Here is a 288358-nt window from a genome sequence, read left to right as displayed (position 1 = left end):
AGAATCTGATTGATTGGATTAATCATATATTAATTCATTTAATCTATGTATGAGAAGACAAAGGTGCACAAAAATGATCACATAGTTGATGCTTTTATTCATGGATGTATAAGGATTATAATCATGCCCATATGTTGAGTGAAAAAAAAAAATGTTGGACCTATATACTATGAACATATTATATTTATTTTACTATTGTATTAATATCCAGAAATGAGTATATCATAAATTAAAACATCATACTCCCTATAGATATAGATATATGGAGAAAAAAAATTCCTTTCCTATACGTGGTTAAATAGATGACTAAGAATTGCAACTTTGTATAATTTGCTAATGATAGTATTTACTAGATCCCTATGATGATGATTATCCGTTTAGTCGACATCGACTTTCGGACATTTTATGGATCAGTAAACGCCATGCTTCTCTTTCTCTGACCGCTTCCTTCAGGTCATTTATGGGCATGTTTGTGTCAGCCTTTATTGTGTCCAGCCAACAAGTTCTTTGGCGTCCTCTTCTTCTGGACCCGCTGACGAATCCAAGCATTAGCGCTGTTTCTAGGGAATTAGCCCGCATGACATGTCCAAAATACGAGAGTCGTTGTTTGGTGATCTTGCCTTCTAATGATATTTTTGGTTTGACCCGCTCTAGGATTGCCTTGTTAGTATTCATTGCTGTCCATGGTATGCGCAGCATTCGCCTCCAGCACCACAATTCAAAAGCGTTGATTCTCTTGCGATCTGCCTTCTTGAGTGTCCAGGTTTTGCATGCATACATAAAGATTGGAAAAACAATTGCATTGACCAACCGTGCTTTTGTTGCGCTGCTGATATCGTTGCTCTTCAATATATCTTCGTCATTCCTAGCATAGCATTGCGGCCAAGTGCAATTCGTCACTTTATTTCAGTAGATGATTCTCCACTGCGATCAATCTTAGAACCCAGAAAGAAGAAGTCTCGTACCATTTCGACTTCCTCATTATCGATTGCAATATGGACTGCATCGACACTTGCCGTAGTCATTATCTTTGTTTTCTTGATTTTGAGGTACAGTCCCATGCTCTCACTTTCTTCTTCGACTCTTCTGACCAGATATTCTAGGTCTTTTCTACTTTCAACAAGCAGAGTCGTGTCATCAGCATATCGTAGGTTGTTGATGTTCCTCCCTCCGATTTTTACTCCAATTGTAGACTCGTCCAAACTGCATCGTCTCATGATCATTTCGGCGTACAGATTGAATAAAGCTGGCGAGAGAATACAGCCTTGTCGAACGCCTTTTCCGATCTTGAACCAATCCGTGTTGCCAAAAGCTGTCCTGACTGTGGCTTCTTGACTCATGTAGAGCGATCGCATCAGTTTCTCCAGGTGCTCCGGAATGCCCATCTGCCGTAAACATTTCCATAACTTGTCGTGATCAACGCAATCGAATGCTTTGCTGTAGTCAATAAAGCAAATGTACACGTCCTTTTGATACTCTCGTGTCTTTTCCATAATCCATCGCAAGTTTGCGATTTGATCTCTGGTCCCCCGACACCTGCGAAATCCAGCCTGCGTATCTGGGAGCTCCTTCCCTACAAAGTAGGCCATGCGTCTTTGAATAATCTTCAGCAATATCGAAGATCCCTATACTGTATTTAAAAATGGATGTTGAAGGATCACAATTATCTAACACTTAAACGATGGATATATTAATCGAGGGCATCAGATGGTGTGAGACAATAGATATAATAGCATTATAAAAATAGTAGGGATACCATTCTACTGTATGGATAATTATATCATATAGAAAATTTTTTATTGGGGCATTACTATAGGGGGCACTACTACTGAGGGCACTCCTACTTTGTTCATTACTAATGGCGTCACTACTAATGGGTGCATTACTACTAGGGGCACTACCAATGGAGGCATTACCACTGGGGGCACTACTAATGGGGGCATTACTACTGGGAGCACAACTATTTGGGGTATTACTATTGGCGGCACTACTACAGGGGGCATTACTACAGGTTACATTACTACTGAGGGCACTACTAATGGGGCCATTGCATAAGGGCTACTGCATAAGGGTCACCGATACTGTGGACACTGCATAAGGGGCAATGCATAGTGGGGCACCACTACTGGGGGCATTGTGTAAGGGGCACCACAGCTTTGGACATTTTATAAGGGGCTCTACTGCTGTGGGCATTGTATTTTATTATTATTATATTATTATTATTATTATTATTATTATTATTATTATTATCCTTTATTTATATGGTGCCTCAAGGGTTCTGCAGCACTTTACAAAGTACATAAACAAATGAGCGCACGAGAAAAACAGTTATTAACAGTTTAAACAATGTAGGATAAATACATGATTTATAAACATTGCTGCATAACACTTAAATAAGCAGCAGAGTGTTAGCAACCAAATGTTAGGAGCAATTTCATCTTGCCACAGCCCCCTGCATCACATAACAGCCTCCTGCTTCTTACTTCTGCATCTCACAACAGCCTCCTGCTTCTAACTCCTGCCCCCTGCATCTCACATGAGCCTCCTGCTTATTACTACTGCCCCCTGCAATTCACCACAGCATCCTATATTTCACCATTGCTCCTTGGTTCTCACCACAGGCCCCTGCCTCTCACTCCTGCTTCTAACCACAGTCCCTTGCATCACACCACAGGCCTTTGCATCTCACCATAACCCCTTGCTTCTCACTCCTGCTTCATGCATCTCACCAGTGTCATTACAACCCCCACTGTTGCTACCCTGCAGCTGGCTGGGGGGCTTCCTGTTGAGATACCTCACCATGGTGCCCCTGTCCAAGACAGCACTGACTTCCATGGGAGGTGCCTCCTGTTCACCGAGATCATGTGGCTGAGCAGGAACATCACGCTGGAGAGGGAGCACTTCACGATGGAGGAGTGGTGGCCAGAGTCCGCCTGAAGGATCAGAATAAGGATGACATCAGAATCCGATGGTTAATAACATCAATGTTTTTGTTCCGATGATAGCTTTTTTACCATTTGATGATGGAGATCAGATGTTTGCCACCATCGAATGAAAATCATTCAATGGTGTTCCGATGGTTGTTTTTATTAAAATCCTGATAGCTCTGCCTCCTTTGGCTTCCTGGCTACTGTATCTGCAACAGGTCATCTTTATGGGTTTGTTGGAGGCTGTCTCTCACTTTCTGCCTGCCTGAGACGTGACCAGGGGCGGATTGGCCATTACCTTAGTCTGGAAGATTCCCGGTGGGCCGATTGGTCTGTGGGGCCGCTTGTCATTTGTGGCACCGCCCCCCGAATGACATCACCTGTCACTGCTTTCTTTCATGACAGGCAGCCTGCCGGCTGCCTGTCACAGCTAGTAGAGCTGCCCACGGCCCGCCTCTATCATGAGTAGAGGCTTCAAGTCCCCACCCAGCAGGAAGCAGGGGAGGGCTGTGTGTTTTTAAGCCCTGAGGGACCGCCAGCTACCTGCAGCATGCCTGGTATCCAGGAGACAGGCTGCAGCAGGCATGTTCACGTAAGTTCATCTTGCCTTACACTGCTAGTCTGCCTTGCTCTGCAGATTTATTGGCAGGAGGGAGCAGTTTTGTCATTTCCACAACTAGAGGGGGGGGCGATTACTTTTCAGCCACCAGTGCAAAGCCCTGCCGAACTGCATGTGGTTAGAGCTGGCTACCGAGCAGCCTCGTCTGCCTCCCGAGTCCCGACCGATAAGCCCCGCCTCCCGATGATAAGCCCCGCCTCTCAATTATTAGCTCCGCCTCCCTAGAAGCTCCTTCTCCAGTTCAGAGACTCAGAAGCAATGGTGGCTCAAACATCCTGCCTTGTGTGAAGAGCAGACGCTGTCCCCCACAGCACCTGGTTATCACAGAGAGGAGATGTGAATAATGCAGTGTGAACCCAAGCAGAGCCCACAGGAGAGCTGCTGCTGCAGACAGAGAATGAGAGGAGGTGAGCTGGCCTGCACAACCCACACTGTTCCCTGCCCATTATATACATTCTGTGTCCACATACTGTAGCTATCTAATACCCACACTGTTCCCTGCCCATTATATACATTCTGTGTCCACATACTGTAGACATCTAATACCCACACTGTCCCCTGCCCAATATCTACATTATATGCCCTCATAGATATCTAATACCCTCACTGTCCCCTGCCCAATATGGGATGTAGTTAATAGACCCCGACACTACCTGCCCGACACTGGACTTAAGATGGGCGTTGAAATGCTGACGCCTATCTTAATCCAAATGCCAGAAGACCGACCCTCCATCCCGATCATCGTCAGCCGGGTAAGTATAACACTTAGCCCAGGGATTGGGGGGGTTAAGTTTAGGGACCCCCAGGGGGACTTATGGTTTGGCACCCCCCGTTGAAGGTTAGAGTAGGGGAATGGGAGGTTAGGATTAGGCACCCCCCGGGAGGGTTATGTTTAGGGTGCGGGGAAGGGGGGTTAGGTTTAGGCACCCCTGGGGTGAGGTTAGGGTTAGGCACTGGGGGGAGGTTAGGGTTAGGCACCCCTAAGGGAGGGTTAGGGGAGGAGAGGGGAGGGTTAGGATACCAACCACCGGCCGTCGGGATCTCCTACTGTCGGTCTTTCACTGTCGGGATTGGAACCGGCGGCTGTTGAGCCGTCGGTATTTCAATCCCATTAAGCCCAATATATATATTCTGTGCCACTGGTCCATGCCCACTAAGTACTTTCTGAATTCAAATAGCTAATATCCTCACTGCCCATGCCCACTATATATATTCCGTGCCACTGTCCCATGCCCACTAAGTACATTCTGTGCCACTGTCCCATGCCCACTAAGTACATTCTGTGCCACTGTTGCATGCCCACTAAAGGCCTGATTCATTATGGATTGCAACTGCTAATCCGCACGCAATTGGCCGATTGTTTTGCACTACGCATGCATCGCAGTGCACGAACTTGCCGCTGCGATCAGGACTGCGATCGCAGCAAGCATGCAGAACCATATCAGACATGCTTAGGTTATCTAGTGCAATGCCATATGCAGGCTCATAGCGTGCACTGAAGTTAGCAATTTCTGAGTAAGGTCAGGTCTACCACAATTGTGCGTATGGGTCCGATGTTACTGATTGTTTTGCTATATAGTGTTATGAATGTGAGACAAGGGGAAGTTGGCATCCTTATGTGTGTATGCGATCGTAATGTGCTGCGATCACAATGCATAGCACTGCTGATATTAGCAACTGCGTACTGTGCGTGTTAGCAGAATAGCGATCAGTAGTAAATCAAGCCCTAAGTACATTCTGTGCCACTGTCCCATGCCCACTAAGTACATTCTGTACCCTCATAGCTATCTAATACCCTCACTGTCCCATGCCCACTATGTACATTCTGTGCCACTGTCCCATGCCCACTAAGTACATTCTGTACCCTCATAGCTATCGAATAACCTCATGGGGGGGATGGGCTGGAGACACACCAAGGCGATAGTTCTGGAGACACACAAATAGGATGGTAGGACCACTGGTACTATTAGAAGAAAAGACTGGAGGACAGTAATCTTCAGTAAAATAACAATTCTAATGAAATCATATTACTGATGCAAATGGTACCAAATGAGCAAATATATTTTATTAATATAAAATTGTTTAATATGGGAAACTCACATTTTGTCCTGCCCCAAACCTTTGTTACTATGTATTATCTGGTTGAACCTCTGTTGCATGTTGATGACATTGGCTTTATTGCTACGCAAACAGGTGTCTTCCGGACCATGTGATCTCAGCATGAATAGTGAATACTAACTCAAGACACTGCCTGTCCAGGAAGGATCAATTTCTTCAGAGGTTCCCTTGTTGCAGAGAAATCATATAGGTAAGAAACTACTCATTGTCATTCACATGCTCGCTGTGCTTATTCACTGGAGAGAGGGACTGTCCATCAGCTCCTGGAGCAGTGGGTATTCCCCCAGCATGATTAAAATGGGGGGGAATGGCTTGCGGGCATGGCATTTCACGTGAGGCCATACCACTTACCACGAGGCCATGCCCACTTTTTGGACACGCGCTTTAGGCGCGCACACATAGGGCCTGTTTCAGAATATTTTCCAGGGCCACTTTAAATTCCCAATCCGCCCCTGGACGTGACCTCACTGCTAAGCAACAAGGCACATTGCTAGCTCAGACTGGCTCAGTTTCAGATGCTCTCTTGCTATTTCAGCACAATGGTCATAGCCTGAACGAACAGGCAGATCCCCTAAAACAGGGACTACTGTATATTATATATATAGAATATAAATAGTAACAGATGTAATGGCGCTTTGGGTTAATAATAGGAATAATACTCCACTAATTAGTAGGAGCCTGTTGATTCAGAGAAGATTCTCAAAACATATAAGAGAAGGAAATAAAAAGTACATAATAGTGTAACCCTGTTTCACACATGAAAAATCAACAATGATTTTGTCCACATATCCGCTTAGTTTAAAATGAGGCTATTCATTTGGGATGCCCCCCACTCATTTGACTCACAACTAAAAGGCTTGTATATAGGTATCTTAATGGGTATCTTTCTCTTAATCAACCTCTTATTTGTTCGGGGTTGCCCCCTAAATGTCACACTCACAAATTTCTTCTCGAATAATGCGCATGTCTATGAAATACGATTTTTTACCACTTCAGATATGATGATAAAATATTTATTTCATCCAATATCACAGAACGATCTTTTAAAAATGTATTGAAGATGAACAACTCCCAACACAAGGTTAAAAACAAAAAAGAAGTATCACTGTTGAAATAGGTACAAAAATATAGTGGACCGTAAACTGTTAGGGATCCCAAAATCAGGTCCAAAGTACAAATGTCCTCCTTTTTCAGTCAGTGCAAAGTTCCAAACAAAGAATGTCCAGCATTCCCCACCAATGCGTTTCGACCCTCGAAAGGGGTCTTTTTCAAGGTGTAGGGGATAGCTGGTTTCCTCACCTTATATACCCTACTAATCAATACAATGAAATAATTGTCCAATCCTTGTAAACAAAAAAAACCTTGAATATGTATACATAACAATTCCTTACTAGCATACATATATCTAAACTAAATAATACATATTCGCTGTGCCCAAGTTTCCCGCTTGTTTCCGGTGCCAACTGCAGAAGTGACGTCATATCCTGGATTCCACACGGCCGCGTTGTCACAATCCTGGCTAGTTTTTACCTTTTGTGACTAACCTCTGCCAGCTGCTCCATGGATCTGTGTTTGTAATTCTCCTGGGACATCTGCTCTGGCTGAATCATGCTGGCTGTAACATCTCTGTGTGTGCAGACTGCTCTTCCCCCACACTGATTAAACACCTGGACCCTGCTCTGTCTGTGAGCATTGCTAGTCTTAATTGGAATCACAGGTGTGGTCCTGATTCTCAAGGGCTGCAGAGATGAGTACTCCCTCTGCATGTTGTGCCTTGCTCCACTCAGAATGCCACTGCCAGACCACCTGTCTATATCCACCAATCACTGCCAGACTCTAGGTATATAGATCCTCCTCTAATAGCACTCAGTGCTTGAACATCTTGTTACATTCCGTGGTGTACAACCTATGCTATAGCTGTACCTCTGAGTACCAGTATGTCCCAGGCTCCTGCTGGTTCCTAGACCAGTGCTATCCGTAAGCCTTCTGCGTTCAGCTATCCACGCTACCAGCCTCTCACCTACGACTCCCAGGCCGCTCCAAGTAGCTTACACGCTACCAGCTTCTCCACACTGCTCCCAGGCCGCACCAAGTAGCTTCCACACTACCATCTCTCACCTACGGCTCCCAGGCCACTCCAAGTAGCTTCCATGCTACCAGCTTCCATACGCGGCTCCCAGGCCGCACCAAGTAGCTTCCACGCTACCAGCGTCTACCCACGGCTATCCGGCCACTCCACGTAGCCACCCAGCTACCAGCGTCTACCCACGGCTATCCAGCCGCTCCACGTAGCCACCCAGCTACCAGCATCCACCCACGGCTATCCAGCTGCTCCACGTAGCCACCCAGCTACCAGCATCCACCCACGGCTATCCAGCCGCTCCATGTAGCCACCCAGCTACCAGCGTCTACCCACGGCTATCCAGCCGCTCCACGTAGCCACCCAGCTACCAGCGTCTACCCACGGCTATCCAACCGCTCCACGTAGCCACCCAGCTACCAGCATCCACCCACAGCTATCCAGCCGCTCCATGTAGCCACCCAGCTACCAGCGTCTACCCACGGCTATCCAGCCGCTCCACGTAGCCACCCAGCTACCAGCGTCTACCCACGGCTATCCAGCCGCTCCACGTAGCTACCCAGCTACCAGCATCTACCCACGGCTATCCGGCCACTCCACATAGCCACCCAGCTACCAGCGTCTACCCACGGCTATCCAGCCGCTCCACGGAGCTACCCAGCTACCAGCGTCTACCCACGGCTATCCAGCTGCTCCACATAGCCACCCAGCTACCAGCATCTACCCACGGCTAACCGGCTACTCCACATAGCCACCCAGCTACCAGCGTCCACCCACGGCTATCCAGCCACTCCACGTAGCTACCCAGCTACCTGCGTCTACCCACGGCTATCCAGGCCAGCCGCTCCACGTAGCCACCCAGCTACCAGCGTCTACCCACGGCTATGCGGCCACTCCACGTAGCCACCCAGCTACCAGCATCTACCCACGGCTATCCAGTCGCTCCACGTAGCCACCCAGCTACCAACGTCCACCCACAGCTTCCCAAGCCACAACAAGTCGCTTCCATGCTACCATCTGTCTGCAAGCCCATCTACTAGTAACCCAACCAGCTCAGTCAGCCTTCCTGCCGGTCCCAGTCCGGTTCCTCCAAGTCCACTCACCTCACTGCTCATTAGCTGCACCAAGTAGCTTCCGTGCTACCATCCATCTGCAAGCTCATCTACTGGTACCCCGACCAGCTCAGTCAGCCTACCTGCCGGTCCCAGTCCGGTCCCTCCAAGTTCCTTCTGGTCTCACTCCAACGTTGCTAGTTTCCAGTTCCAGTCACTCATCACCAAAGGCAGTTCTCACTGCTACCCACTTCTTATATTAAAAGAGCTATTCATGTTACCCATGGTTCCAGTCCAGCCGGCCTCCAGTGATTCCAGTTCATCACCTGATACAGATAACTCACTAGCACCAACTGTGACACGCGTGTTGTCCAGGTACTTCCGGGTAGTGTCGTCACCGGAAATAATGCTTTCTCCAGTTACCAAGCGGCGGCCATTTTCGTGTAGACAATGTCCATATCTTTTTAGCAGCTATATTATTGTGGGCACTTTGTATAGCTTTTTCTAATAAAAAATGGTACATCTATAAATAAAATGTTAATTACTTTATATTGTGCATAAAACTTCATGTTACCCATGGTTTCAGTCCAGCCGGCCTCCAGTGATTCCAGTTCATCACCTGATACAGGTAACTCACTAGCACCAACTGTGACAGTATGTTCAAGCCTGACGATGGTGGCGGATCAATTACCTAATCCTGGATCAAGTGCTTTCCGTAACTTAATCACTCATTTGGATTCACAGGAGGCGGTACAGCATCGAGTACTACAGCTTCTGCAAATTCTGACTAACCGACTAGATGATACCCAAATCTTACCTGAACCCCTAACTACTTTCCATCAACTGCTGAAACAGCTGCAGGCTCTACTCAGCAAAATCTTTCAGCTCATTCCTGAATTTCTTAGAGCTACCTCTGTCTCAACTAAAAACTCTGTCTTGGAATCTCTAAGAACCAAAGATTCTTACATGCCAAGTAAAGTGAGACATCGAAGTTACCCGCGCTCCAAGCACTCTGTGGCTAAACGCCAGCGGCGTAAAGATTTACATCTCTGTCGCTATAGTGGAGCTTCTGACCACTTTATCAAAGGCTGTCCCCTTTGCAATTCCAGCAGTATAACAATGTGTCAACGTCTCAATGCCTGTTCCGGTCCCGTCCTGGATTCTGCCTGTTCCAGTCCCAGCCCGGATTCTGCCTGTTCCGGTCCCGTCCCGGATTCTGCCTGTTCCGGTCCCGTCCCGGATTCTGCCTGTTCCGGTCCCATCCCGGATTCTGCCTGTTCCGGTCCCGTCCCGGATTCTGCCTGTTCCGGTCCCAGCCTGGATTCTGCCTGTTCCGTCCCAGCCTGGATTCTGCCTGTTCCGGTCCCAGCCCGGATTCTGCCTGTTCCGGTCCCAGCCCAGATTCTGCCTGTTCCGGTCCCAGTCCGGATTCTGCCTGCCTTGGTTGGGCTCCAGTTGGCAACCCCAGGAGGGGTCTCCAGAGTCTCAACCCCAGGAGGATCCTCAAGTCTCATAACCCAAGAAGGGGTTTTGAGTTACTCACCCCAGGAGGAAGTCTCTGTCCTCGCATCCCAAAAGGGGGTTCATGTTCCATACCCCAAAAGGAAAAGTCGAGTCAGCTTCCCCAGAAGGGGATTTTGGGTCCCATACTCCAACAGGTAGTGTCAAGTTCTGTACTCCAGGAGGGGACCTTAAGTCTCTCACCCCAGGAAGGGGCCTCCAGTCTCGCACCCCAGGAAGGGGCCTCCAGTCTCACACCCCAGGAGGGGGCCTCAAGTCTTGCACCTCAGGAGGGGGTCTTAAGTCTCGCACCCCAGGAGGGGGTCTCAAGTCTCATACCCCAGGATGGGGTTTCTAGTGCTGTTCCCCAGGAGGAGAATTCAAGTGCCTCATTCCAGAAGGGGATCTCAGGTCTCGCACCCCAGGAGGGGGTCTCAGGTCTTGCACCCCAGGAGGGGGTCTCAAGTCTCGCACCCCAGGAGTGGGTCTCAAGTCGCGCACCCCAGGAGGGGGTCTCAAGTCTCATGCCTCAGGAGGGGGTTTCAAGTTCCAATTACCAGGGAGAACTGTCTTGTACTACAAAATCTGATCATGGTCCCAGTTCAACGTCTCCTGCTAATATCGTTCCAGAGGATGACCGTTTCTGTAGTCTGTTCTCAGCCTCGAATGTTGAAGCTGCTGTCTCTGGCTCCTCAGGACTCCTTCCAGTTCCTTTAGTTGGTCCAAGTACCGAACAGCTGTCAACTTCAGTTGTTTTGACTCCTCATCAATCGGAGCATCCTCAAGTCTCTTCAAGCCCTGCACCTGAATGTGCTCCACAATCCTCGAACACACAAACTTAATCGCATACTCCAGGATGCATATATTTTGATGGGGACTTATCGCAATACTTTGCATTACTGGAGCAATATACTGCAATCATGGAAGCAGATCCAGCTTGTGGTATCACTCCTACCAACTTTACTAAGTACCTTCTCTCTTCCTTTAGAGGTAAGGCGTTGGACTGGGCCAATCCTCTCATCGAGTCTAAAGATCCTGTGCTTCTAAAAATAAAGACTTTCAGTAAAGCTGTTATTAAAGAATTTGGTCTCAAACCTGTCAAACGAAATTCTAGTGAAATTCTCAGTTCTGAAAATCGGTCCAAGAAGTCTGTCGGTCGTACTAAAGAATCATCCTCTGCTGAGTCCTCCACTTCCCTGAACATGAGATGTGCGCCCACCTCCTTGTCCTCTTCATACTGTGGTAACTCCCAAAACACCATCAAAATTGGTTATATTTCACTTAGTTCCTCCCAGGAGTCCTATCAATGTTCAAGTCCTACTAAACCTTCGATTTTACCTTTAGATACTGACTCGGAATCTGAACTCGATCCTGCATATGATAATTCTCCATTCCCTGAAAACCATCTGTCATTTGACCCTGTCCTTTCCAGTCACGTATTTCCACAGGAGTTACCAGAGATCCCATGTCTGTTGGTTGGCACAAAACGTTCTCGCAGCAGAAAGAAGAATCGACGAAGGTCTTGAAACATCTCCTTTGAAGAATTTCCACTCCTGGTATCCCAATAAATGTAAGAATTAAGAGGATGTCTAATGAGATGTTTCTAGAGTGATGGTGTCCCTATGTTTGAAGCTCCTGTAATGTCATGTTTGGAAGAAAGTTTTTCAGTTTCCTGGGTGTCTCATTTTTTCATGTTCTCCTATGTATTTATTTGGGTGTTCAGAGTCCACCCTTGAAGAGGGGGGTATTGTCACAATCCTGGCTAGTTTTTACCTTTTGTGACTAACCTCTGCCAGCTGCTCCATGGATCTGTGTTTGTAATTCTCCTGGGACATCTGCTCTGGCTGAATCATGCTGGCTGTAACATCTCTGTGTGTGCAGACTGCTCTTCCCCCACACTGATTAAACACCTGGACCCTGCTCTGTCTGTGAGCATTGCTGGTCTTAATTGGAATCACAGGTGTGGTCCTGATTCTCAAGGGCTGCAGAGATGAGTGCTCCCTCTGCATGTTGTGCCTTGCTCCACTCAGAATGCCACTGCCAGACCAACTGTCTGTATCCACCAATCGCTGCCAGACTCTAGGTATATAGATCCTCCTCTAACAGCACTCAGTGCTTGAACATCTTGTTACATTTCGTGGTGTACAACCTATGCTATAGCTGTACCTTTGAGTACCAGTATGTCCAAGGCTCCTGCTGGTTCCTAGACCAGTGCTATCCGTAAGCCTGCTGCGTTCAGCTATCCACGCTACCAGCCTCTCACCTACGGCTCCCAGGCCACTCCAAGTAGCTTCCACACTACCAGCTTCTCCACACGGCTCCCAGGCCGCACCAAGTAGCTTCCACACTACCATCTCTCACCTATGGCTCCCAGGCCACTCCAAGTAGCTTCCACGCTACCAGCTTCTCTACACAGCTCCCAGGCTGCACCAAGTAGCTTCCACGCTACCAGCATCTACCCATGGCTATCTGGCTGCTCCACGTAGCCACCCAGCTACCAGCATCTACCCATGGCTATCCAGCCACTCCATGTAGCCACCCAGCTACCAGCGTCTACCCACGGCTATCCGGCCGCTCCATGTAGCCACCCAGCAACCAGCATCCACCCACGGCTATCCAGCTGCTCTACATAGCCACCCAGCTACCAGCATCCACCCATGGCTATCCAGCCACTCCACGTAGCCACCCAGCTACCAGCGTCTACCCATGGCTATCCAGCCGCTCCACGTAGCTACCCAGCTACCAGCGTCTACCCACGGCTATCCGGCCGCTCCACGTAGCCACCCAGCTACCAGCGTCTACCCACGGCTATCCAACCGCTCCACGTAGCTACCCAGCTACCAGCGTCTACCCACGGCTATCCGGCCGCTCCACGTAGCTACCCAGCTACCAGCGTCTACCCACGGCTATTCGGCTGCTCCACGTAGCCACCCAGCTACCAGCATCTACCCACGGCTATCCAGTCGCTCCATGGAGCTACCCAGCTACCAGCGTCTACCCACGGCTATCCAGCTGCTCCACGTAGCTACCCAGCTACCAACGTCCACCCACGGCTTCCCAAGCCACAACAAGTAGCTTCCATGCTACCATCCATCCTCAAGCCCATCTACTAGTAACCCAACCAGCTCAGTCAGCCTTCCTGCCGGTCCCAGTCCGGTTCCTCCAAGTCCACTCACCTCACTGCTCATTAGCTGCACCAAGTAGCTTCCGTGCTACCATCCATCTGCAAGCTCATCTACTGGTACCCCGACCAGCTCAGTCAGCCTACCTGCCGGTCCCAGTCCGGTCCCTCCAAGTTCCTTCTGGTCTCACTCCAACGTTGCTAGTTTCCAGTTCCAGTCACTCATCACCAAAGGCAGTTCTCACTGCTACCCACTTCTTATATTAAAAGAGCTATTCATGTTACCCATGGTTCCAGTCCAGCCGGCCTCCAGTGATTCCAGTTCATCACCTGATACAGGTAACTCACTAGCACCAACTGTGACACGCGTGCTGTCCTGGTACTTCCGGGTAGTGTCGTCACCGGAAATAATGCTTTCTCCAGTTACCAAGCGGCGGCCATTTTCGTGTAGACAATGTCCATATCTTTTTAGCAGCTATATTATTGTGGGCACTTTGTATAGCTTTTTCTAATAAAAAATGGTACATCTATAAATAAAATGTTAATTACTTTATATTGTGCATAAAACTATAAAATTATAAAAACTAGAATATACTGTTTTTTTCGCACCATTGTCTGAATTTTTTCACCAGTGTATATTGTTCTGGAGCTGCTCAGTAATGTTTCAATGTAGGGAAAGTAGACTAAATAGATTGGAGTCTTTGTTTGATTCTCCATCCATTGATATAGATGTGTCAGATGAAGATTTGGAGAATGTTATGAATAAATTAGAAAAAGATCTCCTTAAAGAGAGTAAAATCTGGAGGGAGGTGGCTATGCTGGAGAAGTACCTTGCACACAAAATACTCCCAAAAGGATTAAGAATAGATAAAAAGGCTTCCTTCTCCAGCATGTCAGATTCTTTTAAAAAAGAATGGAATATTATTATTCAAGAATGTTCATTTTCTCTCATGACTTTGATTGTAGAAGAGAGAAGGAGGGATTTGAGAAACTTAGAGGAAATAATCGAACAACATAAAATCCTTATTAACCCTTTCTCAGAATTTGTTGACTATAAAGAAAAAGAAAAAATAACAGAATCAAAACTCATGAAAATGGAAAATATATTAAGAGAAAGAAAGATAAAAAAATTCCAAAGGGATAAAGAGGAAACTGAATTAATAATAGAGGGAATAAACACAACAACATTAATCGAAAAAAGAAAAGAAAAAGGAAATTCAAAACATGGTAAAAACACCTACATTCTACCAACAGAGACAAAGGCTTAATAAACCTATAAGGACGACACTTAGAGAACCGAATGGAGAATAAAAGTTATGGTAGAGAAAGGAAAAATCCCTTTAGAATACCAAACATAGAAATAGGTAGGGACGAACCCTTTTCCTTGAGGACAGAGAATAGGTTCTTACCATTGGAAAATGGGAGTCCTTAAGTATCTAGGAACCATTTTTTAGGACGAACCCAGAGTCATCAATACCAAAGATAAAGAAACATAGGGGTAAAAGAGGAGGTAATAAATGAATAGAAAAAGAAATAAGATAAAAGATAAATCAGAAAGAAACAATGAAAAGTTATCGAGTAAAGACAAACAAAGAAAAGTAAAAATTTTTAACTTGAGCTCTTATACTTTATTACCAACTGAGATCTCTCTATTGGAAAAAGGACTCAAATTTACCCCAGCTGCAAAATGTAACAGTTTTGAATTATTTGTAGATCTGTAAAAGTTCATTCGAAAATTAACCCTTAAGAATTTTTTTCTCCAGAAAGAGGAAGAAATCGATAATGGCACTATGAAAGTAGGGTCCACTACCCCGTTTAAGCCAACATTAATATTTTACCCATATAAAAGGTAGTAATATAGATGCCTTTAATACACAAATTTCAGAGGAAATAAAGGGTATAGGAAATAACAAAATTAAATTTAACTTGATGATGATAGTTTAATTATAATACCAGCAGATAAAGGGGGTGCAGTCATAATAATGAACACCCTTGATTATGAGAAAGAAGTCATGTGACAGCTAGATGATAAATTGACGTATAGAAAGATGATGTGTGATCCTACAAATGTATTCATGGCAGAATTACAAAAATGTATAGAATTATTTGAAAACAATGGAATCTTAGATAAATCGGTAGTTACATTTTTGACTCCAGAACAACCAGTAATTCCGGTCATATATATGCCGCTGAAAATACACAAAGACCCAATGAATCCACCAGGACGTCCTATAGTGTCCGGTATAGGATCTTTAATGGCTAATCTTTCTCAATATGTGGATTTCTATCTCCAACCATTAGTAGCCAAAAATATGTCCCATTTAAAGGATACAACAGATTTTTTAAGTATTATAAGTAATATACATTGGAAAGATGACTATTTGCTAGTTAGTGCGGATGTGAGTTCGTTGTATACAATTATAGAACATACTAAAGGTCTTAATGCGGTGAGAGAAAGTCTATCTAAAACAGATTTAATTAATGGATTACAGGATTTTATTTTAACCAGTATAAATTATATCTTACATCATAACTATTTTAAATTCAAAGACATTTTTTTGTTTACAAAGATGGGCACTGCAATGGACACCAGGTTTGCTAAAAGGTATGCCAATATTTTCATGGGACATTGGGAAGAAAGCTTTATATGGCATGATAATCCCTTTGGAGCAAACCTGGTGTCCAGGTCACGATATATATAGATGACATATTTTTTATTTGGAAGGGTGACTGTCAAGTTTTAAATGATTTTTGTGTCTTTTTAAATAATAATGATTTTAATATTAAATTAACATTTGATATTAGTCAAACACAGATCAATTTCTTGGATATTTCTGTATACATTAAATAATTAACTGTTCATACTAAAAATTACAGTAAAATCACAGACTCAAAATCATATATCCTATCTGAAAGTTGTCACCATGCAAACTGGCTCTATTCTATACCAGCTGGCCAGTTTAGGCATCTCAGATGCAATTGCACAGAGATAGGAACCTTCCAGGAACAATCCAAAGAAATTAAAGAAATGTTTATGGCTTGTGGTTATGACACAGAGAAAATAGATAGTGATTTTAATAAAGCAAAAATAATGGATAGGACAGAATTACTTTAAAAGGAAAAAGAAGTTAGTGAGAAAGAAGGAGGGGAGAGATACAAGTGGGCTTTGATAACTAATTTCAGTTCTCAACATAGAAAAGTAGAGAATTTGTTGAAAAAGCACTGATCACTTTTACATAAGGACCCGATTATTGGTTCACTAATCTCCAAGAAACCCACTGTGATATACAGGAGAGCTCCTAACCTTAAAAATAGCCTTGTGAATAGTGCCCATTTAAGTAAAATAGAAACCGGTAAAATATTAACAAAGGGTTTCCACAGATGTGGTTCCTGCATCGGACATAGAAACATAAAGGGCACTATGGGAAGGAAATATGAAGAAGTGTCAATCAATGGTCAAAAATATTTAATTAAGGACATTATTACATGCAATATGAAAAATATAATTTACGCTATAGTATGTGGGTGTGGAAAATACTATATAGGGAGAACTACTAGACCATTGAAAATAAGAATTGGGGAACACCTCAGGAACGTGAAAAATGGTGTGGAAACACACTCCCTATCCGCTCACTTTAAAAAAGAACATAATTGCTCGGTAGATGGAATCAAAAATGTTATTGGTATTAAACAGGTTAAGAATGGACAAAGACGTAATAATTTAGTTAGTTCGCTAGCAAAAATTGAAATTAAGCTAATTTATATGTTTAATACACTTATGCCCAATGGTTTAAAAAGCGACTTTGTGGATAAAATGGTTTCTGTGATTTTAAAATAGTTTTTATAGTTTTATGGTTTTATGCACAATATACATTTATTAACATTTTAGTTATACATGTACCATTTTTTATTAGAAAAAGCTATACAAAGTGCCAACAGTAATATGGCTGCTAAAAAGATATGGACATTGCCTACACGAAAATTGCCGCCGCTTGATATCCGGAGAAAGCCGGATGTATACATGACAGAGAGCGGAACATCATTTCCGGTGACTTCACTACCCGCAAGTACCAGGACAACACGCGGCCGCATGCAATCCATGATATGACGTCACTTCTGCAGTTGGCACCGGAAACAAGTGGGAAACTTGGGCACAGCGAACATGTATTATTTAGTTTAGATATATGTATGCTAGTAAGGAATTGTTATGTATAAATATTCCAGTTTTTTTTGTTTACAGGGATTGGACAATTGTTTAATTGTATTGATTAGTAGGGTATATAAGGTGAGGAAGCCAGCTATCCCCTACACCTTGAAAAAGACCCCTTTCGAGGGTCAAAACGCGTTGGTGGGGACTGCTGGACATTCTTTGTTTGGAACTTTGCACTTACTGAAAAAGGAGGACATTTGTACTTAGGCCCTGATTTTGGGATCCCTAACAGCTTACGGTCCAGTATATTTGTACCTATTTCAACAGTGATACTTCTTTTTTGTTTTTAACCTTGTGTTGGGAGTTGTTCATCTTCAATACATTTTTAAAAGATCGTTCTGTGATATTGGATGAAATAAATATTTTATCATCATATCCGAGTGGTGGAAAATCGTATTTCAAAGATTCTGAGACATGCACATTATTCGGGAAGAAATTTGTGAGTGTGACATTTAGGGGCAACCCCGAACAAATAAGAGGTTGATTAAGAGAAAGATACCCATTAAGATTCCTATATACAAGCCTTTTAGTTGTGAGTCAAATGAGTAAACTAAGCGGATATGTGGACAAAATCATTGTTGATTTTTCATGTGTGAAACAGGGTTACACTATTATGTACTTTTTGTTTCCTTCTCTTATATGTTTTGAGAATCTTCGATGAATCAACAGGCTCCTACTAATTAGGGGACTGTTATTCCTATTATTATCTCAAAGAGCCATTACATCTTTTACTATTTATATTATATATGTTTTAAGTTGATGAGAATCGGTGAAACTCATTTGTTTCAGTGTGTATAGGCAGCATTGATTAGCGCACCAGAATATACCGTTTTTTTGCACCATTATATATTTTATATATATATATATATATATATATACACACAAGGCCTTGCAAGAGTGTTCCCCCCTCTTTGAATTTTTCATGTTTTGTTGCCTCACAAACTGGAATTAAAATGGATGGTTTGAAGGTGTGCATCATTTCATTCACAGAACATGCCTACAACTGTGAAGTTGAGGTTTTTTATATTGTGAATCAAACAACATTTAGGACAACATAACAGAAAACTTCAGCGTGCATAACTATTCATCCCCCTAAAGTCAGTACTTTGTCGAGCCACCGTTTGCGGCAATTACAGCTGCAAGTCGCTTTGGATTAGTCTCTATGAACTTGCCACATCTTGCCCCTGGGATTTTTGCCCATTCCTCAAGGCAAAACTTCCAACTCCTTCATGTTGGATGGTTTCTGCTTGTGAACAGCAATCTTCATGTCTGACCACAGATTCTCAATTGGATTGAGATCTGCGCTTTGACTAGGCCATTCTAACACATTTAAATGTTTCCCCTTAAACCACTCGAGTGTTGCTTTAGCAGTATGCTTCGGGTCATTGTCCTGCTGGAAGGTGAACCTCCGTCCCAGTCTTAAATCACAGGGAGACTGAAACAGGTTTTGCTCTTAATATCCCTGTATTTAGCACCATCCACTTGAATCAGTATCCCAGTCCCTGCTGCTGAAAAGAATCCCCACAGCATGATGCTGCCACCATCATGTTTCACTGTGGGGATGGTGTTTTTGGGGTGATGGGATGTGTTGGGTTTGTGCCAGACATAGTGTTTTCCTTGGTGGCCAAAAAGTTACATTTTAGTCTCATCTGACCAGAGCACCTTCCTCCATACATTTGGGGAGTCGCCCTTATGAATTTTGGCAAACTCAAATCATGTCTTCTTATTTTTATCACTAAGTAATGGCTTTATCTGCAGGGGCGTATCTACCCATTGGCCAGGATTGCACTCACCAGGGGCGCTGGCCAAAGGGGGGGGCGCCGTCTGGCAGGGCCACCAGCAGCCAGTGGGTGGACTACCCCAGGGGCTTGAACTAGCTCCGCTAGTTCCAAGTGTAGGGCAAACCACAGTGAGAGCGGTCTGCCCTACACAGTAACAAACACACACAGCCGCCAGCAGCGGCTGTGTGTTTGTTATAGCAGCCAGCCAATGAGAGTCAGACAGACTCTCATTGGCTGCTGCGTCCACGGAGGGAGCTGGCTGGAGCTCACTCATGAGCTCCGCCTTCTGGCTCCCCCCGCAGCGGGTGATGGGAGAGACGTCATGGCGTCTCTCCCATCCCATAGTGCAGAGCGAGAACGGGCCTGGAGGAGTGTACAGCGGCGGACGTAGGCAGGAGTGGAGATTCAGGTAAGTTTCTTTTTTTTTTCTGTGTTTTTTTTTCTAGCACAGCACAGGGGGGGGAGTGTGGCTACTAGGGGGCACTGTATAGGGGGGGCCGCTACTGAGGGCACATTATGGGGGGGTGGCCGCTACTGGGGGCACTGCATAGAGGGGGCCACTACTGGGGGCACTGTATAGGGACTACTACTACTGGGGGTAATGTATAGGGGAGACTACTACTGGGAGCAATGCATAGGGAGGACTACTACTGGGAGCACTTCCTGAAATTATGGGGGGAGGGGGGTGCCAGTCCATTACCTTGCCAGGGGCGCTCGGCTACCTATATACACCCCTGTTTATCTGGCCACTCTTCCATAAAGCCCAGCTCTATGGAGTGTATGGCTTATTGTGGTCACTGCACAGATACACCAGTCTCTGCTGTGAAACTCTGCAGCTGCTTCAGGTAAAACCTTTGGTCTCTGTGCTGCCTCTCTGATGAATGCCCTCCTTGCCCGGTTTGTGAGTTTTGGAGGGCAGCCCTCTCTTGGCAGGTTTGTTGTGGTACCATGTAGTTTCCATTTGATGATGATGGATTTGATGGTGCTCCGGGGATCATCAAAGATTTGGATATTTTTTATAACCCAACCCAGACACAACTTTGTCCCTGATTTGTTTGGAGAGCTCCTTGGTCTTCATGGTGTGATGCCTCTTGTTTAGTGGTGTTGCAGCCTCTAGGGCCTTTCAGAAAAGGTGTGTTTATACTGTCAGATTATGTGACACTTAGATTTCACACAGGTGGACTTAATTTCACTAATTATGTGACTTCTGAAGGTAATTGGTTACACCAGAACTTTTGAGGGGCTTCATAGCAAAGGGGGTGATTACATATGTACATGCCAATTTTCTGAATTTTGTTTCTAAAGACTCATTTTTATATATATTTTTCTCATTTCACTTCACCAAATTAGGCTATTTTGTGCAGATCCATCACATAAAATTCAGATAAAAAAAAATAAAAAATTACAAGTTGTAATGTAACAAATAAGGTAAAAAGCCAAGGTGGGGGGGGGGGGTAAATACTTTTGCAAGGCACTGTATATAGATAGATAGATAGATAGATAGATAGATAGATAGATAGATAGATAGATAGATAGATAGATAGATGTGGGCACGATTAACAAAGCCTTAAAATAATAAATATTCATAATTTAAAAAGGATACTTCCAAATGTTGATAAAGTTAACTGCAGAACCACTCCCAATAAATGCAAATTGAATACATAGGGCCGTATTCAATTTGAGGCGTTAAGTCCGGATTTGCGGTATTTTACCGCGGATGCCGTCATTATCGCCTGTTTTAGTTTTCCTCCGTATTCAATTTGAAAGACTTTCCACCTAGGCGGAAAGTTAACGCTATATAATAGGCGGAAAAGTATCGCCTATGAATAGCAGGCATTAAAAAGTGCAGAATTGGGGTTTTGGGGTGCAACATTGCGGGACCCCCCGTGCAGCCTTCAGACAGTCCCCCAAAGGTAAACTGTGTCAAAATAAATTTAAAAAAACATTTTGGACACCCCAAAAATCACTTTCATTTTGGGGGTGTAAAAAAAACAGTTGGGGGACAAAGTTAAAAAATAGCGAACTTGACTCTGGGGGGGTCCCTAAGTATGCTCCAAGAGTTTTTTTCATTGCAGCTGTTTGCGGCAGGAGGTTTTTCACATTTTTTTTCAACTCACTTTAGTGAGTTTAAAATATGCTGACCCCCATTTTCAAGTACCCCAAACCTGATGGGCATAGTTATTTTCCCCCCAAAAATCTTCTAAATCCTCTTCTTCAGCACTTTATTCAAAGCTGCATTTATTCACCTGCCGCTGCTATTACAAACCCGACTTCCTTCAGGAGATAATAATGGGGGTACCCATAGTAATCCCTTATGTCTAAACATCTTTAGGGTGTCCCCTGGAAAATTTCCCGAAAAGTGCCGTTGTGTTTCTACCTGTAAAAAAACGGGTTAAAAGTTTTAAAAAAAAAATTACATAGGGTCCCCCCCCAAAAAGCCAAACCAGCCCCAGGCTTGCAGCCAGTGGTGGATTCTAAAAATACGGGTACAAAATGTGTAGGGTTCCACCGTATTTTAGACACCAACCCGAGGCAGCAGGGACTAGTTCTGGTTTTAAATATAGGGGGGAAAAAAACGTGTGAATACCGCTCCAGGGGTATGGGGAAGAGCCCCGAGCTTCAGCGTAAGCCTGGTGTGCTCGGGAGGGGGGGGACCCTTCTTTGGGGGGTCCCCGACTCCCCCGAGATCACCGGCTTGTGTTGACCAACTTGGGGTGCTAATGCTTTGGACCTGGAGCCCCGGTGATTGGGTCTCCGGGCTGTGGCATTACACCCCGGTCGGTTGGGTCTGGTGCTGGTCTTAAATATAGGGGGTACCCCACGTCTTTTTTGCCCCCTATATTTAAAACCAGCACTAGCACCTGCAGCCTGGTGTTAGTTTCTAAAATACGGTAGAAACCTACACTTTTTGTTCCCCGTATTTTTAGATACCACCAATGGCTTCCAAGCCTGGGGCTGGTTTGGCTTTTAAAGGCCCTATGTCATTTTTTTTTTTAAACTTTTAACTCCTTTTTTTACAGGTATAAACACAACGGGAATTTTAGGGAAAAAATCCAGGAAACCCCCTAAAGATGTTTAGACAGAGGATCACTATGGGTACCCCCATTTTTATCTCCTAAAGAAAGTCGGGATTTGTAATAGCCGCCAGCAGGTGCATTTTTGCTGAATTTTTAAAAAATGACTTTAGGGACTTAAAAATATGCTAGTAGCCATTTTCATGTACCCCAAATTTCGTGGGACCATTTTAAAAACGAAAAAAAATAAGCTAAATGCTCTTCTGCATCACTTCTTCAAAGTCGGAGAAAAAAAACACCTGCCGCAGCTATTTAAAAACCCGTCTTTCTTTTGCAGCCAAAAACGGGGGTATCCATAGCGATCCCCCATGTCTGGACATCTTTAGGGGGGTCCTAGGATTACTTCCTGAAAATTCCCGTGTTTTTACCGCCGATCCAAGTATCGCCGGGTCCCGTTTTCGCCTACTTTCAAATTGAATATGGGGATACGTGGGCACACGCGCGATAATTTAACGCCTGGAAAACAGGCGAAGCCGGCGTTAAGTCCAGACTGCGTTAAGTTAATGTGGCTCGGCTCAAACTGAATACGAGCCTTAGTCAGTGAATGTAACAAAAAAAATTTAAAAATCTTTCTTTAGTCTCAGTAAAAAAACTTCTGAAATAGAACAACTAAAACTTTACTCACCAGGATCAGGAACCCTGCTCTCCAGGGTTAGATTTGCTACAGATGTACAGCAGATTCACAAATCCTGGCTTATGAGGCTTCAAATAGGCTTTGCAAATGTTTTCTATTTTTGTCTTGAAAGAGTACAAAAAATGAAATTGCTATTTACTGTAGCATGTTTTAACTCCTTACTTGCCGACTTTATGGCTTCCCTCCAGCAGTGGAACTAGAGAGTGGTGGGCCCAGGTGCAAGAATATGCTTTGGGCCCCCCTATGCAGTGCCCCCAGTAGTGAACCCCCTATGCAGTGCCCCCAGTAGTGCTCCATATACAGTGCCCCAAGTAGTGGGCCCCCTGTGCAGTGCCTCCAGTAGTGCCGCTTATACAGTGCCCCCAGAAGTGGTCCCCCCTATGCAGTGCCCCCAGTAGTAGTCCCTCTTATGCATTGCCCCCAGTAGTAGTCCCCGTTATGCAGTGCCCCCAGTAGTAGTCCCCCCTATTCATTGCCCCCAGTAGTACTCCCCACTATGCAGTGCCCTCAGCAGTAGTCCCCCCTATACATTGCAGATGCAGCAGCACCTATGGGCCCCTGCACCACAGCGGGCCCCAACGCAAGCCACCGGCTTCACCACGGCTAGTTCTGCCACTGCTTCCCCCTCCAAGAGGGGTCAGCCAGTTCAGCACAGCAGGGAGTATGGCAGCGGCATAGGTTAGCGGTGCAGGTGTGTGATCGCATCATTGTGGTCCCACCCCCAGTGCCAATATAACAGGGATTGTAATGCAGGGGCAGGGCTATTACTTAATCAGACCACCCACTTTTGCGCTGTAAGTGGGTGGTTGCTGGGGGTGTGGGCAGTTGCCGGGGGGTGCAGGTGGTTGGTGGCAGGCTCCAAGAGACTTGTTTACTCTTCCGGGAGGCTTGAAGTGCCACACAAATTTTGGAAAGTTTGTTTTACTTATTGAACTCAACTAAACTTTTCCATGGTATAGAGCCCTGGAGAATGGACAAATATCACTGGTGGAAATGGTGGTCCCATGGTACTATCATTTGGGAAAGGGGCTTCACCACTAGAAGTGGAGGTCTTTAAGCAGAACCTGTATTCTGGAAACATTTGTATTTATCTATAAGCATTGTAACTTACACTAGGGGGGTAAATTTACTACTGCAAGCATTTTTGTGTCTATTTCAAAATCGATGGACAATGATGGGTAATAACATTGGATTGCAGTCTACAAAAGTAGCATTTACTATGCATCATTTTATACTGTAATTTAAAACCTGACGTCGATACTCATCAGATTTCAAACCGCAGCTGATCTCCTGGCAAACCCGCCATCAATCTGCTGTGGAGGTGAAGCATTATACAAATCACTATGGAGACTTCGTTGACAAAATCCATATCCTTCCCCGGACCTCTGAGTCTAGGCTTGTATTGGAAAGGGGGTCTCCCCATATTTTCCAATAACCAGCACCAGTTACAATGACAACCAGCCCAAAACTGGTCATTCCAGTGTTGGAATCCCTAGGGAAGTGTGTGCCCTCAAAAAATTGGGTCCCCCCCTCCCCAAGTACAACCAGCCCTGGGCCCTTCTCTGCACCCCTGGTGGCATTGGGTGCAGAAGTAATAGTAATGTAATAGTTAAAAAATATAGTTTTTTTATAGGTGGACTACAGATCCCAGCAAGCCTGCCCCGGCATGATGGCTCTTGTCGAACCACAAGTCCCAGCATGCCCAGACATTAAGGGACCACTGGCACCTGTAGTACATCTGTAAAAATATATTAAACAAGCCAATGGGAGCTAGCTGACAAAGGAATCTGCGGGCGGGGTAATCCAGCGCATCTGTCACTCACACTAACCCAGCTGATCCTACCCTGGTGAGTTTAATGATCCTTCCCCGACAGCAGCATTTGGATCAGACTTAGGGGCATATTCAATTTGGAGCGAGGTTTTCTCCGCCAAAAAATCACGCAAACCTTGTTCCCAATTTTGGAATAGCGTGTGTAGGGACGCTCCTGATAGTCATGGTATTCAATTAAAAAGAAAATGCATGCAGGGTTTTCAGCGCTGAAAACCCATTGGTGCGAGAAAAAAAAAACTACTTACCGCCGGTCTGGTGATCTCCACGGCTCCGGCTCATCTTCCCTCCATTTTTGCACTGTGAAGGGGGATGCTGGGAGCTGTGGGGGCTCCTGAGATGGGGAGGTGGCTACTGGGATATGTAGCTCTCACTGCTGCTGCCTTCGAGGAGGAACACACACAGGGGCCACAGATTCACTCACACACACTCAGGGGTGTAGCGAGGGTGGCGCTGGTGGAGCTTGTGCTCCAGATGCCTGCTCCAGCCAGGGCGCCGCGGCAGCAGTCAGCCAACAGCCGCCGGGCACTAGGTCCTGGCATGACCACCCACTGCGTCTCTCTACCCCGCAGAAGAGGAACATGGGACAGGGGGCTGGTGTGGCAGAGGGGTGGTGTGACAGGGGGCTGGTGTGATGGGGCTGGTATGGCAGAGGGGTGGTGTGACCGGGGGATGGTGTGGCAGAGGGGTGGTGTGACAGGGGGCTGGTGTGATGGGGCTGGTGTGACAGAGGGGTGGTATGACAGGGGTGGTGTGACAGGAGGCTGGTGTGACAGAGGGGTGGGGTGACAGAGGGGTGGGGTGACAGGGGGCTGGTGTGACAGAGGGGTGGGGTGACAAAGGGCTGGTGTTGCTGAGAAACCACCATATAGGTAAGGTGTATTTTTATTGCATACACACAAAACTGGATTTTATTAGTGGAATTGGAATATATATCTAGCCCTCCATGTCCCAATCCGACACTGCCCCATGTTTATTTTTATTTCCCTTTAATTAACCCCACATGCTGGACACGCCTCCGCCCTGGAACACTGGTGGGGGAGCACCGTATCACACATGTGCTCCGTGCACCATGGCTGACACGCTACACCTCTGCACACACTCACACATAGTTACACACAGTCACACACACTTACCACACATGTTGCTGCAGAACAACGGGTCCTGACAGCCTGTCGGAAGAAGACAGCGCTTTGGAAGATGAGTAATTATTACTGACTGATTAAGCTAATTGGAAACTTCCAATTTCTTGATTAGTCTTTAGGAGGAGTGCTGCCAGGGTCCCAGAGCAATTCCCGACCATTTTTTATAAAAATGTGGATTTTAAGAAAAACTTGTCGTGCTCTGGAGGTGCGCAAAAAAACCTTCCCCCGCTCAAAGAATGAAAAACCTCACTCCTTTTTAAATAGCAAAAGTCCCGTACCTGCAGGAAAAACCCTGCAGGCGCGGGATTTTTGCTATTCTCGCACCTAATTGAACACCCCCTGAATTTTGTTGTTTAAATGGCACCCCTGCTGACAGATGATAAGAGCTGCAGCTCCCTCCTTGTAACCACCACTGGTTACGTCATCATTGTCAGTGCGTATTTGTACCTTTCCTGTAGCAGGTACTAACAGGCGTATATGCACATAATTGCTCGTCTACATGAGCTGCATTTGTGTAAACATACTTTCAATGAATTTTGCCTCCTTGTAAATGTCCATTCCAACCCCCGTTCTGCCAGAATGATCGTAAGTGTCAATACGTGCCTACTGTCATACTGTAGTACTCATTTTGCATCAGCTCAAGTGTGTCTCTGATAGCTACCCCGGCCAAGTGGTTTCCTCTTGGAAACCACCAGCTCTGTGCCATAATTGAATCCTTAGCTATAGACTAGTAGAAGGGTAGACATTCTCTTTGCTGCTACTTGACCTCTTCACATAACATTTGACATTTCCTTTATGAGACACAGGGCCTCCTCACGTACGTCTGGCCCAACAGGGTACAACAGGTGCAGGGTTGGAAAACATAGTTTCAGTATCAGTGATGCACAAAGTGGGCAGTACTACCCCCAGAGGGGAGGGCTGGATTGCCCTAGGTCAGTGTTACGGGTCAAGGGGACAGTTGGGGAGAGCTGGAGGGATAAGCATACTGAGAATAGAAATATCATATGTGTTTTGTTACTATTAAAATAGACACTCGTATGCTTTTGTCAAGGAGATCAGGAGGTTGGCATCACAATTTTTAAGCAGGACTCAAAATCCCAAACTCCTGATCCGACCATTGCAGGAGTGTTTGAAGCCACTTATCGGCTAAAGCTCCTGCATATACCCCTATGCACAGGGGTGTATCTATAATGGGTGTGCACAGGGGCGTATCTATAATGGGTGTGCACCCATAGAATTACTTACCTCTCCGGAGTCCCACGGTGCGGGGGGCCGGCGCTGTAAAAATGACTGGAAAATGGTCGCCAGGGCCATTTTCCCGTCGTTTGTGCATGCGCAGTACAGGGAAGATGGCCGCCACAGCCATTTTCCTGGTGACCAGCGCATCCTCTATAGACTCTGGGCGCACTCTAGTGCCCAGAGTCTATAACTCTGCCGCTGGCCACTCAGAGCTCAGTGCGCTGCCGGCCGCCGGTCAAAGAGGAGGGGGCCCATGTCGGAGACTGCACATGGGCCCCCTCCTCTCTAGAAACGCCCCTGCCTATGCAATAGTCGGGTTGCATAGGTGTGTACTTACTAATAGGTGATCTTAATCAGCACATGTTCCTGCATTGCTGTCTATATAGTAGAATGGACAATATTGCGGAAAGTACTTAATAAATTTATGTATTGTGTTAGTATTGGGAATGTTAGAACCATCTGAAGGGTTCAACTTGACATCATGGATAGGCATTTGCGTCATGGACGCATTTTTGTCCAAACGTGCTAAGAACCTAATTTATGCTACATGTTAATTGTAGAGTGTATCACAATTATTTTGACTATGGTCCTGGGATATATCTCGCATGCATAGCCGCATTTATTAACATCGTATGAATGAAGATTTGTATTTAAAACTGCTCTTCTGATAAGTGCTGTCCTTTGCAGTGTGAGGACTTCTGCGTTTATGACTAGGGAGTCATTCAATGTTTTATTTTATTTTCTATGTTTTGAGTTAGTAGTGCTGAGCGTCTGACATAAGACGCATGCACTGCGACTCCGTCTACCGCCGCCGGGCCGCAACACCAGAAACATCTCTGGTGAATTTGGTGGGTCACGGCAGTGCTTGCTAGTAGCGATGCTGTGGCCGGACTGCAACCGGATGCACGGGAATCTTGTGCGGCAGTCCTTGCTTCTGACGCTGGAGACGCACCAGAAGCCGCTGTAGTGAGGGCCCAGAGCATCCGCGTCCTCACTAGACCATCGGGGCCTTATAGTCTGACGCTTCTGCTGCCACGAGGCCCGCGTACCCGGCTGGTTGATGCAGCTTAGGGGAGGTAGTTTCTCCCCCGGCAACTCCTCCGATGACCCAGATAAAGTTCCTTCAGAGGTTTTCGCGCATCTGGGTTGCTCCTTCTACCCGCCTCGTGTATATGAGACGCTCACAGTCCACTATCAGTGCGCTGCTGTAGCTGTTGGTCTCAGCAGCTCATTGAACTTATGGAAGAGGCATGGGGTAACACGTATAAACGGTTTTATGTTACTAAAAGATTAGCACCATTGTATCCTTTCCCAGCTTTTGAATGTACTAAGTGGGAAATCCCTCCTATTGTGGATGCTTAATGTGACACACTTAGTCAGGAATGCTACGTTGCCTATTCTGTCAGCATCTTCTCTCAAAGATCCTACAGATAGGAAAATGCAAACATATCTTTAGAAAATATTTTCATCATCTGGAGCTATTACTCATCTACGTATGGCTGGGGCTTGGGTAGCCAAAGCGGTTGAAGAATGGACGGGGGCATGGGAGGATTCTCTACCAGATGCTACCAGAAAACAGCTCTCATATATCTCCCACATACGGGAAGCAGTCTCCTATTTGGGGGAAGCTGCAATAGATGCAGGAATCTTAGCTTCTAAAGCATCAGCAGCCTCAGTGGTGGCTCATAGGGTCCTTTGGTTAAGGTCCTGGAAAGCTGATACAGGGTCAAAGAAGGCTCTGGAATCCTTACCTTTCTATGGAAGTATACTTTTTGTAGCAGAGTTAGAGAACATAATAGCTACTCTGGCAGCTTCAACATCTGCAGGTCTGCCATCTATTGCTACATTAAAGTCTAGGCAGTTTTCTCTTCAGTCCTTTCATCCTCAGGGACGAGCAAAGGAACAGTCTTCTTCCACGCCATCTAGTTTTCACAGGACAACAAGAGACAAACTAAGAGGTCTAGGCCGGCCCTCGGCCTGATGGGGTGGGCCTCCTCCTGGGGGATCCCAGGGTGGGGGTCCAACTTCTTCAGTTTGCGGAGTACTGGCATCAAACAACAGATGCCTGGATCTGAGAAGTGGTCTCTGAGGGGTATGTCCTCACTTTGCGGAGGCATCCTCACAAGAAGTTTTTTTGCAAAAATCCTCCATCAGATGTGGTCAAGGCCTTGGCCCTTCAGGAAGCCATTTGCTCCCTGCTGCAGGCAGGAGTAATAATTCCAGTGGGTGGGCCTCCTCCTGGGGGATCCCAGGGTGGGGGGCCGACTTCTTCAGTTTGCGGAGTACTGGCACTAAACAACAACAGATGCCTGGGTCTGAGAGGTGGTCTCTCGGGTATGCCCTCATTTTCCAGAAGCATCCTCCCAAGAAGTTTTTTTGCACAAATCCTCCATAAGATGCGGTCAAGGCCTTGGCCCTTTAGGAAGCCATTTACTCCCTGCTGCAGGCAGGGGCAATAATCCCAGGGTGGGGGGCCGACTTCTTCAGTTTGCAGAGTACTGTCATCAAACAACAACAGATGGCTGGGTCTGAAAAGTTGTCTTTCAGGGGTATGCCCTCAATTTCCGAAGGCAATCTCCAAAGAAGTTTTTTTGCACAAATCCTCCATCAGATGTGGTCAAGGCCTTGCCCTTCAGGAAGCCATTTACTCCCTGCTGCAGGCAGGGGTAATAATCCCGGTTCCTGTGTTGCAACAAGGAAGGGGTTATTATTCTATTTTTGGTTCAGAGGGCTCGATTCAGATCCGCTCGCTAGATGCGTTCGAACACTAGATGTGTATGCAAATTTCGGCAAGGCAAGGGATCGCATACCAAGGCATTAGCACACCCACTATGTCTTGGCGAGTGATTGCTATGTGTATGCAGATACCCACCAGCCTGTCTTAAGATGCCGACTTGCACACGACATCTCCAGGAAGTGTATGCAACCACTGGTGTATCGAGTACCATCGGAAGCGCTCGCAGCGCTTGTGGCTGACCATACCCTACCCCAAGCACTGCGAGTGCTTCAGTGTGAAATACAACCAAGTGACGTGTACCATGATGCTGCCTCTTATTTATGCACACCTCTGAAATGGCGTTAAACGCTCAGGCATGCTTGCGTTCGCACCTCCACCCCCGTTTCTAGTGGCCAGCCCCTGTCACCACCCACAAACGGCTTCTCCTGTCACTCATTCAGCGGTGCTGTCTATAGTGAGGAGTGCTTCCCAATCACCTTCACTGGTTCACGCACGCACATTGCAATGCATGCGCATGCACGGAATGCAAACAATCAGCTGGATGCGTGCGAACGCTTCCTAGCGGCCAGGTCTGATTCGGGCCCAGAAACTGAATGGGTCTCATCGCCCTATTATAAATCTGAAAACCCTCAACAATTGTATCCGTGTTCCCAGGTTCCATATGGAAACTCTTCGATCAATTATTTTGGCAATGGAGCCTGGGGATTTTATGGTTTACCTGGACATTCAAGATGCGTATCTGATTGTGCCTAATACACCATTCCACCAGCAATTTCTATGGTTTGCTGTCCTGCAACAACATTACCAGTTTCAGGCACTGCCATTTGGTCTATCTACGGCCCCTTGGGTCTTTACCAAAATAATGGCGGTTTTGACTGCCTATCTCAGGCGTCAGGGAATCAGAAAACTACCATATCTGGATGACCTTCTGATATTTGCACAGTCTCCAGTTGTTTTACAACACCATCTCCAACTGACCATTGCCTGTCTACAGAAGCATGGTTGGATCATCAGTTGGAAGAAATCCTCTCTTTCTCCAACACAGCAGATGATACATCTGGGGTAATTCTGGATTTTCAGACACAAAGGGTGTTTCTGCCAGTGGATAAGATTGTGGCCCTATCATTGCGAGTACAAAAATTGCTATGCAAGCGAAGGGTATCCATCCTATCAGCCATGCAGGTCCTGGGGTTAATGGTATCCACCTTCGACATGGTGGGGTATGCTCAGTTCCATTCCAGGCCTCTGCAAACTTTGATTTCTCTCCAGGTGAAACGGACAGTATCATCTAATAAGGTCCCAGAGCATCCTTCTCACTCCAGAGATTTGTCTCTCTCTCATCGTGGCTACAAAAGGATCCTGGACATGGGTCGCCCATTCTGGATTCCAAATTGGGTGCTTCTCACCACCGTTGCCAGTCTTCGCGGATGGGGGGCATCACACCTTTCAGGGAAGATGGACAAATCAGGAAAGTAATCTGCCCATAAACATTCTGGAGCTTTGAACAGTAAACAAAGCACTCATCGTGGCACAGGACCTGCTCCAGGGCAGGCCATCCAGATCCAGTCCGACAACGCGACCACAGTAGCCTATCACATCATCAGGGAGGCACGGAAAGTCATGCAGCCATGAGGGAAATGACAAGAGCTCTGATTTGGGCAGAACGTCATCTTCCGGCTATCTCGGCAATATTCATTTCGGGGTTCTCAAATGGGAAGCAGACTTCCTAAGTCATCAGAACATACACGCTGGAGAGAGGTCTCTCCAACTGGGAGTTTTTCAACTCTTGGTGAACAAGACATAGACCTCATGGCATCCCATCACAACCACAAGGTCCCCAGGTATGGGTCTAGGTCCACAGACCCATCAGCAGTATTCGTGGATGCACTGGCAGTAAGATGGGACTTCAAGCTGGCATATCTATTTCCTCCGATTTCCCTCCTCCCAAGGGTCCTCAGAAAAATCAAGAAGGAAGGTGGAACAGTAATACTAGTGGCTCCTGCTTGGCCCAGACATCATTGGTTCACCGACATAAGGAATCTATCCATAGACAATCCGTATCCTTTTCCTCTATGGCCTAAGGATACTGCCTTTGAACCTCTATATACCCCTGCCTATACCTTCTAATATCCTTCCTATAAACCTGTAAGGATGACGCTAATTTGCGTATGCAGTCATCCAGTAAATAAAGACTCCAGACCTAGAACATGTGGTTCCAAAGCACAAAGTATTATTCAAGTAAAAGTACAGCAGTTACACACTATGATCCTCATATAATCTTAGCGCAAAGAGATTATACAGACCCAAGTACAATTATACATACGCAGCGCTCTCTGGTCCAGATGTTAGGCATCAGCAAGAAACCCCTCGTCAATCAGCATTCAGCACAAAGACTAGGAACCCATGGTCAGAGCACACATATTTATACCCCCCAGAAATAAACAACACAATAGAGAAGTTTGTTGCTAATACCATTGGTCCTAAAGGAGAGGGCATATGTTACAAGGCATTTAACAGGTTGATTCAAATAGACACAACCCAGCCTCTAACAACTGGGGGTCTCTGGTTTCCTGCCTCATGCAACATCCTAACAGTTGTTCATATAATGTACATTTTGTTGCTTGAAGTCTCTGCGGTCCATAAGTTGAGAATGCATGATGCGATCTCCACACCGATGGTACCGGAATACTGTTGAAAGAGTACGCATCAGTACAATACCAATCACGGCTTACTTATCATGTCTAAAACCTTAGTTACCATATAATCTTATTTCACAGAATGAACAAACTTAAATCTTATACTTTAAAGCTTATTAAACCTTTTTTGTGAATATGTAATGTGTAAGTATGCGGGGTGTGACGCTAGTTAACTTGGGGCAGATACGTGCGCATGAAGCTAATAAACAGCGTTTTCATACAGGATCTTATGCATTCGCTAATATGCGATTAGTTAACAGCGCAATTGTGCGTATTAATGTGTGTATGAGAAATGGTGCACTTAAATCTCACTTATACTAAGTGAACACCTAGCAGTGTGGAATGCTGAGCATTATAGTTCCATGACTTGCTCATGCCCCAGCAGCCCCCACCCTTTTCAGGCTCCAAAATACTGGTCTTTGTTCTCCCAGGGCCTGTGTGTATGCAAATTGGCACAGCTACAAGACCCAAACCTCAGATAACACTCTTGGCTTTGAAGGTATTTTATTGTAGGAAGCCTGCTAATGTAAGGTGCTACAAACGACCTTCTTGCTGTATTCGAGCAGGGCCACCTGGAGTGAGAGCAGATGTTATGTCCATGAAGCTTGTCTACACAGGCTAGTTGTCACGTGGCCATTTGCTCTGTTTAGCTAATGCTATCCAACTTTGACATACTGTACAGCCATTTCTGAAATATATCCTTTAGGGGAATTATAATAATATACACTTTATCCAGAGCACCCAAACTAGGTAAAGTCATGAAATGGGCTTTTGATGAATCGCTGTAACTTATGGCGATGGTCACAGATGCAATCGCATGATGCTAATAGTAATATCGCCACATGTACTAAAGTGTGAGTTTAGCTAAAATGGCGCTTAGGTGGCCATTCGCAAAATGGCGTCTTGCGATCTCATTTCCAAGATGGCGTCTTGCGGCCAGTCGCAAGCTGGTGTCGCTGCGATTCAATTTTAAACTGATCTTGTCTCAGCCAATAATCCAGCTTCGACAGGCCGGATCTGTTAGCACAGGGTCCCTGCCTGCATCTGGACTTACCTTGTCTATCTTGATGGCATGGTTCTTGAGTCTTCCATCTTAATGCTGGGTACACACTGGCCGATATATTGGCCGATCAATTGATCGTCCAATATATTGTGCCCCCGTCGCCCAGTGTGTACAGACGATATGTCTGTGAATGACGTCGTTCAGACATATCGCATTGGTTGTGCTGCACAGCCGATGAACAGATATGTCTGCAGACATAGCTGTCCATCATCAAGCATATACGGGCGATCAGCCGATTGCCCATACACTGGGGCACCAAGAAAGGGGGGGAGCCGCGAGCGAGCACTAATTACCCGGGTCCAGCACCGCTCCCCATCCCTCTTAAGTTCACAGCAGTTGCTGTGTGCTGGGCTACACTGGGAGACTGTCCAAAGCTGATCAAGCAGCAGCTGGAGAGTTTCCTATGCCAAAAGTGGGGAGCAATAACTCTGATTGTGCCCCCAATTGGCTGTGTGTGCGGGGCTGAGGGGCACACAGCGCCCCCCTCCCAGCGTGCAACGCTGCAAATGTTTTTTTCTTGTTTCTTTTAAGGGGGTGACCACGAGTGCGCAATTAGGCCACGCCCCCTACCCACCCCCAGGCTGGCCCAACCCGCTGCACCATGAAGATGATGGTCGTTCAGTGTGTATGAATGACCATCATCTGCAGATATACAGTCAGGTGCATAAATATTGGGACATTGACAGAATTTTCATATTTTGGCCTCTATTCACCACCACAATGGCTTGGAAATGAAACAAACAAGATATGCTCTAACTGCAGACTTTCAGATTTAATTTGAGGGTAATTACATCCAAATCAGGTGAACGGTGTAGGAATTACAATGGTTTCTATATGTGCCTCCCACTTTTTAAGGGGCCAAAAGTAATGGGATAAACTAAACAATCCTAAATCTAACTTTCACTTTTTAATACTTTGTTGCAAATCCTTTGCAGGCAATTACAGCCTGAAGTCTGTAACGTATAGACATCACCAGACACTGGGTTTCATCCCTGGTGATGCTCTGCCAGGCCTCTACTGCAAATGTCTTCAGTTACTGATTGTTCTTGGGGCATTTTCCCTTCAGTTTTGTCTTCATCAAGTGAAATGCATGCTCAATCGGATTCAGGTCAGGGAATTGACTTGGCCATTGCATAACATTCCACTTTTTAGCCTTAAAAAACTCTTTGGTTGCTTTTGCAGTATGCTTCAGGTCATTGTCCATCTGCACTGTGAAGCGCCGTCCAATGAGTTCTGAAGCATTTGACTGACTATGAGCATATAATATTGCCCGAAACACTTCAGAATTCATTCTGCTGCTTTTGTCAGCAGTCACATCATCAATAAATACAAGGGAACCAGTTCCATTGGCAGCCATACATGCTCACGCCATGACACTACCACCACCATGCTTCACTGATGAGGTGGTATGTTTTGGATCATGAGCAGTTCCTTTCCTTCTCCATACTATTCTCTTCCCATCACTCTGGTACAAGTTGATCTTTGTCTCATCTGTCCATACGATGTTGTTCCAGAACTGTAATGGCTTTTTTAGATGTTGTTTGGCAAACTCTAATCTGGTCTCCCTGTTTTTGAGGCTCACCAATGGTTTACATCTTGTGGTGAACCCTCTATATTCACTCTTGTGAAGTCTTCTCTTGATTGTTGACTTTGACACATATACACCTACCTCCTGGAGAGTGTTCTTGATTTGGCCAACTGTTGTGAAGGGGTTTTTCTTCATCAGGGAAATAATTCTTCTGTCAGCCACCACAGTTGTTTTCCGTGGTCTTCCGGGTCTTTTGGTGTTGCTGAGCTCTCCGGTGCCTTCTTTCTTTTTAAGAATGTTCCAAACAGTTGATTTGGCCACACCTAATGTTTTTGCTATCTCTCTGATGGGTTTGTTTTGATTTTTCAGCCTAATGATGGCTTGCTTCACTGATAGTGACAGCTCTTGGATCTCATATTGAGAGTCGACAGCAACTGATTCCAAATGCAAATGATAATGAAATAAAGAGGGAATAGCCCACACCTGTCCATGATATAGCTTTTGAGTTGATAGTCCCATTACTTTTGGCCCCTTAAAAAGTGGGAGGCACTTATAGAAACCGTTGTAATTCCTACACCGTTCACCTGATTTGGATGTAATTACCCTCAAATTAAATCTGAAAGTCTGCAGTTAAAACACATCTTGTTTGTTTCATTTCAAAGCCATTGTGGTGGTGAATAGAGGCGAAAATATGAAAATTCTGTCAATGTCCCAATATTTACGCACCTGACTGTATCTGCAGATCACTCGATCTGCAGATATATATTGGTATAGTGTGTACCCACCTTAAGGGCCAAAGGTTTCTCCAGTTCTGTGATTCAGATGATGCTTAGGCAGTGCCAGATTAAGGTCCACATGGGCTGGGAGCTGATATTTATGAAAGACCTATTGAGTGTCACTGTAGGGGGGGGGGACAAGCACCGGGGTAGTGTGATGTGGGGGCATGACCAGTGTTGTGGGGATGTGGGCTGTGCAAGGGGCACTGTAGGGTGTGGCTAGCTGTGTGAAAATAGAGAATGATCAAACATTCTAGCCCCCATCCATCAGCCACCCGCCGACGTTAAAAAATAAAAAATAAACACCAGAACAAACATTCAACAACAAAAAGTACTCACAATAAACAAGGCCAGGATATGTTATGTCTTACCTGCACTTGTATCCTTGACAACTTGCTCCAGATGTCAGCTGGTAATGTAAGTTCCATTGGTGCTTGTCTAAATTTTGGCCTGTCTGGAAGAGATACTGTAGGTAATAAACACCTGTATTTAACCACTTAACTGGCTAATATTTTTTTTCCAAAAATGTTTCCAACACTGTAAAAAAAAAAAATCAAATCATGTAAATAATAGTCATTTAAACCTAATTCAGTATAATTTAATTAATAAATATGCATATTTGTTAATAAAATTATACTGAATCAAGGTTAAATAGCTGTTATTTTTGACTATTTAAAAAATACACAATTTTTGGGACATTTCTGGATTTTTTTCTTTACAGTAGAATACTAGGAGGCATAGGTCTTATTGCCACCTCCCTCCACATCTCTCACTGCCCCTCCAAAGCTTTCTCACTGCCATCTTCCTAATATCTGCCTGATTGCCCCCTCCATAGTTTTGTCATTACTACTTTCATAGCTCTCTCATTGTTAGTTTTCTCCATATCTCACTACCCTCCACAGCTCACACTGCTCTCCTTACATCTCCCTGCCCCCCATAGCTCACACTGCCCCCTCATATCGCACTGCTTCCCACCTCTGCAGCTCATTGCCCCCACACCTCACTACTCCCCCCTGCAGCTCACTGCCCCATTACACCTCACCAATTCCCACCACACCTCACTGCTCCCCCTGCAGATCACTGCCCCCCTACTGATCAGACTGCCTGCATCACATATCACTGCCCCACATAGCTCATACTGCCCCCTCACTCCTCCCTCAGCAGCTCAATTCCCCCTCACACCTCACTGCACACCCCTGCAGCTCACTGCCCCATTACACCTCACCAATCCCCACCACACCTCACTGCTCCCCCTGCAGATCACTGCACCCTACTGATCAGACTGCCTGCATCACATATCACTGCCCCACATAGCTCACACTGCCCCCTCACTCCTCCTCCCTGCAGCTCAATTCCACCTCACACCTCACTGCACCTCCCTGCAGCTCACTGCAACCCTACTGCTCACACTGCACCATCACAGTTCACTGCTCCCCCCAGCTCACTACCCACATCACATCTTATGCTCCCCCCCACAGCTCAATTCCCCATCACATCTCACTGCACCCCCCTGCAGCTCACTGCCCCATTACACCTCACCAATCCCCACCACACCTCACTGCTCCCTCTGCAGATCACTGCACCCTACTGATCAGACTGCCCGCATCACATATCTCTGCCCCAGATAGCTCACACTGCCCCCTCACTCCTCCTCCCTGCAGCTCAATTCCACCTCACACCTCACTGCTCCCCTCAGCAGCTCACTGCCCCCTCACACCTCACTGCACCCCCCTGCAGCTCACTGCCCCTTACACCTCACCAATCCCCACCACACCTCACTGCTCCCTCTGCAGATCACTGCACCCTACTGATCAGACTGCCTGCATCACATATCACTGCCCCACATAGCTCATACTGCCCCCTCACTCCTCCCTCAGCAGCTCAATTCCCCCTCACACCTCACTGCACCCCCCTGCAGTTCACTGCCCCATTACACCTCACCAATCCCCACCACACCTCACTACTCCCCCCTGCAGCTCACTGCCCCATTACACCTCACCAATCCCCACCACACCTCACTGCTCCCCCTGCAGATCACTGCACCCTACTGATCAGACTGCCTGCATCACATATCACTGCCCCACATAGCTCATACTGCCCCCTGACCCCTCCCCCTGCAGCTCAATTTCCCCTCACATCTCACTGCTCCCCTCACCAGCTCAATTCCCCCTCACACCTCATTGCACCCCCCTGCAGCTCACTGCCCCATTACACCTCACAAATCCCCACCACACCTCACTGCTCCCCCTGAAGATCACTGCACCCTAATGATCAGACTGCCCGCATCACATATCACTGCCCCACATAGCTCACACTGCCCCCTCACTCCTCCTCCCTGCAGCTCAATTCCACCTCACACCTCACTGCACCACCCTGCAGCTCACTGCCTCCCTACTGCTCACACTGCACCATCACAGTTCACTGCTCCCCCCAGCTCACTACCCACATCACATCTTATGCTCCCCCCCACAGCTCAATTCCCCATCACATCTCACTGCACCCCCCTGCAGCTCACTGCCCCATTACACCTCACCAATCCCCACCACACCTCACTGCTCCCTCTGCAGATCACTGCACCCTACTGATCAGACTGCCCGCATCACATATCACTGCCCCAGATAGCTCACACTGCCCCCTCACTCCTCCTCCCTGCAGCTCAATTCCACCTCACACCTCACTGCTCCCCTCAGCAGCTCACTGCCCCCTCACACCTCACTGCACCCCCCTGCAGCTCACTGCCCCTTACACCTCACCAATCCCCACCACACCTCACTGCTCCCTCTGCAGATCACTGCACCCTACTGATCAGACTGCCCGCATCACATATCACTGCCCCAGATAGCTCACACTGCCCCCTCACTCCTTCTCCCTGCAGCTCAATTCCACCTCACACCTCACTGCTCCCCCCCAGCAGCTCACTGCCCAATCAGACCTCACTGCTCCCCCTCACACATCATTGCTCTCCAGGGTTGGACTGGCCCACAGGGGTACAGGGGAATCCCCCGGTGAGCCCCACTGCCTGTGGGCCCACCCCCTCCTCTAGTGATTAAGTTCAAGACTGCACTTGAACTATACATATACATATGTTATATTATACTGCACAGGACTATGGTGTATTTTCTACAATGCATTCCAGTTATTAATCTGGTACATTATCATGCATGCACTAGCAGAATGCACTATATATACACAATTTTAAGGAGCCCAGTCCATGCACTGGTTAGCCAAGCCTCTGTGGAGGCTGGCCACACCCCCTTTAGAGACTGGTCACACCCCTAAATATGGGCCCCTAACACTTCGTTCTCCCGGTGGGCCCTTCATGTCCCAGTCCGACACTGTTGCTCTCCATACAGCTCACTGCCTCCCTACTGCTCACACTGCACCATCACAGTTCACTGCTCCCCCCTGCTCACTACCCACATCACATCTTATGCTCCCCCCCACAGCTCAATTCCCCATCACATCTCACTGTCCACATCACACCTCACTGCTCCCCTTACAAGCTATCATTCCCATCACAAGTCACTGCTCTCCCCACCCCACAGCTCACTGCTCCCCCAGCTGATCACTGCCCCATCACATCTTACTGCTTTCCCTGCAGCCCACTGACCCCTCTCAGATCACTGCTCCCCATGCAGCTCACTGCCATAACACCTCACTGCCAACATCACACATCATAGCTTACTGCTGCAGCTCACTGCCCCATCACAGCTCACAGCTCCCCCCGCAGCTCACTGCCCGCATAGCCCCATCACAACTCACTGCTCCCCTTGCAGACCACTTATACCTCACTTGTCCACCTGCAGCTGTCCTCCCCTTGCAGACCACTGCCCCCATGAAACCTCACTGCTCTCCCCCTCTTGCAGCTCACTGCTTCCCCTGCAGATCACTTCCCCCTTACAGCTCACTGCCCCCCCCCCCTGCAGCTCACTGCCCTACAACACCTCACTGCTTCCCTAGTGCTCTAAATGCATCCATCACTGTGCCATCCTTACATCCACATTGCTCCACTCATGCCTCCAAAAGCCTTTTATACTATCCATTTTACCCAGCACCTTAATCGGCCCCCCCACTCCCTCTCTTACCTTGCAAGAAGGTCTCTCTCTCTGACTGGCTGGGATCTGCTGCAGCCCCTCTTCTCCCTCTTATTGTAGCACTGCTCAGTCCCATGTAGCCCTGACCCCCTAACTCAGACGTCTTCTCTCTTAACTCTACTTCTCATTTATCCAGCACCTTCTAGAAGATAATACCTGGAATCTGATTGGTTGCTATGGGCAATATCACTTCTTAATAGAACTCCCATCTTAGTAAATTTACCCCTATATCCCTATTCCCTGGCGACACCTTTATTCGGCTCTCCCTATGGCACCTGACTGTACTCGACTCCGTTAGCATTGTAAATCGATATCGTTCTTAACATTTTTGTTATGTCACTATAGGGGAGATTTAATAAAGCTTGGAGAGAGATAAAATTGGAGATAAATAGCACCAACCAATCAGCTCTTAACTGTCATTTTTCAAACACAGCCTGTAAAGTGACATAGGAGCTGTTTGGTTGGTGCTATTTATCTCCAATTTTACCTCTTTCCATGCTTTATTAAATCTCCCCCTGAGTGCTGTATAGAGAATACTTATCATTTACATCAGTCCCTGCTTCGTTGAAAGCTACAGTCTAAATTTCCTAGCACACAAGTACACACACATGAATAAAATTTAATTAGCATCTCTTTAACCCACCAGTATGTTTTTGGAGTGTGGGGGGAAACCTGATTGCCATGAGAAAACTCACATAAACACAAGTAAAACATACAACTCCCCACAGACAAGGCTCTGGTTGGGAATTGAACTCATGGCCCCAGCGCTGTGAAGCAGCAATGATAACACTGTGCTGCTCCCAAAATATACTGATTTAAAAAAAAACACACATTCTGTAAGGCTCAGGGGTACAAGTGTTTTTTTGTTGTTGTTTTTAAGAAACACTTGAAAATTTTATTTTCTGGAAACAAGGAAGCATTTTTCAAACTGTATTACAAAAATATAGCACAAGAGGAAAAATGTTTAAATGAGGTAAAATAACTTATGCATCGCTATCTTTTTATGACTGACCTGAAACACAGAGATCTCAATGATAAAATACTCCGGCTCCTTGACCTTCATTACTGTTGACATATTTGACTACAGTACTTCAATTTAGTATCTATTCAGCTTTCCATTGTGTCCTTGAAATGTCTCTCAATGACTTTTAAAAGTAGAAACCACCTGTTATACCATTGGTTGAAGTTCAAAGGGGCCTCAGTTTTGGAAAAAGTAAACTAAGCATTAAGACCACACATACCATCATTAGACTATATATATCCAACAAGCATAGCTGTCACGTTCACTCTTCTTGTAATCTGCCTGGAAGATAGTGTTAGTTATATTTGGAAGTAAATATAAGGGTAATCCAGACAGTAAAGTTGCTTGTAAAGAAAAATCACAAAAAAGAAAACTAAAATAACAACAGTTATGAAAAGGTGAAAATTGCTTAGAGCAAGGTCAGGACTATAGGGTGGATGATGAAAAACCTTCCACCAAAAACTGTGACAAGTGATGGGAGGGACGCTCTTCGTCACTCTTCGTCATGGAGGTTTGTTTGTTCATTATTGAACATTTCAGATCACTTTCTCACATCACTATACACCTGCTTTAATTCATGATAAATTTCAGCAGGTCTCATTTTCTGCACATTCAAGAATGGAATAACACTGTATGTATACTACAAAGTCGAAGGGATGTTGTATCGTAGGGATCATTCTAACAACCCACAAAATTGCCAAAAACAACCGTTATAGCATGCCAGTCACAGAGCACTTAAAAAAACGGTTAGGGAGACCGCCCAACCATGACAAAGGGAAGGAGAATGATGCACAAACTGTCTTTACTTTCTGGATTACCCTTGCAATTAGTGACTTCTTATAGGTATATCATAATCAAATGCACTATATACATGAGAATGCAACTCATAACATCCACATACAATGCTGTTATGCAATCAGTATATTACACTCTTGCTTTTTTGCCTATGATAGCATGTGTGAGAGTGTTTACACTGCCAGCTATGTGCAAGCACATAATATGTGTGTAAGCCGAGTTCTCAGGGATAAAACAGGCAATTAAACCACCAGTAAAAAGCATATATCAAAACACTTTGGGGCTGATGTGGAGTTTGAAAAAGAGCATATATTGTAATCAAAGCAGAACATAAAATAGAAATTGCATTGTTTCAAAGAGACGTACTATGCATATTTTGCGATACATACACCTCCACATTAGCGGCATATGTGCCTGATTACTACAAACCGTTATCGTTATCAGTGTGTATTTGCAGCATCTATAGCAGATGAAAAGATATGCATGTTTCTGCAGGCCCAGATGACCCACAATTGCTTAAGCAAGCCTCTACTGTACTTAACTCATGTTAAACTGCTTCTTCCCTTTCCAATTTCACCTCTTCAGGTGCAAGCAAGCATAAGTGTCAGATATGAATTGGTGTACAGTCACGCATATTCGTGTGTTCCATACTTGCCCAGTCTCCAGGTAATTGCGGTAGGCTCCCGATTTTTCAGGTAGCCCCGCCACACCCCCAGAAGTGTAGGCAGATTTCCTGCATCCTGCCCACTTCCTAGTGAAGTGGGCAGGAGGGGGAGATTTTACAGGGAATTCACGAGTCCGTAGGGAGGGGGCCGGGCTAAAATGATGCGATTCACATCATTTAGCTCCGCCCCCTCCTAGCTGACCTGTGGATCGCGGGCTTTTTCCTGTGATGGAGTGGGGCCTAATGGCGTCTAAAGTCCAACTCCGTCCCTCAAAAGATTTTTGGGAAAATCTCCTATCTGGGCTTCTCCCAGGGAGCAAGAGTATTGTGCAAAATATAAGAACCCAACTTAAAATTTGATATGGATAATCTTAAAACATCAAGGAATAAATGCAAAGTTTTTGAAAATGTAAAAAAAAATTGTAACAAATATGCGCCATGCCCCAGGAAGAATCAGCTCCATGCTGCATGCATTAGGGCAGAGGTTCCCAAACGCGTTCCTCAAGGTTCCTCAACAGCTCAGGTTTTAGAGCTATCCATGGAATAACACAGGTGGTTAAATCAAATTGACTGAGGTACTAATTAAGCCACATGTGCTCAGCCATGGATATCTCTAAAACATGAACTGTTGGGGAGCCTTGAGGACCACGTTTGGGAACTCTCCCTACATCCCTTGGGTAGTGGGTGTGGCATTAATAAATATTGTATAAAGAAAATAAATAATATTGTTCTTTACTAGCACACTAAACGTTCTAGCTAGGCCTGTCATTTAAATCAATTTAAATTCAAAAACATATAGAGAAGGCAGCAAAATTCCTAGGGATCTGTGCAGTGTGTTCTACAAAACACCTCTCAGGGGCAACTCATTTTTGTGGCATTTTTAGCATCGGTTCTGCGTTGTGTTTAAAACCTTCTAGTGGTTGTTTTTATACTTTTAGTAGCAGAAATCAGGATGTTCTATTCTGAAATGCGTTTTTACGGGCGGTTTTCAGGAAAAATGCTGCAATCACGTAGGGGATATCAAACCATTCTTGCCTACTTTTGAAAATGCATTTCAGGGAAATTGTGAAAGCAGAACCTATGTACTGCTACATCTGAGAGACGTGTCATAAAATTGACTTACATCCAAATGTGAATGTGCCCCAAAGCAGTAAGATCTACATGTTGATGAAAACACACTGATACTTTTCAGAAAACACATGTAGCCATAGGGATCATAGGCCCTCATTCAGAGCCACTCGCTATTTGCGGTCGTTCGTTCTAAAACAAGGGGTGGCTATTCAAATGAACCGTTCGCTGTTTGCGGTCTGTTCACGCCTCTATGTCTGAACGAGCTAACAAAACTTGCGTTCGTTTTTTGGAAAAATACGCCCCCTGGCCGCTCGCATCCTACGTCATGTCCGCTATTTATTAGATTAATCGAGTACATCGACAAGGGTATGAACTGCTCGCTATTCTTGGGGTTGGTGTTTGCTACCACAATTTTGCGAGCAGTTCTGACTATAAAATAACCCAGTGACGTGGTCAATGACGCTGCTGTTTTAAATATGCACACCCATAAAACGCCCGTTTTGACCTTTAAGCACGCCTGCGTTCTGATTTCCACTCCCCGTTTTCAAGCACCTTCCCCTGTTACCACCCACATACGCCTCTTTCTGTCACTCAAAATAGCAGGCATTCGCTGTTTTGCGAGCACATGAATTTCGGCCGCACTGACTGGTTAGCGCATGCGTACGGATCGTTATAGCAGTTAGCAGTTGGGCTAACATCGCTCGGAACGAACGAGCGGCCGCTTACGAGCGGCTCTGAATCAGGCCCATTGTACCTTATAACCACTGCAGGGAAATGATACTAATGGTCTTATTTGGGGTGAGCGGGTTCGGTTTTACTCGGTTCTTATCGCCACTTTACCGCAATTTCGGCTCGATTTCATTCGCTACCCAAAACACGTGTTCGGCGATAGCCAATAAAAAGATCCGAGTAAAACCGAACCCGCTCACCCCTAAAATTTTGAATGTATATATCTCTGTTTTTTTTTTATATACAACAGTTTCATAATGGGGGTTAGGTGCAATCAGGGAGACTACTAGACTCTTTAGGGAATCAGGGAGATTGCTACTATGTCAGGGAGTCTGCATGACAATCAGGGAGAGTTGGCAAGTATGTTTCAAACCCAACGTTTAGTAAATTTTATATTTTCCAGTGACCTGCTAACCACCAGTTTATCCTTTAGATCAGGTCAAATACAGCTCTAGGGATGTTGTTGTTTATAAATAGTTATTTAATAGTGTAAAAGCCAAACAGGACATAAAACCAGTAAAACCTGAAAACTATGAATGACTGAACTATGAATGTTTTTGTTTACAAGAGCAAATGGGCTATTTAAACTGCAATCCACCTGCCAAACAAAGCTGCAATCAACGAGTCATTATTGCTGCTTCTTTCTGGTTCTTGTGTAAAGCAGCAGTTTGGCAACAAAAAAAAGGTCAAGGGTGAATATCAGATGCATTAAAAAATAAATTATAACATTTTGTGTATTTTTAAATCCTAAAGACTTGTGGTCACAGGAGCGGATTAGCCAACCAGGAACACGGGACAGTTCCCACTGGGCCGGCTGGCTTGTAGGTGCCCTAGTCCTCCTTCCCAAAGTGGTCTGTTGCCCTGCAGATAGAGAGAAAGACTAGGACACAGTGGTTTGCTGGAGGAGTAACCTCCGGCCTGTGACTTCTGAGCATGCACGGCACCCGACACCGCGTCTTCTCTCCTATCCGGACGTGACCCTGAGTTACACTTGAAGTGGGAGCACCTTAGTGGCCAAGTAACTGTTGGTCAATGTATTTCTTTTTTTTTCTTGTTGGGGGCCATTGTTTGCTTTTTTTCCTGTGGGGGCCAAAGTATTTTTTTTTTCCCGTGGGGACAAAAGTGTTTGTTTTTTTCCTGTTTGGGGCCATTGTGTTTGCTTTTGTAGTGTGGGGGGTCATTGTGGGTTTTTTTTCCTCTGGTCGGGGGCAAATATTTTTGCTTTTTTTTTTTCCTGTTGGGTCAATGTGTTTTATCTTTTCCTGTGGGGGGGGTGGTGTGTGTGTGTGTTTTTATTTGGGGGCCAAAGTGTTTTATTTGTTTTCTTGTTGGAGAACAATGTGTGTTTATTTGCCTGTGAGAGACAGTGTGTGTTTTTTTTCTGTGGGGGTCAAAGTGTTTCTTTTTATGTGCAATGTTTTTCTTCTGCACATGGTTCTGAGTTGCATTGCACATGTATCCCAATGGTGTTCATACAGAGTTGCAGTAGAGATTAAGGTGCATGCACGAAGAAGTGTATTAGAAATGTGTTGAGCGTTCCTGGGCGGTTAAAGGGGGTTGGCTAATCAGACGCAGATATAACGTAGTATGGGCGTGCTATTGGAGAGACACAGACATGTTACTGAAAGTGGTTGCATACAGACAACACTGAATAGATCACATTGGAGGCCATTGTCAGACGCATGATCTGCATAGGACTGGTGCAAGTTTCTGTCAACTGTATTTAATGAAGAAGTACTGAGATACAAGAATGATGCAGTAACGCATGTCAACAATGGGTTGGTGCAAGATTCAATGGTGCGACCAATGGTGGGGTCCAGTGCTGCCATCAGAAATTGTGGGGCTCAGGACAAATCAAACAGACAGCCCCCCCCCTTTTACACACACCACCACCAAATTAGAGGTGTAGCATGCAGCTCTGGCACATGGAGCAAGCACTTGCTACTGTCAAATAACAGATACAGTATGTACCTCAGATCTCCCCACGTGCCAGCAGACCTCACACACATAAAATAATTTATATATATATATATATATATATATATATATATATATACAAAAAGCACCGAAGATCCGGCACTCACTATGTGATGATGAGGCTTCCTTGCTCCGGTGCCCTCCTTACAGGGAACAGCGTCCCCACCATATACGATACACAGAGGTGGCACTCAAGAGTCTTCTAGGAAATTTAGCAAATAATTTTATTGCTGATGCATCGACGTTTCGGGACAATACGTCCCTTCCTCAGGATGCAATCTTGAGGAAGGGACCTTGCATCCTGAGGAAGGGACGTATTGTCCCGAAACGTCGATGTATCAGCAATAAAATTATTTGCTAAATTTCCTAGAAGACTCTTGAGTGCCACCTCTGTGTATCGTGTATATATATATATATATATATATATATTATGCACACAGAATAACAATAGCAAAGAGACATTTGGGGAGGAGAGCAGATGCACATGTTGGGCAGAAGAGATACACACAGTATGGGTAGGAGAGGCACATGTGGGTGGGTGACACATATGGTTAAATGGGACAGGTGCATGAGAAGGGGAAGAGCCACAGATAATAAGAGGCAGAGGCACAGATGTAGATGGGGCAGTAAATGGGCATAGATGATAAAAGGGAGGAAAGTAGAGCAGGGGCACATATGTCAAAGAGGCCAGTGTAAGTTGTAAAGAGGAAAGGGGTAACTGTGTGACATTGGGCACCGCAGCTAATGCTCCCTGTGGTGGCCAATGTGGTATAAGTAGGTAGAACTCAGAGAAGACAGAAAGGTTAGTACTATGGACAGTTCACCTGCAGTTGCTTCGTTTGTAGTAGAAGCAAAGATTGTTTCATTGCTCTGGAAGGAGTCTGTATAGGAAAGGTGGCTGCGGGGCGCGTAACTTCACACATCTCAGTCTAGCCCTGAAAGTGCTAAGGCAGGTCAGCTGCGTTCTTTTTCCCCCAGTCTGCCTGTGATGACAGCGCCGGTCACATGCCACTGGCGCTGGTCGGCTGTGTTACTGCTGTGTAATGAGTCACAATGACTCATTAACAATTTCACATCTCTCCGGCCACTGGGCTGCGTTAGCGGCTTACACTGACCTGTGTGGCAATGTAATCATTTTTTGCCGGCGGCCGGGCCCCCTCGGCTGGCCGGGCCCGGTACAGGAGTACCAGCTGTACCCCCCTGATGGCGGCCCTGGTGGGGTCTAAAGACACACAAATCATGATTGCTGTGTCTGTAGACATTTGAAAGTGGGCTTCTCAGTCCTAGCACATTCGGATGCACGGCTGCACACCAGGGAAGGGATTTGTAGCAGTATTAACATAAAGTCACAGAGCAACTGCAGCAAAAGACGCAAGGAAGGCTGTGACTGCATCCAACTGAGATCAGGCCTTATGAGGCTGTTGTATACCACCCCCCTCTACAGACCTAGGGGTCTATTTACTAAGCAGTGTTAGGAGACAAAGTGAAATGTGATCAAGTACCAACCAATCAGCTCCTAACTGCCATGTCACAGGCTATGTTTGAAAAATGACAGTTGGGAGCTGATTGGCTGGTACCTTATCTCCTTTCACTTTGTCTCCTAACACTACTTAGTAAATAGACACCCTAGTCTCACTTAGTAAAGTAGCAGATGAGAAGTACCAGGGCGCAACAAAAAAAAATTGCAGCCTTTTAACCAGTTGAGGATACAGTTAATCCCAGGTTTAGGACAATACAAGTGGTGTTCAAACTTATATAAGATATAGGTGAAAACACTCAGGGCCTGATTCAGACTTGGGAATAGAGGCCCTGATTCATAGCCGGTCGCTCTGACAGACCGCTCACTCTGAATCAGGGACGGTCTTTTTTTTTTTTCAGAATGGCCTCCTGGCCACTCGCATAGCTGTGGGTGACCATTGCAACCATCGGGCTTGCGACAAGACCCTTGTGGTAGGGTCTCGTTGCCACAAGTCCCAGAGAGATTTCGGCTCTAATAGATTCTTTTCCTGTAAAAGAATATTCCCTCCTGTGGTTTACGGTGTAGAGCCAAAGTAGTAGGCTATGTGCTATTTAAGTACCTTAATATTTACTGGCTGCTAATGTATTATGCAGAATACTTATATAGGCATTCCCCTGATGCTAGGTTAACAGGTACTGTATCTATTCAAATAGCTGCTGTAGCAGGGGTTGTTATTTGGTACAGCTACTCGCTTATATATCCTTCCTTGAGAAGCCTTTATCCAGCTTATCAGTAATGCAATTGTTAATACACTATATAATCACTTCTTCCCAAAAGAAAATGCCTTCCATGTAATACACTAAATGGATAGCCTATTAGATGAGCCTTGCATCTGTAACTCCTCAAGGCTAATAGTCCCACTTTGCTGCTGGTGTATAGTTGAGTGAGTGTGCAACACTATTCTACTCACTCAGTCTGTTAAGCGCTGCTGCTTGTCACCGAATCTCCTGCACAGCGATGGCTAGGAATGATGTTGCTGCTGCTGCTCGCTGACTCGCCAGAGCCCCGCCCCCGGCTCTGATTGGTTGCCGGCTGAGCTCTCACTACTGGCTAGTGAGATGCTCTGATGGTTTCCTCCTGCCGCTGCGTTGAGTGGCCAGCATCGGTGGGAGGTCCTCTAAGACCTCCCCCTGTCTTCCGGTGCCGGACTTCACCAGCCCACAACAGCGGCAGCAATGGCGGTCCTCAGCTCTGCCACAGGCGCCCCTCACTGGCCCCGCTAATCGCTGAGCCGAGCACCGGCTCATACAGGTCAGTGCGATGCGGTCACTGGAGCGGGGATCAGCAGTCTGCCGTCTGAGCGCTAGTGCAGCCCTTATATACTTACTAGCGCCGCGCGACCTCTCTCCCTTCCCGCTCACACCGCGAGCCTATGCCACTCGCGCTGCTTCTGGCAGCTTCTACCCCTCGCACTCCCTGTCTCTCCTCAGCCAGCACACTAAACAATCCTACACTGCCCCTGCTTTGGCTCTACCCAGCCCCTCACAATCTAGGCAATATCCACACAAACATAATAATTAAAGATCACCTTCACTGTATTTCCTTTACACATGCTTTCCTATGTATAAATAAATACCCGGCCACCATGCATCACTGTGCCATAAGTCCCCACATGTGCTAGCCTGAGTAAATAGGGCTACATTCACATGGGAACGCCTCCGTCTGGGCAGCCACCCCCCCACCAAAGGGGGCGTGCTGTCACTCAACATCAACAGCACGCCCCCTTTAGTACGAGACCCGGAGCGATGGCTTGCCCGTCGCTATCCAGGTCTTGCGCATGCGCACGACGGAGCCGGCTTCGTCGTGCGCATGCGCTCTGGGCCACCAAAGACCCGGTTGCGAGCGCTCAGCGCTTGCGACCGGGTCTGAATCAGGCCCAGAGAGAGATATCTCTCTGAACTGATCATCTTGGTGAAACCATGCTGCACTGCAGGGGGGCATATGTAAAATGTGCAGAGAGATTTAGATTTGGGAGGAGTGTTTCCAATCTGACATCATTGTAGAGTAATAATAAAGCTGTGCAGTATTTGTGGGCTAGATACTAAAGCAGCCAGTATTTACCCCACATGTAAAATTTTTATGTATTTACACCCCTTGCATTGCAATATTGTTTGTTCAGGTTCACAGTTGAGACAGATATCTCTCTCTATTCCCAAGTCTGAATCAGACCCTCAGTCTTGGTAAAGAAGACTTATCATATAAGAGAATGACAGTGAGATAGAAAGAAAATTTCAGCTAACCTTCTCCAGAACATACTATGTACATGTAATGCTAACCAGATAAGAAGACCGAAACTCCTGGCTACAGAAATCAGGCTGGAATGGAGCCCCCTGAAAGAGATATAGTGATTGCTGGCCCTGGCTGAGTGTGTATTGTTAGAGCTGCTTAGTAGTGGTGGTATTGGGTACTGTGCACTATCTCCTAGTCCCCATTCAGTAATTTAGGAGTATTTACAGTGATTCCACATGCAAACAAAGATCAATGCTAAGCGAACTGGAATATATTATTGCAGACGGGGTCCATGTTGCTCCTATGACAATCTGTCTCTGCCACTGCGGGTATGTTCAGGGTTGGTGCTACCATTAGGCAGCTTTAGGCGGCTGCCTAGGGGCGCTGGCCACTGGAGGATGCCACTGAGTCCACAAAAAAAAAAGCAAGTCTCTTTCAGTCCCGGCTGGGTCTACTGATGACCAAGGCTGATGCATGGTGTTTGTATGGCATATGTATTGGAAGCATTTATGTATAGCAGTGGCGCCACAAGGGGGGTGTGGGCCGCACCCGGGTGTCACCCACTGAGGGGTGACACCAAAGTGCAGACACCTCCTCAGTGACAGAAGCCGGGTGATGCACTGTACGTGCAGCATTTGGCTCCTGACACAGTGAGAGAGCCAGCACTGCACACAGGATGGTCCCTGGGTACCCGAGAGGCCATACCCCTACCTATGAGGCCACGCCCCTTTTTAATCTGCACTTGAGCCCTCCCTGCACCGGGTGTCACTGCAGGGAGGGACGCCACTGATGTATTGCATAATTATGAATTGGGGATACAGCTGTGTAGCAGATAATTAATGTGTGGCATATTATGAACTGGGGGCAGTGTTATGAGGCAAGTATGATTTTGGGGCTCTGCTGTGCGTCATGTTAGTTGGGGAATTTTTATATAGTATATTATGAATTTGGGGCACTGCTGTGTGGCATATTATAAATTGGTGTCACTAATATGTATGGCATAGGATTGTAGGGAGCAGCGGAGGTGGATAAAATGTTGCCTAGAGCGCCCGGACACCTTGCACCGGGCCTTGTTATGTTTAGTCGACAATCGCAATTTTGACAGTCATTGTATATACACCATAATGTCGACACATATATGATAACAGTGACAAAATGTCAACATGTTCAGAATTACGTGTGAAAGAAGAGAGGGTCTGGCGCTGCCTATGGTAACACAATGAGGGAGAGGGGAAGGAATAAAAGGATTGAAAAGTTTTCAACTATTTAAGAAACCAAAGAATGGACAAATTCTTATCTATCAAAGATTATTGACGTTTCTTTCCTTTTATCCGCCATGTTAGTTTTTATTCATCCATATATGCAAAAAAAGATATAAAAAAATACATGTGTTGTTTCTCCTGGGTATTAATAAAGGAGATATAAATACTGTGAATGGGGACGTAGTGACTCCCAATATGCCTAATATATATGATGGATTAGGATAGAGGAACACACCTAGCATGACACATAAAGAATGTGTGTTCAAACCCGTAATGGTTTCTTTAGAGTATTCCAGCCAGGGGTCAAATGAATAACATTCCTTTTCCCTTGGGTATTCAGAATCAATAGTGAATTTGAAGTTTCTAATACATATATATATATATATATATATATATATATATATATATACAGTATATATATATATACACACACACATACACCTCACTTACACACGTGGAGTATAAATTCAAGCTTGTAAAGGTTTCTTTAACCGCACATTCACAATTCTTGTATTATTCCATGTGTGTATTTCTTCAATTAGAAATGATCAAGGTGGCGTACCAATACTCACAAGATGGGAGATTTCTTCTCACATGTCAAGGTATCTTTATCTTTCTTATTTCACTCATATCACTCCATGTAGGTTTAAAATTGGGTTTTAATGCAGTGACAAGTACAGAAAAATAAATAAAAATACATAGATGAATAAAAAATTTTAATTATATAGTGCAACAATGTGCTAGGACTTGGGGATCTGCACTCGATCAGTGTGGTATGCACAAAAATGGATATATATAAACAATAGGTCCGGTGTCTATTGTGTATAAAAAACTAACCGTAATCCAACCCTAACATTTCTATTGTCAACATTTTGACTGTTTACTTTATAAATGTCAATAATTTAACTGTGTTGACATTTTGCAGATGTCGACATGTTGTATCGAGATTTTAACCCTGTAGATATAATGAAATTTGACATTATGGTGTCGACCTTTTGTCTGACAACATTGTAATTGTCAACAACATGACTACATCCCGCTGAAACTCCAAAGCACGCAATGGGTGGGTACTACGCATTTTGGAAGCGGTACATCCCTGTCACTTATCAGGTACATACCGGCGTAAATCACGCCGATATGTACCTAGAATTGTGATTGAAATCGCAACAGACAGCTCTTCTGAAAAGGGCAGTCCTTTGCGAAGAGACTTCCAGGTTTATGACCCAGGAGTCCCTCATGTCATGTGTCCTTCTGCGCATGCATTGTATGATGTGCACAGTGCAGGGGATGCTGGGAGGGATCCAACTGCATCCCTCTCATGGACTAATGCGAAGAGAAGCCCATCTATAAATGGTGTTGCCCACCAGGTCCAAGCTCTGAAAAACAATGCATTCTGGAGCTTGGTACATATGGGGAATGCGGCCAGAACAATTTTCACATTTTTGGCTGCATTTTCCCTTTAATACACCACACCCCGATATCTTTATACTGTAAAAGCTGTAATTGAGTGTTATTATTGTCTTTTCCTTTTATTGTCACTTTCATTAGCAAGCTATTGAAAATTGTACCCTTGCTATACATTTGGCTTTGCCTATGAAAATATTACACCACCACAGGCAAGTCGGAATTGAATCAGTGCCTCTTCCTAAGGAGCAGCACAAAACACTACCCCAATTTAGTGCTGAATGGACATAACCACGAGTCAGTGACTGACATGATGAACACACTGAAAGGATGGCATACTGCCGGTTTAAAAAAAAATCTTAATTTAGCAGCATCATGTTTGCAAAACTGGTCCTTTTGTAAAGGACGTACATTGGGGACAAGGGGTTATGAAAACAGTTATTACCATTAATTTGGAAGGCAACAATTATGAAGAAATTGTAAACATAAACACAAGTATTCTCTTTGATACAATGTTGTAGTATACATTTTTTATATAGCTCAATATTTAACATGCTGAAATACAAAGTATTAGCAAAAGTAAGAAAGAACAACATAATACATAGGCAAAATCATCAGAAAACAGTCGTTTCAGTGAAAAACCATCATAACTTTCACTGGGTGTGGCATGACTTGTCGACATTCAGAAAGTCAACATGTTCTGCATGTTGAAAGACATAACATCGACATGGTCATTATTTCGACACTCAATATGTAGACATGTATTTAGGTCGACAGGGATAAAATGTTGGCACGTTCAGACTGTCAACACCAAAATGTTGTCATATGGTTTTTTTGGGGGTTATTTTAGCCTAACTGTAATCCTTAACATACCCATAAAACTAACTGTAAAAATTAACAAAAAAAACATGTCGACATTTTGGTGTGTCGACTTTTTAAACACTTCAACCTAAATACATTACCACAATTTGACTGTCGACCTAACAACCATGTTGACATTCTGACTGATGGCATTCAGACCTGTCGACATTCTGAATGTTGACCTTCTGAATTTTTGTCAAGTTGACCGGATACCACTTTCACTTAGGTTGTTTGTAAATGAAACACTAGGAGGGGAATCCAATTGGCTAATTATCTACGAATTGTTTTTCAATGAAATAGCATTTTCCCCGCGTGGTAAACTAGGTGTTAATGTTCGCTAACCCACTGATTCCACATAAACTGCAGAATCAATGGGTTTTCCTTCACTTTATCACCAAGTTGGTGCCTTTTATCTCAGACTTTTCCTTACAGCTCCGGTAGTTGTGAGGAAAAGTCTACCTCTGCGGATTAAAGTAGGGTTAAACCCTGGTAACTGAATTTTCCGATGCGGATAATTAGCTGCGGTGTAAACCTTGTGGCTAATTGGACCCCCCTATGTCAGTGATACACATTCACTAGAGACATAGATGAATTTTAAATTAATTTTGTAATTCATTTGACTATTGGGCAACAAACTAAAGGAAATTGATGAAATTGTACAAAAGAATAATAAAACTAGATTAATAATTTATTAGTTGGAAGAAAGAGAACACCTGCAACCTATTTATTATCATGGCAACCTACTTGTCTACAGTATACTGTGATTCCATAGTTACCAACATATAAAAAGAGTTTCCAGGGACACTTAGCAGCAGAGTCAGTGCATTAAAGTGAGCAATGCATGATATGGCCTCAGTGTACCTTGGAGCGCATTTCCTGTCATACCTTGTTTACTGATTTTCATTCTAAAATATTGTTTGCATTGTAAACTTTTCTAGTGAGTAGACAATAACTTGTAAAACTGAGAGAATAAGAATACACAGCACTCACCATCATAAACTCATTCACCATAGTAAATAAATAATGGGGTTTTGGTTCATGGATTGATCAATGCATTCAATAAAAAATTAACCAAATAAACAGATACATAAATCCATCACACTCACCACTCCTAGATTTGAGGTGCAAACCTGCTCTCACCACTCCCAGGTTTGGGGTGCAAAATGGCATTTGACCACATTGCTGAAGTAAATAAAACAAAATCACCATCATAAACTCCCTCACCATAGTACATCAATAATGGGGTTTTGGTTCAGGGATCGATCAATGCAGCCTGCAGCCCACTTCATGGGACCCCATTTCTCTGCAGGTCCTACACTATAATTTTGCACCCCAAACCTGGGAACGGTGAATGCAGGTTTGCATCCCACATCTAGGAGTGGCGAGTGTGATGGATTTCTGTCTGTCTGTCAGGCTAATAGAAAAAATACAACCGGATGCAACAGTGTGTTGTCAACGTTTTAGAGTGACAAACTCTCTTATAAAGACTGTCTTAATAAAACAGTTGTTACTCTGAAACGTTGACAACACACTATTGCATTAGGTTGTATTTTTTCTATTAGCCTCCTAGCGCCGTCCACTGTCTTGCTGTTTATATATACACAAGGGTGTTTCAATAAATAAGGTAACATAAATTTATTCAACTTGTACACATACGTATAATCAATAGTATGACTTTGGTACAGATTATTTTTCCAGTCCTCATACTTGTCTAAGCCTTTGTTACAATGGTATACCATGGTATCTATCCGACATAGAAGAAATCCGCGTCAAGTGCCTGAAGCCAGGGCATGATGGCTTGCTGAACTTCACCGTCAGTTGCGAATTCCCTTCTACCCAGATGCTTCTTCAATGTTCCACAGAGAAGGAATCACTCTGTGCCAGGTCAGGGCTCTAGGGAGGATGGTCCAGCACCTCCCAATGGTAGCGCCATAACAACTCACGCATGCAGTTGGCTGAGTATGGCCTGGCATTATCGATCAGCAATATGACGCCTGTTTGCAGAAAACCAGGTTGTTTTCAACAAATTGCACTCCACAACCTGCTCCATGTGTCATAATAACGGACAGCAGTGAAAGTTGTGAGCCTTAATTCCCGAGCCCAGACTGACAAAGTGTTGGGACGCTGTACCCATCCAGCCTATTGTGTAGGGCAAGGCTTCTGGATGTGAATGTAAGCCTTAATTAATGAGCCCAGACTGACTGCAGAAAGTGCTGGGACGGTGTACCCATCTGGCCTATTTTGTAGGGCAAGGCTCCCGGATGTGATTGGGTTGTATTGGACAATTATTGGAATTAATTAGAAGCTAAGTACCAATAAATCATTTGAATTATCTTAAACGGTGTGTGTATTGTGTCATTCATATCACTCTGTTGCTGTACTCCTGAACTCTTGGTTTCCACCGGAAACACTAGTTCATTTGGTGAATTAGCTGGTGTATACTATTTACTCTGCATATCACTGCCAAATAGTACACACATATCAACATTGGGAACAAATTCATTTAATTTCAGTGAATCCTTAAGGCTGTGACATCACTAGAGGGGTGCAGAGCATGCCTGGTATGTCCATCCGAGGGCATGACACCAAAATACTGGCTCCTCCTCTGTGACCGGGACCCTGGCGTTGCACTGTGATGTTATTGACAAGCATCCGGCAGTGCGGGAACAATCTCTGGGGGCAGCCCAGCATCTCTGTCAGTGTTAGATACGCACCCAGAGGGCTGAAAATGGAGACATACCACATGGCCCGACCCCTTACCTTGAGGCCATGCACCCTTGAGGCACATGCACCCTTTCGGGAGCGTGCGTTTGTGGCATGCGCTGGACTCTATTTGGCGCACTCGGTGACACCAACTACAGTGACGCTACTGCTTAATGGAAATTCATTTTGTTTAGTGCTTCTTTTTTTTTTTCGGTCAGCACTCCAATTTCCAAGTAGGACTTTACATGGGGGATTGCTGTTTGCCTATTTAAAGCACTTAATGTTACAAATTAACTATCAATACATAATTAAAATATCAGGTTATTTGATAGTCACCCTGCAAATAAGTATGTTGGAGCTGTCTACCCAAAGTAACACTCTAATTTATTTAGGAGCCTATTTAATAAATCATTATTGCAGGATATGCTCCGCAAACACCCATTTTTGGGGAGGGGGAGTATCTGCAAATTTTAAGGATCACCTGGATGTAACATGGAGGGACCATAGCAGATATCCTCTCCGATGTTTGCCAAGGTCCCTTCATTTCCGACAGCAGAAGCAACCCCCAGAGGTTTCTATGGGAGCTGCTAGGCTGTCAGATTTACAAAGCTCTGGAATGCTAAGCATTCTGTAGCTTGGCCCCAGCAGCTAAGGCCATCTTTAGATGGTGTAAGCCCCTTATAGCCTATAGGCTACATTCACAGAAGTTATTGGGAGAAGATCCCTCCATGCTTGCACTTGCGCTGTTGGATGCTGACACATGCACAGTAGTGGGCCAAAGTAGAAAGTAAAGCAAACACGAATAAGGATTCTTTATTGCCGTGAATTGTGGTGATAAGGAATCCTTATTTTTTGGGAGCTGTCTGTGCATTTAATAAATATTTCCCTTAATCACTATTTAAAGTATATCACACAGAGAAAATACTATGATTGGGACCAGATGAAGTTTATACTGCTATGGGGCCCATTTATCAAAAATCGCATTTGTAATGTGATCTGGACGCGATATTTGCGCCCATGATAGCATTGCAGGATGCAATGATAGCACAGGAATGTATGGAATAGCACAGGCAGGGACAGGGGCTCCGAAAGGAGCCAGTCCCTGCGATGTGCTCAGAGTTAAGAGACTGTCTCTTCACTCCTGTGCTGAACTCCAGCGCATGCTCGGCCTACAGACCACGCATGCGCTGCGGCCATTGCCTCTTCGGGTAAATTTTACAAATTGTAGCCCATAGGTTACAGCAGCACTATGCCATAAGCTGCTGGAACCAAACTCCAGAGGGTGCCGGACTGTAGGTAGACAGTAATTAGTTAGACAATGTCTAGATCGACCCCAGTTGTTAGACAGTCAATAGATCGACAGGTACAAAAGGTCGACACACTAAAGGTCGACATGTAAGAAGGTTGACGGGTACAAATGGTCGACAGGGTCAAAAGGTTGACATGAAAATGGTCGACACGAAAATTATCTACTTTTTTTTTTTGGTCTAGGGTTAGGCACTTAAGATGAGCCAGTGTCCAACGTCATTCCCTACCATCCAAGTGGGCATGGAGGGGGAATAAATCCATGTGGCGAGCGAAGCGAGCCCGCAAGGGGCCGAATGGTATTTACGCAAAAAAACATAAAAAAATATGTCGACCTTTTCCATGTCGACCTTTTGACCCTGTCGATCTATTGACTGTCTAACAACTGGGGTAGATCTAGACATTGTCTAACTAATTTTTGTCTATCTCTTATACCACACCCACTCCAGAATGCTAAATAAATCTGACAGCATTACAACCCCCATAATACCAAATGAAGGGAACACAGCTGATATTGGAGGGATCCTATACTAGGCCCCTATATGTTACTATGATAGTAGATTGAGGAACTCCTGCAGTGTTTTCCTCTACTCCACACATTTCTGCGCAGCACAGATAACCGCTAGTCAGTGTCACTAATAGATCTTCCTAGAGCAACAGCTCTGATATTCCTAGCAAGGCTGCTTATACTGCTGCTGACTAGAAAGAGCCTCCAGGGGATGTACAGTAAGCTCCGCCCACCGGCGACTTTCCGGCATGTGCATCAGCAACTAATCACCGCCCAACTTCTCTGCCACCGTCTCCTGAAGCGCTGAGTCCCGGAGAAGGGCGTGGCTACAGAGCGATGGGCGTGGCGCGCTGTCCGGCTCTCTCGGTTGCTGAGCAGCGGTAGTGTCACAGCAGCAGCAGACACTGGGGAGAGGACGAAGGAGAAGAGGAAAAGGCGGAGTGCACGGCTGCAGCAGCCACCCACACTCCTTCCGTGCTGCACACACATCACTGCAGCCTCTTATTTATTTATTTATTTCATGGACAATTTTATTTTTTCTTGTTGCATGAAACGATTTTAATGCTATGAACATATCCATTTGCAGAAGAGCTAGCAATGCACCCTGTTCTATAGAGTGACACCTTAGATCTATACAGAGAGAGATATACTATTATACATACTGTATATATTTATTACTGGCAGTACTGAGGGAGGGGAGCTGCAATCATGACACAGCCGCAGAAGTTTTTTGAGAACCTGTCGGGAGCCGGTAAAGCGATCGGTGTTCTGACCAGCGGAGGAGATGCCCAAGGTAAGGATGCCCTGAGCCACTGTGGGTACTGATCACTCTTCTGTCTTATACCCACCCTGCAAACACTGTGACCTTATCCCGACTTTCATTGCCGTTTCTCATAGGGATATTACCTATCTACAGAATTGTACATAATTTCTGCAGGAAATGCTTTCTATGCTTGATAGTGGGGCGCAGGGGTCTTCAAACTTGGCCCTCCAGATGCTGTGGAACTACACATCCCAGCATGCACTGCACATAGTTTTAGCATGCTGTTATATCAAAAAGGTGGCAGTGCATGCTGGGATGTGTAGTAACACAGCAGCTGGAGGGCCAAGTTTGAAGACCCCTGCGTGATACTGTACTGATCCCAGTAGGTTAAGTGTCAGGCTGTGTGCACCAAGTGCATTGGTAGGATAGTCCTGCAGCTGGGCAATGGGGCCCAGGTGACTGGCCCAAAAAAAAGATGAAGCCCCCTCTAGGTCAAGTAGCCATATAGAAATGTATGGGCCTGCAGATAGCTAACAGTCCCATAGCTTAGCCATTAAGCATTGGTCCAGTATCTAGACCACATATTGACACACCGCACATGTACCAGTACATCTAATTAATTCTGCTCCACACATGATCCTAGGGAGGACTGGAAACTCCCTAGGATCATGGTACGTTTACCAAGTGGCTTTAGGCCACTGTCAGACCAGTGCTAGTGGCTTGGTATTTCCTAGCTCTACCTGCCACGTCCTGTGGAGACACTTGTAGTTACATCATCTGTAGCAATTACACAGCAGCAGTAAGAGCCAAGACATGGGCATCAGGTGCCCCCGGCGTGGAGGTCCATAGGGTGGTGAAGAGGAGACTGTTCACCTATGGCAGAAGGCGGATCCCAGCCCTGGTGGTGACTCCATGCTACTGCACTGCGGGCTTTCCCTGCAATGACTAATAGCTATAAATACGATTTCTCCTCCTCATCCTCCCCATTCCTTCTCCTACCTGTCTGTATTAGTGACTATTAGCCACCTTCTACTACGCACAGTGCGCAACAGGTGGGGGATGTCCTCTTGTAGGGAAACTACATGGCCCAGTGTGATCGGCTAGCCAGGGGCCGTTTTACCATCACAGCAGCTTCAAGGCCACAGGTTGTCACCGGAGCATGCATTGCTGCACAGTAACCAGCTGCCCATTACTGTGACCTCCGGCACCCAGTGCATTCCAGTGACACCAGTGGCAGTAATTGCCGAGCTATGTTCTCCTTGCTGCTAGGGTCACACCACAGCCTCAGCACATCTAATGGGAATTGTAACAAAGTGTCAGCGTGTATAACATTAACTATGCAGCCATCGCTACAATGTCTACCTTACCCGTCTTACTGTAAAGATACGCTTTTTCCTTTGACTCCAAACCTTTCAATGCTCCCAAATCCGTCTAATTCCATTATTACATGGGTATTATTATATATTATATTATTGCACCAGCATTAGAAATACGTGTCAATGATGCATCTCTTGGCTTTGCATTAATACCCAGTGACTGTATCATCTTCTATCCTGCATGCTAGATAGCGCCGTCCCTGCTCTCATCCTCCTCCTCCTCCCTCCAGCATGTGTGTGTGTACGTGCGGCCATGGGAGTCCTTGCAGTAGGCAGAGAGCTTCCTCTGAGTCACACATTCCGGGTATAGCAGTTCTCTCATCATCTTCATCACCTTCAATGTCCTAGCTCTCAGACTGCACACCCACTGGCACCCCACCACTTTTAGATTTACTAACAGTAACACCTCCCCCCAAACCATCGTTCCAACACCCTCTATACATATTCACTAGACAAAATTATTATATCACCAGGCAGGCCTGGTTTTACGAACATCATGTTTATGTATTTTTATTTGTAGGAAAGCTTACATTAAGATGTGTAATGTGATATAAAATGTGTATTATAGTCATGGCAGTTGATTAATAGTCAATTGACATTTGTCCTTGAGGTATTGACTCAGAGTTGATGTATGTTTCTGTATATAATTGTAGTTGTATCTATGGATGTTGGAAAATGACACAGTCATTTCAGTTTCATATGCGTCTCTACCGTTAGAAACAAAGGAAGTAAGTTGTCTGTTTATGTATCTGAAACTAAGAGGAGAAGTGTATCTGGTTACTGTTATAGATATGACAGTTTTTGTGAAATGTATTGTCAGGCAAGTAAGCCACATAGAAACCCAGCGCAACAGGTTGGATCATCATAATTACACTATTGTGTGTGTGTGTGTGTGTGTGTATATATATATATATATTATATATATATATATATATATACATACACACACAATAGTTTAATTATGATGAGTGCAGCTGCCTCTGTGGCCCGCCACTCTCCCTGCAGCCAGTCATGCACACAAGGTTGGCTGGCCCAGTCAGGGCAGCCAAGGGGGCCCCGGTGTCAGTGGTGTTGTTTTGGTGCTAGCATAGTCAGCGCCGCCGGTCGCGAGGCAATCAGAGCTCAGACTGCACCGGGGAAATTTTAATCTGGCGCCGGTCGTGAGCCAGTCGCAGCTCGCAGACTGGCAGCCAATCAGCAGTGGTGGCTCCTGATTGGCTGACGGTCTGTGTGCTGCGATTGGCTCGCCCCCAGCGCCAGATTAAAATTGCGCCTGCGCTGTCTGTCCAGGTCTGCCGGTGAGGGATAGTTAGGAGGAGAGAAAAGGAGATTGTTAGGGTTGCTGTAGTGTGGGCTTGAGATTGATTTAGAGCAGGGGGATAAGGATAGTGTGGGTATGTGGTGGGCTTCAGAATGAGAAATGGTGACAGCAGGTGGTGGGCAAGGTGGAGGTTTAGTGTGGTGTGGGTGGAGATTAGGAGAGGTAACTTGGAGAAAAGGGAGGGTGCATGGCTTAGTGGTGGTATAACAGGACCATTGTCCTGTTATACCACCAGGAATAATAATAATGGAGTTATGGGAGCTAATGTGGAGAGTACTAGATGGGATGAAGGGAGACAGAGGAGAGGAAGGAGGGGGAGGAGACTATGGAGTGAGGAAAGAGATGGGAACTGGTGGTAGAGGAGAGAGTTATGTAGCTGCTAAGTGAGGAGGGGAGCAAAAGAAAAGAGACATAGGGGGGATATTCAATTACAGGCGAAAAGTCAGAGGTTGGACTTTTCGCCCTCATCGCTGTTTTTTCAGGGATAAAGTATCGAGCACGTGCCCACTTTATCCCCGCATTCAATTATTATCCAGCGAAAACGGGACCGGCGGAAAGGTAAGTATCGAAAAATACAGGGAATTTTCGGAAAATGTTCCTGGCACCCCCCTAAAGATGTCCAGACATGGGGGATCACTATGGGTACCCCCGTTTTTGCCTGCTGAAGGTAATCAGGGTTTTGAAATAGCCGTGGCAGGTGCATAAATGTGCCTGTGAAGAAGGGGTGAAGAATAGCACAGCTTTTTTTTTGCAAAAAAAAACTAATTGCATCAAATTTGGGGTACATGAAAATGGGTGCAAGCATATTTTTAAGTCCCTAAAAAATTCTTCAAAAATGCACCTGCCGTTGCTACCCGCATACTAGAAAACACCTGCCGCCTACATGGGAACTCCCCCTGAATCAATTTCGCTACTTTAAAACTTTGTTCCCCAATATTTTTTTTTTTTCGCCAACAAAATTAAAGTACATTTTTTGGGGTGTCCTGAAGATTTTTTTTTTTTTGACACAGATTAGTTTTAGGGGACACTCCCAGGGCTGCAGGCTATTTTTTTTAAGTCTGCACCCCTAAACCCCAATTCTGCACTTTTTTTCACCATGTAGCGGCATAGCGTTTTTATGCGCAAAAAGGTGCCAAAACATATGTGTCCATAGACGCATGTTTGGATAAACCATATGGCAGGTACAATAATCAGAGTACAAAAAAGGGGAATAAAAGGAAGAATGCAGGAAGGATATAGAGGGATCCTCCCTTGGATTCATTAGAGCGTGGGTTACTGATACTGGTATGATATTCAATAGATGGTAGTTATCACATATGTTAGGGTGATATATCTTATGAGGAATCTGTATGATTTACCACCGGACTCCTGGCCGGCGGTTCAAATCCCGACAGCGGCAGCCCGACAAGGATGATAATCCCGATCGTCCCTAGGTAAGTATTCACTAACCTAATTCTACCCCCTAACCCTCCCTTAGGGGTGCCTAACTCTAGCCTTTCCCCTCAGTACCTAACCCTAATCCCCCCTCTAAATGCCTAAACCTAACCCCCCCTTCCCCGTCACCTAAACCTAAGTCCCCCTGAGGGGGGGTGCCTAACCCTAAGTCCCCCCCGGGGGTGCCTAACCCTCCCTCCCCCTAGCCTAACCGTAACCTCCCGGGGGGTTGCCTAACCCTAAGTCCCCCCCGGGAGCCCTAAACCTAACTATCCCCCCACCGCGGCTGTCCGCGCTCGGCGCCCGGCATCACTTCGATCAGGATGCCGGGCGCCGGTCACCCGGCGTCGGTAAAATGACAGGCGTCTAGATTTAGACGCCTGTCATTTAACCCTCGCCGGGATTAAGCAGTCGGGAAGCCGGCTGTCGGGATTAGGTCCGCCGGCTTCCCGACTGCATACCTGCATATTATGGTCTGGTTTTCATTGTATGGTGATCTTATGAAAAGGGACCACTAAATCTCAATTGGATAGACAAAGAAGAATGGGATATTCTCTCCATCTCTTAAAAAATATATATACAGTATATCTTTGAAAGATGGGCTGTGAGGCAGAGGTTATTTTGTATTAAAAATGCTAAAACCATAAAAAATGATAAAATATTGACATTAGTATAATATATGTTATGTTTATTTTTTCAAAAAAGGTGCAATTTCCATATCTATGTTCAGGCCTTCTGGTGTGAGTGTTCCCATTTCGTATGGTTCTTGTTTCTTCTTTACCAAGAATATTATCCATATTTCCTTCTCTCCATGGTGGTATAATCTTCTTAAATTCGATAAACTGTAAATCCCTCGGGTTGCTGTTATGCTTCTCTTTAAAGTGTAGCGGGACACTGTGATTTTATTCTTTTTTGATTTGGATGTTGCAGAGGTGCTCCTGTATTTGTATATGGAACTTTCTTTTTGTTTTGCCCACGTACTGCAATCCGCAAGGGCATGTGAGCATATATATAACTCCTGTGGTTTGGCAGCTGATTCTGTCCTTGATGTTAAATTCTCTGTTATTACTAAAAGACCGTATTTGTTTAATGAGCTGTATGCTATTCCACTTAGTTTTATTTGCAGGCTGTGCATGTTCCGCATCTGGAGAACCCTATGGTGGTTGATGTCTTTCTGGTATCTCTTTCTCTTAGGTGGCTACTGACCACTGATGTTCTAATAATACACATTTCAATCGCTCATTAATTGTTCACAAATCGTTCATTAAAATGTCGAAAACGACCAGAGATCATCGCCTGAATATGCCAGTCAATCTGCCGATAACGACAGATTGTGCATGTTCGGGGATGAGGGCGGGTGGCTGCACTGAACGACATATTGTTCAATGTAGGCACTATACAGGATCAGGAACGACTGTACGATTACAATGTTGTATTCGTACTGTCGTTCCTATATCGGCAAGTGGATATGCACCTTAAGGCCTATTTCACACTTTGCCGGTTTTGCCCGGCCGGCAAAAAACCAGGCAGAAGCCGGCCATTTTTTTTCAGCCACTCAGTGCCTTTCACATGCAGTGGCTTTGAGCCGTTTTTAATGTTTTTTTTCTCTGGGCATGCGCAGCAGCAGGAAACTGAGAAAAGCCAGCCGGCGAGTGGGAAAGGAAACATTGTTTCCTATACGCCACTGGCTTGCAGGGACGGCACAGGCACGACACGGCAGCCGTCCTTCTCAGTGGATATTCCCGGCTGTAACATGGCGACCGTGCCATGCCCAGGCCGTCTGAAAGGAGCCACCTGCTTCCATGATTAATTAAATTTAACACCCCGCAAAAAAACAGGAGTTTTTTTGTTGGCTGGCCAATACCAGCAAGTGTAAAATAGCCATAACTCTGGCTTTAATATTGATATGGTTCATAAAGTTTGACACTTAAGGGGCCTATCCATTAGGCGACCTGAAAAACTGAACAACTAGCGTTCAGTCCTTCAGGTCGCCTAGGTGCGGTGCCCGCACTGAATGGCGTTCACTGAACGTCATTCAGTGCAGGATACCGACCTCCTATCTGAGAACATGCCGAACCTGATGATCGTCGTCAGGTTGACGGGCATGTTCCACAGATAGTCGGCGTCGGCAAGGACCCAGCGTGCACGCACATCACTGGTCCTTGCCGGCTATCCATTGGATGACTTCTGAACGATGCAACCAAAACCTCCTGGTTTTGGTCGCATCGTTCACAAAGTCTTCTAATGGATAGGCCCCTTTACTCAGACTGTGAAGTTAAAATTATACTTTTGTAGATTTCACACAGGATTTTGGCAGACTGCCAATTTCCACTTGAGCCAGCTTGGAACCTGTAATTTAACAGTGTCCCTATTTTTAATGATAGTGTGGTCCAAATCGTGGTCCGTAATATTCTGTGCAACTCCCCTCTTTGTATAGACTCACCCAGCAAGTCAATTCTGTATATCCAAGGCAACAAGAAATAGGGGCGCACAATAGTGAAGTATATAAAAACTTTATAATAAAATCAATTCACACGTACATCAAATAAATGAATAATCAGCATATCACCAAGCCTAATATAGCAGCTCTCCAGATTGGAAATATAGTGGAAATATAAAACACCGTTCCCAGGTTGGACCACAAACACCTTTCTTCGGCAGGACTCTGAACACTGAGCGCTGCCACCATGAGCGGTAACTGCCAAGCCTAGGCTTCAGTTCATTCACGGCAACGTCACTGCGTCATCAAGTTCTTATGCCATCAGCGTCCAAATGGTGATTATTCATTTCTATGATGTAAGTGTGGATTGATTTTATTATAAAGTTTTTATATAATTCACTATTGTGCACCCCTACTTGTTTCTGTATTTATACATATATGTATATATTTATACATATATATATATATATATATATATATATATAAAAATGCTTATAAAGAGATGAAGGTGATTTGGTCAGTGGTTGAAGGGCAGAGGTTGGGATAAAAGGATGCATTACAATAGACATTGAGCATCAGGTGCCTTTTGCTTCTGTACAATCAGGCAAGGTCATTAGGATGACAGGATGGTATATTTAGAGAATAGATTGCATTGTGGGGATGTGGCTTGTTCTGTCATTGAAGCCTGTTGGGAAAATAAACCAGGAGGCCATTGGCTTAAAATAGACCTTTTATCATCCACATTTAAAATGAGATTTATTGTGCTGCAGCTCAGACATTTGAAATGGAAGTATAAAGCCATAAATGCTTCAGTGAAAGTGCCAAATCACCAAATAAAAGGCATTGCCGGCATAAAAAAAACAATTACAATACCAGCCGCAAATGTAAGATGATTGTATTTATATTATTCATTAAACGGCTGATATTAATTACTGTAAATTTATGGGGCATTAACCCCATGTGATCAGGATGTACGAGAGTATCCACTTATTTAATAGTATAACTAATATTTAAGGATTTCCATGTTTGTATTGATAAGAAAAATCAGTCTATATTACTACTCTAATTATAAATCTTTATCTGGTTTGATTATTATAAGTTTAACAGCATCAGTCATAAGTCAGGTGGCTATCCAGTTTCAATGGCAGCATTATATAACTCCAGCAGCCTGAGGTCCAAGCCTTTGCTAGCTAATGTATGTAATGCAGTTCGATAGACCATCCGCTTCTGGGGACTTGCTATTAGGAAATGAGGAAAAAGTAATTTGCACGTAATCTATAGAGTGATAATCTCATACCTGTTGTCACATGGTTGGACAGGGAGATGTTCCCTTTTTTTGTTAATATCCAAGGGTGTCTTATCTTTCCCAACTGTATATAGATTCACATCCATCACCCCTGGTACTGTAGTATGGCAGATTTCTGGATCCGTATCGAGTCATCCCTATGTTGGTCACTGGTGAGGAACATGGTGTTAGGTCAGAGTTGTCCCTTTGAAGGTATTAAAGTCTACCAAAACTCTGCGCACTAAGCAGAATATTATCAGTCCTAGAAAAAGATTAATAGATAGAAGCTAGAGTAATGCTGGCCATACACCTACGCGATTTGGGGCTGATTACCTGATTTTCGACGCGCCGTACGATTAAATGTGTGGAAATCTTGTTTTTTTTTTAGGTAGGATATGATGCGGTGCGCGGTCCCGCAGCCGTCAAAACATATCGTGTGATCAGATGTGCAGTCCATCTTATCCGTCGTGCTCGTATGCTGATCGTGCAGTTTATTTCAGCATGCGATGCATCGTGCGTCAGAACGTGCGAGCAGCGTCATTTGATTTCTTGCCAACGCTCACAGCAAACAGCGAGCATAGGAGAGCAGCAGATCCATCACCACCTAAGAGTAGGATAGAACACAGGAAATAGAGCTGCATATAGCACTTTGTAAAGCCAGGCAATACAAAGCAATGCACAGTAGCTAGCAATGTAGAGCGTTCGGCAGGGTAAAAACCAAGCCTCACTAATCACAGAGCAAACAAAAACTGCAGAGACCTTAAAATGGCTGCTGCTATTTATACCCCCTAAATTTAAATAGAGGACTGTGCTTAACTAGGGGATTGCTGGGATTGACTGGGGCCCCCAGTCAATCCCAGCAACCCCCTAGAGAAGCACAGCCCTCTATTTAATTTTAAACTAGGGGTGTGCACCGGACACTTTTCGTGTTTTGTGTTTTGGTTTTGGATCTGGATCTTTCTTCGTGTTTTGGATCTGGATTGGTTTTGCCAAAACCACCCTTCCGTGTTTTGGGTTCTGGGTTTTGTGTTTTGGATCTGGATTTTTTCTTAAAAAATAAAAAAAAAACGCTAAAATCACATAAATGGGCCTTTTTTTGTTCCTACGCTATTAATAACCCCAATAACATTAATTTCCACTCATTTCCACTCTATTCTGAACACCTCACACCTCACAATATTGTTTTTAGGCCAAAAGGTTGTACCGAGGAAGCTGGATGACTATGCTAAGCGACACAAGGGGGCGGCACAAACACGTGGCCCATCTAGGAGTGGCACTGCAGTGGCAGACAGGAAGCCAATCAGCGTTATGGTGCCCATTTGCATGTAGCACGAACCCGGGAGATCCGTGCTACATGCATCTGTGTGATTGGCACAGAGCAATGACAGGTCCGTGAGACCCGTCTGTGCTGCTGTGGTAAAAAAAAAAAAAAAAAACCTGTGTAAAAAAAGAAAAAAATGGCGTGCACCCCCCCAAAAAAGAGCAACCAGCCCCGGGCATTAGTAACCCAGTGCTGGGTGTGCTTAAATACAGGGGACAAACGACGTAGGGGTCCCCTGTACTTAAGCACAACCAGCACCGGGCTAGTCAGAACCAGCGCTGGTTGCCAAAATACGGGGGACAAACGACGTAGGGGTCCCCTGTATTCTGCGCAACCAGCTCTGGGCTCTGATCCGGTCCTGGTTCTGGAAGTATAGGGGACAAAAAATGAGTAGGGTTCCCCTGTATGTTCCAGAACCAGCACTGGACTTTTTCTAGCGGGGGGCTGATGCCACAGCCAGGGGAGCCCTTTCACCGGGCCCCCCAGCCGCAGCATCAACCCTGACCGCTAGTCAGCCCAGGCCGGGGATCCCTGGAGAGCTGGGGACCCCCCCAATAAAGGGGTCACCCTCTCCAGGGCACCCCAGGCCCAGGCTGATAGCCCGGGGCTATCCCCGCCACCCCTGGTGGCGGTGGGTGGCGGGTTGATTGTGTGGTGTGGTGTAAATAAAGAATATCAAACATTGTCTTTACAAGTAGAACTGCAAGTCCCAGCTAGCCTGCCCCGCATGCTGGTACTTGGAGAACCACAAGTACCAGCATGCAGGGCATTAAGGGCCCACTAGTACCTGTAGTTCACCTGTAAAAAAAATGTTTAAAAAAACACAGGACACACACACCGTGACAGTATAAGTTTATTAAACATACATACACACACACACACACACACACACATGTACACATACTCACCTATGTAACCTGTAGCATCGGTCCACTTGTCCGGTAAAGTATCCCTAGGGGACCTGTGAAAAAAAACATACTCACCATCTCCTATGCGAGGTTCTGTCCTCTTCGTTCCAAAGTAGGCATCCCCGGACTTGGCAAAAAAAAAAAACGAAAACGCGATCCACGAACTTAGTACCGTTCTATAGAACGGTACTTCCCGAATGAGAGCTTAGCGGCGGGGTATCACCATGGAAACCCCGCTGCTAAGCGTTCATTGGCTGAGAGAGGTCATCTCCCGTCTCTCAGCCAATGAACGGCTCCCTCCATTGTAGTCAATGGTGGGAACCGCAGGGTAAACTTTAATAACCTTGCGGCTCCCAGCATTGACTACAATGGAGGGAGCCGTTCATTGGCTGAGAGAGACGGGAGATGGCCTCTCTCAGCCAATGAACGCTTAGCAGCGGGGTTTCCATGGTGATACCCCGCCGCTAAGCTCTCATTCGGGAAGTACCGTTCTATAGAACGGTACTAAGTTCGTGGATCGCGTTTTCGTTTTTTTTTTTTGCCAAGTCCGGGGATGCCTACTTTGGAACGAAGAGGACAGAACCTCGCATAGGAGATGGTGAGTATGTTTTTTTTCACAGGTCCCCTATGGATACTTTACCGGACAAGTGGACCGATGCTACAGGGTTACATAGGTGAGTATGTGTACATGTGTGTGTGTGTGTGTGTATGTATGTTTAATAAACTTATACTGTCACGGTGTGTGTGTCCTGTGTTTTTTTTAAACATTTTTTTACAGGTGAACTACAGGTACTAGTGGGCCCTTAATGCCCTGCATGCTGGTACTTGTGGTTCTCCAAGTACCAGCATGCGGGGCAGGCTTGCTGGGACTTGCAGTTCTACTTGTAAAGACAATGTTTGATATTCTTTATTTACACCACACCACACAATCAACCCGCCACCCACCGCCACCAGGGGTGGCGGGGATAGCCCCGGGCTATCAGCATGGGCCTGGGGAGCCCTGGAGAGGGTGACCCCTTTATTGGGGGGGTCCCCAGCTCTCCAGGGATCCCCGGCCTGGGCTGACTAGCGGTCAGGGCTGATGCTGCGGCTGGGGGGCCCGGTGAAAGGGCTCCCCTGGCTGTGGCATCAGCCCCCCGCTAGAAAAAGTCCAGTGCTGGTTCTGGAACATACAGGGGAACCCTACTCATTTTTTTCCCCTGTATTTCCAGAACCAGGACCGGATCAGAGCCCAGAGCTGGTTGTGCAGAATACGGGGGACCCCTACGTCGTTTGTCCCCCGTATTTTGGCAACCAGCTCTGGTTCTGACTAGCCCGGTGCTGGTTGTGTTTAAGTACAGGGGACCCCTATGTCGTTTGTCCCCTGTATTTAAGCACACCCAGCACTGGGTCACTAATGCCCGGGGCTGGTTGCTCTTTTTTGGGGGGGGGGCACGCCATTTTTTTCTCTTTTTACACAGGTTTTTTTTTTTTTTTTTTACCACAGCAGCACAGACGGGTCTCACGGACCCGTTAGTGCTCTGTGTCAATGACACAGATGCAAGTAGCACGGATCTCCTGGTCCGTGCGTGCATCTGTGTCATTGAAATACACAGCAGCACAGACGGGTCTCACTGACCCATCTGTGCTCTGTGTCACTGTCAATCACACAGATGCATGTAGCACGGATCTCACGAGTCCGTGCTACATGCAAATGAGCACCATAATGCTGATTGGCTGAGAGCCGTGACAGACGGCTCTGTCAGCCAATCAGCACTTTGCCCATTAAAGGCAAAGGCATTTTTTTTAAAATGGCCGCTCGAGGCAAAACCTCGAGATCCGACAGCAGATCTCGAGGTTTTGCCTCGGGAGAGGGATCCGGGGCAGACAGGGAGATCCGAGCTTGGGCTCGGATCGCCCCGGATCCCCGAAGTTCGGGTGGGTTCGGTTCTCAGGGAACCGAACCCGCTCATCCCTATTTTAAACGCGATCTATCGCATGATCGCATGCTTTTATGTGCGGTACACGATCAATCGCATCAGGGATCCGTCGTATAGTGACGCGTGATCTTACGACGGATCGTGTGTAAAATTATTTATATGTAATTGTGATACTGCGCTATGATATGTATAAATAAGCTGCTCTATTAGAAATAATACTTGTAATGATGTGGTTATAGAGCGCTAATAATATGTAGTATGGCTGATACAATTTATGAGAATAAATGTAGCTATGCAAGAAAAAGAAACATATGTTGCGCAATACCTGTAAAAGCAAGTGATTTTATTAGTTTATGTTTATAGTCTCTTTTGCCGATTTGGGCAGTTCATAAGTCATGTGAGGGGTTCCTATATAATGCCAATAGCGTGCCTGTCTGGGATGGACGCTAATCTGTCTGTCCCTATTGCTGCCTACCTTCCAGAGATGCAGCGCACAGCGTTGGCTGGTTCCCTTCTCCGTATGTTTTTTTTTCCGCTGTTGTGCCTCAGATGAATATGAGGATCGCGGTGACCGCTAAGAGTGTGATGCTGCGGTGTCCGTATAGCTGTTCCGTGTAGCTGCTTCAACGCGTTTCAGGCTGTATGCCCTTTTTCAAGGATTATTAGCGCTCTATAACCACATTGTGTGTGAAATTAGCATGAAAACGTACGGCAGGCACTGCCAGGGAGCTCCGGGGAGTTGAAGGGAAAACGGCACTGTGAGTCGCATCGGCAGGTGTATGCCCAGCATAAGTAGTTGCAGGATGAGGTGTTCTGTTTGTCTCTATGTTCAAACTAGTCCCATTGAGCCAAACATAGGAAAAAAGGCAGCACGTATGCGAGGGAAGGAGCATCTGGTCTTAATTGAAATATGAATTAGTTGATGTAAGGGCACTTTTGTGAGTTGGTGACGTGGTAAAACAGGTACCTTTTAGTCTTATACGTGGAAGGGTCCATCTCTAATTTTGAGTCAGGAAAATATAAGGCCCACTACTAATCTTATAATCTTATTACGCAGGCATGAGGTTCAGCCTACTTATAATACAGTATATTAATTGTGTTTTTAAAAACTTTCCCTGAAACCTTGACATTCTACTTTTGAAATATACTAAAAGACAAACGAATAAAATAGTTTGCATTATATATAATTAATTCAAAATATAAGTGTGTATAGTGGTCTTAAATGCATATTTCACAAACTGAGCATTAGGGAGTTGATTCTCAGTTGGAAGCAAATGGAAATGGACGGACCCTGTGGATATCTGCAAATTGCCATAGAAAGCAATTGCAGACTGCGCATGCACCATACCATGCATACACACATGGCCCGTAGGCTGAAATGCAGACAAATTGATCCATCCGTCTACGTTTTTGGATGGCGACTATGCGATCTTGTGGGAGTGTTATGGCTATAAGCTGACTTCAGTGCTTGTTAGCAATGTGCGAATGGAGATGGGACGCATGTTTCAGACAGATCTACAGATGCTCAGTATTAGACCTCAAACTCGTCCCCCACTCCAGGGCTTTGATTACTCACCTGGGGGTCTGCTGCTGTCTACCACATCTCGGGTGGCTCCCAGAGAAAAGACAGCCCCGTTTTGAATTCAAGAAAGCCGATGTGAAAGTGCTCTATTCGGATACAGCACTTTCTCATCACCTAATGGACTAAAAAAGAGGCTGCCTCTTCCCTGGGAGCCAGCTGAGATGCAGAAAGGAGACTTGTGGACTGCCAAAGGGGTCTGTGGGTGCACAGCCTGCACACCCCGGGCACACGCCTCTGCTGCCCTAGATTACCTGCAAATCAGTCCTAGCCAAGGACCTGTCACCTCTACAAGGACTAACCAATACATTATAATTTATAGCCAATAAAATTAGGTATTGAGATTGGGCTAAATTTAATTTAACACATTAATACAATACAATACAATCTGTACAGGCACTGATGAGCTTAGTCTATTATTTAGGCTGATTACTCACTTGTGTTAGGGAAAGGGGCCTAAAGCCAGCAGGAAAAATGGGGATGCAGTTAGGATACCGGCGGGCGCTATCCCGCCCACCGATATCTCGACACTTACATCCTGACATGGGACTAAAGATAGGCATCGAAATCCCGACGCCTATCATTAGCCCCACTACCGAATCCCGACACCCGGCATACCGAACAAAGATATGCTGGGGGACTTAACATCTAGCCATGGGGAGGGGGAGGGTTAGGTTTAGGGATCCCCAGGCAGACCCAGGGTTAGGCACCCCCCAGGAGGGTTAGGGTAGGGGAAGGGGGGGTTAGGTTTAGGCACCACTAGGGGGGGTTAGGGTTAGGCACCCACTGGTAGGGTTAGGTTTAGGGTGCATGGAGGGGAGTTAGGTTTAAGCACTAACGGGGGGAGGTTAGGGATAGGCACTAAGGGGCGAAGTTAGGGTTAGGTACCCCTAAGCGACGGTTAGGGTTAGGGGGGGAGAGGTGAGGGTTAGGGTACTTACCTTCAGCTGTCGGGATTTCGACCTGCCGGGCTGCCACTGTCGTTATTTGATCCAGGGGCTAAACAGCCACTGGCATTACATACAGCTTCTGGAAAAATTGCATAACTAATGTTTGAAACACAGGAAGAGGAGATTTCTAGTTACATGAGCAGATCCAGTCACTTTACCTGAAAGAATCAATTTATGGCCAGTTTAGCACACGTACTAGACAGAATTTGTACAGATCTAGTTAGTTGGGCTTGGGTGTGAAGTCCAATGCAATGTGACCAATCAATGATCGCACATATTCTGCTTATTAATATACCAGTTTTTGTATTGACACGTCCCACCCTCCTAGCCCAGGACATCTGCTTTCCCGGTTATGTAGGACAACTTCTTCTCTATGCTGCTCTACCTCATCTTTGCAAGTCAGCTCCTACTGTGCGTGATGGAGACAGGACAGACCATAGAGGAATATTAATAAATGTGCCTTTCACCAATATATGTGAAAATAAAGTATGGTAACAACTGATTTGACCCCGCACACAAAGTAATATCAAGCCATTATGTTAAAAGTTTTTTACCAAATTGTCCCTAGAATTACCTTTATTGCAAAATGCTTGTTAGAAACAGTATATAAACTATTAAAAGTAGAATTTTTAAACATTAAAGGCAGAACTACAGGCAGTGTAGGGGATGTAGCCACTATGGGGCTCTAAAGTTGCGGGGACCATGGCGCCAGCTTATAAAGGCACCCGATCTCAAAAGACTTGGGAGGCTAAAGCCACATTGCCAGGCCTCTAATCATATTTTGCTATGGGACCCAGCGATGCACTGTTTACATGTATCTTGACATTGCTTGAGGGACTTTTTCCGTCTGAATTATGAAACATGCTACTCTGAACACGCCATTTATTGAGGAGAAAAAAAATCAACTTTGGACCAAAATTGCCTACTATCCTGGTATGGCTGGGTGAATTTGAGAGAGCCCAGAACAGCAAGGTGGGCAGAGACATACCATGAATAATGACATCAAGCCACGCCCACCTCAGTGAACACTGTGTGGGAAGCTTTGCCCTGCCCACATTTCTCAACATCTAACCATTACAGAAAGCTGGACAGTTGGATTAATTGTCCATTATTGAATAAGGAAGGAATACTCTATCACACTTTACCTTTTAACAGTACCATAGAGACAGAAAGAGCAGAGAGAGGGCAGTAAATAATATAAAATTATAAAGAACAATTCAACAATTTAGAGTCTGTTGCTAGTTATTGTAAACATATGTACAATGTACTGTAGCCTAAATGTATTTATAATAATTGTAACTTTATGTAGATATATTTTTTTTAATTGGTATTATGGCACTAACACACCTTTACTATGTCTTCCAGGTATGAATGCAGCGGTTCGTGCTGTGGTTCGCATGGGAATCTATGTAGAAGCTAAAGTTTACTTTGTCCATGAGGTACGTTTCATAGAGCTGTTTGTTTTTTATATGATTATTGTTACATATCAATAGGATAAATATTTTATGATTATTTTCCATTCAAAGTCCACTTGCTTTGTATATTGGGTATTGTGAAATTCAAACGTATTTCCTGTGGCGCTCTGAGTGTTTACATTTTCTGCGATGTGGGAACTTTGAACTTTTGAGGTCCATTCTTTGTATGAAGCCAACATTTCATGCGGAATTCAACTCAAAATAAACATTATCCACACACAGATGTAACTAACATAGTATCAGTCTGTGCAGGTGCTATGGGGCCGGTGCTGGGTCGGCAGTGTCTCCAGTTTCAGTCTGTGTGTATATCTGTGCTTTTGGGAAGTAAACGAGGAGCCCAAAACTTATTTTACAGTATTTATATTTTCTCAAGACATACTGAGCACATTGTCAGTCATACAGTTTTGTACTTTGGAGTTATCGTACTGAAAGTGATTCGGAGCTTTTGTACTGTAGGCTCTGCTTATCATTATTGGCATAAACACTACACATTTTTTCTTCTGTTTCTCATAATTAATTCTGATAACTAACAATAATGGTTTTATGACATGGAAGGTGTGCTTTACCAAGCTATGGAGTTGATGTATCAAGCAGAGAGGAATCGGTATGTAATACCGGCAGGACAGGATCCAGTCGGTCAGAATCCTGACGCCTGAATCCCAACAGGGTTAACATACCGACACTTGGTGTTCGAAACCCTATCCCTCTTCCTACCCTATCCCTAACCCTCCCTCCCTGGTGCCTGATCCTAACCTCCCCCCCAGTGCCTAAACCTAACCTCTCCCTCCCCGCACCCTAAACCTAACCTCTCCCTCCCCGCACCCTAAACCTAACCCTCCCTCCTTAGTGCCTAACCCTTCCCCTAATGCCTATACCTAACCCCTAAAGTTAACTCTAACCCTACCCCCAACCCCGTTACTTACCTTCAGCATCCCAGCGGTCTGGATGCAAGCACCGGGATTCTGACCGGCGTCGGTATTCTGGCACTGGTAATGTAAGCGTTAGCATCCAGACCGCCGGGATACCAAATGCATGTCAGCAGAGAAATGAGTGGACAAGTGAACCAGTGGAAAAGTTACCCATAGCAACCAATCGGCCTCTTCCTATCATTTTACAGAAAGTACTTGATAAATGCTACATCAAAGCTGATTGGTTGCTTTGGGCAACTTCTCCAATGGTCCATTTCTTCATTCTTTTCACTGCTTCATACATGAACCCCTATATTTTCAGTGATTATGGACGCATGTCTTTTTCTTTCCGCATTCAGTATGTGACTCTTCTGACAGCACTCCATCTCCCATGATGCTCAGTGCACTGCTTTAATACTTAGCACATGACGTTACTTGCTAGCTGGAGGTGGTATTGAGCGTCCCAATATTTGGTTTATGTGTGCAGCTCCGAGCACTGCGGTTTACACATGTCTATGGTCTGACAACCTCTGTCCCATTTCCCACCTTTCTTCTTACATAGAGCCACATTCACAAAAGAAATTCCAAAATATGAAGGAAGAACATAGCTTGTTTTACAGTCATTTCATGTAAGATGACACGAATTTGCGAGACAATCTGATGTGCTCTAAAGAAAAGTGTCAAATGATCTTTATGCTAATCAGGACCCTAAACTGTTTCATGAATTTGTCAGAATAGTTATGGTCTTTAAATCTGCATCCTCTCAGTATAAATCCATCAAATATTTAAAAATAATGGCAATCAATGTGAGGTATAACCAATGCTGCAAAATCTTTTTGGCTAAACTTGCATCCTACGATTGTGGCATTAAAACTGGTGTTAAATATACATAAATTATATGGTGAGGAAAATATTGATTCCATTTTGAAGCAGAAAACCTTATTTCTTACACTTTTGTGAAAACAGCTTTGAAAATGACCATAGTATTGGTTTTGTATTGCTCACTTGACTTGGAGTTTTCTAATAACCAACCCAGAGAGATAAAGAGTGATGTGTTTTATTGGAGCATCAAATATTTTACTTTTACATTTGTTGTAAAAAAAATAAAATTGTTTTCTAAACCTACCTCTGCATAAATGTCACATACCCGTGCATAGACACGTCTTGATTTAATCATTTTCCGCATGTGAAGTTCATTCTAAATGACACCTGTTTTGTTTGAAGGGTCAGTAGCGTCATGCTGTTGTTGGCAAAACACACTTTAGTGCAATGTTTATATTACATGTATGTATATAGCTTTAAAGGTTTGCGATTTTTAAAGGTTTACCCTTCAAATGTTTCATGTTCTTGCTGTCTATTGAAGGTATGAAGTATAATTACATAAAACAAATTAAATTATTAACCTTTTTAAAAATGTATATCTAGGATAGTTAATTGCTTATAGGTTCTAAAGGATTGTGCTAAATCTAATGAGGATCTACTGTAACTGTAATTGCCTGGCAATGTCCATTTAATAGCTATTTACACCTAATCTGCATCATTAAGCAATCATAAAGGTTGTTACCAGTTTAACCTGAGGAACACATTTTCTTTTCTGCTATAAATTATTTCTGAGTTAGATGTATCTAACATTATATAATATTGTTTCCACCAAATCGCGAGTTTAGAGGAGTTTAGAGGAGAGTTTAATGAACGTTTAGATGAGATTACTCACCCGAGATTATAGTGTTTTCTCTCTTCCAAACTCACCCAAGCAAGCAGCCTGCACATATCAGTGAGATATGTGTAAGCTGCTTCTGTGTTAAGACCTGTAAAAACCGGGTTAAATAATATAAAAAAAAAATGACATAGGATCCCCCCCCTAAAGCTTAACCAGCCCCGAACTTGCCAGCCTATCCTGGTACCTACAATTACGTGGAGCAAAATGAGTAGGTTTCCACTGTAAATAAGGTACCAGCACAAGGCTACAGGGCCAGTCCTGGTTTTAATTATAGGGTAGAAAATTTGCGTAGGAGTACCCCTATAATTAAAACCAGCACTGGACCCTTTCTAGTGGGGGACTGATGCCACAGCCAGGGGAGCCCTTTCACCGGGCCCCCCAGCCGCAGCATCAGCCCTGACCGCTAGTCAGCCCAGGCCAGGGATCCCTAGGGAGTTGGGGACCCCTCCAATAAAGGGGTCCCCCTCTCCCTGGCACCCCTGGCCTAGGCTGGAGACTCGATTCGTAAATTTGCGAGTTGCTTCTTTTTCATCTGAAGTATTTCCTATTTTGGCCGATGGTGAGTTTTTTCAAGTTTGCAAACTCACACGAGTTTTAACAGTGAAAAAAGAGAACTCACTTCCAAACTCAATCGAGTTTGTCTTTAGTAAATTTGCCAGATGAAAAAAATGGCAGAATTCACGTGAGAATGCAATCTCACCAAACTAACACAAACTCGACCATTAGTAAATTTACCCCTTAGATAGGTAAAGATATATAGAGATAGATAGATAGATAGATAGATATGATTATATAGATAGACAGACAGACAGACAGATATTCTTGTTAACATATACATTTTTATTAGCAATCTACACCTAATATAAAACAGTTAGATGGAGAATGTGGATCCGCAAAGTCCAGACAGTTGTTGGTGTTTGCACCCTTGAAAGGAAATATGAGGAGACCAGGATCTCTTTCTTATAAACCGAATAGAAACAAAGTCCTTTTTGGCACAGGTTCCACCAATTGAAGAATCAGTAAACAATTCCTTAAAATCAGTAGTGTATTGGATATCTTCCCAGATGGAGATAAGATAATAAGCAATTCAATCCCATCTGTAATATATAAGGGACCATCAATTACATCATACATAAAATCTGCATAAACTTGGAATATATTGACGTTGTAACACTCTGATTAACGGTGCAGTTTTTAATAACAACCTCAAGAATGAGATTTTTGACCATCTAAGAAATGCTGGCATACACTGCCTGAAGAAACGGGCAGTGCACCCGTGAAATGCATTACAAGTTTATAAGGATTTTATGTATGCTGTATTTGAAGGTCCCTTATACAGATGAGATTGAATGACAGATTGCAGTATCTCCGTCTGGGACTATATCCAATAAACTACTGGTTTTAAAGAATTGTTTACTGATTCTTCAATTGGTGGTGGTGACAGTTGCATCGCTGGGCACACACATCATTTAGTGCAGTGGTTCCCAAACTTTCTTGAATCACGGAGCCCTAGAGTATCAGCGTTTTCACGGCACCCCTAAGCCTGTCATCCTTAGGTTCAGTTATGTAGTGGGTGACAGGTTTACACTTCTGTTTGTCCACATATTTACATTACATTGACCATAAATAATTTGATTTGGTGCTGGACCACCAACCTGAGGAACCCCTGCAAGTGTCTCGAGCCACCCCAGGGTGCCACGGCGCACAGTTTGGGAACCACTGGTTTAGTGTGTACTCAGCTTAAAACTAGTTAACAACTGTTTAACAACTGTGAGGGTATCAAACAAAGCCATGGGTAATGGAGTAGAGGGGGTAGCACTGCATCCTTTAACAGAGCTATTTGATCAAAATGAGCCGTAAAGTGTTTACAATTTAACTACTAATTTTGTTTAATTTGTCTTATATATTTGTATCAATAATGTTAATTTTTTTATACTTTACACATTTTTGCAGGAAACCATGTTCTTCGATAAGAGTAGTGTGTCGGTGATGGAGAGCAAGTGCTAGGAGCAAGTTATCACACTTAGGAGCATATTTATCAAGTATCGGGTTTCAGACCCGTTAATTGTAATTTCTTATAACCGCTATTCACGGCAATAAGAAATGATATACCGCCCAAATGTATTAACATTCACATGCAGTAATAGGGACTCCAAAACGACCCTGTCCCTGTGATGTGTTAGGAGTGAAGTGACCACATTAACCGTATCTTCACTCCTTTTTCAGGACTCCTGCGCATGTGCAGTCTACTGACCACGCATGTATGGTGGCCATTGCTGGTAAGGGTTCCAGAGAAACCCACTCCCAGTAATGGGCTAACACCTTTTGCAGGGATGAAAATTTTGGTAAAACTGACAGGTTTGTAGCCCCCATAGAAACCTACAGGATCTGTGACAGCTGTCGATAATGGAGGGACAGCAGCAGATATGGAGATACCTGCTGCGGTTCCTCTATGGTAAATTCAGGGGATACTTAATAATTGCAGGTATCCCCCAAAAACGTGTGTTTTTGTGGAATTTCCCACAATTTTTGTTTGATAACTTGGTACAGACCATATTCCCCACTCTCCCAGAGGCTCCAGCACTCCCGAATTTGGGGGAGAGTCTCCCGGCCACTGGTAAAGTGGGCAAATACCCCACATCCCTCTGGTTGATCGTGACGTAAGCTGGACGCGGGTCTTGATGACAGGATTCGCTCCTCTCCTTGCACCTTCCAGAGACTTGCCAAAGTTGACAAGTATGTTACATACTTGTTTATTATTATGTAAAGTATTTTTGTTTTCTGAGCAGTGTAATTTGAAAAATATACATGACTCAAACTGTCACACATTACAAATTGCACTTTTCTCCTAGCTGTATAGTGACTAATAGTTTTGGTCTTTTAGGCAAAGCTCCACCATTTTCCAGTTCAAACCCTGACAATTTTGAGGTCCATTAACCCTGTAGCCTACCGACTAAAACTTCCTTCTTACCTCAAGATACCTAATTAATTTCACATTTCCCTAATAAAACCCTTTGTTCTCAATAAGTTCCTCAAAGTCCTACCTTCACCTCCTAAAGTCCTCACCTCTGAAGGGGGTAGAATTCGAAGTGAAACAAATCTGGACTCCCGCTTTCGTTATGGACATTTACAGTACCTGCTGGACTGCAAGGGTTACGGCCCAAGAAGAACATTGCTGGATTAAAGCAGACGATGTTCACACTCCTGGCCTCATTAGCAAGTACCATGCCTCTAACCCAGAGAAGCCTGGGAAGTGTCCGGAGGTCACTCGTAAAGGAGGGGGTACTGTCATGACCAGAGTTGTTGTACCTGGTGAGTCCCAGCCTCTGCCTGTGTGGGTGCTTTGTCGCAGTCCTACCGGTGGGGGTGCTGGTGCCCGGAGGTTGGCGCGAGGTGCGCATGGATTTCCTCGGGGGGTACAAGCCATTTGGTGACAGTTGACTGGCAGCGCTGCCACGCTGGGGATTGCTGGGCACCACCATCTTGGTTTTGGGCATGTGACCTGAATGGGCCAATCAGGTTGGAGCATCTTGTGTTTACTCTCAGCAACCTATCATGCACTTTACCATGGTACTTAAGGGTGTTCAGCACACCCTCTAGTTGCCAGTGCAATGTATACACAGTGCAAGCTGTGTGAGAGTTCTCTGTGCTCCTTAGCTCGGTGTGATTATTGCAGTCCCAGCAGTGCTCCGTTTCCTGCTCTGTCTCCATCACAGGCTGTTCCTGGATACCCGCATCTACCTTGCTATACCCCGTTACTCGCCCCACGGTTTGTGTACCCTTCAGCACTCCGGACTCAGAACCGACTCCAGTACTTCAGCTCTCTGTTCCTCAGTCACACCTCCATTGGACTTTTGTTTTTTCTCTCTGACACCTGCTCCCAGCCTCACTAATTGGACTTTGTTTTTTTCAGTTTCCAGACTCATTAATTGGACTTTGCTTCCCTGCCAGACATTTGTTTTCAGCCTAACTTCACTTGGACGTGTTTATTTTCTGCCAGTTTATATATTTATTTCCACTTCATGAATAATAATACTCTTATTAAACCTGCTGCATTCCAATACTGCAAACCCGTTCCTGGTTCTTGTTTCTTCTCCTGCATCCAACCCGGGTTAAAAAAAATAATAATCCAGATCTGACACTGACATGTGCCAGTACTCGCCGACGGAGAGGGATCTGGAGAATTCCTCTCTGAAAAAAAATGTGTTAAGAGTGGTTCTGACAATGGCCTTAGCTGCCAGGGACAGCTTAGCAAATTTCACAATTAAGTAGTCACTACAGAAACCTTTGAGGGCTGCTTTTGTTGCTGGAAATGAAGGAACCGCACTCTGATATCTGCTGTGGAGCCCCCTTCATATTGTAGTACATCCTATGGATCCTTACTTTTTGCAGATAACTGTGGTAAGTTTCTATCTTTGCTCCACCAGTTGGACCCAGATCTTTAGCCTAGAGGAGGAGAAGAGTTTTCTAGACAAATGTAATTACAAAGAAGTGCCTAAGTAGGAATGGATAAGATTGCGTGAGAGAACAGTAAGAGCACATATTCAGCTGATTCAGCCGAAAGTGTCAAAACAGATTAAATCAGACGACCATGCACAAATAAAATAGGGCATTTAAAATTAGAAATGTGTGCTTGGTCATTACAGTTAACACAGCAAATATACATGGGCATTTAGCAGTGGAGAAAGCTTTAATCATATTTAAATGATGCGGTTTCTACATCTTATTTAGTATTATATTTATTTAGTATTAGTAGATTGTTTACAATTGTGTAATAATGTATTTTCGATAACTTTAGTCACACTCTTATTGCTCTTCTCTGTAAATTGTCACAAATGAGACATTTGTATATTTGCAAACATTTAAATTGAAAATACTGAATATATAAATTCACTAAGAACCTGTGATATCAACCAGTGATACAATCAGCTAAAATCTCAGCTATGTCATTGGGTTCTAATAAACAGATGAAGATGTACTGTATTCTCAGTAATGTTACTACATTTCATGCTTGGTACACACCTGACCGATGGGTCAGCAGTCCGAGGGGCTGTCCGATCCAATGATTTGGTAAATGGTATGCACAAATGATGTTGTGCATACTCACAAATATGCCTGGCCACAGTAACCAGTAGTGACGTCATTGTTGGTTCCTGGGCCAGCATATGGGTTGGTTGGTGTGTCCACCGTACAGACAGACAGTTGTACCGTTTACAAGGAAAAGGGAAAGTGATGCGCTGTACAGAATTCAATAAATTTATTGCTAGACAATAATTTAAGAGCAGGGTGTACCTTCATACACACAGTGTAACAACTTTTGCACTCTAGTAAACACAATTAGGTCTAATAGCCATAAACACAAGACTGGTAATACACAGACAGTGCTCAAAGAACTTGTAATATATTATTTTACAAAAATAACTGCACATATAGTTCTCTATATAGTATCAATTAAGAGCAAGAAATGTATCCAACAATGTGAGATTGAACATTTTTTACCAATAGTCACATTACTCTTAAGGATCAAATAGTTCACAGCTATTGTGGCAGTAATAAATGTAGGAAAACTCTGTAAAATGCTCCAGCGTGCTGTCGGTGTGTGGCTGATCAGTGACCATATAGAAGGTACATTGCACCTCCTGCCCAGCTGTTACTTTTTATTTGCTTTGCCCGGATTCTCTGAACAAGGAGTTGCTGTCTGTACTGTTCATTATTGCTCTGCAACTAGGAATAATAGTGTTTGTCTGCCATAATCTCCATATGGGTGGGTTCCTCTACCTACGGACTTTTATGTTTTAAATACCAGGATCGGAACATTGATATTATTACTTTGGAGCATTTTCCAGAGTTTTCCTACATTTATTACTGCCACAATATTTGTGAACTATTTGATCCTTAAGAGTAGTGTGACTATTGGTAAAAAATTTTCAATCTCACATTGTTGGATACATTTCTTGCTCTTTTTTTATATTATTTATTCAATAGATGAAAGAAAAACATACAGCAAATCCTACGCAGAGGTTCATAAATAACAGAGAGAGAAAAAAAAAACAGAATATATGCAATATAATAATAAACAGTGAAATTAAATAAAGTGACATTTCGTCTGACAAATATACAGTCAGGTGCATAAATATTGGGACATTGACAGAATTTTCATATTTTGGCCTCTATTCGCCACAATGAAATGAAACAAACAAGATGTGCTTTAACTGCAGACTTTCAGATTTAATTTGAGGGTAATTACATCCAAATCAGGTGAACGGTGTAGGAATTACGGTTTCTATATGTGCTTCCCACTTTTTAAGGGGCCAAAAGTAATGGGACTATCAACTCAAAAGCTATTTCATGGACAGGTGTGGGCTATTCCCTCGTTATTTCATTATCAATTAAGCAGGTAAAAGGTCTGGAGTTGATTCTAGGTGTGACATCTGCATTTGGAATCAGTTGCTGTCGACTCTCAATATGGGATCCAAAGAGCTGTCACTATCAGTAAAGCAAGCCATCATTAGGCTGAAAAATCAAACCAAACCCATCAGAGAGATAGCAAAAACATTAGGTGTGGCCAAATCAACTGTTTGGAACATTCTTAAAAAGAAAGAATGCACCGGAGAGCTCAGCAACACCAAAAGACCCAGAGACCACGGAAAACAACTGTGGTGGATGACAGAAGAATTATTTCCCTGGTGAAGAAAAACCCCTTCACAACAGTTGGCCAAATCAAGAACACTCTCCAGGAGGTAGGTGTATATGTGTCAAAGTCAACAATCAAGAGAAGACTTCACAAGAGTGAATATAGAGGGTTCACCATAAGATGTAAACCATTGGTGAGCCTCAAAAACAGGAAGACCAGATTAGAGTTTGCCAAACAACATCTAAAAAAGCCATTACAGTTCTGGAACCACATCCTATGGACAGATGAGACAAAGATCAACTTGTACCAGAGTGATGGGAAGAGAAGAGTATGGAGAAGGAAAGGAACTGCTCATGATCTAAAACATACCACCTCATCAGTGAAGCACGGTGGTGGTAGTGACATGGCATGGGCATGTATGGCTGCCAATGGAACTGGTTCCCTTGTATTTATTGATGATGTGACTGCTGACAAAAGCAGCAGAATGCATTCTGAAGTGTTTCGGGCAATATTATATGCTCATATTCAGTCAAATGCTTCACAACTCATTGGACGGCGCTTCACAGTACAGATGGACAATGACCCGAAGCATACTGCAAAAGCAACCAAAGAGTTTTTTAAGGCTAAAAAGTGGAATTTTATGCATTGGCCAATTCAATCCCCTGACCTGAATCTGATTGAGCATGCATTTCACTTGATGAAGACAAAACTGAAGGGAAAATGCCCCAAGAACAAGCAGGAATTGAAGACATTTGCAGTAGAGGCCTGGCAGAGCATCACCAGGGATGAAACCCAGCGTCTGGTGATGTCTATGCGTTCCAGACTTCAGGCTGTAATTGCCTGCAAAGGATTTGCAACAAAGTATTAAAAGTGAAAGTTAGATTTAGGATTGTTTAGTTTGTCCCACTACTTTTGGCCCCTTAAAAAGTGTGAGGCACATATAGAAACCGTTGTAATTCCTACACCGTTCACCTGATTTGGATGTAATTACCCTCAAATTAAATCTGAAAGTCTGCAGTTAGAGCACATCTTGTTTGTTTCATTCCATAGCCATTGTGGTGGTGAATAGAGGCCAAAATATGAAAATTCTGTCAATGTCTCAATATTTATGCACCTGACTGTATGTTGCATACACTGTTTCATCTGAATTTTACAACAATAAAAAATAGAAAAAATAAAAGAAAAGTAAAATAATAAAAGAGAGAGAAGTGTGGTGTGGAAAACCACTTAAAAGAGGAAAGGAAATGTGGGGAAAAAAAAGAAGAGGGAGGTTGTGATTCAACTGGACTTCTATATAACTCTACCTACATCTGAAGAACCAGACATATAAATAGAGATATACAAAATAGAACTAACATATAGTATATCCATTATTAAATTTTATAGAAATGCTGGGGGCATCTGAAAGTTTAAAACCCAAGGATTCCATATTTTAAGAAAACTTTTAGAAGAATGTTTGTAAAATACTTATCATATATTCCAAAGAATATATGTGCCACACTTTAGCTATGATCCCACTTATCATGGGGACCATAGTAGTTTTCCAAGCTTCTGCGATGCTACATGTAGCTGCTAAAAGAACATGTCTAATGAGTTTGTGCTGGTGATGAGTGGCATCTGGGATACATATAGGTAATAGCGTCATTGTACACGTCACTTGGTTGTATTTCACACTGAAGCACTCGCAGTGCTTGCGGCAGGGTATGGTCAACCACAAGTGCTGTGATCGCATCCGATGGTACTCAATGTTACCGATGGTTGCATAAAGTTCCTGGAGAAGATGTGTACAAGTGGGCGCCCCCATAAACAGGCTGGTGGGCTTCTGTATACACAATGCAATTGCACACTAATACATAGTGGGCGTGCTATTACCTTGCCGTGCAATCGCAGATTTACGTACTGTCGCTGAGTGCCAACGCATCTAGCGATCGGGTCTGATCGGGCCCATAATACCATCTGTAAAGGAGTTTATAAGCATTTTCTTTTATACGTACACATATGGAGTTAGAGGCTACATTACCAGAAATATCAGCTCAATCCTCACTATCTAGGGTTTCACCTATATCCGTCTCCCAAGCCAATTCATGTGGGCCTTTTAAGTCAGTGCCAGATTGTGATAGCTCTAAACATAACATTGAAATAAGACCCTTAGTACTAGTGCTATGAAGGCTTAATAATTCACAGACGGTTAATGGTCTACTAGTGAGTCGATGTTTCATAGTGGAGTGAAGATGTCTTAGCTGTAGATATATGTAAAACTGTTTGTGTGGTATATTGAATTTGTCTTGAATGTCTGCAAATGTGGGAAATATTAGATCCTGAGTAATGTCATTCAAGACCCTAACCCCCCATCTTGCCAGTGCCGAAAAGAAGCAGGATGACAGCCTGGTCGAAAGTCACAAGGGAACTATGGGACTCGGATGTGGAGCTATATGAAATCGTCAATTAGCAAGATCCCATGTTTCTAAAGAGAGTGATATGACTGGGTGAGCTGACACAACCTTAGGTCTAGATAACAGTGGAAGCCATAGTAAAGTAGAAGGCGAGTCTACTCGTATAGAAGTTGCTTCAATCATAACCCATACTCTGTCCAATTTTGGTCGGCTCCACATGACACACTGAGCGAGCTTGGATGCAATGTAATAACGTTTGACATTTGGGAGACCTAAACCACCTCTAGATGTATGTTTGTGTAAGATGTCACGTCTAACCCTCGGTCACTTTTTGGACCAAATAAATTTACATTTCTTGCTCTTAATTGATACTATATAGAGACAATATATGCAGTTATTTTTGTGAAATAATATATTACAAGTTCTTTAAGCACTGTCTGTGTATTACTAGACTCTGTTTATGGCTATTAGACGTAATTGTGTTTACTCGAGTGTAAAAGTTGTTTACATTGTGTGTAGGTACACCCTGCTCTTAAATTATTGTCTAGTAAGAAATATTCTGAATTCTTAACAGCACTCCACTTTCTCTTTTCCTTGTTTACTGCATTTTTAGTGGGTAGCAAAACCCACTGTGAGAGCTGCCGTCTAGAATTTAGGGTGACTATAGCTACACATTAGCGCACCATATATTTCTTTGCTATATCATAGTTGTACCGTTATATCTGCAAAATATTTTAGCACTGGCTGTGCTGCACAGCCGACCAGATATGTCTGTGAACTACATTGTTCACAGACATATCATCTGTACACTCCCGTAGATGCACTATGCGATATGTCGTTCATCAACTGAATGAATAACATATTGCGTATAGTGTACTCAGCATTAGTTAATTGATTGGTTCAGTGATATCACTGCTTCCTCAGATAAATGACAGCCTCATTTTCAGTGATGTCACTGCTTCCTCAGAGAAATGACAGACTGCATGCTCACTGATGTCACTGCTTCCTCAGAGAAATGACAGATTGCATTCTGAGTGATGTTACTGCTTCCTCAGAGAAATGACAGGCTGCACTCTGAGTGATGTCACTGCTTCCTCAGAGGCTGCATTCTGAGTGATGTCACTGCTTCTTCAAAGAAATGACAGGCTGCATTCTGAGTGATGTTACTGCTTCCTCAGAGATATGACAGGCTTAATTCTGAGTGATGTCACTGCTTCTTCAAAGAAATGACAGGCTGCATTCTGAGTGATGTTACTGCTTCCTCAGAGAAATGACAGGCTGCATTCTGAGTGATGTCACTGCTTCCTCAGAGGCTGCATTCTGAGTGATGTCACTGCTTCATCAGAGGCTGCATTCTGAGTGTTGTCACTGCTTCCTCAGAGAAATGACAGGCTGCATTCTGAGTGATGTCACTGCTTCCTCAGAGAAATGACAGGCTGCATTCTGAGTGATGTCACTGCTTCCTCAGAGAAATGACAGGCTGCATTCTGAGTGATGTCAATGCTTCCTCAGAGGCTGCATTCTGAGTGATGTCACTGCTTCATCAGAGGCTGCATTCTGAGTGTTGTCACTGCTTCCTCAGAGAAATGACAGGCTGCATTCTGAGTGATGTCACTGCTTCCTCAAAGAAATGACAGGCTGCATTCTGAGTGATGTCACTGCTTCCTCAAAAAAAAGACAGGCTGCATGCATTCTGAGTGATGTCACTGCTTCTTCAAATAAATGACAGGCTGTATTCTGAGTGATGTCACTGCTTCCTCAGAGAAATGACAGGCAGCATTCTGAGTGATGTCACTTCTTCCTCAGAGAACTGACAGGCAGCATTCTGAGTGATGTCACTGCTTCCTCAGAGAAATGATAGGCTACACTCTGAGTGATGTCACTGCTTCCTCTGAGAAATTATCACATTGATTTTCCCAGAAATAACTGCCCTCTCTGCTTATATGAGTGTGATGGGAAGTTGAAAGTAGAAATGAAAGGCTGGCTGTCTATGGGCCTGATTCAGAGCCTGACGCAATTAGCGCTCGCTCGTCCAGAAAATAGGGATGGCTATTCAAATCAACCGTTCGCTCTTTGCGGTCTGTTCACGCCTCTAGGTCTGAACGAGCGAACAAAACTTGCGGTCGTTTTTTGAAAAAATACGCCCCCCTGGCCACTCGCATCCTACGTCATGTCCGCTATTTATTAGATTAATCGAGTACATCGACCAGCGTATGAACTGCTCGCTATTCTTGTGGTTGGTTTTTCCTACCACAATCATGCGAGCAGTTCTGACTATAAAATAACCCAGTGACGTGGTCAATGACGCTGCTGTATTAATTATGCACACCCATAAAACGCCCGTTTTGACCTTTAAGCACGCCTGCGTTCTTAATTCCACTCCCCGTTTTCAAGCACCTTCCCCCGTTACCACCCACATACGCCTACTCCTGTCACTCAAATTATCAGGCATTCGCTATTTTGCGAGCACATGAATTTCGACCGCACTGACTGGTTCGTGCATGTGTATAACGATCCGTACACATGCGCAGTTGGGCAAACATCGCTCGGAGCGAACGAGCGGCCGCTTACGAGCGGCTCTGAATCAGGTCCTATATTTGCAATAATAAAATGTTTTGAATTGAAATGCCTTATAATAACACAGTAAGTACATTTATTGACCAATTCATGTAGCTTCATTGTTTCTTGAGTAACACAAAAACTACTGTTATTTCTATCAATTAAACCTCCTATAACTATTTAGCACATACTGTAAGCACAGCACACAATATTGAGAGATGACTAAATCCCAGATAAAATGTATAGTTTCCACAATATGGGAGTTTGATCCTTATTATTTTTCTCCCATATTTCCTTGTTGGAAAATCACGTCAGTGCCAGCTGGCAGGTTACAAACATTCTTCATGCTGGTCTGTGAGATACCATGGAAACAATGAGCCGACTAAGATTATCCTGTTTGTAGCCTCAGAGTAACTTTCCTAACTACAGTATCCCACCACTTTATTTATTAACAGTAATGATCCTTGTGAAATGGCACCACTACTCCTAAGTAATGCTATTCATTCCGTCTTGCCAACAAGTGATTGATAAATGAACAAATACTCAATTCAAGCAGCAGCCGCTTACTCTGTGTCATGTTATTCTCTTGTCCCTTTTCTATTACAGAGTAGAGTTTAAGTATTTTAAAACACTCTTTAGTGACTACATGTTAAAACAGAACTTGCCTTGGGGCCCACATTCCAAGAAAAGTTAAATAAACTTAGCTTCTACTTCACAAACAGTTGCGTAAGTGACTAATATTAAGATTAGCATAGCACTGACTCATAACCTGTTGTAAATAGCAATAGTCCGGATTTCTGTTTCCTAGAAATACTGTAGCTTAAAAATAATTCTAAAGTTTTAATGGTTGTGTCTTTACATAGAATTTTTTTTTTAAAATGTAGTCCTTAGGACTGTGTATGAACTATGGAGACAACATTTTTTGGGGGGGAATTATTGATTGTCTTTTTGTTACGGCATCACGCAAAAACTACGGGATGAATTTGGATTGCATTTTCAATATTGTATAACTTAGTCACCTAGGAAGAAACTGAGGTATGTATTATCTCAACGCGACATCAGGGAGAGGAGCAATAAAGGTAAAAGCAGATGCTTGACACTCGGCGCGTGCACTGTGCAAGTTCCTCAAGCCAAAAATGACTACATGTATATAAATATAATTTTTGTGGGACAAATATACTTTTAGGGACTGTTTATGAACTATGGAGACCAAACATTTTTTATCAGAATTTGCACAGCCTCCTAAAGTCCAAAATTAATATATAAATATATATTTATATACAATATATACATATATTGGACACTCGAACACAAACAGTTATATATGTATGCATATAGAAATACATATATATATATATATATATATATATATATATATATATATCAAGATCTATTTCACAGAAAAATCCAACTATATATTAAGTACTAATCAGGCAGCTTATCTTGACTCATGAAGTTGCAGTATACATGTCAGTCCAGTAGATAGCACACCAATGGGCAGCTTTACGTGGTTTGCTCACGAGTTAGTAGCCCCAAGCATCTTTTTGTGTTAATCCCCGAAGGAGAAACTACATATATTGTTTACAAAGACATTTTGTGGTCAATGTCTAATATATAAAATATACATCACAATATTAGATACCACTACTGTCTTTATAAAGTTAGTTCTGCTGAGTAATAACAGGCATTCACGCGATTGAGGCTGTGGGCAAACGCTAGTATTATATAAACAATTTTTGGCCATACCCACAGTTTAGAAAGCTCTGTAAGGATTATTTACGAATAGGCAAAAATGCAGTGCTAAAGGTCTATTGTGATGATGTGTGAGGTGGACTTGTGGGCAGAGATGGCAGCATCTGCAGGATGCATATCTAATGGAAGAAATTGGGCAGTTCATGGACCTTCCTTTCTCAGCACGGATTATGGAACTGATTCATAGTTGGGTGCTGTAGTGTCTGTGTCTGCATCTTTTGCTGGCTTCGCACCTGCGACTTTATGCTAATGCCACTACAAGTTCTTCCCTGGTGTACATCCGTGCGCCTGAATGCGCAAGGACTGAGATGCCCGCTTTGAGCATGAAATACCGCTTGGTGCATCTTTAGATGCAAACATCGGCCGATCCCTCAAAACTTGCACAAGCCCCATGACAGGTGTATGGCCCCCATTGTACACGTCTGTGCGCCTGAATTCGGACACACCCACAACACTCCCATTACGCGCCTATAAGAATGGCCATCTCCATGCATCTGAATAGTCCCCTATCAATCAACGCCCATTACATTTTCAATACAATTCTGATTCAGTGCTTCTGAATAGATACCGCGACTTTGTACACACACCATTTTCTGCATGCGTTGTGCAACCTTTTCACAACTTTGATGCATGTGCAGTTGAAAACCATTGACCATTTGTGTGACTATTGGCATTGTGTTGAACTCAGATTCATATATGCATAAGTGGATAACATATTGGTATGTGATTATTTAAAAGAGCTGGCAGAAGAAGCAGCATCAGACGTTCCTTGGTTTATGTGTCTTTTCCTGCCAACAAAAGGACTTGAATTATCCAAGTGGTCAGTATAGCCAGTAACCCAACATTATGCCTATACTTTAAAGCAGTGGTGGCCAAAGTTGGTCCTCTTCTAAGAGTTCATGTTTTCCAGACCAGCTATGGATGTCTTAAAATGTGTCAGTTGTGTCAGCTAGGAGAACTGGAAAACATGTACTGTTAGGTGTTCCTTGGGACCATGTTTGTCCACCGCTGCTTTAATGAGACACACTTTGCATCTTGTCAGTTCCACTTTGTAAAAAATCTAATTTTAAATTAATTAGCACAAGACAATCTCAATATCTCCCAATTCTCATGATCAAATGAAATCACAAATGAGGCTAACAAGCTGTATTTCAGAAGAACAGTTTGGTCCTTAAGTGACGGCATGTTCAACTTTAATGTGATATTTTTTACACCATTTGCATTTCACAGAACATGCTCCAAATATAGCTGTGGAATGATATTACAGATGCGTTTTCAAACATGGGCAAGTTTGTGTGTTTAATCAAATAGATGCACGATCACAAATAAAGAAGCAGTGCATGCCTGTCTGTTTTGCAGTCAGTAGATAAGTCTTTGTGGTACTGTAACTTTACAATAACTGTTTAATCATAAACATAAATCTTGCAGCGATGTTGTACTGGCACAGTCATTCAATGTAGGTTGTAAGGTCCATCACATACAGTAAGTCTGTTATACTGGTCATACCCAGCAACAGCTGAACATTTCAAAGGCTTTTTACCTTTAGTAAATCCATCAGGTCATACAGGTTTGAAATGTGATGCAGGTTTTATGACACATCAATAACAGCCGTTATTCTTCAAGACGATGTATAATCCTCATATCTAACAACCATGTTAGTGTTTCCTTTCTGGAAACTTACCAAAGAGGTGTTAGAGCAGGATGAAAACCAGTGCAACTGGTTCTAACATATACTAATGCAAAACACTGCAGTACTGTAAGACTGCCTGGTAATTGTAGATCATAAATGGTTCTCAGTTTTCTAAACATTTCAGTATGAATGACCAAACTAAGAACAAGTGCTTATTTAGGTTAGAAAATAAATTTGCGAACTTTGTAAACAGAGATATATTTGGTGCAGATTGGTCTGTAACACTGCTAGAAAACAAATATTCAGTGTAGCTTAAACATCTATATTAATGCCATTAGCTGTCTATCTAAAAATAGTTGTAGCTATTTATGTATTTTTTCATGCACAAAAATGCAGACCTCCAGTATCCAACCTATGTTCATAACAATAGTAAGAGCACTAAAAATTTAAAAATAAATAATAATAACAATAATAATAATAATAATAATAATAATAATAATTGCAGTTATTTCATTGTTTCCAGGCTCATGCAAATAGCTCCAAATGTAATAACTAACTTTTGGCCTGTTGTTTTTCAGTGTTTCCCTAATTAAAAGACTACTTTTGCATTGCCTTATTAAGTAATGGTGTTACTCCTAGTGATAACCCTCATTGCAGTAGGCTATGTAGTTCACACAGGCGCACTAGCATTGCTTTGTATGGAGCAATGTAAGCATTAGGGGAGACAGATGATTTTCATATCAGCTGTCACCTTGCTGGAGCAATGATGAATTGCTCTTGTGCTTGCAGCGAGTAGGAATGTTAATTATCTGGGTCCGCCCGGACTTTTATAATTAACATAATGAATAGACCGGTGGGACTCTAATTCCCAGTCTTCCCCCTCAGTGCCGAGGGGTCAGTCCTGCATGTCTATGCAGGGAATGGCTGCAGTCAACAGGCGACAGCTAGGGCTTAAATTGTACCAGGTCAGGGTGCAGATGGCAGCCTGCTCCCTGGGCTCAGCCCACCCCTTTTGGACGTTATGCAGATTGTTGCTCAGTTGCCTGATGTTTTTAGTACTGCGCATGGGTTTGAGTCGCACTGCGTATGTTTCATGATGGTTTACCAATGGCGGTCTTAGTGAGAATTTGGACACAGAGTGACTGATAGTCAGTGTGTGTTTTGGGGAGGTAATGGGAACGCAGTGTTACTGGCCCTGGCAGATTACTTCCGACCGACATTCTGAGCAGCTATAGGGCTGTTCGATGTGCAACTGACGTTGAATCTTTGTTTGCAAGTGGCTGATTAGAGAAGCAGCCGGTGGGCATCTCTGTACAAGTTACAGCTGCAGTGACATTAGCATAAATTCTCACTAACGCTGCGTACAAAGACACAGCCGTGATGGGATTAGCGCCCACCTCTAAATCAGGCACTATGGGGCCTATTCATCATACATAAACTTTCTCTGGAGGTAATTAGGTTTAGAACTCGCATGGAGTTCTACCTAATTACCAGAGGAATTCATCATTCCTCCTCCCCATAACTATCTATTTCGAAAAGCTGTCATTTTTGCGATGACAGCTTTTCAGGAAATAGATAGTTATCCCTATCTGCACTACCTTACTGCAGCTGAAATCCGTGCTGCGCATGCACTGTTACATTCATAAAGCCAGCGCATGCGCAGCACTGCCTACAGCAGTGGTAATTTTGTGTGTCCCCCCCCCTGCCCCCTCCGCTCACCTCCCCCCCTCCCCTCTACGCTCACCTCCCCCCCATCCCCGACTTACCTGCTCGCGCTGCAGCCTCAGGCTCCGTCTGCTATGCTGTCATGTGGTCTCCCAGCAAAACACAGTACTGTTTAGAAAAATAAATTTTTTTTTTTTCTAAACTTTACTGTGCTCTGCTGGAGAGAACACATGACAGCATAGCAGACGGAGCCAGAGGAGAGTCCAGAGCAACGGAGGAAGAAGCCGGGGACCTGCCCAGCTGAAAGCAGGTAAGTGTTACCTACTATACGCCACCTCACAGTGGCGTATGGTAACACCATCAAATTCCAAAATACATAATTTTCAGAATTTGATGAATACCATAATTTCCATATCCCCATACGAATGAAGGGCTTCATCCACAAGTCCCACATGCCGAGCGGAATCGCTCCGTCTTAGCTCCTCCTTCACTTTCTCCAGCTGCTTCTGCAAAAGCCTGATGAGGGGATTGACCTGACTCAAGCTGGCAGTGTCTGAACTGACTTCACGTGTGGCAAGTTTGAAGGGCTGGAGAACCTTGCACAACACGGAAATCATTCTCCACTGTGCTTGAGTCAGGTGCATACCCCCTCCTTTGCCTATGTCATAGGTGGATGTATAAGCTTGAATGGCCTTCTGCTGCTCCTCCATCCTCTGAAGCATATAGAGGGTTGAGTTCCACCGCGTCACAACCTCTTGCTTCAGGTGACGGCAGGGCAGGTTCAAGAGTGTATGCTGGCGCTCCAGTCTTCGGCACGCAGTCGCTGAATGGTGAAAGTGGGCAGAAATTTTTCGGGCCACCCAAAGCATCTCCTGCATGCCCCTGTCGCTTTTCAGAAAATTCTGCACCACCAAGTTTATTGTGTGAGCAAAACATGGGATGTGCTGGAATTTGCCCAGATGTAATGCCCGCACAATATTGGTGGCGTTGTCAGATATCACAAATCCCCAGGAGAGTTTAAGTGGGGTAAGCAACTGGGCGATGATTTCCCTCAGTTTCTCTAAGAGGTTGTTGACAGTGTGCCTCTTACTGAAACCTGTGATACACAGCATAGCCTGCCTTGGAACGAGCTGGCATTTCTGAGATGCTGCTACTGGTGACGCTGCTGTTGTTGCTGCATAAGGTGATACAATTACCCAGTGGGCTGTCACAGTCATATAGTCCTTAGTCTGCCCTATTCCACTTGTCCACATGTCCGTGGTTAAGTGGACATTGGGTACAACCGAATTTTTCAGGACACTGACGACACTTTTTCTGACGTTTCTGTACAGTCTCGGTATCGCCTGCCTAGTGAAGTGGAATCTAGACGGGATTTGGAACCGGGGACACATTACCTCCATCAATTGTCTAAATCCCACTGCACTAATGGCGGATACCGGATGCATGTCTAACACCAACATAGCAGTCAAGGCCTCAGTTATACGTTTTGCTTCAGGATGACTGCTGTCGTACTTCATCCTCCTCGCTAAGGACTGTTGGAGGGTCAATTGTTTAGTAAAAGTAGTGGTGTTCCTACTTCCTCTCTGGGATGATGAACGACTCCCAGCAGCAGCAACACCAGCAGCTGAGTTGACGGTGTGGTTTGCAGGCGCTTGGATACAACAGGACAAAGTGATATAGGTGTCCCTGGACTGCTTACGGTCTTAGCCAAAGTTTCTGAACTTGACAGTAACTTTTTATGAACACGCTGCAGGTGCCGTATAAGGGAGGATGTTCCTAGGTGGTTAATGTCCCTACCCCTACTTATTTCACCTTTACATATGGTACATATGGCAAGACAGTTGTTGTCTGGATTTGGATAGAAATATTGCCAGACCAAAGAGGTGGAATGTTTGGTCTTCTGCCCAGGCATGACCGTGATGGGCTTTTACATCCCACGGACAACAACTGTCTCCCCCGGAGCCTGATTTAAACAAACCACATCACCATCAGAATCCTCCTCGCCAACTTCCTCCTCAGTGCCAGCTACACCAGTATCCTCATCCTGTTGTACTTCAACAGTGACATCTTCAATTTGCATATCAGCAAGTGGACTGGGGGTGCTCCTTTCAGCACTTGCAGGGAGCGTGCAAATGGTGGAAAGAGCCATCTCTTCCCGTCCAGTGCTGGGAAGGTCAGGCATCGCAACCGCCACCACACTTGGACTCTCCTTGGGGATTTGTGATATCTTCTTAGAACGCACAGTTCTTCGCTTTGCTTTTGCCAGCTTAACTCGTTTGATTTTTTTAGCAGGAGGAGGGCTTCCATCGTCATGTGAAGCTGAACCACTAGTCATGAACACAGGGAAAGACCTTAGCCGTTCCTTGCCACTCCGTGTCGTAAATGGCATATTGGCAAGTTTACTTTTTCTCCTCAGATGATTTAAATGTTTTTTTTAAGTTCATTTTCCTGAACTTTGTCATTTGGGATTGTATGTGCCCTCTACTATGATATTGGGAATCAGCCTTGGCGGACGACGTTGATGGCATGTTATCGTCTATGTCATGACTAGTGGCAGCAGCTTCAGCACTAGGAGGAAGTGGTTCTTGATCTTTCCCTATTTTATTTTTATCAGAGAAAGTTTGGTCCTCCATTTATGTTATATTGATATATATACGTGCGGCTAAAGCGCACACAAACACAGAAAATATTTTTTTATTTTTGCTGGAGAGTAGTGCACTTTGTGGGTCACACCACCCTTTAAGAAATGAGCCAGCCGGCTCTTTACTTATGGGACACAGGCGCACGCTCCTTTGTTGATGCACGTGCAGCTACAGTGCACACAATTCACAAAGACAGAAAAAAAAGAAGAATTTTTTATTCTTTGTGGAGCGCACTTTGAGGGTTACACCACCCTTTAACAGACAGACGCACGGTTGGCACTGCTGCTTTGAGGATGCACGTACAGTGCACACAATTCACAAACACAGAAGAAAATGTTTTATTTTTGTTGGAGTGCACTTTGGGGGTTACACAACCCTTTAACAGACAGACGCACGCTTGGCGCTGCTGCTTTGAGGATGCACGTACAGTGCAGACAATTCACAAACACAGAAGAAAATGTTTTATTTTTGTTGGCGTGCACTTTGGGGGTTACACCACCCTTTAACAGACAGACGCACGCTTGGCGCTGCTACTTTGAGGATGCAGGTGCAGCTACAGCCCACACAATTCACAAAGACAGAAAAAAAAAAGAAGAATTTTTTATTCTTTGTGGAGCGCACTTTGGAGGTTACACCACCCTTCAACAGACAGACGCACGCTTGTCGCTGCTGCTTTGAGGATGCAGGTGCAGCTACAGCCCACACAATTCACAAAGACAGAAAAAAAAGGAGAATTTTTTTATTTTTTGTGGAGCACACTTTGAGGGTTACTCCACCCTTTAACGGACAAGCCAGCCGGCCCTTTACTTATGGGACACAGGCGCACGCTTGGCGCTGCTCCTTTGTTGATGCATTTGCAGCCACAGTGCACACAATTCACAAACACAGAAAATATTTTTTTATTTGGTCTGGAGTGCACTTTGGGGGTTACAGCACCCTTTAACGGTCAAGCCAGCCGGCCCTTTACCTATGACACAGGCGCATGCTTGGCGCTACTCTGTTGATGCACGTGCGGCTACTGCGCACACAATTCACAAACTCAAAAAAATATATTTTTTAATTTTTTTTGGAGTGCACTTTGGGGGTTACAGCACCCTTTAACAGACAAGCCAGCTGGCCCTTTACTTAAGGGACACAGGCGCACGCTTGGCGCTGCTCCTTTGTTGATGCACGTGCAGCCACAGTGCACACAATGCACAAACACAGAAAATATTTTTTTATTTGGTTTGGAGTGCACTTTGGGGGTTACAGCACCCTTTAACAGTCAAGCCAGCTGGCTCTTTACTTATGACACAGGCGCACGCTTGGCGCTACTTTGTTGATGCACATGCGGCTACTGCGCACACAATTCACAAACACAGAAAAAATATTATTTTTTTTTGCACTTGGGGGGAGCACCCCTGATGGACAGAGCACCTCCTGGACAACACTACAGCACCCCTTTAGGACTGGGACGCTGCACTGGACTTTGGAGTGGACACAGCCCCTATGGACAACTGACTGCACAACACAGTACAGCCAGCCCCTATGGACTTTGAAGGAGTGGACACAGCCCCTATGGACAACAGCAGCACAACACAACACAGCCAGCCCCTATGGACTTTGGAGGAGTGGACACAGCCCCTATGGACAACAGCAGCGCAGCACAACACAGCCAGCTCCTATGGACTTTGGAGGAGTGGACACAGCCCCTATGGACAAAAGCAGCACAGCACAACACTACACTACACTACACTACACAGCCCAGCCAGCCCTAACTCCCACCCTCCCTCTTCACTGTCCACAGCCGAGTGAGAAAATGGCGCCGACGCGGGTACCTTATATAGAATCCAAAACCCGCGAGACCCGGAAGGCGGGATGATGAAGTTTTGCCTCGATTTCAGATCCGAGTCAGACGGGAAAAGTCGAGCCTGACTCAGATCGGCCTCGGATCGGGGGGGCTCGGGAGGGTTTGGATTTCAGAAATCCGAACCCGCTCACCCCTAATATATATATATATATATATATATATATATATATATATATCGTTAATTAGTGATGTTCTGTTTATGTCAGTTTTTCTGCTTAGGGTAAATCTGAGAAGTATAAAGAAAACGGGGTGCACAATAGTGAAAGTACTTAGTAGCTTTTGGGCGGGATGTGCTATACTTGTGGAGGACATCCTGTCTGACATCGCATTGTTACTGGTCGCATATGCACTAACATATGCGATCAGTACCACAAAGGACAGCTCCTCCAATAAGAGCTTTCCTTTTCGATCAGCGATGCGCCGTGGACTTCCGGGCTTATGACACATGCGCTGAGTGACACGGTAGTCGTGGGGCATGCCGATCGGATCCCTCATACTAATGCGAGGCGGTAGAAGCCCATATGCTTCTATAGGGTAACGCCAGCAAACACTGGCGTTACCCTCCGCATTGGAGCCCCGGCAGCCACCCAATGATACATATGGAAAATGCGTTAAAACCCGGAAAGCATTTTCCATTTGGTACATCCCGGCCTTTATACTTTTCACACCAGATTAAAAATCATGTACAAGATAAACATCTTGATAAAGTGCACGATTTGCACACATGTACTCTTAGACACCAGGGCTAGCCTGCTTCCACAGTGTCCGCCCTTCCAGGTATCCAGATCTCTTAATAGTACTGGCGTTGGGGAACTGCGTGTGAGTCACCCGTTTAGTATACATATATGCATGCATACACACGTACACTAACAATGTCTTCTGCTTCTTATTTAAGGGTTACCAAGGAATGGTTGATGGCGGTGGCAATATTGTTGAAGTAACATGGGAAAGTGTGTCAAGCATTTTGCAAGTGGTAGGTACTTGAAAAATGTGTTATTTATTTCTATTATATTGGTCTACTTTATATTTAACCTGATGACACATATTTGTTTGGTTACCATCTAGAGTAGGGTTTTTTTAGACTAATGAATTAGAAAATGGTGTAATTGATCTGTTGGCTTCCCATAATAGCATAATGCACCTTTAGGACCACATTTCGAAATGAACTAAGGCCCTCATTCAGAGCCGCTTGTAAGCGGCAGTACGCTCGTTCCGAGCGATATTTGCACATCTGCGCATGCGTACGGTTTTTAGTACGCATGCGCGAACCAGTCAGTGCGGCCGAAAATCGTTTGTTCGCTATATAGCGAGTGCCTGCTAATTTGAGTGACAGAATGAGGCGTATGTGGGTGGTAACAGGGGAAGGTGCTTGAAAAGGGGGAGTGGAGATCAGAACGCAGGCGTGCTTAAAGGTCAAAGCGGGCGTTTTATGGGTGTGCATAATTAATACAGCAGCGTCATTCACCACGTCACTGGGTTATTTTATAGTCAGAACTGCTCGCAATATTGTGGTTGAAAAAACCAACCACAAGAATAGCGAGCAGTTCATACGCTGTTCGATGTACTCGATTAATCTAATAAATAGCGGACATGACGTATGATGCGAGTGGCCAGGGGGCGTTTTTATCAAATAAACGAGCGTATGTTTTGCTCGCTCGTTCAGACATGGAGGCGGCAACAGACCGCAAAGAGCGAACGGTTCATTTGAATAGCCACCCCCTTTTTATGAACGAGCGAGCGCTAATTGCGAGCGGCTCTGAATGAGGGCCTAAGTCCAGTGCGTTTGTTGCACCGAGTATCCACAAAAACTTGCACCTGTAGTTTGAGTTACATGTTTCTTGCACTTGTGGTCCTTGCACCTAGATGGATCGGGGGCAAGAAGAGGACAGCAGTTCCGGTAACTTTACCACATTGTGATCTCAGTATAATTGGAACTGGGTCTCCAAGACACCTCCCCTGTTGTACTAATATATAATACATTTATAAGTACATATATTTTTGAGACATGTTTTAATTAAATAAAAGACTCCCCAAAACTTCTTATTTGCCACTTTATGGAAAAAAAACATCTTCTCACACAACATAGTCTGATGGGAATCTTCTAACCAATAAGAATAAAATAGAAAAACTGGGAGCACCTGACACTGAATGACTTTGTGCTCAATTAATCATAATGGTCAATAGTCACTAAGGGGGGGGGGGTTCAATTAGTCGCTGTAATTTACCGCAGGCTAATTGATCGTCGTGGACTTTTCAATTATTCCCTTTTAACGGGGATGTCTTCTCGGGTCTCATGAGAAATCCCCAATAACTGTGCTGTTTTTGGGTAAACTTTTCATGGATTCAATTTGTTAACGCCCGATGACCAGTGTTAAGGCCTGTTCTCATTTAATGGGCGTTAACAAAGCTAGCGGGTGAATTCGGGAGGCTAATTGAATCTCCCCGGGTTTTAAAGCTACCTGTTATTACCCGCAGTAATTTAATTAAGTCAATAGGATAGGTGCAAAATATAGGAAATATATGGTGATGCTTGTGTGCACTTTCCTCGAGCATCTGTCAGGGGTAGATTTATTGGCCAGCAGGTAATCAAAGCAGCAGATCAATGGCGGCTTTGACAAATTAAATTAAAACGACAATAGATATAAATGCTAAATCAGGCTTGATTACCATTAATTGCTATTGCTGCTCAATAGACTGTGGCTTGTGATTGCTCCTTTATTTCACACCCACTTACAATTTTATCTGGAACTAGAAGAGGAACAGGGGGAGGGGTTAGGGCTGGTAAAAATTATCCTTGGGTATCCAGTTGGGGGAAAACATACTAGTAAAATCTTGTACTAGGTGGTAGTATAACTTTACATTTATGTTAATATGTATATGGTCTCTTTTTTTAAGTTGCCGAATCCATCTGTTTCTATTACAGGGGGGGACTGTCATTGGCAGTGCTCGTTGTAAAGCTTTTCGGAACCGAGAAGGTCGCTTACAGGCAGCTTACCACCTTATTCAGCGTGGGATTACAAATCTTTGTGTCATTGGAGGAGATGGCAGCTTAACAGGAGCTAACCTTTTCCGTGAGGAATGGAGCGGACTTCTGGATGAATTAGTAAAAAATGGTAATTCAGATCCAAAGGTCTCCAAGTCACTCTATCAACAGCCTCTTGGTTTTTTATTTTAATATTCCTAAGTGCCTACTATATATGCTACATACAGTACAAGAAAGTGTTATAAGCAATCATATCAATTTAACCTTGTGAATTAAACATATTAAAAGAATGCTATGTTAGGAAAACAAGGATACTACATATTCCAGGATTAATTGGCTTCTTGGCAGCACTGTTCTATGGCAAGATTGATGACACCTTATACTCATAATAATATATACATGGGTAAATAATGTTTTCTAGGCTGAATAGCTTATCTCCATATGTGTTATGCTATATGTTTCCTTGTAGAGATATAGCAAAATTTACTAAGCGGCGGTTTGACGGCGGTTTCTACTCTATTCTAAACTTCGGCGGTTTGGTGGCGGTTTCTATTCTATTCTAAACCCCAGGGGGTTTGACGGCGGTTTCTATTCTATTCTAAACCCTGGTGGTTTGGTGGCAGTTTCTATTCTATTCTAAACCCCGGGGGGTTTGGTGGCGGTTTTGCAGCGGTTTCTAAATGACAGCCCTGTTCTATTCTATTCTAAAATTTGTTTTCATGACAGTTTTGCAGCGGTTTTGGCCTTAGTAAAGCAAAACCGCCGCCAAACCACAGTCAAAACACATTTTAGAATAGAATATGACAGGGCTGTCATTTAGAAACCACTGCAAAACCGCCACCAAAGCCCCGGAGTTTAGAATAGAATAGAAACCGCAGTCAAACCGCCGCTTAGTAAATTTTGCCCATAAAATAAAAACATCAGCATAATAACAGCAAAACTGATGTTTCGCTTAACCCTAAAGCTTGTGCTGCAATGCAGTTTTCCAGTCCCAGTTTTGCTGCATTATTCCGGCCATTCCACACAATATTTGTATATTTGCATTCATAGCCTATGAAATGTGTGGGACAACGAACTCAATACTATGTGGTGTAAAACTGTAACTCCTCCAGAAATACAGGCTAATTTTGGCAGCTAAGGGCAGATTGCGATGAATATTTAATGGAACAGTTAGGAACATTTTTCTCATCTCTACAAGAAGCCTAAAATATGGTGAATGTGTATTATTTACTTGATGAGAAATTCCAATGATATAAGCAGACTGAGCACTGGGTACAAATTAATATGTCTATGAACTACGACGTCCTATCTCTCTCCAAGCTTTGACAAATCTCCTCTTAAGTGGTAGATGCATCAAACCTTCTGAAGAGAAAAAAAATGGAGACGATGTCCATAGCCACCAATCAGCTTTTAGATATCATTTATCTTGTACAATTTATAAAAAGAAAGTCACCACCTGTCCTCTTGTGGAGGTTTGATACATCGTCCCCTAATCCCCTAATAGTCATAAGTGTATTTATTTTTCAAGAAATGATTTAATATATAATATAGAATTAATACAATAAATAATAATGTGCAGAATTTGATTGTATACAGAAGGCCAGGACTGGACTGAAGTACTCTCTGTTTATTTATACCAAATACCACTTTATACTAATCATTATATCTTTATACGATGGAGTAAGTCACATAAAACAATTAGCATTGTATGTTGCTAAGTGTGAATATATCTTCGGAATAAATGAAAATAATTTGGGGAAAATAGCAGGTTTGTGGAAGAGTAAATCCAAATATGCTCCACTGCTATATGTCTATATGTATACAGGATATAAATAACTTAACCTACATAACCCTTTACTAATAAACTTATTTCATATATACCCCATATTCTATTAATATGTACCCCTACATCTAACCAATTTTACTGGGATATAATTATTTTTAAACTTTTTTATTGTGTTATATGTATTGCTCTCTTCTTATTCTGGCATAAGAATGTAGACTTGTTAAAACGACTGAACACCAGGAATGTATATATAAATGTAATAGATAGGTGGAAATAACATAAGCAAAACATAGCCCTATATACCTTTGCTGTTCTCTTTATTCACGTACAGAGGAGCTGATAGTCACACTGCACCTCACTGTGCTCCCTGCCATGTGGTGCGAGGTGCAGTGAGATATAATACCAGGAGCTGGCAGTAGTTGAGGTGCAGACCTATAGATTTATAGTACAAAGCCCACAGACAGACTTTATTATTATTTATTCTTAGGTGGTCTAGCTCTTTGACCTTCTGACTGATAAAGATGTACGTATGTTGTAACGCCACTGGCTATGTGCAAAAATCTAATGTCATATTTTATAATCAGGTAGAATATTGTAGCTATTGTTCCACGCTGATTACAGCAGATTACAAATACTTAATGACCTCAATTTTTTTTTTTTTTCTTATAGGAAAAATTGAGGCTTCTGCTGCGCAGGTACATTCCCATCTAAATATAGTAGGAATGGTGGGTTCCATTGATAATGACTTTTGCGGAACTGACATGACAATTGGAACAGACTCGGCCTTACATAGGATCATCGAGGTTGTGGATGCAATCATGACCACAGCTCAGAGGTAAAGTATAGTACATACGTTATGCTGGGAATAGGAGAGAAATCAAAAGAACATTTTAGAATTGTCCGGTATACTTCTCTTATTTCCTAGCCTGGTGTCAATGATTGTTTAATTAAAATTTCTGCATCACTATACAAGCAAAATGTCTGGTGGGCTGTTGAACACATTTTAAATATGCATTAATTAATTAATTGTTCACTGACACTTGCCTGATGTGAGTGAGCCACCAGATCCTGTGAGACTCTGCAAGTGCATCTTTATTAGACGAAAATGTGTCTAAATCGCATCTAGGACGCATCGGCAGATTGTGCTGATTAATTTGATATGCAACACTAGCAAATCCGTGTGCACCTAAGACTGTATATGAACCACAACAGCTTTCAATGAAAAAAGTAGCACTTCGTATACAAATTCTGAGACTCAGATTTCTGCATATTTTAGTTACCGGGCCATTCATCACCAAGGGTTCCAAATGGACCACCTGATGTTCAGCAAACTCCGAAAATGGAAAGTTTTCGGAGTTTGATTGCGAGAACAAGCACCATCTTCAGACGGCGCTTGTTTTGGGATACCTACTCCTTCCTATGGGAAGGAGTTTCAGGGATGCGAAGACAGAAACCCGAACGGATCCCTCCTCCACCTCCTCACTACCTCCTCAGTGGCTGTGCGCATGCGTGCCCTTGGGTCATGCATGTGTAGCCGGGACAACGGGGAGGAGGTAGGTAACGCAGCTCCTTATGTAGCTGCAGTACTAACCGGGGGGACAGCTGATGATTTGCTCCGGTGTCAAATTTTCCCCACTGCGAGTTGGATATTTAAGTATCCCTTGCAGCGAGATCAATACTTAATCATCGGGGGCCATACGGTCTCCAATGATGAATAGGCCCCTCAGTCTCACAGGACCTGGCTCGCCGAGAGGGGCTTTTTAGCGTGACTGCAGCAAAGATGTATAAGGACACCTCTGTAGTTTGAAAATATTTTTAATCTGAAATTTTTAGGTAAACTGCTCAGAGTTCGAAAATAAGACTCCAATAGCACTTGCCTATACTACTGGTGTGATGCATCAGGTAACAGGCTATATCTATGTAGGATGTCTTTTTTTTTTACTAATAACTATACTTTCATTTATTTTTGATTGACTTTCCAAATATGTGCTTTGTTTTTACTGACTGTAAGTTTATTTACCGGTTGTTTCCAAGTAGAGGTGTCCATTAACTTTCTGTATATCCAGGATTAAGAGAATGAAGCTAAAGAGAACTCTTTATGAGATGCATAATACTTTGTTATTAATTGGTCCCTTTCTTCCTTCCAGTGTCTTTAAATCTTTGGGGCCTATTCATCATACGATAAATGGCCCACTAACCATGCATAAATGCTAGTTTACGCATATTTAGGTTACTGGGCTATTCATCATCAGGAGTCCGGTAGGACCACCTGATATTCAGCAAACTCCGAAAACTGAAAGTGTTCGAAGACTGCTTCCGAGAACAAGCGCCATCCTCAGACGACGCTTGTTCTCGGATCCCCAATCCTTCCTATGAGAAGGAGTTCTGGGAATGCGAAGATCCCTCCGCCGGCTTCTCACTACCTCCCTGGCGGATTTACGCATGCGTGACCTCAGGTCACGCATGCGTAGCCGGGATGATGCGATACTAACCGAGGGGACAGCTGCTTTTCGGAGCAGCTGTCCCCGCACCGGAGCAATGATGAATTGCTCTGGTGTTAAGATTCCCCCGCTGCGAGTTGGATACTTACGTTTCCCTCGCAGCAAGATCATCACTTAATCATCGGGGGCCATACGGCCTCCGATGATGAATAGGTCCCTATATGTCTAAAAAGGGAAGGAGATAGAGGGGGATGGTTAACAAACAATATTTGCAGAATATCTCCTAAAATCTTAATTTTCAGGGTTTACTCGCCAATATTAAGGATCCCATAAAAGCATGTACGGGGGACCACAAAGATATCAAAGATATGTGATGCAGTCCCCCATTTTTGATCGCAGAATGCCAGATGGGGCTGCTTAAATGCCAAATTTACCAAGCTGGCCTTGGTAGCTAACACCAATACAACCTGTTATATTTCCTGTAAATTTGTTTTACAAAGGGGTAAGAAATGTGAATCTCATACTAAATAAAATATGTTTACATTTCCTTCCAAACCATCGAATCATACTTGGTGAAAGTAAAATATTCCAGTTGTTAGCTAAGGTAAATCAGACGTAACCATCAGTATTTTAGGGCTGGGGAGTGTAACAGTACAACAACAAGCCAAGTAGTTGAAATATGGATTTGGAACTACGATTCCCCCCTAACATGTTGGTCTTTGAAGAATAGACATTTTAATTATTGCTTATTTACATTTCCAAATAAAAAATCTAAATGTTATGTTGACCAGATTAAAGAGTTTACAACAACCTAAGAATTACAACCATTTAAAAAATATGAATTCCTCTTATGGAGTGGTAGTCTACAGCATGCTTGAACTCCACACGCACATGCACTGTACTTTTCCCCAGTGTTTCAGTGTTGCTGCACAGAGCCCTTCATTCAGAGTGAACAATAACATTATTTTGTAAGTGCAACAATTCTAGTGGCTGCCAGAGCATGCCAGCATTTGTAGGACTAAATGTACCAGCATGTTTCGCATTCACGGCCCACTGCGGCTTGTTGTGTACCTGCATTAAATGCTGTAATATTTAAAGGAAACAATTGTTCCCCTAAATGCTGGGGATATCCTCTTCTTCTAGGTTGAAATCTGTGTGGGCAAACATAAAAAACACTACTGACGACAACAACATTATCCTGGCTGTACTGCAAAGCATGTTAGTTACTAATCAATATAGATCATCTTCGCTCTGATTGGTCAGAGTAAAGGAAGGTCATACTGTATCGACTAGTGATGGTTACAACCCACATAATATGTATAAGCAGTGTTTTTTTCTGATGCTACTCAACAGTATGCAGTACTGGCACCTTATATTATGGGGCATATTTATTAATTAATGGGATTTAGCACTGAAAATTATAATTGTTTAGCTTATTGTGACAATATATAATGAAAGATCACCTGGCAGGGACAGGGGCTCCGATCATGATCGGATTAAGGGGGGGCAACAGGGGTGGTCTCCCCGAGGCCCCCACACTGTATTGGTGTGACCCTGCTGTGAATAGGTGTCCAGTGAGCTTCCATGGCTCTGTGTTTTGAATGCAGCAGCAGTACAGTTAGTGCTGCTGCATACACCGCAGAGCGGCTCCCGAGTCTCCTCATCAGTATCATGTGACACATCATGTCCGTGACGCTGATCATTGATGTATGCAGCAGTACAGACTGTGCTCAGAACACAGAGACAGAAGGTAAGTAATCAGCGAAGATGAGGGGGTAGGGGTAGACTCCTTGTGGCTGGGTGGTGGAGGGGAGGGTCTGTGTGGCTTGGTGGGGACCCCCACAATTTAGTTGCCCCAGGGCCCCTACAAGCCTTAATCTGGCCCTGGCTCCGATACCAGAGATACCTGCTGCTGTCCCTCCAGTTACACATAGGGTTACTTTCCTGTTGTGGGAATCCCCCAAAAACAGCTGTTTTGGGGGGATTTTCTGCAAATTGACCAGTGGCTGCTCCCAGTAAAATTCGCTCCCTGCAGGAACTATCTAGCAATGGCGGTGACCTCTCATTGGAAGCGCTCCCTGCTAACTAAAGCCGGACAGGCAGTCTCAGGGGGAGGTGTTTTCTCCCCCTGGGACTGCCAGTCCGGACTGCAATTAGCATAGAGAGTGCTTCCAACGGGAAGCCTCTCCCTTGCTATAACGTCATTCCTATCTGGCTACTAGGGGCTGCAGCTGATGCAGTCCCTAGAAGCCTGCATGCTGATTTGTGCGCATGCGCGTTATCGCAAGTTGGCACATGTGTACATTGGCAGGACCTGCAGTGGGCACCAGACCCCCAAGGAGATAATGGTAGGAGCCGCAGCTGAAAATGACACTGGTAAATATGCTCTTATGAGTTACATTGCTACAATTTAATGAATTAATTCATACATTGCTTGAATTACATTGTAGCAAAACAATTGATAGAGGTTATACATCTCATTAATGCTGTGGCAATAATGGAGTAAGTGGTTTGGAAGCAACATGTTAAAACTTCAAAAGTGAAAAAGTGCTGGAATGTAAATGCCAGCTGGTATAATCAGATTGTTATAATATCTAAGAAATGAGTATAACTTCCTCATATTGTTTTCACTGTACAATTTTCAAACTTCTTAGTTAGGAAAACAACACAAGAATGAAAACCCCAATCCGCCCATGGGTATTTATTATATGTTATCCACTCCCATTCGTCATAGATCACTTGAAAACATAAATTGTAACCATTACTTCTACTGAACTTATCCCCCAAGCCTCCAACATTTCTAGTTTTCACACATAAATGTCCCCGCTGCATAACTGACATGGGGTCTATTCATGCACTTTTGCGGTGGTGAATTGTTACTTATCACTGTAGATCGTATCAATTTAACACGATCTATTGCTTAGATCAGTGATTCCCAAACTTTTTTGAATCACGGCGCCCTAGAATATCAGCATTGTTTTCACGGCACCCCTAGGCCAAAAGTTTTTTGAGCAATTCAGAAGAAAATGTAGTAAAGTGAAGTAAATTTTGCTTACCTGTCATCCTGTCATTCTCAGGTTCAGTTTTGTGGTGGTGGACAGGTTTGTGCTTCTGTTTGTCCACATATTTACAATACTTTGACCATAAATAATTTGATTTGGTGCTACTTGAGGCACCCCTGCAAGTGTCCCGAGGCACCCCTGGGTGCCACGGCACACAGTTTGGGAACCACTGGCTTAGATAAAGAGCAATTAACGAATACTTACCTATCCGGCAGTCCCTTCAGCACATGCGTCGGCCTGCGGATCACCTCACTGCAGCATGTAGGGCAGGGTGAGGGAGGACTGGGAGCTGGAGGTAGCGGGAAGTGTGTGAGGGACAGTGGGAAATGCAAGAAGGGAGTGGGGGGCAGCGGGCACTGTAGAGATGAGTGGATCGGTTTTACTGCTCATCTCTGATTAAGAGGTGGTCACCCGGCATATGCATATGCCAGGTCACACCTGACATAGCGGGGGTCATTGGCAGTTAATAGGTGGTGTCCCGACATATGCATACCTCTGAAGATTGTGGCAACAGGCAGCCAGGAGGAGGTGATTAGGCCTTGGGTTTCCCTGATTGGCTGCTGTAGCACCAGGGGGTGGGGAGAGCAGGGAGAAGCCAGGGAGACAGCTGTCTCCACACAGGAGACTCTTTAATGCCATCCTGAGATGGCAAATGTATTTATAGAAGCAAAACGGAAAGCTGAGCTTTCCATGCTTCTATGAATCGCTCTCCCCATACTACTGTGTGGGGAAGTGATCCTGATACAGAGGTTTGGTACCGCTAGAGAAATCTGAGATTTCTTCACTGTAACCCCTTCTGTGAATGAGAGGAAGTAGTGAACATCCCTGTTATCACATAAAGGGATTTTCACTGCTCCATGAATAGACCCCATAAAGGGAAGAGTTACAGTATATGTGACATTAAACTGTATGGGACTGAGTCACACACCTTTTGGCTGTAGGTGCAGGCAGCCACGGAAGCCTGATATACTGATATACTGTACTACTTTGTGCTAATGCGAGAATCCATAGGTCTATTGTACCCTGTCAGGATTACATTACTAAACAGTGTCAATGAATTAAACTAGTATTAGATGCACTCACTACAAAGTTGATATTTCAATTACCATTGTGATAGAAGCACAGGAAAAGTGCTGGATGGCATATATGTGTGTCCCAGATTATTGTCATGTTTGTTTTGAAACCCCCAGGAAATATCTGTGCTTGTTGTTGGACTTTTGGGTGTAGAAAAAGCCGGATAATGGGTCCTAGGAAGTGTATGTGAGAGTTAAGGGAGGGCTCCATGCAAAAGGCCAGTTTAGGTTTTCCAGCTTTCAGCCTGAGAGCTGGCTGATTAGTACCTGCAGCTGTGGGAGGCTCATATAAGATGTGTGAGGGTTTGGTTCAGTGTCTCACACCTGGGGAGAGCAAGCAGGCAGGCTTGTTCAGAGACACTGTGTTCTACTTCTTGTAAGTAATGTGCACATGCCTATGTTTGTGGTAAGAGTAGTAGGCTCTACCACTTTTGAGAGTGGGAAGTTATTGTATAGTTAGTGCCCAGACAGGCTAGGATTTATGTTTATGATTTAGATTTTATTTCTGCACAATAAAAACTAGCTCTGGCTAGCTTGCACGAAAGCCCTGGACTGGTGTTCTGTTTTCCTGGCTGCTGGGTGTTACGAGGTTTCCAATTACCCATGAAGAGGGACCTCCCACCCCGATCCTATTTCACCATACTGTATATTGGTAAACATTTTAAAAGTAACAAAACATGTGAAACTGCCCATTATACATCGTCACTTGTGACCTCCATTTGCACTAAGTTGTTGCAAAGAAATGCTCTGGTCCCTGAAACATTGGGGCAGATGTATCAAACAGTGAAAAGAGTGGAGAAGTGGACCAGTGTAGAAGTTGCCCATAGCAGCCAATCAGCTTTAAGGTAGCAGTTATCAAGTAAATTCTATAAAATGATAGGTAGAAGCTGATTGGTTGCTCTTTTAAAAGCTTGATACATTTCCCCCATTGTTTTTTAATAAATTTTAATCTGAACTATTGTAGAACTCCATAAACAAAATTTATGAAAGTGTACAGCAAATGCCATCACTCATGACCTCCGGCTGCAATTGTTCTCAAGGAGCATTCATTGACATCCAGCCAGCTGGAGGCCTCTTGTGGTTTCTGAAAACAATGAGCCACTACTCTCAGCAGTAGGCTACAACATGCCGTATGTGAGGTTTTGATCTTGCAGACATTTTTCATCAACTATTCATTTAACTCTTCTCCTTTGTAAACATAGCGTGTCAAGGATATTCTTCTCCTTTGCTTTCCTGAATTTTTGCTATTAGTGGTCTGTATGGGACTCCTGGTGTTGGGGCCCTGGTGTTATTATTCTTTTAGTATGTTAGACTGAAGTCTTAGTAAAAGAGTCACAAATAATTTGAGCAATCAGGCTTTCATAAACTGGCAGGATCAGAGCTGTAATCCTATTCAGATAGATTCAGTTATCGTCCGATTAAAATGGACGATATGAACGAAAACGATATCGATCATATTGTTATCATTCATATCTTGCATTTTTCGGTGCCCAACATCCTGCGATGCGTTGGCACGTATGGTCAATATTGATATCGACCATCGCCCGGGCATGCAGGCCAACCTGGTCGATATCGACCAGGTTACTACGGATCGCTATAGTTGTTGGTGAGTTGGTGGTGTGCTGGATGATCGATATCAATCATCCAGCACATCCGGGAGATTGAACAACCATATCGTTATAGTTGTTGATTGTCAAGTCTGTATGCACCATTACTTTTGTGGAGTTCATTTTCAAGATCCTCTGCTTTCATGTACCAGACTGCTGTAGATTGTTTCAAGAAATTCTTGTCTGAGAAGACAGACAAGTGCACTCAGGACCTGATTCAGAGCCGCTCGTAAGCGGCCGCTCGTTCGCTCTGAGCGATGTTCGCACAACTGCGCATGCATATGGGTCGTAATGCGCATGCACAAACCAGTCATTGCGGTCGGAAATCGTGCGCTCGCAAAACAGCGAGGGGCTGCTAATTTGATTGACAGAATGTACCGTTTGTGGGTGGTAACAGGGGAAGGTGCTTGAAAACGGGGGAGTGGAGATCCGAACGCAGGCGTGCCAAACGGTAAAAAGGGCGTTTAATGGGAGTGCATAATTAGTAAAGGAGCTACGTCGACCACATCATTTGGTTGTCTTTTAGCCTGAACTGCTCGCAGTGATAGTGGTAGGAAAAACCTACCACAAGCACTGCGAGCAGTTCAGATGCCTTTCGATGTACCCGATTAATCAAATAAATACCGGAGATGACGTGTGATGTGAACGGCAAAGGGGCGTCTTTACAAAATAGCGAGCGCATTTTTCGTTCGCTCGCTCAGACATAGAGGCGTCAACAAACCGCAATGAGTGAGCGCTCAATTTAAATAGCCGGCCCCTTTTTTGGAACGACTGTCCGCAAATAGCGTCCAGCTCTGAATCAGGCCCTTACTTTGTCACAGTTAACATATAGTGCCTACATATTACACAACGCTTTACAGAGAATATTTAATCATTCAAATCAGTCCCTGCATTAGGTAAGCTAGCAATGTCTATTCCCTACCAGACGGGGACCAATAGCAGAGTGTCTGTAGTGTGTGGAAGGACAACCTAAACCAGTGCATCCAGAGGAAACCCATACAAACAAAGTGAAAACATAAATCAAACAGTTGGAATTGATCCCATGAATGTATCACTGTGAGGCAGCAATGTTTTCACTGCTGTCCATAGGTCTGTAGTATGGCCTTACAGTAATGCTGGGCATATATTGTCAGATAAAATGTCTGTCAGAGCAACATTTTATCTGACAACCTGAAACCAGCAGATATTGTGGCCATACACTAGGAACTATGGGCCTGATTCAGAGTTGGGAATAGAGAGAGAGATAGCACTTAACTGTGTACCTGGACAAACCATGTTGCAATGCAAGGGGTGTAAATACATAATTTTTTTTGCATGTAGTGTAAATACTGGCTGCTTTTGCATGTAGCTCACAAATATTGCACAGCTTTATTATTACACTGCACTTTAGATGTCAGTTTGGACACGTCCCTCCCAAATCTAAATCTCTCTGTACATTTTAAATCTGCCCCACCTGCAGTGCAGCATGGTTTAACCAAGATGATCAGTTGAGAGAGAGATTTCTCTCTATTCCCAACTCTGAATCAGGCCCTATATCAGTGTTGGCTAACCTTGACACTCCAGCTGTTGTGGAACTATATATCCCAGCATGCCCTGCCACAATTTTAGCATGCCCTAATAGCAAAACTGTAGCAGTGCATGCTGGGTTATGTAGTTCCATAACAGCTGGAGTGTCAAGGTTAGCCAACACTGCCCTATATGCATGGCCACACAATATCAGGGTTCCTCCCCTGGGGATGAGACATTTCCCCATTCCTCCCCTGTGAAGGAATATTGAAAATATTGGGCGATTGGCTGCTGCAGTGCATACAATGATAGATGTGGCCGACCAATGATCGGATCTGTTTTTAAATGTCACCAGGTGAGTTCTCACTTTATCGTTTAGCATTACCAGGGCAACCACCCTACCGGAGGCACCAAGAGAAGTTGCGCCCTCAACTGGTGAAAGACTTTTCAGGACTTTGTATGCTAGCAGTTGACCAAGTTTTGCCAGCAGTGCTAGCCAGCTCCAGGAACCATTCTCCCCTGAAAATACTACAATGTATTAAATCAGGGTACGAACAGAGGGCCTGATTCAGACCGGCTCGCAAGCGGGTCGATGTTGCCCAAGTGTGTATGCGCACGATGTAGGCGGCTCCGTCGTGCGCATGCGCGAGACCCGAATAACGACGGCCAAGCCGTCGTTATGGGTCTCGCACCAAAGGGGGCATGCTGTCGATGGTGATTGACAGCATGCCCCCTTTGGTGGGCGTGCCGGGGGCATGGCTGCCCAGACGGAGGCATCCCCATGGGAACGCCTACCGTCTGGGGCCGGCCCCACTGACATCACTAGTGATGTCAGTGGGAGTGCTTTTGGCTCTGATAGAGCCAAAAGCACTCCAGGGCTTGCGGCAACGAGACCCTACCGCAAGGGTCTCATCGCAAGCCCGATGGTAGCGATGGTCTTGACCATCGCGACCATCATTTTGGCCGTTCGCTATAGCTGTGGGTGGTCTGTCAGAGCGTCCGGCTCTGAATCAGGGCCAGAGACTTAAGTTCATTATATTTAATATTTCACAAATGGGTGCCCTTTTTCTCCACCAAGACCAGCTAGAGTTCCCAGAGCCACTCACCAAAGGTTGCCTGCTGTAATATAGGGTCTTGTGGTAGGCTTTGTGGGACCCCTGATATACAAGTACCCAGTCTTAGCTAAACCCTTGAACACAATAAAATAAGGTAGGTCTGCGCATCTGTACTGGGTAAACAAATGTATTTTCAAAACTTCAAGTAAGTGAACCAGACCAGTTATTCCATCCGTAGATCTGTTCTTCTATTTCTTTTTCCACAAATAAAAGAAAGAAAATAGTGCAGATTAGCAAACAATGAATTATGTATTCGCTTGCTCAGCCCTTCTCATAGGATGTCTTGACAGTTTGCACATAATAAATCTCCATTCCTCCTCTTCTTAATATTTTCACAAAAATACCGTAGGATCCGGTTAGAGGGTAATGTCCTCCAAATCAATGCAGTCTCGTAGTAGGGTTATAATCGGAGAGTGTCCAGTCACTATAGTGCTTGTGGTGATCTCCGGTGTATACAGTCACATAGATAATAGACGTGTGCACTGCTGATAGGTGAAGGAGTCCTTCCACCTCGACAGAGTGCTCAGGAAGACTGCCAGCATGTCAGGACCTAACCTGATCTACAGTTGGAATAACTGGCCTGGTTCACTTATTTGACCTTTGAAATATATTTGTTCACTCGATATAGATGCGCAGATCTACCTTATTTTATGGTGTTCATGTATATTAATATACAGTATATGAAAATATTAATGGTTTTATAACGCCATTGTTGGTCTAGCAGCTCTTGTATTTTGTGCAGTGGGGTCATTACTATTCTGGTTTATCTAAACCCTGCCCTGCTGAAGCCACACCACTGTGGGAATCAGACAGGGAATTAAAAGGGGGTCTGAGCCGTCACCTAGTGTTTGACTTTGGGACAATACTGATGAGGGTTACCCTTTGCACTTACTAAGTAGATTGGCACCTGACGGTGTGACTGACTCACTGCTCGGTCAGCACTGGAGTGGACTTGGTGACTACAGACTTTTCTGGCTAGAGTTATTTAGTAAGCTATGAGGTGAACCACCTGTTTTTGTTACTTGTGTACTTGTATCCTGTGTGCTTTCATATTTATATAAAATAAAGTTGTTTGTTTCTGAAGTGACTCTGAATCCATAGAGGTACCAGATACCCTCATCAACACATAAGGCTGACCAGCTAGTGTAGAGTGTCTGAAGAGCCAAACATAAGCCCTGTAGCCCATTGTCAGTGGTTTGTTCTTCTGGTGGGTAGAATGGCCAATGCCGCTTCCTCCTAGCTGCAGTTTCCTTTGCTGTTTTCTCATGACTGAGTAGTGGTAGCAGCAATTTATAGAGAAGATTGGGGTGTCCCTGAAATTACACAAATCAACAAGGACAAATCTGTAGCCTCAGCATACTGTGTCTGCTCACATTAAGTGCCAGGCTCTGCCTTCTGTGTTTTTTTTCTTTACTAATAAATTCAATCTTATTTTTAGTTAAAAACCCTTTGGGCAAAATTTACTAAGCGGTGGTTTGACCCGGGTTTCTATTCTATTCTAAACCCCGGTGGTTTGGTGGCGGTTTTTCAGCGGTTTCTAAATGACAGCCCTGTTCTATTCTATTCTAAAATGTGTTTTGACTGTGGTTTGGCGTCAGTTTTGCATTCTGCAGATTTACTAAGGCCAAAACCGCTGCAAAACTGGCATCAAAACACATTTTATAATAGAATAGAACAGGGCTGTCATTTAGAAACCACTGCAAAACCGCCACCAAACCCCCTGGATTTAGAATAGAATTGAAACCGCCACCAAACCGCCGGGGTTTAGAATAGAATAGAAACCGCCGTCAAACCGCCGCTTAGTAAATTTTGCCCATTGTATTTATCCAAAGCACCCCTTTGAGTACATGATAGGGTACACATTGTTTGTGTCATGTTCTGCTATATGTTGACTTGTCCGCACTGCAACCCACTGTAGAAAATGACATCATAGCACAGGGCTAGTAAGTGTCAGTGTTTGGCAGGTAAAATAAATAAATAATTATGCTGTATTTCCATTTTTCTAATAGTTAGTGTAGATTCTAGATTCTTCTCACTCAGCATTTTACATCTCTATGTTGGCATAGGCTAAAATTACCTAATTAATATAGAAAAGAGGAGCTTCAGAATTACAAAATAGTTACTGGATATAACTAAAACCATTTACAACGCTCTGGTGTAATACACTGCAGAGTTCTGATGTAGTACACCACAATGCACTAATGTAGTACACCACAATTCTCTGATGTAGTACACAACAATGCTCTGATGTAGTACACAACAATGCTCTGATGTAGTACACAACAATGCTCTGATGTAATACACTGCAGAGTTCTGATGTAGTACACCACAATGCACTAATATAGTACACCACAGTGCAGTAATGTAGTACACCACAATGCACTAATGTAGTACACCACTATTCTCTGATGTAGTACACAACAATGCTCTGATGTAGTACACAACAATGTTCTGATGTAGTACGCAACAATGCTCTGATGTAATACACTGCATAGTTCTGATGTAGTACACCACAATGCACTAATGTAGTACACCACAATGCACTAATGTAGTACACCACAATTCTCTGATGTAGTACACAACAATGCTCTGATGTAGTATACAACAATGTTCTGATGTAGTACGCAACAATGCTCTGATGTAATACACTGCAGAGTTCTGATGTAGTACACCACAATGCACTAATATAGTACACCACAATTCTCTGATATAGTACACAACAATGCTCTGATGTAATACACTGCAGACTTCTGATGTAGTACACCACAATGCACTAATGTAGTACACCACAATGCACTAATGTAGTACACCACAATGCACTAATGTAGTACACCACAATGCACTAATGTAGTACACCACAATGCTCTGATGTAGTACACAACAATGCTTTGATGTAGTACACAACAATGCTCTGATATAATACACAACAATGCTCTCATGTACTGTAGTACACCACAAAGCTCTCATGTAGCACACCACAATGCTCTGATGTAGTGCACCATAATGCTATGATGTAATACACTGCTATGATGTAGCACACCACAATGCTCTGATATAATACACTGCTATGATGTAGTAAATGTTCTGATGTAGTACACCACAATACTAAGCAAGATTTAATCGTATATAATTTTACATGTAGTAGTAATATCTGAGTGAGGCTTGTCCGGTTATCTGACTGACCAGTCAATGAAAGTCACCACCTTTACTCTACATTTATTCCCTGCTTTTTGAGCATTTGTAATATTTATCATTTATTTATCTATTTCTTGGCTTTGAATTCTGGAAATACTTCAATAACATATTTCAGTCTCATTAGTGTTTTCCTTACACTGTACCAGATTATGAACTTGTGCAGTAATATTTTATGTGACATTGGGCAACAAATAATTTACTCCAAATTCACTGAGGTGCTGGTGTACATTGGATGCCCTGTCTACCTCACCTGTGATGTCTGATCTACAGTTTAAAAGGTCTAATGTTGGGTACCCACGGGATGATCTGTTCAGCGAACGATATCGCTGAACGATCTCCCTTGAAATTCCTGGTGTGCTGGATGAACGATATTGTTCATCCACATACCAAAGATATCACCAACGATGATCGACCAACGATCGCAAACCCCTATGGAAAATACACAATATCATCCAGATTGGCCTGCATGCATGCCCGATGGACGATATCGTTATCGTCCAGTGGGAGCGCACATCGTTGGTCGTTCATTACATACACACGGAACAATATGAACGATATATCGTTGAACCACATAGTTATCTTTCATATAGTAACAATATATTGTTCCGTGTGTATGCACCTTAAGCCTTGCATACACGCAATACTGTATGCGGTCTAAGTCTTGCATACACACTGTACTGTATGAGGTCTAAGCCTTACATGTACACTGTACTGTATGAAGCAGAAGTGCTTTATTACTATTTGAAACTCATCCTCTTGTCTATCATTCCAATAATTAATGTGCTTCAATGTGAACACTTCAATGACTTCCAGCTGGCAAGGACAGTGCACAATGTGACACCAATGTTCTGGAGCTTTACTGCTCTCCACTTGGCACACATTGTCATATTTGGTATTCTAACATATCCATTTTAGAGTGCATGTTTATCTAGCAGGGTTGTGAACAGCATTATTGATACCTCTCTATGTATACGGATTGTCTGCATTTTCGTGAACTTTGTATCAGGCCACAAAAGGCTGAGGGCCTGATTCCGAGCCGCTCGTAAGCGGCCGCTCGTTCGCTCCGAGCGATGCTCGCACATCTGCGCATGCGTATGGGTTGTAATGCGCATGCGCCAACCAGTCAGTGCGGTCGGAAATCGTGCGCTCGCCAAATAGCGAGTGCCTGATAATTTGAGTGACAGGATGAGGCGTTTGTGGGTGGTAACGGGGGAAGGTGCTTGAAAACGGGGAGTGGAGATCCGAACGCAGGCGTGCCAAACGGTCAAAACGGGTGTTTTAGGGGTGTGCATAACTAACAAAGCAGCGTCATCGACCACGTCACTTGGTTGTCTCCTAGCCTGAACTGTTCGCATGATTGCGGTAGCAAAATCCAACCACAAGCACTGCGAGCAGTTCAGACGCCTTTTGATGTACTCGATTAATCTAATAAATAGCGGAGATGACGTAGGATGCGAGCGGCCAGGAGGCGTCTTTACAAAATAGTGAGCGCATGTTTCATTCACTCACTCAGAAATAGAGGCGTCAAGAGACCGCAAAGAGCGAGCGCTCAGTTTAAATAGCCGGCCCCTTTTTCTGAGCGAGCGAGCGCAAATAGCGTCCGGCTCTGAATCAGGCCCTGAATCCACTATCTGTAGATGACAGGTTCACTGTGAGAACTCGAGAACTGTATCCACCCTAGCTGAGAGCAAGGAAAAGCTACTATTCCACATTTTCCTAAACAGAATGAGCAGGAAACTCTCAAATTCCTGGGAGTTATCTCAGACCCCAGACAGAGTAGGTTACCCTCTCGGATCCCTCTTCTCTTTCTTGTTAAGCAGGTATGGCCACAATGTGATTTGTGCCAGTAGATCCCGCCCTACTGCCCTATTACATGATTTGCTTCATTGCATAGCAATGGGCAGGTCCCGGTGTCACAAATCTTGTCATGTCTGCCCCCACACTTGCCTTTAGGGTGTCCAAAAAAGTAAGTAAGTATGTAGTGTTCCTCTACAAGATCCAAATTGCTTTAGGACCCTTAAATAATATTATTGATAAGAATTCCTGTATTCATTGTAGAAATGTTTCTACACTAAAGCTGGGTATACACCTATACAATCACACATTCGATGCGACGGTTCGATCGACAATGCTCCCATTCGGAAGTGCCGATCACAGTCCCGATACGCGTGTACACACGTATACAATCCAATGTGCGACCTTCGATCCCGCGCTACCGAAATATCACAAGGAAATGATTGTACCAGCATACACATTTTCCCGATTTCAGGTTGCGCTCACAGTGGGTGTACCTAAAATGAACATAGTGGGCAGGAAGGGGTGTGATTATGAGACCAAAACAAGCCTACGTGAACATGGGTAAAGGTTTTAAGGTAAAGGACGTATGCTTGTGTTCACTATCAATTGCAGGACTGCACAGCCCAGCAAGTTGTGGAACTGCACTCTATAGCAAGCCAAGCCTTGCAGTATAGATGGTGGGGTAAATATAAAAAATGGGGACTATGGGCCTGATTCAGAGCCGCTCGTAAGCGGCCGCTCGTTCGTTCCGAGCGATGTTAGCCCAACTGCGCATGCGTACGGATCGTTATACGCATGCGCTAACCAGTCAGTGCGGCCGAAATTCATGTGCTCGCAAAATAGCGAATGCCTGCTATTTTGAGTGACAGAAAGAGGCGTATGTGGGTGGTAACAGGGGAAGGTGCTTGAAAATGGGGAGTGGAAATCAGAACGCAGGCGTGCTTAAAGGTCAAAACGGGTGTTTTATGGGTGTGCATATTTAAAACAGCAGCGTCATTGACCACGTCACTGGGTTATTTTATAGTCAGAAGTGCTCGCAAAATTGTGGTAGCAAACACCAACCCCAAGAATAGCGAGCAGTTCATACCCTTGTCGATGTACTCGATTAATCTAATAAATAGCGGACATGACGTAGGATGCGAGCGGCCAGGGGGTGTATCTTTCCAAAAAACGACCGCAAGTTTTGTTAGCTCGTTCAGACATAGAGGCGTGAACAGACCGCAAACAGCGAACGGTTCATTTGAATAGCCACCCCTTGTTTTAGAACGAACGACCGCAAATAGCGAGTGGCTCTGAATGAGGGCCTATGTACATGAAGAGGAGCGTGGCACACAGAATGCTTCCTGAACTTCCTGAGCGTAATCAGGCCCGCCCAGAGAGGCAGCCCCAGGTTTGGTGTACAATTATAAGAACGGTGGAAGGTGCATACACACAGCACTTTCAGTACGACCAGGCCCTGTCGAATCAGATGAAAATTAAACTGCACAGAAGGTGCGATCCTCCATTTCGACCAGTTTTCATATGACAAAACAGGATGGAACGTGCGTACACACTCTTTCGATATCGAACGACCGGCTCGAAATCGAAAGAACGGGCCGACGATTGTATAGGTGTGTACCCAGCTTAAGGGGGAGATGTATCAAACCTTGGAGAGATAAAGTGCCAATCAATCAGCTCCTACTGTAACTGTCATTTTTCAAATACAGCCACTAAAATGACAGTTAAATGCTGATTGGTTTGTACTTTAGCTTTCTCCATTTTATCTCCCTCCAAGGTTTGATACATCTTCCCCTTAATTCTCTTATGCTGAGTAACCATTGGCCGATATATTGGCCATTCAATTGAATGGCCAATATATATTGTGTGTTTGTCGGCCAGTGTGCATAGACGATATGTCTGTAAACAACGTCGTGTATCGTGTGCAGCACAGCCGATGCCCAATATATCTGCAGATATATTGGTGTATCGTGCTGTGTGTACAGCCGGTTAGCTGACCACCCGTACACTTGCTGCAGAGGCCGCCAATGACTGACAGCTCAACTGGGTGGGCACATGTACTGTAAATGCCCACCCAGTTGTGACGTCAGTCACGACGATTGGTAAGTGTGTATGCATTTACCAATCGTCAGGATGGCGGATCATACTTGTGTGTACCCAGCTTCAGGGTACATACTGTCCGACAAATCAGCCGTTCAATTGAACAGCCGATATATCGCGTGTGTGTCAGTCAGTGCTTACAGAGTATATGTCTGTGAATGATGTCGTTCACAGACATATTGCATCATGCAGCACAGCCGATGGCAGCACACCGGCAGGGTGGCGTGATGCGGACCTGGCCAGCGGGACCCCCAACCAGATTGCAGTGATTGTTGTTCAGTGTGTATGAACATACATCATCTGCAGATATACACTATCTTTCAGGTGTGTACCCAGCATTAGGTCTGTCTCATTCTGACACTTTATAAGGAGACCTTTGAATGAAAATTGTGTGAGTGATAAGTAGCTACAAATACAGTCTACAGTCATACAATTCAAGAGGCAAATGTACTTTACAGTTAGCTATGTATGTATATATATATATATATATATATATATATATATATTTTGATAGATACTATATATACAGTATATATATATACACATATATATATATATATATATACATACATATATATGTGTATATATATATATATACACACACACACACACACACACATATATACATACATATATATATATATATATATATATATATATATATATATAAAAAATCTGAGTCTGAACTGAGATTTTATGCATTTCAAGCTATCCTGTTACCGTCTGTAGGGGCATTAGTGTCTGGTAACATGGAAATGGCTCCAGGCTGTGAGTGTACAGAGCGCAGCCACATTAGGTAATTACAAAGGACAAGTGAACAGAGAGGTCCAGGATAAGAATCTGCACATACACAGACACACTGCCATGTTCTGGCCTGAACTACTTTTTATGGCAAAGACAATGTTAGCTGTAATCTATTGCAGACATCACCTGTGAATTTTATCTGTGTATGTAGACAATGTAAACCATCAATAAATGCACTGTCAATAAACAAATATAATCATAACATTATTATATATACAGTATATATTAAAAAGGGTACAACGCTCAAACAATTAAAGAATCAAACTGCTTTGAAGTGCCAATTTTATGTGTATGTTGTGGAATAAATATTAAGCATATCTGAATCACTTCTGTTCCTCTCACGACAGCCAGAAAGCACATGCACCTTCATTCCCTACACTGAGGTCATACCTTGTACTGGTATTTTCATTACAATATTTAAAAAAATGACAAAAGATGACAAGAACCCTTTGTGTTGAAAGCTTGCACCAGAAATGAGAAGATATAGGGCCTGATCCGGAGTCGGATGCAGCACCGGCTACAGACGCTTGTCGCGATTATAAGCAAACTGTGCATATGCGGCACCACGCACCTTAGCACAGAATGCAAGGGCAGCCGGTTCCCAATGTGCGAACATACACATGTAGCCATTCTGACACTCATATTAGTACAAGGTGGTAAATCTTTGTGTCCAACTCAGACTCAGGCTCATAGTTGTTAGTTAATAAATTCCAGAACATATGTCTGCGAAAGGTGATGTAGTTATAAGACCAATGGCCGCAATGCTGCTGGTCTAAATCCCGACAAGGAAATCCCAACAAGGGACATAAGATAGACGTCTAGGCGTTAAAATACAGACGCCTATCTTAATCTCGACGCTGGAATGCCGAAGGACGCCAGCCAGAACAAGATAGGTCCGGGGCACTCTTAGCGTTAGCCGCGCACGAGGGGGGTTTAGGTTTAGGGAGCTTAGTGGGGTTAGGGTTAGGTTTTCGGGGGGAGATTAGGGTTAGGCACCCCTAGGGGGAGGGTTATGGTCAGGCACCACCCCTTAAGGGTTAAGTTTAGGGTGCGGTAAGGTAGGGTTATGGTTAAGCACCCCCGGGGGGGAGGTTAGGGTTAGGCACTAGGAGGGGAGGTTAGGGTTAGGCATTACTAACGGAGGGTTAGGTTAGGGTGGTAGAGGGGTAGGGATAGGGTACTTACCTGCCTTGTTGAGGTCTTCTTACTTCGGGCTGCTGGCGTCGGGATATGAACTGGGGGCTATTCAGCCGCTGGGACTTCATACCCATTCCCTGCGAAAGAGTTGCAGACGTCCTGCATAGCATATAATAGGTTTGGGAATAAAGATGGGTGACCTATTGCACATCGTTAAGCTCATAAACAGAGTTTTGATTCCAACTCTGCTTCAGACAAATGCATTATCCATTGTCTACTTCTGTCCAGTATGCATAAACAATTTATTATGAATTACAAATATTAAATACCATATTAAGAAAATTATGTTATAAAAAAGGTTGTCCTTATTTGCAATTGTTGCTATGCTATTGTAGAGAATGATTAATGTTTATTTATTTTGTATTGAACTATATAACATTGTATGTCATTTATGTTTCCAGCCATCAAAGGACCTTTGTCTTGGAAGTCATGGGCAGGCACTGTGGGTATGTATGGTTAATATATACACACACGTACCCTCTGTTACAGACATATTGTTCTCCTTACATTAACATGTTTCTGGGTCTCCAGGTACCTTGCCCTGGTTAGTGCCTTAGCTTGTGGGGCCGACTGGGTGTTTATTCCTGAGAGCCCCCCAGAGGAAGGATGGGAAGAGCTGATGTGCACTAAACTTTCTGAGGTAAATGTTTTAATTTGACTAATTAAGCAATTTACTGGAATAAAACAATGTAAATATTGCTTTACAACTGGATTAGAAATGATAGAGAAACCTGTGGAGGTTTCCTAACTCACTAATTATCACAAATCATAATTTCCTTATTGATTAACATCAAATACACGCAGTTATAATGCTTATTATTTTCTACAGACTATTTAGTGCATTTCTTTGTTTATAATCTGTTTCCTGTCTTTCCTGCATAATGCCAGTGGCCCTAGTATGCAAATGAGCAGGAAGAGACTGGTTCAGCTGAACAGTTGTAGTGTAAAGAGATGAACATTTAATCTGTGTTTAATAACACACACTTGTATACAATACATATTTGATGTTTGGGAAAATAACGTGGTTGTGAGAACATGCTGGAACTTGTAGTTTCACATGAGTTGGAGAGCCACACGTTGCCTACCACTGATGATTTGCCAGCTGAAGCTACATTAAGTTTTTGTTAATGTTCTTTCTCTTAGAACCGTGCAAGAAAGAAAAGATTGAATATCATTATTGTCTCAGAAGGAGCCATTGATTGTCATAACAAAGCAATCAGTTCAGAAAAGATTAAAGATGTAAGTACTATAGTGTTGTATTTGATTTTTCATTTACATTGCACCAGCTTGGGAGTAAAGCTGGGTACACCTTTGTGATCGCTCTTTTGATGTGATCGTTTGATCGACTTCACTCTCGATTGGAAGTTCTGACCACAGTGCCAATACACGCGTACCTATACAATCATGCTGCCGACTGATTCCCAATATTATAAGAAAATCAGGGGCGTATTTATAATGGGTGCAGGATGTGCAGTGCACACAGGCCCACGGGTCCAGAGGGGACCTGCACCGTACACCTTGCACTCATATTATACTTACCTCTCCAGAGTCCCACGTCAGCACCAGTGTCAGTGCTGTAAAACGTCTGGAAAATGCCCGCTACTGCCATTTTCCCGTTGTTTTGCGCATACGCAGTACAGGGAAAATGGCTGCCACATCCATTTTCCCAGTGACCTGTGCATGCGCTATAGAATCTGGGCATACTCTAGTGCCTAGAGTCTATCAGTGCGGCGTTGGCAGCGCTGCGCTCAGTGCACTGCCGGCTGCCGGACTGAGAGGAGGAGGCCCGTGACAGAGACTGCACACGGGCCCCCTCCTCTCTAGAAATGCCCCTGAAGAAAATGATTGTACCACCGTACACACTCACAGAGGTGACGCTGCTATTGGTGTAGAATTGGAGAACGGTGAAGGTGTATACACTTTACTTTTGGTCCAGTCTGGCCCGTACTAATCAGCTGAATATTAAACTGTACATAGGATTCAACCAGTTTTCTTCCAACAAAACATGATGGAAGGTGGGAAGGTGTGTACACATGACACATGAACGGGTCTGAATTGAAAGAACGCCCCAACGATTGTGTAGGTGTGTACCCAGCTTAGCTAGTATACAACTTGAACACAAGGTCTAATCTTTTTGTCGAGTGTAAAGTTGTTTGGGCAGAGCAGCCTCTATCTTCTGTTTCATTATAGCATTATTTGCAGTTGTCATTAACATGATCACCTAATTGTAAAACACTACAATATGTTGGTAAAGAAACAATAATAAGATTGCTAGTGTTTCCATTAATAATATGTGTACAAATTATCTTCACCCAAAATGTTGCATTTATTTTTGGGTGGCATTTTACATGATTTATGCCACATGCTGCATTTTACCCCATCCACATGCCGAGCTGTCTTTCCAGGGAAGTGTAGGTCCAGCAATGTGCTGTTAACTCAGAATTGTAGCAGCCACATGTTCCAGTACTTTGCTCATGTACAATCAGGGGTGTCAGGATGATTTTAGGTTGGCAGGGGCCACATAAAATCGTTCCGGTACCTGCCCCCCCTCCGCCTCTTCCCTCCCTCCCACTCTTACCTGAGCTGTGGCCGTGGATGGGCAGAGGAAGGAGGAGTTGTAATGCACAGTGTTTTAACTTAAAGACCGCACTTTACACCTGCATGCGGTGCAGGGGCCCCTGACGGTCAGCAGCCGCAGCTCATTTCAAATGTTTTGCTGCCCCCCCTTCCCCGTTACAATATAACTTTGGTCGTGGTCAGGAAACCATTGTTACATGATGTTCAATATGAATGTCACTATTGTAACATCACTGGGACTTCCTCCAGTCCCAGTTTTTATATGGTCCTATCCCCACTTGCTTCCACTTTAAGGGTAAAATTATAGAACGATACAATATAAAAATAGAAAAGTTATGCCCAGGGAAAGTTATACATCTCTAAACCATAAAAAATCCATCTGGTCATGAAAGAGTGAAAATCTAAGGTCATTAGGGAGGTAATGGGGTTGTACAGCTGTAACAAACACTCAGTATCAGCAGTGCGATGTTTGAAGAGGTTGGAACATTCTGTAGAGGTTGGTTTTGAGCTGCAGACACCCAATCATCATCTATAGCACTAGGTATTCTGAGCATACAGACCGCTGTTGTCTGATTACATCTTCTTTAAGACTAACTCTAAAATCTCTATATGGATTTTCATTTTATATATTTGTTGAGTTGATACCATCATATATCATGAACAACATGTCTTATATTCCAATTTTTGTTCCATTACAACATACTTAGAGATTTTATAATAAATTACTGTATATGTGTACCTTAAGTAAGTAGAAACTACAAAGAAAATACAAGAATGTGATTTAAGAAATATTGGAGTTATGGCAAGGGGGGAAAACCTGGGATGCCCATGACCCTAACACAGATTTAACTTTGTTACTACATATAGGCAAGGTTAGGATAGTCAGTATAAGAAATAATGCAAAATGCAAATCATACATAAAAACACAACATGTATATAAAAGTTGACAAGGCGGTGCAGGCAGAGGGTAGTGAGGGCCCTTCTGTAGCTGGTAATACATCCGGAGGGAAGGGTATCAGGTGTGAGTAGCATAGGCTAGCTTGAAATAGTGGGTGTTTAGAGAGTGTTGAAAAGAATGAAGGTTGAGGGAGACTGTATTCCAGTCCATTCTATAAGTGGGGAGCAGCACTCAGAGTCTTGGAAGCGATTGTGAGAGGTGGCTATTAGAGAGGAGCAGAGGCACAAGCCAGAGTTAGATTTTCTTTAAAGTTGAGTATCTTATGATGAGCTCAGAGATGTGCAAGTGGGAAAAGTTGTATTTTGAGAGTATTTTGAGGATGATGGTGATTAGCATAGAATTGAATTTTAGAGGTAATGGAGAGTCAGTGTAGGGATCCAGTGATGCTCTTGATGTGGAACATTCAGAGAGGATGGTCAGTTTCCCTGTATCTTTAGTGTGATCTGTGGTAGGTATAGGCCAATGAGGGAAAAGCCAGATAGGAGCAGGACATCAATACAAGATATTGTTAGCAAATGTAATTGTTACTAGGGTAGTGTTGAGAATGAGAAAGGATAATATTCAGGCAATGTTTCAAAGGAAGAGGTGATATGACAAGGTGTGAGTGGATGTGTAAGTAAAGCTGAGGATTATCCAAAGGCAGTATGCTTGGGGAAATGGGGAGAGTGTGAAGTTGTCGATGGTGAGGACCATGTGACAATGTATGTATCACTGGGATAAGTTAAAATGATTAGCTCCATTTAAACATGTCAAATGGTGTGGGGACATGCAAGTGGAGAAGGCTGCGATAAAGGAGGAGAAAGGTCAGGGGAGAAGAGGAAGATTTGTGTGTACCCTGCATAGAGGCGATAGTGGAGGCCAAATGATTGCATTAGGTCAGCGAGAGAAAAAGTATAAAGAGAAAGGCAGAGAGCTGAGAACAAAGCCCTGTGAGACCACAAAATATAGAGGGAGTGGAGAAAATGATGTGCCAGAAGTAGAAACACCAATGGAGTGTTTAGATGGGATAAGAGGGTACCCAGAAGATATCAACGTTGCAAGGGCTATATTATTGAAAGGTGTCAAGAAAAAAGGTAGTCAACTCTATTAAGAGAAATCTAGCAGGATATTTAGTGAGAAGTGACCTTTCAACTTAAAGTAGAGTTTTGGTCACTTCGGTGAGAGCATTATCGGTGGAGTGTAGGGGGCAGAAGCCTAATTGCAGAGGGGTTGAATAGAAGTCTAGGAAGAGATTTAGTGAGACATTTTCATTCGCCTTACAGTGGAGTGTTGGTCACCTTGGTGAGAGCATTATCGGTGGAGTGTAGGGGGCAGAAGCCTAATTGAAGAGGGGTTGAATAGAAGTCTAGGAAGAGATTTAGTGAGACGTTTCCCTTCGCCTTACAGTGGAGTGTTGGTCACTTTGGTGAGAACATTATCGGTGAAGTGTAGGGGGCAGAAGCCTAATTGCAGAGGGGTTGAATAGAAGTCTAGGAAGAGATTTAGTGAGACATTTCCCTTCGCCTTACAGTGGAGTGTTGGTCACTTTGGTGAGAGCATTATCGGTGGAGTGTAGGGGACAGAAGCCTAATTGCAGAGGGGTTGAATAGAAGTCTAGGAAGAGATTTAGTGAGACGTTTCCCTTCGCCTTACAGTGGAGTGTTGGTCACTTTGGTGAGAACATTATCGGTGAAGTGTAGGGGGCAGAAGCCTAATTGCAGAGGGGTTGAATAGAAGTCTAGGAAGAGATTTAGTGAGACGTTTCCCTTCGCCTTACAGTGGAGTGTTGGTCACTTTGGTGAGAGCATTATCGGTGGAGTGTAGGGGACAGAAGCCTAATTGCAGAGGGGTTGAATAGAAGTCTAGGAAGAGATTTAGTGAGACGTTTCCCTTCGCCTTACAGTGGAGTGTTGGTCACGTTGGTGAAGTGAAAATCTAGAAAATTTTTGTATGTGTACAGTCACAAGAATAGTTTGGAACCAAAGTGAGGAGAGAAATGTGGTAGTAGTTGGAGAGAGAGTTAGGGTCGAGAGATGGTTTCTTGAGTATAGGAGAGATGAGACCATGTATGAAGATAGAAGGGAAAGTGCCAGTGGAGTGGGACAAGCTAAAGAGGGTAGCTAGTGCAGGCAAGCAATGAGGCAGAGGAAGTGGCGGAGGTGGGAGAGAGGACACTGTGTGTTCTAACATTTGAATGTACATTTCTAATAACTTAAATCTGTAGAATAAACTGCTTGATTTGATAAACCTTTTACTCTAGGAAACAATACTCTATTTCTCTCGAGGAATATACCTGACACAGATTGTCATCATTAACTTAAGCACTGGTTTATAATGACACCATCTGGCTGCCATCAATGAGGAGAATTATGTGTAATCCCCATTCCTTAAGTAGAAGGAGTGCGGTAATGCAGTGTAATTGTTATGTGAATTATGTAACCAGTAAATACAGCATAACAATATCTTTAACTTAAATTACATTAATTACATTTGGAATGTGTCCATACAGACTTATTTGCAGTGTGTTAAACTGTCTGTCAATACCATAATAACACTAATGAAATGTTATGTTTTATGTTGAGTAGTGATCATGAGAACTGAGATATCTATTCTTTTTCAGCTTGTGGTTAGATGCCTGGGGTTTGATACACGAGTGACAATATTGGGCCATGTACAGAGAGGAGGAACACCTTCAGCCTTTGATAGGATTCTAGTACGTTTGTTTGTCCCTATAGTTTACATTTGAAGGTATTTTACATTTACCTCTTGTCAGCCCAGGTTACTGCATTTTGGAAAATCACATTTTTAGTTTTGTAGGAGTTATATGTTACAGGATCTGGACTTATCCAACTTTATGTACACTTTTTTGTTGAAATAAGTGCAAAGGTGTAAATGATACAAAAACACTGTCAGACACCAACTCATGTAGTATCCTGTGCTACCCTGCAATTAATGCTGTGTACACACTGGGCGATATATTGGCTGATCAATTGATCGGTCAATATATTGTGCCTCCGTCGGCCAGTGTGTATAGATGATATGTCTGTGAACGACATCGTTCACAGACATATCGCATTGGCTGTGCTGCACAGTCGATGAACAGATATGTCTGCAGACATATCTGTCCATCGGCAAGTGTCTACGGGTGATCAGCCGATCGCCCGTACACAGGGGTGACGAGAGGGTGAGGGGAGAGGGGCGGTACTAAAAAACCCAGGTCCGGCACCGCTCCCCCCCCCCTCTTAGGTCACAGTAGCCCAGCACACGCTGCTGTGTGCTGGGCTGCACTGGGAGACTGTCCGAGGCTGCTAAAGCAGCAGCCGCAGCAGTCTCCTATGCCAAAGAGGAAAGCGATCACGCTGATCGCACCCCCCATTGGCTCTGCGCTGGGCTGAGGGGCACAAGCGCCCCTCTCCCCAGCGTGCAGCGCCGCAAATGATTTTTTCTGTTTTTCCTGAAGGTGGCGTGGCCACGCCTTCCACGATTAGGCCACACCCCTACCCGCCCCCAGGCTGGCCCGACCCACTGCAGCATGCAGATGATGGTCGTTTAATGTGTATGAATGACCATCATCTGCAGATATATCGCTATAGTGTGTACCCACCTTAAGTTTTATTGTATAAGGAAGACAAATTATTTTAAAAAAATACACATGAATGTTTAGTGTGTAATGATGGAAATTATGGTACTTATGTTAAAGGCTGCAAGCTGCAGCCGCTGCGGAAACTCCTGCGAGTCTTCCCGTATTTTTAAAGCGGCAATCAATATAAAGGCAAAATCAGCTTGCCTAGCTGGCAACACTTTAAAATAGTTTGTTGAAAGTGCTGAACAAGTTTATGGCAAAATTGGACACAGAGCAGGTTGTTTAATGTTTAGCCCAAATGACCAGATCTTAACTTGTATTGCCAGTTGTAAACAGGCTCAATTAAGAAGATAAATAAATCTGTAATAATAAATATAAATATAATTCTTTTTTTCTTATTATTTGTTGGGCGGCCAGTGAACAATCTACTGTATGTTCAGTAACATATATAACATGCTAGGTATTATAATAGAGGCTGTATTATCATATACTGCATTTTATACGCTATGCAGTTTATACGAATATTAAAAATAATCATGTTGTTTTGTGACCATATATAGGGGCCTATTTATCAATGAGTTTTATCACTAATTGTGAATGATAAAACTCATTGATAAATGGGGCCCATAGACACAGGGAACTGGATGACAGAGCAGAGAAGAATGTGAATTCAGGAGAAATATGCCATTCCTTGTAATACATTAGTAAAATCAGTAATGGTCATTTACATGTACAAATATTGCAGCCTGCAATACTACTCTATGCAAGTGTACCTACTGATGCAGCTAACGCATTTCATGGTGTGCACCCACTTTATGATCTTTGGAACATGCCCTGGAAAGTCAGTTTGCACCTAGCTATTGTATATATCTGAAAATGTGCACTGTAGAAAGAGGTCAAAGTCAAACCAACTTACTGTTATTTTGTAACATGTATTTGTTCTGCAGTATTGCTAATGCTGGGCATACACGGCCAGATAAAATGCCTGTCAGACCGACAGACATTTTATCTGGCCGGCTGCCAGCCGCAGATGTCGCCGGCATACATTGCGAGATTTCTCTCACAGTGTATTCGGCAGACATCTGCGCTCCGCCCCCGGGGGAGGAGACATCTCCCTGTTCCTTCCGTAGGAAGGAACACAGGAAATGTCTGTCTGTCGGCCGCGGCTGGGCATACACTGCCCGATGCGGCCGACAGTTTAACGGGAAATATCGCATCGGACGGGCATGCTGGACAATCCGGCATGCCCGACCGAGCAATATTTAACCCTCGGTCACCCCCCCACGCTACAATTATCGGGGCGATCCGCCGATATCAGGCGGATCGCCCCGATAATTGTAGCGTGTATGGCCAGCATTAGTTTAGCTTAATTCATGGGTTAATTAAATCATGAGACATCTACACTTATCAGGTGTAGCTTTTGTGTTTGTTACATTTTTTGAACTGTATCTGGAAATGCTCCTCTCCTCAAAAGTGCAACCAGAAGGTTGACAATACATCCCATTAAAAGTATAGGAACAAAATTGGGATTAACTATATCTAAAATTATGCTTTCCTGGAGAATTTCAGATGGCAGTTCATTAAAAATATATGATGAGACTCAGGGAGAAAACCCCTGCTTTAAAGCTGGTATTACGACCTCTCTAAGGGGTATAATTACAAAAGTGTGGGTTTATAGAAATGGAGGTGTTGCCCCTAGCAACCAATCAGTTTCTAGCTATTATCTTCTAGAAGGTGCTAGATAAATGATAAGTAGAATCTGATTGGTTGCTATGGGCAACATCTCTACTTCTATAAACCCGCACTTCAGTAAATATACCCCATAATCTTATTTTTTCATGGGCCTGATATGTATTTGGTAAGGAATGTCCCTGAGCCAACTATCTTCTGCTATAAGCTGGTGCAAACCCCAATAGACTGGCGGGCATATTCATGTACCCGGGCACAATTGCACAAACATATCACGTTAGGAAAAAGCATTTGTGCTGATGTTTTGTTCTTTTATGGTTCACAAATGCTTCCTAATATTTATATTACTCCAATTAGCTTTTTACATTACAGCTCAACATGTAATAAAAAAACATGATCTAGACTACATTATTACAGGAATCATATTACTATATTAGGATTATTTTTTTGTAATCTTGGACCACGTGTGCAGAAAAGGCCTTCCAGAAAGTGTGACACATGGATAGAACCGAAACTGAAGCCGTTATTAAAATAGGACCCTCTATATTTGAAAAGCTTTAGGATTAGGTCCTTCATGGACGACATTGTAAGAACCCTGTGGCTGTTCTCCTCTTCACAGGCCAGTAGGATGGGAGTGGAATGTGTCCTGGCCTTGCTTGAAGCTACTCCAGAAACCCCTGCCTGTGTGGTATCTCTATGCGGAAACCAAGCAGTGCGTCTGCCTCTCATGGAATGCGTACAGATGGTGAGTTGCTAATCCACTTTAAAGCTGAGCATTCATTATATTAGTGAGCAATGGGAAACAGCCACTGCCTGTATTTAGTTGCAGGACTTGCCAGGCATACCATCACCGTGTCCAGTTTCAATGCACTTCTACTCCACATTCATACTCTGCCCAAATATCTTATCAAGAGGCTTTGATCTAGTTCTCAGTAAAGTTCCTTGATGTCTAATAAAGTTCCTATTGATTTTAAAAATTAAGTGTGTTATTTACTGTATGTTTAGCTTGGAATCCACAAGTCATAACTTAAATTACTGTCCATGGTTTTTCTGTGGAAGTGACATTGCAGGGCATATTAAGGGATCTGTGCATTAAGGGTTCATACACAAGATCACCATTGTGGTTCATCCATGATTCTGTGGGGTAAATTTACTAAAGTGCAGGTTTTTAGAAGTGGAGATGTTGCCCATAGCAACCAATCAGCTTCTACCTATTATCATGTAGAAGGTGCTCAATGATAAATAGAATCTGACTGGTTGCTATGGGCCATCTCCACTTCTATAAACTCTCACTTTAGTAAATATACCCCTGTTTGTCTATCTTGCCCTTATATGACTTTCAGATAGAGATAAGCAAATATTTTCAGCAAGTTTCTGCGCATGTTACTATCTTGCTGATGGTGAATGAATTGAAAAAGTTTGATTGATTTTTTTTTTACTTGTTACAAATTGTCTTCTAAAATGTCATTGCCAACAGCAAAATATAAAAATAAAGTCAAAGTTAATATTAAATTGAAATAAATGACTGCTTATACCATATATTTGTGAATTGATACCTGAAAATCAAACTATTGACCAAACCTTCAATCTGTTCGGTATTCCCCATTTTAGCGAGAACTTTTATTACTTAGCAGATCTGTCTAGGTAGTGTGCTTTGGTGATTTTATTTAGAATATTATTAAAACTGCATCAAGTTGAACTAATTTATGTTAGATATGCAGGTAATAGCTATGTTCCTTACATGCGGTTAAATCAAGAAATGGATAAAGAGGTTTCCACCGTATTACACTCCGCTGTTGGGTTGGGTACGGGATGCCGACACTCAGGATCACAGCGGTCATAATCCCGACGCCGGCATCCTGACAGGGTTAGGATACCGTCACTTGTCGGTCAGTATCCTCACCCTCCCTCTCTCCCTACCCTAACCCTCCCTCCCTTGTTCCTAAACCTAACCTCCCCCTCCCCGCACCCTAAAGCTAACCCTCCCCCCTTAGTGCCTAAACCTAACCTCCCCCTCTCTGCACCCTAAACCTAACCTCCCCCTCTCTGCACCCTAAACCTAACCCTCCCCCCTTAGCGCCTAACCCTAACCCTCCCCCTAGTGTCTAATCCTAGCTCTCCCCCTAGCCCTACCCCCAACCCCAGTACTTGCTGTCGGGATGCCGGTGCTGGGATTCTGATCCCAACTGTCAGGATTTTGAGGGATCCCCCTCCTTTATATTTAATGCATTTCTTGCTGAGTTTTATTCCCCTTAGTATGATCGTCTGTGTTTTCTGACAATCCAGCATTAACCACTTTATGTATTAGTCACTACATATACTATATCTTTTATTGTTGATCATTTTTTAAGAACTGCAGAAGAGCATAATATTGCAATAGTAACATTTCCAGCACATTTGTAACCATTGCAAGAATAAATGATAATGTTATAATATCATCTACCAGCAAGTATACCATTACAGTAACACAATACAGTAATACAATAACATGGCTGACAAACACATAAATAGAAAGCGTGCACATGGCTGAATGTTCTATTTTTTTTTTTTTTAAAGACTCAAGAAGTACAGAAGGCGATGGATGAACGGAGATTTCTGGATGCTGTAAGGCTGCGTGGAAGGTACAGATCATATTATATTTTTACTGTTTTATTTATTGTTCGAATTTCTATGATAGTCTATGATATTAATAGTACATAAAACTTGTCGTTCCTCTTGGTAAGAGTATAGTACTTTGCAATATGTAACGGTCTGCATTGAAGCTGAGGAAACCAGATTATTTGTAGTGTTCCTATTTATTGTGCTTTCCAGATATAACAATCTGGCTCATAATGAGCAGCGATGGTCAGTGTGCCAATTGTTATGGCTTGTGCACCCCACTTCAGTCCCCCGGGGTGTAACTATCTCTTTAATGCTGGGAGAGGGTAGAGCACTGTTCTACGGGGTATAGAAAAAGGATTAGTAATTAATTTCAGTTGTGTTCTTTAAGTTGTGCTAACGTATGAAAAGCCATAAAACTTGTAATTCTACTATTGTTTCCTGAGAAATCTATCCTAAGGCCATCTGACAACTCCAGCGGATGTAAAATTGGATATCTTTACTTGAAATCAAAATTTGTAGTGGACCAAATGAATCTGTGATAACAGAAAGGAAACAAGTGATCCCTCATAGCTAACTGTGTTTTGTCCCCACTGACAGCTATACATTCCAGGGGGGGACTATAAAAATATATGTCACTTTTATGTGCGTCCTGTTAGAATTCTAATAATAATGATGACAGTTTGCAAGGCGTATCTTCAGTGAAATCTCTCTGCGCATGCCTAGAGAGTAGATGTGCACACATGCATTCTAGGCAGAATTGCGTATTTCTGGAGCTTCCATCTGCCTGCAGCTGGAGAAGCGGAAATAGGTAGGGAACGGTACAGGCCAAATACCATTTGGTGATAATGGTCGCCCGCACTAGCAAAGCACTTCTGATTACCTGATTGTAAATTCACAGTTCACACTGATAAGTGCTTTCTTTGTTGCAACTTGCTCTGGCATATATTATGCTTCTGTGTACATATTATAGATGTCTGTGCAATGTCTAAGAGGCTTTTGAAGTGTTATTGATGCCTACTAAAATTAACACATGTGTATTTTGCAAGCAAAACAAATGGTTAAAAACATGGGCATAGGTGTATGTTACATATGCCAGGTGTAACTTGGGTGCCTCTGCTACTGGTGCTGAACCTTCCCACACCTTATGATGTGTATGACCAGCATATACTGTAGGTGTAAATACGCTGTATTTACGTGCAGCTATTTTGAGCATAAATTATGGCTAATTTGCCACCAGTTCTGCATAGGCCCATATTGTATTTGCTTGTTATTTGTTTACCCATATAGCGTTGCTGCTTTCACACTGGGCTAGCCTACACTAGCAGTTTGCCATCACCATGCAATCTCCTGTATGATCAAATGATACAGCCTAGACCTTAATGTTTTGGTCTCCGCTATCACAGAGTCTGCTGATAAGACAGAGGAGAGTCGTGTTTCTGAAATGTAATTTTTTTTAACTTGTGCTGCAACTTTTTCCAGATACCTATAGGAACAAAAGCCCTAACTTATATTAGTTATACAACAGGTTTTTTCTGTTCATGTTTTAGGAGTTTCGAGAACAACCTCAACACTTACAAACTCCTCTCTCATAAGAAAAATATATCTGAACTTCCTAAGGTAATGACTTCCCTGAAATCCTCTGTCACTCCTGATGCTACTGCGTCATCTACAGTAGTAATACAGTTTTCATTAATTAATTACACTTGCATAATACACTGTTTTTTGTTCAATTTGCACTATATTTGCATCAGTTACAGAACTTTGGACAAAGCTTGGTTAAAATCACAGCAATTAAACCTCAGCAATAAGTCAGTATAGGCATGATTGTCAAAAAGTGATTCATTCTTTTCACAAATTTGAATTTCCTGTATAATCAAAATAAATAAATAATGAATAATGAATTTTTTAAAATCATAAATAAGAGTGTTAAGCCCACATACTAGACGATATTATGCACGATCGGGCCGATTTTGACGCATTGGAATGACAGGTCGTGCATAATATGTGCAAATCGTGAGTGTCCACGATCCGCGGCATATCGTTCAGTGTTTATGCGTGAACGATATGTCGTTTGGACCCGCACGATGCCGACGACTCTTGCATGCACGAATCAGGGAGATCCGTGATGCAAGCATCAAGACACAGATGCATGGACGCATCAGTGAGATCCGTCCATGCATCTGTGTAAAAAAATTAATACAAGTGTAAAAATTAAAAAAAACAGCGTGCCCACCCAAAGCACAACCAGCCCTGGGCTTTTCACAGCCAGTCCTGGTTGTGAAAATACAGGGGAAAAATGACATAAGAGTCCGCTGTATTTAGCTCAATCATCAACGGGCTTTTCAGAGCCAGTCCTGGTGGTCAAAATACAGGGGACAAAAGACGGAGGAGTACCCTGTATTTAGCACAACCAGCAATGGCCTCAGCCGAGCCAGTCCAGGCTTTGGAAATACAGGGGACAAAAAGCGTAGGGGTCCCCTGTATTATCCATAACCAGCACCGAGCTCTTTCTAGCGGGGTAGTAATGCCATAGCCTGGGGAACTCTTTCTCTGGGTCCCCCGGCCAAAGCACTACCCCTGACCACTAGTCAGCCCAAGCCAGGGATCCATGGGGAGGTGGGTAACCCCCCCAATAAAGGGGTCCACCTCTCCAGGGCACTCCAGGCCTAGGCTGCTAGGTGGGTGCTGGATTGTTAGTGTAAAATGTGGTGCAAAGTTAAATTAAATAATATTGTCTTATGCAGTAGAACTACAGGTCCCAGCAAGCCTCCCCTGCATCCTGGTACTTGGAGAACTACAAGTACTAGCATGCGGGCCACTAACAGGCTCGCTGGTACCTTTAGTTCACCTGCAAAAGAAATATTAAAATTACACAGGGCCTGACTCAGACCTGCTCGCTAGTGCTGTGCACTCGCAAGCAGCCCGATGGTTTGCGAATGCGCATGCGCACGCTTCGTTCTGCACGTGCGTGAACTATTCTGTGCGACCGCATGCCGCTCGCTCGCCCAGCAAAGACAGCCCAGTGAAATGATTGACAGGAGAGGCCGTTTGTGGGTGGTAACAGGGGTAGGACACTAATAATGGGGGTGTGGAGGTGCGGACGCAGGCGTGCCTGGGTGTTTCAACGCCGTTTTTAAGGCATGCATAATTAACTGGCAGCATCATAGTACACGTCACCTGCCTGCTTTTTACTTTGAAGTCCTTGCAGTGCTTGTGGCAGGGTAAGGCAACCACAAGCGTTGCGTTAGCTTCCGATGGTGCTCGATGTACCAATGTTTTAATACACTTCCTGGAGATGACGTGTGCAAGTGGGCGTCTCAACATACGCCAATGGGTGTCTGTATACACAGAGCGATCGCTCGCAAAGCCAAAGTGGGTGTGCTTATGCATTGGCGAGCGATTGCTTCCCATGTCGTCACTTTGACAAATTTGCATACGCTGGATGCGAGCGATCGCATCTAGCGAGCGGGTCTGAATCAGGCCCACAGTACACACACACCGTGAAAGTACAATTTTGTTACACTTATTATGTTTCAACAATTTTTATTTTCTGATGATCACGTGGGGTAAAGGAGTATAACTCATTATTGTGAGTGAGTTTTAGTGGTGTGGAGGTAATGAGGATATATAGTTAATGATAGAGAGCGCAAGGTACAGCAGAGTGAGGAGTGATGCATGGAGCTAACGCGATTCAGAATTTGTCAGGTTTTGATCGTTTCTGGAATTTTAAATCAATTTCTGAGCAGATCTCAAAGAATTCTCCTTTGGGACATATTTGATCAAATGGAGTGCTGGAAATTGTAATGTTATTTTTAACAATATTTTATTAAATAAATAAGTAAATACATTTAAAAAGGAATTGCATTTTCATTATAAATATCTCCCTTTCTTCAATGCTTTTCTGTATGAACCAAGCATAGGAAAATTGGGAATTGATTTGGTAAAAACAGTCCTTTATGGAACAGTCAGTTGTATCGCTGCATGTTCTAGAGCAATATGATTTACAGAGATGTAGGGTAACTGCAGATCATCAACTGGCATATAATATTAATATAATATCACCTCTAGTCATTCCTGGAGAAATCCAAGACAATAATATACTGCTTTTATTATCATATTGCAATTAGTACATTGTATGCATTTCTTTGCACCAGTCTACTTCATCTCTAGAACTACTGTGGCCATACAGCATATTGGGGGAGTTGTATCAAGGCTTAGAGATAAAGGACCTTATTCAGAGTCAGTCTCGAGCGCCGATGCGCTCGTAACCAATTCGATGGTTAGGCCTGCGCACGTGCAGCGGCCGCACTGCGCATGCGCAAGCCCAGGATCGACAGAGGAACTCTGTCGCTCCGGAGCTCGCTACCAAAGGGGCGGCTGTCTATGTTGATCGACAGCTGCCCCCGTTTGGTAGGCGGGCCGGGGGTAGGGTTTCCAAAACGGCCGCACTGACATCATCAGTGATGTCAGTGGGGAGCTTCATGCTCCATCAGAGCAGAAAGCTCCCTGGGGCTTACGAGTGCCCAGACCCAACCTTAGGGTCTGGTCGTAAGCCCCAATGGTCGCGATGGTGATCACCATCGCAACCATGAACCTGGTTGGTCGTTAAGCTGTGGGTGGTAACCCACAGCTTAACGATCAACAAGGAGGTGGCCGTCCAGGATGCAAGCGGCCGCCCTGATTCAGATTGACCGCTTGCATCTAACGACTGCCTCTGAATGAGGGCCAAAGTACCAACAAATCAGCTTCTGTCTGCAATTTTACAGGCTGTGTTTGAAAAATGACAGCTAGGAGCTTATTGGTTGGTACTTTATCTCTCTGCAAGGTGTGATACATCTCCCCAATAGGTTTATATACTGTGCAAATCTTTTTACCACTGTATACACAACTTACTGTACTGGAGTATTCCATGGGTCAATATTTGTTTATAATGTGTGTGAGTATTCACTGAATATAGAAATAAATTGCTAATGGACTACTAACACATAACGAATAATGATTTTCCCTTCTTCCTGACAGGATAACACCCATTTTGGTGTACGTAATTATGTGCTTCAAGCTTAAAACTGGTCAACATTTCTATATAATATGCTTTATTACTGCATGTGGAATATCTTGCGTGAAGTTGTACAGCTTGCACTTGTCCTTCTTATGCATGAGCAAAGTATACCTTAGTCTTATCGCTACTTCCCATTCAGCCATGTAACTCTTTAACTGCTGCTGATCACAGATAAACTAACATATTTACTGCCTTCTTATATGCTGTCTGTGCTGTCAGGTGAGAGTGTTACATACATTACCAACCAAGGCATATGCAGTATGCCCCCTTATTGATAATAAAGGATAACTTTCACTAGAAATAAGGAAAATTACAAATAGTAAAGTCCAAAGCTGGGTACTCACCTGTGCAATCAGCGGCTGATCGGGTAAAGCTGGGTACACACCTGGGCAATCAGCGACTGATCGGGTAAAGCTGGGTACACACCTGTACAATCAGTGGCTGATTGGGTAAAGCTGGGTACACACCTGTACAATCAGTGGCTGATCGGGTAAAGCTGGTACACATCTGTACAATCAGCGGCTGATCGGGTAAAGCTGGGTACACACCTGTACAATCAGCGGCTGATCGGGTAAAGCTGGGTACACACCTGTACAATCAGCGGCTGATCTGGTAAAGCTGGGTACACACCTGTACAATCAGCGGCTGATCGGGTAAAGCTGGGTACACACGTGTACATGTATAACTAAATAGGGAACAGGGAAAGTGGGCAAAATAAATATTTTTATCGGTGCACACAGGTAATTTGTAATCTTGTCTTTAAACAGTGGAGCAGTGGTCTGTTAGCTATACTTTTGTCATTATTATACCTGTCCTCCGGAAGATGCAGAGAAAGATGTTCATGACTTAGGATACCATTTCCATCATCTAGTGATAAGGGCACTGTGTGTGATATCGCCAATTGCATCATCACAGCCTTTCCATCCGGTGTTTGCTCGGGTGGGCATAGACTGATGGGTGGGCACAGCTTGAGACTCAACTTGTGCCATCAAAGGACATCTCTGTCCTCTTTACAAACAGGCAATCGGGATGCAGTCAGGAAGCCGACGGTCGAAATGCCGACCGCCGGCTTCCCGACTGTAAAATCCCGGCAGGGGTCTAATGATAGGCGTTGAAATCCCGATGCCTATGATTATCCCTATGCCGGAAGCCCGACGACCAGCATACCGAGTGAACCTAAGCCAGGCGGCGGATGCGGACAGCCGCAGGGAGGGAGGGTTAGGGGCTCCTGAGGGGGGACTTAGGGTTAGGCTAGGGGAAGGGGGGGATAGGGTTAGGCACCCCCCCAGGAGACTTAGGTTTAGTCTGCGTGGACAGGGGGTTAGGTTTAGGCACTTGGGGGGGGAGTAGGGTAGGTTTTACTTATCTTAATGCCCTGTCCAGATCTTCGCTCCTGCTGGTCTTCCGGCGTCGGGATTTGCAGACAGAAAGTGTTCTGAGGGCACAAACACTGCTCGTCCAAGCTGTCAAAGAACAATTTATTTGCATTCCTGGCATTCTAATCACAACACATAGCATTTAAGATTTTATCTTCTAGACACAGCGCTATTAGATCCTGTTTAAATTTAATATTTTAGTTGCTAGCGAAAAGGGAGACCTAACTAACAAACCAGCGTCTTTCCAGTTTAAAATTATTATATCAATCATAAAGAAAAATATTTTCAATGCATTTAAAGTATCCAAAATGTCAAAATGTGCTCAGTCATGATGGGAAGAAGCTCCTGCTATGAAGAGGTTAATCTATATACTACAAATGTCATTAATTCATAACAAAAGGATTGCACGCACACACACACTAATTATAATCATACCAAAATAAGCAGAACGGTTATGGTTTGTACTAGAAGATTGTTGGACTTTGTGCTCAGCATTTTTATAGACAACACAGAGACATTTTAGCCTGATGAGTAATAATCTTTATTACTGGAGTAGCTTGATGAGTAATATTTACATAGTAATACGTTCTGGAACATAGTATCTGTTAAACAAACTCAGAATTAATTTTTCTCATATATAATATAAATCCTCCAGAATCTGTCTGAACACTTCATCATTTCCACACTATAGTTCGCAGTTCAGTCCTGGTAAAAGATTAGACACACTGGGAACATATGAAGATGTAACCATACCATGCGTAACACAGAGAGACAGAACATGGTGCTCATGGCTAAACCAATATACCAAGTGAAAACACACCAAATGACTTTACTATTGGCTATTGCACTTTCTTGATACATCTGTCATCTAAATGCTTTAAGAGATATTTTCACTCGGAGCGTCTCATTCACAGGGTAGGAGCTGGGTTGGGGTTCGTTACCTGGAATCTTATCAGTTACTTTATACTGCTGCCAGGGGCGTAACTAGATTTTGAAGGCCCCATAGCAAAAGTTTATAAGGGCCTCTATGTATCACCTAATGGTGAAAAATGTATATAACACGTAACTTTGACAAGAAAGATGGGCCCCCCTCAGCTCTGGGCCCCATAGTAGCTGCACCCTTTGCACCTTTGGTACTTACTTATTGCTGCCAATGGCCAATAAACACAGTGGGGGACACCAGCAGGGTCACCATCAGGGGGGGACTGCCGGGCCTCCGGGCCCGGAGAGAGAGGGGGCCCGGGTGGCAGTGTCGGACACAGGCAACAGGTACTGGCACAGTCAGTGAGAAGGAGCACCGGATGCAGCGCGGCAGTGTCATTAGAAATTTGTAGCCGCGGATCAGCCAATCAGGAGTGGCTGCCGTTCCACGAGCCAATCACAGCTCGCGGAATGGCAGCCAATCAGGAGCGGCTGCCGTTCCTTGAGCCAATCACCGCCGGCTTCATATATCAAATGCCGTTGCCATGCCACGCTGCGCCAGGTGCTCCTTTTCCTTGCCAGCCCAGTATTTGTCGCCTGTGTATTCCCCGCTACTGCCACCTGGGCCCCCCCTCAGAAAACTCTGGAGCCTGTGTTCATTTGTAAGAAAATACAGGTATGCTGACCCCTCTAGCCCAGCCAGCCTTTCCTACTGTGCCCCCAGCCCAGCCAGCCTTCTTCTGCCTGCCTGCACCGCCTCCCCCAATCCAGCCAGTCTTCCCTGCGCCCTGCCCCAGTCCAGCCAATTTTCTGTGCACCCTAGTCCAGCCTCCTTTGCCTTGCCCCAGTCCACCCAGCCTTCCCTGCGCCCTACCCCTAGTCCAGCCAGCCTGTCTTCCCTGCCCTACCCCAGTCCAGCTAGCCAGCCTTCCCTGCGCCCTACCCCCTAGACCAGCCAGCCTGTCTTCCCTGCCCTACCCCAGTCCTACCTGCCTTCCCTGCCCTACCGTTTCCTAGTCCAGCCTGTCTTCCCTGCGCCACCCCCAGTCCAGCCAGCCTGTCTTCCCTGCCCCAGTCCAGCCTGCCTGTCTTTCCTGCCCTGTCCCAGTCCAACCTGTCTTCCCTGCCCTGGTCCAGCCAGCCTTCTGTGCCATCCCTAGTCCAGCCAGCTTGCCTACCCTGCCCCTCACCCAGTGTAGCTGGCCTTCCCTGCCCTTTGCCCCCCTCTAGTCCAACCAGCCTTCTCTAACAACTGCCCCCACAGCCCAAACTTTGAGAATTTTTAAACTGGTTTATGCACCAATTGATGCCCCTCCCCCAAAATAGCTCCACCCACATTATCCATGACTCCGACCACCTCTGCCGCTTACCTCCGGGTGGAGGGGGGGGGCTACCTATTTTATCAGTACCGGGCCCCACAATTTCTGATTGCAGCCCTGGACACCAGTCACAGTGAAACCCTCAAACCGCTAGAGACAGAAAGTGGGTAATGACAGTCATACCTAATGTATGGCCACAGCACCTGACCAGGAAGGTGTGCCCTTCACTACAGATTTCCTGTCTCTAGAGCAGCCATGGGCAACCTGATACACTTTGGGGGCAGCATTGTGCAGCCCACAACCTTCAAAGGGCCACACATTACTATTAATTGCAGTAGTAAGTTAAATGAATACTTCTACTCGAGGCATTACTCTTATACCCCTTTTACACCAGAGCTAAAACCCGGGTTATTGCAGGGTTAACCCGGGTAGCTCCTTGGTGTAAAAGGGTACATGGTTGGATTCCTGGGTCGAGAGACCCGGCAATCCAACCCAGGTAACTTACAGGGTTTAACACAGGAATGACCCGTGAAACACTGCAGTGTGCACGGCGCGATCCGGGTCACGAGGACCTGGAGCACGCCGCATGCCGTTCAATTGGCAGGCTTCAGTGGAGCTTGGAGAGGACGTCATCTCCAAGCATCCACTTCCACGGCGGAAGAGCCGGGTCACTGCAGACCCGGCTCCGGTGTGAATGGCGCCGACTCGGGACTATCCTGGGTCGGCGCCGGCTAAATTCCGGGTCTGATCCGGTTTGGAACCCTGGGCCTGATTCAGAACCGAACGCTCTGACCAGAGTGCTCACTCTGAATCAGTGCCCTCCTACCTGAAAATGGAGCGGCCTCCTGGCCGCTCGCATAGCTGTGGGTTACCACCCACAGCATATGCGAGCGGCCAAAAAGATGGTCACGATTGGCAAGACCATCGCGACCATCGGGCTTGCGACGAGACCCTGCGGTAGGGTCTCGCTGCCGCAAGCCCAGGAGTGATTTTGGCTCTATCAGAGCCAAAATCACTCCCACTGACATCATTACTGATGTCAGTGGGGCCGGTTTCAGATGGTAGGCGTTCCCATGGGAACGCCTCCGCCTGGCAGTCACGCACCCGGCACGCCCACCAAAGGGGGCGTGCTGTCACTCACCATCGACAGCACGCCCCCTTTGGTGCGAGACCCCGAGCGACGTATTCCTCGTCGCTTGCCGGGTCTCGCGCATGCGCACGACGGAGCTCCCTCCGTCGTGCGCATGCGCATTCGCACAACATCGACCTGCTTGCGAGCGTCCTTTGCTCGCGAGCGGGTCTGAATGACCCCCCCTGTTCCAACCTCCGGGTCTGACCCGGAATTTAGGTATTAAAGCGGTATTAATCTCAGTAGTAAATTAGATGAATACATCTAATCAAGGAAAGAGACACCTGTCTGTGATAACATATCAGCTGGTCTTTTCAACAAGAGTTACAAGCTACAACAATGAAATATGGCAACAAATAAGGAAGGAGCTGGGGGCTGCAAGTGAAGGCTCAGAGGACCGCCTGTTGCCCATCACTGCTCGAGCCCTGCTGCAGTCTGAACAATGGGGGGATCAGAGACAAAATGTAGGGATCCTACATAAGGGGCAGAGTGCCCCGCCTAGGGGTGTCAGAAGATATACATCTCATTTAATAAAGTAAAAATAATTATTATACACAGAGAAAATGTTTGAGTTTAGGGTTCGATGGAGTAATAGCAAATGTACCTATGTTATAGCTATGCTGTGATTGTGCATTCATGTTTCTAGTCAGCTTGACTATGTGGCTGCTTAGTCAGGTCTTGTTGTCATATGATGACTTGAGCTCCTCTCTCCTTTCCAGAGTAACTTCAACGTGGCTGTCTTGAATGTGGGGGCTCCCGCTGCTGGAATGAATGGAGCAGTGAGATCTGCAGTGAGAGTGGGAATTACTGAAGGGCATAAGATGTTTGCAGTGAATGATGGATTTGAAGGATTTGCTAAGGGACAGGTGAGTATTCCTGACAGACATAGAGCACTAGTTTATCCTATATGCTTGTTTGCTTCAAAGACACTAAACACTGCTAAACATTGCTTTTGTTCTCATTGGTTCTAAAATGTGTTACCCTTCCTCAATGTTAACTAAATACATATAGGGTCTATTCATGAAGCAGTGAAAAGACTGGATAAGTGTGCCAGTGGAGAAGTTGACCATGGCAACCAATCAGCTTTGAGGTTTCATTTATCAAGTACATTCTGTAAAATAATAGGTAGAAGCTGATTGGTTGTAATGGGCAACTTCTCCACTGGCACACTTCTCCATTCTTTTCATTGCTTCATGAATAGAACACATAGGGCCTGATTCAGACCCACTCGCAAGCGGCTGTCCGCTCGCAAGTGGGTCGATGTTGTGCACTGCGCATGCGCACGACGGCGGGAGCTCCGTCGTGCGCATGCGCCAGACGCGACGAGCGAAGGACTTTCCTTCGCTCGTTGTGTCTGATCAAAGGGGGCGTGCTGTCGATGTTGATTGACAGCACGCCCCCTTTGGTGGGCGTGCCGGGGGCGTGCCTCCCTGACGGGGGCGTTCCCAAGGGAACGCCTACCGTCAGAAGCCGGCCCACTGACATCACTAGTGATGTCAGTGGGAGTGATTTTGGCTCTGATGGAGCCAAAATCACTCCGGGCCTTGCGGTTGAAAAACTCAACCGCAGGCTCCGGCTCGCAGTGGCGATGGTCGCGATGGTCAAGACCATCGCGGCCATCAAACTGCACGCTCGTATAGGCTGTGGGTGGTGACCCACAGCTATACGAGCGTCCAGGAGGACGCTCCATAATTATGGAGGGCGGACCTCATTCAGAGCGTGCGCTCTGCTCAGAGCGTATGGCTCTGAATGAGGGCCATAGTTTCATCTTCGTGGATTGTCTCTGTGCATTTCAGAAAAGTCTTCATATTATCTAAACACTGTTTAATGCTGTTGCTTTAGTATATCACACAGCACCGCTATGCACAGCAGACCTGCATGCTTGTATCTTCAGTTATGATATGATGATATATGGACTGTGCTGAAAACCACATGAGGAAGCTTTAAATATAAGGCAGCACACAGGACAGTACATACAAGCCAATTAATCAAAGTCATCTGAAGATGAAAAACAACCTAAGTATAATTGTTATAATGAAGCAAAAATTATGAAGGCCAGTGTGTATGCTATAATCGATCATTATTAGTGGCTGACACTAGACAGGGATTCAATGTGGTAGATGTGTAAATATTTTTGATTGGGGAGGATGTTTTGTTAGTAATGGTGTATGATTTAGCTAACAAAGAGTTTCATATGCACCAAGGTGCACACTTTTTAGCTCCCAGATCACCATCAAATTTTTGTGACATCCACAGACAATTGTACATAACATAAGCAGTGACTGTCCAACATGTTTGCAACATTCATTCAACATTATAGATGGAAAAAGAGAAAGTAGACAAAGTTATAAAACTGAACTATTTTGGAAACAAAATGTCTTTATGTAGAGGCTGTGGATCCCAAATAAGATAAATCTGTTATAGAAGCTTATCACTCCTTGTCCTGTTAATCTGGGGTCTTCGGAAAGTTATTCTGTGGAGCAATAGTACTCTGGGTGTAAATTAAGGGACAAGTCTTGGGAAAACTGGGACATATTATTAGAACCCTACTCACACGGCTAGCACTAAACAGCCAATTTTCAGTCTGATTAAATCTGTGCTTTAACTATTAAAGAGAGATAATGTGATTTTATGCAGTTTATGTGACTTTATACAATTAATTGCACAAAGGCAATAAGCACACTTCAGTTTTCTGTATTAGAAAGAACATTAAACAATATATAGAAGATTAATTGCTAGAAGCTCTTACGAGGTGACTAAATTGCGGTATTGTGCAGTTGAAGGAGCAAAAAGGTAAAGGTAATTAAAAAAAACTTTTGCATAGAAACCACATGACTGAAAAAATTGCCTGTATAACCTAGCCCTGAAAGGGAATACTGAGAACCTTGCATTGTTTTAATTTATTGCAAATTTACAAGTAATGCATTTACTATCAACTCATTCTTTACATTAGATTAAAGAGATAAAATGGGGAGATGTTGGGGGCTGGACCGGCCAAGGTGGATCCATCCTAGGGACAAAAAGGTAATTTTTAAGATAAATATTTTCTGCATTGATTTTTTTTTTTGTTATATAATGTGTAATACATGATTTTACAGTATAACTGTATGGTTGTGAGACTTGTGTATTTTAATTCATTGTACTTGTACAATATGCATGTTTTCTGCATGTTTCATTTCAGTTCTTAAATTTCTGTTCTTATTTTTAGAACTCTACCTGCTAAATATTTAGAACAAATTGCTGACCAGATACGTGCTCATAACATCAATGCTCTGCTCGTCATTGGGGGATTTGAGGTATGGATTTCCATTACACATTTTTCTTCTGTTCCTTTTTCCTACTGTAAAGAATTATGTTTTAAGAAAAAAATAGGTATGGTTAAAGCAGGAGTATTCAAACTGCGGCCCTCCAGCTGCTGTGCCACAGCACATCCCATTATTCTCTGCCACAGTTTTAACATGTCCTAATAGGAATACTGTAGCGCAGGGCATGCTGGGATGCGTAGTCCACAGCAGCTTGAGGGCCGCATGGTGAATACCCCTATTTTAATTTAACAATGTATTATATATATTATGTAAACTATAATTTTTTATTAAATGAGTCAATTTGTAAAAAAATAAAATACTGTAAACTATTTTTTTAATAAAGATTAGTGACAGAAAATATTTTTATTCTTTTTAGCTATGTTTATAGAGTTTGTTATTTTTTGTATAATGGTATCTTTTTATGTTATAGTCTTAAGTTATGTATTTTTTATATTTTATTTTGATTTTTTTGTATTCTGTTTTACTGTGTGTAGTGGTTCCTCTCCAAGTATATCTGTGTGCTGTGGTAGAAATGGCTCTCCCCGTGGCCCCTTAAAATTCTTTCCTCTCCTACGACTTATCTCCTTTTTCCTCCCCACTCTGTGCCTGTGCATCCCAGGCCTACTTGGGACTCATGGAATTGACTGTTGCAAGAGGGAAATTTGATGAATTCTGTATTCCAATGGTTATGGTTCCTGCTACTGTCTCCAACAATGTACCGGGTTCAGATTTCAGCATTGGCGCAGATACTGCTCTGAACACTATAACAGATGTAAGTTTCAGAAGAATCTTTTGAGTGCACTTACTAAACCTACACACCACTATGACCCTGTGGCTGTCATCTTTATTTATCAGAGCAAAAAAATAACAGCTTCATAAAGCTGTACAGTAGCGTTCCCAGAGATATCTGCATACAGATGGAGTGGACTTAAGTTCACATTCTGCAGTGTAAAACAGTGTTGATGTCGTAGATGCAACCTATTAATATCAGTGGAACAAGTTCAGCTAATTCTCTCTCGAATTGGTGCTAATTGATGAGCCAGGTGAATGAGCTGCTTCACTAAAGACTGTTTCATCCTTTCATAGGTTGCTTTACATAACAGTTGCAATCATAATAAATTTATGATCTTCTTTATGTTTGAATAATGCCCTATTCAAAAATGTAAAGGGCGAAATGACTGCCAGACTGCCCCGTTTATGTTACATGAAACCAATGAAGCCGACAGCAACACTGAATTATTAATCAAGGCATTTTATTTAAGTTTTATATGGAGCTTCTGGTTGCAGCTTGCTTGGACTGTAAATATTTGTAAAAGAAAGCTCCAAGTATATAAATACTGTAAAGTAATTATTCATTGCATATTGTATTATATTATGTAGTATATATTACATATTACATATGTAGTGCTTTGTCCGGTAGAAGGTCTGATAAATAAATAGATGGCAGCAGGGGGAGGTGAGTATCGCATGCTGCATGCTGCTACTTTGTCTTCTACTATTTACTCTTTATTTAATCCACGTTTTGCTCCACTGCTCCTTATCATAATCACAGCATTTCTGCCTATTCCTATGTAGTGCAAGCTTATTAGAGCTATAGGCTGCTAGCTAGTGTATAGTAATTATTTTCTTTGGTATCTCACAGCAGCTTAAATCCTTGAAAGGCTGCTGCATACCGTATTAGTAAAGCTATTGAATGCTGCCGCCTAGTGGCATTCCGCCAAAGGTATCCTGTAAAACCAGTTGCCTTAGAAAACAAAAAGGTCACTTTGTATGATAAATTCACTTTGCAGTTAGTGAGTTGAGACCAACATCTGTAATGGATCGCCATGTTCCTGCGATTCTGCTACCCGGCATCTCAGGATTGGTGAAATCCAACATGTTGGATTTCGCAGATTTGCCGATCACGATCAAAATATGATTGTGATTAGCAAATTGGTGAAATTTAACATGTATAATTTCACCGATCCTCAGACGGATTGTGGAACAATGATGGTCGATCCAATCGCAGGATTGCACAATCCGTCCGTAGGCGTTTGGGGGCCTTAAGCTGCTCATGTATTCTCGTTTTCAGATCTAAATGACATGGATCTGCCCCAGAGCCCTCCTGTCATCTGGCTCAACCAAAATGAGAACAGCCACAATATAGTGACTATGGTGAAGAGATTGTCAATGTCCTTATATCTGTAGCAAGCATATCTGCACATATCTGGTACCCATGGCTTTCATATTATTTGAGAATATTACTGAAATTTCTTAACCACAACTGAAACCTATATGGAGAAAACCACACTACATCAAACACAAATAGAATCATTTCACAAAGTATTAAATACATAGGATCTAGATCAATGCCAACCAGACTGCTTTTATTATTCAAAATACATTTTATTATTACCGTATACAGCGTCGGTGCACATGACCCCTCATCCCCCCCCCTAGTTGCGGCCCTGCCGTATATCATGCTTGCCGACTATCTGGCTGCCCCTTCCGGGAGGGAGCAGCCAGATCGGCTTTACTGGAGGGGCGTGGGCACCAAATGGGACGGGGACGGCCAGACTAAAAGAGTATGCCGTCGTCACTTTGGCCCCGCCCCCGCTACACACTGCCGATATTACAGGCAGTGTGACGCAGGGGGCGGGGCCAAAATGACGCGATTCGACGTGAATCGCGTCACAGGCCCCCCGCTGCCGAGGATTTTACTGTAATTGTGGTGGGGGGCAGGAGGGGTTTGCAGCCGCTGGGAGACTTGCCTGCCTTCCCGGGAGGTCGGGAGCGGCACCCTATTTTCGGGAGGCTCCCGACCTAATCGGGAGGGTAGGCAAGTATGCCGTATATCCTCGAGTATAAGTCAACCCGAATATAAGCCGAGGTACCTAATTTTACCACACAAAACTGGGAAAACTTATTGACTCGAGTATAAGCCTAGGGTGGGAAATGCAGCAGCTACTGGTAGTAATCCCTCCCCTGGTAGTGCCCCCAGTAGTAATACCCCCCTGGTAGTGCCCCCAGTAGTAATACCCCCCTGGTAGTGCCCCCAGTAGTAATACCCCCCTGGTAGTGCCCCCAGTAGTAATACCCCCCTGGTAGTGCCCCCAGTAGTAATACCCCCCCTGGTAGTGCCCCCAGTAGCAATATCCCTCCCTGGTAGTGCCCCCAGTATTAATCCCCCCCTGGTACTGCCCCAGTAGTAATCCCCCCCCTGGTACTGCCCCCAGTAGTAATACCCCCCTGGTAGTGCCCCCAGTAGTAATACCCCCCCTGGTAGTGCCCCCAGTAGTATTAATCCCCCCTGGTAGTGCCCCCAGTAGTAATCCCCCCCCCTGGTACTGCCCCCAGTAGAGAGATGTAATATAAAAAAAAAAAAAAAACACTTACCTGAAACCCCGCTCCTGGTCCCGACGCTGCTACTGGATCCTCCGGCCGCTTTGCATTATGGGAGAGACGTTGTCATGACGACGTCTCTCCCATTACCCACTGCGGGAGCCGGAAGATGGCTTCCGCAGTGGGAGCAGAAGCAGCCGATGAGAGTCTGACAGACTCTCATCGGCTGCTGATTACAACAAACACACAGCTGCCGGCTCCGGCGGCTGTGTGTTTGGCAGTGTGTAGTGCAGACCGAACTCCGTCCGGTCAGCGCTACACACGCGGTGCAGCTGTGTGACAGAGACACAGTCTGCACCGCGGCCCGCATGGTACCATGCGGGCATGACTCGAGTATAAGCCGAGGGGGTGCTTTTTCAGCACAAAAAATGTGCTGAAAAACTCGGCTTATACTCGAGTATATACGGTAATATAACCCTGTACTATGATACATCCCAGGCAACTGCCAGGTCTCCTCGGACAAGATTTAAAGCGAACTGGGATAACTACAGGTGGGATACTAAGTTTGACTGTCTCACTGTCCACGATGAACTGTGATTTTTTACCAATGGGTTATGTTCTTCCCTACTAGGAACACAACTGCTGTTGTGCCATGAGATCTATTCATGATTATATCAAGTTAGCATACCTGCTGATCTTTAGCTATTGCAGAACTGCATGTCCCAGCATGCCAGTGATGTGCGGTCAGGTGAGGAAGAGCCTTTTATGTCATACTTAGGTATACTCCAGAATTTTGTCTATGAAAATTATAAGAAAAAATGTAAAGCAAATATTATAAATATTTTCTTTGTATTATTCTAATAATTTTTATAGTCAAAACTCTGAAGTAAAAAGTGTATGGCACACATCCCTGATCAAAACACAACAAATTGCCAGCACTATATTCTGCTGCACCTTTGTATAATGCCCACATGAACCCTTAGGTTCATATATGTCTCTGGCACCTGTAGTTCCACCACAGCTGGAGAACTAAAGATTGCTATTTTTGAACTAGGATGAGAGTCTCTGGTGTTCAAATTTGCATTTCAAATCTGTCAAAACACAGTATTAGTTATTGTTTCCACTGTTTTAAATTGTTAAAATAAAAAAAAGACACAAACCAAAAACCTTTGTAGTGTTATTTTTATACCTATAATACAAAATCTTCTAATTCACTAAAAACTACTACATTGTAAATTAATTTGCTTGGACTTGATTTTTAGTAATACTTTAATATGACATTCTAAAGTCTTCACATTGCATTAGAAAAATATATATTTCCTTAAAAACAAAAAAAAAAAGGCCAGTAAATAGTTAAAATAAAATCACACAGGACTTCTGAAGGTCTTTAGGCACACTAGATATTCCATACCAGACATGCTAGTGGTGCTTATGATCTCAAGTATCAAAGAAAAGATGAAACAAATGAAAGGACCGGGTATTAAGGTTTAGGACAAACTATAAAGTGACGTTTTTTCACTTTTTACCTGGTGTAATTCCAGCCAGAACCACACCTCGATAAGATTAGGCTGTTATTGATTTCTTGCAAGTAGAAAAGCTATGCTCACCCACAGTTCCCCGGAAAGTTATCTTTATTAGTTTCAAAGGGTAGCATAAACATAATCTAAAACATAGGTTATCAACAGTGAATACAAAATACTAAGCTGAGAAATTTTAGGGGCCTATTCATCATCACTTAATTTTTACAAAAGCAAGTGAAAATGCACATTTTCACCTGTAATTGTAAAAATTAAGTTAAGTTATCGGGCCATTCATCATGAAGGTAAAGCAGGAGATATCATGGATATCTCCTACTTGCCTTCCTCTCGTGGAATGGCCCGCTGTCCCCATACACTAGTATCACAGATATCTCCTGCTTACCTTCCTCTCGCGGAATGGCCCGCTGTCCCCATACACTAGTATCACAGATATCTCCTGCTTACCTTCCTCTCGCGGAATGGCCCGCTGTCCCCATACACTAGTATGGGGACAGAATTCATCGAGCTCCAAAAATATAATATTTTCGGAGCTTGAGCGCAGGAGCATACGCTATCTTCAGATGGTGAATGCTCCCGATACCCGCTCCTTCCCTATCCTTTTGGATCCCTCCACCCCTGTCCGTCTCTTTCCGCCGGACGTCGGGACTCCGAAAAGGAGCAGTGAAGCCGCTCGCGGGTACAGCTGATTTTCGGATCAGCTGTTACTGCACCGGAACAATGATGAATTGCTCCGGAATCCACGATGAGTTAGAATGTTAATTATCCCAATAATTAACATCATGGATACCATGGGACCTATGTATCAAGCCATTTTTTACATAACATTATGCAGAAACTGTATCGACCTTATGTACTAATAGCACTTTCCGGGAGTTTTGACAGAAATCCCCAGCAAAGTGATAATTAGCACTTCAGATTGCAGTCCCCTTTATTATCAGTGGGGACTATGATCACCCCCCTATGTACTAAACTCCAACAAGCGAAGCTTTTTGAAGTTTAGCCCCGGTAAGTTTACACCATCTTCAGATGGTGTAAACTACTGTTTGTCTGTGGGGGCTCCCAGGGAAGGAGAGAGATCATTAGATGCCGGGGATATAACTTGCGGGGACAGCAGTTACCGGAACAGCTGTCTCTGCAAGTTCCTGGTAGTACATAGCTGGGATATTTTCATTCAAAATGAAAATATTCCAGACGAGATGGAACGTTAATCTCGGCAGTGGCGTGATTATTAATACATAGGCCCCCCTATCTGCAGTCAGTGGCCGCTCACAGTTTTATTGTTCCAATAACGGAAATTAGCTTTTCTGACACTTAAGAAGCAGCGGTTTTACTTTTCCACTCACTGCACTATTGTTTCATGAAATCACAGCCTTCAGCTCATATATATTCTGGCTGCACTGTCTACCTACTTGTGACATCCTGTTCCAAAACTGGAATATAGTACAGAACTGAAAGCATTGTCAGTGTTTGGATACCAAAACAATACTTTCTTTCTTTGGGATCAATGTTGTTCAGCAGCTGTAGACTTGATGAAGTAAGTGTATAGACAGGTGCAGAACAGTACCCATAGCATAATTTAGGTAGGAGTCCAGCGATGTTGGTGTAGGCTCTCGGGCCCCACCACTGTGCTATGAAACAAGCAGGGAGAGGGCTTCTCCTGAGCTTTCACAGTCTGGCACATGCACGGCCACTCAGCAGAGGACTCTGCTCTGCTCCTTTCAGGGAGCGCTGTGTGCACCCACGGTAGTGCCAATCACGTGTATAGGGAAGAGTGCCTCTTTCATGCCAGTTATGTACTGTATTGTGCCTCACAGTGAGGAACGTGCAGCAGAGGAGAACTAGGTGCCAGTTGTCATCCTGCCAACATACAACCATGCCAGTTTCAGTTTTATATGAAAAATGGAAAAGCCTAAGGGCGTACACCTCCTCCTTGTCAGATAGCAGTTTTTAACCCTTTACTGGTATTCTGTTTTACCCACTAATTACCAAATTATAACAAAATATTTTTCCTCCGTAAAACTAATGTTGTTCTTCCACCTCTGCTGATCTCTTTGCTTAAAACATTGTGATCTTTTCATAAATTTTAACTTTGTTTTATTTTTATTTTTGCTCTGCATGGGAGAATCCTCTAAATTCACTTCAGAACTTAATTGCGCCAATGCAGCCTCACTGCCATTTTTTAAAATTAATTAATTTGGGCCATCCCATTATTCTGAACATCAACAAGCGTTTCCATTATGTAATCAACAATGAAATTCCGAACATCAGGCGAATTTCTGACTGCTAACACCTGTGGGAAGCCAAACCTCCCACCACACAGAAGGAGCCACTAACACTGTATACACTAACAGTCTGCTAAGCTCATATTCATGCTGCCCCTTCAGGCTTTTGAAAGTATGATGCAGTTAGCTGAGGCTCGAGGCACTTATCAAGAGTTTTGCGTCCCTATGTGCATAGTGCCTTGCACCATTAGCAACAATGTCCCTGGCACTGACTTAAGTATTGGCGCTGACACTGCACTCAATGCCATTATGGAGGTAAGATGTTTTTTTTTTCCCAGTAATTTCTTTAAGATTCCACTCTGCACACGACAAGCACTTAACTAAGTTTAAATATATGGATCCCAAACAGCTTTAGACTGTTTATGTGTTTCTCATAAAATATTGCAAATTAATCAGTTCATATATGTTCTTCAGAACAAGACTACACATGAGGTATATGCTTCCATATAAACCTCAAATATTTCCAACATCACCTGCACATTTTACATTCTGCAACCGAGAAACATTGAGGGGGATCTATGGAAACTGGTGCATGGGGAAAATGTGCCTGTAACTCGTAGCAACCCATAAGACACTGGTTTTCATTTTCTAAACCAGTGATGGGCAACAGTTAGCCCTTAGACTGTTCTGAACTTTATCCTGTGGCCTCAGTGCATGATTCAGACCAGCTCGCTAGATGCATTTGCACGCAGCCGTCAGCTGCCGAAGTATGCAAATCCTGTGATCGCACGCCAAGGCATTAGCACGCCCACTATGTCTTGGTGTGCGATCGCGTTGTGTATTTAGCCGCCCACCAGCGTGTCTTAAGACGCCCACTTTCCCTTAGTGATACACGTCATCTCCAGGAAGTGTATGCAACCATCGGTAACATCGAGTACCATCGGACACGTGCGCAGCACTTGTGGCTGACCTCAGCCATGTGACGTGTCTTATGACGCTGCGTCTTAATTATGAACGCCTCTGATATGGCGTTAAGATGCTCAGACACGCCTGCATCACCACTCCCGTTTCCATCTACCAACCCCTGTCACCACCCACAAACGGCTCGTCCTGTCACTCAATCTAGCGTGGCATCTATGTACAAGGGCGATCGCTTCGAGATCGCATGGACTGGTTTGCGCACACGCACTACGTCTTATACACATGCGCAGATTGCAAACATCGGCAGGCTACTTGCGAACGCAGCCTAGCGAATGGGTCTGAATCAGGCCCTCAGCTCCTTCCTGCTATATTGTCAGATTTGTTTTACAGCTTTTAACGTGTGTTTAAAATGCTTCCTGATATGTTATTACAGGTAGGTGTGTCTGTCTTTGATTTAGAGGCCTATTTATTAATGTACATTAGGATGCTGCATTTTATAGTACCTGTGCTATTTATGGGTGCAGCTCCGCAGATATCAAAGATATTTCTCAAGTTATGTTCACAAAAGCAGTCCCCATAGCTTCTGCGAAAATGCCCTATTTACCAAGCTCCACAAAGAATTAGCTTGTTTTATCTATATGGATCTTCAGATCCCTTCTATGTAAGCTGGACCCTCCTCGCCTCCCTCCTTTTACAAACATGTATAAATCCAGGAAGCATAGTGATATCTATCCCTATCACTATACTGAAACGCTTTGGTAGGACAACATCTTATCTTGATGCACTATTCCCAGAGTTTCTTGATAAATTCCTCAGAACTAGCATCTCTAAGCAATGTGAAAAATGGCTATTGGAGATAGCAAAATTGCCTCAATAAATTATAACACTGTTAAATAGGCCCCAAAATGCATTGTTTTAACTTATTACAGTGTACTGAGATTGAGGGAGATATGTGGCGCTTTTTTAATGTTATAGGGACACCTATGAGAACCCTTATGTGTAGCGGGTTGCCCATCACTAGTATAAATAGTTATAGACAATGGCAGTTGCACTTGGTTGCTAAGAGGTCACTGTTATGGTGGTCTGATGTAAATTATGGATGAGGAAATCCATATAAATGTAGTGGTAAGATTTGGGGCATCATTATGTTCTGATCAATAAGGGAACAGCTGGTTAGTGCCAGTCAGAGAAGGGGGAATACTTATGGCCAAAATTAGGGGTATGTGAGCGGTGCGCTGCCCGAAGAGCATGGTTTACAGTGTAGCATGGTTTACAGTGTAGTGCTGCACAGTGTAGTGCTGTATTTGGCCTGTAGGGAGCCTAGAACACCACCATAGAGACTAGAGAGCCTCAGCAAAGCCAACCAGAGTTTTCTGAGAACTCTCCAGGAACTCACTTTCATCCTGGTCCCAATAGCCCCACCCCTTATCGTGATGTCATGATGTTACATAATCCAGGGGTCAGCAGAGGCAGATTATCATCCTGCAATGGCTCAGTGCAATACTACTCTAGAAACTAAACAAACAATCTCAGAACATAGGGACACAAGACACAATTTAAATTTCTTGGCTTAGCAAGGATACCAAAGGGTAAATAGCTAGCACATAAATACTTATGTTACTTTTCTGAAATATTCATGTTTTCCTTATGTGTGTGTTTCCATTTATACTAATATGACTGGCATAAAGAGAGTTACCTACTCACGCTGCATTAAGCCATAGCAGCCACCCAGCAATCAGCTCTTACTTGTCTAGAACACGTTACACAGCAAAAGCACCTACAGTATCTAATTGTTTTCTATCGTCTAGTGCAAAGTTGCACCTAAATAGTATGATAGTAAATAGACTACAATACGTATACATAATTGTGTAATACCAGTTATCTTGCCTGCCCAGTTCTGGATTAACCGTGACAGTTGTCCCATAGTTACTTTACCATTGTGGGGGTACTGTGGTATATGTGATCTGGGGTTTTAATGTAGCATAATGTGAACTGAGGGCACTATAGTGTGTTTAATACATTTGTAGTGCTGGGAGTATTATACTTTTAATGACATCACCAGCCTATCATATTAACACTAGTTAGTTGCCCTGGTGCCCCCAAATACCTTAATCAAGCCCTTTGACTGCCTTACATGTATGATTGTGGAAAGATCTGTGCCATGCACCTACAGTCATTCTAACACAGCTAACTAAGGTTCTATAGATCAGCATAAGGCAACCTATGGTGCTTCAGCTTTTGTTGGCAGGGCAAGCTGGGACTTGTAGTTCTTCCAAAGGTGTAGAGCCATATTTTGCCTGAGTTGTGCTACAGATACTTTTAACTAAGAAAGTAAAATATGAGTGGAGGATGACATGAGCAATGAATTGTAAAAGTTAACAACACACAGTACAATGAACTATAAAATAAGAAAGTGGCTTAGAAATCACAATGGGAGTATGTGGAGGAATCTGAAGATGTTTTTCAAAAAGTGACTTATTGTAGTGATAACATGACCATGCTTACTTTTAACTTATAAACAGAAGAACATGTGAAAAAAGTGAAAAAATATGATAAAATGTTACAAAATAACAATACAGTATAGGAATTTTACAGAATAACCCTCAATGTTTATTCTTTTAAATGAGACCAAACAGTGCAAATGTGCAATGTACTGGTATTTAGTATCCCAGGTTCATGATGAAAGACTATTGCAAGAAAGTGAGAAGCTGAGTGGGAGGATATTACATAGTTCTCAATGACTCAGTATTCTGCACTACAGTGTTTCAAACTGGCATTGAATCAACCCAGCCACAAACAACAGCTCCACATTAAAGCTGGAAGCGTAATAACTTGTCATACACCCCTTTAAAGCTACTGCATTTTTATTTTTCATCTTGAACTTCTTGAATTAGAACATACATGCAATGTCCAAGTGATTTTCACATGATGTTCTTGTTTTTTTCTCCATGCCTCTGTACTGGAAATGATGTTCTGAATACACACACTGTAGTTATTAAGTAGTACTTAAATAGCCTCAATGTGAACTATGCAAAGTTCATCTGATTTAAAAGCAGGAAAATCACATACATATAACAAGCCTGTAAACAACAGTAAATGGTAGACTGACAATATATATAAAAAGAGGATTGTGCTGTATTCTCTAACCCCAGGATTCAATTATTATATTTTATTAGTAACAGAATGATGGGATGATAGTATACTATCCAGTACTACACTTTGCTTCCCCCATATCAGTCTATGAACATTATGGGTCACATTTAGAGATTTCGAAGCAAATCCAGCTAAAGGGTGCAAATTTCAACAAGGACAAACCACATAGTGATTCGAGGGGAGAAAATGCAACTTTATTTGTGTATGTAGGCAAAAATACTGCCTTCTTTATGCATGTAGCACATAATACTGGGGCAGTCAATTTCAGATTGTAACTTAAAATACCCCCATACTTGTCCGTGAGACTTCCGAATTATTAAGAAGTCCCCGGGGCTCAAGAGTGAGTGGTCCTCCGGCATCCTGCCCACTTCCCAGTGAAGTGGGCAGGATGGGGATAAAAATACCAGTAATCGAGAGGGGCCAATATGACATGATTCTGTGATAATCACATGATTTGGCCCTGCCCCCTCTTAACACATGGCATCTTGCCACAAGGGGGAGGGCCTAATTATGCAAATAGACTGCCCCACCCCCAGAAGCTGCCATCTGCATCTCCTCTCTGGGCTTCTGGTTAAGTATGTCCCACCCCTGCAGTGCTAAATAGTTTTACCAAGTTAGGAAACTGTACCTTTATTAACATTTTAATTTATCTCCTAACTCTAAATCAGGCCCTGTTTCTAAAACCTTACATTGCTCCACAAAGTCTATACAAATGCTTTTGTTGTTAGCACCCAAGCTCATTAGTTCAATAGATATAACATTTTAATTAATCACAGTTTAGGATACAATATAATACATAACCCTTCCATGGTTTTGCCAGTTAGGAAAGGCTAGATTCTCTAAACAGTTATATTAGGAATAGAGTATAACACAAGCAATATTTCTTACTCGAAACTCAAGTATTCACCAAAGTATCTTCAAATGGTGTAAATCTTATAGGTGTCATACTGGCAATAAATGAAGGCAATAGGAAAGGGGAACCAAAACTAGAATATTCGGAATTGTAGGAAGATCCACATGTGAAAAACATTAGGCCCATATGGGCATGAAAAGATAGCTCTGTGGAGGTGCACCCATGAGATAAAATCTGGTAATGTAAATGTAAAGCACAAAGGAAAGGTACTCTCTTTTTTAGGGGCACTCAAACTACCGTAACAAACCATTTGTGAGATTATCAATATATGTATATATTAAAAATATTTATTGCCTTAGGATGGTGATCACTGTATCACTTAATTATTCTTTTGGATTAATTATTGATCATATATAATTTAAGATCAATATTGCTGCTATTTATTTATTTATAACCATTGGTCTGCTTTATTTGTATTATTATGTGCTATTGTTTTTTTAATTTTTGAGATTTTATGAACTATATTGCATTCTTTATTACATATTAATAAACGTTAAGTTTTAAATAATTTTGTAGGTTGAGTGCCCCTAAAAAGAGAGTATATTTCCAGCCCACCAGCCTGTTTACTGTTCTGTGAACTCTGTATCAGTTATATGACTTTATGTTGTTAATTATGTCTGTGTGTAATGGTAATGCATTTGTGCATCATACGGTTTGACTAGACGTGCGATCGCATCAAGCAGTCGGCCAGTGGAACAAAGAGACGCGTCTTCATAATTGAAACGATGGGAGGATATTGTGGTTACTTAGCAAACATGGGAGCTCTTGCTGCAGGTGCTGATGCGGCTTACATCTTTGAGGAGCAGTTTGACATCCGTGAACTCCAGGTAATTACTTATTAGGAAACTCAGAAGCTAAACAAAGTATTTACTATAATTAGCAGGAAGATATGTACATTTTTAAATAAAAGCTATACTGAAGGTGCACAGCAATAAAAGATCAACCTATATGCTATTAAGTAGACTTAGCAATTCTGATAGAGAATGATAAGCCATGTACAGTAGAAATTAAAAAAATCTGCGTTGGTGTAATAACTGGTCACATATATATGTAAAAAAAAAATTTTTTCATTTATTTAAAATACACAAATCAAGTCATAAAAAATGTAAACAACTTGGATACATCTAATGGTGCATAAACACGTAGCGATCAGCCAGGGATACGATATCGCTGTCTGATCGTCATGCACCCTCCCTGGTGTGCTGGATGATTGATGTCGATCACCCAGTACACCACATACTTACCGACGACTATAGCGACCCGCGATCAACAATTGCTGGTCCCTACAGTAACTTGCACGATATCGAGCAAATTGACTGCCATGCATGGCCGATGGATAATATCGCTATCGCCCATACATGGCTGCACATCGCTGGTCGATGGTAAGTTGGTAGGGACCATTTAAATGACCGATTTGTACTATAACGATAATGTTATAGTTCAAATCGCTACGTGTGTACGCACCATAAGCAGTGAACAGTTCCTGGATACAACTAATTCGGGGTTACAATAAACTGCATATTTTTGTATCAGCTCTTGTAATAGCATCATGTAAGATTGTAGATATGCAGAGTTCTAATTTCACAATAAATTATTGCAGTTAATTGTGCTATTATATAGTTTATAATAATATTTATTAGCACTTACCAAGAGCGCCTATTGGTGCAACCAAATTCCAGGTGCTCTTTTCAATAAGCGCAGCACTTCTCACACTGGAAATCCTGTCCAGTATTGAGCGGTCAGAAAAAAAATGGCAATTAGCTGTGGTGTACACACAGATTAACCAGCTAGTTGTAACAGATCCTTTTGCCATCAGTATTGTGCTATGCGGTTATTCCATGAGGGCGTATGTCAGTAGCCAATGCCCCTATTTACAGAAAGCCCATCAAGGATAAAAGTTATTTTGGCAGGAACTGTAAGGGCTATTTCACACCTGACGGTTTTCACCGGCTAAACAAAAATGGCAGCTGCTCAATCAATCTAACAGTACTAATCAGGTACATGAAAGGGAGAGGTCTTACTAATTAGAAAAAAGAGGGGGTTTAACCCCCTATTGTTCCTCAGCACACTGAATAAAACCTGCAACAATATATGAAGACTATATGGTCATAGAAATTCAGAGATATTAGTTGCATGCATTTGCAAATACATGGGAGGCTGCTAGGCCACGTCATGGCTTCTCTGTTACTAGCAGTCCCTAACTCAGGGGTTCACGTCCGGGGCGCTCTGCACCCCGGATGTGAACCCCTTAGTGTTAGGGACTGCTAGTAACAGAGAAGCCGTGACGTGGCCTAGCAGCCTCCCATGTATTTGCAAATGCATGCAACTAATATCTCTGAATTTCTATGACCATATAGTCTTCATATATTGTTAGGTATTATTCAGTGTGCTGAGGAACAATAGGAAGTTAAACCCCCTCCTTTTTCTACTTAGTTTTCACCAGCTGGCAGAAAAACTGTCCAAAGCTGGACGTTTTTTTTTTTTTTGCCAGCAATCAGTTCCTTTAACATGCAACGGCTTTGAGCCATTTTTAATGTTGTGGTTAGTTATCTTAATGTAGTAGGCATGCACAGCAGCAGCAGACGGAGTTGTGGGCAGCTACAAGCTCTGAAAAGCCGGTGTGTGTGAAAAGAGACATTGTAAATTGTACTTCACTGACTTGCAGTGACGGCACGGCAGCCATCCTTGTCAGTGGATATTCCTGGCTGTAACACAGTGACCGTGCCGTGTCTGTGCCGTCTGAAAGGACCCATCCATTTACTTACTTCATTAAATTTACTACACAGCAAAAAAACGGCAGGTGTTTTGCCGGCCGGTGAAAACCGGCAGGTGTGAAATAGCCCTAGAAGCATTGTAAGATACGAGCCGGCTCACATCTCTGCTGGAACATCAAAGGCGGGCACTACAATCCGTAGCCCAGCCATGGCTCCTTCCCATAGTGTGTCTGTGTGTTAGGCGCCTGTCAGCGCTCTCTTGTGGGGAGCAACATGTTTCGGCCATTCCTGTGACCTTTTTGAAGTTGATTGCTCCTTCTCAAAACATGCTTCCTTAACTAGCAAGGTCTTAAATTTCATTGGAGGACTCCAATTGGAACTAAACGTTCATCTCATTAACCTCTTCAGTATATCAATTTAATGTGATAGCATATTCTAATCTTACATAGTAACAATAAATGGATCCAAGCAACTGTTATATTATCATCTCCAATAGATACTGTATATACAGTTAACGTAATCTTAGTTTACTGCTGTTTGTTAAATATTGAAAGGAGAACAGAACCCTTTTAACGAGTGCTAAAGGGGTTATGTCTCGTTGCTAAATGTGGCCCATATAGTCTTTAACATCTTAACATAGAATTTGACAGCAGATAAAAACCACTTGGCCTATCTAGTCTGCCCTTTTTTTCTTAAACGTTTGATAACCTCATCCTTATTTGATCCTTAGTTCTTTGTAAGGATTGTGTATCCTTCCCCTGACTGGTGTCAGCTCTTTCTTATAGCCCGTACACACAGGACGATCAGACAACAATCAGATATAGTTGTCTGATCGTCCTGGATGTGCGATATCAAACATCCAGCACATACACCAACCCCCTAACTACTATAATGACCCGCGATCAACGATTGCGCGTCCCTATAGTAAACAAGCTAACCTAGTCGATATCGACCAGGTTGGCCTGCATGCACGGGTGATGGTCGATATCAATATCGACCATTCGTGTTCGCGCATCAATGGTCGTTTGGTCGTTGGAAGGGGCTTAAAAAAAAATGGATGATATAAACGATATCGTTATTGTTTATATCGTCCGGGTTATCGGACCGTGTGTATGCACCATTAGATTACTTTCAATGATGTATTCAGTGGTGTAGCCAGCTTTTGACATGAGAGGGAGCGAAGATGGCCAAATAGGTGCCTAGATCTAGGGGTTACAAAGTTCACATATTAACTTGTAAATAATATAATGTGTGGAAAATTAGGACTGTTTAGAGGAAAAAAGGGACAATTAGAGGTTATGACCCCACAAAGTAAAATTCTACAGTATATCAAGATTAAAATTGTAAATTATTATTTGGATTAATCCTTGTATAATGTAAAATAAAATGTATGGAAATGTATTTTTGGTCTGATTTTCACTCTGAATGATTTTAAGAAAAGATAGTATAGCAGCTGTGTAGTGTTTGTGTGTAATTATACGTAGGTCTCTGCTATGCCTCAGACCTTCTAACACAACCACTTAATCCATCTGATGAAGATACTTAAAAAAGAGGAAGAGCAATGCAAAGTATAGGACACGTCACTGACAAGTTTACAGTATCACTGGCATGCTCTTCTCTACTCTTCAAATTCTCTCCTTCATTTCACCAGCCAGGCGGCTCATCTTTACGCTAAGGATGAGGACAAGATGTCATGATCATTTTTGTAAATACACTCATTCTCTCAGATATTTGTCTTTATGTTGAAGTCAAATTAAACACTTTAATTCAGTGGTCGGGGAATATGGGTAAATTACTCCACATGGGGTAAAAATGAAATTCTTGGGTGTAATGGACGGATAGCCGGGCATGCATAGAAATCATTCTATAATATAGAATGATTCATATGCATGCCCGGCTGTGCCGCAGGGAGGCTCTAAGCCGGACGCCCGCTGAGATGTTATCACCAGCGGGTGCCCGGCTCCTTCCCTGCAGCGCCGCGTTAGCCGGAGGCTGGCGTTCTCTTCTGAACTCCAGCTTCCGCCTCTCTCTATGTGCACTATGGGAGAGAAGTCATGACGTCTCTCCCATAGTTCTGAGGAGCAGCCGGGCGTACAGGATGGCGGCGGATGCAGGAGCGCGGGGATTAAGGTAAGTGTTTTTTTTTTGTACAAGCGGCACCACAGGGGCACTATATGGGGGCACTAATACAGGGACATTATATGGGGGCACTAATACAGGGGCATTATATGGGGGCACTACTATATGATTTCTTTCCTTTCAAATAAAGGGGGTAACATCGGCGTATCTAAATATATTTTGGGGTAAAAGGTAAAAAAGTTCCCTGACCCCTGCTTTAATTATTCACATTACTTATGTGACTGCTTTATACCAGTTCGCGTTTTCCAGGTCACCCAGCAGGTGTACTGGTGTATTCATTATTCACTGATATATTTTAAAAGTTCCACTGGTGGAGCTAATTATTTCTGTGAGGAAACCTAGAAAACATGCACTGTTTGGGGTCCTGAGGACCGAGTTTGAGAACATGTGCTTTATACAATTGAAAAGATTATTTAGATGTAATAAAGTAATGGATACTTTTGAAATCAAAGTATTCTGTCTATTTAAGAAGGAGCTTCATACATCTGGTGTTTTCTAGGGTTGTTAAATATACAAGTGAAAATGCAAACGCATTTTACATGTGCTTGTTGCTAGCATATTGAGGTAGTTGGAGGTCACCACGAGTTTCTCCAATGTGTTTACTTGCTGTAACCACATGTGAATGGAAAAGATGTAGGGACATACAGTATTCAATTAGAGGCGAAAAGTCAGCTGCCAAACTTTTCGCCATCATCGGAGGTTTTGCTGGCAGAACTTAATCGCGCGCGTCCCTGCATATCCCCGTATTCAATTGCAAATTTGCGAAAACGGGATCCGGCGAAATTAATTTGGTGAAAAGTCCTGTTGTTTTTTGGGGAGATCAGCCTGACACCCCCCTAAATATGCTGTGACATGGGGGTTCACTAAGCGTACCCCCGATAAGCCCTGCTGAAGGTATTTGGGGTCTTTGAATGGTCTCAATAGGCGCTATTTGGGACAGTGGTGAAGAATGGCATTTAGTAATTTTTGGGGGGGGAAATAAGTAGTCCCATCAAATTTGGGGTACATGAAAATGGGTGCAAGCATATTTGTAAGTTGCTAAAGTCAAGCATTAAAAGCGCCAAAAACGCACATTCAGCAAACACCTGCAATCCAAAAAAAACCCTCCCCCATACTTCAAGACCCCCCCAAATACTATTTCGCTAATTTTTTATTTTGTACCCCACTTTGATTTTATTCACCCACTTTTTCAAAGTGCTTTTTTGGGGTGTCTTTTGTGTGGGGTTTTTAGCGTTTTTTGACACAACTAGCTTCAAGGGTGGTGTAAAAGGATATAGGGGGGTTGCTGCAATTTTGCACCCCAAAACACCAATTCTGTACTTTTTTTGTCGAGTATCCATTGCCCGAAACTTTTCCGCTGGTTACAATGTGCAAACTTTTCGCACCAGCGAAAAGTCGGACAAATTGAAAACGGGGATAAATTGAATTGGTGAAAAAGTATTGCGGAAACTGACTTTTTGCTCCTAATTGAATACGGCCCGTAGTTGGAAAGTGCCAATTTCCCAGATACTAGTGAAAATGTGATTGGTAAGTGGTCATTGAAAACAACTGACTTCTGCTTGCACAGGCACTGTACTAATGTAAAAAACACCAATATAATGCATACAATAAACACCATTAGACTTGAGCCATAAACTTTGCAGAGTATTTTATGTTGGTCAATGATAGGAATTCCAATACAAATCTATTTACATCCCATGATGTAAGGAACAAATATAGCTATTAGATGTTGTGTTTTTACTATGATTGTGTTATCTTTTCATTTAAATAGGCAAATGTGGAGCATTTGACTGAAAAGATGAAAACGAGCATCCAGAGAGGCCTTGTTCTAAGGTACAAGAAACATCAGTAATTGCAAAATATTTTCTATAGATAAGAAAAAAATAGCTCTTGGCGTGACATTTTAATCATATATAATTGATTCTATTATACAGTATGTATATATGTCATCAAAAGTATGGTGGTCGCTCACATCAACTTAATGACATTGCACAGGTGCTTGTAAAGGGCGGGGTTTACACTGAGCTACAGAAAAAAGGGGATTTTCCCTCCAGCACACTGCAGCAAAATCAACAAAAATACTTGAATCCTACATGATAATAGAAATTCAGAGGTATTGGTTTACATACATTTGCAAATATATGAATAAGTGCTGGGCCAACGTCAAGGCTCCTCTATACCAGCGTCCCTAACATTATGGGGTTCACGTCCGAGACGCAGGGATCCCCAAAAGAATCCAGCCAAGGACTATCCCCAGGGCGTCACACGAAAAATGGAAAAAAGGTGAAAGTGAAGTGTAAAGTATAGTTGTGTAAAGATAAATCAATAAGTGTTAATGGTAAGGGGTTAAAATTACATAAATAATAGACAAACAAATAGAAAGGTGATAAAAAAATATCTATGTGAATTAAGTGGTGATGCCCTGAAAAAAGGCCCAGCCAGAATAACTTCGGGGGCCCCACGCCCAAACGCTCACCCCAAAATAATTGTTGCTACCTAATAGTAGCACCCACTCTGGGTCATATAATTACAAATTAATGTACTGCATAATAACAGTACATGTATAAGCTGAGAGCAGACTCACCTAGAAGGTACCCCAGAAACCTCCAAATACTTGCATGGTCAAGCCTATTAAACAGGTATTGCAGTGACATTTGTACCATTACAATATCTGTTTGTCATCTCCATCTCAGGAAGGTAGTAACAGAGTAATGTCATATGCTTTATTTTTTTAATAAATATGTTTTTTAAATTAATTAATACATTTTTAAACAAATGTAATCTTCCCCACCGCAGTTCCTGATATTAGGAGGGTGTGCTATGAGCAAGGAGGGGATTCTGGCCAACTGCTAACTGTTGCCTGGGGTGTGGTATAAAAGATTGTCAATAGGTCGACACCAAATGGGCAATGGGTTTATAGGTCCAAAAGGTCGACAGATTCCAATGGTCACCACACTTTTTTTGAAATGTAACCTTAATTCTCATCCTAACATGCCCCCTAGTATCTAACCTTAATCCTCCCCCTGGTGCCTAACCCTCACCCTAACAGGCCCCTCCAGCAGCCTAGCACCCCCCAAGTGCCTAACCCTAAATTTAATAAAGGCAAACTCGGGTGAGTTTGGGAGAGAGTTCATTAATCTCACTCGTAAAACTCGGGTGAGATCACAACCTCGAGTCTTCTCACCATTGGCCAAACTCGGAAGTACTTTTCATGAAAAAGATGCTGTTTGCAAATTTACTAAGATTCGAGATTTCACTCTCGGGTAAGATTAGAGCAAACTCGTAGAGAAATTGAAGTTTCAAACACTCACCCTCCTGAGCTGCTAGTTTGCCAGAAACATACACATATCAGTGTGATTTGTGTCTATTTCTGCATGTGTACTTAATGTAAAGTTTTTATTTAAAAAAAATAACGTATGGTCCCCCCCAAAAGACATAACCAGCCCTGAACTGGTCAGCCAGTCCTGGTTCCAAAAATTACGGGGAACAAAATGAGTACGGTGGAACCCTACTAATTTTGTTCCCCGTAATTTTTGGAACCAGGACCGGCTGACAAGTCCGGGGCTAGTTAGCCTTTTGGTGAGGGACCCCACGTCATTTTATTTATAGAATTTAACCCGGTTTTTTACAGGTCTAACACACAAGCAGCCTGCACATATCTGACTGATATGTGCAGGCTGCTAGCTCGTGAGAGATTTGCAGAGAGAAAACACTGATAGCTCGGGGGAGTAATCTCATCTAAACTTGCAACTCGATCTGCTTCACCATCGGCCATCTCACTTTCAGCTAAACTCACTTCTTAGTAAATTTGAGAGATGAAAAATGGGAAAATCACCCGAGATTCGGCGATGCAAACCGAGATTAAAAAAAAAACTAAACTCAACCATAGCCGATTTTTAATAAATAGATGTTAGACAGGCAATAAATCGACAGATACAAAACATCGACACAGTAAAGGTCGACATCGAAGAAGGTTGACTGGGTCAAAAGGTCAACATGAAAATGGTTGACATTTTTTTTTTTTTAACCCTAACCCTCCGGTAAGTGCCTAAACCTAGCCTTTTGACCCTGTTGACCATTTGGACCTGTCAACCTGCTTCCATGGTGAACTTTACTGTGTCGACCTTTTGTCCCTGTTGACCTTTTATCTCTTTCGACCTATTGCCTGTCTAACATCTGGTGTCTATCTAGACATTGTCGACCTTAATTTCTATCTGTAGTCCGGATACTAATAAACCGGTCTCTATTAAAAGCAGGGAAGGAAGGAAATAATCTGGGGCAGTCTACTCTCTTCTGGTCTGCTCTGTCTTCCTATCTCTTCAGCTGCTTGGAGAAACCATTTGCCCAGTGTTACATACAGTAGTAACACTCAGCATGTCCAATATCCAGATTAAGCAGCAGGTGCTTAATGATACAGCGACCATGAAACAGTTCAATATAGTGAATACATTATATGAATGTGCCACTCAAATGTATAGTTTTTGGTGGTGGGGTCTGCACCCTTCACACTATCTGACCTCTCACTGCCTTCTCTATGGCAATAGGCAGCGAGAGGCCTATGTTATAGCCAGCATCAGGAGGTAGTAATTCCAGTTGGGGGTGGCAGAAGGTATTGATTGGTTTTACTGGGCAACTGGAAATACCCCTAAGTGCACCACTGGGACAGATTTATTGTTTTTGACCTAATATCTATATGCTCCAGCTTATCAGCATTTGTCCTAAAACCCTGAGCAGCAGTTCTCAACCCTCAAGTATTCCCAACAGATCATGTTATGAGGATTTCTGTCTGTGGAGGATGATGGGATATTTACTTACACAACAATATAAATTAACTCACCTGTACATGATAAAATAAATCTACAATACATGACCTGTTGGTGGTACTTGATGACTGGAGTTGAGAAACCCTGGCCTGGAGGATTATCCCTCTTTCCTGAGTTAGGGTATATGCAAGGGTTGGGTATGAAATCCCGGCTGTTGGGATGCCGTTGTTCAGAATACCGACAGCCAGAATCCCGGCACCCATAGAGAACAGCGGTGAGTATTTTTCTAACCCCTACCCTAACCTCCCCCTCCCCGCACCCTAAACCTAACACTCCCTCCCCGATGCCCAAAACCTAACCTTCCCCTCCCTGCACCCTAATCCTAACACTCCCTTCCCAGTGCCAAACCCCGCTACCTAACCCTAACCTCCCCCTAACACCCCAATACTCACCTTCGGGATGCCGGCGGTCGGAATACTGGTGCCGGGATCCTGATCTGTCGGTATCCCGCACGCCGGGAAGGCAACTACATCCCATATCCAATGCTGCCCAGAAGTGTACAGGTGAGTGTGTAGAAGAATAGTCAGGACTGCCTCACGTATCAGCACATATTATGACATAACTTTTAACAATCTCTGATAACCATTTTTTTGTGTTTTGTGACTAAATCTTTAATAAAATGTGTTGTAATGTAAGATTAATTTTCTTAAATTAGAACTAAGGACCTAATTCAGAGATGTACGCAATCCCAATGGTTTATCTACAACTGCAATGATGTCATATCTGTTCATGTGCAGATCTGTTGGCCCCGTGTTCAAGGCGTGCTGAGGTTAGTGTCTGCGTCTTCTGATGCAGCTTCACTGTCCCCGACAGCAAGAAAACACCGACCATCCAGCGTAACTTGGAGATTACTCCGATGTCCAGTGGCCACGCAAATGATCCGATGCTGCTTCTTCAGATGCAGCAGCGGATCAAAACAGCCGGGAGGAGACGTCTATTTACACAAGATGCCTCCTGTGACATATTATTGCACAGCCGCCGCGTACTATAGCGTCCATCTCTGTATCATGCCCTCAAACTCCTCCAATAAACTATGACACTGGATAAGCCAAGTACTAAAAAATATAATTTACCTTTATGTATTTTACAATAGACCTTGCTTGTATAGCTTCTATTGTCCATATTTGTCATCAAGTTTAGAATATTATATATTTGATTGATTTCCAAAGGAATGAAAACTGCAATGAGAACTACACCACTGACTTTATTTACCAGCTCTACTCAGAAGAAGGAAAGGGCGTGTTTGATTGCAGAAAGAATGTACTTGGACATATGCAACAGGTAATGTACTCTGTGCTGTATGCCAGGAATACATGTGATGTGCAAGCACACATACCGTCCGGTTACCCATCAGATTATGTATTATATCTTGCTTGTGGCTCCGCCCAGGTGTCATTCACTGGCTCCTAGAATGGTTATTTAGTCAGACAAAAGGAAATCATATCCTATGGCAACTAAAAGGTTTGTTTTCACAGGAAGTTTACAGCTGTGTCCTCAATGCGCCACGTGACGTGAGATGCCAGGTCCTGTGCGACTCTGCTACCACCAGGTCTCTTTTTCACCCGAAAATGTCTTGGTCACCATGCGATGCAACTTGGACGCACCAGGAGACTGTGCTGAATAATTTTATATGTGGCACTTGTAGATCTGTATACAAAGCACAGCGGAACTTAGCGTTGACAAAAGTGGCAGCCGCTGCATCATAGCGTTTCCTTTACAGAGTCAGACTTAGTCGCACACAGATAAAAGTGTTGCATATCTAATTGATCAGCACTCTCTCCAGGATGTAGTTGTGTTCCCTGCACACAGAATGCCGGGGCTCAGCATCCTAGCCGGTGAGTATGAGGGTTAAGTTTAGGGTTAGGCACTAGGAGAAGGGTTAGGTTGCGGGAAAGGTGGGTTAGAGGTACTTACCTCTGGGCGTCGGTATTCTGACCACCGGCATCCTGACCGCTGGGATCCCGTACCTAACCCCTCTCTCCTGGTGCACTAATACATCACATTGTGACTAAGATGCATTTTTGGCCGAAAGAGACGCCCGGCGCTAGCAGAGTCACAGGACCTGGCGTGCCAAGAGGAACTGTTTGCAGCAGGAATGTATGTGGACACATCTGTACAGCATGCATAGAACATGGAGGAAGGGAGTGTATACAGTAGAGAAGTGGGCACGTCTGTGATCAAGCAGCTTTCATTTGCTTTTAGGTCACTGCATGAATCAAAATTCAGTGGACATTTCCCATAGAGCTCAGGGATTTCTTCAGGCATATCCGATCATGTTGCCACAAGACTGGGCAGCTGCACAAAGACAAATGGGCTGGAATGCTCTCTGCAGCACGGTGCTCCTGTTATCCAAGTGTTTGCTTTTTTTACTCTCCGCTATTAATTCCAGCAGTTTGAAAATCTGTAATGTTAAAAAAGTGCTAATGCTGTTTCTTGGCCATTAACCACTTAACCAAAAAGCTGAAATAAGGCAGCATTGCAAGTCAGTTTATTTTCGAACTTTGTTGTTTTACTATAAAGCAAACATTGCTTTACAGGGTGGTGCACCTTCCCCGTTTGACAGAAATTTTGGGACAAAAATCTCAGCAAAGGCTATTCAGTGGATCTCCAGGAAGCTGAAAGAAACGTACAGAAGAGGTAAAGACTCTTTAACAGGGAAACTGTATATTTGTGTTTATATATTATTGTATCCATATATTTGTGTTTATCTCAAGTTATGTTGCTGTCCATGTGCTCTTGCTTCCAAATGGCTATATTTTATATTCAGTGTTCTGCCTGTTTTATATGTACAATGTACATAAGATACAAGTATACTTGTTAGAAATTATTTTGAGCAGACCAAAGAACAAAGTTATTGATTAGAATGTTACATCACAAAACATGTAAATGGTTCTACAAGATTATAAAAAAAATAAATACTTTATTTGTAAAATCTACCTTATAAGCCATTTCTCATTCCCTGTATATGGTGGATGCCACCTTTTTGAATGCTGGATGAATACCACATTTTTATAAGCAGGTACTTGCCCGATAAAGTGTTTGCACCCTGTGGAGTAATAATGTCAGAGCTGGAATCTCCATCTGACTAGACTGTCATGGAGTCGAAGAATGGATATCACATAACTATACCTAATAAATTACAATGTATTGGTACTTTGCCCTGTGATGAATTATGCACTGTGTAAGTAGTATTTATTTTTTTGTAAATGTATGTGACCATGACCAGTATGGTACTAAGATGTTACTCTTCTTCAGGTATCACTCTATATGAATTTGTGTATATAATATACCTATCTATATATAGAGCTAAATCCACAACATAACTTTACCTAAACAAATGAATTCATTTATTTGTCTAATAACAAATACAGATGTGTGTGTTTATCTATAAAAAAGTAAACATAAAATATATACTTTTATGGATAAAAGGATATATATCCTTAGAAAGTATACCCATCACCTATGCACTGTATAAGCAGCCTTTTTGTGGGATGATCTTGTATTGACAAGTTTTTCAATATAAGAATTTGTGACATCACTGATGCAGATGTGTCAGTGATGTCACTAATTCTAATGACTAGATTGCATTTTCATTTTAGACCACAAACACATGGCCTATACAGTATGTGTGTAATGGGTCACCTTCACATATTATTGCCTCTGTGACTGTATTTTATACTGTATAACCATGTTAAAACACACACTGAGCAGATTGTGCCCGCTACACTTCGCTTCTCATTGATGTTTTGCAAATCCGCTTTGCACACAGTGCATGCAGCTAGCTTTTAGACTGTAGTAAATTTAATTAGCTAAATATACTTTCTTTTTTGCTTCTATATTGTCTGTACTTTGATGGCTACTCTGGATACTTAGAGGAAGGTAATGTTTCTATATTTCTCGGTGTAAATATTTTTAAACTCCATAATATATAGTAAATAAGAGAAAAATTGTACCAGTACCCTAGTTCCTCCTATCTCACTGTACATTCAACAGTCCCTTCAGTGACTTAAGCCGCGTATCCACTTGCTGATTGAACGATAACGACATCATTTTTGTTCAATCGCTCATTAATCGTTGCACCAATTGGGCATGAAAATGTGAAATGACCAGCGATGCGCGCCCCGCTGGTCGTTTTCGACATCAATCATCGCCTGAACATGCTGGTCAATCTGGCGATAACGACAGATTGGGGGATGAGGAAGGGTGCCTGCACTGAACGACATATCGTTCAGTGTAGGCACTACAGGGGAAGAGGAATTACTGTACGATAACAATGTTGTAATCGTACGGTCGTTCCAAGATCTGCAACTGGATATGCACCTTTAGGGGGGGAGATGTATCAAGCCTCCTAAAGTGATCAAGTGGAGAAGTTTCCCATAGCAACCAATCAGCTTCTGTCTATCATTTTAGAGAATGTAATTGATAAAACGTAGAATTACTGGCTACCATTGTGACAGTGGTTGTAGTTGGCGATTGGTTGATAATGCTGCTGATGTATTTGGTTCCTTAGTAGTGACTCATAGCTTGTAGTGGTATGGCATGATCTTGCTGCAAAGAGAAACACTACCAATCATTCACTAAAAGTCATAAAGGATAATATATCGGAGGTGGAGGCTCAGCTTTTTACTTTCCCTACAGGAATACAAACTCTGCTAATGGTTACAGTAATTGAGAAGCAAAGAGATTAATTTGCTTAAAGATTTGTCTATTCGGCTCTAGAGCATCAGATATTATTAGTTCTAAATTGTAATGTAGATGTCTGAATTTACAGGTCTCGCACAAATTGAGATGTTTGTGAATGTCCCTAATCTTTTCACATGTTGTAGCAAATGTCTCACACTCTAAGGATAACTGGTTTACAGCATATAATAAACCCTTTACATTAATGCAATTATGGTTCAAGCAAATGCTGAGAACAGTCCTGTGCTAATTAACCTTTTCCTACCACTTCCAGGCAGAGTATTTGCTAACACAGAGGACAGTGTGTGCCTGTTAGGTATGCGCAGACGTGCTCTCCTCTTCCAACCAGTTATGCAACTCCAGGATGAAACAGATTTCAAGTAAGTGTGATTGACAGTCAGGGGGCGTTTGGGGAAGGTAATGGGGAGTGGCGGCAAAGAGCGCAGGCATGTCGCTCCATTTCAGAGACATGTTTTACCGCAAGGAACATGGCTTCAGTGTCCCAATTCCCACAGCGGAACCATAGACTCACAACATTGCAGTTTTTTGTTTTTTTTACAGATGTTGGATAATATCTGGATTAAATTGACTTTCACATTCTTTTACATAGCACCAACACATGAAACATTCTTTGTTAAGTGCTGTGTAATCATTTACATTGGTCCAGTGTCTAAACGGTTTTACACACACTGGTCATTTCCAGCAGATGGCAATGAGCAATGACCTTAGGTGCTTGGCTGCACTAGCAATTGTTTATTAACCTTTATATAATGCCAACATATTAATCAGAAACCTCCATAGAATGTTTAGTCAACTACATCTTCCAAACAGTTTCTGTACAATGCACTTAACTCAAAGGACTTGGTAAAAAGTACCTAATCCCTTTTTTTTTTTTAGAAAAGTGCATTGAAATGGGACACTCTAGTGCACATAGAATGATTTATAACACCAATTAGTACCCATAGGAGATCATACAGGTGCAAAGCATAAATGTCTCCAGTGTATATTGCCATTGTATTTTCATTATTTTGTGTTATATTTTAAAAAAATCTGTAATTTAGATTCTAGTAAGCTTCACATTATTACAAGTTTGTAATTTTTACTGGTTCACAGCATGTTTCTAATTCCATTAAAGGCAGGACAAGTCCCATCTAGTACTTACATTTTTTTCGTATTCAGACAATGAGCAACTCACTGTAAATGAGCAATTACAGCATCAGAATAACTACCATCAGTAATGCCACTACAGAGCCTGTAGGTGACCCTCTTCTGAGGCTTCCACGCTCCTCTTACCCAGGCACCCACTGCACTCCACAAGGTCCTACTCTATGAAAACAGCAGAGCCCTCTGAGCAGTGCACACATCAAACCTTCATTTTAAGAAACCTACTCTGCTTTTTTCAGAGGGCACAGGAAGCTATAACAGCATTGCCAGGGCCCATAGATTTGCTATGGGGCCCAGCTGTTCAGTCCCTGCGTCACACGAAAGCTGGGTACACACTTGGACAGACAGGCAACCCATTTGCGCGATGTAACAACATATCAAACCATTGTACAGCATATCGTGCAGTGTGTATGGTGATGCGATATATCATTACATGTCTAATGTAAACTTTACCGAATCGTCCGTAGCATCGTCCCATCTAATGTGCAGCACATCACATGGGAATACGCTACCACCCACTTAATCGTACAATAAATTGGGTGGTTTTCAGGGTACACACTTTACGATAGTCGTTCTGATTCACACTATATGGACGATATATCATATAGTGTTTACCCAGCTTTAGTTACAGTTTATGTACTGCTCTTCTAAATCTGTTACCTTTAATGTTCTTATATAAATCTGTAATAGTGAACCTGCATGTATAGGTTTCTGAGTGTATAGGACAATGACGATGTATCATTCCTCCCGCCCACCAGACACAGGATTCCAAGGGAGCAGTGGTGGCTGAAGCTGCGACCACTCATGAAAATCCTGGCCAAGTACAAGACCAGCTACGACATTTCAGATGCTGGGCAGCTGGAACACGTTCATGTGCGCAGACCAAAAGAATCAGAGGCCGGAGCCATCTAAAGCCCAACATCATGTCTAGCCATAGTCTATCCTCGTTGTGTGCTTTACCGCAATAGAATCGCCACTTTTATCTTTTGTAATTTAAATTATATTGTTCCAGCACTTTATTTCCACACAAATTTCCTATGCAGGTTATGTCTGAAACCTGAGAAATGTTTAGTAACAGATAAAATATATATATAAATATATAAGAGAAAATTATAAGAAAGATCTATAAACACAGCGCTCACTCTGAAATAGTTTTATTTAATTTCATAATACGTATTTTGCCACAGATATGAATGGGTTAAAATGTTGTGTATGTTGTGTGTAAGTTATAGGTTTGTCACACTTTGTATTGAATCCACATATATATGTGCATTTTCTGTTTATTTTTCCCTCAGTGATGTTACAGGATACGTGGATGTAATGTAAAAATAAAGTACTGTTGCAAAGCAATATGAAGGGTTAGATATTTTTGTGGATATCACTGAAGATTTATCTAAAATGATTACGAGCAACCTGGCATTTCAAGGGTCTACCAACCCCTAAAAGGACCACACATTACAGGTCGAGTCTCCCATATCCAAATATTCCGAAATACGGAATAATTTTGGCATGACTCAGATAATGAAACCTTTGATTTTTGATTGTTCAATGTGCACAAACTTTGTCTAAGGCACAAATTATTAAAAATATTGCATAAAATTACCTTCAGGCTATATATGTATAAGGTGTATATGAAACATAAATGAATTTCATTTCTGTACAAAAACTTTGTTTCAGCCACACAATTATTGACAGTATTGTATAAAATTACCTGCAGGTTGTGTGTATAAGGTGTATATAATACATAAATGCATTCTGAGTGTATATTTATGTCCTATTCTCAAGATATCTCATTATGGTATGCAATTATTACAAAATACGGAATATTCCGTTATCCATAATACCCCTGGTCCCAAGAATTTTGGATAAATATGGAAGACTCAACCTGTACCATTAATGTCGATGCTCCCCATCACTCATCCTAAAAAGCCCCTAAAGCCTCAAGTTGGCCATCCACTAAACAATTTTCTGTCAGATATCTGTCCAATCTAGCTGGTTGGAATGAAAACCTGGTAATGTATGGGAGCAAATGACAATCGTCCATTTGCTCACAAACACTGGAAAATAGCCAAAATGGTTGTTCAGACAAATTGGTTTAAACAAATGAATTTAACCAATTTGAACAATTTTTTTTGTCCTTTTTTCAGTGTTTAAAACCATATGATTGACTGTCATTTGTTCCCATACATTACCAGGTTTTCATTCCAACCAGCCAGATTGGACAGTTATCTGACAGAAAACTGTATAGTGCAGAGGTTTCCAAACTTTTTTGAATCACGGCGCCCTCGAGTGTCAGTATTGTTTTCAAGGCACCCATAGGTCAAAAGTTTGTTAATCATTTTTTTTACTGAATTTCTCATTAAGTAAATTGTGCTTACCTGTAATCCTTAGGTTCAGTTATGTGTTGGGGAACAGGTCTGCACTTCTGTTTGTCCACATATTTACATTACATTGATAATAAATAATTTGATTTGGTGCTGGACCACCAAGCTAATGCACCCCGGGGTGCCACGGCACACAGTTTGGGAACCACTGGTATAGTGCATGCCCAGCTTTACTCTTTCTTCAAATTTCCACAACATGAAATTTAGACACCCCCCAAACACTAGACCACAAATGTCACCACAAGCACACAGGTGTTTCTAATTTTCCTGTTTCTATGAAGGTGCTAACCCATACGCTATGGCAGCCATGGAGTTAGAAATGGGAACACAGGGGTCATTCAGACCCGCTCGCGAGGGAAGTTCGCTCGCAAGCGGGTCGATGTTCGGGGAATGCGCATGCGCACGACGGAGGGAGCGCCGTCGTGCGCATGCGCGAGACCCGGCGAGTGACGAGAAATACGTCGCTCGGGGTCTCGCACCAAAAGGGGGCGTGCTGTCGATGGTGAGTGACAGCACGCCCCCTTTGGTGGGCGTGCCAGGGGCGTGGCTGCCAGACGGAGGCGTTCCCATGGGAACGCCTACCATCTGAGTCCGGCCCCACTGACATCAGTAATGATGTCAGTGGGAGTGACTTTGGCTCTGATAGAGCCAAAATCACTCCTGGGCTTGCGGAAGCGAGTCCCTACCGCAGGGTCTCGTCGCAAGCCCGATGGTCGCGATATCATGGACGCTCGCTATAGCTGTGGGTGGTAACCCACAGCTATGCAAGCGTCCATGAGGACGCTCCAAAAACAGGTAGGAGGGCCCTGGATTCAGAGCGAGCGCTCTGGTCAGAGCGTTCAGCTCTGAATCAGGCCCACAGACCACTACATTGCATAGGCGAATGGCAAAATAAACATAATCCATTGGGTAACTGCCAATGCAGTATAATGTTCATTAAAGGGACAGCATAGTCCAGTGTTGGCTAACCTTGACACTCCAGCTGTTGTGGAACTATATATCCCAGCATGCCCTGCCACAGTTTTAGCATTCCATAACAGCTGGAGTGTCAAGGTTAGCCAACACTGGCATAGTCTATTAAAGTAGTAAGGAACAGGATGCAGATGACAACATTCAGGAGCTGCCCGAGACACTGCCAAATGCTAATTTTAGCTGGTTGAGTGGAAACCGGCCTTTCCCAGATAAGTACACACTCGAACAGCCCACAAATAACCCGGTGACTGACATAAAGGGAGGAGCTTTGACATTTTGCAGAATTATGTTTACCTAAAAGTGTATTTATAAGTTTTGAACTTAAAGAAAACCCAAAAATATATACAGTACATATGATCACGCATATGTTGGGGAATTTGCTTTGTTTATAGATCTGGATGTGTGGCATTGTATCGGCAGCCCAGGAGGAAACTGCTTATTTGTGTAGAAGCCTCAGATTATATGTACAAAAAAAACAAAATACATAAATGCAGTTTGTTTGGAGAGATTTATTGTTTAGCATTATGAGAAATGTTAAGTTTAAAAAATAAATCTATGACAACTTCATAATCATTTATAAATAGATATCCTTTAATAGGACGAATATATTTCAAATATTTTCATAGGAATTCCATCTTCTTCATGAAGAATAATCTCATCTAATGATCCAGGATGGATCTTTTGCAACACCTGCATTTTCAGGCCCCAAAATAGCCGCACCATGGGTGCATTGACCAATAGCGAGATACCTATAAGAGAAAGCACATGTAACACATGCCAAGAAGATTATAATATAACCAATTTTTATGATGGCGTGCATGGGCTTTACACCTGAACACCTGGATTGGCCATAGACATCTCTGGATTAGAGAGATTGCCAGTAGCGGTTAATAACCAAATCACATGTATAAATCATGCAGTACCTGTACTACCACATCCTGTATCCCCCGGGTAATCTACTATCTTTGGGGCACCTTACAGGAGAGAAAGCTACTGGGGAAACCCAAGAATAGCTCTCTCAGTAAAACACACTCTTTATAGCCTCAACAACTTTCCCCAACAGGGGAAAATAATGCACAAGTCATGAAATTAATGAAGGGAACACATTTAAGGATGCAGTACTAGGGGTTCAATAATGGTTTCAAAATAGTCACGAGTATAAAACATTGAAGCTGATATTTGCTACCATAGTCATCTATTCAGATGTTTAAGAAGAAGAAAAAAAATAAAAAAATTATATATATTATAATAAATATATCCAACAGTCTGGCACTCCCACAACTGTAGCACAGTCCCCCGGGTACCTTCTGGCACAATTAAAACCACTTAACCCCAAGCAAGCAGTGGAACTCGGTGTAATTTCAATGGAAACAAACTTGTATTAGGTTACATCACAAACATGATTTCCAATGTTTCGGGGCTAAGACGCCCCTTTGTCTCTTCACCTTGACAAAGGGGTGTCTTAGCCCCGAAAGTCGGAAGTCATGTCTGTGATGAACCTAATACAAGTTTGTTTCCATTGAAATTACACCGAGTGCCGCTGCTTGCTTGGGGTTAAGTGGTATATATATATTTTCATTCTGATACCCAAGCAAATAAAAATGTATTGTTGTTCGACCAGCACATAGAAATAATGCTAAAATGTGTCTGGCCACAAAGATGCAAAGTACTCTTGAATGTCAAAACTCAGATTCTAAAAATTACTACATGTAGTGTTATGCGGACACAAACATTTTCCAGTTAGAATATATTATCAATTGTTCCCTCACTAAATTATGACGCAACCAGCTACAAATAAGTGGAGGATTAATATTGGATAGTAAGAGAACCCTCACACGAAGCATCAATTATCTGTTTGGATGGTATACAGTGTGATGTTTATCAGAAGCTTCACATGTGGCCACATTTCAGTTGCTCACCATTCTGTTAATGCATCTCAGATTATGCATTAGGTCATAAAATATCAGACTGGTGTTTTCATACAGCCGATGGCTAGGGCCCAATCTATAACTTGCTGGTCAATGGTCAGAAGTTACTACAGGCTTGAGTGGGGGCTGGCACTCATCGATAGGACCATTGGTTAACCTCATGACAGGTGCATAAAAAGCTGCTACACACCATCGGTTTGAAGGGACAAACTCACCTGCCGGCAACATCAATCAATTCTGAACGGCTGACCGCAAACAGTTGCTCTCTATGTTTCTGTCGCATCTCATCACTAATACCATTCAGGAAGAGATTCATGCCTACAATATAACAATGAATGCTTTCAACACATGATAAAAACAGTGCTGAAGTAAAACTTATTCATTTTGTTTAAATAGTTGCATGCTGTTGAGTAAATTGTATTTATTTTTTATCAGATGTAAAAAACACAACAGCTTCCTAAATGCAGTGGAGACGCGAGTTACATTTTCATGCAGTTCCCAAATCACAAAATGGCTGCCTGTACTGTGTATGTGATAGGTGCTCTAGAACCTCATTATTGAAAAGGTGATGCTATGTAATAACAAGAGATATGGTAAGAACTTACCTTTGTTATCTCTGTTTCTACGAAGTCCATAGGGTCCACAGGGTGACCTTGGGGTATAGCTGGATCCTGGATCCTCGGGCACCACGGAGTTAAAGCTTTTAGCTGCTCCCAGGATGCACTTGGGTCCAACCTCCCCTATACCCCGCCCCCGAGCCACAGGCACCTCAGTTGGTAAGCAGCCCAGGCCGGAGGAGGAGACTAAACAGAGAGAAGGAAGACTGGAACACACAAGAACCATACTCACAGAAATGGGAGACGGAAAACCGGTGACCAGTCACAGAGCCCATATGAAGCCAGGTGCGTCAGGGCGGGCGCCCTGTGGACCCTATGGACTTCGTAGAAACAGAGATAACAAAGGTAAGTTCTTACCATATCTCTTGTTTTCTACTTCAGGGTCCATAGGGGTCCACAGGGTGACCTTGGGGATGTCCCAAAGCAGTCCAACTAAGGGCGGGGACGCTCCTGTGCTGATAGGAGAACCCGGCGCCCAAAGGATGCATCCTGAGAGGCAAAGGTGTCAAACGCATAGAACCTCAAAAAGGTCTGAATGGAAGACCAGGTGGCCGCCTTACAGAGCTGAACAGCAGAGGCGCCACGGCTAGCAGCCCAAGAAGGGCCCACGGACCGAGTGGAATGAGCCTTAACAGAGGCTGGAACAGGTAAACCCTCCTGCATATAAGCCTCAATAATAACAGAACGAAGTCAACGGGCTAGAGTCTATTTGTTGGCAGGCCAACCCCTCTTGTGAAAACCAAAGAGGATAAACAAAGAATCCGACTTCCTCACAGAACTAGTCCGGTCCACATAAACCTGGAGTGCCCTTACAACGTCTAAGGAAGTCTCCCCAGCCGAAAGATCAGGTGACTGAAAGGCTGGTACAACAATTTCCTGATTAATGTGGAACCTGGAAACCACCTTAGGCAGGAAATCAGGACGAGTGCGAAGCACCGCTCTGTCCTGATGAAAAATCAGAAAAGGGGGACGACAAGAAAGCGCCCCCAAATCTGAAACCCTCCTGGCAGAAGCAATTGCCAAGAGGAAAACAGTTTAAAAGTTAGCCACTTGAGCTCCACTGACTCCAAGGGCTCAAAAGGAGGACCCTGTAAGGCCCGAAGAACCACCGCCAAATCCCACGGGGCCACAGGTGGCACAAAGGGAGGCTGGATTCTCAAAACACCCTGGAAAAAGGTGTGTACGTCCGGCATAGCAGCGATCCTGCGCTGGAACCACACCGACAGAGCAGACACATGTACCTTCAGTGAAGAAAGACGTAATCCTAAGTCCAAACCCGACTGAAGGAAAGCCAGAATACGCGAAACCCGGAACACCTGGGGATCATAGTTTCTGGCCTCGCACCACTGAAAGTAAGTGTGCCACACTCTGGGATAGATCCTCGCGGAAGCAGGCTTGCGCGCCCTCAGCATGGTGGTAATAACGGAGCTAGAAAAGCCCCGAAACCTCAGGACGGCTGTCTCAAGAGCCACGCCGTCAAAGATAGTCGACCCAGATCCGGGTGAAGACAGGGCCCCTGAGACAACAGGTCCCGCCGTTGAGGTAGGAGGTACGGAGCGTCGATGGACAGGCTCCGCAGATCGGAGTACCACGGCCTTCTGGGCCACGCTGGGGCCACCAGGATCAGTGTGCCTCCGTCCTGTTTGAACTTGCGCAGGACCCGAGGCAGCAGAGATATCGGAGGGAACAAGTAAGTGAGTTGAAACAGCCATTTCACTGACAGCGCGTCTATCAGACTTGCGCCTGCGTCCCTTGTCCTTGACCCGTACACAGGCAGCTTGTGATTGTGACGGGACGCCATCAGGTCCAGCTCTGGCAGCCCCCACTTGTCCACGAGTAGTTGGAATACCTCTGGATGAAGCGACCATTCCCCGGGATGCACATCGTAACGGCTGAGGAAGTCTGCCTCCCAATTGAGGACTCCTGGGATGAAAACTGGCGAGAGAGCTGGAAGATAGCGCTCCGCCCAAGCCAGGACGCGGGACACCTCCGACATCGCAGCTCGACTGCGAGTCCCTCCCTGGTGATTGATGTACGCCACTGCACCTGAACGGCCCTTCCGTGAAGAGCGGTGCCGGACGACTGCAGGGCTCTGTATACTGCCCGCAGTTCCAGGATGTTGATGGGAAGAATCGCTTCCTCCGCCGACCAACGACCCTGAAGTGACAAGGAGCCTGTCACCGCCCCCCAACCCCGGAGACTGGCATCTGTCGTGAGCAGAACCCATTCCGGGATCCAAAAGGGGTGCCCCTCCAGGAGATGTGCTGTCTGCAGCCACCAGGCTAGGGACAGACGCACCTCCGAGGACAACACCAGCATCTGAGAGCGGATCCTGTGTGGCAATCCGTTCCATTCCGAAAGAATCAGCCCCTGCAGGGGCCTGGAATGGAACTGGGCAAACTCCACCATGTCGAATGCCGACACCATGGACCTCAAAACTCTGATCGCTGAGTGCACCGACACTCTGCCACTGCTCAGACAACTGTGAATCCGCAGCTGTAAGGAGGAGACCTTCTCTGGAGTCAGAAAAATCCATTGCTGACGAGAGTCCAGCAGGGCCCCCAAATGAACCATCCGTTGTGATGGGATGAGGGAGGATTTCTTCCAGTTGATCAACCAGCCGTGCGCCTGTAGACAAGCGACCGTCAGGTGGAGATGCTGGATCAGTACCTCCGGGGAGCTTGCCAGCAAGAGGAGGTCGTCTAGATACGGTAGCAACCGTATCCCCTGGCTCCGAAGGTGAGCCGCCATGACCGCCATCACCTTGGTAAATACCCTTGGTGCCGTGGAGAGACCAAATGGTAGAGCCCTGAATTGGTAGTGGTTGTGGAGAATAGCAAACCGCAGAAACCGTTGGTGCGATGTTGCTATAGGCACATGGAGGTAGGCGTCCTGGATATCCAGGGAGACCATATAATCCCCCGGTTCCATCGCCAGTATGATGGAACGCAAAGTTTCCATCCTGAATTTGGGAACCCTGAGAAACCTGTTCAGGGACTTCAAATTGAGGATGGGGCGATGAGAGCCATTGGGTTTCTGCACCAGAAACAGCGTAGAGTAATACCCCATCCCACGTTGAGACTGTGGTACGGGTATAATGACCCCCGCTGTCAGCAAGGCCTCTATGGCTTCCTGAACCTGCAAGGCCTTGGTTTTGTCCTGAGAAGGACTTGTGCAAAAAAACTGGCAAGGCGGCCTGTGCCGAAAAGACAGGGCGTACCCCTGGGAGACCACTTCTCGCACCCAGGCATCCGTGGTGGTATTGTGCCAGCACTGGGCGAATTGAAGAAGTCGGCCTCCCACTCTGGGGTCCCCCAGAGGGAGGCCCGTCCCATCACGCAGAAGGCTTATCTTCTGGCTTGGAAGAAGGGCGCCTAGCACTCCAGGCTTGCTTCTTTGGCTTTGAGGCGGTCTTGGGTGCGGACTGCCTCGGGAAGGACTGACCCTTTGCCTTGCCCTGAACCCGAAAGGAACGAAACGCCGAGCTCCGGACCTTAGCAGGTGTAGTAGCTGAAGGGAGGAAGGCTGACTTGGATTTTGCCAGGGTATCTACTATTTTGTCCAGGTCCGGACCAAATAGTAATTCCCCATTAAAAGGTAAGGCCTCCAAGCCTTTCTTTGAATCCGCGTCTGCTCTCCAAGACCGCAACCACAATGGATCTACGAGCAGACACTGCTGCCGCCGAAACCCTAGAGGTCAACAGGCTAGCATCCAAAGATGCTTCTCCAATGTAGGAGGCGGCATCTCTCATCTGTCCTAACAACGCCCTCTGGACGTCCGGAGATTCATCCGTAAACGTGTCCTCCAAGGCGTTGGCCCACCCCTCAATGGCCTTGGCCACCCAGGAGATGGCCATGGACGGCCGGGCTACAGCCCCTGAGAGAGAATAGACTTTAGACAAGTCTCCACCTTCCTGTCCGTAGGATCCTTCAGCGAGGATATAGACGGCAATGGCAAAGTAGCACTCCTGATGAGGCGTGTTACATGGGAATCGACTGCAGGCGGAGTTTCCCATTTCTTACAATGCGCTTCCGGGAATGGATAATTGGACGCCAAGCATTTCTGTGGCAGGAAACGCTTACTGGGCGTCTGCCAGGCCACTGCCATGTGATCAGTCAACTGATCAGACAAGGGGAACGCTGTAGAAGTAACCTTAGCTTTTTTAAAACTAGGATACCTTGACTTGGGAGCGGGTGCCTCATCCTCAATCAGAAGAATGGCCCGCACCGCCTTAACCAGAGCCCGCACATTGATGGAAGACTTAGTGTCTACCTCCTGGACTGAGGCATCTGAGTCATCCTGCACCTCACCATCATCCGAGGACCCCTCAGAATCCGAAAGATGCGCAGCCTGTGCCATGACTGAGCGTTTAAACGCCCTGGAGGGCACGTCACTGCGCAACATCAACTGAAAAGCCGAAGATGCTGCCGCCAAATCTTGGACAGTGTGGGAAAGCGCATCCACCCAGGGTGGAGGAGCTGTCACAGGAGCCTGAAACGGCACCACAGCCGGCTGTGCCACAGGGGTGGACTGAATATACATTGGCAACCCCGCATAGGGACCAACAGGCTGAGACCCCGGGGGAGTCTGCAATAATTGTGGGACACCCGGGGAATGGGGGATGGCAGGCTGGGGCAACGCCCTAGTAGGGGCGGCAGTCGGGACCGACAGACGGTCCGCGATGGACACCAGCACCTGGGAAAACATCGCCCATGGTGGCTCCTGCGACATGGGAGGTTTAGACGTACCAGGGACCGCCTGGCACCGTCCGCACAGGCCGTCCTGTGACAAATCCTCCCTATCCACTCCTGCAGAACAGCGCCTGCAGGAGAACAATGCCGGAGCCCCGGAGTGCTCAATCTCCTCCTCAGACATGACTTAGGAAGAAAACGTGCGCACTCACCAGTGTGCTGAACAACAGCCCACAATATGGCACCGTGTAGCACACAACTGTATGTGACGGACCTCACAAATACGTGATCTATATAGGTGAGGTCAGTAGAAACACCCTTCCCCCGCACACCTGTAGGGCTTGTAGGAGAAGGAAAGGGATAGGTACAGGCTGACAGTAAGTAGAAAAAAGACACAGACAGGCAGCACTAGCAAAAGTCACATACCATGCAGGAAGATATACTCACTGCACCTTTCCACTACAATCAACCTGCCCAGATTCAGTGTCTGGGAGGGCTATAGTGCTGTGTACACTGTCCTTGTCGGGGGAGAGGTACACAGGGGGACCGGTCCGCGTGCTCCCTGAAGATCTGCGCTGCCAGTAAGAAAATGGCCGCTGGAGACCTCAGAGGAGGAGTGGCCGAGTATCTGCAGCTCAGCGACGCCAGACTCCGAGCTGAAAGGCGCGCTGAGCTGAGGGGAGGAGCTGCTGACAGGGAAGGCTTCCTCTCCTGGCTAGCATATTTAACCCCCAAGGTTGCATCCCGCTTGCCGCTTAATTACCCTGGTGGTCTAGTGGTCTGGCGGGGTATGCCTCCGATGGAGGGGGGGCCCGCCGCCACCGCTAGCGCCCCCGGTCTGTCCCCTAGACCGGGGGCATGGGACTGCATATAAAAGGCATTACCCCCGCACCGCCGCTAATCAGCGGTGCGCGGCTTACCTGATCTCCCCGGCGTCTTCCGGCAGCAGTCCCGGGGGAAGCCAGAGTCCGGCTAGCACAGACTCTGGCTTCCCCCGCCGCGATCCCCAGTTCAGTGCTGGCGTCGCGGCGCCAGCAGGGAGAAGGAGCGGCAGCGTGGGCGTCTTACAGACAGCCTAGCGCTGCCGCTCTGGAGAAAAGAACTAATGTAAAAATAAATTTAACCTAGTTAAATAAAAAGCTTTAGGGGGCTGCTCCTGCAGCCCCCCCCCCGCAGGGTGACCCGACTCCGGCCGGGCACCATCTTAAACTGAGGTGCCTGTGGCTCGGGGGCGGGGTATAGGGGAGGTTGGACCCAAGTGCATCCTGGGAGCAGCTAAAAGCTTTAACTCCGTGGTGCCCGAGGATCCAGGATCCAGCTATACCCCAAGGTCACCCTGTGGACCCCTATGGACCCTGAAGTAGAAATATTGATGTTCTCACATGTAAAATGTGGTAGTAGCACAAGCAACAGTAATTTCTGGGAGCAGCTCATGGATGGTATAATCTGTCACAAAAGCGAGTACATATTAGCAGGTGTCATGAATAATTATTGGAAAAGGCCCCCATACACCAATGACTGATTGTCGCAATTCAGCGATCCCCAGATGCCAGAGGATCGGTGAAATCCAATATGTTGGATTTCACAGACTTGCCGATGACTATCAAAATAGGATTCTGATTTGCAAGTCGGTGACTTTTAGCATTTCACTGATCCCCCGACGGATCGACAAACATCGACCCATCGGATCGGCATTTCCGATCTGATTGGAGGATCGGGCAATCTGTCGTTAGAAGTAATAGTGCCTATAAGACTGGTTGCATAATAAAGTGCTAAGTAGCCACCTAGTCGTTATAGGAGGTAACATCTCCATTAAATAGCAAGTGTACCTAAATGGTTTCTTGAACAAAGACAGCGACCTTCTTCATTTTTAATAATCTAATACAGTGGTTCTCAAACTCGGTGCTCAGGACCCCACACAGTGCATGTTTTCCAGGTAATCTAGCAGGTGCACAGGTGTATTCATTACTCACTGCAGCTACCTACATACCAGTGAAGTGCGATGAGGTCAATACATTGGAGATAGGAGCCGGGACGTACAGGAGGATCAGCGTAGACTGGGACAGACAGCAGGGATCAGAGCAGGCCAGGATGGAGAGGAGGAGTCAGCGCAGGCCAGGACGGACACAGGCACAGTAGTCAACGCAGGCGACACTCAGCACATGCACTCCTGTGCATGATATGAACACCGCAATACTATAGGCACGAATCTCCACGGGAGCTGATGAGGATCTGCTTCCCCCCTCCCTGCAAAATCCGGTAGCCAGGCAGCAAAATCCGGTAGCCATGGCGACCTGGCCCCCGGGATTTGTCGAGCCCTGCATTACAGCATAGACTTCTTCAGCCACATGTTCACATTGAGACAGCAGGAGGCACTGCTCTCTGCAACCCTAAACACATTTTACACTGTAAAATGATTAGAATATAAAGCAGATACTTTTGACACAGAATATGCCTCCCCTGACTGCACATCCCTGCTACACACTATACAATTATTGGGCCGATTTGTGAATAATAGTGTGTATGAGCAATCGTTTCAGCGTTTCACCGATAAAACTGTTAGAAAACATCCACAAGCGCATTCCTTCCATTATCTGATCTGTCGGTCAAGAATGAAAATCTCAGCTTCATAGTCCCGATATGGAGCAGTGTGTGTGCATTCTCAATTATCTGCCCATATTTCCCATGTTCTCCTGTCAAATCGGTATCTTCTATGGAAAAAATTGCATAATGTGTAACACAGATATTGGGGCTTCAATTTTTTTCGAAAAATCATCCCGGTTCCTTGTCTCGATCAAAAAAATCTGACAGTGTGTAGCTAATGGGGCGCATCCATCAGCGATGGATTGCCGCGATGCTGCAGCCCGCTATCGCAGAAATCCAACATGTTGGATTTTGCCGATTTGACTATCGCGATCAAAAAATTATCGCTATCATCAAATCGCTGACATGTAACATGGGAATGTCTGCGTTCCGGCGACGGATCGCAGAATATCGATGGTGGAAGGTCGAGGTTTCTACACGGAAACGCCGGCACTTCCCACCGAATCGCCGGATCGCAAAAACCTGTCTCTGATGTATGGCCACCGTAACTTTACACATTTAAAAAGATCCACAGGTGAAGCTAAATTATTTCACTGGTGACTGTGACCTGGAAAACATGCACTGTGTGGGGTCCTGAGAACAGAGTTTGAGAACCTATGATCTAGTGTACACAGGTTCTCAAACTCGGTCCTCAGGACCCCAAACAGTGCATGTTTTGCAGGTATCCTCACAGAATCACAAGTGAAATGATTAGCTCCACCTGCGAATCTTTAAAATGTGTCAGTGAGTAATAAATACACCTGTGCACCTGCTCGGTGACCTGTAAAATGTGTCAGTGAGTAATAAATACACCTGTGCACCTGCTCGGTGACCTGTAAAATGTGTCAGTGAGTAATAAATACACCTGTGCACCTGCTCGGTGACCTGTAAAATGTGAACTGTGTGGGGTCCCAAGGACCGACTTTGAGAACCACTGATCTAGTAGTTTAGATTTTAAAAGATAGTTTGATTTCAAATAAAAAAAAAATAATTAATAATTTTTATTACCATTTCACTAATTGTTTACACCAGGGGTTCTTAAGTACCAACAGGTCATGTTTTGTGCAGTTCTTTAATCACTCACAAGTGTGTTAATCTGTTTTGCTGGGTCATTAATTATCTCACCTGCTCCCACAGACAGAAATCCTCACAAAATGTGAGGGTTCTTCAAGAATGTTTCTAATCTCAGATTGTGTTAATCTCCAAAGATTAATGAAAATAAAAACAAATTAATATGAATATTCTTTAGTAACTATTTTTCCATCATCCAAATGCAAATGTGATTACTGCATTGGTATTACTGTATGATAAGTCAATCGTACCAGAAGCATGTGAACAACCAGATCAACTCCTCCATAAACAGTACAGTACTGGATCAGTGACACTGCAGTACAATCGCATACCTCCCAACATGAACCATTTCCAGGAGGGACTGGTCTTCTCTCTTAATTTATGATTGCCATCACCTGTGTTGAACTAGTCAATTTATAAGAAAGGTGTTTCAGCACAGGTGATGGTAATTCGAAATTAAGAAGGAAGTCCAGGAGCAGAGCATTTTGTCCCTCCTGAAATGGGTCATGTTGGGATGGTTACAAATCGGTTACACTTACTATGATCACTGCGGTGATACAAATCCTTTTACAGAGGACTTCTCACCAACAAGTTTAGGCAGCCACTGTGCCCCTGTATGCACTGGAAACCCATTATATTGGCTATAGCTGAGGGACTGATTCAGAGATGGACACTGTGCCATTGTTTACTCAGTCGTGCAATTGTTTGCTACCGCGCATACATGAGAAGTACAGAAATCCCTTACTGCGCACGCACGAAACCAGTGTCCCATATTGTTTGCAATTGCATACGGTATCGCTAAAGGTGCATACACACACAACGATTTAGTTAATGAACGATTTTAGTAAATGATTTTCTACCTTGAAAAAATGAACTAAAATAGTTTACTAAAGTTGTTCATTTACGATGTTCATTTTAATGTAATGAACGATTTTTATGAACTACAAACGATTTTTGCATATTAACTTAATGAAAATCGTTCAGTTGACAAGTCTGACTGAACTACAAACTACAAACATGAACGCACATGAATAATCATCGTTCATCGTTTGACTCAGAAAGTGAACGATTTTTTCAAACGAATATCGTTTAACGATAACCGTTCAAAAAATCGTTGTGTGTATGCACCTTTACACTTGAGGGTTTGCAATCTCTGGTTATTTTAGGGAGGAGACTGGGAGGTGACCTAAAGTGATTGCAATAAGGGACTGTTCCATGGGCGTTACAGGAGTGTCACGGGCGTTTATGTGAACGCTGCTGCATTCCGAATCACAAAACCACAGCTTCAGAGACCATATTTAGGCTACAGCAAATGTTGATGGTGCGACCAATGTTGCGTCGATGTTGAAGTGTTTACAACCTCCGTCGCAAATGCGCAGACCACAAAGTCTGAAAGTGGGCGTGTCACCGCTCGTATACTACATCACACCGTGCAGCACAAAGAGAAGGCTGAGATCACCATTTGCATATTCCCATAACCACTATTGTGAGAGCGGCTGCATTACCAACCATCTCTGAATCAGTCCCTATGTTTATAGCTCTAAACAGAGGCAACTCACATGTAACCAAATGACAGAACGAGAAATAATATGTCTAATGCATTGAGAGGCTGCTTTCTCACAAATGTCCATTCAACTTGCAAAATGGCAGCTTTATTGTTTTCTATGTCCTAGAGCAGTGTTTCCCAAACGCATTCCTCAGGGAGCACTGACAGTGCCTGCTTTCCATTTTTCTTAGCTGGTGCACAGGTATAGTCATTAAGCCGGCCATACACCACACCAACTTCCCTCCAACCATCCAACTAGTTGGTTGGTCGGAATGAAAATCCAGTAATGTATGGGAGCAAATAATTAGCAATTTGCTCCCAAACACCAGAAAATGGATGAAAGCTGTTGTTCAGACAAGATTTTTTTAAATCAAACAGATTTAACCAACTTGCCTGAACGACCTTTTTCATGTTTTCTGGTGTTTGGGAACAAACTGCTGATTGTCATTTGCTCCCATACATTACAGGATTTTCATTCCAACCAACCAACTAGTTGGAAGGTTGGAGGGAAGTTTGTCTGATGTATGGCTGCCTTTCTTGGCCGACGAATTTTAAAAGATCCACAGGTGGAGCTAATTATTTAACTTTTGATTCTGTGGGGAGATCTGGAGAACATGAACTGTTAGTGCTCAATGAGAAATGAATTTGGAAGTATATTTACTAAAGTGTAGGTCTTTAGAAGTGGAGATGTTGCCTATAGCAATCAATCAGATTCTACTTAACATATCTAGCACCTTCTAGAAGAGGATGCAGTAGGTATTACTGCCGGATGCATGTCCGGCGGTTCAAATCCCGACAGCGGCAGCCCGGGAAGGGTGAAAATCCCGATCGTCCATAAGGTAAGTATCGCTAACCTAATTGCCCCCCCTAACCGTCCATTAGGGGTGCCTAACCCTAACCTCCCCCCCAAGTGCCTAAACCTAACCCCCCCTTCCCCGCCACCTAAACCCAAGTCCCCCAGGGGGGTGCCTAACCCTAACCTCCCCCCAGGGGTGCCTAACTACCCCTTCCCCTAGCCTAACCCTAACCTCCCGGGGAAGTGCCTAACCCTAAGCCCCCCTGGGAGCCCTAAACCTAACTGTCACCCCCACCCCGCGGCTGTACGCACCCGGCATCACTTTGATCGGGATGCCGGGCGTCGGTCTTCCGGCGTCTGGTTAATGGCAGGCGTCTAGATTTAGACGCCCGTCATTAATACCACACCGGGATTAGAACGTCTGGAAGCCGGCGGTCGGGATTTAGACCGTCGGCTTCCAAACTACATCTCCTAGAAGATAATAACTAGAATCTGATTGGTTGCTATGGGCAACATCTCCACTTCTAAAAACCTGTACTGTCCTAGAGAGTGGTTCAGGTGACTGTGTGTAGATGAGAGGTGTTATTTAATGCCGCATACCCCACATGTACCTTTGTCAGAAGGAGCAACAGGAGAATCCACTGCTGAAAATACAGACAACTTTGCTTCATCTATATCTTCTAAGGTAAATTTTCCAAACTTGGCCCAATCAATCGCCTTTTCAAATGTGGACATGGTTGACAATGAATTTGGATCACTGAGAAAAAAAAAAGTGAAAATGATAAATGTATACCCTTTTATTACATCTCTTAGTAAGAGCTGCTCAGTTCTCAAATTTACAGCGAAGTTCCATATTCTCACCGATATGAGTAGAAGGTGAACACGCCATCAAAGTTCAATTTAGCACCTCCCCCATAGGCTCCTCCTTTTTCCCGGATTTCCCCATGGAGAAACTTGGCGGTCATTATCCGTGCAAGTATACGTAGCCTAAATTAAAGTGAAAATTACGTCACTTTTAGGTTCATATCAAGAAAGAAAAATCAAGGGAGAGCACAATGAATTGTTTAGAGAAAAAACAGAAAATCCTGTGCTAAATAGGTTTGGAAAAAGAATGACTGAATATTGAACTGTTCATGTAACATGAACATTTCTTTCAGTCCTTGCTCCATCTTCTGTTTTCTTGTCCTTGTGATCAATATTTTATTCTGTACACTCTGCTATGATGGTGTTAAAAACAAAGCAGAAACAAATAAGGACAAATGTAATGAATATGTCTAAGTGTAAGTGCATAAAAACACATAGAAAGCAACACATACTGCACATGATAAAATGTTGCCCAAAAACTGCATAAAATCAAATTTACTGTTGATTAGAAAGTTTTCTTTTATCCTTCTGGGCTTTATACATAGGCTGTTTAAGTTGTATTAGTCTGTAACATCCTGGAACAGCATATACAGATGTGTCCACATACATGTAGCCTCCTTGCGTGTTAAACAGCCTTTCTATAACGCAGAGCGTCTTTTCGAGCAACATTTTCCCTTAATATGCGTCTTATTCACAAAGCGATGTGAATAGTATACACAAGCAGCTTATGCTAATTAAAATGATATGCAGCATGCCTATATTCTGTGTGCAACTGCAACTGTATCTGCATGCAAATGTCTATGCTACAGTTTCACAATTAAGCCCCGTACTGGATGATTTTCATGAAGGATATATCATTCAAATCGTCCAGTGTGTATGAACTTAACCATGAATGATGCACGCTCCCGTGGTTCGTTAACGATATTCCCAGTCATCTGTACATGCAGCTCAATCTGGGGATATCGTTAACGATATAATAATGATGCCATGCTGCCACATGCAGCATGGTTCCCCCCTCTGTCGTTGCAGGCATTGGCAAGTGTTTATGCACTTATCGATGCCGGCACCCCCGCTGCAAATATTGTTCATACAGCATATTGTCCAGTGTGTATGAGCCTTAAGACGCATTTTAAAGGAAACAGTTGCACAAAGACGCTCGGTGCTACTGAGATGCACTGCGCTCACGCATTATGTGTAACTTGACTTGTAGTGCAGAGAGGATAGATGTATGTGGACAGTGGGCACATCTGTATGGTACATTGTGGAAGTTAGGTTTCAGATTACCTGGCGTAGTCTTCATGCATGTAAGGGACAGTTCTTACACATTCCCCAATATAGTTTACTGGAAATGGTAAGGAAAAGTGCGTCTTCATCTGACAGGGTTTGAAAGTTGGGTCCTAAAAACAAAAAAACTCATTACACAATGTGTAAATCTATATGGAGAAATGTAACACCTAATAAAATATATAAATAATATTAGAAGCACCAAGGAGATTATACATGCACTTGAACGCCAACTACAAGAGTTTGTGTTACAAGACCCGACAAGAAGAGAACATATACAACTTGACAAAAAGGAGACAACAACCAATCATCACAAGGGGTGGCACTTGTGTTCCCTAAGTAACTCGACGCAAACGATTTTATGGAGAGTAAAGAGAAAAAAAGCTCTCTTGCTTGTTTCACTGGTGGACACAAATCCTGTGGGGACAATCTTATAGCAGTCAAAGTGACAGAGGTAAAAAAGCACGAACATTGGACCAGCCCTGTAGTACTGTCACTTGGAAGACGATATGGCTGAACGGATGTTCACACAAGTTATAGAATTTAGCAAATTTATTCCATTTCACACATACCTATTCAACAGAGGTCTGGTCAAGAAAAACCCGTTAAGTCTTGAGTGAATATGTCTGGTTTATAGGCCTGATCCAATGAACAAGCATTCTGATAATACAGGCAGAGAATTGATTCTATGGAAGCCGTGATGAGTAGGTGAATATGACGGCTCACCAGTACATCTAGCTTAAAAAGTGCCATCTACTGCAAGTCAGAGGAAAAGAACAGAATGATTGAAGGATTCCATTCGTGAAACTGAAAAAATTATTTTGGCAAAAAGTGAGGAACAGGTCAAAGCCGTCTCTTATCCTGAATATAAACACCAGGAAGGGGACAACAAGAGAAGGTCACCTGCTCAGGGAAACATACTTTTGGTGGACATTACAGCAGCCACAAAGGCCATTTTAAAAGAAAGTCTCTAAACAAAACAAGACCAAACAGAAGACCAGTTATTCAAGGAGTCCAGTTGAAGCTTCTGATCTAGGTAAGACTTCAAACCGAAAAGTTCAGCAAGGGCGAGGGTGCAAAAAACAGTCTTCTCAATCCAATGGAAGTAAACTTTCCATGGTTTAATGGCAAGTGCAAGGTGAAGACTGTTTGGATTCTGAGCCTTCAGCAAATTCTGAATGATTATCTCTGAGAACAAACTCTGATTACTTATAAGAATTATGCCATAAAAAGAGTCACTGGAAACACTGGTGAAATAGTGGACTCTGGCCCTGATTCAGAGCCGGACACTCTGACAGAGCGCTCGCTCTGAATCAGGGCGTCTTTTTTTTTTTTTATGGAGCGGCCTACTGGCCGCTCGTATTGCTGTGGGTTGCCACAGCTAATGCGAGCGGCCAGGATGATGGTCGCGATTGTCAAGACCATCGTGACCATCAGGCTTGCGACGAGACCCTTGTGGTAGGGTCTCGTGGCCGCAAGCCCCAGAGATCTTTTGGCTCAAACAGAGCCGAAAGCTCTCCCACTGACATCACTTGTGATGTCAGTGGGACTGCCCCCAGACGGTAGGCGTTCTGATGGGCACGCCTCCGTCTGGGCAGCCACCCCCCCGGCCCGCCCACCAAAGAGGGCGTGCTGTCACTCAACATCGACAGCACGCCCCCTTTGGTGCGAGACCCGAAGCGACGGACTGCCCGTCGCTATCCAGGTCTTGCGCACGACGGAGCCGGCTCCGTCGTGCGCATGCGCTCTGGGCCTCCATCGACCCGGTTGCGAGCGCTCAGCGCTTGAAACCGGGTCTGAATCAGGCCCTCTGTGTAAGATGCTTGTGGCTGAGTGGCAGGCTAAAAGTAAATCTCAGGCTATTCTAACTAGGGATGGACATCGAAAGCCAGGTGTCGAATGGTTGCTGGACTTCCGACATCAAATCCAGTGATGCAATGGCAACTAGCCATCGCATCGCAACCATTAAATAGTATAACCTTTGCGATGGTTATCCCCGTGGTGCGAAAATTGGGGAAGCCTATGTGTAAGGGGTAGAGCCTTGTGGCTCTCCCCATCCACGTCAGTGGGGTCGTGCCCAGCAATCTCCGAGATGCTGGGCTGCCCCCGGGCTCCCTCTACACTGAGAATAGATGCTGTCCGCATTCGCACAGCTTCTATTCTCCTGCTGCTCACCCACTGCTCTGCTATGCAGAGCAGCGGAGTGTGCCCCCCACAGCCAACCATCGAATGGGCAGCGGAATGCTGCATCCGATGGCAAGCAACTATCAAATTCTCAGTATTTTTCACAACTGATAAGGATGTTCAACCGGTATGTGATATTCAGAATGTGTACCGCTGAGGGAACATGTACATACAAGTTCCATCGATATCAGCAGAATCATTGTCCCTTCCAACATCGCTGCCTTAATGCTAGTAGACAAGAAGACACGACTGATGTGAGGATGTATCAACGGAGGGAGAAAAGCTATCAGCCCTGAGAAACTATCGTTTAGGAAAGCTACCAAAACCTGATGCCTTATCAACTGATACACCAATCTCAAGAGACACAAAATGATGTGTCATTATAACAATAACTGGTTAGAGTTGGAAATTCGGAACGGCTTCATTTATAGATACCATGGTAACCAGGTCCTTCACTGCCATCCGATTGGTGCTACACTGCATCTCTAGAGGTCTGCAACCCATAGACAGAAAAATGAATATGCGAGACCATCTTCTGAGATTAAACTATAGAGGATTTGTTGATGTGGATAATCCAACTAAAATTAGCATGTGTCCAGAGTGATATGTACATAGAGTAAGATAGCATTGTGATCCCCAGACTACAAATATTCTCAGAGCTGCTCATTGCCTGAATGAAAGGACAAGCGGAGTTCTAAAATGGTGAAGGGCAGAAACCAATAGTAGGAGTGATGTATGGGGAGTCCACAGGGTCATTCTTCCTCATCACAGATACGAGGGATCATAGAGATTCCATACAGAAATTGGATAGGTAAGAGTATTGGTTGAGAATTTTCAGGTTGAAGATGGATCTGAATGACTCATCCTTCCTGGCACTATGAAGAGATTGAAAAAGTGGCCGTGAAAGATCTTCTGGGAGAACTGGAATGGACTATTCTATGTGTGTGCGGTGGGGGAATGCAAGGCACAGAAAGAATAGAAGATACCTGTGGGGTGTAGGGGAGATTGGTCTAAGAAAATAATGAGGGAAAAAAGGGATTATTGTTTTACCTGTAAAATCCTTTTTTCAGAGTCCATGGGGGACACTTGGACTGTTGGTATAGGTGGAACTGCAGGAATCTGGGCACCAAAGAGTTAACTTCTTTGGGAGCAGCAGAGGCTGTGCCTCCCATATATACCCCGCCTGAAGCCCGGGAACCCAGTTATACTTAACAAGCCCAAGGAACAGGAATGGATCATACACACCAACTGGTTAGAGACAGATTGCTGGACCAGTGAAACCCCCAGCCTGTCTTTATCCAGATCTTTAACGGGGTGGCTACTGAAACTCTGTTCCTGAAAGCTAAGGTTATACTGATTCGGTTATCTGGAGAGAATATCTGGCCGTAGAGGAAGACACTACGGGACACGATGGACAGACTGAAGGTCTGCGTACCGAAAAATAGGAGCTAACAGGGGCTGCAACACAGCCCCTAAAAAACGTGCCCGCTTCCTAGAGGCACAAAAAAAAAAAATGGCTTCCAGTGCAGACGGGGTATGGGGAGGAGGAGCCTGTGCTGCTCTCAAAGAAGTAAACTCTTTGGTGCCCAGACTCCTGCAGTTTTTACAATACCCACAGTCCTAGTGTCCACCAGTGGACGAAAGAATAAGGGTGGTTTTGTACCTGCAAGAAATTACCTGTACCCAGGCAGGCCTATCAGAGACTTAAACAAATTTACTGAAATAGTCTTGTTGCTTTGTTGATAAAAGTTTTATGTACATTTGCACTCTTGACTGTAATTCACCATGACTGAAATTATACCAAGTGTAGCACAATAAGCCCAGCACAACATGAAGTAGATAAAACCCAAATTGCAGTTCATGTTATTGTTAAATAATCAAATTACTTACATGGACCAACTTTCTGGAACCTTTCTGTGAAAGTTCACCCCCAGCTGATGTAGGATTTAAATATTTCTAGAAAATGAAACAAGTGGGCATTAAATATTTTTAAGACCTGAGTCAGGGCCCAGCTGTCCCAGGGTGTGGTGAAAAAGATCGACAGGTAATAGGTCAACAATGTATAGGTCGACACAAAACCCAACCCTACCCCTTTCCCTGGTGCCTATACCTAACCATCCCCTCCGGTAGCCTAATCCTAACCCTCCCCCTGGTGCCTAACCCTAATTCCCCTCCAGCAGCCTAATCCTAACCATTCCCAAAGTGGCTAACCGCAACCTTACAATGTAGGGAAAATAAATAATCACGGGTCTATCATTTTTGTGTCGGCCATTGGTGTGTCAAACATTTAAACCAGTCGACCTATTCATTGTTGACCTTTTTACTGTCATTCGGATACCCCTATGCCAATATGCTCAGCACCTACTGAAGGCAGGTCCTGGTGATGTCAGAATTGCATTACATGATACTGTATCTGTAGAACAACAATGAAAAATAACTTTTATATTTAATGATGTGTTTTAACAATGAATTAACCTGGAATATAATGAAAAATGCAGCTGGTGCCAACAAGGGAAGATGGGGAGGAGCAAATAAGCTCATGTACATAGGCTAGACTACAGTGAAACACAACTAATGGTGTCCCATTTTATGACATGAAGTAGTATGTGTTTTTATTCTATTATATACGTTGTTTTGTTGGGTGTGTAGTCAATGTTTATGCGCAGATAAAATTACAGCAGGCACAACAAATTCATTATGTACCTCGACAATATGAGGACGAATGGCTTTGCGTTCCTTTTTACTCCGTTGAATTGCCGCAACAAAGAGTTCCACTTCCTTTGAAGCTGCAGACATCTGCCGAGGTGTGGCGTTTACTGAACACCTATTAAACAGAAAGGTAAGTATAACCTGTGCATGTAATGTATGTATAATATATATATATATATATATATATATATATAATAAATGACCAGGTTGCCGGCACTCCCGTCCTAAACTTATTCAATTGCGTCCGGTGCCCTCCGTTTAAGCTCCCAGCCCTGAGACCCTACCACAGGGTCTGCTCGCAAGCCCGATGGTCACGATAATCGCGACCATCGCCAGGCCGCTCGCAAAAGCTGTGGGTGGTCACCCACAGCTTAGCGAGCGGCCTGCGGGCCAGAAAAAATAAAAATCCCCGCCCTGATTCAGAGCGAGCGGCTCTGAATCAGGGCCTTAGTTCAAAACATCTGAGAAATGCATAAATGAAGGAAAGGTTAAAACCGGTTTACTTTTCTCTTGAATTTTTAGGGTCTGAAGGATGGCCTAGATTAGTTCAGTAACTACCACTCTATCAGGAGAGCTGTCCTCCCAAGTGGAATGGTCTAGCCATTCCTGATCCACAACCTCCCCTTCCTCCGCAGATCCCTCTGAATACTCTTCACCAGGGAAATGTACAGTCTCTAGAGGCTGTCGAGGCCAAGACTGCTTCTAATTTTTTTTTTTGTTTTTGTTTTTTGTTTGTTTTGTTTTATTATTGATTACTGATTATTCATTACATTCATATATTTTTATTTGTGCGGTCCACCAATTCTAATCCATACCAGCGCTCATATACCCATATTTTTAATCTGACCACTATTTATTGAGCTGCGGAAATACAAGCGCAACACACCATTTTTATTTTTTACGATGAACAGACTTTAGCGAGTCTATCCATTTGTATAATAAAACCTGTAGCTACAGGATTACAGACTCTCTCAGAGGAAGGGGGCTGAGACGGGTAGACCTGCTGCAAAGCTAAAGGAACTGAAGTGCTTACAACAGACTGGCTGCGGACATCCCGCACTTCCTTTGCTAAATCTGTAATGGACTGGGTCATTACCTTTGCCCATGCAGGCAACACTTCTTCTGCCGATGCATCCCTGGATAAGCGCTGACCGGACGCCTAAGTTTCACAACCTTCCTAAGGGGACTCCTGTTCCTTGCTCACTTTAAGGAGCTTTGCAGAACATTTACAACAGGTATAATATATCAGATGTGCAGTCCCCTGCTTAGCTTTGGGGGGGCTGTCTCCCTTTGCAGACATACTGTTACCACTAGTGATAACACACACAGAGAACAAAAACGTGTCTGTTTTCTTTCCCCTGTTTTTTTTTTTGTTTTTTTTTTTTTAAATTATATTAACCCAAGCAAAAGAAAAAGTATTTGTTAACCCTTTTTTTTAAACAGCACTTTCAACCAAAAAAAGAAAACAAAAGTCTAATGGAGCATACACACAGTCAGATTTGTCAGATGAACGATTTGAACGATTTTACCAAAGTTTTGAACGATGTGAACGATTTTTGACTGCATTAAAATCAATGGAATCGTTCAAGTCTGACTGCAAACACATCAGATGTCAGATATCGTTATCTGACAAACGGGAACGCGCATCGTTAATCTTTCAGGCATGTCAGATTTTCCTTCAGATATGAACGACTGAACGATTTTTAAATCGTTATTGCTCAGATATGAAGGAAAAATCTGACCGTGTGCATGCACCATAAGAAATTGATTAAAGAAAAGAAATGAAAAAAAATAAAATAAACAACCCTAACTAAACAATATACAAGCATAAAACCAAACTTTTAAGATTCATATTTTTTTACAAAACCACACTCCTCCAGACCCAGCAGCAGCGTGGAGCAGTCATCAGCTGGCTTTCAAATTAGCCCAGTAAGCAGTCAGCAGGCACCTGACCAGGAGGCTCCACCCACCAGCTTCTGGGAGTGGGGGCTCCAGATCTCCTGCAGGTATGCTGCAAGTTACTTCAGCTCTGTGTTCCCCTGGGAGAAAACCCAGAGGTCTGATAGAACACTCTAGTTCCTACACCAATGCCCATATCGCCGCTCAACCAGCAACGCTGCACTCTGTGCAGCCATTTACCCAGCTGTAGGTACCTGGAAAGAGGACGCCGATGTAACTGGTAGTGGAGGCCTACCTCAGGAATACTCTAACAGGGCCCCAAGCACCAGCAGCCGCGGTGACCCTCTTCTGGAGCGGGATGCCGGTAACCGGCACTAGTATAATGCTGGTTTCTACCTAGTCTGATCCCATAAAGGGATCAGACACCTAACAAGTAAGGAATAGTCTTGAAATAAAAATAAAATCCTAAAATCTATTATTTCGTACCTCTCCTGCAGGCACTAAAAAATTAACTGAGGAACTAGGGGAAGGGGAGGGAATATAGGGGAGGGGGAGTTTTAGCCATTAACTATTTTAGTGCCTACTCCTCTGCCTCCCCTTTATATCCCAGCGTCAGTGTTACCCACATTAGGATTAAAGAGGAATGGCATTTAAAGTGCATTAAAGTGTAATGGTACTTTGCCAGGGATGCTTAATACAATAGATAAGATTTCCTCAAGGAGAATACCACAACTCTATGTGAGACATTGCACCACTAAGGTAAAATTCCTCAAAGCACTAACTTCCACAGGACCAACAACAAACACCACAGAAATACCCCCACACAAAGCAAGAATGTTCTATGTATAATGCCTTTTTTTAAACATATAGATGTGAACAATTCTTGTGTACAGTCAACATTGAACCTACCAGTATGTTATGTTTGCAATTTGTTCCCTCAATGAAGCCACCGTAGCATTGGTTAAGTTGAAGTGGGAGAGGGGTTATTTCACTACCTCATCTGGTACATAGAAGACAACTATGATGCCTTATCCTAGTATAACAGATCCAGAAAATTATATCCTTTAGCAATTTTATACATGGTTGGAACATGCATTCATAACCACGTAATATAGCCACTTGGTTACTTCAGTACACTAGTCACTCTACAGATGGATACAAATGCAGCTGAAAGACATGGCTTCTCCACACTGTCTGCACTGCTGTATGCATTATAGAAATCTCGCAGTTAGACTGCATCCTCCCCCTCCCCCTTAAAGTACCAAAATATAAATTTTAATCTACTGATTTCTATTTGTACAGATGAAAACCTTGAAATAATGTAATAAGATGCATAAGTATTTTAGAGTACTTTCTTATACCTCTTTAATACCGTGGGTCTGAACCAGGTCAATGTACACAGTTTCAAGCCGTGCCACAGCAGCTCATACCCCTATCCCACAGCACATCGGACTCGGGGTATTCCCCGTTCACATTACACCCGAGTCTGCCCTGCATGTCACTCCCTTGAGGCGGGCCTCTGCATCCACAGCCAATCAGTAGCTTTTAAACGTAACCCAGGTCGAATAACCAGCGTCCCCACTTTCAGACTGCAGCTTACCTGGGTCGGTTCTGGGAATAACCCAGGACTTTGGAAACACAAACCAGGTTGACCCTTTCACACTAAACTAGGACCTGGTTGCCCCGGCATTACCTTGGGTTAGAGGCTCGATGTGAAAGGTGTAGTATTGAGCAGTCATTCAATGTTCTCGCACGAAGACACAGCAACATTGTATTCTGCATAAATAATATCTCCAAACGTATTATATGTACACCCATGCTGCAGCTCAAGGTGTGCCCTGGCAGAGCCTCAGATGGCCTACACAGTTCAGTGTCTGGCGCGGAAATCTCCTATAATGTGACGGCTTCACCATTCAACCAAACAAATCAGTACACACACACAATTACCTTATGCTGTCACTCAGTAGTAGGTACTTCCGAATACGTGATAACTTCCGTAATATTGGACCCAAATCAGACATCTCTGCAATCCTTTTCATCATTCTGACCTGATGTAAATGTTAGAAAATACCATTCAACAGAAGTTGTCAGCACTCAAAAGTAAAATAAGTAAACTGTCAAAGCTGTAACAAAACAGCTACAGACACAGTATATACATTAACATGATATTCACATACACACACAACTAAATCACTTTGGGATATTGTCCACCAAGTGCATTTGAGGGTGGACATTAATTTATTTTCTTTGCAGGTACCTCATTGAACGAGAGTCGGCGTACTCTGCAGAAGTCACATCAAGCACTAACCGCTTACCAACTCTTTCTCCTAAAATAACGCTCGGTTTATTTTCATTTATGGCTTCAACTATTCATTACAATCTGCCTTTACTACATGTGGCACATTTGTGTGCTTTGTTTTTATATTGAGCAAAATGTGTCTTGAAATGTGCTTTCCCACTTAAGTGCAACATGCGTCCCATTAAAATTATACTGGGAGGAGACCAGGTCTTTGCCAGCTCTGAGCTAGTGCAAAATGTTATATCTTATTTATTTGTGGATTAAAATCGGCAAAGCAAGGGAAGGCACTATAATGTACCCTCTCTGAAAAAACTAAGCCTGCCCTGTACTTAGAACGATATGTTTATTGCTAGCTATAAATAACCTCAATAGTAGAAAACACAATACTCTGTTGCAAGGTAGGGAATTCCATTGCTGAGGTTTAAGTGGATTACCTGATCCATTCCATGGAAGAGCTCATGAACTTCGCCTGCAGGGGTCAGTGTTCTACCTGCACGTACTGCGGCGTAAAGGTGTCCAGAATGCGGAATACCATTAGACATCTCTTGTGCAATCATTCGCACTAAAACCTGTAACCGTTCCTTATCATCAAAGTGAGGACTATAGAAAAATGAATAAAATATTCAATTATATGCTTTACTGCATTACTGGTTTTTTATCACATCCAAGAGTGTAAGAGTATACAATAAGTTAGATGCAAAAGTGTAAATACTGGAATAAAAACATGAAATATGGGATTGCTAGTAAATCAACCAAGTAGTGATCAGTCTACTTAGTTTAAAGGTCATCCATGTTGATATGCTAAAAACTCCAAACATCTCCTTTAAGTAATACTACATTCTGTAATATGGCCAGTTATTAAGCAATAGCTAAGTTGGCAGATGCTACTTGGGGCAAAGTTCCCACCTCCTCTAGCAACTATGAAATGCTGATTGATCAAGCCCCCCCCCCCCCATAAGTGCTAAACGCATATAGATCATAGGAGGGTTTTACATGCGGGTGGGACCTGATAGCAGATGTAATAACCAGAGAAAAGGTGAGTTTAGTGAGGAAGTATATGTGGCCCCAGAGATGGCTGTGCACATTAGTCTCTGCATCAGTTATTAAACTGCACCATATATGGATGTACATACAGCTTTACACTATTATTCTTTCATAGTTACACCTTTGTATTTCAAAATATGGGGCAGGTTATATATAGAGTAGGTGAAGTTGGTTATTGTTGGCAACAAATAAAGGATAACAAGAAGACAAGAATTAATTAGCTGTGCTTCTTTTCCATGGTCATATTTGAGAGATTAGGTGGGGTATTCAATATGGGAGCGAAAAGTCCGTGCTGGACTTTTCGCTCCACATCGGAGATTTTCCAGGGATAAAGTATCGGGCGCGCGCCCGCTTTATCCCCGTATTCAATATAAAAGCTACGAAAACGGGAACCTGCGAAGTGGGATCTGCAAAAAAATACGAAATTTTCCTGGAATAAATTGTAGGACCGCCCTAAAGCTGTAAAAACATGGGGGATCACTATGGGTACCCGTTTTAGCCTGCAAATGAAAGTCGGGGTTTTAAATAGCGGCTGCAGGTCTTTTTTTCCCCCGACATTGAAGAAGTGATGCAGAAGAGCACTTAGGTTATTTTTTTCGTTTTTTTAAGTGGTACCAAGTCTTTATTTAAAAATTCTGCAAATATGCACCTGCCGCTAATAACCTATTCTAGAATACACCTGCCGCATACTTGCAGAATAGCCCTGAATCTATTTCCCTATTTTTAAACACTTTTTTCCCATTTTTTTTTTCACCCCAAATTTTGGGGTGTCCCTATTTTTTTATTTAAACTTTTTGACACAGTTTATTTTAAAATGACATTCCCAGGGATGCAGGCTATTTTTTTAAGACTGCACCCCTAAACCCCAATTCTGCACTTTTTTTCTCCACCTATTCAGTGGTGAAAAGTTATCCCCGTTTTTTTTTTCCGAACCTGCGAAAAGTCTTTGAAATTGAATACGGTGTAAAACCAAAACCAGCAAAAATGACGTCATCGGTGCGAAATTATCGCAAAAAATGACTTTTCGCTACATATTGAATACCCCTGTAAGCCTATAGAAGGCAACTCCTCTATTTCCCTTCTAGTTTAATCTGGATCGATCAATTAACATAACAAGGAGTGCAGGGCTGCATGCGACAGATGTAGGGCCATCACATGAAAATGGTGAAGACAAGCGTACTGAGTTAGGGAGTGTAGAGAGCACTAATAGCACAGAGTAGTGATGCGAGGCAATTACCGCGATGCTGCCAGAAAACTGATTCAAACAACAAGAAAATTTATTTTGAAAAAAGAAATGACAAACTTTGAGTCCTTGCTTGCATCCTTTTAAAAAGTGTACTTAAAGAAAATTGCTCTTTAATGACATACCTGTTAAATATTTCACTCCATAGATTCATCATGTCAGGCATATTTCTGTCTAGGCATATTGATGAAAAGAGCACACCCTAGCGTAGAGGTAGAGGTGAGGGGGGAGAAAATAAAAAAAAGTTACACAATGTGAATTAAAAAATTTTCACAGTAGAATAACTTAAAGAGCAATCACAGAATGTTAAGTACTCTCACTCGACCAAATACAATTCAAAGTGATTGTGATTCATTATTACACCAGGACACTGCAGCAGTAGCATTACAGATTGCTGTCATTTTTACAAAATAAGTGGTGCCCCCATAGTCTATTTGCACTGTGCGGACTTTTCACCTGTTCATAAGTGTCCATATTGGAGTCATCTGGTACAATGTGTGGACAGACAGACATCCCTCCAGTTGTCAGTTCTATCTGTTGTGCTTGTTCTCTGTAATTATAAACACCACAACCCATCCTGCCGAACGGGAGAGAGAGAAAATAGTAATTAAAGAATAAAACCTTTCAACAAGAATGTTTTCACAAGAGAAAAACAGGCAAGTTATGGTAAAACTTACCTTGGTTAATAGGGTCCACAGGGAGACATTGGGGTGTAGGTGGGACCTGAAGGACCGGAAACCAATAGCAAAGCTTTTCAATTCCAGGATGTTCCAGTCCTTCCCCCTATTCCCCTTCCAAAGCCTGAGGGCACTTCAGTTTTGTTAACAAGCCCAAGGCAGTAGCAGGATAGGAAAGAAGGAAGACTGGTACACTGAGGAGTCACTCTCACGCAGAGAAGGAAACAAGTGACCAGGAGAAGACACCCATAGAAGCTAGGAGCATCAGGGCGAGTGCCCTGTAGACCCTATGGACTTTGAAGAAAGAGTTAAACAAGGTAAGTTTTACCATAACTCTCCTTTTCTTCAAGGTCCATAGGGCTCCAAAGGGAGACATTGGGGATGTCCCAAAGCAGTTGTTCAAGGGTGGGAATGCTCCTGAGCCAATAGGATGCTTCCTTGGGCGTAAGCTTCTCCTGAGAGGCAAATGTATCAAAGGCATAAAACCTAAGAAAGGTGTGGACAGAAGACCAGGTGGCCGCCTTGCATAGCTGTTCAGCCACGCCGGGCTGCCCACGAGGGACCCACAGAGCGAGTAGAATGAGCAGATACTGAAGCCGGCACAGGAAGGCCAGTCTGCAAGTAAGCCTGTGAGATAGTCATGCAAATCCATCTGGCCAGAGTCTGTTAGCTGGCCATCCCTTCTTGTGGAATTCATATAGGACAAAGAGGGAGTTCGATTTCCTGATGGAAGTAGTGGGGTCCACGTAGATCTTCAGAGCACGGAACACATCCAACGAGGCCTCACCTGCCAAAAGGTCTGGTAAATTAAATGCCGGAACCACAATTTCCTCATTCAGGTGGAAGTGAGAAGCCACCTTGGGCAGGAAATCCGTGCATGTACGAAGACCAGCCCTGTCCTGATGAAATATTAAAAAGGGGGCGCGACATGAAAGCGCCTCTAAATCCGATAGCCTACGGTCAGATGCTATAGCCAGAAGAAAGTCTTCAAAGTGAGCCACGGATTCCAGGAGTTCGAATGGAGGTTCCTGAAGTGCTTGGAGCACCACTGACAAATCCCATGGACCCACAGGATGGACAAAGGGAGGTTGTATACGCAGAACACCTTGCATGAAGGTGTGAACATCCGGTATAGTAGCAATTCTGCGCTGAAACCAGATAGACAAAACAGAGACGTGCACTTTCAGAGATGCTACACTGAGGCCTAGATCCAGTCCAGCCTGAAGAAAGGCAAGAATTCGAGAAACCTTAAAAACTTGCACGTCATAATTTCTAGGAGCACACCATTGGAAATATGTATGCCATATTCTGTGGTAAATCCTGGCTGAGGCCAGTTTACGTGCTCTGAGCATGATCTGGACCACAGTGCTGGAGAAACCCTTAGCCGTTATGAGGGGTCTCAAGAGCTAAGTCTTTATAAACATACGGGCTAGGTAAGAATGTAGACATGGATCCTGATACAACAGGTCTGCTCGTAGAGGAAGTTGAAGAGGAACGTCTATGGAGTCTTAGAAGAGGCGAGTACCAATGACGTCTGGGCCAAGCCGTAGCTATTAAAAGGACTGTGTTTCTGAATTTCCGAAGCACTTGAGAAAGTAGGGATATTGGAGGGAAGAGATATGCCAACTGGAAAGTCCATGTCACCGACAAGGCATCTACGAAGGCCGCGTCTGAGTCCTTTGTTCTTGCTCCGTAAACTGGAAGTTTGTTGTTGTGTCTTGAGGCGATGAGATCCACTTCCCAGGAAAGACCCCATTTGTTAACTAGAAGCTGAAAGACTTCTGGATGTAGAGACAATTCTCCTACATGCACATGTGATGGCTGGGGAAATCCGCTACCAATTGAGAATCTCCGGGATGAACACTGCGGAGAAGACTGGGAGATTGCGTTTGGCCCATGTGAGAATGCGGGACACTTCTGTCATTGTCGACTGACTTCGTGTGCCCCCTTAGTGACTGAGGTAGACTCCAGCCGTGGCGTTCTGAGACTGTACTTGTACTGGCCTTTTCTTCAAAATATTCTGAGCCAGAGTGAGAGCTCTGTAGATGGCTCGAAGTTCAAGGATGTTTATTGGTAACACTGCCTCTACTGGGTACCATCGGCCCTGGAAAGAGTGCTGGCTAGTTACTGCACCCCACCCTCGGGGGCTTGCGTCCATGGTGAGGAGAGCCCAGATCCAAATGAGATGACCCTTGTTCAAATGGGAAGTCTGTAGCCACCAGGCTAGGGACAGGCGAACCTCTGGGGAGAGGCTCCTCGTCTGGGATTTGAGCAGATGGGGTAGCCCGTTCCACCTGGAGAGGATCAGGTGTTGTAAGGGCCTGGAGTGAATCTGGGCGAACTCCACCATGTCGAAGGTGGACACCATTGATCCCAAGGCCTGCATTGCAGAGTGAATTGTCACTCAGCGATTGGTGAAGCAGTCTGTGCTGGATTGCTGAACTCTTGTCCACAGTTAGGAAGATTCTCTGAACGAGAGTCCAGGAGGGCTCCCAAATGTACCGTCCTTTGAGAGGGAGCTAGGGAAGATTTTTTGCAGTTTATCAGCCAACCGTGCATTTAAAGAAAGGCAATGGTTACCTGTAGATGGTGGTGAAGAATCTCTGGGGAGCTGGCCAACAGCAAGAGATCGTCCAAGTATGGGAGCAGTCTCATACCTTGACGACGGAGAGGCCGCCATAACTGCCATGATCTTGGTAAAGACCCGGTGGGGCGTTGAAAGGCCGACCGGCAGAGTCTGAAATTGGTAATTTGCTGTAGTATAGCAAACCGGAGATATTGTTGATGAGAAGGCACTGTAGATACATGTAGGTAAGCATCCTGAATGTCTAAAAACACCATAAAATCCCCAGGCTCCATAGCTAGGATAATGGAATGGGGGGTTTCCATACGAAACCTGGGCACCCTGATAAACTTGTTCAGAGATTTGAGGTTGAGGATTGGCCGATGAGACTTGTTGGGCTTCTGAACTAAGAAAAAGGTAGAATAGCAGCCCTTGCCTCGTTTTGAGGAGGGGACCTGAATTATTACTCCTGTATTCAGTAAGACTGAAAGGCTTTTTGGAGCAGCAGGGCCTTGGTTGGGTCCGATGGAGGTCCTGTGCAAAAGAAACGCTGGGGAGGGGGGTTGCCTCAGGAATGAGAGGGCGTATCCATGGGAGACCACTTCCCTTACCCAGGCATCTGATGTGGTTTGATGCCAAACAAGGGCGAATCGAAGAAGTCGGCTTCCCACCCCCTGGTAACTGACCGCCCAGTCAGGCTGCAGGCTTGTCCCCAGACTTGGCAGGTGGACATCTAGTAGCTCAGGCCTGTTTGGCCATAGGCTTGGTTGATGTCTGCTGTCATGGAAAAGACTGACCCTTGGCCTTTCCTTGAGGGCAAAAGGAAGGAAAGCATGACGTCTGAGGCTTTGTATTATATGCAGAGGGCAGGAATGCTGTCTTGTTAGCCGCCAAAGTAGTCACAATTTTAACCAATTCTTGACCAAATAGGTTGTCTCCTGCATAAGACAGAGACTCTAGAGCACGTTTTGATTCTGAATCTGCTTTCCAGGAACATAGCCAAAGAATACGGCGGGCTACCGAAGTGGCAGATATCCTGGAGGCCAGGAGAGCCGTATCCATAGCTGTTTCACATAACTAGGAGGCTGCATCTCTAATGTGAAATATGTAGGACAGCTGTTCCCTCAAAACATCAGGGGGAAAAGTCTCTGCTAGAGCCTCTGCTCAACTCTCAATGGCTTTTGCCACCCAGGCCATAGCCCTGGCAGGAGGAGTAATAGCTCCTGTAAGAGAGTATATAGATTTATGACAAGCTTCTATATGTCTATCTGTAGTCTCCTTCAAGGAGGTTGTAGAATGAATGGGTAAGGAGGATTTTTTTTAACCAGACGTGTTACATGAAAATCCACTGCTGGGGGAAATTCCCATTTAGTACAATCAGCAGCTGGAAGAGGGTAAAGGAATTGAACAGTTTTGGAATTTGAAACCTTTTACTGGACATATTCCAAGCTTCACGCATGTGATCAGATAGCTGGTCAAACTCTGGTAAAACAACCTTTTGTTGCTTAAAAAGTGTGTGTGTTTTCTTAGGAGCGGGTTCATCCTCTTCTATTTGTAGAATAGTTTTAACAGCTCTCACAAGAGCAGGTAAATTTAGTTTAGAGGGTGGCTCCTCGTCTCCTGAGACGGAGTCAGATTGAGAGAGATCTGTGTCTTCTGCCTCCCCAGATATCATCTCAGAATCAGTTAACTGTGTGGATTGGGAAAATATCATAGTACATTTAATAGGCTTAGTAGGTAAAGGCTTCTCTTTTTGCAGCATTTACTGAAAAACCGTAGAGGTATTAGCCAAACTCTGTACTGAGGTAGACAGTACGTCTACCCATGGGGGAGGCAAAGGATTTGCAGGTAGTACCTGCTGTGGCCATCCCATAGGGAGATCCCACGGGGACTGCAACGTGGTCCGCAAGTTTTGTCCAGCATTTGTGAAAAAGGCAGCCCAGGGTGGGTCCTAAGGGAGAGATACCGGGGCTGATGGGCCTGGGGCTGTGTAACAATACAGCGACCATCCTGAATGAGGTCCTCTGTGGCTAAGCCAGCAGAGTAGGACTTACAAGACACCAGAGTAGGAGCAGCAGCATCAGGCTGCTTGTTATTCTTTCCTCTGCCAGCTATAGCCACAATAATAACAAAATACACAGTATGATACAGTGCAGTGAACACCCTGGATAATATGGCACAGCGTAGTGTGCAACCGCGTTATAAAGTATGCGATAGCACTCACAGGTATCTGGGAAATGTGAGGTACAATGAACCCCCTATACCATAGTATGTCAGGGTATAGTAGAATAAAGGGAAAGGTATAAGCTGTACAGTACAAAAAGTAGAGAATAGCACTAGCACAAGTCACATACCAATGCAGAAATACATTACATGTTTACAATGGACACTAAAATCAACTAAAAAGACCACAGTGGCTGGTAGGATAGAGCGCTGTATGACCTGGCCCATAGGAGAGGTATACAGGGAGACTGGACCCAGCGTTCCCGGAAACCAGCTTGCAGAAAGTGTCTGCCGCACATCTCTGTGGGGGGGGGGGGGGGGGGGTGAGGGAGGAGCAGCCCAGGGAACACCAAGACCGCAGTGGAATGGCGCTCTGGACTGGGGGAGGGGCTGCAGGGAGAGCGCCTTCTCCCCGGGCCTCCTTACATATGCCCTGCGCCAGTATGTTATATGCCCCGGTGGTCTAGTGGAGTCAGGGGCGCACCAGTGGCCACATCAGCACCTCCAGAAACCGGCGGCAAGACTGCGCAACAATGCGGGTCCCCGCCTTACCTGTCCCCTGAATTCTAGGCTGCAGTCTGGGGTCCGAGGAGCCTGCTAGCTAGTGCACCTCGAAGCGCCGCCGGGTGTACCTAGCACAGGCTTGGAGTCACGGCGCCTCGGAGGGGTGATGGGGCGGTAGCACAGACGTCCAGAGGACAGCCTGGTGCTGCTCGCCTGTATAGTAAAAAGATAGAAATAAATTAAATCATAAAATAAAAGCTTGGGCTGCTTAATGCAGCCCCCTGTTATAATGGTGATCGAGCTCCTGCCGGACACCAACGAAACTGAAGAGCCCTCAGGCTGTGGGGGACCGGAGCATCCAGGGATTGAAAAGCTTTGCTTTTGGAATCTGGTCCTCCAGGTCACACCTACACCCCAATGTCTTTCTGTGGAGCCTGAAAAAGAAAAACAGAACATTCACATGAATGGACACAGAATGGGCAGTCATCCAAGGCTTCATTCCGCAATTAGTTACAACCAGATCTGGCAGTTACAGCTAAGTTCTGGAGTTAAGCAGTGCGCTAAACACAAATTGGTTTTGCACCATTGTGCTTGGATGGTCCTCCCGCACTTTAAAATGCACCACTACTCTCAGGAGATACCACCAAGCAGTGTTCTATGTTGCACGGAGAGCTGGAAAAACCTTTTTCCTCCTGGATAGGCTTGGTTGTTTCCACGTCGTCTCATGAACAGTTCGTGTATATAAAGCACAATTGTTCTATGAATTGATAGAATCTGGTCCCTTTGGCAATTTACTAGATATGCTCTGGATTTAGTCATCCCATTGTTAATTATAATGTTGTTATCTTGTGGGTGCCCCCGTCGACACCTACCATAATGCTGTCACCTGCTGTTCACTGCAGTGATTGTCTGTCTTTCTCCACTGCAATCTCTTAGATTTTAAAGGGCTTCAATACTAACAGCCTATTACAAATACCCCTTTGGGAGTTGGAAACTGCTCTGCTTGTTTATTTTCTGTTTTATTACATGTTTAAGTGGTGGATTCACAAATGTGATTTTTAGTATATTGGTATCAATTAGCCTTTACCTACAGGATATGTGTGTTTGCACAGCTCTTTTCTCTTCCTTTTTGTTAGTTTTAAGAAGTTGGCAATGCCCCATTAGAAAAATTCCCACCTGGAAAGTAACAATAAGCCACCCGCCAATGTGATGCCTGATGGTGCAGAAGAACGATATATCGGGTGGTCGGTACACACTGCACGATCTGGTGAAAGACAGATATGACCCATCCCCAATATATCGTTTACCGAAGATGGTTAAGGGATGCCGGTGCTCGGGAACCCCGAGGTCAGAATCCTGACAGGGTTAGGATACTGACACCTGTCAGTCGGTATCATAACCTTCCCCCTCTCCCTACCCTAACCATAACCCCTCCCTCCTCGGTGCATGAACCTAACCTCCCCCACTAGTGCCTAAACCTAACCTCCCCCTCCCCTCCCCCTGAAACTAACCCTCCCCTCTAATGCCTAACCCTAAGCCACCTCCTAACCTCGCTACTTACCTTCAGGATGCCGGTGTTGGGATCCCAGCACCACCATTCAGCAACCCGCGGTTGGGATATTGTTCCCCGACACAATTGACCTTGCAGGCGTCGGCTGCTGGGTAGATACACTGGCCGTGCATGCAGGGCGATGGAACAACCCTGATGAACGACCCGCAGGAGCGCGCACAGTGAGCACACACTAGACAATGTGCCCGATCCACGGGATCAAACGGCATATAGCCTAGTGTCTACACGGCATAAGACAACCAAACAATTCATAGTAGCACCTAATGTATTAATAACATGCCTCAATTTCCACATCAAGATTACTTTGAAAAGCCTACCCTCTTTGTCTTTAGATCAGAAGAAATGCAGCCGCTACACTGCAGGACTCTTCTTACCAAGTACTGCACTGTAGTAAGACTGGTCAAACACAACTCAGGCTAAACACATTACACAACACAGGATACGCCAAGAGGAGCCCTGTATGTAGCAGATGGAGACCATTTGCTACATATAGGTCCTAAAGATCAGAAGAAGAACTTTGCAGGAACATATTTTGCAGGGATTTACTTGTCCGTTAAATATAGATTGCAACATGGTTACTGAGAAAGAAATTGGAGGTGAATAGAAGAAAGAAAGATGGTATTATAAAAAGATAACAACCGTCCAGAATAGAGCATCATATACAATAAACCACTTACTTGGTGACAACACTGCAGAACAGGGGCACATATGGCTTCAGCTCTTCGGGAAGTGTATTTAGGCTTGAGACTGCTCGGAAATACACCATGCCATTTGTTGGCTGTGCGCAGTACTGAACAGGAACATCACCTATAGCATACAAACAGTGTTTAATACATTAAGATCTGTGTATTGTTCAAAACATTTTGTCAGCCTCTAAACAGTTTAAAGAGAAAGAAAACTAAACAATAAATATAAAGAAAGTAGCTCTTTCATAAAAAATAAAATGTAAAGGCCATCTTGGACAGGATTTCTATATTGCAGTACAGATATTATATACTTTAAACTACAGCTCATAGCAACTCTATTGTACGACTGGAGTGCTGCTAAGTGTGGGAGAACTGTAAAAATAACAACATCTATGCTATAAATGTATCTTACACTACCAAACACTGGGTCTAATTCAAGTTTATATACAACTCAAATGTATGGCGATCTGCATATGTATAGAATCTTTACTGCACATGTGCAAATCAGTGTTTCTGACAACAGTCGCAGTGCCCTCTAAACCACAGTATTATGGACAACCTACGTCCTATTTGGGGGGAGGGGAAGGGTCGATGATGGCAGCGTCTCTGAAAACAGGAGCGAGTCATTACCATTTTCTTGGCGTTCCGAGGCCAGTGGCCGCAACTTAAGACGCCTCCTGCAGCATTTGAATATTGTAGCACAGCCGCTGCGTACAAAGATATAGCGGCTGTGCTACACTGTTCAAATGTAGCTATACACGCAATGTGATCAAGGGCCTCCTGAAGCAAGGCGGTAGTGCGGGACTGCTCAGAGTAATACCCATCATGGCGTGTCACTTGATTGTGCCATCTAACTCACAGAAATGTGCTCCATCTGTAGGAAGTGTTATACAAGTCTTTTACTGTGAACAAAATGAATAAGACATTTGCCTTTGTTCCTACCTTCCCACATTTTATTTGCTGAGAACATAAAAATGGAATTTTTGTACTTCCTGTTAAATCAGTGAAACAAAAAGAGCAACGGACCAAAAAATCAGCCTCCACAAAGAACGCCTTACCAAGCAGTGCAGTCACTTCACTGAAAAAACAGGATTTTGGTACTTACCGATAAATCCCTTTCTCCGATTCCACAGGGGACACTGGAGTTCAAGACAGTGGGGTATAGACGGTGGTAGAGCAGAGCCCGGCACTTTAAAAAATTCTGAAGTGTGACTGGCTCCTCCCCCTCTATGCCCCATCAGCCCCAGTTTTAAGAACTGAGCCCGAGACGAGACGGTAAGGAGAAGACCACAGAAAGGAACAATACCGACTGAAGGAGAACAGAGGAACCCACTGCAGGGAACACATGCAGTCACACAACTAGATAAGGACCCAACAAAACGGCAGGAACGCAGCGCTGGGCGGGCGTCCAGTGTCCCCTGTGGAATCGGAGAAAGGGATTTATCGGTAAGTACCAAAATCCTGTTTTCTCCTTCATCCACTAGGGGACACTGGAGTTCAAGACAGTGAGGACGTCCCAAAGCCAACCTCCCGGGTGGGAAGCGCGGAGAACTTGCCGACCTTTCGGCCAACCGAAACAGGGACAGCCCAAGACTGGAGGCATGTCGTAGAGCCAGGAGACAATCAGAGCTCCTTGCTGAACAGTCACAGACATTCCACAACTTACAGCGTAAATTCAATGGAATACAGCTAGAGAGTAGCCGCAGATGAGAAGCATCAGAACACCGTAAGCTCAGCCAAAAACAGACCAAGCAAGACCGCTGGGAGCAGAAAACCCCAACTAGAATCCATAGAATGGCAGTAACATGAGAACAAAACTCGAGAAAACCGTACCAGCGACAACTACAGGAAGCTGCAACAGTCTCAGACAGCAGAATCCCAGCACTGCGGGACATCAATCATATAGATAAAAGTATAATGATACCAATATACAGAGACGGAGCTGAACCCGTCCACAGACTCCTAACCAGGCAAACAAGGAGGCAAGAGTCACGACCTAACAGTCGCCCTGAACCATTCTCGAGGTCCAACTACTAAAGGGTTGGTAACCAGTGGAAGGTTTAGACCATAGAAGTTGTCAACGAGTGGCGATCCCACTGGGCATGAGGCGGATACGAGAGGATTGAGACTACAATTCCTTCCAGTGGGTCAGACGGCAGTACCACCCCTCCTGTCAAACAGCAGACAACTTCCTACATGATGGTAGAGTGTAATCAGTACCAACTACTGGCCTGAACATAGTATGAAAACACCCAGGATACCCTTAGCAGAAAAAGAGCACGGATGCCACCTCCACCCAGGGAGAGTTACCAATATAGGGAAGTATCCCATCCGCAAGGCTAAAGCACTAGGACAACTATGAAGGTACCATTCAGGTACCTGTCAGTGTGCTGAATTTATCAACAGATACTGAACAGGAAACAAACCAGGCCCCCTTGTATGGAACATAGATACTGTCACACTTTATAGTAAAAATGTGCATTAGCCCATAGATGCGCTTCAGTCTATAAACCCAACAGATTCCAGTAGAATAGGGTCACAAATCTCAATGTTACAACTATGCACCTACACACCAGGAAAGCTCTAAAGTGTACAGCCAACTGATTTAAAAGAACTGAAGGCTGCTAGGACAGCAGCTAGGGTGCGTAAGAGAGAATAACAGCTATGTCAGGATGCATGAAAAGGAAGCATCTTCCGAGGCATTAGTGGGGTAAGCCCGCTTACCTGTGAGCGACCAGAAGCCCTCTGGACGCTATGTAGAATGTCACTGACCTTATTCATCTCACAGCAACCCGCCACGACAGGTACAGAGAGTAGCCTCAGTGGGCAAAGATCAATGCTCTACAGCACGGACTTCAGTCTGGAGATGCTGCAGAAGAAAATACTGTAGAAACTAGCAAATTGTTAGTGGAGACAAGAAGGCCATACAACAGGACGCTATACCTGAGCCTGTTCCATTAGGGATATGTATCCATATAGAGATTACACATACCCCAAAAACGGTCTGCTAGTGTATCCTTACATTAACACTTATAATGGTGAAGTGTGTATTACGCCCACAATCTGATACAACCCAGGCCAGACCCTGCCTATATCGGCGGGTGGCCCTAGGTCTCATGTAAATTAACTAAATAAGCCATGAGGATGGAATAGATCCTGGATTTTTCTATGTACTGATAGGAAATGTACCCAAGGAACCTTCAGATACCCATTTTATTGAGATATGCGACAAGACAATAATATAAAGTACCAGAATCGATACTGGGAAAGGTACCTGTACATAGACATAGAATGCGTTAATTATCCCAAGTAAGAAGAGATATATATGTAGTGATAACGCCAGTCAGGGCCAAAGACAGATTTCTCCAATTATTAGGAAAATTCATACAAGGAACGGGAATATATCAGTATATATACACATACACACACATAAACATAGCTGCATGAAAAGGCAAACTCTTTGAAAGGAAGAGTTAGTACCGACATAGTAAGTCAGTTGTCAAACTCCTGCACCAGGAGATCAGCACGCTACATACATATACATATATACACACACACACACATATATCCCGCAATAGGAGATCAGCATGCTATATCTATATATACACACACTGCATTCCTAGTGTCTTACAAGTTGGTTACTAAGTGCGCCCTAGAGTGTAGTTGTAATTAATAGGTCCCCCGAAGTGGACGCCGTAGATATAGACTGATGGAAACAGGACTATAACCCGAGGCGGGTGTAAGTACATATCCTTATATACATGTGTGGACATACAGGAAGGCCCCAGGACATGTATAGAGTCCATACTAGAAGCAATGCCGTAGGAGCCTGTGACTATCCTATGTAAGCTGCAGAACATGACTCTAGTCTATAGAGCCACCATATAATATGTATGGATATAACAGACAGCTTCTGGTAAACCCTGGCAGCTTTCCAGACGTGGAATAATATGTACCTTAATGATTGTGGAAGTATAGGCATACCTACACATATCCATAATTATATACACACACACCACCCAATCCCTAGGGAGAGATGGTGTAAGCGGAGTTATAGAACAAACTACCGGATCATGAGAGTCCAGCCTCTCATCGCAGCATCCTCTTTAAATATGCTAGGTATCAGACATAAAACTGAGAAGAACATATCCTACCCCTGCTTTAATGGTAAGGATAAGAAGCTATATATATATATATATATATATATATATATATATATATATATATATATATATATATATATATATATATATATATATATATATATATACACACACACACATATACACAAATCCCCACATGCCTACGCGTACCTACATACAAGATTAGTAGGTGACGATATAATTTGAAAAATATAACATGGGCAATAGTTAGAGCCATGGAAGGAACTGAGCCCCAGGTCTTAACGCCGGGTTTAGTTTAAAATACAAGTATATACATACATGTGGCTTACCTCCACGCAGGGAGACTGCTCATGTGCCGCGCGTGGCTGTCATTCTGCTACGGCGTTGGGGCAGGAAATGTTAGCAACGTACTATCCCAGACTGATTGCGATCCTGGGACCCTTCCGTTACCGGTGTACTCGCCTTATCAGGTATGCCCTTCTGGCTCCAGATGATGGAAATCAAAAGATGACCTCAGTGATGCGAGACAGCAATGCCAACCACCACAACGGCCATATGTTACTACTTCGTGTTGTGTGTGCTGCCGAAGGGAATAAATAAGATATAAATCCATATAGATGCACAGATGCATACCTTCTAAGGTAAGCACCGAAGGCTGTTGAGATTTAACATATGTGCAGCCACATATATGCATGAGAAGAGTACAGCTCATTCTTAAGGTGAGGCATAAGCCTGAGGATGGGACGCACCCTTTTTGTAACCTTGAGTTAAAGATATGCAATAACCGTAATTTCTGCCAGCAGCCAGAACAGTGGCCCCGACTATGCATACTATACACATTTAGGCAGAGTGATCTCTGGCAGCTATAGATGCAAGAAACACACTGCATTATTCTGTTACACATCAAGCATATTTGCCCCAGATGTTCAATGTAATAAGCCTGCCGCACCTGGTATACCCAGGCGGTCTCCCATCCAAGTACTAACCAGGCCTGGCACTGCTTAGCGTCCAAGATCAGACGAGATCGGGCGTGTGGCCGTAGGCGCTGATAGATATGTGGTGGGCAAAGTGGCATGGACACAACCTCTATATTAGGCTGTGGCATGTTCCTCCCTGTGCTTCATTCTTTTTTTTTTTTTTAAATATAATATTAAACCAGTACACTGCCCAGTTCCGTAGGGGAACTACCGACGTGCAATATAACAGAGATGAGGCAGAGCCAGAATCTATATAAAGACTGCAGGTTAAATTACAAACTCCACAGTTGTGCCGTTAAACCTAATAAGACCAGGTGCTGTAGGTTTAAGTAAAGAAAAAACCGGGAGAGGCCATATGCAAGCACAGGGAGAACATACAAACTCCAAACAGTTAGGGACGTACTGGGAATAAAACCCACAACCCTGTTAAGGGTTGCACCCCCCACAGAACTCCAGAGTGAGGATGCAGGAGATGCTGGCAATAAGCCCCGGCTCCTTTTAAGGCAGGTGCATATGCTGTTTTAGAATACTCGCTGGAGGTAATGGCGGCATCTGTGCACGCCAGCATGGACTAGACTCCGCCCCTTATCAATAAGCGGGCGGGGCGCAAACAATGGCTGGTATAGCAGGCATAATGCGAGTGGGGGAGCGGGAACGTAATAGCCAGCGCCGGTGCATCTTCATACAAGCACCGGCGCCGCAACCAGCAGCCGAGAGCGCTGTGAATAACAGCCTCGCTCTCCGGCGGCTGTGTGCAGAAGCTAGCGCTTCTACAAGCACCAGCGCGGCAGGGAACAGCCGCGCTGAGCAGCTCCCTAAGCCCCGCCATGCGGCCAATTGTAGCCAGCGCCGGTGCAATCTCCGGCGCCGCAACCAGCAGCCGAGAGCGCTGTGAATAACAGCCTCGCTCTCCGGCGGCTGTGCTCCTCCCCCTGCAGAAGCCAGCGCCAGTGCTTCTTCAAGCGCCAGTGTAGCAGGGAACAGCCGCGCTGCTGCGCAATGTAGACTCCCTTATGGGAGTAGCGGGACGCGGCAGGCTCCCTCCCCGTGGAGATAGAGAAGAGGGAGGATTCGGCTCTCGTGAGAGCAGCAGACAAACAGAGCGCTGTCAGCTCTATTAAGTCAGACAGCGCTCAGTGCAGGGATATCAGGGCTCGCTGCTAGGCAGCAACATTACAGACTGTCTGAACAGTCTCCCTGTACATGTATCCGCGCTCTATGCGCGGTAGCTCCGCCCCTTGTAATAACGCTAGCGGCGTTATAAGAGGATTCCAGGAGGGGTTATACTACAGTATATACCACCTGAGCCTGGGAGGGGGCAGAGGGGCCGCAGATTAAACTCCGTTCCCCATAAGGGGAACAGAGCTATACTTACCACTGCTGGCATCAGGGCTGCGGCTAGGCATTCGGAAGCACGGACACAGCCTCTATATTAAGCTGTGGCGTGTCCTCCCTGAGCTACTGCCAGGGTGCCTGGGACTCCGACACGCACTCTTTTTTAGTGGTGGCGGGTCTCCTGATGCCTCCATGTAGCAGGCTGACAGACGCAGTACTCTTGTCAGCCTGTCCTCAATGCTTTGTGAAAGCTAGAAATTAAAATAAAGTTGAAATAAAAGAAAAATACTAAGTGTGGGCTGGAGCTCAGCCCTATGTGACCGGCTCTCTCGGGCACATTCTAAAAACTGGGGCTGATGGGGCATAGAGGGGGAGGAGCCAGTCACACTTCAGAATTATTTAAAGTGCCAAGCTCTGCTCTACCACCGTCTATACCCCACTGTCTTGAACTCCAGTGTCCCCTAGTGGATGAAGGAGAAAGCTCCAGAAGAAGGCAACCAACTTTAGAAGCTAGAATCCTCCTCCAAGAGTTCAGCACCCTACACCTATTCGCCAATGCAATGGCAAAGCAAAAAGTAGTCAGAACAAGTCCACCCACTTCCTCAAAGACGATGAGCCAAAGCGAAATGTGCAGCAGGCAGACCACTTCTAAGACCAATCCAAAGAGACGGCGAACTGAACCAGTCAGAATAGGGTCCCTGAGAAATGTGTCAGGGAGTCCAAAAGACTCCCAAAGGGAAGAGGAAAAACCCCCAAACCCTAGTAAAGAGACCCCCTGGTCCAAAGTGCCATCTAGTCCTCAAACACACCCAATGTTGGAGGCAAATTTTAGAGTAAGAGAGACTCCTGAAGTACACACTTGGATAAGGCTCTATATTAAGGAAACCTAGTGTTGCTGGAAAATGATGGAATAACATGAACGAGCCTATCAGACCACATTGTCGGTTCAAGAACATAGGGGGCACTACCAGCCGGCTTGGATGACCAACTCCAAGACTAGTGCCACCCCAGTCTCAGCAGATAGAAGACCAGGGACTTAACTATGAGATATTACATCCTTGTAGATGAAGAAAAACCCCAGAAAACCAATCACTGTAAGCAGAGTGGAGCCTACAGGGCATAACACAGAAAAGTAAGGTCACAAAGCGAAACAAGTATGCAGAGAAGCTGCAGGATGGACAGCTCTGACACGGCCCAAAGAAGAAACGGACATCCCAACAGCGATCGAACCTGACTCTGTTCGACCGCCCTGCTGAAAGGCCACATAGACCCCCAATGGAAAAGACATTCCAAGACCCTCATGCCAAAACCATGGGTCCCCTGGAAACAATCCACAATGAGCAGCAAAGCAGGTTAGAGTCCCCAAAGAATTGGTGTAGCAAAACCACCTGCACGACCTTAGATGCCTGAACCGAACAGGAGGGAATAACATGCAATGGCCCTGATGCTGCCATATCAGATCCACTGTGCAGGAGGTTAACCCCCACTGCGTGAACATTGTGGCACCAGGATTGCCACTGAGGACTCAAGACCACCACAGGAATTACCATACAAAACCCTGATATAAACCCTCCCAACAAAGAAGGAAAACCCCAAACAAAAGGTTCAGATCACAACACAGGCAAGTCTGCCTAGGCCTGGGAAAATAGCCAATCACCCCTAGCCCAGGAACAGCTGGGACTACAACACAAAGGAAGTAGAGGCAAGCTCAAACCAGTCTGCAGTAAGACATTTCCCTATGAAAACCAGCCATTTCCTGTACAAGGCAGCCCCAACTTCAGTACTGGGTAGGTGCTGTAAGTATTGGGACACTGTCTCAGGGTCACTGATAAAAGCCAAAGGCAGAAACACCCCTGTGACTCAAAGTCCAGCCCTGGGCAAGGCTACTCCTCCTAGACAGAGACAGCAGAAGAAATGTTGAAACCGCTGAAGCAGGGAACACTAACCTGTCAGAAAAATAAGCTGATCCAACCTCAGGGTCTTGTTAACCCCAGGCTAGGCCAGAAGAAGAGGATAAGGCTCCACTCTGCGGGTCCTCCCATTTGTATGGAAACTCAACACTTCCAGCAAAGAAGAGAATGTCACAATAAAAACCCGCTCAATAGGCAAAAGAGACTGTGCAGAGACAGTAGGGCCACTAAAAGGTATCCTAGAAAATGCATTTACCTGGCCACCGCAGTGGCAGAATTGTGGGGAGAACCTACTGTTCCCCCACTTTAGGAGAGGCAATGTTGTTAAAATCCCTGCTAGGGAAGCGTGACTGAAACTATTCAATCATTAAGAATAGTTCCCCACTTGTACGAACCATTGCTGCAGCTAGCCGAGAAAGGCCCCTCAACGAGTTTGTTGAGATAACATTGGTCACACCTCACCTGTGGCCATCAGGTTTCCCGCAGGTAGTGGATAATTCACACCTGCATAGAAGAAATGTAAATTCACAACAGGAAACAGCCCATCACAACATAAGAGACTGCAACACCTGTTAAACACTCCTCAGTGTAGAAAAGTGGAGCCAAGTGGGAGAACCGGGGCAATGAATGGAGCTCACTCCCCGGCAGCTCCAGGATGGCTCTGCAGTGTAGTGGCCAGAAAACCACCTTCCTGTACTGCGCAGTTGTGTGGAGCTTTTTACAGCATACATCCATCAGTATAAATAAACAGGAAAATAACAAATAAAACAAATCTAGCACTAAAGAAGGGGCAGATACAGCAAAGAAGCCCAGCTCCCATGGGCACTTAAAGAACTGAAGATCAGGGAATGCAGAGCGGAGGAGCTTCTGCCTTAAAAGTATACTTCACATGCGTCTTTTTTGCCGCATGTGTCTTATACGCAATGTGATGGGAATAAGACGCAGACTTTGCTGATTAGAATGGTATGCGGCATGTGTATGTTCTGTGTGCGGCTGCAGCGGTATCTGCATGCAAATTGCTACGCTACAGTGTCAGCGGCGGTTTTGCACAGCACGTTCCGTTGTGGTGATAGTACAGACTCGGCCGCACACAGTTCATAAACATTTTGCATGTCATTTTAATTGGCAAAGTCTGCTTGTGCATCACATTGCGAAGACGCCCGGCGCCCGCAGTGTGGCACGGGAGCTGGTGGCTCTCATGCACCCTGTGTATCGTGACTCATAACGCACAGAGGATAGACAAGGAAGGACATATCTGTAAATAGTACAAATTTCTCTAACAATATAGAAATCTGTCACTTATGAAAATCAGGGTACATATGGAAGTGTTAATGCCCAAGTGAGTCATGTTACACATTGTTGTGGCAAGATGAATTATTTCTGTGCTAATAACCTGCATATGCCAATTCCAGATCTGTATATGGGATGGATGGATCAATGTCAGACACCTTGAGTGCAGGCAGACAAGAAGCGTCCTGTGCTTTACTCTGTAGCTCTAGTAACTCTAAACCTGTATTAGGATTAGAAGAACATTTATATTTATTTCAACTTCGATAAATAAGAAAACATGAACTATTGTCACAGCCATTTTAAGATAAAGTAAAATTCACATCACACTTATTATACAAAGGGACAAATTATTTATTTAATTCCCCTGCTATTTCTTCCATTACCCTCTTAAGCTGGGTACACACTAGAGCGATGTTAGGCCGATATGCTGTTTCACAACGACATATCGCCTAGATCGCTCAGTGTGTACGCATGTTTGTGTGCCCCCACGGTCACTGGCGACGATTGCTAGGTTTGATGTGCTGCACAACAAACCTAGTGATATCGCTAGCGGACAGTGTATTGTTAATGAATGACGTAACGGTGATCGTTATCTCGTTCATTAAAGTCGTCCAGTGTAGACACACAATCCGACATTGGAATGAATGCATGTTAACAGTGATTGTGCGTCAACAGTGTGCGCCCCAGTGTGTACCTAGCTTTAGTCTATTTATGCTATTCAGTTCAGAGGATCCATTAATCTCAGAAGACATTGTTTTTTTTCAGTATAATTTGCTCATATCAAGACTGTATGGGATTTATGCAACAATTCACAGGACTAATGACCCTTATTAGATTAATAGGAAGCCAGATCAGTCACCTCTTGTCCCAACAGTAAAGATGACAGATACTGGATTCTGGTTGCTGCATGGCTACAAATACATAAATGGCATAATCTATTTCCATATATTCAGCCTTCACACTGAACTAGCAGGTAGTTCATCATGTGGATCAATGATCCTAATCTATATACTGCAATCATGCACTGCCTCAGTATAAAAAACTGGAAACATATCAATAAAACTTATCTGTAGACCAACCTAGACATGGTGAATATAAAACCAATGTATGCATTTGACTTAGTGCAATATTAACCTGCGCAAGCTGGCATACAGATGTGTCCTCGAACACTACTGGCGCAGTCGCGCCAAACATCCCGCTGCGCGCAAGGTCTTTTTCATTGGAAGGTGTGTCTTATACCCCTTTTCCACCTAAATTCCAGGTCTGACCCGGAGTTGGAACAAAGGCCCTCATTCAGAGCCGTTCGCTATTTGCGTTCGTTCGTTCAAAAACAAGGGGTGGCTATGCAAATGATCCGTTTGCACATTGCAGTCTGTTCACACCTCTAAGTCTGAACGAGCGAGCAAAACATACGCTCTTTTATTTCTTAAAAACGCCCCCTGGCCGCTCGCACCATACGTCATGTGCGCTATTTATTAGATTAATCGAGTACATCGAACAGGATATGAACTGCTCGCTATTCTTGTGGTTGGTTTTTTCAACCGCTATTTTGTGAGCAGTTCTGAGTTAAAAAAAACCAAGTGACGTGGTCATTGACGCTGCTGTATTAATTATGCACACCCATAAAACACCCGTTTTGACCTTTAAGCACGCCTGCGAACGGATCTCCACTCCCCGTTTTCAAGCACCTTCCCCTGTTACCACCCACATACGCCTCATTCTGTCACTCAAAATAGCAGGCACTCGCTATATTGCGTACAAATGTTTTTCGGCCGCACTGACTGGTTCGCGCATGCGTACTAAAAACCGTACGCATGCGCAGATGTGCGAACATCGCTCGGAACGAGCGTACTGCCGCTAGCGAGTGGCTCTGAATGAGGGCCAAAGTTCCTATCCGGATCAGACCCGGAATTTTGCCGGCGCTCACACCGCAGTCGGGTCTGCATAGACCCGGCTTTTGCGGAGTGAAAGTGGACGCTTGGAGATGACGTCATCTCCAAGCGCCACTGAAGCCGGACCAATCGGCCGGCTAGCAGCGCACTCCAGGTCATCGTGACCCGGAGTGCGCTGTTCCCATAGCAGGGTTTCACGGGCTACGCCCGTGTTAAACCCTGCTAGTTACCTGGGTTGGATTGCCGGGTCACTCGACCCGGCGATCCAACCCTCTGCCCTTTTACACCAGGGAGCTGCCCGGGTTAACCCTTCAAAAACCCGGGTTTTAGCTCCGGTGTAAAAGGGGTATGAGTCGAGGAACAAATGTTTAACAAGACTGCATGGATTAATCTGAGATGAAACACTTGTATATCTGTGTGCACATTAAGTGGAACGTGTACACGAAGTGTCACGATGCAGCGGCTGTAGCTTTGTTTCACGGCAAGTTCTGTTGTGATTCATCTGCGACTTTGTACATATTTATAAATAGTTCCTGTGTGGTTAAAAGTCGAAGCTCTGCATTTCTGGTGTTTCCCACATCTGCGGTGCAAATAAGATGTACATTTAAAGAAAAATTATACAATGCTTGGCACGGCTCACTTGTGCTGCATGGCGTACTAAGGCTAGGTGTATGAAGATACATCTATACATGTTACTATCTCATTTAGAAATCAGACCACATGACTGGATTTTAATTCGGTTGGCCAATGCCCACAAATGGCTATAGGTCAGTGGTTCCCATACTTTTTTGAATCACGGCGCCCTAGAGTATCAGCATTTTTTCCACGGCACCCCTGGACCAAAAGTTTCTTAATGAGAAATCTAACAAAAATTAAATTAAGTAAATTGTGATTATATGTCACCCTTAAGGTGCATACACACGTAAAAATTTTATGTCCAACCATCCAACTAGTTGATTGGTTGGAATGAAATTCTGGTAAGGTATGAAAGCAAATGACAAATGAGCAAATTGCTCCCAAATACCGGAAAATGGACAAAAACTGTTGTTTGAACAAATTGTTTAGATCAAACTTTTAACAAACTTGTCTGACGACCATTTTCATCTGTTTTCTGGCATTTAGGAGCAAATTGCTGATCATCAGTTACTCCCATACGTTACCAGATTTTCATTCCAACCAATCAACGAGTTGGATGGTTGGACAGAAAATCTTTAAGTGTGTACCCAGCCTTAGGTTCAGTTATGTGGTGGTTGACAAGGCTGTGCTTTTTGTCCACATATTTTTAATTGGCAGTCATTAGCACGGGTTTTGCCTATCACACTGACTAAAAATCATTTTATTTGGTACTGGACCAAAAACTCGAGGCACCCAGTTTGGGAACCACTGCTATATTTCATAAACAACTAGATATCAGCATATGTCCTATCAGTTAAGATGATCAGATTGGTTTGGATCCGCACACAGTCGAAATGAAGAAAGAGCAATTTAATTTGGTTCATTAATTTGCTCAACTTAAGTACTACATAGGCTTCTGTTAAAAAATACATGAATTTCTTGATTCAAAACCTATGTATCAGACGCTGTTTAACGCGCAAGGAGGCTAGATGTAGGAGGACACATTTGTAGTATCTGAATGATGAAATAATTTATTCTCGATTAAGGAATCCTTAATGATTCTGTTATAGTACAGCTCTCATAAACAGGATCTGGATATAAATGTGTATTAGAGATATTTAGTTTAGCTAGGTAACCTTTCTCATATATTTGTTTTTGCTCTTCTCCAGACAAAGCTTTGACCTTTTGGTTCAGTTTTTCATTTTCCAGTCGTGCCTGTTTCTCATAATGTTCTCCATCAGGACTCATAGTCAGTGTCATCCTGTGCAGATTGTCCTGTAAAACAGGATACTGAAGATGAGACAAAATGTACACCCCACATACCGGCACATGCTCTCTCCTTCCCTGTTGAATCTATTTTGGCACTTTTTGGGCTAGCCACATTCCTTCACCACTATCTGTAATTACTTATGTAATATCCACACAAATTATACCTTGTGGTTTTTTTTTCCAGAAGACTTTGAATTTCCTGAAAATAGAATTAGTTTGCTTATTTCTCCTCACAAGGCAAAGATAAATTTATCTAAAATGGCCAAAAAAGTTTTTGTTTTGTTTTTTTTTAATTGAAAATGCCGGACAGTGAACTAAAAAGCAAATGTATTATTTTTTGTAACAAACACCAATATTTATTTTGTGGTTCTTGCTTTGGTATTAATCCACCTTTCTAAAAATAGCAAAAAGTTATATTCCTCACACAGATATTCATAATTTGCACTTATGAATGTTTTTCTGAACGATTTGAATGAAATGTATAAAACGTGTATGAGTAATATGATAGCACAATAAGACATTCCATTTTTAAAAATATAGAAAAATAGACAACTTACCGCATCATATGAAGGGACCCGTGTTTACCTATGACAGGATGTGGGAGATCTGGTATTAGAGAAGTCCCCCATCTCTGTACTTCATAACGCTTTCTATAGCATAAGGTGTTATTTTCTAGTGATCACCCAAAAATATGTATTAAGAGGTCAGAATGTTTGAATGAGGGGACTCTCAACTTTCAAACTAGTGTGCAGGTACCAGGATGGGGGAAATCGTACACTTTCTGTCAGGTCTGCTAGGATTTCTGCAGTGCAGGTTGCTATTGTGTAGTGATCACCAGACAATATTCACTAAGGGGCCACAACATTTTGAAACATTAGGGTTCCTTGAATTTATTGAAATTTAATATAAAAAAGTGCTCGCTCCACCATTTCCTGGATTTAAAAATGTTCTGAAATGTTTATCTTCGAAGGGACAGGTCCTAATTATGCAACCGTGGGTCAGTTGTGAGAATTTCATTAAGCCTAGTCCCCTCCTGGATCCAAGAAAGAAGGGGGGGGGGGGGGTTTAGGCAAGTTCCTCCCCCCATTTAATCCCCTGCAGTGCCTTGGACGAATCCCGATGAGTGTTAATTAGCTGATGTTGACAGCTTTACTTCTATAAAGATGTATGTTCATGTCAAAACATCAATCATTCAAAAATAAAAAACACTTCTTCAATGCATAAAAAGGACCAGTTTCTGCTGCAATTTCTTTTTTAAAGAGAAGTACACAGTTACCTGAAAATACTGCTTGACTTTTTCTTGAAGGAAAGCAGGGTTGTCTTTTAGACACTGTCTAAATCTACTTATTTTGTCTCCGATTTTCAACATATCAGCAGGGTCTCCATCATGATTCCAGCAGGATGCAATGTACTTGAAGAAAAGGAGAATAAATAAGATAAAATGGGACAGATGTATGAAGTTCTGGAAAGTGATAAAACGACCAACCACTCAGTTCCCAACTGCCATGTTACAGGCTGCGTTTATAAAAGGACAGTTGAGAGCTGATTGGTTGGTACTTTCTCTCTCTCCACTTTATCACTTCCCAGGGCTTCATACATCTGCCCCATTATGCAAAAATTGTATGTTTGCAAAACAAATAGTTTCAGTTTGTAAATACATATTGTACAAAAAAGGTACATGCTATATAGAGGCAAACAAACAAAAATACTGAATATTCTAACTCACTGAAGCTAGAGAGAGCCCAAAAGCTGTAGACTGGTGTTTCATCTGGATTTCAAGTTTGTGAAGAAGAGCTTCAATTCTTTCAGGCTCAAATCCCTTCCTACAGTAAAGACAAATATTTAGAGTATAAATGTATTACAAAAGTGTCTAAATAGCAGCTATTTATAGGCTAGCACCTCACTCCCATGCCATAAATCCTGATAGCCTATCCTGCACAACGTTTACGTAATTCCAATTACATATATAGCGAAAAGGACACAATGTACATTGTGAATAGGTTTTAAATTGCATAAAATTGCACAATACATTTAACTGAAGAGGAAATATAGACTTGTATTATTTAGTGCATGTAACAGTGGACCAATTATCCTTGTATTAGTGTCTTCAAAACGTTAATAAGTCTAGCAGATAACATATAGTAATTAATGTATAATAACAGGAAATATTATAAGTATCAAATTTATATACTGAAACTTATTTTTATTTTTACACTCCTAGAATACCTAATGAATGTCTTTCCATTCTGTATAAGGCTAGAACAAAGGTGTGTGCGATTACATTGGATGCGTTCTATTGAATAATTATTTGTCAGGCTAAATGCCCGCCTGTAATGTTAATTAGGTGGAACAGCATAGACCAATTTGATGATGTTATAGTATTAGTAAAGAATCATACTTACTCAATGACATCATTGATTGTTTTAGTTATTATTTCGTTCACTTTGTGAACATCATCTTTAGATATTCCTTGTAATCCAATGCTGAAGTAAGTATCTCTGGTATTATTGTTAAACCTGGATTTAATGACAAAGATAAATCAAATAACCACTAAAACCAGAAAGTTTTAAAATTTGTTATGAGTCACACTGGTAGCACTGATATGCCTATAAATATCATTAATTGCTTTACCTGTTACAGCCGCCTGCCGCTTGTGATGTGACCGCAGCCAGAAGTGTTTCAGCTGACGAGGTCGCATCACACGTGACCGCGCCACCGTGCGGTGTTCCCCGGCTTTAGAAGAGGAGATCCGTTCTGCGCAAGCGCAGAACGGATCTCCTCTGACTTACCGGACTCCCTTGCAGTGATGCGGCGGTCCATGATCACAGACATCACTGCCAGAATCGTGCCCCAGAATGCTGTGTGAAAGGCATTCTGGAGAACACGTGCTGGAGACCAAAGTGCAAGGAGGGGAACTTGGTTACCCTCCAAGCACTATTTGGCTGATCTCTGCAAGTGCAGACATCAGCTGCAGCAGAGCGGACTGATAATCAGTCCCCCTGACACACGCTTCACTGTGCTCTGCATGTTGTAGGGGGTGGGTATTGGCTAAATGCCTATGAAGGTGGGGGGATTAAAATAAAGATGACGCTAGGAGTGTAAAATAATAATAAAAAAAATTCACTGGACTCAGGGTAGAAGGAGGAGGAGGGGGTGCAAAAACACAGGGGCTTTTTACAATGGGGGTGTGGTTTTTAAAACAAATTGTTTTACTACTAAAGGGGGTGTGGCGGTACTAAAATTAGGATTTAAGACCATTGGGGAATCTATATATATGTCAGGTATGTCTACAAGGTGTATATATATGTTTCAAGAAAATACTTAAATATATATTTTTTAAACGATATAAAATAAATAAAAAACAAAAAATCCCACAAAATGTTGGAGCGGTTTAGCCAGAAAAGAATCAGTTAAGAGGTTAAAGCCAGATATGCTTACTGGTACTTGGATGCCGGGACCTATAAGCAGTAAAGGATTACCAAGAGTTAAGAGTGATTACAAAGAGTTATATGATAACCAATTCATGTCTAACACTGAAACAAATAAATTATGTTATGATAGGGAAACGGCACCACTGTCATGTGGGGATCAATACTGAAGTGACACTAAGCCGTATTCAATTTGAGCGGACCCGCAAAACTTTTCCGCCTCCCAGACTTTTCTCCTACTTTGCCTGTTTTGCAGGCGGAAAAGTATCGCGCGCGTGCCCGCATATCCCCGTATTCAATTTGAAAGTATGCGAAAACGGGACCCGGCTAAACTTAAACAAGCGGAAAGTCCTGTCAGATTTGGGGAAATCAGCTTGACAACCCCCAAAAAAAGCTCTGACATGGGGGTTAGTTATGGCTACCCCCAATTTGGCTTGCTGATGGTATTTGGTGTTTTTAAACGGGCTCAATAGCTGCTAAATAGCGTTTTTTGTATATGTGGTGAAGAATAGTATTCAGGAGGTTTTTTTGGCAGAAAAGAACTTATCCCAGCAAATTTGGGGTACATGAAAATGGGGGACAGCATATTTAATAGTTGCTAAAGTTCAGTTTAAAAAAACGTGAAAAATCCACCTTCCGCAAGCACCTGCAATGAAAGAAAACACCTGCGGCATACTTGGGGACCCCCTAGAGTCTAGTTCGCTAGTTTTTAACTTTGGCCCCCAACTTTTTTTTTTGCCCCCATAAAGAGAATTTTTGGGGTGTTCCTAAGCGTTTTTTTTTTTTTTTTAATTTTGACGCAGTTTACCTTTGGGGGACTGTCTGAAGGTTCCCGGAATGTTGCACTCCAAAACCCAAATTCTGAAATTTTTTCGCCTATTACATTGCATTGGCTTTCCGCCTAGGCGGAAAGTCTTTCAAATTGAATACGGCGATACTTTTCCGCCTGGCAAACTGACGTCATTGGTCGCTGCAAATTGAATACGGGCCATAGAATGAACGGATATAAATAGAAGTGATAAGGAAACAAATGTATTTGAATTCAAAAGGTGACAAGGAATAATTGTTGTGGGCATTGCAGGGCAGACAGCACAGGATCACAGGACAAGTCAGAGTCTTGAGCGAGACAATGACAGAAAGAAATAGGAGGCGCAAGAGAAAGAAATAAAATAAAAGATTACGCGAAGACAGACTGATAAAAATGGAGGTAAAAGGAATTGGCTTACCCGACATCAGGAGAGAAATCTGTACCAAGTTTCGATTCTATTAAGGCTTTGTAGAAAGGAGAATTTGGTCCATCAACCAGCAAAGAAGACAAAAGGCTTAATGTAAAGGATTCAAATGAGTCTGTGATTCTAGGGTAATAAGAAAAAATACACACAAAAAAATATGATATTTCAAAAGCAAAATCTCTCGACAGAGAATAACACAACCTTTGAATCTTTTTCTCTTAAGCAGGCTGGGGAGCACTGGACCATGGGATTGTAGATTGGGGCTGGAGCTGGCACTTAAACTAAAATGTAGCTTTAAAAAATAAGCTCCTCCCCCCTGCAATCCCACAATGCTAGTACTTCTTTAAAAAGAGTCCAGAGAGGTGAAGCAGGAACCCCGTGAAACGGTTAGAACAATCAAACAAACCAGTAGGGAAAAAATACGGCAAAGAACCAACACCTTGCACGACTGAGCGTGAGGAAGGGATCACAGTGTTCCCCAGCCTGCTTAAGAGAAAAGGATTCAACGGTAAGTTGACCAAAAATTCTATTCTCTCTTGCAGCAAAGCTGGGGGAACACTGGACCATGGAACGTTCAGAAGCCGCCCCCAGGGGAGGGAACGCTCAGGCTGCCTGAGGGGAGAACTTCACGCCCATAGCAGGTGCCGCCGGAGGCAAAAAAAAAACCTGAAACATAAAAACAAGCAAACGTACGGACATGGGACTAGATACCCGCATGACGGACCTGTGTTGCTGAAGTCCTGCATCGCGCTGACCATAAGATAGCCACTGCCCTAGTGGAAGGCGCTGACACCCGGTCTGGTGGCGGTTGCCCCGCTAGAGAACGGGTTTGAGTAATGATCGAGCGGATCCAACGCACAAAGGATCTGCTGAGTAGCAGGCTATGTTCCCACGCGTCATAAAGAACCCGCAGAGAACAGTGCGGCGTATCAAAGATGACATGTCCAAGGAAATCTGCAAAAAACTCAGCCAAACTAGCAGAGCCAGATCATTCCAGTCCCGGGAAGTCGCAGAAGGAGGAAGACCTTAGGACAATGGACCTTATTCAGACTCTGTCACAAGCGCCGATGCGCTCGTAACCGACTTGATGGTTAGTCCTGCGCATGCGCAGCGGCTGCACTGCGCGTGCGCAAGCCCCGGAGCGACAGAGAAACTCTGTCGCTCCGGAGCTTGTTACCAAAGGGCGGCTGTCAATGTTGATCGACAGCTCGCCCCGTTTGGTAGGCGGGCCGGGGGGTGGTTTCCAAAACGGAGGCGTTCCTTAACGAACGCCTACCGTTTTGTGGGCGGCCACACAGACATCATCAGTGACGTCAGTGGGGAGCCTCCTGCTCCATCAGAGCAGAAAGCTCCCTGGGGCTTATGAGTGCCCAGACCCAACCTTAGGGTCTGGTCGTAAGCCCCGATGGTGATCACCATCGCGACCATCAACCTGGTCGGTTGTTAAGCTGTGGCTGTGGGTGGCGATCGACAAGGAGGCGGTCGTTCAGGATGCAAGCGGCCGCCCTGATTCAGCGCGACCGCTTACATCCAACGACCGCCTCTGAATGAGGTCCGATATCCTGTGCAAGTACAAGGCCGAAGCAAGTATCGGCTGGAACATAAAACCTGTGAGGAGCAACTGCACAATCGTCATGGAAGACAAGAAAAGGCGGCTTGCCAACCCCAAAACAATGAACTATGCCGAGGAGAGGCAACAGACCTAAGGAAGACCAGCTTCCAAGCAACAAACTCAAGATCCATTGAATGCAACAACCGATAAGACTAGAGAGCCGAATAAGATTCCACGGCTCCACCTGCAGATGAAACTGTGGCTAAGTATGCAGCACACCTTGTAAAAACGGTTTGGATCCTCGGAAGAAGAGCCAAAACGCTGCTGGAAGAAAGTGAAAGGGCCAAAGCCTGTACAGTCACAAAACAAAGTCGTCAACCGGCCTCCAAACCCTCCAGAAAAAGGCCAAGAAATGTGAGAGGCAAAAACACATAAAGGTTACACCACAAGAGTTCCAAAACCATCTGGGCTCGCAGCCTAGTACAGACCTGAAGCTTTCTCATTCTCAGTCACAGAAGTCCCGTAAACCAAACAAGGAAAGTGTCCTTGTAAAAACGGGCCAAGTTGCAGCAGGTCTGGACGAAGTGGAAGACACCACCCTGGACCTACCGACCTTGGGAGAATGTCTACGTACCATGACTAGCGTAGCCAGCCTGGAGCCACTAGGATTACCCTCACAGGGAAGCCTCAATGCTCCTGGAGCCCTGAGGGAACAGTGGGGACAGCAGAAACAGGTGCTCTGGATGAACAATTCCATGGAACAGTCAAATCAGCCACTTGCAGAAGCCAGCGAATACCTGGATACTATACTGTGGAGCCTCATAAATAGGCCGAGGTGCCCTAAGATCCCCACGCAGAAGGCTTCACGCCCAAACGGTAGGAAGATCCCCGGAGGGGGAGACCACTGTCCTGAGAGAAACGTGGTTCTGCTGAGGATGTCCACTGTCCAATTTAACACCATCGGTATGACCAGAGACTGAACCAAAGTCTTCGCCCTGGAAGACTTCGGCATCGCCGCTGCACTATTGTACATGCTGGAAGACATACATATGCCACAGCCGGGTCGGTGTCCTACCGACTGCCATGAGGATGAACAGGGCCCCCAATATAGCCAGAACGATGGCAAGGAGATTGAGCCCATCAAACAGCCGAGCTTTTGTGGATGGTGACCCAAAGCCACGAAGCCAAAAAGCAATTGCACGGCACCTCAGCCCAGGAGACTCGCGGCCGTGGTCACAATAAGCCAATTCGGAAGGACCAAAGTATTGGACCTGGTGGTGAAGAACGGAAAACATACTTAAACAAATAAAGTAAAATATAGCCTTTATTTTATTGGTTAAATTATTACAAAACAAGACACATAGCGAAATATAAAAAGAAAAAAAAAACAATACAACTTAGTGAAAAGGGTATGGAAATTTGTGCAGATTAAAATCACATTAAATGCCTTTTAATGGGATCTTCCATGAAATGATAACCGTCTGTTGTTCCACATATAAATATATAATGTTAGCGGAATGTGGGCTCTAAATCACTCACATAATATCAATCCTTCTACTCCCTATTAAATTTAGTGTAGAAACCTATGGTGTATCTTATATTATTGATCTCGTACTAGTTTAGTAATAAGTCTTGGCACACTATTTGAGTTCTAAACACAAATTGTAGAGAAGGTTACAGTTAAATGTAATATGACAGGAGTAATATGACTAATCGTATCAGAGAACACTGATCCTTTGCATAATAAACAATTACTCCTACGTATGGGGAAAATAAATTCTAATGTCTGTTAGGAAGTAATCCTCTGATAGCGTACAATTCACGTCACAAAGGGCCTTTCTCCCTTATTCACACATTGATTGTACCAGATTGCCTGTAATATTACTCAGCATACATTGTAACATTGAACTTTGTTACACTGAATTATATTTCTAACAGTTGCTAGGATTGAATTCGTGCAGCAGAATTTCCCTATTATCTGGGATATATTAATACTGGTTCTCTGATACGATTAGTCAAATTACTCCTGTAATATTACATTTAACTGTAACCTTCTCTACAATTTGTGTTTAGAACCCAAATCGTGTGCCAAGACTTATTACTAAACTAGTACAAGATCATTAATATAAAGATACACCATACGTTTCTACCCTAAATTTAATAGGGAGTAGAAGGATTGATATTATGTGATTTAGAGCCCACATACCGCTAACATTATATATTTATATGTGGAACAACAGACTTATCATTTCATGGAAGATTCCATTAAAAGACATTTAGTGTGATTTTAATCTGCAAAAATTTCCAAACCTTTTTCATTAAATTGTATTGTTTTTTTTTTCTTTTTATATTTCGCTATGTGTCTTGTTTTGTAATATTTTAACCAATAAAATAAAGGTTATATTTTACTTTATTTGTTTAAGTGCGCCATATGTAGACCCTTTTCTCTCTTGTGCTTCTTAATATAATTATTAGCCTATGGCATCACCCCCTATTCTTAAAATCATAAATTTTGAAACAGGAAACACCCAGGGGTCTTATATGATCAATTATTAACAATCACCTTCCAGTGCAATAGACCATCTTTCTTTTCATCATTGGTGAAGAACGGAAGCCTTCCACCAATGCATGGTGATGGGTGCTGTCAGACAGAAGGGGAACCGAGACGGAAGGGATGCAGAGCAGCCCTGTCCAGTTTGGAGAATTACCCAATGGGACTCCCGTAAGGAGAACCTGGTCCCCTGAATGGTCTTTAAGTGGGGACCAACATGCCCATCAACCGAATTATCTACAAGGTCGACAGACGAGGCAGCGACCTAACCTTCAACCAATTTCGGCAGGGTTCATTCACTGTCCGCCGCAAGAAAAACACCCTGGAGAGAGGTGTCAGAGGCCACCCTCGGAAATTAAGACACAGACAAGGAAACAAGGGAGACCTTGCAAATTCGTGATACAGCACTGATCCGAAAGTGCTTGAAACAAGTGACCGAGGAAGGTCCGCAATTGTGAAGATGAGGTATCTTTCACAACTTGACCGCAGAAGTATGATGAGTTCTGTGCGCACTATGCGCGCCAGCAACGACCGTATTATGTTGCAAAATCACGGAGCCTGGGCTCCAACGTATAGTAGAGCCTGAACTAGACAGGGGACAGAGTCGATTACCCACTGAAGAAGCATACCGACCCGCCCAAAACAGAACCTGAAGACACACGTTCCAAACATCTAGCGAGGATGTGTTGGCCTCCGCACTGTGTATTTCTGATCGGATGGAGTTCCTGTGAACTGAACTACTCCCCCACTGGTGCTTAATGCACGAAGACCACAAGAATGGGCCGAATGAGCTGTTCGGCATTCGAACCAGGAAGGAGATAGAACCCCAGTTACCGTACCTGCGGCGGTACTGGAGCAAAAACATGCCAGTCGAGAGGAGTGCAATGATAGCACGGCCCAATGTCACCTCATTCACTGCCTCCTGGGGAAAAGCGATAGTAAACAATAAACGCCCTGGTGGCGGACCTCCAAGGTCCCACATGGAACCATGGCGAAAGATGCTAAGCACTCAGCTGTCCCCAGAACGGAGTGTTACTAAAACTGCCCTCGGAAATCGTTCCCATGCTGGGGAAGAATCGGCTCGTGTCAGACTGACCTTCTAACGTCGCACAACCACGAAAGTGAAGCGAAAACCTGGAAATGCGGACCCGACGTTAAGACGGCTCCCGGCAGAAAAGTGCTTTTCCGATCGATGGGGATTATCCAGTTTTGGCCAAAAGAGAATGTCCTTATCCAACAGATGAAAGTGTAAGGAACACCCCGATAATGAGTGCGTATGCGAAGCGCAGAGCAAAAGGGTTTTTCAAGTCAAACCGGCCGTAGCTGAAGCCCGGAAGCAATATGTGCCCAGTCTGGCCTGGGCTCCCACACAGAGCCTGCCGCGAATGTCCCCCCAATTCAGCAGGGAATAACAGGGCGAATCACTGTAAAGTCCCAAAACGAACCAACTGTCCCGGGCTCTTTGTTTGTTGAGACAAAGGTCTGTTGTGGTGAGCTACAGCCATAGTCACTCCTGTGACATGCAGAAGTTAGCTGTCCCAGCAAAGGCAGGACGCTCTGTGCTTTTTCTGCTAAAGGCAGAACTGGATGCTGTGCTGCTGCAGGAGTGGGGAGAGTAGCATTTGAAGCTCTCAGTCTACACACTCCTCAGACCTGGAGTACCAGTGATAGGGAAAACTCCGGTCATCAAACACTGTTGTTGACACAAGCCCCCCTGTTTGATGGGAGGAGAACCACCGCAACAAGCCCGGCAAAATGGCAGCAGCCATCCGCGACCGCACCCTCCGCCGGCACCCTCTAAAAGGGCGACTTCGTGCTGCTCTCTGGAGACCAGAGTGCTGCGGGGGGGGAAAAGCAGCGCACAGTTACGTAACTAAACTGAAAATAAAAGTTACAAATAAAATGAAAAAAATCTAAGCTACAACAAAAGGCTGCATAGTAGCCCTGTAAAACGTGCCCTACTCCTTGAGCACTTAAAGACGACTGGCATTGTGGGATTGCAGGGGGGAGGAGCTTAATTTTTAAAGCTAGATTAATTTAAGTGCCAGCTCCAGTCCCAACCTACAATCCCATGGTCCAGTGTTCCCCAGCCTTGCTGCAAGAGAAATAGCTGCAGCCTGCACATTATTTTTATTAGCTTTTCGTTATGAGACGTTACAAAGTGTACACAGAACTGTACATGCTAAACATACTTTAGAAACATTTCATAGTAACAAGGTATCATATCATAAGTGCAACACAACAGCATAGCATATGTACATAGCATTGCATTAATGTGATCTGTTCTAAAAGTGTGTGCACCCTCCAGATCTGGCCACAGAATCTGTTTGGTGACCCCCATATGTCAGAAATGCAATTAATTCTACTGGCAACTGTGTCTTCTGTAGTCTTTGAACAATGTCAATAAAACATTACTTGCTGAAAGGCTTCAAACTATCATTTACTTATGAAAACTTATAAGTAAAAGTTTGCTAAAAGTACAATTATCAATTGTATTTACGGAATGCTCAATAGTCAAAGAACCCAAGTAGCTTTTGATTGCACTAATCATTCTAGGTGATTAAATGAGACATAAATGAATAACTATGGTAATTTCCCTAGGTCTTTTAATGAGAATAAGAAGGCAAGAACTTTCAGACAACTGTTCTGCAGCATTTGAATAAAATGTTATTTATAGGAGATGATGAAAGACAAAAGAAACAGCTGTCATGATAAATAATAGCATGAAAAATGCAGCCCAACATACTGAAAGATGTCCAGTGATGATTAAAAATGTGTAGGCGCAAATGAGAGTGGTACTAATATATAAAAAGTATTAAATGGAAAAGGGGTTAGTATTCACGGCCAAACGGTAGGAAGATCCCTGGAAGGAAAGACCACTGTCCTGAGAGAAACGTGGTTCTGCTGAGGAAGTCCACTGTCCAATTTAACACCATCGGTGTTATGCATAAGAGAGTACCAACCAATCAGCTCCTAACTATGATTGAGCTGATTGGTTGGTACTTTACCTCTCTTTTCTCTCTCTCTCCACGGCTTAGTATATCTCCCCCTATGTCAGCAGCATTTCCATCATCCAGACATCCATCTATGGATGTCTGGCTCAGCAGTCTGTAGCCGCCAGCCTCTGCTCTGCTTCCATCTTGCGCTTTTCCAGTCCTCTAGGACTCTCCATATCAGAAGTATCTCATTAAATCGTTTTGAATTCTGTAACCACATTTAATAAAAAAATAGCCAAGATCCTTTCTAAATACTCTCATGTCTCTTCACTGAGGTCCCTTTATTTCCTGCCAACATTGGACAGAAATACTAACGGTTTATTGACCCGCTATACAATTGTTCCCCTCCATATTTACTGTTACTACTCCTACAAGGTTTTTTCTCTTTAATTGATCAACCATGCCATTTTCTCCTCAGCCTGAGCCTTTGTACATCCATTTACTTTCTAAGCCTCCTTCTGCTTAACCAGATACACTACTTTATCTTAATTCCAAGTCTGCTCATATTTCCAAAACCAATCTTTTTTGCTTTTACAGTGATTTCTACCCCCATTGAGAAGATTGCCTTCCTTTTCCTTAGGTTTTTCTAACCTGCCTGACGCAAAAGTCTAATTATTTAAAAAAATGTAAAACTGTGGAAGAATCACATATTTTAGGATCCCTGCTAAATCAGCCCTCCTGCAATCCAACCTCTTATGTTTCCTCATCTATAATCTACAGCAATTAGATAGAGTATGCAATGGAACCCAAGTTCACACACACACACTAATCACTGATAGTCGCCATTTATAAAAAAAAAAAAAAAAATAATATTTCACTTTGTGTGAAAAAGATCCACCCTCAGCCTGTAAATCATGATAAGGAAAAAATTTGGCTCAGCTCCGTATGTCTCTCATCTCTTACCAATGCCGTCTATTTAGGATTTGAATACGTACTCTGACAACAGGAAGCTAATGCTGACCATTGTCTGTTTAGCTGGATCAGATGCAAATGTGTCCACACCACATGTTATGTGATATTCCTTCTGCAAAATGACATACATAATATATATGACCTAAAATGCAACATCATAATACATAAACATACTAATCATTGAAAACATGTAATCCAGCAAATAGACAATAGTACATATTTCTCACCTAAGAGTATTTAACTGAATCTTCACAGAAGTAATGGCTATACAATAATCCTAAATAATATGTTACCATATTTGTCAGACTAGAAACCACTAATTGTCCTACTACAAACAGTGAAAGACTTGCACTTAAATTAAAAACAGGAGATCCTTCCTAATAAGAAAACGCAAAGTTATTTGGTAAAACCAAATGAATCCTACTGGCACAAAGTTCTAAAAAAAACAAACAAAAAAATAACACACCACCTTTAAACCAGACCATATTTTGGAAATGGAAAAAAAACAGGATTTTGGTACTTACCGATAAATCCCTTTCTCCGATTCCACAGGGGACACTGGAGTTCAAGACAGTGGGGTATAGACGGTGGTAGAGTAGAGCCTGGCACTTTAAATAATCTAGAAGTGTGACTGGCTCCTCCCCCTCTATGCCCCATCAGCCCCAGTTTAAGAACTGAGCCCGAGAGGAGACGGAGGACAACAGGAAAACGAGGAGAAGGAGAAGACCACAGAACGGAACAATACCGACTGAAGGAGAACAGAGGAAACCACTGCAGGGAACACATGCAGCCACACAACTATATAAAGACCCACAACAGGCAGGTACGCCGCACCGGGCGGGCGTCCAGTGTCCCCTGTGGAATCGGAGAAAGGGATTTATCGGTAAGTACCAAAATCCTGTTTTCTCCTTCATCCACTAGGGGACACTGGAGTTCAAGACAGTGGGGACGTCCCAAAGCCAACCTCCCGGGTGGGAAGCGCGGAGAACATGCCGACCCTTCAGGCAACCGAACAGGGACCGCATAGAACCGGAGGTTCAACGGAAGGCAAGAGCTGAGAATCAAGTGTCGTGAGCCAGGAGACAACCAGAACTCCGTGCGGAACAGACACAGAATACCACAACGTACAGTAATCGAATGGAATAAGCGGCTAGCGAGAAAACACCCTCAGATGAGAAGCATCAGAACACTGTAAACTCAGCTGAAAACAGACCAAGCCAGACTGTTGGGAGCAGAGAACTCCTACCCGAATCCATAGGAGAAGGGCAGTAACCCGAGAAGAAACCTCGAGGAAACCGTACCAGATTCGGAAACAGGAAGCTGCCACATTTTGCAGATAGCAGAATACCAGCACTGCTGGACATAACTCATATAGATAGAAGTATAACGATACCAATCTACAAAAACAGAGAGTCCACAGACTCCTCACAAAAAGTATAAGGTAAAAGTCAAGGCCGCACAGTCGCCCTGAACCCTTCCGAAAGTCCAACTACTACAAAGTTGTGAACCAGCGGAAGGATGAGACCATAGAAATCTCCAACGAGTGGAGATCACCCTGGGCATGAGGCCGAGGCGGCTTCGAGAAGATTGAGATTACAATACCTTCCAGAGGGTCAGACCGCAGTACAACCCCTTCTGAGAACAGGAATAAACCAGCAACTGAAACCCTGACGCTAAAGAGAAAACAACGGACAACTTCCAACATGATGGAAGTGCATAGGTAGTAGTAACTGCTGGCCTGAACATAGCATGAAAACAACCAGGAAGATACCAGTCAGGTACCTGTCAGTATGATAAAAATATCAACAGCTACTGAACAGGAAACCCACCAGGCCCCCTGAGTGGAACATAGTGACTGTCACACTTCTATGTAAAGATGTGCAGTAGCCCAGAGATGTGCTTTGGTCCATAACGCCAACGGATTCTAGTAGAATTGGTTCTCAATGTTGTAACTATGCACCCACACTCCAGGAAAATTCTAAAGTGTAGAGCCAACTGATTAAAAGAGCGGATGGCTGCTAGGAGGCAGTAAGGGAGAAGAACTCTATGTATGTCAGTTTACATGAAATAGGAGCCTCTACCGAGGCATTAGTGGGTAAGCTCTCACCTGTGAGCGACCAGCCCTCTGGCCCGAAATGTAGAATGTCACTGACCTGTTGTATCGCAAAGCAACCCGCCACATTAGGAATAGAGAGTAGCTTCAGTGGGCTAAGACCAATGCCCTACAGCACGTACTTCAGTCTGGAGATGTGCAGTAGAAAATACTGTGGAAACTAGCAGAATGTTAGTGGAGACAAGAAGGTCGTAAAACAGGACTCTATACCTGAGCCTGTTCCATTAGAGACGTGTATCTGAAGATTATACTTATACTCCAAAAACGGTCTGCTAGTTTAAGTATCCTTACATAAATATTTACAATGTGTATTATGCCCACCAATCTAATATAACCCAGGTCTGTCCCTGCCTAAATCGGTAGGTGGCCCTAGGCCTTCAAGATATGAATTGTACCTAAGGGCCCTTTAGACTCATTCTATTGAGATATACGACAATAATATGGAGTATCGGAATCGATACTGAGAAGGGTACCTGTACTTAGACATAGAACTCGTTAGTTATCCCAAGCAAAGAAGGGAGATAGCAGTAGTGTTAACCCCAGTAGGGTTAAACAGAAAACAGGTTTTTGTTTCCCAATTATTAGGAAATATACATACAAGGAATGGGCGTCTTACCAGTTTGCTACCAAGTGCATCACTGTAATGATAATAGGTCCCCCGAAACGGGGCGCCATAGATATAGACTAACATGAACCGAGCTATATAAGTATATATCCTTATATACATGTGACATGGCTAGGGTCCATACTAGAAGCAATGCCTTAGGGAATTGTGACTATCACTATGTAAGCTGCAGCACATGACTTTAGATTATAGAGCCACCATATAATATGTATGGATATAGCCTACAGCTTCTGGTAATCCCTGGCGGCTTCCCATGCGTGGTATTATAGGTAACCTAATGCTTGTAGAAGTATAGGCCTCCTACACATATACATGTATATACACACAACCCAATCCCCCGGGAGAGATCGTGTTAAGCGGAGTTATTGTACCATCTACCGCATCAGGAGTACAGCCTCCAATCGCAGCCTTCTATCAATATGCAAGGTATCAGACATAAAACTGATAACAACAGATCCTACCCCTGCTCTTATGGTAAGGATAAGAAGCGATATCCACATATGCATATGCATACCTACATACAAATTTAGTAGGTGACAATAATATTGTAAAATTAGAACATGAGCAAAAATTAAAACCATGGAAGGAACTGAGCCCAAGGACAAAATTCACTCCAGCATGTATATGTTCTACTGCAGGGCTAGTATAAAATACAATATACATATTACATATATATATATATATACACACACACATATACATACCATACACGTGGCTTACCCCCACGCAGGGGAACTGCTCATGTACCGCGTGTGGCCGTCACTCTGCTACTGCGCAGGGGCAGGGTATGTTAGCTGCGTGCTGTCCCAGACTGGTTTCAATCCTGGGACCCTTCTGTTACAGGTGTACTCGCCTTAGCAGGTGAGCCATTTTAGCGCCAGATTAACCCATTTTTCGAAGTGGGAATCAAAAAGACCACCTCAGTGCTGTGAGGCAGCAATGCCACGTTACTAACCTCTTCCTGTATGTGCTGCCGAAGGGAACACATGAGAAATAAATAGATGCACATATGCATACCTTCTAAAGTAAGCACAGAAAACTGGTGAAAGGTTTTAAGACCAGCCTATAATGTAGTATATGTAGTAATGTAGTATATGTGCTGCCACATATATGCATGGGAAGATACTGCCCCTCTTTAAGGCGAGCCCATGTGAGGCATAAGCCTGGGGATGGGACGCCAAAATGTGCTAACCCTGGGTGAAGGGTATGCTATAACCATAAGTTCTGGCAGCAGCACCAGAACAGTAGAGCTAGTACACCATGAGGCTATGATACTTCACAAGCTAAGATACCAAGCCATTAGATTAAGCTAGGCGCCCTTTGTTATAGAACGAAGGGAAGCCTGCCAAGCGGCGCTGCATTGGCGGGACTGTCTCGTCAATCCCTCGCTTCTAGCTGTGATGCATCGACTGAACTGGCCTCTTTCAGAACCGCCTAACGTGGTGTTATGGTGCAAAAGGGAATTGGGCTAGTTCCCATACAGCTAGCAACCAGCTATGCACTGTAGCTAGCACTAAACTCCTGTCATACAAGGACAGGGCCTCCCCTACCCTTTGCGCTGAAGCACTCCCAGTGTGGAAGGCGTAAGAGACCCACGCTAAAGCACTCCCTGCTGCAGGTAGTGCACTGAGCTATCATGCTTGTGTGCAGTAGTAACTACAGTCCTTAAAAGGGAAACAGGGGGCGCTGTTTGTACATGAATACCGCGCTGTACGTGTGCAAACTGCTACACTCCAGTTAGCACAGCGCTGCTAGCCCCCTTAATAGTATAAAGCGGTGATGCTGTCCTGCTGTGACAGGAGTGTGAAGGTCATACAGCACTGCATCGGGGAGCCGCATTGTGCTGGTATAACGTAAGGCTATTAGCCCTATGTTATAGCTAACAGGGAAGCCTGCTCAGCCCAGCCAGGAGCTGCGGGACGCGGCATCTCCTCCTGAGATCTAGATGAGGAGCGTTGCTAATTTTTTAAAACCAGCCTAAGCAAAGACAGTGCTGCCTGCACCGGGAGAACATACAAACTCCACACAGCAAGAGCCGTGGAGAGATCCGAGCCCTGCGCTGATACTTATTTGTAGCCAGCCCTATACTCCTATCTCTACTTTTGTGCTAGCAGCACTCCCAGCGTGGGAGAGGGAGGGAGTCGCGTAGGATACCCACGCTAATTAACCCTGTTGCAGGAGTTAGGAGGCAGCCGCGCTCTTCAGGCGCTGGTCTGCACTGCACCTTTAACCAGCGGCAGGCAGTGGTACAGATGGCGCGGCTATTATGCATGACGCGCCCTTCCCTAAAATCCCGGCTATCAGTGTGTGCGCGCGCGCGTGCACTGTTATGCTCGCCTCTGCCCACTTACTAGGAAAGAGTGGGCTGGGCGTAATGTAGGGAACACACAACCTTCCTCCCGGCCCTGCAGAACGGGGTGCGGGACCAGCAGATACATTTATAAGGCTGGGCCGCTCAATAAGGGAAGCCTCTTTACGCGGGTACTCCTTACCAAGGATCGCGCTGCTTGTCAGCGCTGCAACTGCCTCTGTAGAGGGACGCGTCTGGCCTCCTGAAGCCGGCCATTACACCAGATGGCAGGACCTCGCCTGTGCTGCACTATTTAGTGAGCAGCGGTGCGGCGTCTGTCTTACTCACACCTGGCTGCCCCGCTGGTTGGGCTGCCCCGCAATTAGGGCCGCGAAGGGGGGCGTGGCTTTTCCCCGAGTGCGGCCGCCATTTTAATAATGGGGGGGCTGCTGCTGCCCGCTCTAGACGCGGCAGGATGCCCTCCCAGGTACCTCTGAGGTCCCTTCCCGGGGGGACTAATGCAGAGTATGTCAGCGCAGCAGCGCTAACGGACCGGCAGACCGCGCTGCTCTCAGATGAGGGCTTAGAGCACGAGCCCGACTCCATCCCCTCGTTAATAGGAGGGGGATGGCTAGGAATAAGTCAGTCAGCAGCTCCGACACTACCACTTTCACTGGCAGGGGGAAGGAGCAGTGTGTGACAGCCATGCAGTGTGCGCTGTCCCTGAGCCCAGCGTTTTGGCCCACCACTCCAGCTAGTCAGGAGTAGTGGGATATACTTACGGACTGCTGCGGCCGGGTTGCTGGGCTGGGGGCCAAATGAGGAAACCCGGACACGAACCGGTTTCAGTTGTGGCGGGTCCTCATGGAGTCCGATGACTCTGTTTAAAGTCCCCCCTCAGGGTCACCGGACACAGACTGCAGTAGCCGTGTGGTGCCCTCCCGGCGGCTCCCACGTAGCAGGCAGACTGCCACAGTAAGCAGCCTGCCTGTCCTCATTGCTTGTATAAAAGCTTAAAATATGATTATATGAGAAAGGCTGGAGACAGCCTGATGTGCGACCGGCTCTCTCGGGCACATTCTAAAAACTGGGGCTGATGGGGCATAGAGGGGGAGGAGCCAGTCACACTTCTAGATTATTTAAAGTGCCAGGCTCTACTCTACCACCGTCTATACCCCACTGTCTTGAACTCCAGTGTCCCCTAGTGGATGAAGGAGAAAAATGTTTTAGTATACTCTGTTAAAGTATGGTTTGGTGGCCACCATGCATAACTGCGCCACAGAGGGTCCAAGTCCCTCTGAGGCGCTCACCGGTCTGGTAGAATGGGCCATCAGGTGATCTGGAATTCGGGCTTCCTCCAAAACATTCGCTTGTCAGATGGTCACCATAATCCATCTAGCCACAGACTGGTTAGTCGTTGGCCAACCTGTCTTGTGCACATTTTAGAGCGCCAGGAGGCTATACAATTTACAGTATACAGCCCATCTCTCCACATAGATCCACAAGATTCGGACAACATCAAGAAGACCCAGAGTATCCTTGCTGCCAGAGGACAAATTATAAGAGAATCACAATATCCTGGTCTAAGATGAAACCGGCAGACAAGCCAAGTTGAATGCTGTATAGGCCCGCTTTTGTTCACACCTGGAGGTGTAAATTCTCAGAACACAATGGTAACAGCTTCCCATAAGTGTAATGGGGCATGCTTTAAGGGAACAAACCGATGGGGCAGTGTGACGCCAAGGATGTAGTGGGAGACTTTAATGCCAGGGCGGGTGTGGTACACCAAGCAGAGACAGAAGCCATGTGAAAGAGCCAGGGATGAAAGTCGAAGCTGCCAGAGCAGCATTTCACCAGCCAATGTAATGGCTGTAACGGTATTGTAAGGGGGCCAGGTCTGTAAACGGAGAGAGAGTCCCTTAGTCTTATTTTGATATGCATCTGTGTTAGGGGGAGCTAGACCAACGGTGAGAGTAGATGTGGAGTTGCCAGAGTTGCTGAGAGAGGAGGGACGAAGCCCTGCGAGTGAGATGGGTAAGCGTAGACGCTGTGGGACTACAAGGCCCAGTAACACTCACCTGGCCGGTGTTACTCAGATCCCCAGTGAGCTTACCCGAGTGTGAGGCTTTGGATATCAGACACTCTAACGTGCGTCTTATTCACTACACGAGAAAAATTAGCAATTGAATGATTAAGACATCATTATCGTTCATTAATCATGCAGTGAATATATCGGCAAAGACCAGCGATGCACGCTCCCGCTGGTCGTTGCCTGCATCGGTCATCGTCTGAGCATACAGGCCAACCTGCCGATATCAACATGTTCGGGGATGAGGGAGGGTGCCTGCACTGAACGACATATCGGTCAGTGTGGGAACATTATCCACTGCACAGAATGCTGACCGATTATGAATGTTGTAATCGTACAGTCGTTCCACTCTCGTGTAGTGGCTACACACCTTTAGTCACAATATGATGCGGCAAAACTGCTTTACGAGATTGCACTGAATCATTTGATATGCGACACTTGTATATCTGTGTGCGACGGAGTCTGAATCTGTATACGAAGTGGTACGGTGCAGCAGCCGCCGCAGCTTTGTGTTTCTCACACAAAGTTCCAGATTGTACTGATTCACACTCAGTCGCACAGATATCCAAGTGTTGCATATCAAAGTAATCAGTGCAGTCTTGTGAAGCAGTTTGTCGCATTGCGTTGCAACTAAGACGCACATCTGAGGGAATGAGACAAGACGCTATATTGCTTGTCGCAGCTCACTCACGCCAGGCATCTCGTGCCGCATGGCATATTGAGGTTAGGTGTATGAGGACACACTTGTAGTTGCAATCTGGTCAGTTTTGAACACTAACAATTTAGAAATGAACAGTATACAACAGGGGTGGCCAACATGCAGCTCTCGAGCCATATAGGTCTGATGCGGCTCCCCCCACTGGAACTGTGAACGCTGGCCTCTGAAGCGGTCAGAGGCTAACGAAGCCTCTGATTTGCTTTAGAGGCCAGCGTTCCCAGTGATGCAGTGCGCGGGTGATATTATGAGTCACCCGTGTTGTGAGGAGCCTGCCCTGCGCACCTGATGGATCTAGTTAGAACCAGTCAGATGCAGCAGGAGCCAGAACCAGTGTGGTCAGGTAAGTACCGGATACTGCATAAGGGGCACAAATACAGGGGGCACTAAGAGAGTATTTTCAATGTGCTGGGCTGGGCTTGCCCCCAGTGTGACTAATAACGAGGGTGTGACACAAGGTCATGCTCTTGCAAGTGTCATTCCAAAGTCATGCACACAAAAATGGTGCGTGGCCTTGTGACAGCTAGGCCAGGGCCATTTTTCCATGCATGCCTTCAGCGCACGCATGCTATCGGCTCTTTGGCTTGACTATAGATATTTTTTGGCTCTTTGCCTCTGACTGGTTGGCCACCCCTGGTATACAGCATTTGAAAAAATAGATACTAGAGGAAAATGCTCTATAAAAACAGTAGAAACGTATACTGAGAATCCAGAGGTCATCAAGTATAAGTATACAAGAGAATGATACATAGATAGTGTTCCTCTAACAATAAAATAATAAAAATAAATACATAGTATATAAATATATTGACACAGCAGTAAACCTACCGGTGTATCCCAGCGCTGTTGTGCAGGAACTGCAGTCCGTGGGTTTGTGCACTCAAACTTGCTCAAGGCATCTTCATGTATTTGTTTTAAATGCAGCTCCAATGGGAGATTACCATAAGTAAAGAACCTGGAAGCATAACAAATATCTATGTGATACTCTAAGTAGACTATAATTCCCTTTACAAGACTATAAGGGCTGCACGGTTGAAACCAGTGACCTAAAGTCAAACAATTGCTCGATGGCCTCAGATGAAATACATTTTTGTGTCTTCTCAGTTTTGCAATCTCATTTTACTCAACATAATGCATGTATAAGTGCCAAGTTGTCCTAATAAATATATGAAGGGGATTGAAGCGCAGGAGACATTATAATACGGCTGCCAAAATAACGGCTGTTCAATTTGGTTTTGAGATGAAATAATTTCAGCATACTGTATGTTTGGGATAGAGATTGCTGCACCCATGACTGGGAAACATGGTGTACACTAAAGTTAAAGCTTCAGTACTGTACCTACCTGGCATTACTCGGGTGATAGTGAGTAGCGTGGAAGTGCCTCAGCTGCTCCCAGGTGAGGTCTGGAATGTTTAACGGCTCTCCTCCAGACACAACAGCATATGTGTGGTCAGGAAGAAGCTTGTTCTGCAGATGCTGTGCAAATACGCTCTCGTTATCCGTCTGTTGGGAAGCAAACAAAAGAAAACTTTAAAATTGCATAAACGGTTATCCATTAAGCTACGCAAGACTATAACAGACTTCTGCAAAATGTAAGCAAAGCTTGGAGCCCTAAAAAAAACAAAAACAAAAAACAAGATAGACAGCCAACACCAGCAAATACAGTATCTAATACAAATAACAAACGTAATTGACTGTTTGCTTCAAGGTGAGATTCCAAAAGTCAAACAAACAGGTGTCATATGCAATTATTAAAATAGAAAAAAAGGAAAGTATGTAGATGCTGTGCAATTAAAAAATATACAGCAACTTAAATACTAAAATCTAAATTTAATAAAACATAATATGTAAACAAAACAGACATAAATAATAATAGATACAATTAATCTCTCAATAAAAATACATTGATGCAAAAGATACTGATAATTAGAAGAACCCAATGACATAACTGGTTTATTGGCAAAAAGTAGTGTAATTGATCATAGGTTACCCCTGGGGGTAACGCAACATACAATCCTCTGTTGGGCTGGCCGATAGTAAGAAAACAGCAAGTTCATAGGAAGCTGGGATACGATAAATGACCAGGCAGTTCATTGGTAATAGAAACATATATACACAAGCCATAAGTTGAATCCAACAGAAAGCTCTCAGGTGTCACATTGATAAGAACCGAAATTGCTGTCTGGAAATTGACAGTCATGTATAGTTGGCAAAGTGTAGCCAGAAGCACAAAGTATCTCCCACTAAGGCCCTATGGGTACATTTATTAAAGTGCAAGTTTTTAGAAGTGTAGATGTTGCCACAGCAACCAATCAGATTCTACTTAACATTTATCTATCACCTTCTAGAAGACAATAGCTAGAATCTGATTGGTTTTCTATGGGCAACATCTCCACTTCTAAAAACCCGCACTTTAGTAAATATACCCCTTAGAGTCAGTCAAAAGAGGTATAAATACCAGCAGCAGCAGTTCTTAATGTTTCTATGTTGGTTCCAGTGTCATGAACACCGATATTTAGCACTGCTCAATTCTATGCAATAATAATGCTAATTTAATTTTCAAAGTAATGATCTGTAACCCTTAAAAGGAAGAAATAATAGACATCCAAACTTAATATATGATTAAAAGCAGCAGAACAGAATATGTCCATAACAATACCCTAATCAATTTCATCAATTGTCATCAACGGAGATTACAAAATACAATGAATTAATCTCCTACCTGGGCAGTCATTCACACAGTGACACCTGTCTGGTTACATAGAATGATTTCTGCTATTATATCTAGCATTCACTGTACAACCAGTATGATGATCAGCATTTAACCAAATAAGAAAAAATATAAAAAACTTACAAATGCCCCCTTCATTTCATTAAACACAATTCCTTTAAATATTAATGGTGATTTAGAATCAGTTGGGTTTTCATGTTCTAATCTCCATCCTTCTTGCCTAAATAAAATAAAAGGGATATTAACTAAACATTGATCATAGGTATAGATCTATAGCATAAGTGTATTAGCTAACATATCAATTTGAAAATGAATGTTACTGTACCAAAAATCTAGTTCTCTCAGGCACGGGAAAAACACAGCATCTAAGTACACAGACAGGAGATTCTGGAAGTCCTTGGCATTCTGAGATGAAAATGGGTACATGGTATAATCACTTGCTGCAAAAACAAAGACACACTAATGAGTGAGACTCCACAAGCTTCATGTCAGAGGAACATTGTCACATCTACATTCATGTGTGTAAATAACCACTTCCAATAAGGTGAATGTTATGCATTACAAAAGTCGAATACAAGTTTCTTAAACTGGAAGCTTGTAAAGGGCAAGACCCATTGCTGTATTAGGACTCTTCAAAACATTCTACAAACATCTCCTGCAAACAGTACATATTGTTTAATTCTTTAGAACACAGATTCCCAAACTCCGACATTACAGTAAACGTTTTAAGGATATCCATGCTTGAGCTCAGGTGACTTAATTAGTACAGCAGTCAATTTGATTTAACCATCTGGACTCAAGCATGGATATATTTTTAAAACCTGGGCTGAAATGACGGAGTTTGGGAAACTCTAAATGAAACCATTAAGCAAAACAAAATTTAAATCTGTGTCAAGGTTAAGACAAATCAAACTAAACCTTTGTATTCACCATAATATGCAACACATTAACTCAATTATTCATATTAGACATTATTGGCAGCTGATGGACAGATAGAATTGCAATGCCTACAAGTATAAGGCTCCTTGGATAGATGACATTGTAATGTACATATTAATACTTTTTTGAAAATATGGTCAAAACACATAATAGTCTGTATGTTTGGGACAAACCTTCTCCATTAAGTTTTCTCCTAATAAAGTGCCCAAAACATGCTGCCCAATAGCTGGTAGACATCAAAGTGGTATGTAGAAGCTAAACCACTCAGAGATACAGCTGTAAAGCCAATCTGAAGCCATACCCCACCTGCAAACTTGTCCCTGCCCACCGCCATCTCAACAGACAGGTTTTTAACTAGGACATACGATTGTTCTTCAGTTTGGAGGCAAGAAGGCAACATTCCTTATTGCAAGATAACAGATATTTCCCCAAACATCCAGGAGTCCTATAGGTGTGTTTCCTAGTATGTTTGTGCTTTAATCTACTTATTGCACTTGCAGTCTGCTATTTTACAATAATTTTCTATAATATAATCTCAGATTATTGAATAGAACACTGAATAAGACTTAATAAATTCTGTGTTCGGGTTCTGACTTAGAACCTATGTTAACAAATTAAGTACTGTATTGCTCAGACAGAGTGGATTTATTTTTATTAAATTTGAGGTAAGTCAGTATAAGATTGGGAGTGATCTACAACTTCTTGTTATATTAACATATATATCAGTTGAAGAAAGAAAGAAAAAATATTGTGTTTGGGGGTACTGAAATTATTATGGATAAATAAAAATAACATTTTACTATATCATTTGTAAATTTATAATATACCCTTAAGTCAAAGTGAAATATTAAAAAAAAAAAAAGTTAAGAGTACTATTCGTATTATAAAATAAATTACCGTAAATTAAAATCAAGTATTTGCTATTGTAGATATGGATTATGCAAATATTCATTACTTTAGGTTACAGAAAAATAAATATTTTTTAATTTTACTGTATTAATGAATGTGTTGATTTCATAGGTTTTATAAAAATAAATCCGTACTCATTATTAATAGGGTTACCCAATTTAAATAAATAATTTTTCAAGTATTTCTCAACCTTATTAAACCAGAGGTAGAATTCACAGCCAGAGTAACATTTTTTATATGTTATTTAATTGTATTATAACCATGTCACATTCACAGCTGGTTAGAATATTCATACCTTCTCACAGTGATCAGCACTATGTTTCTAATCGAAAACTCCAAGTTCTTACATTAATTCATCTGTAGCTGTAGTAACTTAGCATCAGTCACATGCAATTTAAAATGAAGTATCACATAAGGACAAATAATTTACCTGTGAAAGCATTCATAAACGTGGATAATGATCGATTTAACATTTTGAAGAAAGGGTCCCTACATGGATATTTGTGGGAGCCACATAAAACTGTGTGTTCCAGTATGTGTGGGACACCTGTGCTATCCAGAGGAGTTGTCCGGAACTGTACGCTGCAGAAGAGAGAGGCACTAGTGTTACTTGGGGGAAAGATGTAAAATGTGTAAAAAATAAAGCTAGTGATAATACAATCATTTTAACTATTATCACAAAGAATACAGCATAACACAGAAAATCCTCAGGTCTTCGAGACAATGTGATTTTTAACCTTCAGTTAAATCATTTCTCCAATTCCTTTGGGAGGAACAATGGACCATGCTACCTTCTTGAAGACTGCACATTAAAACATTCAATACTCCAAAAAGGAACTCCGTCATTTTCTAACCAAGCATCTCATGAGAGCGAGAGCTCGCGCAGAGGGAGAGAGGCACGCACTCGTTCTCTCTCTCTCGCGAGAGAGAGCGCGCAGGAGAGAATCCACGCCTTAACACCATTTAACTTTGGTGAACTTTTAACAGGATAAGTAGAGTAAATGAGAGAATGCATTGCACAATGTCCCATAATGGATTGAGAGAAAAGGATTGAAATGTCCATATAAAAATCCTATTCTCTCTTTCATCCACCTGTGGGCAGTAGACCATAGGGATGTCCCAACACTTCCCTTTTGAGTGGTTATGCTAACAGAAAGACAGTGTGCAGAATCTTCCAACCAGTAGTGTCTTTTGGCGCAAAAAAAAAAATATATATAACGTTTGTAAAGGTATGCACCAAGGAACCATGTGACTGCCCGACACAGTTGCTCAGACAAAACCCCATGCATACTGCCCACAAGGAAATCACTGAGGTAGAATATTGCAGAGGACTAGAAGATGACCAGTTTTCCTAAACTCTAGTGTCCTTGTGACAAATATTCAATGCCCTAAAGACATCCAATGAGGGAGGTTGAATTAAGTGTGAGGTCCCATAGAAACCTTATAAGTGGTCTGGTTGTGGGATGTTACTAGCTTGAAACATCGCTTATTTTACGTCGTATCTCAAAAAAAAAAGAAAAAAGAAAAAAAAAGGAGGTTTACAGTAATATCCAGAAATGTGCACAGGAGCACATCATGCGAGACTCCTATTGGACTTTGCACTCATCTAAATCTGTTCCACAAGGTAGAGGAGATCCTTTGTCCTCTGTATACTGATCTTAATCTAAGAAGGAATCACAATATGCTGTTTCTGATAACCATGTTAGATGAAATTATAGTTTCAGCCAGAGAAAAGTTTAACACTAATAATAAAAAAATCATCATGCAGTGGGACCTGCAAGACAGAGCTGTCAAGTCCATCAATCTCCAGGTCCTGGAATTATCCAGAAGAAAAACTTGCCACATGAGGAATTTCACATTCACTGTGTGAGGTCGTTAAATGCCATCAACCCCAAATTTAACTGTCCTCGGACTATATTGTGGTCGCAAATGCATCATACCTAAACTTTCTAAGGGCTGTATTCAATTAGGGTTGAAAAGTCCGTTGATGACGTCATTTTCACTTATCCCCATATTCAATTTCAAAGACTTTTCGCAAGTGCGAAAAGTCTGTCAAAAAAAGGGAATAACTTTTCACCATAGAACAGGTGGCGAAAAAAGTGCAGAATTGGAGTTTTAGGGTGCAGACTTTAAAAAAAGTACCCTGCAGTTCTTGGAATGTCCCCTAAACGTTTTCTGTGTCAAAATTTTTTTTTTTCTAAAGTAGCATAGGACACCACAAAAAAAATTGGGGGACAACTTAAAAACTAGCAAAATCGACTCAGGGAGGTCCCCAAGTATGCGGCAGATGTTTTTTAGAATGCAGTTGGTTGCGGCAGATGGATTTTTAAAGAATTTTTAAAGTTCACTTTAGGGACTTCAAAATATGCTTGCATCCATTTTCATGTACCCCAAATTTGATGGGACCAGTTGTTTTCCAAAAAAATAATGTTGCAAAATGCTATTCTTCACCACCTTTACAAAGAAGCATAAAAACCAACACCATTTAAAAACCCCAAATACCTTTAGCAGACCAATTTGGGGGTACCCATAGTGATACCCCATGTCAGACCATCTATTGGGGTTGACAGGCTGACTTCCCCAAAAGTGACAGGACTTTTCAATACTTACCTTTTCACCGTGTCCCGTTTTCGCCGATTCCTAATTGAATATGGGGATACGCGGACACGCGCCCGATACTTTATGCCCAGGAAATCAGCGATGACGGCGAAAAGTCAGACCTTGGACTTTTCGCCTCTAATTGAATATGGCCCTAAGAAACATGTCCTCCAAACCCTAAATAGGTCCCTATTTAGGAGAATATCCAAGTACCACAAAAGTTTTAGACAGTATGTTGCGACCAACATACCTACTTAGGAAAGCAGAAAACCATCGCAATCAGATAAAATGCCTATGTGACAGTGATAGCATAGACAAGAAACGCCTGTGGATTCCTAGTCCTTGAGCAGAATCACTCCACCTTGTGGTTTACCCAGGATGTCATCATGTTAAGGTATGGCAGCCTCCACCTCTCCACAATGTGCTAATAAATGTCCGGAGACAACTCTCCACAATGTGTCTGCTAAGGTGTCCCAGTTTCCATACATAGACTTACTAATGTCGATATTGCTGGAGCATTTAGGGAGCTCTTTGTGCCGGTCTGATGGTTAACGTAAGACACAAGTGGATTTCGGCACAATAAACAATAAACTTGTCAAATTTTCTAACAGTAAACACCAAGGAACCAAGTTGCTGCCATGTGACTAAATTCTTACAGCTTTGCCCCACAGCAGAAGATGTCAATGAACTAGAGTGTTTAGTAATGTACCACCCTTAATACCACAACAGTGACAAGCCTGGCTTTTACTAGGGACCACAGACCCTGAAAATTGCAATAATAGGACTATTGGCTTCCCCCTCAGCCTAGATCACTAGTATGCGTAGTCACAATTTTTCAATTCTATACCACAAAGAGTGTAACTTCTATTGCAGTGGTTGTCTCACAGACACCGTAGTAGTGCCTGATGCATTTTTGGTAACAAACTGATGTATTCTTAGTTCAAATGATCACTTGACCCATTTCGAAGGGAATTTCGATCTACACCAAACGCAACCACAATAAACCGCAATTCCTTGATTGTTAAAACCATATTTTTCAGGACTTTCATAAAAAGAAATAACTGAGATCTTTCTTAGAGCCAATAGACACCTTACTAGTTTGTAATTAGTTTATCTTGTCCCCTGGAAGAAACACCCTCTGCTGTCAAGTGCAGAACGGCAGACACAAGAAGACAAAACACTGAGCAGGAATGAGATTTGATTTCACATAGATAATAATACAACTGTGCTGCCTCATGGTAATGTATACAAGAAAAAGAGAGAAAAGCGCTCCGTGGTAGGGGAGTATTAAAGTATAAAGGTATGTGTGTGAATCTGTATAAGATCTAATTATTGATATTTTAATGGTGGTGGTATTCTATGTGTGGTCTTTTATGTGGATAAGTGAATTGAAACAGGTGGGCAATAACTTGAGGCTGGAAGTTGAGGATGATCGGGGAATTACTCCAGAGGTGAAAACACACAATGACTTAAGTGAATGAAACCGTCAGTTCATCTGGCTATAGCAGGTGGGCAAAAACTGTCGGCTGGATGTTCTAAGACAAAAGGTGATGTGATGGTAGTCTTAATGTAGATCGGAAACTGGGACCAGGTATCCTAGTACCCTCGAATTAATGTCAGTATAACTGACCAATACAGGTGGACAAAAACTGTAGGCTGTAGGTGCCTCCTCCTCTGTAGGCAACTCCACCTCGAGAATAAGGAAACACAGTATCAGGATGTCTTGCGACTCTCTATTGTGGTGATAGGTAAGTGGAAACTTACTTACCCAACGTAGACGTCTGCTGGTCTGGCTCCTCCTTGCGTTCCGATCAGTTAGGTGCATGTGAGTGAGGGGCCCATAATCGTATAGCATACAAATCAGTCAATTATGACTAAAAATACTTCTTTTAATAGAAAATAAAGGAATGAAATAAAACAACTACCACACAATAGTATGGTGGCAAATAACATAAATCTATAAAAGTGTCAGTATTGTCCCAACGCGTTTCATCCCTATTTGGGACTTCTTCAAGGGCAAATGGTTGTTACTGTGTCCTTACCGTCTATTTATAGGTACTTGGTCCTTTCAACATTGACAAAAATGAGGTCAGAAGCCGCACTTCCGGGTTCCATGGTGCGCGCATGCGCACATGGCGCGTGTGGTCATATAGAGGTGAACATTCAACGGCAAGCTCATGTCCCCTCCTGTGTCAATAAACGGAGGCTGATGCACTTCCGGGTTCCGTAATGTGCGCATGCGCACATGGCGCGTGTATTCGTGCAAGGGTAGGGATTCTTAGGGTAGGCCAATGTTGAAAGGACCAAGTACCTATAAATAGACGGTAAGGACACAGTAACAACCATTTGCCCTTGAAGAAGTCCCAAATAGGGATGAAACGCGTTGGGACAATACTGACACTTTTATAGAATTATGTTATTTGCCACCATACTATTGTGTGGTAGTTGTTTTATTTCATTCCTTTATTTTCTATTAAAAGAAGTATTTTTAGTCATAATTGGCTGATTTGTACGCTATACGATTATGGGCCCCTCACTCACATGCACCTAACTGATCGGGACGCAAGGAGGAGTCAGACCAGCAGACATCTACATTGGGTAAGTAAGTTTCCACTTACCTATCACCACAATAGAGAGTCGCAAGACATCCTGATACTGCGTTTCCTTCTTCTCGAGGTGGAGTTGCCTACAGAGGAGGAGGCACCTACAGCATACAGTTCCACTGCAACACCCAGCCTACAGTTTTTGTCCACCTGTATTGGTCAGTTATACTGACATTAACTAATTCGAGGGTACTAGGATACCTGGTCCCAGTTTCCGATATACATTAAGACTACCATCACATCACTTTTTGTCTTAGAACATCCAGCCGACAGTTTTTGCCCACCTGCTATAGCCAGATGAACTGACGGTTTCATTCACTTAAGTCATTGTGTGTTTTCACCTCTGGACTAATTCCCCGATCATCCTCAACTTCCAGCCTCAAGTTATTGCCCACCTGTTTCAATTCACTTATCCACATAAAAGACCACACATAGAATACCACCACCATTAAAATATCAATAATTAGATCTTATACAGATTCACACACATACATTTATACTTTAATACTCCCCTACCACGGAGCGCTTTTCTCTCTTTTTCTTGTATTTATTGCTATTAGGGAAGGTTAGGACACTTCCCGAGTAAGCAGCTAGTGGTAACATTGCCCTTTTCTGTGAGCGCTGACTGCTATTTGTTGTGTGATTTACTCATGGTAATGTGCCCGAAGAGATCATCCTGGCAGGGACTGAGGATTGTTCTCCTGAACCTCGGAAGACAGGCCATCATTTTGGGAAATGCTAAAAATTGTGGGCAAAGGCAGGATTTCTAGAGAGGGGTTTCCAAATGCTTGCATATTTAAAAAGTATCACAAAAGCGGAATCGGTATGATATACCGCCGGACCCATGCCCGGCGGTTAGAATCCCGACAGTGGCATCCCGGCAGAGGAGGAAATCCTGATCGTCCATGGTAAGTATTGTCTAACCTAATTCTATCCCCTAACCATAACCCTCCCTTAGGGGTGCCTAACCCTAAACTTCCCCCCCAGTGCCTAACCCTAATCCCCCCCCTTCCCCGCCGCCTAAACCCAAGTCCCCCGGGGAAGGTGCCTAACCCTAAGCCCCCCCCTGGGGTGCCTAACCCTAAGCCCCCCTTTCCCCTAGCCTAACCCTAACCTCCCAGGGGGGTGCCTAACCCTAAGTCCCCTCCGGGAACCCTAAACCTAAAAGCGGCTATCCACACTCGGCGTCCCTTCGATCGGGATGCCGGGCACTGGTCTCCCAGCGTCGGTAAAATGACAGGAGTCTATATTTAGACGCCTGTCATTTAACCCTCGCCGGGATTAAGCAGTCGGGAAGCCGGCTGTCGGGATTAGGTCCGCCAGCGTCCCGACTGCATACCACAGAAGCACTTGTACTTCTGCAATCCCTAGGGGGGTTGAGGTAACTATTAATCCCCCCATTCCCAGGTTTGCCCCTACTGAGAAGGTAATGGCACTTAGGTCAATATGGCCATATTGACCTATCTTGCACACTACCATGTTTCACTGACAGCTTGGTTATTGTGGTCTTTGCCGACCAAGCTTGTGTCCATCACTGCTGTCCTCAATGAGGGGCAGCAAACTTTTTTATCGACATATGACCCCTATAGGCAGTGCGATATAACCACAACCATGAACCTACCCTTTTGGCTGATTTACAGTCACTAATCACCCAAAAAAAGCAATGACTTCAAAGTCTTCTTAGACTCTGTCTGCCTCGCAAGATTTGGGTCTTAGACATTAGCAAGCTGAAAATACTGAAGCTGAACATACAGTATGCAGTTATAACAAAGAGCAATGATCAAAACAGGATCAGTTATTTAAAACAAAGTCCTGAGAAATAAAATACTTTTAAGAATTACACTTAGGTACCCAACTAATTGGTTCATAAACATATGCAAGTTGAAATAGTATACGTAGGATTATGGCCGATTTGAAAATAAATATTTACGTATATACATATTCCTATTAATAACCACTCCCGAGAGCTACCTGGCTGATCCTGCAAGTACCATATACTTTTCTCAAAAATCAAGCAATGTATGTGTAAGTACACAAGGGCAGTACATTAAAATCGCAAATGGCTTATTAAATCAGTTACAGGTACAGATGTAGCCACGTTCATCATTGCTGCTCATCACATGCATCGTGGCATAGTGCAACACTCACCAAGCTGCAACTCGTTGCAGCCGGAGTTTAATCCATTGAAGTATATGGTATGCGCGTGCACACCATAGACGTGGGCACACTGGTCACACCACCCATGCCGCGATAGGAACGCATAGCGGGATAGATGAGCATGGCTACATCTGTATAGTTCTTTTGTAGAATGTTAAAGCCATAGAAAATATTAACTGGCACTGTTGTACCTGAATAGATTATTGGAGTCTTCTCTTGCCACATGTAAATATTTTGCTCCTGTGCTTTCATGGCTGAGCTTTACTGCTGTTAAAAACAATTCAGAAACAGGAGTAACCTGTAAGGGAATACAAACAGAACCAGGATATTAACATTGGGTTGGGCCTGGAATGTACCTCATGGGTAAGAATGCATTGCCATCAGCCTACTGCTAGTATCTAGATAATATTTCTCAGTGCTGTTAAAAAGGTCAATGGTCTGGTGTCTGTGCACATTAGGACATGGGCAAGGTGTAAAAACAGAGAGAGAGAGAGAGCGAGAAAGAGCAAGAAGAGAGAGCAGTGAGGGGGGGGGGGTGTTGTCATTTTTGGTGGAGAGAGATATTGAAAGAGTGTCTCTGTACATTATGATATATCATGCCTAACACCTGTTCTCCCCATGTGGTTATTTTAGTTTATTTTCCTCTCCTGTCTCTCATTCTGCTCAGGTCCTTCCCTGTCATCTGCTCCCCCCATTCCACTGGAGTCCATATGTCATATTATACAGACACCTGCCCCATGCCATAGCCATGATATACAGACACTCCTTCCATAATACATACACTGATAAGCCAAAACATTAACAGCACCTGTCTAGTATTGTGTAGTTCACCATCATGCCACCAAAACAGTTATGACCCGTCGAGACATGGACTCCACAAGACCTCTAAAGGTTCCTGCGGTATCTGGCACTAAGACATTAGCAGCAGATCCTTTAAGTCCTGTAAGTTGAGAAGCAGCACACCTTTCCTGTCATAATGTACAGTGACACCAGACAGAGAGAATACATAGATGGAAGGAGTGTTCTTGTATAATAAGACCTATAGAATGAGTTTCCCTGTATATCAGGGCATATTTTATTTTAAGTGGAGAATAAAAAATGTCACTGCGGTGATGAGTACGTGCCACAGCTAACTGACATAGCGCACATGTGCTATCAAAGGGGGTGATTTAATCCAGGATGATGCTCAATGTCACCGGGAGTGAGTTCATGGAGCTATTCAGTTGTCCCTATCACATCCTGCACTTATGTCGGGAGATGCAGGTTATGGCGCCTACAGCCGGGTGTTTAGTCACATTAACCTGCAGTCTACTAAAGTGCCGGCCACGATGCTGTTATCGCACACGTTAAGCCTGTAACCAGCATTGCAGCCCTAGTTTAGTCGGATTCAGCTAGCAGAAATCCTTTAGTTGGGGTTAACAGCGCGGCCAATTGAATAGGTCCAGGAACTCATTTCCAGCGCTATTCAACAGAGTGTTCAATTAAATTCTCCCCATTGAGAAGGAGTCTGCCAACTTTCCTCTCCTCCGAACGTCAGATCCATTTGTAGTGGCACCACCCCGCTGCTACACCCAGGCTGAAGGGAGAAAGTCCTAGGGTGGGGGTAGGGGAGAGAATAAATCAGAGGACAGAGAGACTTGGGGAGAGGAGAATGAAAGAGACAGGAAAGAAAAATAAACTAAAAAAAAAAAAAAAAAAAAACACAGACAACCACAGCTACTGCATACTAAAGCTTATATTTCCAAGTTGTTGCAAACCTAAGCAAAATCTACAGTGTTTGGCATTTTTTTTACTATTTTAAATAATTAACAGTATAATATTCTACCTTATGCATGATAATATTGGGTGTAGCTAACATTAAAACAAGAGATATGGTAAGAACTTACCTTTGTTATCTCTGTTTCTACGAAGTCCATAGGGTCCACAGGGTTGACCTTGGGGTATAGCTAGATCTGGATCCATGGGCACCACGCAGTTAAAGCTTTAGCTGCTCCCAGGATGCACTTGGGTCCGTCCTCCTCTATACCCCGCCCCCGGCCACAGCACCTCAGTTGGTAAGCAGCCAAGGCCGGAGGAGGAGACTAAACAGAGAGAAGGAAGACTGGAACACACAAGAAACCATACTCACAGAAATGGGAGACGGAAAACCGGTGACCAGCCACACAGCCCATTTGAAGCCAGGTGCGTCAGGGCGGGCGCCCTGTGGACCCTATGGACTTCGTAGAAACAGAGATAACAAAGGTAAGTTCTTACCATATCTCTTGTTTTCTACTTCAGGGTCCATAGGGGGTCCACAGGGTTGACCTTGGGGATGTCCCAAAGCAGTACAACTAAGGGCGGGGACGCTCCTGTGCTGAAAGGAGTACCCGGCGCCCAAAGGATGCATCCTGAGAGGCAAAGGTGTCAAACGCATAGAACCTCAAAAACGTTTGAATTGAAGACCAAGTGGCCGCCTTACACAGCTGAACAGCAGAAGCGCCACGTCTAGCAGCCCAAGAGGGACCCACAGAACGAGTGGAATGAGCCTTAACAGAGGCTGGCACAGGTAAGCCCTCCTGTGCATAAGCCTCACAAATAACGGAACGAAGCCAACGGGCTAACGGTTGTTTGTTGGCAGGCCAACCCCTCTTGTGAAAACCAAAGAGGATAAACAAGGAATCAGACTTCCTAACCGAAGCCGTCCGGTCTACATAAATTCTAAGCGCCCGGACCACATCTAAGGAAGTCTCACCAGCTGAAAGATCAGGGGACTGAAAAGCTGGCACAACAAGTTCCTGATTAATATGAAACTTCGAGACCACTTTGGGCAAAAACTCAGGACGAGTGCGGAGCACCGCTCTGTCCTGGTGAAAAATCAGGAAAGGAGGGCGACAGGAAAGCGCCCCCAATTCAGACACCCTCCTGGCCGAAGCAAATGCCAGGAGAAAAACCGTCTTAAATGTCAGCCACTTGAGCTCCACCGCCTCAAGAGGCTCAACCGGAGGACCCTGCAGGACCCGTAGCACCACCGCCAAGTCCCAAGGAGCCACAGGAGGCACAAAGGGAGGCTGGATCCTGAGAACACCTTGGAAAAAGGTGTGAACGTCTGGTAGTATTGCAATCCGCCGTTGAAACCACACGGACAAGGCGGACACATGAACCTTCAGAGATGCAAGGCGTAAGCCGAGATCCAATCCTGACTGAAGAAATTCCAAGATCCTAGAAACTCGGAACACCTGAGGATCATAATGTCTGGACTCACACCACTGAAAGTAAGTGTGCCACACTCTGTGATAAATCCGTGCTGAAGCAGGCTTGCGTGCCCTGAGCATGGTACCAATAACCGAACTGGAGAAGCCCAGAGACCTCAAGACGGCTGTCTCAAGAGCCACGCCGTCAAAGGCAGCCGACCCAGATCCGGGTAAAGGCAGGGCCCCTGAGACAACAGGTCCCGACGCTGAGGAAGAAGGTACGGAGCGTCGATGGAGAGGCTCCTGAGATCGGAGTACCAAGGACGTCTGGGCCACGCCGGAGCTACCAGCACGAGCATGCCGCCGTCCTGCTTGAATTTCCGCAGAACCCGAGGAAGCAGGGATATCGGAGGAAACAGATACGCCAGGTGAAACTTCCATTTCACCGACAGCGCGTCCACCAGACTTGCACCTGCGTCTCTTGTCCTTGACCCGTAAACGGGCAACTTGTGATTGTGACGGGAGGCCATCAAGTCCAGCTCCGGCAGTCCCCACCTGTCCACGAGTAGCTGAAACACCTCTGGGTGAAGCGACCATTCCCCGGGATGCACGTCGTGACGGCTGAGGAAGTCCGCCTCCCAATTGAGGACTCCGGGGATGAAGACCGCCGAGATCGCTGGAATGTGACCCTCCGCCCAAGTCAGGATACGAGACACCTCCGACATCGCTGCCTGACTGCGAGTTCCGCCTTGGTGGTCGATATACGCCACCGTGGTGGCGTTGTCGGACTGCACCTGTACCGCCCTTCCGTGAAGAGCGGGGCCGGACGACTGCAGGGCCCTGTATACTGCCCGCAGTTCCAGGATGTTGATGGGGAGAAGTGCTTCTTCCGCTGACCAACGACCCTGAAGCGACAAAGAGCCGGTCACTGCCCCCCAACCCCGGAGACAGGCATCCGTCGTGAGCAGGACCCAGTCCGGGATCCAAAATGGGCACCCCTCGACCAGATGAGCTGTCTGAAGCCACCAAGCCAAAGATAGCCGAACGTCCGGAGACAACACCAGCACCTGAGAGCGGATCCGGTGAGGTAACCCGTTCCATTCTGATAGAATCAGCCCCTGCAGGGGCCGGGAATGGAACTGGGCAAATTCCACCATGTCGAATGTCGACACCATGGACCCCAGAACTCTCATAGCCGAATGGACCGACAGGCGGCAACGGCTCAGGCAACTGCGTATCCGCAGCTGTAGGGAGGCGACCTTCTCCGGAGTCAGGAAGATCCTTTGCTGACGTGAATCCAGCAGGGCTCCCAAATGAACCATCCGCTGTGATGGAATCAGGGAGGACTTTTTCCAATTTATCAACCACCCGTGTGCTTGCAGGCAAGCGATCGTCAGGTGGAGATGTTGAAGCAGTACCTCCGGGGAGCTCGCCAGCAACAGGAGGTCGTCCAGGTACGGCAGCAGCCGTACATTCTGGTTCCGAAGATGTGCGGCCATGACCGCCATAATCTTCGTGAACACCCTCGGTGCCGTGGAGAGACCAAAGGGTAGCGCCCGGAACGGATAGTGGTGTTGAAGGATAGCGAACCTCAGATACCGCTGGTGTGAAGATGCTATCGGAACATGGAGGTAGGCGTCCTGGATGTCCAGGGACACCATGTAATCCCCCGGTTCCATCGCCTGAATGATGGAACGTAACGTTTCCATCCTGAACTTGGGAACTCTGAGGAATTTGTTCAGAGACTTCAAGTTGAGGATAGGGCGATGAGAACCATTGGGTTTCTGCACCAGAAACAGAGACGAATAATACCCCGTCCCTCGTTGTGATAGAGGAACGGGAACAATGACCCCTGCTTTCAGCAAGGACTCTATAGCCTCCTGAACCTGTAACGCCTTGGTCTTGTCCTGAGAAGGACTTGTGCAGAAAAACTGGTGGGGTGGTCTGTGCCGAAAAGACAAGGCGTACCCCTGGGAGACCACTTCTCGAACCCAGGCCTCCGTGGTGGTATTGTGCCAGCACTGGGCAAATAGAAGAAGTCGGCCTCCCACTCTGAGGTCCCCCAGAGGGAGGCCCGTCCCATCAGGCCGCAGGTTTATCTTCCTGCTTGGAAGAAGGGTGCCGAGCACTCCAGGCTTGCTTCTTGGGTTTAGAGGCCGTCTTACTCGCAGACTGTCTCGGGAAGGACTGACCTTTCGCCTTACCCTGAACCCGAAAGGAACGAAAAGCCGAACTCCGTACCTTAGCAGGCAGTGCCGCCGAAGGGAGGAAGGCCGACTTGGATTTAGCCAGGATGTCCACTATTTTGTCCAAGTCCGGACCAAATAGTAATTCCCCATTGAAAGGTAAGGCCTCCAGACCTTTCTTTGAATCAGAGTCCGCTCTCCAGGACCGCAACCATAATGATCGGCGGGCAGACACCGCTGCAGCCGATACCCGCGAGGTCAGCAGACTAGCATCTAAAGAAGCTTCTCCAATGTAAGAAGCAGCGTCCCTCATTTGTCCCAACAACGCCCGCTGGACATCCGGAGCGTCGTCCGGGAAGGTATCTTCCAATGCATTGGCCCACCCCTCAATGGCCTTGGCCACCCAGGAGATGGCCATGGACGGTCGGGCCACCGCCCCGGAGAGGGAGTAAATAGACTTTAAGCAAGTCTCAACTTTCCTGTCCGTGGGATCCTTCAGCGAGGATATCGACGGTAATGGTAAGGTGGCGCCCCGAGTTAAACGGGTGACATGGGAATCCACCGCCGGTGGAGTTTCCTACCTGAGCAGCCCGTGTCATGAGTGGGCGTTTTGAAATCCTAGAAGGCATGTCAGTCTGCAACATTGACTGAAAAGCCAAGGAAGCGGCCGCCAAATTTTGCACGGAGTTGGAGAGCACATCCACCCAGGGTGGAGGAGTCACCATAGGGGCCTGAAAAGGTACCACAGGCTGCTGCGGCACAGGGGAAGCCTGTATATACATAGGCAACCCCGCATAGGGACCCACCGACTGAGACCCAGGAGGACTCCGCAATAACTGCGGGACACCCGGGGAATGGGGGATGGTCGGCTGGGGCAACGCCCTAGTAGGGAGAGCAGTCGGGACCAACAGACGGTCCGCAATAGACACCAGCACTTGAGAAAACATCGCCCACGGTGGTTCCTGCGCCAGAGAAGGTCTGGATGGGCCAGGAGTCACCTGGCATCGACTACACAGGCCATCCTGTGACAAATCCTTCCTATCTACTCGTGCAGAACAGCGTTCGCAGGAGGCCAACACCGGAGCCACTGAGCGCTCAACCTCCTCGTCTGACATGACAGAATATATTATATAGTCAAAAAATATATCTGGCAACAGGGCAGAAGAAAACGCACTCACCGGTGTGCTAAACAACAGCCCACAATACGGCACTGTGTAGCACACAACTGTATGTGACGGACCTCACAAATACGTGATCTATATAAGTGAGGTCAGTAGAAACGCCCCTCCCCCACACACCTGTAGGGCTTGTAGGAGAAGTAAAGGGATAGGTATAAGCTGACAGTAAGCAGAAAATAAGCACAGACAGGCAGCACTAGCAAAAGTCACATACCATGCAGAGAAGTCACATACTCACTGCACCTTTCCACTACAATCAACCTCCCAGATTCAGTGTCTGGGAGGGCTATAGTGCTGTGTACGCTGTCCTTAATCAGGGGAGAGGTACACAGGGGGACCGGTCCGCGTGCTCCCTGAAGATCTGCGCTGCCACTGTGAGAAAATGGCCGCTGGAGACCTCAGAGGAGGAGTGGCCCAAGTAATCTGCAGCTCAGCGACGCCAGACTCCGTGCTGAAAGGCGCGCTGAGCTGAGGGGAGGAGCCGCTAAACAGGGAAGGCTTCCTCCCCTGGCTAGCATATTAACCCCAGGGCTTGCCGGCATCCCGCTTGCCATATATCCCTGGTGGTCTAGTGGTCCCACGGGTTATTCCTCCTCAGAGGGGGAGCCCGCCGCCACCGCTAGCGGCCCCCGGTCTGTCCCCTAGGACCGGGGGCAAAGGACTGCATTTGCAGGCAAAACCCGCGAGCCGCCGCTAATCGGCGACTCGCGGCTTACCTTGTCCCCGGCGACTCCGGCAGCAGTCCAGGGAGGGACCCAGAGTCCGGCTAGTACGGACTCTGGCCTCCCGCCGCGATCCCCAGTGCAGTACTGGCGTCGCGGCGCCAGCGGGGAAGGAGAGCGGCAGCGTGGGCGTCTGCATAGACAGCCCGTCGCTGCCACACTAGAGCCTCTGTTGTAAAATAAAAATCTAACAGGCTCTTTTTTTTTTTTTTAAATAAAAATAGAAAGCTTTTGGGGGCTGCTCCTGGAACCCCCCTGCGCAGGTGACCCGACTCCGGCCGGGCACCAACTCAAACTGAGGTGCTGTGGCCGGGGGCGGGGTATAGAGGAGGACGGACCCAAGTGCATCCTGGGAGCAGCTAAAGCTTTAACTGCGTGGTGCCCATGGATCCAGATCCAGCTATACCCCAAGGTCAACCCTGTGGACCCCCTATGGACCCTGAAGTAGAAATATTCAGCTTAAATACATACATTATCCAACAATAAAATACTACAAAACTTCCAGCACGCTGTTATAAGTTATTGCAATACCTCTTTAACTTTAAATCCATGAATAGTTTCGCCTGGTTTATACTGCAAGGCTCTTTCACTTGCTGAACTTGCTTGCCATCTCCATGAAGTCTTAGAAAGAGCACTATTTAAAAAGGAAAATACTTGAACAAATTACAATCTTGCGTCTCATGAGATTTAGCATATCTAGAAGAGCATTTGGGCCCATTGCATCTGATCGCTTAAGACAACTTAATCATTGCTACTCCAAACTCTGAAAATAGTTTCAGTCTAAATGAACAGACCGAAAGCTCATCCTAATTTGGTTATTTGGTTAGGAAGCAGATTGGTTGAGGCTGTACTGCATAATGTTAGTAGCCAAAATAAAATACCCATGATAAAGTTTATCAGGTACAGTGAACATTGAAAGGTGTATTTTAGAAAGCTTATACTTTTAGAACAAAGAGCTGATTCAGCAAGGAACGCAGTCGCTTATATGCACGCAATCAGTCGATTAATGCGCAGTGCGAGTGCGCAAGCCAGACACTGCAAAACTGTAATCGCTGAGGCTACACAGACACATAGCGGAGTGATCGACAGGAAGTGCCGTTGGTGGGTGTTGACGTGGGGTGGCCGGGCGAACGCAGGCGTGCCAGTGCGTTTGAACGCCATTGCAGGGGCGTGCATAAATTATCCACTGCAATACCAGCTGCCGTCTGAGGTGTCATAGCGTGCGCGAAAAATAAGCAATTCCTGAGTAAGGTCTGAGCTCCATTAACGGTCCGATGTTACCAATTCATTAGAATGTAAGCACTTATGAGCAGGGCCCTTTATCCTCTTGTGCTTCTCCCTACTTTACTTTCATCTTCATCTTACTCCCCACTAGGTCACCTAACACTTGGTTGCTTAAGCTCTGCTGCTTATGTGGGTGTCATGGTTGCTAATGTAGTAATTTATGATTCATGTCCTTGTCCTGTATTGTATTGTACTGTAAGTCTTTGGTCACGTAATTGTATATATATTTTGTAAGGCGCTGCGAAACACTTGTGGTGCCATATAAATAAATGATGATAATAATTATTATTATTATTGTTCTCTATCTATGTTGTTAAAGTATATGAATGAGTGTAAGGGGACGTGGGCGTCCTTATGTCAGGCTGCGATCGCAATGCCAATGCAAACATTTACATGTGACCAGTGATATTAGCAACTGCGTTGCATGCGTATAGGCAGAATAGCGACCCATGGTGAATCAGGCCCTGCGTCCTTTTGCTCTGCTAACCATTTACAAGGTCATTTTTGTTATTTCCAAAACCGCTTAGAAATCCTTTTTTTTTTTTTTTTTTACTCAATTCGGTTTAGAATATTCTTTAAAATGGATTTAAATATTTTAATTTTAAAATAATATGCAAAAGAGGAATCCACAGGCACCCATTGTAAAATTGCCTCCCACCCCCAATGTCTATAGATCCCCCATCAGCAACAGATCCCCAGTGGCATTACCCCCAACCACCCCAGTGATAGATCCCCACTGACTCATTCTCCCACCTTTCCTGCCTGGGGTGTCACTCTCTGCTCTGGTGCTTCCAACACACTCAGTTGAGCTACAGACCATAGTGTGCTAGAAGCACCAGAGCAGCGAGTGACACCCCAGGTAGAAAAGAGGAACTGCACGGGTTGTGAAAGGTGCTAGAATGAACACCATCACTGTATTAAATTTTTTAAATCCATTTTTTTTTAAACAGCCTTCAGACACTGGCCCCTATTTTAAGCTACACAGAATATATTTTTATAGAGCAGCTCCACATATACTGTCTCCACTTGCAGGTTACATAGAATATATATTTTTATACAGCTCCACAGATACTGGACCCACTTTCAGACTCCCAAATACTGTCCCCAATTGTAGACTCCCAAATGCGGTCCCCACAGATTTTTTTTTCCAGCTCCAATACAGAGAGAGTGGACATAGATCTACTCTCTTCAATCAGTTCAGGCGACTGTTCCCGCCTTAACAGTGCGCCTGTGCTTTTATACAGGGGGAGGGATCTTTGCCCTCCAGTCTGACACCACCCCTGCACTGTGATGGACAACGTCCCCCGGCAACGTTGCAGCATCCCCTGCCTAGCACTCTCACCCGTCCCAATGCCGCATCCCCTGCCCGGCCCCTTCATAAATGCCGCGTCCCCTGCCTGGCACCTCCCCCCGCCCCAATGCGCCACATGCCGGAACCCTCACTAACATCTTAATTGCTGGCGGACTCGGAGCCTCCGATGTAAACATGTGACGGCGGCGCTCGCCGTCACATCCGGCAACCGTGTCCGTGGCAACGAGGACACATTAAGGGTGACCAGGCAATGGGATGCAGCGCATGGGGGGGGGGTTAGATCAGGGCACATGGCACTGGGGCAGGGGGAAGTGCAAGGCGGCAGCTGTTTCTTGCCGGGCATTGAGCCCACAACAACCATGTTCTTAAGTTTTTTGTTATTTTTTTTACCTTTTTTTGACACAGTTTACCTTTGGAGGGCTGTCCTAAGGGTGCAGGGTGGTTCCCACACCCCAAAACCCCAATTCTGCCCTTTTTTTTCGCCAGCTTTCATATGCGAATCTTTTTTGCCTATTCCAATGCATTGACTTACCGCACCGGCGAAAAGTCTTTGGAATTGAATACGCCTGGCGAAATGACGTCACCGGGGAAGCTCATCCGCAGAAAACGGCTTTTCGCACCTAATTGAATATGCCCCTATGTTTGATTTCGGCACTGCATACGGGGCACTACTGTTGGGGGCACTGCATAATGGGCACAACTACAAGGGGCACTGCATGATGGGCACTACTACTGGGGGAATTGCATGAGGGGCACTACTACAATGGGCATTGCATAAGGGGCACTACTACAGTGGGCAATGTGAATAAGATTGTGCTGTTACGTGGCGTAATTTGAATTGGGGATACTATTACATTTCGGCAGGACAGACCCCACGGCCCTTGCAGCGAGGTCATGCCCCCTTTTTCGTGCTTGGTAGATCACGAAAAGGTTACCACCTTTAAAAGTAGATCACAGAGTCCAAAAGTCTGGCCACCCCTGCCGAGAATGGATAAGTATGCAGGTGCAGGGTGAATTTCCAATTCATCGAAGAATAAAAGTGAAAATTATTGGTCTGGTGATATGGTCATAAAAGGTGAAGTGGAGGTAGAACCTTACAACTATTGAAGGGCTATATTAACTAAGCAGTTTAACCCCAAAACTTAACGTGGCATGAATATTAAATGCAAAGCCTGGCAGAGAAGTGTTGGCTTGCAAAAGCTGCTGCTTTGTAAGTACAACCCAAAGGGTGGAATTCAATTGTTTCTACCCCCCTTTGCGCCCGACTGAGCTATTCAATTGTTGCTCCTGTCTGGCGCGATCAGCTGCCAGAGCTACCTGTTTGGGCGCCCAAGCATCACTTTTCGCGGTCGTGCCCAGCACTTTGGCCGGGGGTAGCTGCTTTACGCAGCTAAACTCGACCACTTTGGGCACGATCAGCACGAAAAACAGTAGCAATTGAATAGCAGCCCGCGATCTCCTGTCACTTTAGACGGGAGATCCGGACCGCGTAAACAATTGAATTCCGCCCAAAGTACAAGAAAAGGCTAAATTTACATTATTGCCGTTCATTGTCCATGCTAGTGTTATAAATGTGCGATTGAGCTTCTGGATTTCGAGTTTTACATTTAAATTTTATATATATATATATATATATATATACACATTTTATATACACACACACACACAACTTTTTATCTATAATGTGCACTAAATATTTTATACAAAACAATAATAATAGCACATAAAACAGTAAAAGAAGCATTAATAGTCTGACCAGAAGATGGGTGGCTCTAAATGACAGATGCACCAGTGACTTCTGATGAGAATAAAAATGCTCTCTCATTATGACCTAGTATAAAGCACTGCCAAAAATATACAATGGTTCATACATAAAATGCATTTCCCCCACTGTATTTTCATTGTAAACATTTGAATTAAAATAAGTATAGCTTTCTAAAGGAATACCGCACTATAACAAAGATCACACAAATACAGTAACTAGACTAAACTTCTCAGTCCATTATCAACAATTATATAGCTTCAACATAATTCATAGCAATAATTAATAAAATTATCCCTTAGCAAGTCCTTAACAGTGACAATTAGTCATTATCTTTTTTTTATATTAACACAGCAACATATTATGCAGCACTGTATGTGTAAAAGGTTTACGATACAAATAATTAACATAGCAAATCGGATCTGCAATAAAACATGACTGATGCTGATCATGGGGTGTATCTGAGCTAGAGAGACTGAGACGTTTCCTAGTACAGGCAACAACTCCACACATTGTATAATGCCCCATCAGAGAGCGGCAGCACATGCTGGGACTTCCAGGTCCCCTACAGCTGACGAATGGTAGGTTACATACACCATGATGCTATGCTAACAGCAATAACACAGAGCGCAGCACATAGCGCACACACAATGCGGCCTGATCTCACCGGCCCAGCAGGAGCCCCGCTCTGCCCGGTCTCAGCATGTCTCTCCCGCAGCAGCAGCCAGGGACACACTCCGAGCCTGACCGGCTTCACAAACACACACGCTGACCTCACAACTTCCTACCATCCCGCTTCGCCATTGGCTACATCGCCAGCTAGGCGACTGCTGATTGGATGGTAATAACATTATTCCCTCTTGCTGCATGTAGATGAATTTCTAGCCTGTGCGATGTAGTATTAGTGTAACCTGGCATCCGACTCACTGTCTGTTGTCATTCTGTTCTGCCTATGTGTGTTTCCTGTGATCATGTAATGGTTACAGGGGCACCCACTTCTCACCGGTGTGCATATATGAGTAAGAGGCTGACACAGGAGAACCAGGGAGTTGATGATGGAGATTATGGCTATAATATACAGTAGGTTACCTTAAGTGCTAGTGCTGTGTCTTTTTGTGTATAATGCGACAGTGGCAGATATGACGCCTGACTCGTTGCATACATGCCTACTTCTGAAAGTAGGCAGGGAGACTGTAAAAGTAACACCTATGAGTGCGCGGTATAGTGGGCGTGTACCGCTACATCTGAGAGGCGTGCCATAAAATTCATTTACATCCAGTGGCGGCTCCAGAGGTGGGGCTGCAGCACAGTTAAAAATTCAAACGGGAGTGACACCAACTGTCATTTCACACACTGCCAAAAATTACACTGGCTGGGACTCACTGGCAGTTGGTGTGACTCCCCTATTTCCCATATGGATCCCATTTGAATGTATATATCTCTGTTTTTTTTATATATATATATATATATATATATCAGGGTAAGGTGCAATCGGAGAGTGCTACTATTTCAGGGAGAGTTGGCAATTATGGACTCGTGATCACTGTATATCATACCTCCCAACATTTGTAAAATCTAAAGAGGGACAATGCGCTGCAGGGCGCCGAAGGGGTGTGGCTTACACTGTGGGTGTGGCTTATACTCCCAGTGGGCGTGTCTTGTTACACCCACCCAGGGCCTCATTCATCAACGAGTTTTTGCACTCAAAACGAGTGTATGATAATAGTGCTCCAGCCAATCAGCTCCCAACTGTCAACTGTTTGAAAAATGACAGTTGGGAGCTGATTGACTCATACACAGTGAGTTTTATCACTCGTTTTGAGTGCTAAAACTCGTTGATGAATGAGGCCCTGAGTGTCTTTAACACCCAGTGGGCAGTCTACTGTACTGTGTAACGTGCTGAGAAACTTTTTGCATTTCTGGTCATACTGTCAACTTTAGGCTGATTGGGTGGTTCCCGCACCCCAAAACCCCAATATGCAATAACACAAAAAAATACCACACTGATGGCCATCCCTACCACAGTGCAGCAGCAATCTCTGCTCTCTCCATGCTGGATGTACCGCTGCACTGCTATACAGTGGGCAGCGATAATAGGCAGGTGAGAAGTGGTACGGGGGGGTGGGAGAATGCCCTGAATACGATAACACCCTAAATCAAAATGTACACTATTCTCTTAATGACCACAAAATTGCCACTCAATGACTATATATATAGAAAATGAAAGAAAGTGCCCAGCATTAAAAATGTTGGGGAAAACAGCCACTGTCTATATTTATATTAAATTATATATATGATCATGAACATCCTTCATCTATTATTTTTATTCATTTCCAATACCTTCTTCCTATTAAATATATGGCTTGGCCCTTTTACATTAACAATTATTAAGCCAGATCTGTAATAAAAACTAAAATAATACTAGTACTACCTGCAATCTCAATCTAAAATGCCAGCTGAGCCCGGGAGTATACCGTATGGGATTTACAGCCAGCTTCGGGAAAGCAGAGAAGAAGACTCTGCCACTTGCAGTCAGGCAACAGTTGGTGGGTGTGGCCGAGCGGAACATCTTCTGCATTAATAGGTCCCCCACAGTGTTCAACCCTGCTCTGATAAGTACATCAGCTCTGCTGCTTGCTGTCAGGCAATGGTTGGGAGATGGGCGTGCCTGGTCCCTGCGTCATCACGCTGATGGGCGCGCCCAGCCTTGTCGGAGCTGCCAGGCCACCCACAGCATCTAATTGCAGGATTTGGTGCGTGCACAGCGCGGCAAAGTTTCACCACTGTGTGCCCTGATAAGCACAGCAGCGGTGACCGATCTCTCTCCCAACCTCCCCCCACCTGTGGGACACTGCGGCCAGCAGGTGGGACAGCAGAACAGCTCCCAGAAAAACTGGGACTGTCAAGCGAAAATCGGGACAGTTGGGAGGTATGGTATATACTGTAGGCCGAAATGCCTTCGTAATGCAATAAACTCAAATGATCAAATTCATCCTAAATATTGCAGATGGTAATGAGCTGGGTAAAGAAGAAACAGATATAAGGGCCCATCTATCATTTTATATTTGAGGGTATATCCCTGAAACACCTGTTTGTATGAAGGAGGGACTGTAGTAGATATCTCCAATACCTGCTGCGATCCCTCCATTCCCGCTGGCAGCCGCATCCCCCATAGGTTTCTATGGGGGATGCGATGCTGCCAAACTTACCAATATCCGGAATGCGATGCATTCTGGATATTGGCCCCCACAGCTAATGCCATCTAAAGATGGTGTTAGCTTCTGTAGCCTATGGGCTACACTGCACCTAATTAGCCGGTGGAGGGTTCTTCCTGAACCCTCCACGGCAATGGTGGACGTGCATGTACAGTCAGGAGGACTGCGCAGCAGCTCCTGCAGCTCTCCGGGCACTTTGCAGGGATGGGCTCCTTTCGAAATCCCTGTCCCTGCGGGTGCCGGATGATACATTCTGGCGATAGGCTTGCAACTTGCAATGCGATCATAGTCGGTAATGTCATGCCCATATCTCAATGCAATTGTGATCATTGATAAAGTACCAGTGATCGCACACTGCAAAGCTTTATTTTAACACTGTGTTAAATCACTGTCCCTAATTTCAAGGTGTTATGGGAGTGCAGAAATTGGTTGCTGAAAGCCATGTTGTGTGCAGTGATTTTATGAATGTATCAGGCTTTAGATAATGGTCAGACATTTGTCGAAGACTAATTTACATAATTCCATATTTACATTAGGGGTGAGCGGGTTCGGATTTCTGAAATCCGAACCCCCCCGATCCGAGTCAGGCTCGACTTTTCCCGCCTGACTCGGATCTGAAATCGAGGCAAAACGTCATCATCCCGCCTTCCGGGTCTCGCGGGTTTTGGATCTTATATAAGGTACCGCGTCGGCGCCATTTTCTCACTCGGCTGTGGACAGTGAAGAGGGAGGGTGGGAGTTAGGGCTGGCTGGGCTGTGTAGTGTAGTGTAGTGTAGTGCAGAGTAGTGCTGTGCTGTGCTGCTGTTGTCCATAGGGGCTGTGGCCACTACTTCAAAGTCCATAGGGGCTGGCTGTGTTGTGCTGTGCTGCTGTTGTTAATAGGGGCTGTGTCCACTACTTCAAAGTCCATAGGGGCTGGCTGGACTGTGTTGTGCAGTCAGTTCTCCATAGGGGCTGTGTCCACTCCAAAGTCCTGTGCAGTGTCCCAGTCCTAAAGGTGTGCTGTAGTGTTGTCCAGGGGGTGCTCTGTCCATCAGGGGTGCTCCCCCCAAGTGCTAAAAAAATAATATTTTTTCTGTGTTTGTGAATTGTGTGCGCAGTAGCCGCACGTGCATCAACAAAGTAGTGCCAAGCGTGCGCCTGTGTCATAAGTAAAGGGCCGGCTGGCTTGACCGTTAAAGGGTGCTGTAACCCCCAAAGTACACTCCAGTCCAAACCAAAAAAAAAAATATTTTCTGTGTTTGTGAATTATGTGCGCAGTAGCCGCACGTGCATCAACAAAGTAGTGCCAAGCGTGCGCCTGTGTCATAAGTAAAGGGCCGGCTGGCTTGACCGTTAAATGGTGCTGTAACCCCCAAAGTACACTCCAAACCAAATAACAAAATATTTTTTCTGTGTTTGTGAATTGTGTGCTCAGTAGCCGCACGTGCATCAACAAAGTAGTGCCAAGCGTGCGCCTGTGTCATAAGTAAAGGGCCGGCTGGCTTGACCGTTAAAGGGTGCTGTAACCCCCAAAGTACACTCCAGTCCAAACCAAAAAAATATATATTTTCTGTGTTTGTGAATTGTGTGCGCAGTAGCCGCACGTGCATCAACAAAGTAGTGCCAAGCATGCGCCTGTGTCATAAGTAAAGGGCCGGCTGGCTTGACCGTTAAAGGGTGCTGTAACCCCCAAAGTACACTCCAAACCAAATAACAAAATATTTTTTCTGTGTTTGTGAATTGTGTGCGCAGTAGCCGCACGTGCATCAACAAAGTATTGCCAAGCGTGCGCCTGTGTCATAAGTAAAGGGCCGGCTGGCTTAACCGTTAAAGGGTGCTGTAACCCCCAAAGTACTGTACACTCCAAACCAAATAACAAAATATTTTTTCTGTGTTTGTGAATTGTGTGCGCAGTAGCCGCACATGCATCAACAAAGTAGTGCCAAGCGTGCGCCTGTGTCATAAGTAAAGGGCCGGCTGGCTTGACCGTTAAAGGGTGCTGTAACCCCCAAAGTACACTCCAAACCAAAAAAATAAATATTTTCTGTGTTTGTGAATTGTGTGCGCAGTAGCCGCACGTGCATCAACAAAGTAGTGCCAAGCATGCGCCTGTGTCATAAGTAAAGGGCCGGCTGGCTTGACAATTAAAGGGTGCTGTAACCCCCAAAGTACACTCCAAACCAAATAAAAAAATATTTTCTGTGTTTGTGAATTGTGTGCGCAGTAGCCACACGTGCATCAACAAAGGAGCAGCGCCAAGCGTGCGCCTGTGTCCCATAAGTAAAGAGCCGGCTGGCTCATTTCTTAAAGGGTGGTGTAACCCACAAAGTGCACTACTCTCCAGCAAAAATAAAAAAATATTTTCTGTGTTTGTGTGCGCCTTAGCCGCACGTATATATCAAATCGATATAACATAAATGGAGGACCAAACTTTCTCCGATAAAAATAAAATAGAGAAAGATCAAGAACCACTTCCTCTTAGTGCTGAAGCTGCTGCCACTAGTCATGACATAGACGATAACATGCCATCAACGTCGTCTGCCAAGGCCGATGCCCAATGTCATAGTAGAAGCCACATACAATCCCAAATGACAAAGTTCAGGAAAATGACCTTAAAAAAAATATTTAAATCATCTGAAGAGAAACGTAAACTTGCCAATATGCCATTTATGAAACGGAGTGGCAAGGAACGGCTAAGGTCTTTCCCTATGTTCATGACTAGTGGTTCAGCTTCACATGACGATGGAAGCCCTCCTCCCACTAAAAAAATCAAACGAGTTAAGCTGGCAAAAGCACAGCGAAGTACTTGGCGTTCTAAGAAGATATCACAAATCCCCAAGGAGAGTCCAAGTGTGGTGGCGGTTGCGATGCCTGACCTTCCCAGCACTGGACGGGAAGAGGTGGCTCTTTCCACCATTTGCACGCCCCCTGCAAGTGCTGAAAGGAGCACCCACAGTCCACTTGCTGATATGCAAATTGAAGATGTCACTGTTGAAGTACAACAGGATGAGGATACTGGTGTAGCTGGCGCTGAGGAGGAAGTTGGCGAGGAGGATTCTGATGGTGATGTGGTTTGTTTAAATCAGGCTCCGGGGGAGACAGTTGTTGTCCGTGGGATGAAAAAGCCCATCACGGTCATGCCTGGGCAGAAGACCAAACATTCCACCTCTTTGGTCTGGCAATATTTCTATCCAAATCCGGACAACAACTGTCTTGCCATATGTACCTTATGTAAAGGTGGAATAAGTAGGGGTAGGGACGTTAACCACCTAGGAACATCCTCCCTTATACGGCACCTGCAGCGCGTTCATAATAAGTTACTGTCAAGTTCAGAAACTTTGGCTAAGACCGTAAGCAGTCCAGGGACACCTAAATCCCGTTGTCCTGTTGTATCCAATCGCCTGCAAACCACACCGTCAACTTCCTCCTCGTCAATTTCCTCCTTAGTCAGGATCTTTAGTAGTCCTGCAGGCCATGTCACTGGCATGACTGACTCACCTATCCGGGATTCCTCCGGAGGATCCTACATTGCTACGCCTCCTGCTGCCGCTGCTGCTGTTGCTGCTGCTGGGAGTCGTTCATCATCCCAGAGAGGAAGTAGGAACACCACTACTTTTACTAAACAATTGACCCTCCAACAGTCTTTAGCGAGGAGGATGAAGTACGACAGCAGTCATCCTGAAGCAAAACGTATAACTGAGGCCTTGACTGCTATGTTGGTGTTAGACGTGCGTCCGGTATCCGCCATTAGTGCAGTGGGATTTAGACAATTGATGGAGGTAGTGTGTCCCCGGTTCCAAATCCCGTCTAGATTCCACTTCACTAGGCAGGCGATACCGAGACTGTACAGAAACGTCAGAAAAAGTGTCCTCAGTGTCCTGAAAAATGCCGTTGTACCCAATGTCCACTTAACCACGGACATGTGGACAAGTGGAACAGGGCAGACTAAGGACTATATGACTGTGACAGCCCACTGGGTAGATGTATCACCTTACGCAGCAACAGCAGCAGCGTCACCAGTCGCAGCATCTCAGAAACGCCAGCTCGTTCCAAGGCAGGCTACGCTGTGTATCACCGGTTTCAGTAAGAGGCACACCGCCGACAACCTCTTAGAGAAACTGAGGGAAATCATCGCACAGTGGCTTACCCCACTTAGACTCTCCTGGGGATTTGTGATATCTGACAACGCCACCAATATTGTGCGGGCATTACATCTGGGCAAATTCCAGCACGTCCCATGTTTTGCTCACACAATAAGCTTGGTGGTGCAGAATTTTCTGAAAAGCGACAGGGGCCTGCAGGAGACGCTTTGGGTGGCCCGAAAAATTTCTGTCCACTTTCGCCATTTAGCGACTGCGTGCTGAAGACTGGAGCGCCAGCAAACACTCTTGAACCTGCCCCACCATCACCTGAAGCAAGAGGTTGTGACGCGGTGGAACTCAACCCTCTATATGCTTCAGAGGATGGAGGAGCAGCAAAAGGCCATTCAAGCCTATACATCCACCTATGACATAGGCAAAGGAGGGGGTATGCACCTGACTCAAGCGCAGTGGAGAATGATTTCCGTGTTGTGCAAGGTTCTCCAGCCCTTCGAACTTGCCACATGTGAAGTCAGTTCAGACACTGCCAGCTTGAGTCAGGTCATTCCCCTCATCAGGCTTTTGCAGAAGCAGCTGGAGAAAGTGAAGGAGGAGCTAAGACGGAGCGATTCCGCTCGGCATGTGGGACTTGTGGATGAAGCCCTTCATTCGCTTTGCCAGGATTCCAGGGTGGTCAATCTGTTGAAATCAGACCACTACATTTTGGCCACCGTGCTCGATCCTAGGTTTAAAGCCTATGTGGTGTCTCTCTTTCCGGCCGACACAAGCCTGCAGAGGTGCAAAGACCTGCTGGTGAACACACTGTCAGCTGAAGCGGAACGTGACACGTCAACAGCTCCTTCTTCATTTTCTCCCGCAACTGGGGCTGCCAGGAAAAAACGTAGGTATCCTAAGCAACCCACTGGCGGTGATGCAGGGCAGGCAGGACCAAGTTTGGACATCTGGTCCGGACTGAAGGACCTGGCAAAAATTTCTGACATGTCTACTGTCACTGCATATGATACTGTCACCATTGACAGAATGGTGGAGGATTACATCGGTGACAGCATCCAAGTAGGCATGTCAGACAGTCCATACCTGTACTGGCAGGAAAAAGAGGCAATTTGGAGGCCCCTGTACGAACTGCCTCTATTTTACCTGAGTTGCCCCCCCTCCAGTGTGTACTCCGAAAGAGTGTTTAGTGCAGCCGGGAACCTTGTCAGCGAAAGGCGTAGGAGGTTGCTTCCACAAAATGTGGAGAAGATGATGTTCATCAAAATGAATTATCAGCTCTTCCAGGGAGACCAGCCTCCAGAACGTACAGAGGGACCTGTGGTGGTGGATTCAAGTGGGGACGAGTTAATACTTTGTGAGGATGAGGATGTACACACTGAAAAGGGTGAGGAATCGGTGGATGAGGAGGATGAGGATGACATCTTGCCTCCGTAGAGCCAGTTTGTGCAGGGACAGATTAATTGCCAGCTTGTTTTGTGGGGGCCCAAACGAACCAATCATTTCAGCCACAGTTGTGTGGCAGACCCTGGCGCTGAAATGATTGGTTTGTTAAAGTGTGCATGTCCTGTTTATACAACATAAGGGTGGGTGGGAGGGCCCAAGGACAATTCCATCTTGCACCTCTTTTTTTTTCTTTGCATTATGTACAGTTTGGGGCCTAGTTTTTCAAACTGCCATCCTGTCTGCCACTGCAGTATCACGCCTAGATGGGTCACGTGTTTGTGCCGCCCACTCGTGTCGCTTAGCATAGTCATCCAGCTACCTCGGTGCAACCTTTTGGACATAAAAACACTATTGTGAGGTGTTCAGAATAGACTGGAAATGAGTGGAAATTAAGGTTATTGAGGTTAATAATAGCATAGGAGCAGAAAAACCTACAAATTCTGTGATTTTAGCTGTTTTTATGCTTTTTAAAAAAAAATACAGATCCAAAACACAAAACCCAGAACCCAAAACACGGAAGGGTGGTTTTGGCAAAACCAATCCAGATCCAAAACACGAAGAAAGATCCAGATCCAAAACCAAAACACAAAACACGAAAAGTGGCCGGTGCACACCCCTAATTTACATATGCTTTATGCTGTATAATGAAGCAGTACATGAGATTTAATAGGGCATTGGTACTTCCATTTTGTTTCTCTGTCCAAACTCAGATTTAAATGGAAACTAGTGTGATGTCTTTAAGGCCGCTCCCTAGGGAAACTGTTTATATAACAAAGTGAACGAGATCATGCCCATATATGTGTCCTTGTGCTGGGGAAACTATTCAGACTAAATATGGGATGCAGCACTCCATGAGTATCACTCAAAAGGAATTCATTTTCGAGTCTGATTGCTAAGGAGGAGTTAACAAAAATAAGCTTTGTCTATCTGATAATGTTAGTGGGTGTATGAAAGGGGCGTATAATCTGAATATTGTAATAATGTATAAGTACTGTGTGACAATGTCAATCATGGTTATTCCTGCATTATAACCCTGGGAGTATATGTCCCAGTTAAAAGGGCTTGATCTAATTATTTAATTAATTAATAAAATTACAAATTCTTAAGTATACTGGTTTGGAGAATATTACTTATTTTGGTACAACACCTGGTTAAAGGTAACTTAAACACATTGCATAAGGTGTTTTTGATAGAAAGAAGCTAAGAAAAGGTCGCTGTTTAGTTATGTGACCAGACATACTTTATCCTGAGTCAACATTGTCTTACCTTCAGTTTATCTGAAAACATACACCATAAAATAGTTATTGTTGAGATTTCCAACATTCATAATTGAGGCAACAGTGCCCCCTACTGTCTATTAATATTTATGTATATTTATAAACATGACCTTTATACTTGTTAAAATGCTTATATAGGAGTTTTTCTCCTATATAAGCTGTAATTTTAGTCAGTATAGAATCAGCCTGTTGTTCGATGTACGAGATTCCAGCTCCAAGGTGTTGGAGGGGTTCCTGGGATGGAAACCATTTATGTTCTGAGTAGATGATCTGACAAGCGTTAAGTGTTAATAATTTTCTTTTACTTTGTAATAAATGTCTTTTTATCTGATATTTGTTTGCGTGGCTTGATTAACATCTTTGTATTCAAGAATCTTATCTCGTTCCACTGAGAACACAAGGGATATTCCCAGGTTTTAGAAACGTTCTCGTATTTTTCAATATTGACTGCTAGCACAATAAAATCTGTCTATGATACCTCTTATTTGCACATACTTCCCAGCTGTCCTGAAGAGTCCTGAGGGCTCTGGGCCTGATTCAGACCCGCTCGGAAGTGGGGCGATGTTGGCCGAGTGCGCATGCGCACGAGGGAGCCAGCTCCATCATGCGCATGCGCGAGACCCACATAGCAACGGGCAAGCCGTCGCTGTGGGTCTTGCTACAAAGGGGGCGTGCTGTCGATGGTGAGTGACAGCACGCCCCCTTTGGTGGGCGTGCCGGGGGCGTGGCTGGCCAGACGGATGCGTTCCCATGGGAACGCCTACCGTCTGGGACCAGCCCCACTGACATCACAAGTGCCAAAAGCACTCCAGGGCTTGCGGCAACGAGACCCTACCACAAGGGTCTCATCGCAAGCCCGATGGTCGAGATGGTCTTGTCTATCGCGACCATCTTTTTGGCCGCTCGCTATAGCCGTGGGTGGTCACCCACAGCTATGCGAGCGGCCAGGAGGCCGCTCTAAAATTCAGAGGGAGGGCACTGATTCAGAGCGAGCGCTCTGAAAGAGCGTCCGGCTCTGAATCAGGCCCTCTGTCCCATCTGTGGACAAAGGGAAAGTTAGGCAGAATATCTGGGTAACTACTTACTACTTTACCGCAGCAGACAGATTCTGCCCACTTTCTAAAACTATGTTAAAATCAAATAGAGGAAACATGACACAATGGGGATTGTAGTCCTGCATGGTCCACCAAGATGATACTGTTGCTGACATTCTTATGTGCACCATCATTGTTAGCACAGTGTCCCTGTGAAATATTTTAAAATGTAGGCAACCATAATTGCACAACGTGCAGTAAGAAAATGTATACCTGAAATCTGGCATGTTCAAAAAAATGGCGTACCTAGCAAATTCTTAACTCTCCTAGTATGTAAACAATAATAGCATAAATATTTAGCAGGACCCTCCTCCTCTGCAGCGCCATCTTCCCATTGACCACTTCAGGAATATGGCACCGTGTAGTGAAAGCAAAGACTCTCCTTTGCTCTATTGTGTGCATGCGCCACCTTCCCGAATATCACTGATGGCATCGTGGAAGAGGAGGGACCCGCTTGCTGGCACAAGATAAGATGCAGGGCTGGGGAAGGGGGGGCACTGCTCAGAGGAGGGGACCCGCTGCACATGGGCTCCCTGGAGCATTAATACGCCACTGATGTTCAGAGTCATGCTGATTCAGTTGTATCTCCACTTGCCACTGAGTGGGTATTAGTTGGACGGAATGGGACGTTTGCACATAGAATAAGTTTGCCTTCGGCATGTTGACAGAATTGCAAACTATTGAGAAGTGAACGAATGCAGTGATCTGTCCAACTTCAACCAAGAATAAGACTGGTGTAAATACGTGCTGTGATGATGACCAGTGCATTAATAGGGGCAGTGCAATTGCTTAGATGCAGTCGTCTCTGAATTTAGGTGAAAATCCACATTTATTTCCAAACACAGAAAGCTTTATGTGCATCTCTGAATTAGGCCCTTAGTGTGCCAGTATGGAAAATCTGTAACAGCTGTGCACATTAGATCAAAATCACCCCTCTATGTCTTAATATAGCCTTGATGTAGCCGACTCTCCCAAAAGATTCACCACAGTCATTGGAAGCAAGGCTTCAATCTAGTGGCGTAGCCAGGGAGGTGCAAGGGGAGCGAATGCTCCTCCTGGCTGACAATCTGTTAAGGATCGTACCTATGGCCCCAGTCCCTCATACTGTTGTTATTTTTTTTTTAATAGCTTAATGGCTATGTTGGGACCATCGCTGCATATTTTCTTGATAAGCTGCAAGCAGTGTCTGATCAACAAATATGCTGATTAGGCTGCATCCGTGGACTGAATAATTTGTTTCTCCCCCAAGTACCCTCCCCATGTCTCCTCTGTTGACCACTGACACACCTAGCCAGGAAGAGAGGTAGACGGAAGACAGAGACTGACTCTGCAGTGCTGGTTGCCTGGAAGAAGTTTATGAATAATGCCGGGTGCACAGTGAGCAATGTGTACCTCGGGTACACATTAGAAAAAAGTAATAAACTACAGAACAATCCCTCTTTCCGTCCTTCATTACCTGCAACGGGGCCACATGCGATATCATCCGTTTGGCATGCAGCACAGCCGACAGATTATACCGCATGGGAGCACGCATATTGGCCGTACACACTGAGCAATGCGGCCGATAAGTCGTTCCGATTTGGCTGAAACGACTTATAATGCCGACATCGTCTCAGTGTGTACCAGCTTAAGTGTTATGTCACATCTTTATAAAGGACAGGACAATATATTTTAAGGTGGATTCCCTAAGGAAGGCTCTTCGCAAAACTGTTTTTATTGGGGGTTTGGGCACCAAGGGGTTAACAAGTGTATTACTGAACACAGATACCAGATTATCGTGAATCTGCATGTGCACAGGACTCATTCTGCGAATGTGCAGAACGGGTCCTGTGTAATCGCATGCAACCCCTTCTATGCCTCTGCCTGTTTGACAGGCAGAGGCATTTAAGCTGTGGTGCGGGTTCAGCCTGCATTCTTAGGAAACATAAACAAAAAAAAATCATTTTCTTTCACATTTCATTAACACTTTTTACACATCTATCCTTTACTCTTCACTATCACCTTTTTTCCCCTTTGTGGTGTGATGCCCTGGGGATGGTCCTTGGCTGGAAATTTTTGGGGGTACCTTCTCGGACGTGAACCCCTTAATGTTAGGGAAGCCAGTATACAGGAGCCTTGACGATGGCCTGGCGCTTATTCATATATTTGCAAATGTATGTAACTAATACCTCTGAATCTCTATTATCATGTAGGATTTAAGTATTTTTTTCTGTATTCCTAGGAAACATGTCTGTCCTGTTTTCCGGGAGTGGCAAGGCCAGGGGCTGCGTCCACGGACGCAGTTTCCTGGTCTCGCAAGCCAGCCAGCCTGAGTAAGCTGAGGATTACTCAACTGGCTAGCAGCCCAGCGCCGTCTTCCGGTCGCGATGGTTATCCCAGCCTGCGACCTTGGTCTCAGTTCTGGGATCGCAAACGCAGCAGGGGCTGTCATAAACCTCCTGCTGCATTTGCATATTTATGCTTGCGCGCAGCTTTGCAATTCTGTCCCAAGCTTAATCACCCCCCAAGTTTTTAAACTTAGCTCTCTCTTTTTTCAAATCAAATGATATTACATTGATATTGTTGAACATTCGGCCTAATCCAGATTTGGGAATAGAGTAAGAAATAAGTTACTGTGCATCTTTGTAAAACCATGCTGCACTGCAGGTGGGGTAGATGTAAAATTAATTTATTTTTATTTATTACCAGTTATTTATATAGCGCACAGATATTCCTCAATGCTTTACAGAGAATATTTGGCCATTCACATCCATCCCTGCCCCCAGTGGAGCTTACAATCAATATTCCCTATCACATGCTCACACACATACACACTAAGGGTAATTTTGTTAGGAGCCAATTAACCTACCAGTATATTTTTGGAGTGAGGGAGGAAACCGGATTACCCGGAGGAAACCCACGCAAGCACAGGGAGAATATACAAACTCCACACAGTTAGGGCCGTAGTAGGTATGGAACCAACAACCTCATGTGCAGGGAGATTTAGATTTGGGAGGGGTGTGTACAAACTGACCTCTAAATTGCATTGTAAAAAATAAAGCTTTCCAGGATATGTAAGCTACATTCAAAAGCAGCCAGTATTTACCCCACATGCAAAAATAATTTATGTATTTTCACCCCTTGTATTGCAACATGGTTTGTCCAGGTGCACAGTTACTTGCTCTGGACCTGATTCATTTCTGATCGCTATTGCGATTGCACCTGTGATTACGCACGGAGGTCCACTGCGAAAATATGCTCACTTCCCCTTACATCTGTAATACATTGCAATTCTGCGCAACCTTTGGTATCATCGAGTACCATTGGAGCCTCACGCACAATTGCACAAGGTCAGATCTTACTCAGAAATTGCTAACCTCATCGCACGCAGTGGGAGCTTAAGCTGCGTATGCCATCGCAGTGACTAATTTATGCACGCCCCTGTATTGGCGTTCAAACGCACTGACACCCATGTGTTTCGCCGAGCCCCTCCGTCAACACCCCCAAATGCTCACTTCCTGTCAATCACTCTGCAATGGTTCTGCGTAGTCTCTGCAATCACAGTGTGATTGCAGTGAAACCTTAGTACATGCACACTGCGATGCATGCGCAGAACGCAACAATCGGCCATCTGCGTGCGTAATCGCAGTTGCAATCTGTAATGAATCAGGCCCTCTATCTTGCTCTATTCTTAAATCTAATTCAGGCTCATTGCAATTGATATTATAGCATAGTAGAGGTCGGATGGGCATGTGGAGGGATCTGATGGCATAGAGTTTGCAGAAGGGTAATTCCGAGGGGTATTTAAGAGGCATATGGAGGATTCTGATGGCACATAAGGGTCATCTGGTGGATTTAGGGCACATAAGCGGTATGTGTAGTAATTTGCTTACACCAGACATGTGCATAGATTAGCACAGAAAACTGTTTTTCATTGTAGAAGCAGCATATTTTTGTTTCTTATGATGTGCAGAGTGTGCCGATTACTGGGCAATTCCAAGTAGACTTTAGTATAACAGTAAGGTGTTTGTTTCTGCATATAGTGTACTAAAGGCAGTTTGTTTTTAAAGTGGTGGAGACTAGTGATGTTTGGATATTTTCCTATCACAGAGCTTTATAGTCACAGGAAATAGCCAGGTTTTAACACCAGCTTATAAGTGTCAATAATCAAGCCACAGCTACTACATCTAATGGGATGTCATTGCAAAAGAGCATTCTTCTGTTCACTCAAATAAATGTGTATAAAAACTGAAAGTTGTGACTTGGTTTATGGTTGCTCTAATGATGATTTTGTGCTGCCCCCCTCCTCCCTCTTTTCACTTACAATGCTCTCCTTCCCTTCAAGTTCTGTCCTGTCCTAATCTTTTCTGCTGTTTCTTATCTTCTGGCAGTGGGCGTCTGAGCTCAGGCTGGCCATGGCAGCAGTTCGTCTTCTGGGAGATGTGTCATGCCCCAATATTGCTGACACACTGTTACTGGAGGAAGGACAGCCAAGCGCACCACTCATGTATTATCCATCTAAGCAAGCACCTGGCATCTTGTTGGACTGCATTTTGGCAGCCGTGCTGTCCACAGGACATCACTCCCTGGTGATGGCAGCACCCTTGCTATGGCCCTGCTGAGAATCTAGCAGCTAAACTCAGTACTCATGGTACAATAATGAAGAACTAGTCCAGGTTTGGCGCTGATCAAAATTACTAAAGAAAACAGGTGCAGCTGTTTAAAAGGAAAGGTTGTGTATTACCTTTCAAGAAACAAAGCAAACAGACATATAGACTGTGCACCTTACTGATGTAATTAAGGTCTCAAACTAATATAAATAAATATCCACATTTGTCATAGGAATTATACATAAGAAACTGAATGTTCCTCTTTGAATATTGAAGGATTCAATGTTCCAATTTAACTGCACCACAGGGATTAAGAAATGACAATGACTCGTAACACATAGGCGCCAATGTAAAACAATGTAACAGTCTTAGCAGTCAAGTGACATTTGCTTGTATAATTAGCGCTCGTAAAAGCAGGTATCTCTGGCTGTGCTGAAATATATACCAGCCAGTGCCGACTTAAGAGTCCAGGGTGGGCTTTAATAGCAGCAATGTTATCTGTGCTGCAGGTGAGCTGATGCTTGTGTAGACAAGCCTTTTTGTGAATGCAGTGCAAGGATCTCCCTGTGCGGCCACCAGTAAGGCGTGTGTAGGGGCTGTGAGCCAAACACGGCTGCTCAGCTGATGGAGCTCAGAGGCCTGACCAGGAAATACAAGGAACTCCTGTGCGGTCAGCGGTAAGCCGTGTGCAGGGGCTGTGAGCCAAACTCGGCTGATGGAGCTCCGGAGCTCAGAGGCAGACCAGGCAGTTCTCACAGGACACTGAGTGCTTGATTTGGCAACAGCTGCTCGACGCATTTCTGTGTCACATGACACTTCCTCAGGAGCAGTGGTAAAGACATTTTTTTTATAGCCAGCAATGTAGCAGATTGATAGCTTAATTGGCTTATTCACAGGTGTAACATTTGCTGATAATATTGTGCACGGTATATGTATCACTTTTAAAAGCACAATTGCAGTGTAAAAAGATGTGCACATAGATTCTTCATTGTAGAAAAATATACAAAACTACATATATTTAAATAACATTAATAGTTAAAAAAAAAAAGTTTGAGACCAATAATTACTCAGTAAAATCTGAGTAATATTCCTTTAGCCATAACATACTCAGATGCTTATATAAGCAAATATATAAAATTCTGAATAAAGCTACAATAAAAGAACAATCGATCACCATGGGATTAGTCAAATATAACTAATATAGTACTGAGCAATTCCGCGGTCACAGACTAACATTCAGAGCACACATTTCAACTATGATCTTTAATAATCTAGTCTTAAATTTTCAGGGACAAAACTGAAAGTGGTATGAGTTGAT

At 44.2% G+C, this 288358-nt stretch overlaps 2 protein-coding genes across 5 annotated transcripts; one reads left to right on the top strand and one right to left on the bottom strand.

Annotated features, from left to right (window-relative positions):
• The first annotated feature begins 58644 nt into the window (after nt 1–58644).
• PFKP (phosphofructokinase, platelet) lies at nt 58645–177160 on the top strand. 4 transcript variants are annotated; one of them, XM_088462716.1, is made up of 23 exons: nt 58645–59063; nt 74932–75005; nt 99689–99766; nt 101717–101906; nt 104232–104397; nt 123858–123902; nt 123988–124096; nt 124600–124695; nt 129591–129683; nt 132862–132987; nt 134799–134863; nt 136391–136460; nt 145367–145513; nt 147601–147671; nt 147856–147943; nt 148572–148724; nt 155196–155348; nt 160683–160847; nt 166645–166706; nt 170866–170977; nt 172234–172333; nt 174651–174756; nt 176299–177160. In XM_088462716.1, the coding sequence occupies exons 1-23, from the start codon at nt 58979–58981 to the stop codon at nt 176450–176452; spliced, it is 2508 nt and encodes an 835-aa protein (XP_088318842.1). In that variant the 5' UTR covers nt 58645–58978; the 3' UTR covers nt 176453–177160. The 4 variants fall into 4 exon arrangements, with proteins under 4 accessions (XP_088318842.1, XP_088318840.1, XP_088318839.1 ...); XM_088462714.1 differs by lacking the exon at nt 148572–148724 and having other exon boundaries at nt 176299–177159; XM_088462713.1 differs by lacking the exon at nt 155196–155348 and having other exon boundaries at nt 176299–177158.
• A 2252-nt stretch (nt 177161–179412) lies between these two features.
• PITRM1 (pitrilysin metallopeptidase 1) lies at nt 179413–272146 on the bottom strand. Its single transcript, XM_088462711.1, has 27 exons — nt 272013–272146; nt 267519–267621; nt 259923–260029; nt 252804–252955; nt 250851–250965; nt 250649–250745; nt 249137–249297; nt 248622–248748; nt 239985–240073; nt 231945–232073; nt 229693–229806; nt 229017–229113; nt 228567–228701; nt 227158–227296; nt 223618–223734; nt 213870–213999; nt 206112–206232; nt 205781–205857; nt 203803–203968; nt 203017–203117; nt 199165–199285; nt 198352–198417; nt 194278–194390; nt 192991–193116; nt 192741–192886; nt 181040–181142; nt 179413–179645 (listed from the first exon to the last, which is right to left on the bottom strand). Exons 1-27 carry the CDS (start codon nt 272048–272050, stop codon nt 179552–179554), a joined length of 3084 nt encoding a protein of 1027 aa, XP_088318837.1. The 5' UTR covers nt 272051–272146; the 3' UTR covers nt 179413–179551.
• Between the last annotated feature and the right edge of the window lie 16212 nt (nt 272147–288358).

This window comes from Taudactylus pleione, unplaced genomic scaffold (assembly GCF_031769625.1).
Source record: "Taudactylus pleione unplaced genomic scaffold, aTauple2 ptg000053l, whole genome shotgun sequence".
NCBI lineage: Eukaryota > Metazoa > Chordata > Amphibia > Anura > Myobatrachidae > Taudactylus > Taudactylus pleione.
Note: the sequence above shows the minus strand (reverse complement) of the source record. Positions and strands in the feature narration are given on the sequence as shown.

Excerpts from the sequence above, each read along its gene's own strand:
- PITRM1 (XM_088462711.1), bottom strand. The coding sequence starts at position 272,050 with ATGCTGAGACCGGGCAGAGCGGGGCTCCTGCTGGGCCG. Across the intron at positions 249,298-250,648 it reads ATGAAATGAAGGGGGCATTT|ACGGATAACGAGAGCGTATT; the intron begins GTAAGTTTTTTA and ends GCTTCCCAACAG. Across the intron at positions 248,749-249,136 it reads TATCACCCGAGTAATGCCAG|GTTCTTTACTTATGGTAATC; the intron begins GTAGGTACAGTA and ends TTATGCTTCCAG.
- PFKP (XM_088462716.1), top strand. The coding sequence starts at position 58,979 with ATGACACAGCCGCAGAAGTTTTTTGAGAACCTGTCGGGAGCCGGTAAA. Across the intron at positions 99,767-101,716 it reads TGTCAAGCATTTTGCAAGTG|GGGGGGACTGTCATTGGCAG; the intron begins GTAGGTACTTGA and ends TTTCTATTACAG. Across the intron at positions 172,334-174,650 it reads GAAAGAAACGTACAGAAGAG|GCAGAGTATTTGCTAACACA; the intron begins GTAAAGACTCTT and ends TACCACTTCCAG.